This window comes from Pygocentrus nattereri, chromosome 6, assembly GCF_015220715.1.
Source record: "Pygocentrus nattereri isolate fPygNat1 chromosome 6, fPygNat1.pri, whole genome shotgun sequence".
NCBI classification, from domain to species: Eukaryota; Metazoa; Chordata; class Actinopteri; order Characiformes; family Serrasalmidae; genus Pygocentrus; species Pygocentrus nattereri.
Window position 1 is genome coordinate 18,796,059 of NC_051216.1, and position 288,358 is coordinate 19,084,416.

The 288,358-nt window shown below is 40.3% G+C and overlaps 9 protein-coding genes and 1 long non-coding RNA gene across 20 annotated transcripts in view; 5 read left to right on the forward strand and 5 right to left on the reverse strand.

The window, feature by feature from the left end:
* Positions 1 to 1,070: 1,070 nt before the first annotated feature.
* Positions 1,071 to 4,001, forward strand: fzd7a (frizzled class receptor 7a). The gene has a single exon (XM_017692212.2). The coding sequence runs from the start codon at positions 1,234 to 1,236 to the stop codon at positions 2,920 to 2,922; it is 1,689 nt and encodes a 562-aa protein (XP_017547701.1). The 5' UTR covers positions 1,071 to 1,233; the 3' UTR covers positions 2,923 to 4,001.
* A 29,295-nt stretch (positions 4,002 to 33,296) lies between these two features.
* LOC108424243 (uncharacterized protein KIAA2012 homolog) lies at positions 33,297 to 35,254 on the forward strand. The gene is made up of 3 exons (XM_017692150.2): positions 33,297 to 33,528; positions 34,654 to 34,873; positions 34,993 to 35,254. The coding sequence occupies exons 1-3, from the start codon at positions 33,315 to 33,317 to the stop codon at positions 35,165 to 35,167; spliced, it is 609 nt and encodes a 202-aa protein (XP_017547639.2). The 5' UTR covers positions 33,297 to 33,314; the 3' UTR covers positions 35,168 to 35,254.
* On the reverse strand, positions 35,026 to 44,938 carry carf (calcium responsive transcription factor). Of its 7 annotated transcripts, XR_005130387.1 has the most exons (17): positions 44,276 to 44,409; positions 43,327 to 43,479; positions 41,849 to 42,010; positions 41,560 to 41,686; positions 41,266 to 41,395; positions 40,720 to 40,801; positions 40,354 to 40,543; positions 40,035 to 40,155; positions 39,790 to 39,933; positions 39,426 to 39,695; positions 38,300 to 38,456; positions 38,120 to 38,189; positions 37,432 to 37,541; positions 36,769 to 37,063; positions 36,444 to 36,564; positions 35,480 to 35,544; positions 35,026 to 35,161 (listed from the first exon to the last, which is right to left on the reverse strand). XR_005130387.1 is itself a non-coding variant. In XM_017692215.2 (15 exons), exons 2-15 carry the CDS (start codon positions 43,444 to 43,446, stop codon positions 36,470 to 36,472), a joined length of 2,073 nt encoding a protein of 690 aa, XP_017547704.1. In that variant the 5' UTR covers positions 43,447 to 43,479; positions 44,802 to 44,938; the 3' UTR covers positions 36,212 to 36,469. The 7 variants fall into 7 exon arrangements, 6 of the variants coding, with proteins under 6 accessions (XP_017547704.1, XP_017547702.1, XP_037395179.1 ...); XM_017692215.2 differs by lacking the exons at positions 35,026 to 35,161; positions 35,480 to 35,544; positions 44,276 to 44,409 and adding an exon at positions 44,802 to 44,938 and having other exon boundaries at positions 36,212 to 36,564; XM_017692213.2 differs by lacking the exons at positions 35,026 to 35,161; positions 35,480 to 35,544 and having other exon boundaries at positions 36,212 to 36,564.
* Positions 44,939 to 48,278: 3,340 nt separating this feature from the next.
* On the reverse strand, positions 48,279 to 91,471 carry fam117bb (family with sequence similarity 117 member Bb). The gene is made up of 8 exons (XM_017692219.2): positions 90,683 to 91,471; positions 84,329 to 84,507; positions 68,193 to 68,285; positions 65,179 to 65,292; positions 54,142 to 54,285; positions 52,883 to 53,114; positions 51,788 to 51,911; positions 48,279 to 51,405 (listed from the first exon to the last, which is right to left on the reverse strand). Exons 1-8 carry the CDS (start codon positions 91,434 to 91,436, stop codon positions 51,138 to 51,140), a joined length of 1,908 nt encoding a protein of 635 aa, XP_017547708.2. The 5' UTR covers positions 91,437 to 91,471; the 3' UTR covers positions 48,279 to 51,137.
* LOC119263633 lies at positions 91,191 to 95,107 on the forward strand. 2 transcript variants are annotated; one of them, XR_005130404.1, is made up of 3 exons: positions 91,191 to 91,329; positions 92,930 to 93,031; positions 94,976 to 95,107. It is a non-coding gene; the product is annotated as an uncharacterized LOC119263633 (long non-coding RNA). The 2 variants fall into 2 exon arrangements; XR_005130403.1 differs by lacking the exon at positions 91,191 to 91,329 and adding an exon at positions 91,413 to 91,525.
* On the reverse strand, positions 93,102 to 164,063 carry bmpr2b (bone morphogenetic protein receptor, type II b (serine/threonine kinase)). Its single transcript, XM_017692218.2, has 13 exons — positions 162,935 to 164,063; positions 133,821 to 134,003; positions 132,598 to 132,771; positions 111,624 to 111,734; positions 111,451 to 111,542; positions 109,038 to 109,268; positions 106,647 to 106,761; positions 104,134 to 104,294; positions 103,429 to 103,576; positions 103,051 to 103,187; positions 102,552 to 102,724; positions 100,966 to 102,266; positions 93,102 to 97,277 (listed from the first exon to the last, which is right to left on the reverse strand). Exons 1-13 carry the CDS (start codon positions 163,014 to 163,016, stop codon positions 97,006 to 97,008), a joined length of 3,180 nt encoding a protein of 1,059 aa, XP_017547707.1. The 5' UTR covers positions 163,017 to 164,063; the 3' UTR covers positions 93,102 to 97,005.
* A 1,391-nt stretch (positions 164,064 to 165,454) lies between these two features.
* gpr39 (G protein-coupled receptor 39) lies at positions 165,455 to 170,083 on the reverse strand. 3 transcript variants are annotated; one of them, XM_037539202.1, is made up of 3 exons: positions 169,982 to 170,083; positions 168,862 to 169,682; positions 165,455 to 166,853 (listed from the first exon to the last, which is right to left on the reverse strand). In XM_037539202.1, the coding sequence occupies exons 2-3, from the start codon at positions 169,637 to 169,639 to the stop codon at positions 166,417 to 166,419; spliced, it is 1,215 nt and encodes a 404-aa protein (XP_037395099.1). In that variant the 5' UTR covers positions 169,640 to 169,682; positions 169,982 to 170,083; the 3' UTR covers positions 165,455 to 166,416. The 3 variants fall into 3 exon arrangements, with proteins under 3 accessions (XP_037395099.1, XP_017547647.1, XP_037395098.1); XM_017692158.2 differs by having other exon boundaries at positions 169,854 to 170,075; XM_037539201.1 differs by having other exon boundaries at positions 168,862 to 170,075.
* A 3,272-nt stretch (positions 170,084 to 173,355) lies between these two features.
* Positions 173,356 to 189,827, reverse strand: LOC108424303 (solute carrier family 35 member F5). Its single transcript, XM_017692220.2, has 16 exons — positions 189,653 to 189,827; positions 188,490 to 188,575; positions 188,267 to 188,372; positions 187,349 to 187,498; positions 186,526 to 186,588; positions 185,451 to 185,523; positions 184,552 to 184,727; positions 184,369 to 184,450; positions 183,914 to 184,001; positions 183,663 to 183,727; positions 182,949 to 183,053; positions 182,708 to 182,867; positions 180,635 to 180,725; positions 177,905 to 178,059; positions 176,535 to 176,631; positions 173,356 to 174,123 (listed from the first exon to the last, which is right to left on the reverse strand). The coding sequence occupies exons 2-15, from the start codon at positions 188,501 to 188,503 to the stop codon at positions 176,550 to 176,552; spliced, it is 1,410 nt and encodes a 469-aa protein (XP_017547709.1). The 5' UTR covers positions 188,504 to 188,575; positions 189,653 to 189,827; the 3' UTR covers positions 173,356 to 174,123; positions 176,535 to 176,549.
* Positions 189,828 to 191,565: 1,738 nt separating this feature from the next.
* actr3 (actin related protein 3) lies at positions 191,566 to 201,620 on the forward strand. Its single transcript, XM_017692221.2, has 12 exons — positions 191,566 to 191,757; positions 195,737 to 195,792; positions 196,938 to 197,062; positions 197,234 to 197,344; positions 197,434 to 197,529; positions 197,619 to 197,726; positions 197,932 to 198,075; positions 199,330 to 199,503; positions 199,624 to 199,716; positions 200,712 to 200,837; positions 200,928 to 201,011; positions 201,120 to 201,620. The coding sequence occupies exons 1-12, from the start codon at positions 191,714 to 191,716 to the stop codon at positions 201,213 to 201,215; spliced, it is 1,257 nt and encodes a 418-aa protein (XP_017547710.1). The 5' UTR covers positions 191,566 to 191,713; the 3' UTR covers positions 201,216 to 201,620.
* A 25,981-nt stretch (positions 201,621 to 227,601) lies between these two features.
* LOC108424244 (inactive dipeptidyl peptidase 10-like) overlaps positions 227,602 to 288,358 on the forward strand; it is a 126,817-nt gene continuing 66,060 nt past the window's right edge. Inside the window, exon 1 of one of the 2 annotated variants that reach the window (XM_037539285.1) lies at positions 227,602 to 227,949. In XM_037539285.1, coding sequence (XP_037395182.1) covers positions 227,893 to 227,949 — 57 coding nt within the window. In that variant the 5' untranslated portion in view covers positions 227,602 to 227,892. Of the gene's footprint in view, positions 227,950 to 274,995; positions 275,292 to 288,358 lie in introns of those variants that run through there. The other variant, XM_037539286.1, reaches the window with a different exon arrangement.

Sequence of the window (288,358 nt, forward strand, 5' to 3'; positions counted from 1 at the left end):
ATCGTCACAACCGTAATCCAAAGAGAGAGAGAGAGAGAGAGAGAGAGAGAGAGAGAGAGAGAGAGAGAGAGAGAGAGAGATGTTCTCTTTTGTTCTTTTGTGCTTCTATCAGATCCCACATTTTCTTCAGTTTTTCGTATGTGAATCTGAACAATATCTTATCTAAGTTTAATTTAATTAGGTCAATTTAATCTCATTTGCAGGCGTTTCGCCGTTTGATGACCATTCATCACCATTCATCAAACGAATAAGACAACAAAGGCATTCGATAAAGGGGTCTCCAGGTCCTCAGACCCAAACCACTCAGATCTTATAAAACTCTATTTTGAGCAGTAGGAGGTTCCACGTCTACTAACGATCCAACGTAGGACACGTACATTACTTCAACAAATTCAGGGGGGGAAGTTTCTGATAGCTGAGACCTTCAGAAATTACTTTCTGTGACCAATCAGGAGCCAGGAGCGAAGGAAAACAAAACCCGTGATTGGTGGAATGAAATCTAGGTTTCAAGGCGCCCCACGGCGAGTGCTAGGGGGATGTGAATGAGGGGCGTCTGGAAACCGGCGCCACACATTACAGTGAGAGCGCTGTGCTGGAGCTCAAACCATCTAGAGAAAGAGAGAGAGAGAGAGAGAGAGAGAGAGATGAAAACTGCCAGAACACGGGCAGCAGAGCTGGACTGTACTACTGAGAGACAGCTGCGCTCCTGGAAGAGCTCGGTATAAACCGTTTTCTGCGTCGATCTTCTCCCAGCGCGGTTTGAAATTTACTCAAGGACCTCGTCGATGAGCGCTGCGCCTCAGAGAGAAGTTCGGGACGAGCGGGTCTGAAACAGTTCGCCCCCCGGAATGAGACCTTAGTGGACTTCTTTCTGGATTCGACGGAACACATAAGTTCGTGAGGGCGACTGAAGGCGCTCCTCGACTTCACAGGGACCTTAACGTGCCTCATACTTTTCTTGCAGTTGTTTTGGGACTGTGAAGAGGATTTGTGTGAACTTCGTGAGATTTTTTTTCTTTTGCTAACATGCTACTCGGAAAACACGAGTGACTTGTGGTCGAACAGCCGGTCTGTAAAAGGGGCTCCTTTTTTCTTTTCTTTTGTATGAGAAGTGGACTGAATACATTTTTGCACTGACCGAACAAAAGTGCAGGTAAAGAGAAACCCCGCGTCCCTCCTGTCCGCACCCCCTCTTTCCGACCCTCCGCCAGCCTCACCGCGGCTCCCTCCACCATGCCGGCCCCCTGTGCTCGGACTATCGGCCTCCTGCTCTTCGCTTCGTGCCTGCTGTGCTCCCAGCCGAGCGGCGCTCAGTATCACGGCGAGAAGGGCATCTCGGTGCCCGAGCACGGCTTCTGCCAGCCCATCTCCATCCCGCTGTGCACGGACATCGCGTACAACCAGACCATCATGCCCAACCTGCTGGGCCACACGAACCAGGAGGACGCCGGGCTGGAGGTGCACCAGTTCTACCCGCTGGTGAAGGTGCAGTGCTCGGCCGACCTCAAGTTCTTCCTGTGCTCCATGTACGCGCCCGTGTGCACGGTGCTGGAGCAGGCCATCCCGCCGTGCCGCTCCTTGTGCGAACGCGCTCGCCACGGCTGCGAGGCGCTGATGAACAAGTTCGGCTTCCAGTGGCCCGAGCGCCTGCGCTGCGAGAACTTCCCCGTGCACGGCGCCGGGGAGATCTGTGTGGGCCAGAACACGTCGGAGGCGGCCGGCGGGGCAGCCGGAGCAACGTCCGAGCCCACGGGCTACGGGCGCGAGCCGCTCACGCTGCCCCCGGGCGGCGGCGCCAGCGGGAAGTCGAGTCCGCACTTCACGTGCCCGCTGCAGCTGCGGGTGCCCAGCTACCTCAACTACCACTTCATGGGCGAGAAGGACTGCGGCGCGCCGTGCGAGCCCACCAAGCCCAACGGCCTGATGTACTTCAGGGAGGAGGAGGTGAAGTTCGGCCGCCTGTGGGTGGGCATCTGGTCGGTCTTGTGCTGCGCGAGCACGCTCTTCACCGTGCTCACGTACCTGGTGGACATGCGGCGCTTCCGTTACCCCGAGCGGCCCATCATCTTCCTCTCGGGCTGCTACTTCATGGTGGCCGTGGCGTACGCGGCCGGCTTCTTCCTCGAGGACCGCGTCGTGTGCATCGACCGCTTCAGCGACGACGGCTACCGCACGGTGGCGCAGGGCACGAAGAAGGAGGGCTGCACCATCCTCTTCATGATCCTCTACTTCTTCGGCATGGCCAGCTCCATCTGGTGGGTCGTGCTCTCCCTCACGTGGTTCCTCTCCGCCGGCATGAAGTGGGGCCACGAGGCCATCGAGGCCAACGCGCAGTACTTCCACCTGGCCGCGTGGGCCGTGCCCGCCGTCAAGACCATCACCATCCTCGCGTTGGGCCAGGTGGACGGCGACGTGCTGGCCGGTGTGTGTTACGTGGGCGTGCACAGCGTGGACGCGCTGCGCGGCTTTGTACTGGCGCCGCTCTTCGTCTACCTCTTCCTGGGCACGTCGTTCCTGCTGGCGGGCTTCGTTTCGCTTTTCCGCATTCGCACCATCATGAAGCACGACGGCACCAAGACCGAGAAGCTGGAGAAGCTCATGGTGCGCATCGGCGTCTTCAGCGTGCTCTACACGGTCCCGGCCACTGTGGTCATCGCCTGCTACTTCTATGAGCAGGCGTTCCGCGCGCAGTGGGAGCGCACGTGGCACATGCACACTTGCAAGCGCTTCGCCGTGCCCTGTCCCGCGGGAGACTTCGCTCCGGTCACGCCGGACTTCACCGTCTTCATGATCAAGTATCTGATGACCATGATCGTGGGCATCACCTCGGGCTTCTGGATTTGGTCCGGCAAGACGCTGCAGTCGTGGCGCAGGTTTTACAAAAGGCTCAGTAACAGTAACCAGGGCGAGACGACTGTATGAGAGGGACACAAACACACGTAGACAGATGAGGAGAGAGGTTTGAGAACCACCTTCAGTTTTGAAGTCCACTCTGCACTGGACAGTTTCATGTTTTCTTGTTATAAATCACCCGTTTCAGCTCATCAGATTCAGTTCATGAGATACATATAAGGTCGTGAAAGTGATCAGTACAGTCGTTTGTGAGATGTCAAGCTGGAAAGCAGGGATGGAGAACCCCTGATATAGAGCAGTGTTTCTCATCTCTGGTCTCAGGGGCCATCTGAGGGGCCCTGTTTTGTATTTCCCCTCCACCTGAGTCACATCATTAGCTAATGACCAGCTGATTCAGCTGTGATAGAGCAAGAAAAAGTAAAACTCTGCAGTGCAGTTGGACTACAGGGTTGGATCTGAAAAAGAAAAACAGGGCTGGACACTATTTTTCCTGAGACATGTTCTCTTAAGGAGCCCAAGCATGGACCTGAACTCTTAATGCAAAGACGAGCCAAACTAACACACATAGAAGGCCGTTTGCTCTGTCCACTGCCTTTGGACAAACTGCATTCTGTGGACACTTGACGTGCCAAAATGATCCCCGAATTAAGGACCGTCATTTGACCTTTATTCTCACATCTGTGAAAAAGATAATTTGACTATAGCTATATGTAACAGTATAATTCACAGATGTAATCTGTGCAGATTTTTAGGACGTATAGGCCTCCAGCTGACAGCACAGTACGTGTAATGCTCATTACTGTGGAATCACCATTCTGTCAATGAAAGTTGAACGTTTTGCCTTATAAATGTATCCTTTCTTGTTTTTTTTTTATATGGACTTGTATTATTTTCACAGGCACAGACAATCCTGCATAGTTCTGTGGCACAAATGGGCTTGTGGGCTATATGCATGTGTACATCTGTGAAATTATGCAAGATCCTTTTCAACTCCACATCTTGTAAATAATCACCTTTTCTTAAAGAATATATGTATTTATGAAGATAATCTTGCTGTTTCTTTTCTACCTGATTTTTTAAAAAAGAAAATTGGTAAGAGGACATTTGTATATGTACAGTTTCACTGAATAAAATGATTAGATTTTTAATTACCTGCTTCATAGACATTTATTTTTGGTAGTGGGGCTATCATTTCTGAAGTGAATTAGTGAATTTGCCATTTCAGTATTACTTAGCCTAATATACACCACCTTGTTTCTCACAAACGTTAGTGCAGAAGCTAAATTAGGCATACAAAAGGCTTGTCGGCAATTATTAATTGCCAATGGGAGTTGTATGTTACATCCTTTCTTAAATCAAGATTTTGTGACATGGGTTAGATCACGATGTTGTTAAACAGAACAGCTTATAAGTAGAGATCATACAGATCACACTGAGACATGGTTACGAGTTCTGTCAAAGTAGACGCCAAAAGAAAACGTGCCAAGCAGTGCGAAGTTTTCATCTTCCATTGTGAGAATTGCGAAATAATTGTCCTCCCTAGAAGCCTGTTAGAAAGGCACTGACTGGCTATTGTCTCAGTAGAGAAATCTGTAAAGCAGCAATTTGGCGCCACCTATAGATACATCTTCTTGTCTATTAAAGGAGGTTCCTCTTGTTGCCCTCCAAAGTGTCCAAGGTGAAATGTTAATGACTCTATTTTATAGCATTTTAAATACACAGACAACTGTGACTTGGCCTGTATGCCGTCTGTGATCCTCAAATATCAGGCCTGTTCAACAGGTGGAGTTCCATTTTATTTATTCTTTAATTAAGGATCAGACCCTAACCCTAACACCCACCCTTGGGGTCCATCCAGAATGCAATTCACAAAGTATTTCACAACAAAGAGTACATTCATGATTTCATGCACTCTACATAAATTTCAAAGCCATAATTGTCAGTTCGTAAATGCGGTAAGACCTTCTCCAGCAGTGTAATTTCCTCCCCAGCCCTCATCTCAATACTGAATGACTGTGCTTACAAATTGGTTATAAACACTCCTACATGGGTACCTGCTTGGGTCTTTTATTCTGCATCTTAGCAATCATTTTGTTCAGCAAAAGAGGACACCCACAGTAAAGGTGCGGTCATTCCAAGGTGACCCATCGCTAACCCCAAACATTTAGGTCACCACATCCCCCTTGCCATCTCAGCAGGCAGCCTGGCAGTAGTTCTGCTTTGTTTAAAAAAAGCATGATCTCATATTGCTATAAAATGATTCACCGTGGTTATACATGGCAAGAGGAGATGCGGGAGTTAACAGCAGTGTTGTGGCTTGCAGGCATCCTCGGCAGGGAGTAGAGACTTTCTCTTTGCAGTAAACTGAGATTTTTCTTCAGTTCTCCAACATCTTGTCATGAAACCAAGGCATTAATATTCTATGACAGTGATGTGAAAGCATCACTTACTATTTATATTAGTCACTCATTGATTAGAAGGTTTAAATGGATGGAAAACATTAGGTGCTAATATTTTGTGTTGACAACATCACTTTAGGGCTCCAGTGAAGTAAATGTGTGTGAATAGTGAACCCAGGATCAACTCCATGTGCTCTATATTAAATGAGCTCTGATCTACACTTCTATGATGGCTAATCCAATTGTAAGTCAAACATTCTGGATATTTTGCGATTTCACATTGTTTTAACACAGCGCAGAAGCAGGTGAACAATACTACATTTCTAACAACTGGACTTTTCATTGCAACTGACTGACAATGTACACTACTCCACTTAGTTCTGCCCCGTTTTAGTATACACCACTGTAGTAAAATGATTCAAGTTGAATACTTCCCTCTTAAATAAGTAGTGCTTTGTCCCAACTCTTTAACACTTCCTCTCTGCGTTTATGGGGTTAAGTTAAACCATCTCTGCCAAAGAGAGGAGCGGTCTGTGGAGAAATAAACTGTTCCTAAAAAGTGAGAAAACTATGACCAAAACCATAATTAGTGGCTGTGCCATCCTGACCAGCTGAGCTGACCGGAAGGCAGGCCCCTCTTGTGAGTTAGCAGGACTTCTTCTTCTCTTTGTTTAACTTGTAGGATGAGCGCAACCAAAGTAGCCAGAATGGCTGGCTTGACCAGGAGGGGGTAATCTCTTGGTTGCATCCAAGGCAACATGAAAACAGTCCTGAGGAGCTGTGGAGAGCCTAGCAACAGTGAGGCCCAGTAAACAGAGGAGTTAGGAGTCAAATGTGACTGTGCTGCACTTTAAAAGTGCCAACTGCCTTTCAGTCACACTACACAGACCTTAGAATGCATTCCCTTAATGCTAAAGAGTCGGCGGCACAGGAGAAGAGTTCAGAAACATAAATTCAGGTAAGACAACAAAGCAGTTATAAATCCAAAGTATATATAACTATTATATATCGCTGTTGTCGGAATAAAACCTTGAAGAGGAAAGAGGAGAAGAAAAAAATCATACTTTACTTTCAATGTAAGTCAGTGGAACTTACAGCGGAATGTAAGTCATTTTGGGCTGTTTCTTTTGGTCCATTCAATATGAAATTTAAACACAGTATACAGGGCAACAGGAATATTCCATTTACATCAAAACAACAAAAATGGAGATATGAGGTTTTGTTCTGACAGCAGCGATCCTTTTTTTGATAATATTTTCCTGTTCTTTTTTATTCTATTGTCATTTATTGTTTTATTTTTGTTTGAGGTTTTAATATATGAATAGTTGTGGTTTGGGAATTTGCATTTTGCAGACGTTGTGCATCTAGATGGTCAGAAGGACCAACAGCATCATCATGAAAGACCTCGTTCTGTCACTCCTAAGTCGAGGATATAGTCAAGTAGTCCAAGAAGATGATGGTGGGCCATACGGAAGACTGGAAGTCTATTTTGAACCTGAGGTACATTGTGTGAGCTTTAAATATGAGCATTTCTCAAAACTGCCTTAATCTAAGGTGTGCTACCTGGACACCAGAATAAGTGACCATGAATGAATGTGACCAGTGCAGCAGGAACACAGAAAGTATCATAAATTCTGCAAACAATCTGACCACTGCAAACATCTAATCACTAATGAAATGAATGGAAAAAGATCTCTGCACTGAAGAACGCAATCCAAACCTCTTCTAAACAGGCCTCATTTCCTTTTTTACATTCAGCAACAGCTCTACACTCACAAGTCTCCTTGTATTTTCCAGTTGGACAGATGTGTGGGGGCTTTAGAGAGCACCATAGAAGTACAGTAATGAGTAATTAGATTCCGGTTTTCAGGAAGTAAAGAATCCCATTACAGTTTGAGATCAGTACTTAGCAATGCGTAATAGATTATTCTTTTTCTGAGTGTTTCACCCCAGCACTGAAATTCGGCCTTGAGATGCAGAATGTCAACATTAACTTCAGGATATTTACATCTATACTAGATGAACCATTTAGAAATGTAAGACCTTTGTACACATAGTCCTCCTACTTCAAAAATCAAAAGTAACTGGGCAGTTCAGCTGTTTCTTGGCCAGCTGTTTGTTACTGCATAGCTTGTTTATGCGTTTATGCACAGAATTACAAAAGGTTATTGAAGATGTGGAGTCTGTTGCCTCCCAACATGAGGATAAATAGCATTAGAGCAGGCAACAGGGTTAAAATCTAAACGACTCAGTCAGAGAGAGGCAAAATATAAGGTGTTATACAATGGTTTTGTACACTGATAAGAAGCTGGTGAGATTAGTCATAGCAAAAGACCTAGCAGATCACAGGACACCACAATAGTGGATAATGGAAGAATACTTTCATTCATTAAAAAAAAAAAAAAATTTTGACTGATCAAAACGCTCTGCAGGAGAAAAGAAGAATACACCAGCCTGACCTCAGAGGGTTATAACAAGATGCAAAACACTGGGGAGGCTCTTGAAAGAATGTCTTATGGACAGATGAGATAAAGATCTCACCTGACCTGATCTCCACTGAGCGTCTGTTTCAGTTGCTGAAGACAAGCACTGACATTAACGTCTTCATAACAAGGCTGCCAGATCATGACCGCACCAGCAAAGATACCCATTACATAGTGATATCTACACTTCAACTGCAAAGGATTTGCAATTAAGAACTAAACACAAAAGTTTAAGACTGATCATTTGGCCAGTTGTTTATGGTCCCATAAAATGAGGTTGTGACATTTATTAAAATAACAGCAATTCCTTTATGATTTTTCAAAATCACAGCTAACATTTTGCACTTCCAAGTGAGTGCAAAATTAAATCACTGTCCAGTCAGCTATGGCATGCACTGTACATTTCAAATAGGGATTCTTGAATTGGTGAACTCAGAATGAGTAACTAAGTGAAACATAATCTCATCCCCACCAGGACTATTTTAACTGGAAATCCCAGCCTCCTCTGCTTCGCCTAACCAGCAGTGGACGACTGCTTGGTGGAGTGGATCCCGCACCACCTAAAACCTACAGCACGAGGAGAGGCCCGTTGCTTCTTTACTCTGAAGACCTTGCGCTGTCATCCTGCCAGCCTCACAAGGTTAACAGGAGGAGGAGGGCTTTTAGAACTTCTAAAGAGGAAGTAGAGGTTCAGCTCCACACTCTTCAAGACCTGACTGAAGCCATCTTGGCTTATGGTAAAAAACAGGTACAGTCTGTGCGCCCTCTGAAACGGATCATGGATAAAGCAGAGATAGAATAGTGACCACTGTGCATGCTGGTTAGTCTAGATATACTGTTTACTCTAAATATAAACAGAGGTATTGCAGCAAATACAGCAACAGATATACACTACTGTTCAGAAGTTTGGAATCACTTTTCATACGAATAATTTTTGCTACTACTAGCTCAAATGTTTTAAGTATTTTGTCAAGAACATGAAGTTGAATACTAAATGATACACAGTAATTAACTATTTATCTGATTGTTTTCCACCTTCTTCTGCCTCAAGATGTGATTGAAATACAAGGCATTGTGGATATTAATTTTTTTATCTCATGCAGTCATTTTAGAGTAATCTACAGCTCTGCTCATCATTCATCTAAAACTTCTTATTTTTATTTTATGAATAACTTTACAAAATTTTTAACAATAGATTAGTGAAAAAAGCTGATGGGTTCACTTTGCAGAGTTCGGGGTGTTGAAACAGATTGTTCTCTAGTTAAGAGATCTGCTATGAATAATCCATTGTGCAGACCTGGCCAAGGTCGACTGTCGATGGCTGGCTGAAGAAGAAGTGGGACATAAACCAGAGAGAGAGAGAGAGAGAGAGAGAGACAGAGAAGACCACAGTAAATCTCTCAGCCTTTTACTACCTAACTGAGTTTAAACTTAGGTTCAGGTCAGGGTGACAGCCTTCACAGCAGTATTAGTTTGCCAGGCCTGGTAAGAGAACCACAGCTCTATTCTGCTCCCGAGAGTTAACCCGTCCTGAAGGCAGAGCAACGAAGTGCTGTATATTAATTTTACGTCTCATTCCCTAATCTCGCACCATGGCTATGTGCGGAGCTGCAGCAGCACCTGGGCTCGGCTGATAAGCCTGCAGCTTATATGCACTGCGCACGCTCAACGCTCAAGGTGTCTCCAATTTCCTTACATTCCAAGCCAATCAAACTGCCAATTTAAGTATATTATCCCGATTGACCTCTGTGGGATATGAGCTGCAAATCTTAATACAGTTGTCCTAAGGGGCTTTTTATAAGCAGACAGTCCATAATCTACCCAATTCCTCTCCAGGACAATCTGCAAATACGGCTCACGCCTTGGCTGTAGCCTCATTATACGCACATTAATCCCTTCCCTCTTGTTGAGTTGGAGAGCCGTCTGTAGAGGCAGGATTAGGCAGATACCGCACATAGTCATGCGGAAAACAACAAATACATACATATAAATTCAGATGGGGACTGCAGAAGTTACACTTTTGTATTCACCTGGAAGTGGCTTCAACTGCCTGAAGCTTAACCTTAATCAAGACATGATGAAGGCTCAGTCAGCTTTGAATCTGTTTGTCACAATAAAACGAGTACATTTCATTTCAACTTTTTTGAGTAGTATCAGCTCCACTTACCGTATAGGTCTACTCTGAAGTGCTGTTGGATTTTTTAAAAACCTCTGACAATGTCCTGTGGGCAGCATCCTGTGACAACTGATGAAGGACAATAACAGATGAGCTACTGAGCTACTGACTACATCTACAAGGTGGACCAACAAGGTAGAAGTGTCTAATAGAGTGGACAGTAAGCAGACTAAGGTGTATAAAAACTCCAGCAGCACTGATATGTCTGATGCACTTGTATCAGCGCAACACACTAACATGCCACCACCATGACCCACCACCCAAATAGTACCTGCTCTGTGGTGGTCCTGTGGGGATCCTGATCATTGAAGAACAGGGTAAAGGGGACTAATAAATTATGCAGAGAAACAGATGGACTACAGTCTATAATTGTAGAACTACACGAGACCCAGTCTGATACAGCATTTCTTTCAGAAAGGAAAATGTGTTATGATGCTCAATCCTTAAAACCTTTCAGTGACATGATCTTTCTTCTTAAAGCGGCCATATTAATGACCATCTCCTCTCAGTGGGACAGCAAAAATACACCAAATTTCAGTCCAGAAAAGCAGTGATATGTTCAAAAAAAGAAAAACCCCACCGGTCAATAACACTCTTCCACACACAGGAGACCAGACTTAGTTTTCCCTTTCAGGAATACCACTGCTTCCAATAAAAATCCTCATGTGCAGTGTGGTTACCCAAGCCTGCTGTTTAATTGCTGGATGGGGAAGTGAGACAAACAACCAAACGTTGTATGTGCTGTGTGTGAACAGAAGACAGAATGGTATTAATTTAGTTTGCTAATGTTAAGTAGGTAGCCAGCATACTTTGTTGACTCGGTACAGAGATGTGTGTGCGATTCTGCTGATCAGTATGATTTGTTTTGACAGCTTTAACATGAACAGCACTGATATTAGTTGCCAAACACTGAAGTAATTTAAATGTCATATACGATTGCAAAATTTTAAGTGTGTGCTTTTCTGTCAGCTGTCACATCGGACTGTACAGCATATACAAGGCGTTTTATGTTCTCTTTATGATAAAATTGACTACTAGATGACATTTATAGTACGTAGCGAACACTCTTATCCAAAGCGACTGTGACTTTATGCTTTGTTGTCGGCTTGGAAGTGTATGCCTAAGCTAGCGCAAATTCAGAGGTTTCAAAAATGAATGAGCTTAGATTCTTCCATATTACTAGTATTAGTTTAAGAGCAGTTGCCAATATATTCATAGCAGTTACTGAATAATGTCTTAAGATTAATAACTAAATAATAACGGATTTAAAGAGATTACAGGAAAAAGCTGCCCTCAGACTAGTACCTCAGGGAAACTGCAATAGCAGCTGTAGTGTACAACCTGAGCAGATGCAGTCTCAGGCCAAGTCAGGGAAGGATGCAGGTGATGAGAGCTGAATGTGGTAATCAGTGTGTTTAGGGACTAGGACGCGCCACAGCATGGAGACAGGCGCTCAGTGTGGGTGGCCTGTGTGCAGAGCGCTTCATCTGTCACGTTCCCGCTACAGCTGAATGTAAACAGCACAGGTGTGCCCTGGCCAGCCACAACCTCCAAATGACCGCAGTGGCAATCCTTATCACTGCACATCTGAATTCATGTAAATCGTATTCATACTTTCACAGACAGATGATGATACACAGACAAAGACTAAATAATCACTGCATCATCAAAGATAATCTAGGACAAATTCTGTGCGCAAGTAAAACAAAACTAAACGCAAACGTTATATAAACAGAGGACTGCCTATGTAGGTCAATGCCAAAATACAACCCGCCCCTCCCGCACCACTGTTCTCCCTCTCCCTTTCTCTATCTTTCTCTCCCTCTGTGGATTTCCTAAGGTAAAAGCTTTCAAAATGTTGATGTCTCTGCATGCTGAACTATTTTACATGCTGACACCTGGTCTGACTTTAATGTTGTTAAATGTTCGACTTGGGGGATCAAAACATTTTAGCACTTATTCTTTTGAAAGTATTTCCGTTTTCAGTATTGCCACATGAACTCCAGTACACATTACTGCTCTGGGCTGCGCTTGCTGCATTTTCTCTACAGATGTTTTAACAAAGACAGGAGGGAATCTGGAGGGAAAACAGATCACATGTACGAAGGAAGAGTAAACTGTAAATAATAGAATATAGTATTCAAGTGTCACAGCTTCAAAAGAAGTGAGATGTTTTGAGAAAACTGTTTGTAGTAGAGGGACTTGAGAAGACAGCAAAATATTAGATGTGTAAAAGTCTGCTTTTTACTTTCTCTGGTCTCAGGCCAAAGTGACATGCCATACCAGTGTTACCCAGCCTCTGCTGTCAGCTTCTAAACGTGCTACTCAGCGCTTATATCCATACCACTGGCCTGCAGAGGAGGAGCACTATGTGACCCAGTCTGCAAGTGAAGGTCAGTCCACCCTGAACAAATGTGTACAGACCCAGTTATGTTTGTGGAATGCTAAGCATGAGCATTAATGTTTGATTAATTTCATGTTTTCCTTCAGTTACATTAAGATACATTATATGTCCAAAAGATTGTACATTCTTGCTCACCCAACATTTTTTCTGAAAGGGTATTAATAGTTTGAAAATCCCAACTCATCCCAAATATTTTTAATGGTGCTCCGTCACTCCAGAGAACACAGCTCCAAGCCTAATGCTAGTCGACGCTTGGCACTGGGCATGGTGATCTCAGACTCACGTGTTGCTGTTCCAGAGCATCCCTTTCTATTGGCAACACTTTTCTAAAGCGATTATACAAGCTGTGTGCAGTTCAACACCACTGCCAGTGATGGGTGGCCATATATTTTGGACATGTGTAGACTCTTAATGAAGGGGCTTCTTCAGGGGTATCTTAACCAGGTGATGGTTATAAATAAAACCAAGAAGAATTTAAATAACCATTTGAATGCTGAAATGATTAAATACTTATTGTCTATGATGCCTTTGTATATGGTTCTTTAAAGAACCATTAAAAAGTGCTATAAAGGACCCAAAAGGGTTCTGACATTGTCCTGTCAAAATGGCCAGGTTTTTCATTTTTCAGAAAGCTTCAGGGATATTCTTCCACACTTGTGAAGTCTTAGAACATGAACTTCAACTTTCTGTTTCTCACGATGGAAGTAATGCCCAACACAATCAGTGATGTTGAGGGCTGGACTCTGGGGTGGTCAGCCAATTGTTCTGAGAACATAAGCAGCTTCTTTGTTTGATTTACAACTCTTATTCTTTTTTCTGCGTAAGGGCTTCTTGACAGCTGCACATCCTTTCAGACCCAGAGTTGTCTTCTCTTGCATGGACAGAAACACCTGTGGATGTTTTTAAAGATCTGAAGCAAGAGTGGAGCTTGATTTTCTCCTCTTTCTCTACCAGGACTTACACATTTTTTAAAAGACCAATTTTCCATCTTTGAATTATTTTTTGCAATGTTTTTTTTCTTCTAACTTATTTTCTTTTGACTTTGCACTTCTTTATGCAAGTGAAGTAACTCCTAAGAAACTCCTAAGAAGTGTCTCCTCAGAAACATCTAAAAATGAATAACTTGTACTTAATTGTACTTAACTCAATAATATTCGTGCAGCAATGGCTCATATTTCTTTATTTATAATTACTAAAAGGCTTTAGTCATTCAAATTTGTACTTTTTTTTGCAGGCAGGGAGGAATATGCTTCCTCCATAGGTCAGGGTAACTCTGTGTACACCAGGTCAGGGCAGGAGAGATACCAACCCCGTTTCCTCTGCTTGCCACGGCCCAACAGGCCTCCGTCAGGTTCTCTGCCACCCATAGCCCAAAGTCTGGCACCCATGTGTGGTGAGAGCAGGCCTCATCTGGCACCAGGTATGATTATGCTTAGCAACCACAGTACACAAGTACTGCTTAGCATCAGATAATGTTTGACTGCTTTCACAGTCACTCTTTGTTTAGATAAATGACATTCACCAGAGTACACTGCTGCACCGGCAAATACAAAGAGCAAGCCGTTCGTCAGAAATTATTTGGTTTGGGCCATCATTTTATTACAGTAGCTTCCATTCAAATGGGAGATAATTACATCTTTTAAATATGTGTACCCAACATTCACTTATGAATGCCTTCTATTCATGGCTAGGGGAAAAGCGCTGCAACAAGATTATTGCTTATTCTGTGCCCTTTCAGCAGCAGGAGTACACCTAAGGAAACAGAGAACTTCCTAGAACCATAAGTGCTGACCAAAGTAGAATGTCTGTAAATGAATTGATTTTTTAAAACTTTAACACTGAAATAGTTTCACCACTGCCTATTATTGACTATAAATGAGACAACATACTACTGTATCACTGAATCTACATGGAAGACCTGTTTACAGGTGATCCTGTGACCCCTAAGACAAAAGGTCCAGAGGACCTAGCAGTAAACAAAGATGTAAAGACAAGTTTCAGGACAGCCATTGGAACGGCGAGAGTCCAGATGAGGCCAATCCCTGAAGCAGAAACCAGTGCTCAGGAAAAACTTACAGGATGGCCTGAAGATCAGACGGTCAGTGTTGTCACACTGCATCTTTAGCCAGTACTATGCTCATTCAATTTAATTTAATCTTATTTAGACTAATTTAATATACAAGGTGACAATGCAGATTAGAATAAATTGGGTTTGAATGTATCCAGAAGAAGCGGTCCAAATTAAATGGAACTATCACTGTCGTCATTTTTTTTTCTACCTTAACATTTGTCTTTTGTGATTTGCTTCTATCTGGCATACTGTAAATGTGACCTCACATCCCTGATTGTTTTTTTTTCCTTCTTCATGTAATTCCTACATAATTTCTGCTCAAAGTTTTTCCATTCTTTCACCGTCATCAGTTGGGATGTTTGCAATGGTCCATTTATAATGAATTATCTGACCTTAAACAGCATTAGTTTCCACTCATTTTGCATCTCCCTGCACCACACTATTATTACAGGAGGCATCTGGCCTTTGAAGATGGACCTAATAAAATTGAAACAGCACGTATAGCATTTATTTGAGGTTGATCATCTGAAACTTTTCAAACAGTATCAGTGTCATTGACCGCTGTTATTTTTTTTTCTTTGTACGCAATTTGACCATGACTTCAAAGAACCTAACCTTTTCCTCAATAGCTTTTATCTCTCTTACTTTGACACACACTCACCAGGTTACAGAGCATTTGACTGGCTACCCAAAGGACATAAGTGGTCAATGGAAACAAAGTGCAATAGAGACAGGTGGTGAAGAAAGTGGCCACTCTCTAAGACCAGCTTATATGGACTCCTCTTTGGGATGCAGTCACCTTTCAAGAGTCAAGAACTACAGAAGACACATGGAGGGGGCCTGCCAGCAAGGCCCAGGTAAGTTCTATCTACCCTACAAAACAGACAACAATAGGTGCAATCTAAAATTCCCCTTCAGCAAACTCAATACGATTACTTGGCAATGTGATGAAGGGCTTCCCCAAATACAAAGAATGGAAAAAGAATTCTTAAGATTTACAGAAAATGCCCACATTTCATAAAGATTATCCAAACATGATGTTATTTAGCCAATAAATGTATATTCTGATTCGTCAGTTTATTGAGTATATACTAAAATTATACCTTATACCAAAACTCAAGGGCCATTTTATCAGGTGCACCTACCATATCACTTTTTGTGTTAACAGTTATGCATTGGTTAATGGACAATTTATTAGCCGCTTCTCTACCCCATATAATGCCTCCACACCATTCTCAATACCTCAGTGACACTAAAATGATGATGGCATGGTAATGTGTTTTGCGGTGATACGAATGTATCAGGTGCAGCAGCATTTCTGGGGGTTTTTACACACTTCAATGCCACTGAAGGGCTGAGAATAGTCCTCCACCAAAAAATGTTCAGCAATCAGTGCTCTTGTGGTCAGAACTGACCACTGATGAAGGCCTAGAGGACGAATAACACAAATTGTGCGTTGAAAAAGATAAGCCATAGTCTCTAACTGCACACCTACAAGGTGTGCTAACAAGGAATGTGTGTCTACTGAAGTTTCCAGTAATTACCACCTACAAATTGATGTGTTCTGCTCCTATTTTAGCAAAACAGAATGCCACAGAGATACATGTGAAGAAAACAAATGTGTCTCCAAATCCGGGTCTCAACTTCTTCCATCTACCGCTCATTAACCAAGCTTCTCCTTCAGACTCAGATAGCAAGGACCAAAGAGTAAGTGAACACTCACAAGACAAAAAGTGTGACTAGTATTTCTTTTCTCCATTTCTTAACTCTGCTGGTTAGTGAAACAGCATTCTTTGCAGTGTGTGTTGCTCGTAGTGTAGTCTGCCCATCTAAATGGTCACTGAACAATGTACTTTCTAGTTGTTAAAGTGAACATGACTTACATGACTATAAGATGTTTTTAAGGTCAAAGCCGGGAGCAACACTAGAGAAAACCACAAGAAGCCAGTCCCACTGCTGCCAGACATACATCTCACTAACACCAACGCAGAGACAACTGGTCCCAAACCACCAGAAAGAACCATACTTCGGAAAGTGCTCATGCTGCTCCCTTCACAAAAGGAGAAAGGTGAGACTCAGAAGCCATAGGGTACACTACACTGTAGAAACCATTACTACCATAGAAACCCAGCCCTTTGGCAAACCTGAACAGCACTTTTTGCTGTCTCTGTTGGCATACCTGACTCAACATATGAGTTAATTAAAAAGTAATTTGTGAGTTGGCACTAAAATTATTATAATTATAATCACTTTTTTATTTCTTCATCTACTCCTGCCTATCACACATGTCTCTGTATCACTTTCCTTAGAGTAAAAGCTTGCCTTAAGGATCTTGTCTCCTGCCTTTGTTTCAGATGGTCTTCATGGCCTTTCTGAGGATGAGGAAGAGAGAGAGGATGGTCTTCCTGAGAAGAAGGAAATGGGGGAGGATGTTCTGCATAGAGGTGTGGAGCAGCATGGAGGAGTAATCGTGAGAGGAGAAGAGAATGAGCCTGGTGAACATGGCTGCCAGTTTAAGGCCACAGAGCAATACCAACTCATTTGGTTTGAACCTGAAGAGGACAAAGGTAATGAGATGCAGGATGCAGCTTTTCTAACCATTCATGGGTCTATATTTACTGTACAATGATACTGCTGGGTTGACTGAGACAAGCCCAAATAAAAGCTATGGCTCACTGACCCAACGCTCCCTAGCAAACAACCAAAATTATAATTGGGCCAGTTGGCTTTGGCATGTTCCAGATTAAGAAGTGATGAGCCAATGGAACCAGGAGTAAAGGTGTAAATGAAGAAGAACATTCTAGAATAGTGTGAATGGCAGAGAACATTTTGGTTGACTCCAATAATCAAATTATTTTCTTTGTTATTAAATATAATTTCCACTGCTGTCATGATTTTATAAGCCACTGAGTCAGCTAAATGCACCTCAAAAGGTCCTATTGTGTTAGAACAAATTCTAGGTTAATGTTTGAAGCTGTACTCCTTAGAATAAAATCTCTTTACATTAAACGTACATTAAAACTTAAGGGCATTTTTGGTTTCTCTTGTAAAGCTATCATTTTAGAGATACACGTTTTCCTATGGACAGCGACGATATGTTTACTCAGACAGAACAATTATACACTTCTAAATCGTGACTTGAAAGTTTAAATCTTTCTCATGACACATCTTGTTTGTAGGTAACATCCTGACAGTATTGCAAACTGATCAACCAAAATGTGAACGTGAGAATGCTGCCAGAGAGAGATCTGGACTTGTTCTGCAGGTATTAGGATAGATTAATTCAGCTCCAAACTTCAATACAGAATTTCATATAACACAAAAGGACTTTCTGAGGTGCATTCAGTCGACTCAGTGGCTTATAAGATCATGACCACGGTTGAAGCCTAGAAAGATAAATCTATGATTTTACTGGCTGGTTATGCTAAAATTAGCTTAATTTCTGAGGAGGAATGCAGAAAGCAAAGCAATAACGTACAGGCAAATACATCATGCTCATTTTTCACAGGCTACTTAATACAGAGTCCTGTGTCTGGGCATTTTTCATACAAATGTGATGACAACTCCTCCACTCCTTATTTGTTCACATTCAAGTATCCCACATTGAATCAAAACAAGCTAAGCCCTACAGGTCTGAAGTGGTTCCTTCACTGTAGCTAAACTAACACAACACCAGCAACAAAGGAAAAGCACAGCCTCCCTCTGAGGAGTGATCATAGCCTCTCCATGTACGGATCAGCCTGGGCCTGGCTGCAGCTAAATAGAGCCTTTAGAGCAGGGTGGGCAGCTTGGCGAGCGACGGGGGAGCAGCAGGGCTAGTTGACAGCAGGGTGCTGAGGAGATCTTTGGGGGTGATATGATAAATAACAGTGCACTAGCTGAAGTTTGCATGTCCCCTACAAGGTTCTGGGCCAGACCACCAAGGCCAAAACACTCTCTAGAAGTGCTGTGAAAACTAGACTGGCAAGGAGACCAAAGGAGGAAAGAAAAACAGACAAGTTTACAGAAAATCAGTGTCATTTTGCTCTCAGACCCTCTAAAAGCAGAAGACAGAAAGGGGTGAAGATAGATGGTTTCAAGGCCTGCCACATCAGCAAACCAAACAGTAATCAGTTGTCTCATTTTGTGTAACGAGCAAGACTTTTCCAAAACAAATCCCCCAGCATATTGAATTTCTGCAGAGGTGGGATTTCCACTACCAATGAGATTCACACTGTTTAATTCTGCTGAGAAATAGTTCTGGAATCATTATGGAACTCAAGACGTCAGGGAAGAGAAGATGCAGACTCAGTAATATGGTGAATTTTTGGAACTTAACACTTGTATACCAAAAAGCACTTTAGTTACTGATGTATACCTATGTGCAATTTACATTAAATAATGGTTTAAATGTGCATAATGACATGGTTGAATCATTCATTCCATTTACTTTTACACACTTTTGATTGAAATTCTTCTGCTTATTTCAGTTTTTCTATCACTGTTTAACATATGCACAGGACTTCCTTCCTTGTTGGACGTTTTTTCCGAGGAAGTACATGAAGTCATTCGGAACAGAATTTGACAAGAGTTTATTATTGATTTGCTTAATCAGAATAATGACTGATTTGTGACTCGAATTCCTAATGATGTGCATTCTGGTCAAAATGTTAGTTTCTGACACAAACCAAATAAAAATTCTCATCAGCTTCATTTGGCTTCATTAGAAAATGTTCTTAGCATATCAAATAAACACAACGGCATTCAGAAACGGTGTTATTAATGAATAAGAGCAGATAAAAAGGCAGAAAAAGCCCCTTTCTGAGTTGGCATTGAAGGGTTAATATGAAATTGCAACTTGCTTTTGCTATTGTTAGTGAACACTGACTTCTGTTTATTTCCATTTTAGAGCATCAGACTGCCCCAGGCCTACTGCCTCCCCTTGTAGGTCGCAGGGGTCCTGGCAAACAGAGCTCTATGGCACTCTACAGACAAGACCCCCTCGACCCTGCAGACCAGTCCGAGTCTGGCATCATCCGAGGCAGCCTTCCTTTGGTGCTGAGAGGTAATACACAAGTGATTTTTCAAAACCTTGTTAAGAGTTACCAAACCAGCTGAAAGACATCCAGCAGTTATCCAAAAGAACTGGTTCTTTACTCTTCCTTACTCTTAAATCCTTTGTGAATACTACTTGCGTTAAAGATTAGATGAGTTGTAATTTGACGCAGTCCTTGCACTCCATTCAATCAAAGGATATGATGTTACCCATGAGGGCAAGCAGCCAAGGAAAGCACGCTTCTTTAGAACACTAGAACACAGTCACAGAGTCCAAATCCAGTTAAGTGATTAAACACATAGCGACTGATTCCACAACACAAAGCAGAAGTAACACTGAGGGATTCAGAAAGTCATGTAATCTTTTCCTTAATTTCAAAATACCCGATTCGTCTTCTGCTCCACTTCATTATGTGTTTTTCAGAGTGTGAAAAGGGCAGAGCACTAGGCACATTAATAATGGGTCCTGCTGGGGAAATCATACGCTTGTCTTTCTGGGATGCCTTAATGGACACTGAGGACCACCCACTTCTGGATGATGCCACTAGAGAACATGGTAATCATCTCTACCTGACTTTTTACTTTTTTGTCTATAGTGATGCTGCCGCTTAAAATGTTCTGAAATAATCGAGGAAGAAAACTGAAATACTATAACGTGGTTTGTTTTAAAGTTGCTTTCGACAGATGTAGCACAAGGGCTGGTAAAAGTCTTTAAGTAGAAAGTTTGGGTCAAGCACAGTGTTGCTGGGAGGGTGAAGAGGTCAACTAGGCATAACATGCATTTGTCTCTATCTAAAGTTCTCAGAGTTATGACGTCTGAGGGAGTTTTGGAGCAGCCTTGGACGATCTTACTGGAAGAGCAGACTACACATCCAGGTCAGTGTCTGCCAAAATAAGACAACACCATCAAGCAGTAGCGCAAATTTCACAATACAGCATGACTGTGTTTGTAAGAGATACTAGAAAGTTGGTGGAATGGTAAATGGAGTCATTGAACTGGCTTCAAACTGCATTTTTCAAGGAGACTATTGAGTTGAGTGTGCTGGTGTTAAGGCTCTTTCCTCATTCCATGCCACTATATCTGAAGATATGATCAGTAGAATGGTTTTCCTCATAGACTCCATATTACCACCACTGCCCCATACCAAGTGCTAGCACACACATATGAACACATACAGGTAAAATTAATAGCATATTACACACACATACAAGACCAAGGGGGAGGGGGCCATGTGTATGCTCCACATCTGGTAGTGTTTTGCAGGAGTGAGGTATCCCGGCCGGAGAAACTTGATCCCCCCCCAGGCCAGGGCCTAATCCCAGCCCTGGAGTCTGTGTGACTGACAGAGGCTGTGTTTTCTCAAGCCGACCTCTGGAGCTGCTCTGTTTCCTTTATCCTGTCACTGGTCAGAAACCCAAACCCCCACCCAACTTACTCTCTTACCCACCCAACCCCCTTCCCTTCCCCTATCCCCTCTATCTACCCACGCTCTATCCTTCATCACTTCTTCCCTTTCCCTCCCCAAAGCTGGGCCTCCTCAGAAACAGACACTTTCTAAATAAAAATTCTTTCACAAATGGCCAGCATAGGTTCTATATGCCGGAGTAAAGTGGCCCAGCCTAAGAGCTTATGTGGAATACCATGATCAAATACTGCTTAATAATCTTGTGTGGTATGTATATGGACTGAAGCATCATAATAACCTCATACAGTTTCAGCAATCTGCACTATTTTCACTTGAACTTTGATAGGAGATAATAAAAACTCAAAAATACAAGCCACACTCTGGAGAAGCTTCTACATGCCAGGCAATTCCCTGCCACAAAAAGGAGCCAAGTAAATTAAATCAACCATATTTGAGTTTCACATTTCAGCAAGTTCAGACACAAACAGATAGACATGGCTTCTAATTTACACATTCAAAAAGAACATTGCTGTAGACAGTTCTGGGTGCTAATCTGAACTCTAAAGCCAACGCGTGTGCCCGTGGAATTAGCAGGAGATGTTTTATGCCTGGCTGTCACGATACTGACAACGTGCTAACAGTTTGTAACTGAAAATAGTTAGTGTAGCAGCGTCAACACATTGCGATCCAGGGTGTAAGGACTCCCAGGGTTACACTCTTAAAAATAAAGGTACCAAACAGAACCATAGAGTGATATTTTTGGTTCCCTTAAAAACCTTTTTTGGCATGAGAGAAAAAGCTTTTTAAAGTTAAAGGAACCACTATTTAATGCAAAGGTTCTGTACCACATGTTCAAGCAACAAACAATTCAGGAGCCTTTATATTTAAGAATGTGCTCATAAAGAAAGCCAATGCAAGAAAAGAAGTTTGAAAGAATTCTGGGAATTCTTTTGCATGTTCACTTGAGGTCAAATAAAGAACAACTGCAGTTACAGGTCGATCAAACAGTTGTTAACAGTTGGGTCCGAAACTAGAACCACTACAGGGCGTTATGTCTAGACAACCAGGCCCTAAAGCATTTAATGGGTGCGTTGGGAAAGACTGTGATTGTACAATTTAAGGGGAACATATTATTGCAGTCAGACATGATCAGAAGCCTGCGTTTAAAATATGACATTAAACACACTAATAACAGGTGAGCAGGAACACAGGCACCAATATGACATGACCAGGTTCAATCTTTGACATCAAACACAAGTGTTTCACTTATGCAGCAAATAACTTTGCACTAAAGAAAACTGCATATGACCACAAAGAGTTGCCCATATAAAGGAGAGCCTGAAGAATGCTGATGATTTTTTCCCCTATTTTACAGTTCTTAAGTTATTTGGGTTTTTAAGTCACTCTGGAGGGGGAACAGTAAAGAGACCAGAATTTACACAAGCTATCTGTACAATCATCTTGAGCCTGATTGGGGAGAAAAGGTGTGAAATAAAAGTGCCACTTCAGGTTAAAGTGATCTGTAGTGGCCTACATTCCATTTCCAGTGAATGCTTATAAAGGGGTCTGGCAGGGGTGGAGGGACTTTCATAGAGAGAGAGAGATAGAGTTGGAAAGAAAAGGAGAAGAAGAGATAGACAAAAAAGGGAAGGCAAAAGAGAGAAACAGAAAGAGTGAGGAAAGAGTGAAGAAAAGGGAGGGGAAAGAGAGAAAGACAGAAGATGAGGGAGCGAAAAGGGAGAGAGAGAGAGAGAGAAGAGGGAAGAGAAAAAGAAAGAAGAGTTGAGAGAAAAGAGAGAGAGATAGGGAAAGACAGAAAGAGATAGAAATGAAAAAGGTAGAAAGATAAACAGGGAGAAAAAGGGTGATATAAACAGAGAAGGCAAAACAGAAAGACAGATGAGAGGGAGATGAGGCAAGAGAAAAGAGAAAGTTATAAAATAAGAGCAAGAAGGGAGAAAAGATAGAGAGAAAGAATAAGGATAAAAAAGAGTGAGATAAAGAAGGAAAGAGAGAAAGAGAAGGTAAGAGAGAAGGAAAGAAAGTGTTAGAGAGAAACAGGAGAGAAAGAGAGAGAGCAAGCAAGAGAGAGAGAGCGAGAAAGAGGAGAAGAGAGTTATACAAACGAGAGAGAGCGACAGTATAAGTGAGTGAATGAGTGGAAGTAAAGCGAGACAGTAGACAGAGAGAAAACGGCAGATTTTTGTTGCCATTACGTGGGATTTGAGTCATGGTGGATGAATATAATAGGGGCGGCTGATTGAGTGGTGGTTCAGTTTAGGGTGTGTGTGTGTGTGTGTGTGTGTGTGTGAGATCAGAGGGGCTGGAGGGGTGAGTGGAGCGCAGAAAGACGATCACGGCCGGGGTTTCACTCACTGTGAACGCATTTCCCCAAAAATGTGGAACAAAGTGCAGTCCAGCTCTCTCGAGGATGGGGTCGATGCTGTACTCAACAGGGCCTGAACAGCCAGAGAGAGGGGCTCTCCCTTGCTCGCTCTCTCTCTCTCTCTCTCTCTCTCTCTCTCTCTCTCTCTCTTTCAGTCTATCTGCTTAACACACCCTTTTCCCCTTCTGCCTGACTTCAAAGCAGTCCTGGAACCCATTAAAACAGACAGACTCGTCGAAAAATAAACGCTGCCTCGCTGGTGTGGTGGTGCAGGGGGAACCGGCCCCTGCACGTGTGTGTGTGGAGGGCTGTAGGCTGCAGTCCACTGTGCTCTGCTGAGTCTGATCTACCCACAGGCATAAAGCAAATACCACAGATCCTATAGACAAACACTGAGCATGCTCACTGAGTCTCAGGGCTCTGGGCAAAGAGTACATAAAACAAACATCTGAACATTTCAAAGAGTGCATCCATGCGTTTGTGTGTGTGTAAGAGAGAGAGAGAGAGAGAGAGAGAGAGAGAGAGAAGGAAAAAACAGTATAAAAAAAAAAAAATAAAAAGATAAAGAAGCCTAAAGCAGTTGATTTTGTTGCTCACTGTGCAGTATATCAAAATCGATACTTCACTATTTAGACCAGATTTAAAGGGAACATTAAAGCTTTTGTGGAAATAAACAACTTAAAGACAGTCTATACAGTTGCTGTCCTATAGTAGGTATGGTATACATGCTTTAGTTTTCAGTGTGGAAAGGACTAATCTAAGAGCTCCCTCTATTGGAATGAAGCTGTATTAATTCATGAAATAATTATAGGTCGTGTATACAATACACATAGATTTCAATATTGTTCAACCTGAAATATTTCTTGTTTCAGTTCTTTCTAAGCACAATCTATATGTTTTAAGTGAGAAAAATGTTCATCTATCAACTCAACTAATAAGGTCTAACTCTAAAAAGTTCTCTCATTGTTGGCTTTGTCGCTGTGCCTCAGTGGGCAAGGAAAAATTACATAAATTAATAATGTTATACCACCACTCTTACCTACCAGAGACCACTATACTGCACCACAACAGACTACTTCAGATTCATGCTGACTTTAAAACCAACAGTCCTACAGATTATGAAATATAATCTTCAGCTTCAAAGTTTTAATGTAATTTCAATTCTTTCCTACCAGTACAAATAGAAATAAAAATTAAAAATAAAATAATAATAAAAAAGAAATAAAGATGTAAGGTCAAAAATAAGTGGAGACCCCTTAGTGAGGTTTAGCAATATCCACCACCACCACCACCAAAAAAAAATGCATACAGCCATGCCAACTCCTCAAACTTTGCCCTAAAACTGGTCATACTAAAGAGCTCAATGACTTTCAATGTCATAGGATGCTACTTTTATGAGTCAGTACACCAAATTCCTGCTCTGCTAGAGCTTCCCTGTCCAACTGTAGAAGCTGTAATTGGAAATATCTAGCAGGCCACAGAAAAGAACCGCTAAATGCTGAAGCATGCAGAATGTAAAATTCACCTGTCCTCAGTTACAGTACTCACTACAGAGCTTCAAACTGAATCTGAAGGTAAACTCAGCACATGACATTTTTTCCAGGAGCTTCACAGATGAGTTTACATGACAATGTGCTATGCCAAGTGTTAGCTGGAGTTGTGTAAACTGCCTTTGAACTTTGGAGCAGTGGGACTATGACTCATGCTTCACCATCTGGCTGTGACATAAAAATCTGGCTTTGAAGATTTTGAACTATACCTGCCCAAATATATAGTGACAACTGTAAAGATTAGATGATGAGGAATAATGGTCTGGTGCTGTGTTCCATGGTTTGAACTAGGCCTTCAAGTTCCAGTGAAGAAAAATTGAATGCTATGGTCTACAATGACATTCTTGAGAAGTGTGTGCTTACAACTTTGTGGCAATAGTTTGAGGTAGGCCCTTTCCTGTTTTAGCATGACAATTACCCCATAAAGAAGCCAATAAAGAAATGGTTTGCCAAACCTGATGACTAAGAACTTATTTGGTTTGCATATAGCCCTGACCTAAACCCCCTCTAACACCTTTGGGATGAAATGGAACGCCAGCTGCAAGCCAGGCCTTATTGCCCAACACTAGTGCCTGAGCTCACTAAAGCTTTTGTGGCTGAACGAAGGCACATCCCAACAGCCAAGTTCCAAGGTCTAGCAGAATGCCTTCCCAGAAGAGCAGAGGCTGTTGTTTTAGCAAAGCGTAGACCAGCTCGACACTGATGCGTCTGTGGTTTTGGAAAGGGATGTTCAACAAGCATCTATGGATACGATGGTTGGATGTTCATATACTTTGGACCATGCAGTATTAGTGGTGTATTTTGTGTTCTCAAAAGCTCAGGAGCCACAAGGCTCACTTTGAGTAAGTGTGCGTCGATCAGCAGTGCTGCAGGAATGTGTAGTGTTTTGGGTTCAGTAAAATGTGACCTCACAGGTCAGCCAGGGTCATGGAAGAGCAAGGTTTGTTTTCACATTAGAGACAGTTTGGAAGGAACAAAACGGGTCTCTGTATCATGTAAACATCACAGCGCTGCTACAGAAAAATGCCCTTCTGTTTAGGCCTAACTCAAGAAACAAAAAAGAAATATACAGCTTGCCTGAAGTGGGATATTTGGTTTAGGAAAAATGCACATTCCATGTATCATTTTTTAAAACCAATGTTTCTCTAAACTGCTGGCACAGACCGCTCTGTGCATTCCTTCCTTTCTATGTCTTATTGGAAACTGATTCCTACTTAGTGCAGAGAATTAGTACATTAATGTTGTTTAATGCGCCATCGCTAAGCTTGAATACACTTTCATTAAAAAGAAGCTGTGTCTACAAATTACGTTGTTCATCAGAACTTTTGAAAACTGAAATTTATTACTTTTCAGTTGGAAAACTACACGCAAAGGGTTTAAAAACAAACTAAACTTTTGCCTATTTGCTAATACTTTAGCAAATGAATGCTCATGGCTCAGCTTTGTGTTCTTCAAAGAGTCCTCCTTAGTATTATTAAAAACACATTGAAAATCCTTTGGCCACAGGTTGTTTAAACACCTGAAAGGTTTGAGCGCTGACCCCAAAAAGTGGATAAAATATGTGGGGTATAGCACAATTCCCAGCAAAGCAGAGTCAGAAATACTGTTAAATACACTGACAAATAATATATGCTTATTTGTATTAAAAACCTAAACAAAAAATCTTCAGTTTAATATGGGTCAAATGGAATTTACTTATCACTGCTTTCTGTTTTTATTAGCAGTTTACGCACTGTCCCATGAGTTAATGTGCTCTTCAGTCCAAAAAGTTGTGACATCAGCATGTTTACAACGTTTCTCTACGTTATATATGTATGTTTCTGATTCAACAGATGTGGAAGCTAACAAGGCCATGTGCACAAATCTATTCTCATACCATGACACGTTCTGGCTTTTGTACTTTACACTGGTAACAATCTGGATGGTCCTTTTCTTTTTTGCCCAGAGAACACAACGTCTATTGTTTCTACAATCTCAAAGGCCACAATATTTCCGTTTCCACTGTGCATCAGTCCATTACAGATGAGAGTGAGCTCAGAGAAGTCAGTTGCACTTCTGAGTGTTGTTGACATTTGGCTTCCGTGGCACACAGTAGAGGCTTAGCTTGCATTTGTGGAGGCAGCGACGAACAGTGTTTGTTGATGATGGTTTGTCAAAGTTTTCTCAAGCCCATGTGGTAATATCCATCACAGAAGCATGGTGGTTTTTAATGCAGTGCCACTGGAGAATTTGAAAATCACATCTGAGAAATCAAAAATCATGACTTTGCCCTTTATCTAATACCGAAAACCCTTGCAATCGCTCACTGAGAAAACATTGAGTTTCATTCATCAACCATTCAAGAAATTTCTTATTTCTTTTTATTTGGCATTTGCTCATAGCAACAGGATCTACACATACTCGCGAGCATAAAGGTGCAAAGAATTCTGCAGTTTAAGAACCAGTCATGAATCTGATGTACACTTTTTCCTAGAATAATGAGGCCCTTTGACTATTGCACACTTCTGACAAGCTTCAACCCATCCTTATTCATAAAGGTTTAGGCCTTTTCTGGGTGTTTATTTCGTACAAATTATAAGCGCATCAGTTGCAACATTTTTGGAACGCACTGAAAAGTTTAAAAACCTGCATATTTGTACAAGAAAACAGTGAAGTTGATAAGATAAAACATTAAATATTGTCTCTGTACTGCTCTTTTATACAGGTTAAAGTGAATTTACAAAATCACTGCTTTGTTCTTATTTGCATTTCATTTAATGTCTTAAAGTTTTTTTTAGAATTGAGGTCAGTAAAAGAATTTTAAAATGTTTGTTCTGCTCTTCTTATAGACAGAATGAATTCCAGTGAACTGGAGGCTGAGCCAGATCATAAGGAAGAAGCTAGCTCTAACCAAGAGGTACGGACCTAAATGAAAAGCTCCAGAAGCACCTGAAGAACCATCTACCTTACTGCAGAACATCTGCTCAAAGGATCTTATTACTTCACAGTGCCTGATATGCCTTGAGAAATAAAGACAGCTAAAACAGATTCTAAATATGCCAAGGATCACCCCTTAGCAGAACCAACTGTACTGCTGCCAGGCAGATTTGATGATCTATAAATCTGCAAGGGCCTGAAAGAAGTGCTGGCCAGCTGAACTAAGAACAAGGAGTTATAATTTGTGAATGCTCTTCTGGAATTTTACACTGGTGATGTGATTTTCACGCTGCATGCCTGTGTGTGTGCTTTCTAAGGACAGAGCTGCTGCTGCTGCTGAATATACCGAAGCAGTGAAGAATGCCAAACGTGGTGCAGATGGAAAAAAAATGGGAGGAGGACAGGTGAGCGTTCATGCCTCATCTCACTTGTATATACTGCAGCACCTGGGCTGGTGAGGTGTAATCACATCCAATCTAATCTCTCATTTTCTGCAAAGGCCTATGCACCTGAGCAAAGATCAGGAAAGATGAACCCCTCTATAGAAAACCAACCCTATACCAAAGGTAAACAGCAGAATACTCACCTGTGTACTCTCATGTGTAGAGCAAGTACTGATCTAAGATACGATCCCTTCATATTCCTGCTGAATTTTAATCTCCAAAGATGAGATTAAGCCTTGCCTGCACTTACTACACTAGTAATAACACAATAGCATGGCAATAGTCATCTATGCACTGACTTCTTCAAAAGTCTACATACAATAAAATCAGCACTGTAATAAGCAATAACTATACCCTATGATAACGTTAATGCAGAGACTACTTCTGGTATCATTGTATCACTCTTCAACCTATGCTTTTAAGCATACACTACACTAAAATATTGTATGTCCAAAAATATGTAGATCCCTAACTAATGAATTCAGCTTTAAGGTGCACCAGTTTCTAACAGAGCATTCACTTTCACACACAAAGCTTGTATAATCTCCAAAGAAAAGCAACGTCAATAGAACGAGCCACTCTGGAGCAGTGGAACTGTGTTCTCTGAAGTGATCAGAGCAGCATGCAACTTTGTGATTAGCTGAAGCTAATACACTTGTGCCTGAAAGAAATCAATTCCTCACAGCACAGCTCCATTCCTAAAAGAGTAAAGGCTGATACTGCAGCAATGGGGGTTGCAAACTTCTAGTTTATCCTTGATTTCAGAAGAAATGTTTGAAGAGCAGGTGTCTACAAAAATATGGACCTATAGTGTACATATAGTTGGTGTAATACACTTAGTACCACTGTTCTGCATGTACAAATTATGTTGGAACACCAAGAACATTGAGGAAGTTCTTAGTTAAGGTCTTTAAAATTTAATTGAACAGAAAGTGTATAAATCAACACTGAGATCTTACAAACAGGCCACTTTCATATGTATTCAAATAAGATGTGTGGTATATTTAATATAAATGAAAAGCGTATAATAAAGTGTAGTTACTGGAATCTGATTGTATGTCAGTAGAGTTTTTGGTACATACCAGCTCAGCTTTCGAACATATGACAAAAAGATATGTGGTTTTGCCCTTAGGGGAAGATGTTGAGATAAAGAGAAGAGGAAGGACACAAGGTCTGCAGCCTGAGGGTGGTGTGACACCTGGGTCACCAAAGCCCAAAATCACGTCTGCTAGTAGCTCTCAAAAAACAACTCTTTCCACCCACACAGCTGTGAAGGAACATATTCATAAAGTAAAGCCTGGAAGCCAGATGAACACCAAGAAAGATAATATGTAAGTAAAGCTGTTAAAGTATGGAATACACCACATAATAGTGTTTATATTACAAATGCCCTTTCTCTCTGTATATTCACCACTTTAAAAACAACTGAGGGGCAAATAATACAAATGAAAAGTACAAATACAGCAGCAGCCTGGCTGCACATTATATTTTAAACAATGATGAAATACTACTTATACTAGAGCAACAGCAGAATTTCTTCAGTATCCCTCAGAGTTCTCTCTGTATTTTATCACATTTCTCTTTCTACTTTCAGTCAAATAAAACTTTCTCCCATGCTTGTGCTTTGGCTTTGTTTTGGGCGTACACACACTCAGGTACACACAGGTCAGAGGTCAGGCTCGGGTCAAACTGCCTGGCTCCACAGGGTTTGAGGCTCATTAATATCTTTTCTAATTACTGTTTGCATTCCTCTCTCGCCCGTCTCGCCGTTGCATCCGCCTCATAGTCCATCATTCTTTGACTGCGTCTCAAGTTTCGGCTGCGGCCCCTCTCAGCCCCCTGTGAGTTGTGAGAAAGCAGAGATTAGAGCGTCTCTCTCCATCATAGCGCTTTATCACTAAATCTCTCCCGCTGACTCCCTCCCTCTGTGCCGTATTTCAGCCCGAACACCCTGCTGAACTTTTATCACCGTCAATCATGTGACTCTAGTTAAGTGTTTTATAGGCTTTTCTTCTCGATTTTGACAGCAGGTCCCAGTTAAGGAAAGCAGGTGGAGGAGACAACGCAGAAAGCGCCCAAATAAGGAAAGTAAAGAAAGAGGAAGAGGTTGGTCAGCATGTCAGTGGAGTAAGAGAGAACAAGCAGCCACAGAAGAAAACTGTACAAACAAATATGGACTCAGAAGAGTCAGAAGATGCCGTTTACACTGCAGGCACAACTCCTGGCCCAATACTAGTGAGTCACATTGTAGATTACTGTACTGGCAGTGATTAATAACCTCCCATTGCCAGGGCCTGTCTTCATGCCTCTTCTTGTTATGTCTACAGAAGAAAAAGAAAACAGCGGAAGAGGGTAAGAAGCCAAATGCATCCACAAGTCAACCAAAGGGGTCTGCAAAGCCACAAAACAATGTGAACAAGGTGAAAAAGAAAACCGAAGGGAGAGCAACATTCATTGTTGGTAAGTTTTACTAATACTCCTCCGCTCTGTTTTTTTTTTTTTTTGCCAAGTACAAAGTTGTACAAGGAGTTTCTCGTGGTGCAGGTGAATGCATGCAGTACTGTAAGAAAGTTTTAGGCATCTAAGCAAATTTTTAAACAATTTACCTCAGCAGTGATCTCATCACAATATACATTAGAATAAAGTCATTCATAATTCAAATAAACATAAAAACAATAAAAAGTAAGAATTTCTTGGGTCCATATTTTCCTTGACACCTTCACAGCCACCACAGAGACTTGTTAATATCATCAATTACATCATGAGCACAATTTAATGAAGCACTGACTGGTCAAACCAGGAGTTGCTTTTTAACTACATATAATACTGGGCTTATGGATATTTGAAAATAACATTAAAATTCTATAAATTTTGTTTATGATGATGATGAAGAACCTTTATTGTCACTAGTCACAAGTACCAGCGAAATGGACCAAATGGTTTATTCAAATATTAACACTTTTCTCAGCAAATAAACACATACTACTACATAAATAGATATTGAAAATGTGTCTTTGGTGCCCAAGACTTTATTCATAATTTTATAATAAGAAATTGTAATACACAATAAACAGCAAAAATATACAAATTAGATAAAAGCTGTGCAATGGTTGTTGAGTGTGATTATAGTTATAAAATCATACATATACATGTTATACACATATATATATATATATATATATATATATATATATATATATATATATATATATATATATATATATATATATATATATATATATATATACACACACACACACACACATACACACATATATACACACATACATACACATATATACACACACACACACACATACATACATACATACATACATACATACATACATATACACATATACACATATATACACACACACACACAAACAATTTAAAACACGCTGTTTTGCAGTTTAGTTTCCACATATGGAATCTATGGAATGGGGAAACATTCATGTCTAATTCACACCTGTTTACATATAATTCAAAAGTCATTTTTCATCTGTCTCAGGTAAACCAAGGCAGATACAGGAAGTACAGCAGATTGCAAAGGAAGCAGATCAACCAGAGGTGTCTGAGAGGACAGTGTTCAAAACACAGGAGAAGGAACCAGAAAATGAAGCTATGCATGACCACTGCTGCAATGCTCCTGGACACACTGTGGACACAGATCTAGTTTCTGTATACCAAGAGGACCATACAACTGCTGTTTCCCCCAGAACACATAGCTCTGCCACAGTCTCCTCTAGAACACATAGCTCTACTGAGTTCTCCTTCAGAATGCACGGCTCTGACGCAGCCTCCTCCAGAGCACACAGCTCTGCTGGGTTCTCCTCCAGAACACACAGCTCTACTGCAGTCCCCACAGTCAGAGAGGGCTATCGGAGAACCAGTACAGCAGCAGAGGCTGAAGCCTGTAACCCAGCACCACTCTCACTCACCCAGCTGCCTTCTCACTCTGCAGCCCCAACCCACCATCATACTTCAAACCCCACCAAATGCGAGTCAGGTGTTGATGTGAGTCTTTGTTGAATTATTCTCAGGCTTTGTGTTGCACTCTAGAGTATCACAGTATAATGCTCCAAAACAAAACCAAGCTGTTCTGGAGGTGGGCTGCACCTCTCTGACCAAACATATCCTCTGTATCAATGACCAATCATGATCCAGTATTCTCAAGATATCTTGGCGCATTTATAATCATATGGTACTGCAATTGCCATTAGAACGTTGTAATAAAAATTTGGTGTCCAATTGGTGTCTGAAATTTGTTTCTTTAGTTTTGTGCTGAAGTTATGAGGCTATTGCACCAAATAAGTATGTTCACCAGTTAGCAATGTGCTAATTGCACAACTAATTCAGCACAAATCCTATTGTCCCACACTGTTGTCAAGTAAGTAAAGAAGACATGCTTCTGTGGTGCTACAGCACTGTAGCTCCTAGAGTCCAGAGTGTTGCTAGATTGTTGCTGTAGTATTACAGATGGCTGATGCTAAATCATAAACCATGTTGCCTCAAAGTTACAAGGTAATCTTAAACAAACTTGCTTTAGTGGTATGACACTGTATAACAATGTTATCTACAAAAATGGATAAGTGTGCAAACAAATGAAATGTTTGAAATAACTGCTCCTACCATTTGTAGATCTGTGGCCTAGTTTTGTTTTCATGATACTAACCTTTAACAAATAAGCTTGTATCACTTTTTAGCCTCATAAATCCAGTGCAAGACTTAAAAAGCAAAATTCTGAAAGCAAACATGTCTTGGCCACCTGAGAACATTTGCGTAAAGGTGTAAATTTGATTGAGTAAACTGGATTTACCACTGACTAAACAGATTTACCACTTAAAATGGTTTGAGAAACCTTATAAAAACAACTACGATCAGTTAAGATCAATCGATGGAATATGTCTCCTCAGTGTGGCGAAGAGGCCATCAGCCTGACTGACAGTAAGGCTGCAGCACAGGCCGAGAAGGCTGAACGCCGCCGACTGGATGTGGAGAGGAAGAGGAAGGAGAAAGAAGAGGAGTGGAGGAGGCAGCAGGAGAGAGAGGAGAGAGAAGAGAAAATGAGGCTGGAGCTGGAGGAGGAGCAGAGACAGAGAGCAGAGCAGGCCAGGTACCTTCACAGCCCAGACTAAAGACTCCCTACAAAAACACATTAACAAAGGGGGGAGAAGATTCAATACTTAACCAATGTTCCCATTTTATGGTGTATTTTACAGGTTGAGGAAACTTGCAGAAGAAGAGGAGAGACAGAGACAGGAGCAGAAAGAAATGGAGAAACAGAAAAGGGAGAAGGCAAAGACAGAGAGAGACACGGAGAGAGAGAGGAGGAGGCAGGAGGAAAAGAGGAGACTTCTGGATCGGCTTCAGAGAGAGAGGCAGGAAGAGGAAGAGAGAAGAGCAGGTATGTAGCTTTCTGTAAACTGTAGACTGAAATCTGAGAATATCTGAATTCAAATGTGAGAACATCTGGATTCAAATGCTGAGTGGCTCAATTGTGATTTTCTGTTTAGATTCAATCTTTCCACCTTGACGGTTCACATTCAAGTTCATAAATGACCTACATATGTCGTTAGTGTGTTAGGCCTCTGCCACGACATAACCCACAAGCACACCTTCTAATGTACAATATAAAGTAACATCTCGCAAATGATCCACACGTGCCATACAAACCAAGCCTTCAACAAAAATGATTTGCTTTAATCATCAACTCTCAACTGTCCAAGACTAGGGCAATAAGGCAAATAAAGGCCAGATGCACAAATGTGTTTACAACTAAACTTGAGTTAGCCGTTCTTGTCATGCTGCCAGCACTGGATGGTGGCCAAAACGTACATATGTACACTGGGAGTGAAGAAAAATAAAAACATTTAGACTCCTAAGGAAAAAGTGAGGATACGATAAAATGTATGCTTATAAAATTCAGAACAGATTGATGCAATGTATCAAATCCTTTGAAATATACCTTATATACATTATTAAATATTCATTTATGTGTACAGCTTACTCTCCAACACTGGAGGTTTGCTTTGCAAAGAGAGAGCGAGAGTCAGTGGCAGCCTGATCCACAATAAATCACAAACTATTTCTCTATCAAAAACAAGGAGTGAGCTGATAACAGCACCTTTTACCCCAGTGCTCCAAAATCCATTATCAAAGTCAAAAGACCCAAGACATGCTGAGTTTAATAGATTCAAGAGACCATCCAGCGAAATATAACAGAAGTAACGCTAAGAAATACTGTGCAAAAATTGTGGTGAAACTTGGTATACAGGCTGTACGGACAAAATAATCACTGGTAACGTGTAGATTACTGGAGTGGCAGCGACCTCTGGTGGCCAAAATCACAGCTGCCACACTTTCAGAAATGCTGCTGTGTTTTACTGTCTTATCTGTGTAAAGAATCTTCTCAAAGACCTGCATCTGTGCCAGCACAAAATAGAAGCTGCATGAACATGTAACAGTAGGGCTTTTTATATATGACACTCTACAGTGAAAATAAGAATTTCATAACTATGAATGTGTGTAGCTGAGTTAAAGCATAGGCAGCAGGAGGAGGAGGCTCAGAGGGAGCTGGAGAGGAGGATGCTGCAGGAGATGGAGGAGAGTGAGCGGCTGGAGTACTTGCGCAGAAAGCAGGAGGAAGAAGAGGAGAGGAGGAAGGCTGCAGAGGAGAGGAGGAGAGCAGAGGAGGAAGCAGCAACGCAGGTGGAAGAGAAGGCCAGACTGCTAGCTCAACTGACTGCCAAGTATTTCACATTTTCAGTTCTCTTTTAACTACAGTCTGGTTCTGAAACTCTTTTCAGAGTCTCTGTCTAAAGATAAGGACGTTAAAAATATATACATAATGCATTATTCTCTCTCACAGGCAGAGGGCAGCACTGGAACACAAACTTAGGTTTCACCGAAGTCTTTTTGTAGAAGCAGGGGGTCTGGAGCAGACACAGGATATCTCTCGGCCCTGGGTTTTCTCCTACTTCAATCTGCTGCAGTTACTGGGCTTAGCAGAACCTCCAGAGGAACTCTTGAAAGATGTGCTGTGAATTTTAATGTGATTTGTAGTATTAAATGTAGTATTACATTATATTAAAAGCAGATAATTATTTTTCACTGCCTGGGTCTTTTAAACACTTACTAATATTAATTTCTGCTGTTTTCTTGGGAAACCAAGCGTTCAAAACAAAGAAAAACAAACTAAAAAAAATGTTCCCAAGGAAAGCCAGTCTGGAATTTCCTTAGTAAATGCTTTTGTTTACAGAAGCAGTAAAAATAAGTGATGGAGTAAATAATGAAACATATCAGTTTAACCAAATTATTTCATCAATAACATTACACGCACAAACAAAGCATCTTACCTCTTTAGTAAGTGGTCATAAATGGCTCTGCTGGTGGGAAATCTCAAGGAATCCACACAATCATCCTAGCAAAAGAAATAGCATAAGCAAGGACAAGTACATTGATATTAATTATACAGGAAAACTGTCTTACCTTGTGTGGAAGAATCTCTCATTCCATTGAGAGTCACTTCATCTTTGTCTTAACATGGGTAAAGAATGTTTAAAATACACACCATTCACATGGAAACATGCACTCTGACGGGGCTAAATGATGAACTGGTTTTATATCAAAACTCCAAATTGAAAGAGCACAATTTCCAAATCATAAGAACTCAAACTGTCAGCCCAAGCCTAATATCAAACTATAAACAAAATTCAACCACGGCTGAGAAGGCACAAGTACAGTATGTTATCTAATTTAGATTAATAAGCAAAATGGAAACAAAGCACTGCAACTGATTATAATAACTGGTTTACTGATTGAGTTCAGCTTTAGCTCTCAGAACATAAGTACATTTACGCTCCATTTCTATGTTTGTTAAATTGTTAAAAACATAAGACAACCAAAAACAAGCAGATAATGCCAACAAACACATTAAATAATTAGTGCTTCAACAAATAAACAACACAGTTCATCAGTAATCACAGCCTGATTTGGTGATCATTTAGGGCTTACAGCTAAATCTGTAGAGCTCCTTCAGAGTCATCTGAGAGAGACAAAAAGCAAAGAAATGAAGGACATCACTTATGTCAGTCATAAATTTCTGCATTTAATGCACATTTGGTTTTCAACAAACTCAAATTGAATAAATTAATACAGTACTCAAATGTAAATAATAATAAAAAAACACATGGAAACATTGCATAGGTTGCTATGTTCCATAGTAATACAGTGCAGTTATTCAGTCCTCCTCCTTGACCAGTTTCACTGTAATAATAATTTAAAAAAAAATATAAAAAAAATTAAAAAAAACAGTCTGACCAGTCTTCACTGGTCTCAAGGCTGGCCTAGCCTTGGTCTCCGGATTGCTCTGTTGAAATGTCTGCAGGTTTCACCTCCCTGCCTTCTTCCACCAGTGCCCCATCCAGTGAAGCACTTAGCGCTGAGCAAGACATAACAGTATTTTAAGCTCAACAAAATGTTATGTTTACATCATGGTGACATCAAGATTCACATCTTCAGTGCATTACAAATGTTATCAACATATATAGTTCTGATTGTGTGTATTCTGGAAAAAAAACCCTATGGAAATAAAAATATGATTATGTCTCAGCAGCATTGTAGCAGTACACACTTCATGTCTCACCTATGCTAGATGGGTCCGCTATTTGCACTGGAATTGCCTGTCCATCTTCCAATAGTATCTGTGTAATGTCCCCCTCTGTATGGTTAACCAGCTGACCCATTTCAAGCATGGCACCAGGCCCAGGCCCAGCTGTAGCCTCTCCTGCAGAGGAGCTAGACTGCAGGAAGGATGAAGGACTCAGGAACAGAGTATGTGGGTTTAAGGGGTTTGAGGAGTCCATGGGCTCTGCTACTGAAACAGGCTGCTGCCCCAAAGAGCCCTCTGGTGGACACATGGCTGGATGCAGCTGGACACCCTAAAGAGGAATAAACACATATCAACTACAACAATGATATGACACTTCTCAATGAGAACATCTAATTAAATGCAACAAGGGTTTTCAACTAATATTGAGTAGAAGTCAATCATAACTGCAGAGGTATAAACTTTAAAATTAATGGAAGAGCAAAACAGTATATTACTCAAACGTTTTCCTGTTTATCAGACATTAACATTTTTCCTCTCCAAGATCTAATTTCAACAAATATATGAAATCAAGACGATGTCTGTTGTTCCTGTAAGCATTACAGAGAATCTGCATAAACTACAGATAAACACTAACTCTGCAGCTGGGAATGTGTGTGAAATCCTGGATGTGCATTTGTATAGTCAGAATGCACTTACCTGCAACTGTGCAAAGATCTTGGGCTGGACAGAGGTGAGAGAGCTAAAGAGCTGAACAGCTTCAGGAGAAAGAGTGTCATTTCCTTCTAAAACTTCCTCCTGTGAGTTCACTGAGAAAAGTGTGAAAACCAGTGACACTTCCCTTAACTTTTTAATGTAGTTAAACACAGTTAGCACTTAAATGTACATTAGATATACTATTATTTCTAACAGCATATATATAGCAACAATTGACAGATGGACATTAAGGGAGAATTTCACCAATTTTTTATGATTTCTGCATAATTAAATGGATGTAACGTAAACGATGTAAAAAGCATTCAGAGTGGTCTGGAATTAAACAGCCTATTCTAGAGAAACATACCTTATTGAAGAGTTTAATACCTATAAAAAAAGCTCCCTCACAGAAATATATTAAAAATGAAATGTTAACAAATACACTCCATGATGCCTGAGACACTGTTTTATGATGGTTTTATTACACTTCATTTCAGATTAGACCACTCTGAGTTAGGTTGTTTAAATCTCAATAACTTCCAATTAATAAAGCAAAGCTGTTTTAATTCCCCTTTAACACGCATATTAATCTAGCACCATTCAAATGTTTTCCAGCTGCCTAGAACCAATCAGAATCTATTAACTTCATGAAGCATCTGTAATTAAGAGACAGGCTTATTTGATCTTGTACCATTAACAGGGGCAGGGGTCAGTGTCAGGGTCACAGTCTCTGTAAGGATGTTCTCATTCTCTGTCTTCCACTGTATGGAGGAGATTGACAAGAGAAATCATTATTAGCTATCAAAATCCTTTAATACCTTTCCTGGACTAGTCATTCATAAGCATTGCAGAAAGTATGTAAAGTCCACACCTCTGATCCCAGGGAGGCCATTGTTCCCTCTGGCAGCTGCAGGCTCTTCTGAGCCTCATGCATGTGGTTCTTGATGTCATTCACAGTGGGGAAGTAACACAGGTTGTGTCTCTCTGGTACCGCGTCTGACTTGAACATCTCACGTTCTACAAATCTCCTAATGTAGTGCAAGAAAAAATGTATTGCTAGTGGCTGTAAAACAGGTCAAATTCTAATCTTGGAGGGTCAGAGTTTAGTGGCTTTCTTGAGCTACACAGTATATTAGGTACAACGCCCACCTTAATGCAAACTGCAACAAATCATGTCATGTGACTGTGGGGTATGGTACAAATCAGAATCACTAGAATGGCCAAAGCAAGTGACTTTAAAATGGTCACTTAATATGCCAAAAATATATCAATATTTCTAGGCATTTCCCAAATACAAAATTTTAATAAAAATATTTAGGTTTGTTAAGTAGAGACCCAATTTATAATATTTCACATACTGCACAGAACTAAATCCAAACAGGTCTAATTATGAAGAATACACTCTGTAATGAAAAGAAAAAAAAAACAGGTGATCAGTTTTTTTAAGTACTGATGCTAGTCACAATATGCTCACAAAAGCATACAGTGACATAATTTGATGTAATTTATCACAATAATGGTAAGTAACATTGTATGGCCAACCCTTACCTCACAAGAAAGCATGTCTGTAGAGGGGACAGGAATATTGAAGAAAAGTGGAAAACAGATTTTTCTGTTTTCCATAAAACAAGCTGAGGGATCCACAGAGACATTCTTTATGCTAATTATAGTATAGGCTCATGATGGCAGTGTGATGAAAGTCCTGATATTAGAGCCGTGATACCTAATAAACACTTGAACATTGTTGCAAGTTCCCGAGTGGCACAACCGACTAAGCATTGGCCCCATCATCAGGAGATCGTGAGTTCAATCCCTGGTGATGCTACAGCCAACCGTGGCCGGGAGTCCTAGACAGCACAACTGGCTTCGCGCTGTCTGGATGGGTTGAATGGCCCTGTTCTCCCCCAATCACTCAGCACGATGCTGACATAACAGAACTGGTGGTTGGAGTTCTCTAACATTCAGTGCTGGCCATTGAAAGGCGTTCCCAGTCATACCTGAGATGTTTTCGGATAGCGTAGACCTGGTTGCAGCCCTGTGCCATCAGCTCACAGATCTTCTCGGCCACTAGAGGGTGCAGTCGAGACGGGACAGAACAGGCATTCTCCTCTTCCCCATTTTCCTCCTCTTCTCTCTGTGCTTCTTCGTCTTCCTCATCCTCATTGTCCTCCTCTGGAAAGCCAGGCTGCTCAGGGGGTGCAGGTAGGACTGCAATGTCTAGATCATGATACAGGTGAGCTTTCTGAGTAGGAAGCTGAATATAATACCTGTTTAGTGAGAAATGGCTACTGTGAGTGTGGAATGCAACAGCACAGTACATCATGTTAACAGTGGTGTGCGATTCAGACATAATCCTTATACCGTATGACACCCCCAGTATCCCAAAGTTTCTTCTTTAGGTTAAAGAAGGCTTTCTCTTGCTCTTGCCGTACTACCTTCTTGTCCACTTTGGGGTCTACTGGAACCTTATACTCGGGAAATTTACGTACTTTCTTGATATATATTCTGCAGGAAAAAAGTTTAGTATGAAGCACCTTACACTTATATGTATTCACCACATCAAAAACATAACAATAAGGCAATTTGACTGCATTTACTTTATGTACCTGGCAGGACATGTAGCTTTGTAAGGGAAATTATGATTGGATTCTTCCACAGTGCCTTTTTTGGGCTGGACACCTTTCCTCCTAGGTCCAAATTGACATTCCATCACAATAGCTCTACTTCCTACAAAACAAAGATGTTTAAAAAGACACAATACAAGATCACTTTTTATGCTTGTTTTATATATGTGCACAAAATGTTATATTATATATATATATATATATATATATATATATATATATATATATATATATATATATATATATATATATATATGCAAACGGTTGCTTACTGAATGTTCAAAATTTGCAATGCACTCACCTGCATTTACAAAGGGAATGCCATCATAGGGCACATACTGAGACTTCCACATAAGGCGAGTGGCAGGCTTGGCTGGAGAGGGCGACTGACGGGTGCCAAACACAGAGTGAGTGTGCTGCTTATGCAGAAGAAGCACAGCTTCCAGCTCTGCCTCTGTGTTACAGTAACCACGGTACGAGTCACCAATCTTCTGCTCCGCACAAAAAGTTTGAAATCAAGCACTTTCAGCATTCATCAATGTATTTACACAGTAAGCACTTCTAACACACAATCTCATGTGAACTACTAATAGCTTGAGTTTAGAAAAATGCAAATGCAGCACGCAGTTTTAATTTTTTCCTGAGAGCACTTTTTGTTCTGATGTACCTCACACCTGCGAAGTCTCTTCGCCCAATTTGGTGCAGCTGCTGGCAGAGGCTTCACTGGAGGCACAAAAACATCTGGAGAACTGATCACAAACACGACACATTGAGTGTCCTTTTAGTGGCAGCACAAGAACAAGTACTATGTATAGATATCTATTTGTCTCCTATCATAATGTCAAAAGTAGAGAAACTGTTCATTTAATCGCATGCATAGTGGCGTAGAGTTTCACTTAGATGCTTAGGATTAGGGCTGCCATCTATCCAAGATTTTGCTTGACTGTCCTGTATTTTGGTTGCCTATCCAGGAAAAAAATGATTTACATTCCCAGACACAAAATGTATTTTTTATATATGGCAGCATTTCTTATGATGCTTAAACTGCTTCTTTTTACCTAACAAATTTGTATTTGTACACAAAGAATGGCTTCGATTTGTTCAGATTGCTGTCAACGTAGGCACAAGTGTTTTGTGAAGGTGCACTGTTGGTGACATGTTTAGGGGCTAGGCAGCACTGCAAAACAGCTGAGAACATTAGGTCAAGATCTACCTTATTGTCTGAGTCTTGATGGCTGTGAAGCTTGGAGGTGCTACTGTGGTTAAAGTGCTAGTGCTAACGTCACCAGTAGTTACAGCAGGGCTTGGCTTGTCTTCTTGACTGGGTTTGGCTATACAGGTTCCTATAATAGAGCACAATATTATATTTAAGCTCTTTATATGATATATATGATCTATATATAAGATTATATGTCCTCAGAGGCACACAGCACAGCATGTGATACTGCAGCAATCAAACTGATCAAATCAATATTTATTGAATACTTCAACACTCATATTGGTTTACCTCTTGAGTCTGCTGTATTTAACACTTGACAACTGGGCAGCAACAGTCGTGTTGCTCCAAGCTGGCTGGATGGAATAACATACAACTGCCCATTCTGTGATTGCCCAATCACCTGAGAACAACATAACTAAAATAAGAAAAAGATGCTGATGACAATCAACAGTAACTTGTTAACGATTTCTTACATAATTCCTTAAATATAGTATCAATCTCTTTACTATAGCATGATTATAGACGATTCCTTTCACCTCTGTAAAACCTCTCAAAAAAGTTTGTGTCATGTTCTCACCATACGTTCACACTGAAGTGGCAGTCCATTTGGATCAAAAATGACAACACTGCTAGTTCCGAGTGGACCTGCGGATGAACTCTGAAAGGATGCAGGATTCTCTGAGACTGGAATTATGGATGACTCCTCTTTAAAGCATGTATCTGTGCTTTTACGCAGCTCCTGTAACACAACACAACATGACAGAATGGAGACACACTGAGCTACTGCTCCCTGGCAATTCTTTCAGGGCTCCAATTACTGTAAAATCATGTGACACTAACAATTTACATTAGTCAAAGCCTGTAGAGACATAACAGCTGGTATACCTAGCTGGGCTGTATATTTTGCAATAATAATACACTTTATGAACAAAAGAATTGAGACACATACACATTACATCCACAGGAGCTTTGATGTCATCCCATTCTAAATCCCCAGGACATAACATGGAATTGGTCCTCCTTGTGCAGCTATAACAGCATCCACACTTCTATGAAGCTTCTACAAGATGCTGGGGTGTGTCTTTGGGAAATTCACCCATTCATCAAAAAAGAGCATTTGTGAGATTAGACATTGATGTTGGATGAGAGGGCTTGGCTCGCAATGTCTGTACTAGTTCATCCCAAAGGTGTTGGATGATGTTGAGGTCAGGGTTCTGTGCAGGCCAGTCAAGTTCTTCCACACCAAATGCACCCAGCCATGCCTTTATGGATCTTGCTTTGTGCACTGTGGCTCAGTCATGCTGGAACAAAAAAGGGCCTTCCTCAAACTGTTCCTACACATTTAGAAGCATAGTTACAATTCCAAAATGTCCCTTTATTGGAACTAATCAACCAAAACTCCACCAAACTTTACAGTCAGGACAATGCAGTCAGGCAGGTAACGTTCACCTGGCATTTGCCAAACCCAGACTCGTCAATCAGACTTCCAGATAGAGAGGTGTGATACATCACTCCAATAGAATGTTTCCACTGCTCCAGTGGCGGGCATGCTTCACACCACTCCCCCACTTTGTTTGGCATTTTGATCTTAGGCTTGAGTAGAGCTGCTTGGCCATGGAAAACCATTTTGTGAAGCTCTTAACACGCAGTGCTTTTGCTGGTGTTGCTTCAAGAGGCAATTCTGAACTCTTCAGTAAGTGGTTCTACAGAGAACAGACACAGGGCGCTCGTTTGCATGGCCTACTGCTTTGTGGTTAAGCTTTGTGCTCCTAGCTGCGCAGAAATTTCAAACTGACTCGTGACAGAGCGGTCATCCTATAACAGTGCCATGCTCAAGATCACTGTGCTCATCAATATGACCCATTCTACCGCCAGGGTTAGTCTATCAAGACTCCAAGGCTGTGCTTAATGTGATGCACCTGTTAGCAATGAGTGTGGCTGAAAATGATCTCATCCATTTAAAAGGTGTGTCCCAATACTTTTGCCTAGTGAATTTGCACTAGTTTTTAAAATGCTGAAAGGTATAATGATAATGTACTGATCGACTGGCCTCACCAATTCTGTTACACTCTCAGAGGGTTTTGTGCTTTTGTCCACATTGCTGTTCTCTGCAGCACTGAAGCCAGTTTGCCGAAATTCACAGGCTTTTCCCCCAATTCTCTCTTGCTCCTCCATATCTTACGAACATATCGGACATAACCCCCCAGCCTAAAACAAAGAATTAGAAATGTTAGTACTTGTAAACAAAACCGCAAGCTGGATAGGATTACAGTAGTAAAGAAAGGTTAAGTTGAATTAACTGGCCAGACGTGCAGAAAACACACTGTTGTGTCGAAAGGTTTGTGGTTTAATTAATTAGTGACCGATTATGGGCGCTATTATAGCTACAGGCAACCGAGCTAATAGAAAGGAGCGCCTCTTCTGATCCCTTCCAGCAAACTGCTGTCGTTGATTTTCCGTCATGTTCATGCTGTTGCACGATTCCGTTACACGGAAAATGAGGCAGACCCACCGCTTGTTACTAAAGGGCTCAGTGTGTTAGCCCGTTCGCTAGCTGCTGCTGCTGCTGCTGCTGAAGTAAATCTGATGTGGGCGAGTTCATGTCAGCGAAAGGTGGGCGCTGATGACGAGGCTGAAGTCAGCTTCTTATTCGCCCGCTCCTTGTTCGAATTTTCCCGTTCCACCTTAAACAGTGCAGTAGTAACTGCAGCACCATTTAAGGTGGAACAGGAAAATGCGAAGCGGCTTTTCTGGTGCCGATTTTTTTTGTCTAACTCGTGTTATATCGGAAAGTCTGCAGCGGAGCAAAGCCAAAAACCAAGGTTCAGTTAGTTAACTTCATGCTAATGTAAACGCTAACGTTGTTCCACTGAATAAAATAATTCATCTATTAACAGAGCCAACAACACCTTCGTTTATCTGTCTTAACGCCATGTTGTCCTGCAGAAAGATAGCCAGCTAGCTCGGGCGGTTTTAAAAATGACCTCAAATGCCATAAAAATACCCCCACGCGAGTGTCCCGCCGTAGAGCTGAAGCCCGCCTGCAGTCCGTGTAAACGGAGCTGAGATCCAGAGCGAGTCTGCTCAACCTCGACTTCGTCCAGCTCCCCTTCACTCCGACACACGACGAAACGCGGAGTAACATGAGCTTTATGGCGCTCTGCGGCCGCCGTACCTTAGGTGGCTCAATGGCTTTGCTTAGGGCTGGAGTGCTAGTTAGCATTTTTGCTTTTGGCGATTTGCACAATTATGTGAATAAAATATGCATAAAATAGATTTTTGTCCGGTTTGGGGCATCTACACGCAGAGGTACTACTTCAGTAGAAGCGCATGAGAACTGAAAGCAAAAATGAAAGATTTACCAACGTGACGATATTATCAAATAAATATTACAACTTAGAGGAAGAAATGGAAACCTTTCAGCATCAGCACAATATGTACACGTGTAATACAGCTACAGTCTGCTATCATGATGTTAATACCACAGAAGAATCCATAAGGAAAAAACCTTTTGTGTAACTGCAAATTACCTTGTCTTTTAGTCTCCTTAATCTCAGCATAAGAGCAGAACCAATATGCAGTACAGATTTTTCTTCAGCAACATGGTTGAACGATATCCTCAAAGGAGCATCTATAAGCTTCATTTTGTAGCAAAATTGAATCAAACCTCTGACGCAAAATGTCTAATGGGCTGTGCTTTTTCACCGCTGTGGGGAGACGTGTTCAAAGGAGCTGTCTGAAATGTGTGTTAGCTGTGTTTAAAATCTGAACGATATTAAAAAAAGAGTTTTGAACTATTGGCTTATTACACTGCTCAAGAAGTTTAGTTTGTGGTCCGTATGGAGGGTTTTCTCTTTACAGTTGCTGATAATGGTTCCTTTGCATACACCCTGTTTATTCTTTGGTCAGGAAACCTCTGTCTCAGCATTCCACCAGCAAAAACAGGAAAAGATTGGTGGAAGCGCTGGACCTGGAGAAGTGGTTCTGTGGATGACTGTGTTGAACCAGCTGATCCTTTGTCAGGTCTAAACTAACAGCACAGTGTCTGGGCTGAGCCTGTAACAATGAGGGTTGCACGCTCAGGGCGAAGAGAAAAAGTGAGGAATCTAGGCCTGTAATCCCAGGCTGGGAGTGAGGCCTGTCCCGAACTGACCCACAGGCTGAGAGATTAGAGAAAGAATAGCTCCAAGGCTGAGAGGGAGACAGGCAATCTCCCACAGCCTCATACATACAGCACCTTTGATGTAAAATGGCATTGGGTCACAGACAGAGAGAAAGAGGGATGAACAAAGACATACAGTGTGTGAGAGTGTGTGTCTATGAATCCCTCAGCAGAGATGCAAACTATCTGTCCAGGGCTGTTTCGGGAACATTTGGAGAGCCTAAGAAGCAATCTACTGCAGGCCTCCCATCCACACGAGCCATGTTTTGCATGTAAGAATAGTAGAATTTATATTTAATTGATATTAACCTGGACAAAAGTTTAGTAAATGTTAAAGTAAGGATCATAAAACAATAAATAACTAGGCTATACATAGGGTCCTTCTTTATTACACTAAATCATTTTAAATGGCACAAATACAAAATAAAGACATTCTAATGTATGATTTAGTGATGTGTGCATCATTTGAGGTTTGTTGGGTTTTTGGAATTATATATATATGCAGACACAGTACTCACTGGGCCCTTAAACTGAGTATCTCTTTATAATAAGCAAGAAACAGCCTTGCAGTTAGTGTAGAGGAACTAGGATGGACATAGTTACAAAAGCAGTTTTAACAATGAATATCAAAAAATGAGAGGCATTTTGGTCCATTCAGTCGACCCCCTTGCTGTGCTAAACACATGCCAGCTCCAATTACGTGACCTGGCCTTAAACTGCCTACCCTCCAACCCCCTCCCTGCACATTTCTTATAGGCAGACCAAACAGTCTGGACTGGAGATGCATGCATGAATAGAGTCTGGTCAACATGTGCCCACGAGTTCAGTCCATCTGCCTGAAGCACTTCCCCTGTTTCACTTAGCCATAGTTCAGTTAAAAGTTCTGTTTTTTTATGACTTTATGTTCTGAGATATTTCTTAAATCTTTCATTTGTGTTATGATGCAGAATGCTTACTGTTACACAGCTATGAGGACAGTGATGACCTTTTGTCTGTGTTGAATGACTGGCTGCAAGCTGATAATGGCCTGCTGGATGATGCCTGCTCAGATCTGGCCTCACGAGTGAGCTGTGGGCCATCCTGTACTGGGCTGCTGTGGGTGGGGTCATGGGGTTAGGTGGTGACTGCGGAAAAAGCCCCTGTTTGGACAAGGCCTCTACACTGTCCTCCGTGTGAACATTTTTGTCCCTACATTCACAAAAGCTCCCACAAAAGGGAGGGGGTGGGTGTCAGGTCGACTACTGGACATTGGCTGGAAAGCTTGCATGACTGCACTGTTTCAAACATCTTTCAGCCATACCCACACTCTAACCCGTCTAACACCCTCATGCATGCACAAGAGCTCGCTTCAACAACAGCTTCAACCCGCAGACTGTCACTGTAGCCCAGTGCACTCGCTGATCTGAACTCTGTAACACTGTAGACAAGGCGTTACACTACTGAGGTCAGCACACAAGGCAAAATAGATCACTTAATTATGTTAAAATCTCAATTGTCTCAGCATGTCTTACCACAACAGGGTGGTATTTTACAGTATCAAAGCTGAAGGCCTGGACAGGAAAACGACTTCCATCATTTTAAATTTACATATTTAAAAAATTAATCATTTTATTTATTATATTTGTGATTTTTTTCTTTTAATAAATTCTTTGATTTCAATTTTAGATGTAAAGTCAATATGTATAATGTTATTACTAACAAATATGATGCACTTTTATGTAAATAAAAATAAATGTATTAGTTATTAATACACGTTTGATAGAGTTTGATTCCTCTTACACAGCAATACATCAGACACTCTGCCATTCTATTTTTACAACAAGCAGAATGATTTTATGCTGAAAATGCATCAGTGAACATGAGTTTTTTGGTGCTTGTAGTTAATAATTTAAGCTTATGTGAGGGTGTTCTTGTATCATATCTTACTTTCAAACTAAAACAAAACTAAACAAGTACCAACATCATTTTAAAGCGCTGAAAGCTGGAAAACATTTGAGAAAAAACACTGGACTTTTCCTTTAAACCCATATCACAGAAAACAATTGTTTTCAGTAAAAGTTTGGCATAATAGGTAAACATTACTTAAGTACAAGAAGGTGCCATTCATTCCAGTTCATTTAGCCCAAATATGCAAATTAAGCTGCAAATCAGCTAGTGTTAAATTTTGCTTTTGTCATGGCATGAAAACAAAATATTTACATAAATCCACCAACTTGGCCTACAGCAGTTTAGCCTGCTCATTCACAATGAAGAAACAATAAGTGTCAGTTGAATGTTTAATTAGGTGCAATAAAGGGCAACCAATAAAAACAGAGCTTATTTGCATATATCACTCTTAAAGGCACATGCAAAAATCAGCCTGTTTAATTCTAAGGGACAAAAAGTTTGGAAAATGGTCAAGTAAAAATGGGTTTTGACTGTTTTTGGAACATATGCGGACCTCAGGGACAAAATCTAAATACAAGAAAATGTGGGGTGGCCCTTCCAGCGGAGCCCTGTGATATGGAGATGTTTTCTCTAGAGCGAGGTCCTCCACTGGGTGGCAGGAGCGAGTTCTTCTTGGAAGCACTCTGGGAGCTCTGCGTTTGTCTTTATGAACCCCAGAGTGCCAAGAGAAAAATGTTTTCATTACTTCAGATTTCTGATCTCAGCAGGGGAAGAACTACATCTCTAATGATCCTTAGGGTTAAAAGGTTCTTCTCAGCATTCTTGGACTTTCTGTGGACTTTCATATTAGCACTTTTGACATGCGATGATATAAAGAAAACCAGACTCATTTTCTGGTAATTGCAAAAAAACACAGCTCCAGCCAGCAGTGCACAAAAGAATCACTACCTCGGAGATCTTGCTTGTTGCAACTGTGACTTTATTTTTTCAGTTACATACAGTCATAGGAACACTGGAGAGTATATGAACTGTATGAAAAAAAGACAGAGAAGACATATCTTATAAAGAGTAAAAGATCAAAGGCCTACGACAGTGTTTTACAACTGTGTTCGAGCAGATCTAAATGTGCAATGTATGGGTGACTCTGAAAGACATGTCTAAACTGCGCTTTAAAGCTGGCTTCATTAAACACATTATTGCATCCAGTATCTCCAAGTGTTCACTGATGAGTATGTCAATGTGGCCCAACTTTAGATGACAGCATGAGAAGCTGCTTGTCAGACTGAGCTGTCTCTTTCATACAAACTAAGCAGCATACTAATTAGAAAGAGAAAATGAAGACCACCATCCTTATCAAAATGTATTAAAATTGGCCCTACACTGAAAGTACTTTCTACTTAAATATAGGTACATATACTAAGGAGATACAAAATGCACTTGAAAGCACAAAGCCTATCAGTTTTAAAAAGAGAAATGTTAAGATCCATATGGTGGGGAGAACTTAAGTTTTCTATTCCTGAGTATAGACCTACAGCGGTAATCGTTAGCTGTGTGAGAATGTAGATTTCAGATGTTTAAGAGCTTGTGTCAGTTAGGGATGGTTGCTGTTAAAAGCTGAAAGCCCTCCAGGGCCTAACTGATCTGCAACACTGGCAAAAAAGTGCGACAATTTTTTTTTTCAAGTTCATGATTTATGTTTTCTTAAAGCACAAAGTAATACCTTAAAAACAAACAATGAGCGAAAACAAGACCAGCAGAACGCTTCCAAATAAACTACAACTGTGAGGAAGGAGCTCAGGCTGAAACTCTCGAGCCTAAACGCACACCCCGCTCAGCAAACCAAGCCACTAATGTGATGGAAGCACAATTAAGCAGGCACTCCACGGCTTTGGTCTTCATGTCACTTCTTAACACAGGTTTGAGCCTGAAGACTGTTTTTGTATTGATCCCGCACTTAGGAAAACTGACGAACAGCCAACTAGTTTCTGTTTTGCATTACATCTCCTGATCGTTTTGTTATGTCTTTTCTATCTCACTCTCTCCTCCTGGCTTCAAAGCACCACTGACTGTAAGTGTGCACAATAGCAGCCATTTTCTTTGGACAGGTCTGTAGAGTGATCACAACACGATGGCCTCTCCTAATTGCCTTTGAGCCAATAGTCAAATATTACAACAGTAACAAAAGGAAAAACAAAAACAACACCACATACAATACAAAAATAAACTACAGCATATAACAGAACATTAATGAAAGACTTCAACCACTTGGCAAGAAGTGTTTATTATTACTGTCAGCTCTGTGACACTGAGGAAAAGAGATTTGGAATGAAAAGAATCCAGTTACGCTGAATGATTATGTCTCTTTGCCCCACCGTGTTTTTGTTTTTCATCATTTTATTAGAGACAAAGTAAAACAAAAAACACTGAAATTTCCTAGAATGCATGCATTGTAACAGAGGACTGTACTACTGTTAGCTTTCTAAACATAATGAATGATGATGATGTACTCAAGTCTCAAGATTTATTTCAAATATAAATGCTAGTTTAACCACAGATTAAGCTCCGTCTTTAAACAAATGGCCGTGTTAATGGTGATTTTCAGTGAAAATCCAATATGGTCCATGACTAAGCTTCATATTATCAGTACTGTTAACTAAAGTACAGTTTTAAATTGAGAACTCATGTTTCATGAATCATTCACTTTCAGAATTCAACCTTTTCTCTCTCAGTGTCACAGTGCCCTCCATTCAACAGTCTAAGCCTTATCAGTCAGTGAGAAATGAGAGAAAACATGCACACGCACTCAATTCATTCTGGCTGTCAGCATCTCTTCATTCACATCTCTCTCTCTTTCTCTCTCACACACTCTTTGTTCCCTGATGTGTTTGAAGTTCAGCATTTGGAACCAAACGCATTTCAAACGCATTTTACGGCCAAGCAAACAAAGGCATCTCGTTTGTAGAGTACTCGTCCTCTCTCTCTCTCTCTCGCGCTTTTTTCCTTTCTCCTCACTTTCCATTCCTCTCACTGGTCATGGAGAGAGAGGGGGGTGTGTAGGCCAGTGGAGGTCAGCCAGTCTGAAAAATCAGTCTCTCTCCTGCTCTCCTCCTCCAGACTAGGCCACAGGCACAAACAGAGAGGGGAGCAGTCCAGGAAAACGGTCATTACGACAGAGGCCTTCATCAACCCAGCGTCTACGTACCAGGTCTCTCGGTCTTGTCAGATAATCCTAAATATTCAGGAGACACCATTTATATCCAATGATGCATTGCTCCAATTCTAAGAAAAAAAAATCCAGTTCTCCAAAAGAGATACACTGCAAACTATTAGAAAACTATAAAGTCTCTCATAGTCTCTCAAGCTCTATGCTTGGAGCCAATAAGGAAGAATGCTAAGCATGAGCAGAAGCTCTCTCTGTGTATGTGTTTGTGTATGGATGGAACTACGAGTCCATGCTCAACTACAGAATTCAAGATTCATCCACACATCTCCACTGTCAATCATGTATATCTATCAAAGGTAGAAGGAACAATAAAAAATATATCTATGCTTCTCTTATCACAAAACCCTCAGAAAAGATGGCCTCCTGGTCTGGAAGTATTACAAGTACAAACCTAAAAAGCTGCATAGCAAAGAACAATTTCGGTATCGCATCAAATATAAGCTGACATCACCAAAATAAAGCCCTAATTTCTTCTTTTTTTTTTTTTGTCTACCTACTTACTGATTTTCTTTCTGGCTTGATTTGTAATGTGTGCTGTGCTTCGTTTGCGTGCCATGGACATGGTTGCTGGGAGGCTTGTTTGTATTTGCATATCTAGCTCTCTGGGTCCTCTAGGTGTGGTGAGAGGCAGGAGGAGGAGGAAGGTTGCTGAGACAGGGTGCTGGTACCCCGCGACACTCTCTGTTCAGGCTCGGTGGGGATGGTCCCAAGAGTGCTCTGATTCTTCAAACTGAGCTCTGGAGTGGGCAGAAGGGGCTTGAGGATGCTGACCAGGCAGAAGGCTGAGCCGCTCTTGGGGACAAAGTTGACCTTGTTCCTGTCTGGGCAGAGGAACTGTGGGATGTCTCGCAAAGGCCTGGCCCTGAGAGAGGGGTGAGAGAGAGAGAGAGAGAGAGAGAGAGAGAGAGAGAGAGAGAGAGAGAGAGAGAGAGAGAGAGAGAGAGAGAGAGAGAGAGAGAGAGAGAGAGAGAGAGAGAGAGAGAGAGAGAGAGAGAGAGAGAGAGAGAGAGAGAGAGAGAGAGAGAGAGAGAGAACACAGTGAGAAACAGCCAAAACACTATGCTTGCTTTGAGGTCAGTGTCAAAACTATGCTCTCATCACTTCAAGGCCCAACACAGTCCAAAAGAACCAAAACAACTGTGTGGGAGAGAGAGGGAGAGGGAGAGAGAGAGAGAGAGAGAGAGAGAGAGAGAGAGAGAGAGAGAGAGAGACAGAGAGAGAGAGAGAGAGGTGGCAGTACTCACTGTGTTTCCTCAGTGAAGACCTTGACTCTCTCACAGCCCTCAGGTGGCTCACGTTTGAACATGTAACTGTTGTTGGGTTTGGGTGAGGAGGCATACTTTGGCAGAGGGGAGCCAGGAGCCAAATCTGTTACCAGAATACATTACTAGTATTAGTGTGAATGATTACAAGATGTTCAGCTTAAACTAATTATGCAGACCACGGATACCGATTCCTTTCTTGAAGGGCTAAAGTTAAATTCAAAGGGATAGACAGAGTAGCCCATATTAAGTAAAGTACTGATACTATGGTAAAATAATGACTCAAGTAAAAGGAAAAGTGCCTTCCCAAAGAACTTCCAAAGTTGAGTAGAAATACAAAAGTACTTAAGTGGTCAAAAAACTACTTAAATACTGAGTAACATCTTCAATGGCTATTAAACATCTTAGTAAATCCAGCATCTCTCAGTGTGCCCAATGTCAAAGCAGTACAGAGGTTTCCAAAAAATTCTATAATGAAATTAAATAGAAAAAAAATGAACTACATTAATAACTAAATATGAAAGGCAAAAATGTGAATTGTGAAAAGTAAATTCCTCTACTCATTAATATACTTGAGTAGAGTCAAAAGTATGATGATCTGAAAATAATCAGGAGAGCAAAACATATCAGCATTCTGCATATACAAGGTAAACTACTATACTATAGTAAATGTAACTAGTTAGTAAACACCTCTGCTTGAGACATTTTTAGTTGTCACTGATTAGACCACTTGCTTATATTTGTAACTGCTGGTCACATTATAGACATTTTTACAATGGGAGGAAACGACAATACCAAAGTACACAATACCAAAATAGACCAGGCTAGCTGGCTAGCTATCTAGCAGATCTTGTCAGTGTGTTTAGAAAACCCTTCATGTTTCTCACTACAAAGCATTTGAACATAAAGACTTCAAAACTATGAGTTTCCAAGTGGTAAACGAGCACACGTAGGCAGGAGAAGAGCAAGAATCTGCAAACTCTTAAGACTGGAGCTAAGCATCCCTCATGTAGACATAAGTAAACACTATAATCAGAGAAGGGATGATACCACTTGGCTGTGAGTGTGTACGTGTACCTTTATCCCGGCTGTCACTGAGAGGTTCCTCGTTGGGCGAGGGGCTCTCGCTGCAAGGCTCACTGGGAACGCTCAGGAAGGCTGGTGAGACTGACTGGGATCGGCTGCTGCTGTTGCTATGGCTACTGCCAGCCATGATGCCTGAGGGTGTCTGTGTGTCAATGCTGCGGGAGCTGGCACTGCGCTGGCACAGCGGAGGAGGTGCTCGGTGCCCATCAGGGGCATCCTGAGGCTGCACAGAGAACAAGAGCCACCAAGGGTGTATCATGAGATGGTGATTCAATTGCATCCCTTTTGGAACATTACAATCAATTCTAATAAATTATTATAATATTCAATAAGTAATGCGCTCATTTTTAATTCTGAAAACATCTGGAAAATCAATGTGTGTTGTGCAAAAAGGTGTTTTCCTGTTAATGTCTATATATTCAAATCAAACCGTGATGAGCTTTGCTGACGCATTAATACAATTAAATTGTTACTGAATCCAATCAAATGACTGTAAGGCCAGAAATTTACTCCGCTATAAGCGGCAACAGTACAGTTACATGTAACAGTACGTGATGCATGGATAGATGGAAATGAAAATTTGCACTGGTGCCTCACGCCACCAAGTATATAAATCTCATGGCCAAAATAAATAATTTGGGGCCAGAATAACAGAATGTTTATTTTATTTATGTGTCATTTACAAGTAACTAGCATGTGTCAGTATCAAAAACCAGCCAGGCATTGCTTTGAAAAAGGAAATATTCATTCAAATCTTATAAGATAAGATAAATAAGAATTCCTGTTGTGCTGACTGTGGTGGTCTGCCCTCTCCATCAAATACTGTTTAGCTATTGCAGTGACAGCATTTTGGTGTAATATCAGCTTATTTAACACCTTATTTATTGAGTAGCATTAGCTAGCTAATACTAGCTTTAGCCAGTGGAATAGCATTTATGACGCCAGGCAAAGGAGGTCAGCAAGGGGACCATCACAGTCACCACGCCATGGTGGTTACAGGTAACAAATTGTGACAAAATCGAATTTGTCTGATTAGTTCAGTGTCCAACCAAACCATTTAGTTTAAAGGGAAAAAGGAACAATCAATACCTTCAGGACATGTGGCCAATCGAGTCAGACACCCTGCATTTTTAGTGGTCTAAAATGTGAATGTTTGTGGCCAGGCATACCAGGCAGATTACCCCTGATGCCGTACATATTTCACATTCAAAACCAAAGAGCCCCCCCCACCAGAAGTGAGTGCTACTCACAATGAGATGTTCTTCTTTCTCTCCTGAGTCTCTGATGATGATGCGCTCGATCTCCTGGTTTAGACCCTCGACACTGTTGCGGAAGCGTGAGACGGAGGATTTTGAGATGGGGATGGGGATCAGGACGCTCTTTGGAATCGGAGCCTGGAACAAACACAGAGCAAGACCATGATACAGCGCTGGGGAAGAGAGAAGCAAGAAAAAAAAAACTCACAAAATGTGTGTCTGTGAATGTGAGTGGGTGAGTGTTCTAAGCATCTGTGTACTCGTGGGATGTGGGTGGGTGTGCATGTGTGTGTACAGTCTGGATGATAAGTCAGGAAATATAGCCAAAGTGATAAGAAGCATGATCACAAGATAAAGAGACTTTGTACATAGAAGTATGTATATGTATACAAGCATAAAGAACAGGCTTGATCCAGCTGACAGAGTCATAATAAGCATATGCTAACAGTAGCATATGCATTAGCCCACTAATTGCACACATACACAGCACTGTCATACTAGCCTGCAGTCAGTGTGTGCGTGTGTGTGTGTGTGTGTGTGTGTGTGTGTGTGTGTGTGTGTATGCTGTGTTCTCTGCAGATCTGCGAGTTATGTAACGCAGTCTCCCTGGCAGATTTCTGATTCTGGCTTCTGATTCGCTGAGCCACAGGACCGCCTGACTATACTGAGACACATATAGAGATAAGGGCACAACCCAGAATCACAAACAAAATAAAAACAAATAAAAACACAAACAGCAAAGTATCCAAGCAGAGACGTACACACGCGCATTAACTGGACAACTGAGCACCTCCAGCTAAAACATGTACATGGGACATTAACATTAAACAGTTGGGCTTAAGTGGACAGATCTGAATGAAGAGAAAAGTGTCAGAAAAGGAAGAGCAGCGTCACCTTTCCTGATAGCCCACTTCCAGTCATCTTTCTTCCTCCAGTCTCTGTTCTTCCTGTCCCTCTCTCTCCTCCAGCTCTTCTCTGTGTAATACTCAGCTTGTGCTCAGTGGCAGCCTTGCTGTTCTCCCTGCCTCACTCTCAGCCCCCTCCCTCCCACTCCCTCTCTCTATCACTCTTTATACTCTCTCACTTCTCTATCATTCTCTTTATACTCTCTCATTCTATTTCTATCTATCTGTTCATCACCCACTTTCTGTCCAGCTCATCTCTTCTTGTCTCTTTTCTCTCTCTCTTATTCCCTTCATCATTGATCAAGCCTGCATTTATTTTCCTTTTTTGTTGACCCTTTTACTAAATCATGTTAAACAACCTCTCTCTCTCTATCTATCTCTTATCTGTTTGTCACCTCCATCTGTCCAGCTCCACTCCTCTTATCCTTCTTTCTTCATCACTTTCTCTCTTTCCTGCCATCATTGATTGACCGAGTCAGCTTTTCTTCACTTTTTTGTAAATCCTTCTCCTAAAAGCTGTTTAAATAAAGGGTCTAACATCTCTTTCTCAACCATTTCTGTCACCCTCTAGAAGTTGCCCTTTTCTGTCTCCCTTTCTCTCCATCATTGATTGGTATTGCTTTTTTTGGCAATGCTTTTTCTAAATTATGTTTAAATAAAGGGTCCAAAATTTCTCTCTCTCTCATTCTCTCACTCACTCACACTGAGTGGGGCTGAGTGGGGAAAGGAACAATGTGGGGGCATTAGGAGGATGTGACTGTTCTGTGTGGCCCCGCCGTGACAGTCTCTTTAAGCATGCCACATCAGCCCACTCCCGGCACCCTCATTAACATCTCTATACAGCCAGCAGCCCCTCTCTCTTTTAACACCGTGCACTGCACCACGCCAAGTCCACCACAGCCTCACCCCTCTGGGACCTCTGAGTGAGCAAAGATGTGTGTCTGTGTGTGTGTGTGTGTGTGTGTGTGCACATATATGTGTGATCGTAATTAGATATCATCTATCATTAGAGCCTACCCTCTTTCCTTACTTCACCTCTTTAAACTGCAAGGATCTGTATGTGGGCCCATACTTCAGTTCCTCACTCAACATAACTACACATTACTTACACTAATTTCTGAATAATAATAAATCTAAAGATAAGAATAATAACAAAGCTTGAGATAATAACTAAATAACTGATTAACAGTTCTGCAGTTTAAGAGGTTAAACTTTATTTCAAGAACATGCCAAAAACAACAGGCCATTAAACCCTGACCTCTGAGGTTACTTGAAAACAATAAGCTGGTTAAGTGATGCTGTACACTTCCTAGCAACTGGTTGCTAGGAGACAAATATTTGTTTACGTGTCCAATTTCCAGCGGCTTGCTGGGACATCCAATGCTGGTGGGCGCCTCTACCAGCGCATGATGAGAGACAAAGTGAACATGGGCCGTCGGGTCATTCCCACACTATCAGTGCCATTGATCTGATCTGTCCGGCCTGCAGCCAAGGGACAGGAAGGTCAGTGCTTCAGTGATGACTATAGAAAAGCGCACGACACCCAATAGCTTCTCCCTGCAGACGCCGCACTGTCAGCTCCCGTCCCGTCTGAGGTGCGCAGCCAAACCACATGGGGGAAGAGTCCAGGCTCCTCTGAAGGCAGGAGACAATGGAAAACGACGCTTCTGTCTCATGTTTGTATATTACGAGAGGTCAGAGGCTGAGGGGACCAAGTACTCAGGGATAATACCCCTTTTGCTGATGTAAATAGCCATTCTTCCTCTGAAGCTCCAGCTTTCTGGAGGTTAAGCTGGAGGAGTAGGCTATACAAATGAGCAGTCTCAGAAATAAAGGTTCTTGGTTTAGACTTACAGTACTAATAAAGAAGTTTCTTGGTTTAGACTTCTTGGTTCTTAGTTTAAACTTGCAGTTCTAATAAAGAAACTGTTGAGAAAAAGAAAAAGAAAAAAAAAAAAACTAGCAGAGAACCTTTACATTAGAATACTGTGTAAAAGTTTTAAGCCATCTGAGAAAAATGACATCTAAAGCTATTCATCTGGGCTGAAAGAATCATTAATTTAATAAACTGTGATTTTTATGTCTGTCAGTGTGTTAGCTTAACAATTTCCAAACCTCTCCTGGAACAGCCCAATATTCGTCCTTACGGCCCAATACCTGGCTAAGCTATTCAATACATTATAAAGTTATAATTAATTAAGTAATTAGGTGTTCTGGTGGTGGAATCCACCAAATTCTTCTAACCAGCTGACAAGATATCAGTAATGTTTTTTATTCTTGTTACTATTTATTGTAGATATGTTTATTAGTATAAGTTTTGCAAACAATAATACAGTTGTTAACTGTTTTCTCAGGTGAAACAGACCTGCACAGTACAGTATGTGAAAGATTCTTTAACCTTAAAAAAAAAAGGTTACACTCCTGCATCTCACTTATAAAATTGGTTCTTTTTGCTTTGGGTCCCTTTAGGGAACAAAAGTGACATCACTCCAAATAACTTTTTTGTTCTGTTTGGGACCTTTATTTTTAAGAGTGTAAAGTACAGTATAGCTAAACTCCAAGTGGATTAGATTGTGCTCTTAACTGCAATCACATGCTAACAGTAAGAAGAACAAACATCTGAGTAACTATAATTGGTCTAAGTCAACATAAGATTGGGGCAATATGTAACTGCACTAACTGGTAAACACTTGCCTGTCTCTGGGCTTACTCACGTCTTTGTGGGACGTTTACTGGCAGTAAGTAAGTGGCTTTTGTTTCCAGGGTTTGTGCTGGTTACTACAACTTGCCTTTAAAGGAGGTCAGACAGAGGAATCCCTTTCAACCATCCACAGCCTCCGATAGCTGCCATAGCCACATTCACACCCAGTCTTATTTGACCACTGTGGCATTTATAAAAGCCGGAGATTCACGAGGCCATGGCTATTGACCAGTGCAGAACTAAAAGGTCTGCAGACTGCCTCAAAAAACACAAAGGCATGACCACACACTCTCATGCACATGCTCCTCCTCTTTTCTACTCAAGAGACCAAGAAGACTCCACAAGATCGACTACAAAACCAGCCCTGCATTCCCAGCACTGTTTTTATATCATAGTTTAAACTCAATTCAAGACCATTTCCTCTATTGTGGTCTGCCATCTGAATAAAATGCTGAAACAAATCAGCACCCATCAAATGACCGGCTCTCCCCAGTGAATGAGGCAATCCAAGAAAAGCACATGTGAAACCACAAGCTGACCACAGAAGGGGGCACCACTCTGAAATCTGATCAAACTGGAGCGGAACACAGCAGAACGCTTCATCATTTCCCCTCAGCGGGCCAAGAACAGCACGAGGAGAGCCCGGTGGTGCAGTCTCATTTTATACACTAGTGGGTGCTGGGGAGACAGAGTTCATGCCGGAAATGATTCAAGTTACTCTGCAATCTTTGAGAAACATTTTAGACACACATCCACACACACACACACACACACACACATACACACACACACACACACACTTTATGTGGCAGCAAAATGTAAGACTGTGCCGCAGAGGTCAATCATTGATTTTCTGACACAGCAGCTGACAGGCAGAAAATAATAAAGCTTGCTGGAGAGTGAAAGCACAGGAACATGAGTGAGTGCACGTGTAAAAGCCTGTGGCCTGCTTTGCAGACACAATGCAGGGCCTCAAACAAAAAAGAGAATGTGTGTGGACTTTTAACAAGCCTGAAATGAATATTTCACAGGCAAACACCTTCAGCTCAAACAACTTTAGCTCAGTGTGTCAAGCTCAGCCTATAGGAACACACTGACATCAAAGGGCCCATATCATGGATCATTTTCTTTACTGTTTTAAAAGTAAATAGTGATGTATTATATAAGCATTTTTCCAAACATACTGTTCACTCCTCAGTCCATATATGGAAACTAAGCAGCAAAAAAACAGCCTGTTTTGAATTCAGCATTTTTGTGATGTCAAGAAAAATAATACATTTAAATATATTCACCTCTTCAGTTGGATATATGTAAATGTTTACAGTTTAGCCACGCCCACTGACACTGAAGCTGTAAGGAGTGTTTAAGCCTGAATTGCTTTCTGAATGAAGAACAGTGTATGGCACAGGTTTTCCCTGTTCTTACACACTAACTTTAACTAAGGATCAGCTTGTTAATGACATGGTTAGTTAGATCAGGTGCATTGGGAGCAGGGAAACACTACAATGTGCAGGCAAGGTGTACTCCAGGACCAGGGCTGGGTTAAAACAGATTGGAAAATTGTTATGTAAAAATGAAATGAACATGGCCGTTTTAGTACCTGAAACCACATAGAGAGCATAACAGCGGATCACCAATACAAGAAAAATGGAGATATGGGCAATTTCATATACATACACCTACCACAGGCCAAGCTGGTGAGCAGCACGCTCTGAGACCGACTGAGCCTGACAATCACGCACACCAGGGCCATTCACACAACCACATGTTCTCTTCACTGCCCCTGAGTTCAAGGAGAGGCTGCTGGATCACTAATAAAGCACTAGCCATGCAACTTCTATACTTTCATTCTTTTCTCTCCCTTTCGCTTTGCAGTCCTTTCAGGTCCTGAAAGAATGCCATTTTCTTGACTGACACTTCATCTTTAGCAGCTCTCAGCGGATATAATGGGACAAGAACCACCTCCTACAACCACCCCTCCCCCCACCACAAGGAAAAACAGCCCCCCAAACACACACATACACACACACACCAAGGGTCACACTGTGTATTCTTTCAGGCTGTGTCTCTACATCAGTTTGGCTAACAACTCTTCCCACAGGAAGCAAATGAGAGAGAGAGAGAGAGAGAGAGAGAGAGAGAGAGAGAGAGAGAGAGAGAGAGAGAGAGAGAGAGAGAGAGAGAGAGAGAGAGAGAGAGAGAGAGAGATACACTTAGAAGAGAGAGAAAGACAGAGAATCAGAGAGTGAGACAGTTGGTGTGAGTGAGAGAGTGAGTAATAAATCAAAAGAGAGCGCGCGAGACAGAGAGAGAGAGAGGGAGAGAGATATATTGAGAGAGGGAGATATATTGAGAGAGAGAGAGAGAGAGAGAGAGAGAGAGAGAGAGAGAGAGAGAGAGAGATATAGAATCAGAGAGTGAGACAGTTGGTGTGAGTGAGAGAGTGAATATTAAAAAGAGAGCAAGAATGAGCGAGAGAGAGCATGAGCGAGAGAGAGAGAGATACACTTAGAAGAGAGAGAAAGACAGAGAATCAGAGAGTGAGACAGTTGGTGTGAGTGAGAAATAAATAAAAAGAGAGCGCGTGCGAGAGAGAGAAAGAAAGAGAGAAGAGAGAGAAAGAAGAGAGAGAGAGACAGAGAGAGAGAGAGAAACTCTTCTGACTGGTACAGGTGTGGTGGTCTGTAGAATACCTCTCTAAACACATTCAATTAAAAAAGGCCAATCTATGTATGTACTGCCAAAATGAAGCAGAAGGAACACCCCTATCACCCCTGACTATAAACACACACACACACACACACACACACACACACACACACACACACACACACACACACACACACACGATAGCTCAGCTAAGATCTAGAATCATGCCCCCCCTGCTTCAAATCAACTCAAGCCTGTTATGATTAGCAGGCCTGGTTATACAGGGTTATACAGGCATACCTGTGGCCTTCTCTTTCTCGGTTTCTCGCTCTCTCTCTCACCTGTTTATCATTAAGCCTAATGTGAAGCAGAGAGCAGCCACAGATGGGGAAACCCCCCCAAGCAAATTAACATCAATGAGAGAAATAAAAATGCCAAGCAGGAAACTCCCACTATTCTTGCTATGATCCAGAGGCTGGGTGCAATGAAAATAAAGAACATTAAATATTCATATCAACAAAGGTTACATCTGCAGGAGAGGTTGATAATTGAGGCAGTAAATATGTCTGTCACACAAAGAGACTAAACTACCCCACTTTTCAAACGGTTCTTGAAACTGCAGGCCACCCTCTCCATGTGTTTGCTCCCTCATAAGCAACACTGAAAATTTTAGCCTTGAAAGACTAAACTAAAAACAACTGTGAGAGGAGTGCTTTCTTCAGAAGAGCTCAACATTCATGTTAACATAATTAAAATATTTGTCTGAACCTGACGTGATCGGACAATTTGTTGGGCTTGGGTTGGATTTGGGCATAATTTCTCAAATGGTTCAGGTTCACAAGGTTCATGCTTGTGCTTCTCTCACAATCCTTTAATGGATTTTGTCCAGGATTTACCCTGCCTTGGTTTTTCTCCCTACTTTACTCATCCACTCCACTTTTATTACCTTAAAAAATCTGGCACACTGGAGTCACTAGTGTTGTGGCAGTGAGGTCCACTAAGGCCTGCAAAGCAACATGAGAACACAAGCAATCTATCAGAGCTAAAAGTGGAATTTAAGCATAGTTTTGGATAACTAATAAATGCGCTAAACATTTTTTCATGCTGCATATCAATGATGTGATGATGGCTGCACGGTCACCACGCTACATTTTAACTTAGCAGTAGAGGTGGCCAGAGTAGTCCAGAGAAACCTTAACACTTGAAATAAGGACTTAAGTGAAAGTAGAAATATCCTCCCAAAAAACTAATTGAGTAAAAGTACAAAACTACCAGGTCAAAAACTGTAAGTACTGTATAACCTACAGGACTGCAGCAGAACTCTCATCACAACTAGCCTCTATCAGCATAGGACCTGAAGTCTGTTAGGTGCTCACTTTCTGATGCATTCATTGTCTACAGTAAATGACAGACCTCTGATGTAGGCAGTCACAAAGATGCTTTTACCAACATAACATAATAATAGTTAATAGTTAAATGAATTAGTAACACAATTTTAATGACTAAATAGTAACTCAGTAAAAAGTAGATCACTTTCCTCACAAATATACTTGAGTAGAAGTCTTACACAGTGAAAGTACAAAATTATCCAAATTTTACTTTCATACAAGTTAAAAACTGAGCAAAATTACAAAAATGTCAAACTATGAATCCAACTATTTTTATTCAACATTTCACAAACTGCTCGTCTAAATCCAACTGTTACTTAAATCCAGTGTTTAAATTCTGATGTCATCCATGATATGCTCAGAAACGTATATGACACCATTTCCCAAGATAATAATGGCAAATATTGTCATAATGCCCAGCTCTCGCACTAATTATGACCAACCTCTGCTTAGCAGGCATAATTAATTAGTTTCATTTTATTAATAGTTTAATTAATTGTCAGGCTATATTTGGGTTCAGATCAAAACTTTAGGTCGATTTTAAAGCTTTAACACAGGTTCAGTGAGCCACAGGACTACTGATGCAGTACTGTTTGTCCAAAGTGTGTAGACAACTGCTCATCCAGTGTTTCTTTTAAAATCAAGGGGAATTAACAGAGTTTTTTTGTTGTCTAGTTTGTCCTCCCTTTGCTGCAGTAACAGCTTCTACTCTTCTGGGAAGACTTTACACTAGATTATACACTAGAATGTTGCTGTGAGGATTTCATTGCATTCCACAGTCCAGTGCTTTGGGGGGGGCTTTATACCCCTCTAGCTGACATTTGGCTTTAGGCATGGTGACCATAGGCTCGTGTGTGGTTGCCCCAGAATGCTCCTTTCTGTTGGCCATGCTTTGCTATGGAGATTAGGCAACCTGTATGTGTGGAACTGAATGCCTGTGTCAGCAATGGGTGCACCTTGGAAGGGGTATCTGGACACATTTGGACATTTAGTGTACACATCTGTTCTGTGCTCAAGCAGAAGGACTTCAATGCAGCAGACCTAGAAAACGTTGGTAACGAGGCTAAGCTGTGTATTCATGTCTGTGAGGACAATTCAGAGAGTTTTAGATCTGTGGGCCCTGCTGTGGGTACAGTAAAGACTATTCAACACCATTCAACTCCCTCAATACAGTACAGCGACAGATGGTGCTCGAGTCTGCCACAGGCACTTGGACAAAAAAGCAGCCACACAACAAACCCCTCTCTCTCTCACTCACACACACACACACACACACACACACACACACACACACACACACACACACACACACACACACAGGGGCGGCTGGACGGAGTGTGGCCTTTAATTGACTGGCTGGCAGATCGGGTACAGTACAGAGCAGACGGACAGGACATTCGCCACATGCAGGATTATTTCATGAGCAAACACAATGCAGACAGAGAAAAAAAGAAAGAGAGCAAGCAAGAGAGAGTGAGAGAGGGAGAGAGCGAGAGAAACAAATGCGGTCGCAGTAATTTATTCACTAATTCCCTCCTCATGAAGAGAGGCCTTTCACAGTCAAAGAGCCTTCATGCTTGCACCTGGCCTTGCTGATTAAGCTCCAACACACATACACCCACATACACGCTTTCAGACCAAACCTCGAGCACTGCTGTCACACGCTCACATTCACTCTCTCACCATTACTTCTGAGACTCTTTGTGTCTGCGTGTGTGGTGTCTGTTACAATAAGCGGTGCACTAATTAACATGGCCATTATGTATTCTGGCAGTTAATTAAGCATACAGCTTTTATAAATGATCCTGCTAGGGATGGAACCCCAGCCTTATCTAAGCTCAAGTTTATCAACAGTGTCACCATATCCCATAGTGCAACATCCATCAAGGCCTTTGCATAGACGTGCTGAGGCCTACTTGTGCTTATGAGGTACTTTCAGAAACTTTCATAACATTGGAGTGATTTATGATTCATCTTCTAAACAAAAGGGGATTTACAGCTGCTTTGCCTCAGTGCTATGAAGGAGGAGTGGGAAAGGAGCATGTGGAGAGAGGGAGAGTGCAAGAAAGCGAGAGAGATACAGAGACAAAAAGGGACAGAGTAGAAGAAAAAAGAAAGCGCAATAGAGGAAAACAGACACAGAAAGAAAGACTGAACATAATATATACATGTACATATCATCCAAAAAAAGGTATAATTAAAAAAGGTAGTTTTTTTTCTAAGTTTTTTCTGTACAGAAGTTGTTCTTTACATTGTGCAGAAAATTTATGATGAACAGACAAACAGAAATACTCCAAAATGTCTTTGAATAATTTCTCCAAATTAACTTACATTAAAAGTAAACAATGATTTTGCTTTTGTCTGTAAAGTTTCTATTTTGAAGATTAATTTTTTGGACAGTGAGGAAAATTTAAACACCCTTTTCTTTTTTTTAAATGAAATGCTTTGTGGCTTTTTTAAGTGACAATAAGTTAATATATCCTTTACAGGGTGCAAAGCACTTGAATATGCCATTTTTCTACTAATTTTCATATAACAGATAAAACAGATAAAATAAAACAAAACGTGCCATAAATTTTGCACAGGTCAGTAAATAAACAATGATGAAGTGTGTTTTCCCTAGAAGATGTTTTTGTTTTCATTTACAAAATCAATATTTGTACACCACATGCTATATACTTTTGATTGTTAATATAATTGGGACACAGCATCTGTCCAAATCACTATGTAGTTTATTATTATCAAAGGCATTTTGCATTCTTACAGCCCTGCAGTGCGCTGCGGGGGTAAGCTATGTAGGAAAAAATATAACATCATGATTTTTACTCTACATGTGACATACTGCAGCAATCCAATCATGTTTAGGCTCTCTTTGAAATGAGACATGAATTTGCTCAGTGTTCTTTAAGTATGGAACATATTATACATGTATATATGTGTGTGTATATATATATATATATATATATATATATATATATATATATATATATATATATACACACACACATATATATATATATATATATACACATACACACACACACACACACACGACATACTTATTGTCACATAATGTATTCAGTATGTATTGTTCAAGCAATGCAACCTATTTAACACTAAATACCCATAATGTAGCAGACTAGTGTTGCAGAGTGATGAGCAAACCCATGTAAAAGAAAGAAGGAAAGATAAACAATGGTGTTTCCTGTGTTTCTGTAGCAACTACCAATACAGCAACACAGCAACGCTCCTCCCAAGTCTAAACTCCTGCATGAGCAAACAAGGTGAGAGAGAGAGAGAGAGAGAGAGAGAGAGAGAGAGAGAGAGAGAGAGAGAGAGAGAGAGAGAGAGAGAGAGAGAGAGAGAGAGAGAGAGATGGCGAGCTCACCTGTGATTGGTTGATAGAGACGTGATTGCCGTTGAAGGGAGATTTGCGGTCCTTATCACGATGGTGCCGACTGATGTGCTTACTACGCTGGAGCTGTTGTCTCAACTTAGCGATCTGATGCGGGGGAGAGAGAAAGAGAGATACGGAGACACTGTGAGTATGCTATTTGGCCTAAGGTGAAAAAAGGCTTCAAGAGGCTTCAGCAGTGTTTCTCTGTTTCCCATCACTCACTCAGGTGTCCTTGAGCAAGACACCTAACCCCCAACTGCTCCCTGGGCACCGTGGATAAGGCTCGCCACCGCTCTGGGCAAGTGTGCTCACTGCCCCCTAGTGTGTGTGTATTCACTAGTGTGTATGTGGTGTTTCACTTCACGGATGGGTTAAATGCGGAGGTGGAATTTCCTCGGTTGTGGGCTTAAAAAAGTATCACTTAACTCACATAGACATATATGGAGGTATGGACAGTCGAAGTGTGCTGCCTAAACACAAGCTAGGCTTCTGCTCTCACAGTAAACACACACCTATATTAACAGCCTGAAGTACAGAGAGTAGAGAGGGAGGAATGAGACCCCACACAGCAGCACAGGGTTCTGACATTCTTCTGTGATTACCCCTCCTGCACAGTCGCCATGCTACACTTCACACACACACACCCCATCATATAATCTCAGTTTCTCACCCTGTAACAAAAACAAACACACATGAATCTCTCCTGCTCACGTTCTCTCTTCACATCTCTTACTATCTCTCTCTCTCACACAAACTCCCAGGGGCTCAGTATTTAGTAGGACAGTATGCGGGTGGAAGGATCAGATGTCCAGCTGAAAATGAAGCGGCCTGGCTCGTTTAATCAATAAATGAGTAATGGCAGGGAGTGGAAGAGCTAATAACACGTTAGCGTAATCTCTCTTTCAGCTGCAGCACAAAGGCCTGCAGCCTGCAGAATTGCTAACGCTCAGAGACACATTCCCAGGCCAGCAGGCCTCAATAGGGTTGCGTGGGCTTTGTGTGTGCATGTGTGTGTATGTGTGTTTGTATTTGTACTTTTTCAAGACAACAATATCTGGATTTTAAATAAAAAGAAACAACAGCTTAAAACAAAGCTAACCTACAATGAGTGTAGGGTCATGAACACTGCTGGCCTGCCAGCTGCATGACAGAGACCTGCAATTTAGTTTGGCCTTCATCTGATTTCACTACAGTGTGTGAGAGAGAGAGAGTGTGAGTATCTCAGCCGGTGACAGGGAGGAGAATGATTAACTCATTAAGAGAAGCTGGAACGCACACACACACACACACACACACACACACACACACACACACACACACACACACACACACACACACACCAGTGTGAAACAGCACACATTCACATATAGTGGTCAAGGAAACAGAGTGTGGAAAAGATAATGATGATAATGATGAAGTGTAAAGCCATAAGTCAGGTCAGCTATTCCACTGGTCAAACCAGAGTAAAATTAATTAACGCTGGGACAAATAAATGGAGGGATGAACTCTTTGTAAAAAAAAAAAAAAGAAGGAGCAGACTGAGTAAAGAACCTCCGGCTATGTCCAAAACGTATGCTGTGTTCCAGTCATATAAACTGTACCTATCACACAATCAGGTTAGCAAATGAAAACATTAACATACATCAAAACATTCTGGCTGTTAGTAGCTTCTGTTGGATGATTAAAAAAAAAAAATCAAATATCAAAAAATGCAATTTTTTTTTCTCATATGTTTAACTTTGGCTCAGATCTTGGCCAAAAGAGAAACCAAAATTCAGAACACACTGGGCTGAAAAGTATAGAGTACCATGACATCCAACGCCACTGACAACAGAGAGTGGTCATTCAAGGCCATGAATTCCTTTGTTTTTCTGTTAGGTTCTGCTTTTTTGCACTGTTGTTGGTAGATTTATTTTTAGCATTTCAAAAAAATAAGCTACAGATGACGGTATGCTAGCATTCAGACTTTACTTTCTGCTTCTGTAGTTTTGATGTATTCTGTTCATCAGTAGAAGATCGTGTTTTCAAGTGGTATCAAACCCATTATGGAGAGGTTCCTGGGCATTGACTCCTTTCTTGATACTTACCACGGCCAGCATTTTCAGTGTTTATCTGCTGCTGCTCAAACTGTTTTAACGTGTCTGCACTGACTGGCATGAGAGAGCAACGAAAACAAACAGCATTACTAATCACTATTTTTTGCATTTTCATCAACATTATTATTCGTAAACTCTGTGATTTGGACAATTTGTTGTACGCCTAATTAATCTTTGTTATTCTTTGTCAAAACCTTTTGGTTTTTGATCCAAATGTTCTGGTGCCCACTAGTGTTTTGTATACAACTAAGACACAATATATATCATATTCACTATGAATTTCACTATTTTGTGAGTGTGCTATTTTGTAGTGTTGTCTGAAAACATAATGGAGAATATACCAGTGAATTTATAATCCCACAATGCTGCAGTATTGTACTCTACCAGACACTGAATATGTGTAATGCAGCAGACTACAGTCACGGAGTGATGAGCAAATTCATTTAGTGTTAGTGTAGGAAAATGTTAAATTACAAACTCTGCTCCCTATAATAATGTTTCTATACTGTGCTCCTGATTAATGGACAATAACAGTGATTAACAGACTACTGACTGACTATACCGTCTGTATGAAAGCTGAAGAGGACACAGAAGTGAAAGACTGAATGAACAGCGCGGTTTATAAAGCTGCTAAAGGATGTGACGGGGAAGAGTAGAGAGCACACACACACACACACACACACACACACACACACACACACACATGCACACAGGAAGACTGGGGGTTAAAATATGAGGTGACACAGGGCTGGTTGCAGTTCACTGAAGACCCCCAACATCCTAATAGTGAAACACAGCCTCCCCCCAGTACTTTGCCCTGTGTGTGCACCCCAAAGGCTGGGAGCTGGGCCTTATCCTGGAGAAAAGAGGGACAGAGAGAGAGTGGGGGAAGGAGAGCAGCATCCTGACCTCTTTAAGCTGGTCAGTGCTGCCCCAGGACGCTGAGCGCTGGTGACAGCTCCGCCTCTTCTCGTCGCTTTCATCCAGCCACGCACTGGGGGTCTGAGAGAAAGAGAGAGAAAAACACAGAGAATGAGGGAGTGAGTTAGAGATAGAGAGCGAGTGACCGTGAGAGATAGTGAATGAGTAAATGAACGGATGAGACAGATGGTGAGAGAGAGAGAGAGAGAGAGAGAGAGAGAGAGAGAGAGAGAGAGAGAGAGAGAGAGAGAGAGAGAGAGAGAGAGAGAGAGAGAGAGAGAGAGAGAGAGAGTTAAATGAGTGAGAGAGTAAATGATGGGAAGGATGATCAGTAAAAATGTATAACGTATATAATGACTTCAGTTGAAGAGGAAACAGTGATCATATTCAAAATCTCTCCCTGAGGAAGCCCATTACTTACAGTTACCATCCAATACCTAGTTCAACTAATCAATCCTTCAATAAATTACAGCAGGTGTTGGATGGAATGGACTGATGGAATTGGACAAATCCATGCAATGGGTGGAGTACAACATTTATTTACTTAAATTTATGCCAAAGTTATATAGTATTTTCACTGGGAAATACTTACTGCTGAGATAAATAGTTTTAAACAATTTTTTTTGGCTGCTTAAGACTTTTGGACTGGACTGTACATCCTGATAGCTCTGCTAACTCACAGCACACTGCCATAAAACAGCACAACTCCTACTGCTTAATCAATGAAGTCAGGTTCAAATAAGGACGTTCTTACACACACACACAGACTCTCTCACACCTCTTTACACTATTCAGTTTTATGCGTGTGAAGACTTTTTAAATCAGCTGGTCACACTGGCTGCCCCACACCATGATACAGCTTTAACATCATATGAATGGGCCTAGCTCGTCCTCTCCACTCATTCACACAGGAGCCTTACAAAGACACATCCTCAACAGAGTCTCAGAGAGAGAGAGAGAGAGAGAGAGAGAGAGAGAGAGAGAGAGAGAGAGAGAGAGAGAGAGAGAGAGAGAGAGAGAGAGAGAGAGAGAGAGAGAGAGAGAGAGAGAGAGAGAGAGAGAGAGAGAGACCCACCTCATTCAAAGTTTCAGATAAACTGAAGGCCTTTAGGGGGATGGGGCATTTACACACATGCCTGTGACTTCATTCTGCAGCTTATCTAGCTAATTTGGTTGAATTGGAAAAAATAGACTTAAAAGGCATCACAGTACGTAATATATATCACAATATTTTAAACACAGAAAAATTCACTAGTAAGGTCACATTTAAACTACATAAATCAAATATGAGTACCGTGATTTTTATTTAACATTTCACACGCTATTCTGCACCAAATCCAATTAAACAGAACTCATTTTGCTCTTGGTAAGGAAGCATGCAGTTAACCAGTGTTCTTTAATTACTGATGATAGCTGTGATGTGGTAAAAAGAGCATATCCCTTGGTTGCTATCACTATTGTGCATCACCCTGGTCATAACTCAATTTATTTATTTATTGTTTTTACAATGTGCTAAAGAACATCTGTTAAGTATCTGTTAAAGGGGTTTTGGTGTGAAGCAGTGCATCTGTAGTGCCATAAAATTATACTGAGTGCTGCTGAGAGGTCTTCAAGCTGGTCTTCAAGACCCCCCCCAGACAGTCCACACATTTGCTCCATCCTTACACATCATGAATTGGGTTGGAGCAAAGAACATGCACTGCCTGGGGGGCCTTGAGGTCCGGTCTGAAGACCTCTGTCCTAAGGCCATTCACAAATTTATTTAAATCACTAAATGTCATATAAATAATTCAACAGATATCTTTAGTTTTGTGTGCTATTGCACACTATTTTATACTATTATTGTTAACTACTAAAGTACAAGTCAAAAGTGGACAACCTGTCTGATTAGCTATCTTGCTTCCTTGCTTTAGATACTTATTAGCTCCCCACTACCGACAAATAAAGGTTGAGCTTAAATAAACAAACGTTACTAACTGCTGTCTTAAAGATGTTAAAGCAGCAGTCACAATACACACTAAGCTAACGTTTTGCCCTGTATATTTATTTGTCTCAACTCTGCAGATTAAAACACTACCAATTCACATTTTGTTTGTTTCGAAGCAAACATATGACTGACTGCGAATGCCTGTGGAAGATCATTATGGTCTGTTCAAATAACTGGGATCAAGTAATTATGCAATAATTTTGGCAAGACTACTCCCTCTGATACTCTGCACAGAGCACAGGTTCAGCAGCGCACACACACACACACACACACACACACACACACACACCTCAAGCCATCTTGTCGCAGAGTTCATCATCTGAAATCTCAGGGCAGAGCACAACTGTGGAAGGAAGGTATGATTTATTCACCCCAAACAATAAAACAAGAGGAACACTGACAACCAGCCTGGGCCTGTAGAACCAGCCGCAAACAAAATACACATATAATGGATCAGTTAAACACCCTATATACCCTGATCTTACACTGTGAAACCACATTCTTCCAAAAGATAATGAGTAGTGCTGCAAATGCTGAGGCACAATCACACATGGAACCTGAGAACTCGTCACCAACCACGTGAAGATAAGAAGGCCAAAGAGTGAAACACATCACATACCGCCTGGAGCTTTTACTGTCTTACAGGAGGCAGACTTGACAGAGTTACGAGAACTACGCAGCCGTGTTTAAGCCACACAGAAACATGTGATCATAAAGACACACGGGCACACAGAAATATGCACAAATACATGTCCAGAAGAATCCAGATATCCTATAATGTAATTAGTCATTTGTAATTTGTAATTTCTGCTCTTTTATAGAAGTTACTCATGCATATTCCCACAGTTATCCCACATATAGTCAAGACTATAAAACTATTTGGAAAGTTGTGGTATTTGATTTTGTGTCAAATCATTCCTTTAAGGTGCACCTACTGAAAAGCATTGCTAACAGAATGGGATGCTCTGGAGCAACTGCATATGAGCCCAAGGTCACCATGACCAATGTGATTTTCTGGCTAGAAGAATATAAAGCCCCCCGGCATTGGGCTGTGGAGCAGTTGAACTGTGTTCTCTGGAGTGATGAAGCGCCATCTATTACCTCTGAAATGAAACGGAGTGGCATTTGAGATGCAGAACTAAATCACCCAACATAAGTACCTAACCTCACTAACACTATTCTGGCTGAATGCCTTCAAATAACAGCAATGCTCCGAAATATTACCTAAAGTCTTTCCAGAGGAGTAGAGGCAGTTCCTGCTGCAAAGGGATGGTGGGCAAATTCCCCATTAATACCCTTGGGAAGAAACACTGAATGAGCTGGTGTGAGGTTGCAAACAGTGTTTCAGTTCATGCGAATAAAAAAAAAAAAAAAACAACACTTCTGTGGGCACTAAAACAGAGTTCTCATGATACCGTGTACTGAAAGTCAATGCAGCAGCCGCAGCAGAATGCAGTCACAAAGATGCACAGACACACAAGCACATGCACACAGACAGCTGTGGAGGGGCTGTAGCTCATTCTGTAACAGTAAACTGTGAAGGCCTCATGTTAAGAATCTGTATTTATATAGGCCCTATCCCAACATCTTGAATCAGACTCTTGCGTCACTGCAAAGAAACTGCCACAAATGCTTTTTTCCCCTCCCAATAAGATATAATTGTTGCTAGTCTCAATCTCTCACACTCATACGCCTCTGTCTTGGAAGGTTTATGTGCTCTGCTCTCACCCCTCTTCAAACCACAGCTGTGAATTTGGCAGAAACCCCAGTGGATCAGTTAACGGTAGAGATCACCTGAGCTGCAGCCCCATGGGTTTACACGGCAAAGCACTCACAATCCATCCCGGATCACACACACCCCACTGAACCTGGCGCAGCCAGCGGCGGCACATACAATCTGATAAGTGCCAGGCCAGACATGCCCATACAGCCGTCCCCACAGGACATTCCACTCATATCTGAGCCAAAATATGGAAAGTATTAAAGGATCCAGAGAGGGCAACTGCTCGAGGCAGCCAGCTGTTGTTCTACACTGTAATGTAGAAACTAGCGAAGCATCAATACAATAATATGTGACACTGAAAATAAAGGGTGGGTCATCCATTTTGGCAGATGATAGCAGAAGCCAACTGCAATTCAACTAGCAAACAGGTATAGTGCTCTCTTGAAAGCTTTGGCATCAAAACATAGCTGTAAACTGCTGCCTAGGCTAAAACGGCTGAATGCTGCTGTTAAATTAGCCAGAACATGTTGGATCTGGCTTCCAGACTGAATCCAGCACCTTTTTTTAATGGACTTTTAACAGATTTGCATTGATTATTTGCATATTAAATACATTCATTCAATGATTTATAGAGACATGTCAAGAAAAAAAAAAAAAGCACAATAACATACACACCTTCACTGCTATTAGGACAGTAAAACAGCTAATTAGCTAGCTAATGTTAGCCAACACAAGAGCTAGTTAGTCTAGTCCAGAGCCCAAATCTCTTGGTTTCAGAACTGCTATGCCAAATGAGTACCTGTCTAGCAGACATAGAGCACATTCTCTCTCATGTCCTATAACCTTCTTAGCTCTATTCAGCATTGGAAAGGCACACCAAGGTTCACTCTTAGAGCAACTCAAAGTTGCTTTTGATCAGAAGCTTTTTTCCCCCCAATTTCTGGTCTGGCGTATTAGAAATTTTGATCATATTTTCTCTGCTATTATTTTTAGTGGACGCAATTAGATCTTATCATCTTTCCTTAGCGAAAATAAGTCAACACATCCCCCTCAAAGAACACGCATTTGCACATTTTAATGCACAAATACTGTTTACTTACTGAATTTAACACATGAAGGAATGTTAAGGCACATTTTATACTCTGTTTTAATATCTCAAACTAAATAAAAACTGCTTAAAATTGCAAAAAAATGGCATACTTGATCAGGGGTGTTCAGTGTTTTGCATTTGGCTTTTTACTAAGTGCATTGGGCATAAGACAGTTGAAAACAGTAGTAGATCATTCATTTCTTTTTCACAATTCACAAATAAATGAAATGTGATTTTGCTTATTAGCCCCACCCCCTGCTTTCTCAGAGGTAAGAATGAGGGCCTGCAGCGCAGAAGTGAACCAGAATGAGAGCAGCAGGCCCAGGCCCAGCAGCAGTCTGGACCAGCTGGAGCAGCTGTAAGAAGGCTAGAAGCAGCACATGGGTCCATTGGAGAGACACACCCTGTTAAAGGCCCTTTTAGTAGAGGAACAGACAACACTCCAAGAGCTGCCACTAAAAGACTCACACACCCACCCATTTTCCAGGGCATATGAGATACATAATTAGCTTTTCTCAACGATCTATGCAAAGCCTGTACTAACTCATCATGAGCTGCAATGTTTTTTTTCCCCACAGATTGTGTGTTAAACACACTGTCTACGTCTCTAACACACCCACACCTATGCAACTCTAACCCATCAGCGAACCCATTCATCAACGAGGCATGTTGACACACTTTTACTTTGGCCTTGGCTGTTACAAATTATGACAAACACGCAGCGAGGCTTGTCCTGTCCTCAGAGCCGTCAGCTCTGTTTCTCAACACCGTGCCTTGAGACAAGCCCTGATGTGTCTCTCCTACTCGAGTACATTCACAACATCAGCAGGCTACAACACTATGGAGATACACATGCTTATCATTGATCCCCCCCCCCCCCCCTATCTGGCATGTTACGAAGCACAGTTAACTGAGTTTTTGTTTTATTATTAGGGACTGACTGACAGTAGCTCCTCACTGATAGACCAAATCGGCTGATATTAAGTGGAAATCCCACCAGTAAGGTTATATAACAAAAGCACATTCAACAATTTGATGGCAACTAAACATACTAACTTGTAAGAGAGTTCCATGCTGTTAGAGTTTAGGCAATATATTAAGTTTTAAATTTAAAGGAAAAGTTCTTGAGACACCCTGGAACCAAGTCAGGACCCCTAAGTGGTTCAAGACATCTTGCTGAGGTTATCAGGTTATTTATAAGTGGCATGTTTTATATTTATACTATTTCAGGCTTTGTGAGTTTCTGCTCTTCATATGAATTTGAAATCTGACAAACTGCAACTGATAACTCATCACTGAGCACTGGTACTGGAGTGCATTTTCTTTCTGACCTTTTACACAAGTCAATATTGACAATTACTGCAATGCTTAGGTCTGTAAAATTGGCATCAGCAATATATATATATATATATATATATATATATATATATATATATATATATATATATATATATATATATATATAAATATAAATATATATAAATAAACCAATCAACCCTATTTCCTATTACTCTTACTGGATTCATTATGTGAACACATTTTCTCTGCTCTTTTTTTATTCAGCATTGTCTCTTACAAACATCTGTCTCTCTCTGTCTTTCATATATCTTTGCCCTGTTGACCTTGCCCGACACGTACCTCCTTCACACTTGAGCCCCAGTCTCAGTTCTCCATTCCTTTATTTTTTCTCACCCCAAATCTGGAGATCTGTTTTTCCATGTTCCCCTCCCCACCACCCCGTCTTACTCCCTGTGGACTTCCTCTGAGTGCAAGAGCTATTTCACCCTCTTCCTGTGCATGTGTCTGTGTGTTCTCCTGGTTCTCCTTTTGGGACAAATGTCTACACTATGACAGGAAAGCATGAAAGATCTTATATTGTAGGAGCATTATACCAGCGTCTATGAAGAAGGAAAAAAAAACACTTTTTAAAGCTTTATTTGGAAGAAATGCGAGGGTTGCAAGGTTTCTCTTTGACACTTAAGTTCAGGGTTGAGGTACACTTCCAGCTGCAGTGATACAGAAGTCAATGGAAAATCCCCATTAAGGTAGTAATGAGTGCGTGTATGTTTGTGTGAGACTGCTTGTGTGTTCTGGGAGAGTTGTGAACAAGTGCGATGACCTGTACATGTTGGCCTAGTTCCAATCCAAAGAAAATGAAGCCCTTACTCGCTTCCCCTATTTGCCCACTACACAAATTCATTTTGCACAGCTAAACAAACATTGGTTTCAGACTGCAGAGGTTTTAAGGGTCAGACTGTTTCCTCGTACAAGTGGTACTTGTTAAGATTTATGGATGAACCTCAGTGTAATCAGCTGACATCAATGGCTCAACTGCATGCACAATGCTTGGGTGAAATGGTTACATGAAATGGGAGAGCACTTCATTTTTCTGAATTGGAAAGAGACCGTTGAACTTCATCTTCAGTTTCATTCAGAGGCACAGTCACTCACTCCTCAAACTCCAAAGCTATTCTGAATGCAGCTACAAACTCTATCATAGAAAGAGAAAGTTCAAATGAATGCACAAAATGACTTAAAGCAAATTCTTCAAATAAAAACAAATCTACTCCAAAAAATAATCCTGAAAAACAAATCAAAGCCTGAAGTTGTACACGAACAATCATCCTGAATCACTTGAAACTGGATACTTTGCTGTACCCCTTTTGTGTTAATGGATTAATCTCATAAGCCACACTTCTGACAGAAGCAGAAAGTGCCCTTTTCTGACAGGAGGAGCCATTTGACTGACATGCATCATGACCAAGCATATACTGTTGTTTTTGCTTGACATCATGTAGGTACAGGTGTCCGTCAAAGTAGCAGCACAACATAACTAGACCCGTGAGAAATTGAGTGGTATGTAATAACAAACATATCAGGAGATTTATTTACTAGCTAGTGAATGCTTCAAAGAAAGCCGATGAACAAACATCAGCAGCCTCAAAAGGCTCAAAAGCTCATAAATGTCAAGTGTGGAACTGGCTAGCTAGTATATAGCTTCATAAAGGAAAACTTGGACTGATAAAAACGGATGTGTGGAAGTGTGTATAGCCAATGAGGATGTAACTGAAAAATTCCAATTGTTTGTTTAGGTACACTATATATCAGATGGTCCTCTCTGGGCACAGCATCTTGGGGCTGAGGCCACTAACTTCAATTTACACCTAGTGTGAGTTCAAACACTGTCCGGCGCATTCCTGTCTGCCCACACAGAGGACTGCTGATGATACATAATGAACACCCTCTCTCTTTTTCTCTATGACTGCTGCTATGCTTTTTGCATGTGTGTGCGTGTGTGTCAGTGGGCTTCTCTTTCAGCAGTGCTGCTCTGCATTACTGAGGGTCTATGACTGGCTCTGTTGTGTGGGGGTGTAGTACTGGTCCAGTGCGCTTCTGTCCCACTCTCAGAGCTTTCTGAGCTCAGGCCTGGTGCCAGCACTCACTTCCTTCTTCCCACCAGTTTAAGGTTTCCAGCACGGCTGCCCAGGCAAGCGCACAACGCCGCTCTGTTCAGCAGCTGTGGAGACTGCATAGTGACACACACACTGCACAGAGCAGGGGGCAGCATCTGGCTTCTAGGATCGCCAAAAGCATGATTGACAGGAGACAGGATGACATACATGCTCTCATACCTCTCACACATGCACACTGAAATCGCTGTCACTTGCTTTTTGCAGCTGTGCAATGCTTTGTGGAGTAACCCTCTGTCTATGCTCTATGCACTCAGTGGGCATTCCTCCAATGCTAATCTACTGCTAAGCTACTGACCAAATTGCATGCATTCAGTCACTGCAGGAACACGTGCACTCATGTGTACATCAAAATGGCTTAAAATACTCCATATTCCTATGAAATACCATATTTCTGCTCAAGCTTCTTGCTGAAAGAACAAAAAAAGTGTGTATGCACACTTGATGCCAGATGTACGTATGTGCACAGCACAAAATGTGCCTTAAAGCAACCGCAACATGCTTTCATATTGCAGCTGAATTCAACATCCGATTTACTAAGACTGAAGCTCATTATGCAAACTGCTTGTGAGGTGCAAGGTTTAAAAGGCACAGCAAAATAACGGAGGCCGAAGTACTTTTATGGAGGCAAAAACTTTGTATTGCTATTCAAATTATTTCTCTGCTAATGATAAAGCAAACCAAAACGTATTAGCTGTGTGTGGTCAGTAACATCATGTAATCAAAGTGGTATTTTTACCGAGCACACAAACAGTCTGGTCATCAGTCATGACACGTAGCGCCCTGAAGCACCACCACACATGAAACAGCAACAATCATCCACACAGCCTCAGCATTTTTGCAAACCTGCATCCACATTAAAACAAAACCGGGTTTGGAAAGTCTTTACCTTGGAGAGCATCTTCTATAAACTGAGCTTTGAATATGTATCTCACAAAGTGTTGCCTACAATTTTACTAGGGTTTCAGCAGCTAATATCCTGAGCTTTTGCGATTATATGTCAATGTGTTTTCTTTAGGTGATCAACCATGGTGATCATGCGGTCACGCCAGGTTGAGCTCGGTTTGCGTATCTTACAAGAAACTGAATTTTATGGTGATATTAAATGAACTATAACCCTGTGCTGTAGTCTTTGCCAACTGTATTTTTCAACTTTTGTTCATGTGATCTAAATAGGGAGTGTGAACATCATCGAGCCAAGTAGTGAACAAGATTTGATGCCAACTCCTTTTTATTATTGACGTTTTCAATAACTTTGATTTGTTGCAGCTCTCGTTTCTACAGTGTTTGAGGCTTGTGTCTCCGTCTAAATGCTGTGTCTGGTGCCGTTGTTAAAGGAGGTCTCTCAACAACACATCTTTTGGCAGCCTAATGCAAATTTACACCTGCTTTTAAAAAAAAGCAAGAAAAACCTATGCAAAACTGGCTGCCACAAGTTGCTTAAACATTACTAACTTGAGGGGAATATGTATGTAATCAGCTGCAAGCGTAATGTCTACACCCACATTTTGTGTGGCCCTTCCTCACATGCCTATACAGAAAGAGAAGTGCATTTTGCATTTTTTAAGTATACTAGAAATTCTATAAGCTGGCACAAAAGGCTTAGTATTTCAGGCCGTTGGTTGGCTTTGCCTCAGTTCTAATCTAAATCTTACACATTCAGCCGCAGTAAGAACGTGGCACATATACCTATAGCATTCTATATTTCTGATCAGGCTCCATGCAGACAGAAGTGTGTAAGAATCTCCAGAAATATGTGCACAAAACGCTGTGCACATATTTGTGCTGTGCACATACCAAAACGCTGCCTATAATACTCCATGTGTCTGACCAGCCTTTATGCAGAAAGAGGAAAGTAAGTGTGTATGTGTGAGCAGGATGAAGTTACAGTTGGGCTACGCTGGGAGTAGATTAATGGAGAGACAAAGGACTCTTTATGTGTAGGGGCTGCTGGGTTTAGGCCTGCTTTGAAGCCCAGGTCATGGGGAGAGGCCTAGGCTCTGTGATGATGTAACGCCTGTCTGCAAGTGGAAACTCAGGAGGAAAGTCATGAAAATTTGGTGGATAATAAGAAACATGCCAGGCTTTCAGGAGAGAGAGGGAGGGAGAGAGAAACACCTCAAATGAAAGTTAATACATCCATGACCATCATGCAAAAGAAGCAATAACAGAACCATCATGAGCTTGAGCTCAGTGTACACATTGAGACAGAGAGGAAATGTATGCAAATGTAACTATTTGCCTTTCCTGTCATCTGATTAATACTCTATATATTGCCCAAGGGTGGCCAGGCGGTTAAGAAAGCACAAAAGAACATCCGTTAACCCAAAGAACAGACAGTAGAACGTTCTAGGACAGCTGAAGCACAGCAGAACATCCTAGAACAATTGAAGCATGGCAGAATGTATGCTTGAGTACATCTGAGCGGAGTTTCCATGCTCTCGGCAGAGCAAGAGCCCAACCTGAGCAGCAGCTGCTGTGTAGAAATGAGACTAAAGACTGAGCTCCATGTATAATTCCACCATTTAAACCCTCTCCAGCACTACCTTGGTCATCGCAGCACCTATGGATGAATTTCCTCTCAGCATAGCTCACTTTCTGCAGACAGCAGAGATTCTGTTAGGGCTAAAATTCACCACAGGCCACACACTAGCGTTAGAAAATAGCTGTGATTTTCAGGCAGTCAGTGAAGAGAGGGGGGATTAGCATGACAAAAAGCTCTTTCTTGTTAAAAAGCAACAAAGCTGGCAGGGTGACAGTTACAGGGAACAGACAGCGTGCAGGACATGGTCTTGTCAAAGGATGGATTCGTTTCATTCCCTTCAGGTACACTGTACTTAAACAGTACTAGAAACCTGACTGAGGCTGCCAGCACGAAAGGAACAGAATGCCATATTTTTGGTGTGTTTACAGAATGGAGGGAATTCCAGACTTAGCTAGCTTTAAATCAGGATACTGTGAGCATATTCAACCTCAAAACATCTCTGCAATCTATCTGACAGACTACCATTCTGAACAGTGTACTCTGGTTCCACAAGTAGAGGCCATACATAGTTACGATGCCAGTTAACTTTAAGCTTAGTTCTAACCTAAGATTTTCTGTCTCAAGACGGTAGATCACTACCCATTGCAACGTATACTCATGTCTAGCCTACTACAGAGAAGGTTTGTTCAGGATTTCAGATCATAAACAGCTTTTGGACCAATCAGGGACTGTAAGAGGAGAACACTTTTTTCTTTGCAATGTTCATGGCGTCAATCAAATGAAGAATATTGTTTTTTAGCAGAGGAAGCTATGTAGATATAAAGAATATAAAGCAATTATTACAACAGTAAGCACAAACACTAACAACACTGCTTTACTTTCTACATATTTACGTAGGTTTCTTTTTTGTTCTTTGGGGAAAAAACCCTGCTAGATATCTTCTGATGTTTCACAATCATCATAAACATCATGTTTTCATATGCAGTTGCATGACAATTAATCACAGCTTGAGCATATAGACCTAGGTAACAGAGAAAGTTGTTGACTTTGTAAACTGAGTTAACCATTGTTCCATTTGTCCTCATTTCTGTTGAAAAAGCTTCATGAGACAGGCCCCAGGACCTTTCAGTCAGCCAGATAACTTAAACCCAAAGTTCAGTAGGAAGAAAAGACGTAAACTTCATTCCTATTGCACAGCCCTTACTTTTAGCTTTCATGACCCAGCTAATGCACTGGAATACCTGCATAATACAGCTCTACCAAACTCTCAACAACTGTTCCTAAAGTTCAGGGCCTTGGTTTGCATGAAGCATAACATCTGGGAAGGTTTTGTGGCTCACCGTGAAGAAGCTGTAGCATCACCCCCCCCCCCCCCACGCGCTAGTAAATGAATTACAGAATTGCGCCGTATCCATCATGCACACAAGGACCAGTGTGCCGCTCAGACAGAGCCTTTTGTGCCATGTGAATGTTCCCCAATGAAAACATCCACCAAAATCTCACCTGTTTCCAGGGACCTGGGCTTTTCCCCTCAAGGCGAAAGCTGATGTAATTTCAGCATGCTCATTTCTCCTAAACGAGTAAGTTCTGAGCTTTTTCTGAGGCCTATTCTTAACGGTCCTCAGTGTGCAAGTCTGATCAGGTTTCTGCACTGGCGTAATTATGGCTCTCTGTAGCAAAGAGGCTCGTGTAAAACTCATCTCAGCTTCCCTTCGCTACACTTTCTCAGGGTTTGCAGACAAAGACTGGGACAAAGCATGAAACATAAGCAACAAGTCAGGATACTATAAGTCATGTGGTACACAGACTATAGCAGAATAAGCTGCACTGCTGCAGTATGCCACGACATGTATCCTGAAACCAGTCATGTGGCAGTCACGGGTGGGTATATTTGCTTTATATAAATCAAGTCATACTGGACATATTGAGAGTGGCTGCCCAGAACATAGCATGTCTGTGGCTGCATATTTCTCTTCTCAGCGTAGGAGGCAGGGGAGAGAAGCAAAGGCTCCATTCTGTGTTGTTGTTTGGTCACTAGGTGTGAGCTCAGCTCCATGGCAACTCACACCACCGTACCGATCCAAGATCTGGTTATTTTGGCATGATGTTGCAAAGAAAAAGGGAGTGAAAGAGAGGGAGAGAAAGAAACAGAGAGACGGAGCACTGCAAAGTCCATCCAAATTCCACATTTGTCTCTAGCTTGTGCACCCAGTTCCTGTGTTCTTTTACACTTATTGTGAGTCAGGCTGACACACACACACACAGAGAGAGAGACAGAGAGAGAGAGACAGAGAGAGAGAGACAGAGAGAGAGACAGAGAGAGAGCTGGGTGGAGGCCTAGAATCTCCAGAGGAAGACACACACACACACACACACACACACACACACACACACACACACTCACAAACAAACACTTTGGACAATAACAGAGGGCTCTTGAGACCCAGATCCCATAATCAGTAGTGCTGTGACAAGCGTGCTACTCTTTGTAGTTAAAGTGATTAGGCCTATTTGATCAAAAACACAGCTCTAATATCACATCCTGTCCAAATCACTGAGCCTTGTTATTGACAACTAACAATGTGCGATGTGGTATGAGGAAGCCATTCATGCACACAAATAGTCTTGCTTTGAAATCAGCACCTAACCCCAGCCTAAATGCAGGCTTATTACATGGTTTTTAAAGCTTAACACAAGAATAAACTTTTTAGTAACTGCTATGGTGGTAATTGATGTGCAAGTTATAGTATACAATACAAATAACATGCAAGCTACAGTATAAAGTACAACTAACATGCAAATTACAGTATACAATACAACTAACATGCAAGCTACAGTATAAAGTACAACTAACATGCAAATTATAGTATACAATACAACTAACATGCAAATTACAGTATACAATACAACGAACATGCAAGTTATAGTATACAACTAACATGCAAGCTACAGTATACAGTACAACTAACATGCAAATTACAGTATACAATACAACTAACATGCAAGTTATAGTATACAATACAACTAACATGCAAGTTACAGTATACAGTACAACATGCAAGTTATAGTATAAAGTCTAATAAGCACATTAAAGTATATGAATAAACTGATATCTTAGAGTATATAGTAAAACTATTATATAAGTAACTATAAGAATGAGGCTTTTAAAGACTAGCAAACCTAACCTAATGCACAGTATAGTGTGAGCTCAGGTGTAGCCCAGAGCTGAGAAGCTGTTGCTGGAAAATAAACAAGGCTTTAGGAAAGAATGAGGCCGTGATGGCGGCCAGTGTCTGCCTGCACCAGAAATATGCTTCAGTTTCCGTTCATCTCTCAGTAAACCAGGGAGAGGCTTCCTCCCGTCTTTCTTCAAACTCACACACATGCACACGCACTCCATGTTTATCTGTCCAGCTGGTCAATGCTCTTCTTATTTACTGCACAACTTATAATTCAATAGAGGTTTTCTAAATATCAAAAACAGCTGCTAAATAATTCGTGTGTAGACATAAAAGCTTACAAACTTTATGAAATTAGAGAAACCATGTCAAATGTATAAAACCTCTTATCTGCCAAGATCTTGTCTCGTGTACAAACACGTGTGTTCTTTTTACATTACCATCACCTCTGTCCTGAATACTGGGTAATGCTATGCACCACACAGAGACTGAAACATGCAGGAAAACCACATTAAAAGCCCACAGTAATCACTGGTAGGAGCTTTTCAGAGAGGAAACCAGCACGTGTTTACATGTGCTCACCTGTGTGGTCCAGTGGAGCGGTCTGTGAGTAGTATGAGGCATGAGCTTTGTATTAACAGTTATACGGGGTAGTGACTTGATTATTGGTCAAGGATTGTGGGTCAGTGGAATCAAAGGTAATTAAAGGCCACTTCAGTGTAGTCAGAGTTTGTTCGGCTGGCATTGACAAATGTTTCATGTTTTTTTTTTTCTTTCCCTCCAGATCAGCAAAAATGAGCACGAGGGCGTTTGGGCACAGCATTTGAACAATGAGGGCACACAAATGTAAAATCATTTCTCTTGCAAATATGGTGTGTGCTTGTATACAGTGTATATTGTCCATATACATTGCACATATATACTTACTCAGGACTGTATTAGGTAGACCTACCTTGTATTGACATTAACCTGACTTTTACCCTGTTCATTAATGGTCAGGGACCCCACAGGACCACCACAGCGCTTGTATTATTTGGGTGGTGGATCATTCTCAGCACTGCAGTGACACTGACTTGATGGTTGGCCCGTTACTGTGTTGGAAACGTATGAGAGGATCAGACACAGGAGTGCTGCTGAAGTCTGTGTCCACTCACTGTCCAATCTATTATTCACACCTACTTTGTTTGTCACCTTGTAGATGTCAGGTCAACTGTTGTTGCACAGTTTGTGTTGGTCATCCTCTAGCCCTTCATCAGTAGTCACAGGACACTGCTCACAGGATGCTGTTGTCTGATACACTCAGACCAGCACAACACACATTAACACACCACCATAATGTCAGCGTCCCTGTTGTGTGGAGAATGAACCACCACCAAATAATACCTGTTCTGTTTATGGTGATGCACTAACATATATAAAATCAGAAGGTACTATAATGTTAATATTGGTATGTACTGTAACATTAGCGTTTTTCTGAATAAAAATAAAAAGGTAGCTAAAATCAGATTTTCGCAGGTCCCTCATAAATCATGTATGTGTATTTCTGTATTACTACTTCACTAATTTAGTGCATACTTGCATTGTGTTGTGCAAAGTTTAGCTACATATTCATGATTTTGACATTTTAAAGTACCTTATACTTGGTATAAATAGGATTAGCCTAAATGACAATTATTTTCAAAACTTTGACATCACAAGAATAGGTTAAAATGTGTAAAGTATGATCTATTTATTATCAAAGTAGAGCTTTTGTCCATACAGCATATGGGTTTTTTTAGAGTGGCTTTAAAGCAGAACTGCATAACCTTTTGAAAAAAATCTTTATTGCTTAAACCTTTACAACATAGATCCACAGATCCTTCAGTTTTTCATAGAAAAACCATGAAACCTAAGCAGCTTTATATTTCATTTGGTATTTATATATATATATATATATATATATATATATATATATATATATATATATATATTACAGTTATTGTAAAGCGACAAAGATAAAGTGTGCATTCCTATTAAAAATATTTGGGAAGTCATGGTGGACATGCTTCTGTAACAATGAGTGAACGCTGGAACTCAAATGGTTTGTTGACAGAGGCCTGAATGTTGAGCTGGGAGGTAGAGAGAGAGGAAGAAAGAGAGGAAGAAAGAGAGAGAAACAGAAGGAGAAAGAGAGATTGACATTGGACTCACCTGGGTGGCTTTGTCTCTCATGTAAGGCACACAGGGGGCATGGGTGGCATCCCGGGGCCATTGACCCAAAAGGTAGGGACCGGTCAGGGCGTCCAGTGAGGAGGTACGGCGGATACTTCCACTGCTACTAGTGCTACTGCTGCTGCACACTGGGCCAGCCAGCGGAAGCCTGGGCCTCTCTGTGGAGAAGACAGCCAGAGAGCAGGGAAGAGATAGAGACAGCAGGAAAGATGGGGGAGGAAACAATTGTGGGTGAAAGACGGGTGAAGTGCAATGGTGACAAACAGTATGAGAGGAAAAAGGAACAGATGGAAAGGAGAAGAGCGAAAAAAGGACAAAAAAAGCAAATCAAGCAAGTATTAGGAGCTTAACATGTGAATTGAGGCCAGTTCATTAAAGTTGACCATGATCAATCTTATTTGCTTAGTAAGAATACACTGCAGGAGCATGTGACCATACACCTATGTGCATGTGTGTGTGCGCATGGGCCCGTTTATTAGCAGGCTGGAGTGTAAATAGCTGGCAGCATTGCTGGTGATAAGCAGTAAAGCTCAGCAGATTGAGACAGCATTAGTCTAGTGGCCAACAGCCTTTTTAATGAAGGCAAAGCTGATTAAGCACTGATTGGCTGTGGCAGACTGGCTTGGAGGAAGCAGCCCTCATGTCTTGACCTACATTCACGCAGACTCCACAAGTAATTGCCCCCCTCCACACCTCCCCTCACTTCTCTCCCTCTCTCTCTCATTCTTTCCACCACACAATCAACAGGCTCTCTCTCTCTTTCACACACAGACACACAATCTCCCTCTATCGCTCTCTTTCTCAAGCCTTCTTTCATATAAATCTGCTCTGCTGAATTACACTTGAGAAGGGCAAGGTGTACAGTAAGAAAGAAGCACCAGCACCTGCTGTTTTTGTGCAGGATCGGCAGCCGAGCTTTTGCAAGAAACGCAGCATATGGGCTTTTCAGAGCAGCTTTAAAGCACAACTACACAATCTTTTCACAAAGTCTTCAGTGCCTAAACGTTTACTAGACAGATTACATCAGCGCTGGGTGTTTGTGTCTATGCATGTGCGTCTTATCCTCTTTGGATTTTCTCTGCCACTCCCAGGAAAACAAATCGGAGGGGAATCATTAAACTTGTTTGCATCCATGATTCTAATGAGCACACACATATACCTTACAGACAAAATAAGCAGGGCAACATCAGACAATCAACAGTCAAAGTGGCTTCTATGTTTATAGGTCTGCACTGTTAAAACAGAGTGGATGTTTTGTTTGGCCTGTATTTGTGTTTTTAAGCTAACATCAACATGGTGGCAAAATAATATTTTTGCTTAATAACAACAACATTGTCCACAACATTGTCCTGGAAACTCGTTCTCTGTGTTCACTGCCTGCACTGAGCTAAAAGTTTGACTAACATAGCAACAAAGACTGAAGGAGACAGGTCTTAATACTGTTGCCAAACAAACCAACCTGTTCTGGGTTGAAACTAGTGCACTAGAGCTGGGAAAATGAATGTGCTGGGCAGTGGTGCAAAATACAAAACGAGCAGATCAACAAGTTTTCACTGTCTGCAGGGATTCTTACTTCACTCTAAGGTGACATCAGACACTTGTTGAAAAAAGAGAAAAGCAGAAGTGGATGTTTGCTGTGCATTTCGAAACAGTGAGCATATTGGGGGGGTGGGGGGGGTGAGTTGAGACTAGCAGAAAGATTTTGAAGAGGAGGAACCTGTTAGGAATTCAAAAGGAAGTCATGCCAGCTGTGTGTGTGTGTGTGTGTGTGTGTGAGTGAGAGAGAGAAGGCAGAAGCTATCAGCTCATGCTGCAGCCTCAGCAGTGTGTGTGTGTGTGTGCGCGTTTGTGTTTGTTAATGTGTTAACATGGGAACTGAAGTATGCCTGCAAGGCCTTCTGTGTGTTGCAATAATAAATGAGCCTATTTAACTCCAAGAGCAGTGATGATGTCTGGGTGTGTGTGCATGTACCAGCAGCCCATATTCAACATCAGCTATAGCAAAGTCTCTTTTAAATCTTGAATCTCAGAGTTTCAGAATCTGTGTTCTGGGAAGGAAAAGGTCGGACTGGTGTATTCTCTGGAACTACAATGAGAGCAATGCCATACTTTTCTCAACCCTGCACATTTTAGTGTTTTATGTGCTTTAACACACCTGATCAGCTGACTGACCGTTCTGTGCTTCGCTCACAAAGGAGTCCTTTCATGGACACTGTTGCTAGGTTGGACAAGCTTGGCAAAAATGTTGGCAAAAATCTCATTCAACCTAATAAGAAGTCGTACTGCAAAAAAAAGCGAAATGTTTGATTGACGTAGAAACAGTAACTATGGGAAATAGGACTTGTCAGTACGTTCCTTCCTAGAGTGAAATGAGTGTGCTAAAGCAGGGAACATGCTAAATATGTGGGGACATGGTGCTGGTTGGGAACCACTGAGGGTTGCTGTGTTGATACAGCTTGGCTGCTTGGTAGTGTGAGATGTGTAGATGTTCTTATAAGTGCTAAAATCTCTTTTCTGCAGCAGTGTACATTCAATACCCATCCGTGTTGTGTCTATCCTACACTCTATCCATTAAACTCTCTTCAGTCATTCACAGATAAGAACAAACAAAAACTGTGCACAGCGAGTATCTACAAAAATCCTGAATATTAGACTCATTCTGCTAAACTAACTGAGCATATAGTCTGACTAATGCTTAAAGAATGGTGACAGTGCTCTAAACACATATTTATATTTTACATTAGACTCAATGCAGCTCATAACTCTACTACACAATGTAACTCAAATCTCTTAGCAGAAAATATATTTAGGTAATAAAGACAGGCAGAGGCAACTTTATATAGATCAATTCACCCTTAATAAACATGAAATTGTCTTGTAAATACATGCAGAACTTACAGGGAAGAAACAGAAAGCTGAAAGATCTCTCGCATTGTAACATGATTACCTAAGCAGGTAATAAAATATTAACCTCACTACTGTCGGATGAATGCCAGTGCATGTTTGGCCTATAAAACAAAAATTAATCTTCGACCAGACTCAACACATTCTATTCCCAGGATCAAATAAACTGAAGCTAGGAGAGACTTCAAAGGAGGAAAATGAAGTAGTGGCAGTGGCTTGATTTCCAATCGGATTCTTTTGTTAGGGATCCAGTGTGATCGCGTCCTGGCCTGCCCTTACCATCCCACTGTGCAGCCTGAGAGCAGGGAGTGCCATGCTTTGCTTTACCTCATCTAAGCCTCTTTGCTTTCTCTAAGCACTAGTGGATCAATGCATTGTGTGGGTTGAGTGACTTAATGAAAATGTATTACATGAATGTAGAGCTGTTTGGAGCATCATCCAATGATGGGGCCATACATCAATGTGGATGTTTAATTTTAGCTGTAGTAATAAATTAGAAGCAATGTAACATTTTAACATAGGAAACATTATAACAGACCCAACCAAAATCACTGTAAAGCTTATTTTGCAGCATTCAAGGCATTTTATAGCAGAGCATACCAGAACTCAGGGAGCATGGCTTCAGTAACTTTATAAATGCAAACTTAAATATCTTCACATACGGTGATACGCTGACATATTTCGAAAATGTCATGATACTGAATTTTCCCCACACTGCCTAATGCTCCATGAATGACAGTTCTTGTGGAAATAAGGCCTCCTGAAAACTAGTTAACAAATGTCCTTGAAGAGTTTTCTCCAATTACTGTTAACTTTTTTGTGGGACACATTCAATGAAAACAGATTTCATGCTTGGAAGCCCTTATGTAGTTGTGTTCCTCCATTTCAAGCCTTCATCCCCTTTCTCCATCCTTCACTCATTTTCCCCTCTCTCTCTCTCTCTCTCTCTCTCTCTCAAATACTAGTGCCTTCAAAGGGTCTTGAGCAAGCCTGTTGATCTGGAAAATTACTAGACTTTCCAAGCACAAGAGCAGATTGTTTGGAGGAGTACAATGGAAAAGGTGAGATGAGGGGGAAAGCAGCCGGAGGGACTGAAAACAGAAATCAGCAGGCCTTTCAATGGGTGCAGGCTATGTGCCCTAAAACTGTATCAAAGGCTTGAAAACACTGCATGAGGGGCTTATGTTGATTAGCTGTGATGAAAAATAAGAGAGATATTCTTCCCCCTTCCTAGCTGTGGTCTGAAAGAGCCAGGAGCCAGTATTGCTTCTACAGCTGGAACAACCTCATGATCAACTATGTCTGCTTCCATTACAGGCCCCAATTACCCGAATCTCTGAACGCTGGTTTAACAATAATCTCCTGCATGTTCTGCTCCCATGTTTACAGTCAGGCCTGCAGACGTTGAATCCTAAGGGATTCTACATGATGAGTTATTTTCTTTAGACCATTTGGGGGAAAAGTAACAGCTGCTGCAGTTTCACTGCAATGGCAGTGAAACTTTTGGCAATGTTTGGATAACCTCCCAGAGAAAATGCTCTAAATAATGTGTGATGATGTTGGGAAAGGGATCATTAAAAGTTACACTCCATGATCTACACTCTTTAAATAAAGGTTCCTGAATGGTTCCTAGTTTGTACATGTCTTTCATGGACATAGAACATTTGCAGTTTCTTTACACTTGCGAATCTCATTTACAAAAATGGATGTTCTAACAGCAATCTAATGAATGGTTCTTCTATTTTATCATCCAAAGAACCCCTTTTAGAACATTTTTGGAAAAGCGGTTTGAGAATAGTCTTGAAACAAGCACGTCAGACACAGGATGAACCTTTGTTTCGCATTATTCATTGATAGAGGCCTCCTCTCTACACCACACTGCTTCAGTATAATCAAAACTGAGCAAGGCCATGCTGTTCTCTTACCATGTGGTGAGCCTAGCTATCCTAACGGCTTTTCACTATCTGCCTCAGTACCCACACAGCATGTATGAAAAAGCAGCCTGTCTGAGAAACCTCCAGTTGAACATTAAGTATCATCTGCAGACAAAATATGGCACTGTCGAGTGCACTATCAGCAGGTTCATGGTTTTGGTGCCCCCATTTCTCAAGTTTCTCTGCCCCTGCCCCCCTCCCCCTATAGCAGACCATGAGACCAGATGGGGTTTTCAGGCCTAATCGCTTTGTGCCCGCCACAGCCCCAGTAAAGAGAATATGAGTTATAGTGACATGGGGCACAGTGGCAGGACAGTGGGGGAGGATGATAATCCACGGAGCCCTGGCCGGGGGGGGGGGGGGGTTGTGGAGCATCTCCTGACAGAATGAATGGGAAATGACAATGGCACTGTCCGTTAAACTGATGCCCTGATGACCGTGTTAATGCCTTCTCCTTCAGTTGTCATGCATGATAATAAAGAGGCCCGATTTCGCTTGTCAAGTAGTTTGAATGGTTGAAGATTGAGGCTAGGTAATATCAAGAAATTATTACAGCAGACACTAGCCTGGTTTGGTCTTTTTCCTGCACCTCAGTCACATTATCAGCTAATGATAACGTCCATTTGAGCTTAATGAACTATGTAAAACACAGGAAAACACATAGCTGCAGGGCAGGTGTATGCTGGAAGACTGGAGGGTTGGAAACTTTTCTGTGTAGAATTGGCATGCAAGCTTCCAAAGTGAAAGTGCTGACAGCAACAGCTACTGCAGCACTTACAAGAATACATTAATTAATTTATATTATATATATATACACTGCTGTCAGAACAATACCTTGCAACTCCATTTCTGTCATTTTTTCAGCTTTTGGCATAATTTGAAAATACCTGTTGGCCTTTACATTGTGTGTAAATTTCATGATGCATGGACCAAAAAGAATGACTTTGAAAGAATTCTGGTTCTATTAACTTACTTTAAAAGTAAAGTACATTTTTTCCTTCTCCTGTAAAACTACTGATTTGGAGATGCAAGGTTTGGTTTGTTTTTTGCACGCACACAAACTTTTTAATCCACTTATCCTCCTGGGTCGCATGGGGGGGGGGGTGGGGGGTGTAAATTACGTTTATTAATGAATATATATATTAAACAGGTACTGCAGATTTTTTCCACCCTGCTGCATCTGTAGCATATGGCTGATTACCATTGACAACAATTTGCTTGTGTTTGAAATACCTGCTGACTCAAAAAACATAATAGAAGCCAACAGGTCAGCACCTGCCCATAGGCCTCTATAATACATGTATTTCAAGTCAACAAGTGTTCCTTTAAATCAGTCACCTGAATTCACGGCCTAGCTGCAATTTTCTCTTTAGCTCTCTCTGCAACAACTCAAAAAAAGTATGAATGAACTGAATGAACTGGGTTAATGAATATATGAATAAACTTCCATTATAAACTATTGTTAACAGTCTGTAAGCAGACAGGTGCAGGTTACCTTTGCAGACAGGCGAGCTGGGGCTTATTCTCTCTGGGGACAGTCTGTCATTATCCGGGCCGCAGTGATGTGGGGACGCTTGGGCTTTACTCCTGTGACCACAAGACGAAGAGGAGCAAGATGAAGAACAAGATGATGATGAAGAGGCCGGTGGGTGCGGAGTCAGCACTGCAGTGTCCGTGAAGCAGCTGGATTGCTGCTGAGAGGAAGAGTGGGAACCGCTGGCCAAAGGGCAAGAGGATCCGAGAGGAGGGCTGATGACGCTGGCCAGCGGTGAAGCTAGGCTAACCTGTGCACACGCAGACTGGGACTGGGAAGATCTAACCTGGGAACTGGATGCAGCCACGTAGGGAGCGAGAGTGGGGCTACTTCTGAGGGTTGATGAACAAGAGGAAGAGGAGGAGGACGGGCTCAAAGCTGCCGAGGCTGCGCCCCTTGTGGGGCTCCGGCTTCGGTTAGCAGTTGAGCGGGATCCAGCAGAGTCACAGCCGCCGCCGAGGCACTTCAAGCCGGCGCCGCTTCCTGCAGCAGCCGCCGCCGACGACAGCACCGTCCTCGCCGCCAGGGGGAGCTGCTGGGGCTGTAACTGCTGCTGCGGCTGAGGCTTGAGCTGGAACGGGACGGTGGCTTTCATGGGCAGCAGGCGAGTAAGTAAACTGACCCCAGCGCTTATTCCCGATGCTCCAGCCGCGGATCCCCCGCTTACAGCGCAGCTCGACGTCGGAGAACCGTTTTTCCGAAGCCGTTGGGACATGACGACGACGGTAGCTGACCCCAAAGCTTGGTCAAACTACCGAAATGGGAACCAAAAAGAGAAAACAGAGGGTATAAACATACGCTGAGGTATGTTGTGTGAGGTTTTGTGTAGGGGGGAAAGGGGTCCTCGTCTGGTCACTCCATATGGCCCGGTTACGTCTCCGTGGCCCCTCCGCTCCGCCGCCTGAGCCGTTTTTACAAGCTGAAAAGTAAACGGGAGAAAAATTCAGAGCCACGCACTGAGAAGTGCTGCCAGAGCTCCGCCCCCTGTCTCGGATTGGCCAATGTGTGAGCCAAGGCAACTTCTTATTGGCTGCGTAGTGGATCCTTTTAATTCCTTAAAGTTACTAGATCTTTTCCAAACACATTTAAACTAACAGCGTTAACGCTGCGTTACACAGGCTGTAAGACTTCATGATCAGCGTAGAAATGTCTCTTGTTACGATTTTCTAAACGGAAACAGAAAAAAAGGAACAGAAAGGCGTTCGTCCCAAACGTGCGACCGTGAGATCGGAGCAGATTCTGATGTATTTTGTTGTGTCCCCTCTGCGACTTGTCGGTGGGCACTCATTTTAAGCACGATGGTTTTACCTCCATTGGAAATTTGGAAATGGGGGAATTGCTTTGTTGTGGTCAACACGTGCTTCTGGCATCGACAATGCTGCTTTAACACCCTCGTGTGGCCAGTTAATAAAAACTGTACCTCTTGCATTTAAATGAAGGTCATCTATGCAACACTGTGGAAAAGTCCTAAGACACTAATGAAAATTGTTTAAATCGACTAATCTCGGCATTTTTTGTGTCAGTAAATTCAATGTATAACACTAGAATAAATACATGTAAACAAGATACAGTAAAAGTAACAAGATTTTTTTGTTTGTTTTTAGGAAAGATGATATCTTAGTCTACAGTTAGAAAAACAAGTCTTGTTCCTGACTTCTCCACCCACTGTATGGGTTTGTTAAATGAGAGATTTGGAAATCCCTGATAAAAGCTGATGATTTTGCGATCTAATGGGAATTGACAATGATTATTGTTAGACTGTATTATATTAGAGATGACTCATTTTCTGTAGAACACCTTCAGATCCCATTAGGAAACCATCACATGTATCTAGAATCAGTTCTACAATTAGAACCCTTTACACTGCAATATCAACCCATTATAATACCATCACTGTCTATTGGACCCCCTCAGTAACCAGCAGAAACTTTTTTTTTCTTCAGCAGGCATGGTGGAGCTAACACTCTTAACACACACACACTTAAATCCACAATGCACTGTATAGGTGTGTGTTTACTCTGTTTTTGATCAAATAAACACTTACTGCCTGAATAAATGGCTTTACTTATAATTCCAAACAGGCCTGCTATATCCTTCTGCAGAGCTCTACCACAAACTTGGGGGGAGGGGACATAAATGGTAACATAAATGTGGTGATTTTCGGCTCATGTGTAGCTGCTGCATTTTATTGTCAATGCTTTTCTACAGAGATTCTAAGACCAGTGTATGCAGATGAGCACCTTTATCAGCAAGGGGTGGACCTTAAAGTAGCTTGATTGACTGGACACTTCTGGACATCCCGTGTATACGGTACGTTTAATTTAAATTTAATTTAATTTTATTTACTTCTCAGTGCAAAAGAATCAACAAGAGCCATCACTTCATTAATATAATCTTTAATCAACTGAGTAATGCAGGGTTGTACAGCAAGCTTTATTTCTAAATGGCATTTAAACATATATCTTTCTGAGTAGACTAAACTGAGTAGAGTTATCATTTGTTCTTTTTCTCAAAGCGCTTACTTTACAAGCTGTAATAGAAAACATTTCAGTGGCTTTTTTGAGCAACACTATGCAGGGGCCACAGATCTGAATGGAGCCTTCAGCATCAGTATGAATTTAACAGATTGAAAGAAAAAAGAAAGAAAAAACAGCAGCCCATCATGAACAAATACCTTTCATTCACATACAAAAGAAAATCAACTATTCTAGCTTCTTGAGGATTTTAAGATGACATACCGCTTGCCCAGTTAAATTGGACATTTATGTGCATGCCTGGATTTGAAAAGAGGTGCAGTGGTTTTGGGATTTATGAATCAACTTGCATTCCTTTTGCGTTTAGTGGAACTGGCAGTTGCAGGGCCATTTGAAATGCATATTTAGATTTATATTACTGAATTGCATATTATGTTTGATATTTATATGATATGAGTGGGTGTAGAGAGACACGATTCCGTTAGAAAACTAGAAATGTGGCCTACTTTCACCTCAATCAGTCTTTACAAGCAAAGTTGAGTTCAAGCCATGTGACAGCCTCGTAACCAAAAGCAGCCATGTTTACTCTAGAGTACAGCCCAGAGCTCAATGGCTGGCATTAAAGGGAAAGAAGGAAAGTGTTCCACATAGATTTAGCCTAGTCCTGGACTGAATCAATCTGGCAACGGTTAATTTCCATTTAAAATCCAATAAAACACTAAACATAATAAACTTAATCTGTGTCCAGGACATCTACCATTAAAGTTTCAGTCTATTGAGTACTGTAGAGGGGTTTACACAAAGGTAGAGGCCACTAGTGTAAAGATAGATTCACCAAACAAACTTAAATTCTGTGCCAATATTCCTCTCTAATATTCATCTTCATTTTGAAATCAAACATCTAGTGAATGGGAAAACAGAGAGCTGGGAACACTGAGAATTCTTAAACATGTGGAGGTCCTATTTTATCTTGTATAGGGGTAATAAGCATCACATTTCTTTACATTTTTCACTTGTTTGGCTCCAGACATGAACAACATGTACATAACATGTAATTCCGATCTGGCTTGCATTACTGTGCTATTTTATCTAGAGATAAATAATCACAGTGTTGTAGCATTATCCCTTGGTCCCACAGCAACAGTAGAGTCTTCTGTATAGGCGCAGACAACCGCACTATATACAGATATATTTACACCACATCGGTGAGCCTATATTACACGCACACACACACACACACACACACACAGAAAAGAACGATTTTCACATCAACAATTTAGATACGAGGAAATGCAACAGATTTCTCTTTTTCAGTTGTTAGTTACAGCATAAGTCCTCACCACTTCCATAGAAAGCCTAGTCCAAAGCGGACTTGGCACGGTGCAAGGGGCTTATTGTTTCCTCATTACTAAGAATTTAACTGTAATTTACGATGAATACAGTATGCTTGGAGAATTTTACATTAGTCTCTATTTGGGAAAGCTTTGCCTTGCAGCATCAGAGTTTTCCAGAATGGAGCATCAATATGTAATTATTTGAACAGCTCAAGTCTGAAGCTCACAGCAGTTCTGCAGCTTTTAAACTGTCTGCAGAATGCATCCGACTCCACAGGCAGTAATTGTGGCAAGGGAAGAAATTTAGCTGGTAGACGCATCAACTGCCCTAAAAGAGTCAGTTTAGAATGAGGGTGATTAAAACAATGGGATGCAACGTCTAAAACACAATAATTATGCCTGATTATGATTCTAGTGGCACTGATAAATTTTGTTTGGTTTTGCAGGCAAGAGCCAACCTTTGTTCAAACTGCTCTTACACATGAAGGACTGAGCTGCATGAAGATGAGGGAAAACCCAATGACAGCGCAACCCTTAAACTGCCAATAAACTTAAAAGGGTCATTATGGAGAAAAATAAAATGCAAGTATGACAGTTTTACATGGTTATAAACATCTCACAGATTTCATTATAATAATAATAAAAATAACAAAACAGCCTTGCTTCAGACAAAATCTTAACATACAGATTTGAGGTTTGGCCCTTGGCACTACGTAAAAAAAAAAGGAAAATAAAGATAGCTAAAATGAAAACTAACTGAGGGGTAACAGCTAAAAGATACCTCAGGGCACATACGTATCAGACTGTGAGACTAAGAGCGCTGATCTAGTCAGCTTCCCTTTGTCAATATGATTGTACTCATAAGAAAATCAAAGGTACTCTTACTCTGAAGTCTGATACATATGAGCATAGTCACAATTTCTCATTATACAAGACTTTGTCATTTCATTACAGTTTCCATAAACAGAGGATGGAAAAAGAAAGAACTGAAGTAGCTGTAATAATGCACAGTATTGTATACATTAACTTCCAGCTGTATGTAGTGTAACATTACATATAAATTACATTTGAACTATGTACGTCATGTTGACTGTGCTGACTGTGACAGTGGAATGCAGAGAGCAACTTGACCTAAGCCACTTGACTTGTCCACTCTCTTGCATACCTGTGCTCCAGGGAGCTGAGTAAAGCAGAGAGCTTTCAGCAGAAGTGCGAAATTGAATGCCACAACTGCTCAGGCACTCTTACACACACCCTTACACAGATACAGAGAGAGCGATGCATTAGACTGTTGCCGTAGACACACACTCGCTCCCTACACAGACACCAGTCGTTCCATGGTGCACATACAGAGGACCAGCCCGCCCCTCCGCAAAATGGACCACGTGAACGAGTGTGTTACATGTATATACTTTAGTGTCTGCTGAGAAGGGAGAACTTTATTCCAGAGACCAGACTGAGCTGGAGCTTGACTCAGACTGTAACAGAACTGAAAATCTTCTGTCCTTTGAGCTTGCAAGCTTTCAACCATCTCATGTGCACTTCCAACATTTGAAGTAAAGATAAAAACAAACAATGCAGTCACCCCTTTTTTTGATTGTTTGCTTCTCCTTCTCAGGTTTGATGGGATTGATAAGAAGGTAAAGGATTGTCATCCAGAAGATGCAAACTGGGGTGCTCGTATAAACACAAGGTTGCTGGTAAGTGCACCATATAGTTAACAATATTATTTTAAAAAATGCTGCAAAAATATAGAACATAAGTTTTAAAGAGCACCTCAAAGCTAAAGCCTATTGCACATTTCAAAATGTAATACAAAAATGGGAGATACACAGATATTACACACAACAAAAACAATGTATGAATGTACTATGTATAAAAACCTCTAAACAGAAGTGACTGCAGTCAACCGTGTCTTAGAGACCACTGCTTTTACGACTGGCATTTTTATATGGACTAAATTTCGTTCGGGTCCATAAGAGCAGTCGAGCATGATTGTTAAAATCAACACATTGTCATATTCTTTCTTGATTTTTTTCAGTTTTAAGACCAGCCTTACACATGGTCAGAGGAAGCAGATTTAACTGTGTGATTAAGATTACTTATAAAAAAAGTGCAACAAATAAAAGAAAGTAATTATCAAACGACCATACATACTTTGATTTAAAATGGAACAACAAAAATAATGGAAGCATTTTAAGCCAATGTTGCTGCATAGCTGGGTACGGTTTAAAGCAATTTCTTCAAAGAGAGTTGGAGAAGTTCCACGTTACAATGTTAAGTGCTTGCAAATTACGTCTGAGTGTCTGCGTTCCAAAAACGGTTTCTTTTCTCTCTCTCTCTCTCTTTCTCTCCCTTAAACTTTCTCTTACTGGATTTCAAATAGGATCTTGGGAAACAAATAACATGCTGCCAAACCCTCCAGTTTCAACAAGCTGATCTTGGCCCTTTCTCAGCAGGGTTCAATGGTCAGAGTTCACAGGCAGGTCATGCCAGGTGGGTCAGAGGAGAGGGTGGCAGTGGCAGTTCCTCCTCCCACCAGGAACACAGCAGTGCTGGATTTGGAGCGGGTGGCGCCCGACGCACCCTGACTTCCACCTGCCCCGTTGTTGTTCACCTCTCCATCCAGCGTATCCGTGGAGATGACCCATGTAGAGGGGCGCCACCGCTTCAAAGAATAAGGCGTCTTCACACGTCTCTTTATCTTCTCACCTGATCCGGCTTTTCCCTCCTGAGACGAGCCCTCACCTGTTCAGCAGAGGAGAGAGAAAGACAGATAGATTTGTACTTCAAGTGTTAGGTCTTACTATTACCAAATGGTAAACTGCAAAATTATGTTGATAAATTACACCCCCACTTGGTTCAAGAATGTAACTGCATATTATTCAGCAGAGGGTGAGTACCAAGAGAGTATAGCCAGCTAACGTGAGGCCAAACCTGAGGATTTCCCAATAGAAAATGTTTCTTGGCTCATTTTCTATTGGACAGGCTTGACTTTGGGTTTAGGTTATCTAAACTGAGAAATTTATTTCTCTATATTTGCAGGATTCTTGAGTCAGATACTTGTATATTTTGCAGATCTTGCACATTTGATTGAATGAATAAATGAATGAATGTACAACCATTTGTCACACTGTGAAATTAGACCTCTGCATTTAACCATCTCATGCAGTGAAACACCCACATACATGCACGCTAGTGAACATACACACTAGGGGGCAGTGAGCACACTTGCCCGGAGCATTGGGCAGCCCTATCCACGGTGCACCCCCACCGGGAGGCATATAGGGGGCATACGAATCAGATGCCCGAACCACCTCAGCTGGCTCCTCTCAATGCGGAGGAGTAGCGGCTCTACTCTGAGCTCCTCCTGGATGGCGGAGCTCCTCACCCTATCAAATAGAGTATAGCCCCGCCACCCTGCGAAGAAAGCTCATTTCCGCCGCTTGTATTCATGATCTTATTCTTTCGGTCATTACCCACAGCTCATGACCATAGGTGAGGGTCGGGATGTAGACCGACTGGTTTACAGAGAGCTTTGCCTTATGGCTCAGCTCCCTCTTCACCACTACAGTCCGGCACAGTGACCGCATTACTGCTGCTGCCTGTCACAGCCTGCGGCCGATCTCACGATCCCTCTTCCCATGACTCGTGAACAAAACCCCGAGATACTTAAACTCCTCCACCTGGGGCAAGTCTTTTCCCTTTACCTGGAGTGGGCATGCAATCCTTTCCTGGGCTAAGGCCATGGACTTGGAGGTGCTGATCTGCATACCAACCACTTCACACACAGCTGGAAACCGCTCCAGTGAGCGCTGGAGGCATCCATGTGATTCAACCAAAAGAACAACATCTGCAAATAGCAGAGTCGCCACCCTCCGGCCGCCACACATAATGCCCTCCTGACCCCGGCTACGCCTTGACACCCTGTCCATGAATATCACGAACAGGAGTGGAGACAGGGCACAACCCTGCAGGAGCCCAACACTAATACTGAAAGGGTCCGACTTAATGCTGAGTATACGGACACAGCTCTCACTCTGGGAGTACAGAGATTGAATGGCCAGGAGTAGTATCCCCGGTACCCCATACTCCTGGAGGACCTCCCACAAGATATCTCGGGGAACCCCATCGTAAGCCTTCTTCAAATCCACAAAACACATATAGACTGGGTTGGCAAACTCCCATGCCCTCTAAAAAATCCACGAGAGGGTGAAAAGCTGGTCCATTGCTCCGTGGCCGGGACGGAATCTGCATTGTTCCTCCTTAATCTGAGGTTCAACTATCGGTCGGAGTCTCGTTTCCAGCACCTTGGTATAGATTTTCCCAGGGAGGCTGAGCAGTGTGATACCCTGATAGTTGACACACACACTCCGGGCCCCTTTTTAAAAAATGGGGACCACCACCCTGGTCTGCAAGTCCAACACATGCCAGACATGTATACTGTGATACCCAATTACAGCCAAAGCACATCACACCTATATTGCTGTAAAATTCACTTTGTTTTCATACATGTAAAGATGTGATGTCCATTTTGGATGCGTCTTTGTGTTTATTTGTTCATTGTGGCTGTATCTTGGTGTTTATTTGTATAATTTGAATTCTGAGACACAGTCCTTGTACATGTACTAGGTCAGTAAAGGAATTTTGATTCTGACAGCAGCATAGCCCCAGTACAAACAATTCTGACAGCAGCATTGGAGAGAAAGCATGTTTGTACTGGGGCTGCACAATATAGACACAAAATATGATGTTCGATAAAGCTGTCAAATATGAAGATGATGTCATGAGAAGCAATAAATTATTAAAATATTGTGCCTCTGACTGGATATGGCGTAAGTACAGACTTTTTAAGATTTGTATATTACACATATTTATATTGGCACAATAGAACAAAACTAAAATATTAATTATTTATTTAGTTAGTTATTAAAATGTTTGTTATGACACTGATCATTACTGCCTCAAACACTTAAAACACAATAGTTGGTGTGAAAACAATTGTAATGTTTGTAGTTCAAGATGGAATAGTTTTTGAGCCAGGCATGGTTAATTTTTTTTTGTCCCGTACATGGGACAGTAGGGTTCATTTCCAGCACAGAGATGCCTTCAATAAGATTCTCTGGGACTGCGTGTATGAGCTAAATACACAATCTGTTCTGTCATTGCAGCTCTTAAAGATGTGTTTATCAGGGAAACCCATAACATAATAAAAAAAATACAGTTCATTAAGTAGTCCTAGATTGCACATGGTTATCCCAAGTTCATACCGTTCTGATCTTTGGCACAAGGCTGGGAGCACCATTATAACTAATGCTATCCAATGTAACGTGCCATTTTATCATTTTCCTGTGTTGTTTTCGTTCCTTAGCCAAAGTCAGCCCATCAAGGCACTCCCATCTCCTTACATGCATCATCCCTTATCACTGTCTCCAACTGAGGCAGAACGTTCTGTGGATGCTTATCAGCTGAGAGGAATTTCCTTCCCTCTCCACAACCCAAATGCTCAAAGCAATCAAGGGAAAGACCAGCAGCCCAGCCTGTATTTCTAATTTCATGAAGTACTAGTGTTAATTGGCTGGAGAAAGCAGGACACGCAATGCACAAGCGCACAGTCTGCCATCCATTTGGAGAGGTTTTTGTTTGTGGGGATGCTGACATGCATTCTAGGCTCTCCGCCCTGCTCCAGAGGATTGGAATAGCCAGGGTGCGTCTGAGCCTGTCTCCACACAGATAAAGGTCCAAGCGTGACTCAGCCATAGGGGAACGCTCAGAGACCATTATCAGCCAAGAAGAATGCACAAATGCACCAGGGTGAGAGACAGAGAGGCGAGAAGAGGGGAGAAAGAAAGTGAGAGTGTGAGAACAGAGGATAAAAGCAGGGGGAAAAGATACAGAGGGAAGAGAAAGTGAGAGAAATGGAGATAAGCGTGAGGCATGCTGCCATGTTTCTAAAAGATTTGGCTTGGGGTTTGAGCATTCTAAGACCAATATTTTTAAGCATATACTATTTTAAATAATAAATTTGTTTATCATTTTCAAACTGGATTTATATCTCTAGCTGCGGTGGAAAGATACGCTATTTTAGTGACTTCAAACAACATAAAATTAGGAATCTGATTCAATATGAAAATCCGTTAAAAAAAAAAAAAAAGAAAAAATCATTTACACACACACAGGCCACACAATCTACAATGAAGATTTGGGAATCTATACTGAACTTTTAGATGTTAAAATTCACAGAAATAAGTACAGATTTGTGATTACAACAGTTTTAGTATTTTATTAGGCCTATTTTAGGATGATGGAGACATATACTTCTAAATATTCAAACCACTTGTACATTCTGAAATTACATGCAAAGCAGCAGAGGTTGAGAATAAAGTAGGGATTGACAGACAATATGACAACTGAAAGACATATGTGAAGAACTTACCGGACAGAGAGGAGTCCTGCGAAGTGGATGACAGGTCCAGTGAGTTGGGTCGCTCAGGTCTCCTGGGCTTGGGCTGTCTCAAAGGAACTTCTTCCTTTATCTGTGGCACTGAGGGCTGCGCTGGTGGCTCTGTGGGTGGAACAGCAGCAGCAGGACGAGTAGGCGCAACAGGAGCAGAAGGGCGAATGTTACTGTTGTTGTTGTTGGAGTTTGTGCGGCCCGTGTGGTCGCGAGCAGCAGGTTGCTCTCTTCTCAGAAGCGGCTCATGCTCGTCAGGGCTAGAGTTGATGTTGATGTTAAGGCGGCTGTCTTCTCCACTAAGCTGGCTCTGGAGAAGTGGCGCCCCTCCCTCCCCCTGCGGCCCAGCTGGGTTTGTGGTCCCAAATGCGCCAGAAGAGCTGTTAACGTAGCCGTTAACTACCACAACTCCCACTCCACTCCGCACCGCAGAGCCGTTGTTGGTAAGAGTGACCAGATGAGGCTCCACAGCTGCTACTGTGTTCATCTTGGCCACGCCGGTCTCTACCTGCTTCAGATTAGACTTGTGCTTACCGAACTTAAGTCGAGAGGAGGAGGAATCTTTGCTGGGGTTTTTCGTGTTAAGAGGCAGACTAGTGGGGCGCTTAGGGAGGTTCTGCTGCTTAGGAAGTGGGAACATGGCTGGCGGGGCATCACCCATTACACTGCTGCCTGCTCCGAACTCTGCCTGTGTCCCACCTCCAGCCCCTCCAGTCACCTCTGCTGCCAGCTTTATGAAGGGGTAGAGCAGGCTGGAGCTGCCTGAACTGAGTGGGTCAGGAGCGCTGAACTGTTTCTGTGAATGCTCCATCAGATTCTCATCAGAACTCTCCTTCAAGTTCTTATCCACCTCCTTAGGGTCCAGTTTTGTGGTCTCTAGGTCTTCCTCAGTCAGCTGCAGGCACACAGGAACACTGCCCCCAGCACCAGTCTCCTCAGAGTGGCCCAGTTCAGAGATAGTGGTCATGACTGTGCTGGGGGTGAGGCCTGCGGTGGTGGTGGTTGTGGAGAGACTGGCTCCACTGGTCTCTGGGCTTGGGAGCCTGGCCTGGGCTTGAGCTTGTTGTCTTTCATAGTTTATTGAGTTCCTGTTCTTCTCTCCAGCGCCCCCTGTGCCTGTGCTGATGCCACTCACACCCATGCCGCTCACTGAGGATGTGCCTGAGGTGGACACATCTCCAGGAAGGTTCTTCACCATGCCCTCGTGATCCTCAATATAAGACGAGGAAGAGTAGTCAGGATAAGGCCCCATCTTTGGAACCCTGCGACTGTGGGTAAGATTCCTACAATGGCACAAAAAAAGAAAGTCAGTTAAAACAAAAGAGAACAAAAGTAATGTACAATACATCCAACATATTCAGATTACGACATGTATTCACTGATATTCATAGCTATATACATGTATCATTTAGATTAACTACAGGATAGCAATAAGCTAAAAAGTACAGATACAGTGCCTTAATATCACGTCAGCTTTCACACTGTGAAATACCCTTAGCATGCAGCGTTCTTAGACACCTGTCTCATGAACTGTGCAGCTTGAATAGGCTAAACCAGGGTAAGCAGACCTCTCATTCTGAAGTGCTGTGCTCATAGGGTTGACTGTAGGGCTGACAGATTTGTTCCTGTCCCAGATAAGGAGCAGTTCTGCCATGCGCTCCTCTGCACACTGAGCTGTCAGACGAGCCTCTGCATCCTGATCCCAACAGTCCTCCATCGTCTCCTTCAAAGAACGAACCGCCTAAGACAACCAGAGACAGAGTAGGACAGTTAAAAAATTTTTTTAATAAAATGATAATCCAACTGCACCTCCCATACCATAAAATGTATGCAAACCCATGCATACAGAAAAACCATGCACATTTAAAAGAACAGCAATGCAATTGCTAGAGGGCTCATACCTCAGCCACAAAAGCTTTTGAATGTTCAGTTGTAAGCATTCTTAACTTTGCCGCTGAAAGGAATCAATTAGTAATCAATTCACATGCTGAAATGCTGCAAACACCTGCAACACAGCAGGGCGCCAGAAATTAGGTTGCCCATCCCTGTTACAGGAGCACCTCTTACCAAGCTGTTCTCCTTCCAGGCCTCCGGGAACTTTGGTCTCTGTTTTTCTCGGGACACCAGCACCTGCATATCCTCGAAGGATGGGTGGTTCCCTGCCTCTGCTTGGAAAGCCATCTGGTACTCTGGTGCGGTCTCCCCTGCAAACAAGCACAATCGGTTACAACGCTGTACACGAATACAAACAGTTCACTAAAAAGGCTGCCTTGTCTCCCTAATTGGTGGAACAAACTAATACACCAAATGCATGAGTATACCATGAAGCTGAGTATATGAGACAGTAGGTTTGAGCTAGCTTCACTGCAGCGTCCTGCACTATTTTAAACCCAGAAATACTGTCATAGTCCTTACTCACTAATGAAGGTAAGGAACAGTCCTCACCTGGGAAGAGGTCTGTACAGCGCATGAAGGTTTCCCAGTAGATCAGGCCGATGGCGTACATATCCACTTGCTTTAGGGCAGACTCACAGTCCCTTAGGTTCACTGCCCCCTCCAGTACCTCTGGGGCCATGTAGCGAATTGTCCCCACCTGGACAGAACAGGAGCACAAACCAAGTGTTAGGCACCAGACTAGGCACACACAAACCATGTGTGAAGGGCCAGATTATGTGCCCTAGGTCAACAGACACAAAACCACACCTCAATGAGCTTGAACTGTAAAAGCAACTAAAGACAACAAACATGAATAAGATTAGTAAAAACAGATGAGTAGGGATGGCCTGAAGTTACTGTTATTGCTAAGTCCAGCTAGCTTAACCACAGTCGATACACTAGCATTTCAGATATTACAAGTAGTTGTTGGGCTGTTTTCATTTTCCACTTCACATAGTTCCACACTACAGGCATTTAAACCTTTGTTAAAATCTGAAAACAAGAAGTACTGTTAAGTTGTGGCTAATAAAATTGAAAAAAGATTTAATTTGATCAGGTTCAACACAATACAGATCCATTAAAATGTGTGTTGTTTGGCTCCAGGCATCCCTAGTTTTCAAATAAAAAAAAAAAATCACTATGAATGGATGTATGAAAGTGTGTGGCCTGCTTGTGAACAATGAACTGCATCTGTAAGTTTTTAAATCAGTATACCTCACTAATGGCAGCATTCTCCTCCTCTCCGGGGCGGACAAGGCGGTTTCCTGTCAGTTTCATAGACAGGCCGAAATCACTGATGACACAGGTGCCGTCATTCTTGACCAGGACATTTCTGCTGTTTAAGTCCCGGTGTGACACTGCAGGTTTGTATGAATCTGAGAAAGGGAGGACAGAGAACTTTTATTAGTGTGATGTTATAAGATACAGAATCAAATGCTTTTGTACCAGCTTCTGTATGTGCAAAGGAGTTGATGCAATAAGGAGAAGAAATACATTTCATAGATTGCTTTCAAGGAAAAGATATCACTACAGTTGCAAGAAAGGCTTGTGAGCTTGTGCACTTTGTAACATTCATATTTATAAGTCTACACTCAACAAGAGTGCTCTGCTCTGCCTGTTTCTATTTTGCTTAAGACCTTTTGGTTCTGCCACAACTGATGTTATTGGAGTACCTTCAGTAAACCATCTACTTAAACGAAGCAAAATAGTTTTGTGTAGGACAATAGGCGAAACCACCTTAATTACTGCACAGGACTGATTAGAAGATATAAAGAAAGTTTGCTTGATGGTATTTGCAATAAAAGGAATTTCATTAGTTAATTAACATAATAAATAATATATACTCAATCAAATATTTTCCATCAACGACCTTTATTGTTTAAAGCCCTTATTTAATAAAGTTACGACACTGTAAAATACTGGTAACGTATATAATACTATTTTATTATTTTATTATTGCTAAGGTATTTTAGTAAGCTTTCATACAGAAATCTGTATCATTTGAAAATGTTTACTATATCTTTCTTATAGCTGGGAGACCATAAAGTGAGACTGTAGCTCTACCCAGAAAACCGAATAAGCTGTTTTTATACCCGAGAGGAGGAAAGGTTTTATTGAACAAAACAAGACGGCTGAAAATTGTGTGAAACACTATTATCTGCCAGTAGCTCTACACAGAATGGCTGGCAGGCATTTTCCCAAATTAGGTTTGCTCTACATAACACTGCAATGTACCAAAACAAAGTGTTTAAGTGCCAGGAGAGGCACACTACAGAGACAGCCACCAGGTGGCAGTACAGCAGCCCAGTAACAAGAGTGTAGTGGTTACGGGATAAATGCCATCCCTGCCACTCCTCCCCCACCAGCTCTCAGCTCTGTGTGTCTGGCTCTGAACTTCAGGCTCTAATGAAGCCGAGACAGAGGGAGACAGAGAGAGGGAGACAGAGAGGGCCAGGCAGAGGCCTGATCCTGCCGCAGCTCTCTGGCACTGTGCCACAGCCAGAGAAACAAGAGGAGCGCACACAAACACACAAATTAGACCTATCTTATCTGCACTGCTCCTGCTGCCGGCTCTTTAAAGATCGGGCGACTGAAGGAGCACAGCTATGACAAATTAACATTAGCGGCTGTGTTGGAAGAAAAAAAAACAAGAAAACAGATGTTACACTTGCAGACACACTACTATTCTTTTACTGCCTTTCTTTCTCTCTTTCTCGCTCACATCAAGTGAGCAAATACCTGGTAAGCAGTAGGCTTTACATCGGCTGCCTGAATAAAATTTTCACTACTGGCTAAACATCTTGTTTCCTGAGTTCCTCTGCATACGTGAGTTACGCTACTCTGTGCTACTACTGGGACCCGACAGCAACAAGCCACTGTTCAGTCTAACACAACCATGCAGCATGAAAAATGAATCAGCGTCTGATTCATATTTCAGAAAACGTGCTGTCTGACCCAGATGTGCACATCAGAGTGAGCCCTGGAGGTGGCTGGGGAGGTTTGCCGCTGCACCACCACAAACAGTCTGCCCAGCGACGGCCAGCCCATGGGTGGATTCACGCCGCTTTTTTTATCCTGTGCGATTAGGAGAGAATAGCAGCTGGGCCACAGACACAGCCTTACAGCTGGGTGGACTTATACGCCATACCCTTTGCAAATGAGACCAGGTTAGATACTACTTATAAGACCTTAAGTTTGCTGCACTTATGGCCAATGGAATTCAGTATTTGTCAACTGAATCAGTATTTGTCCATCTGTAGTACATGATTGATTGCTACAGACAGTAATTTCCCTGAAGCACCTGCCCACTGGCTTTTGTTTCGAATGTGTTTCAAGTAATGGGTTTTCTGTTCAGGAAAATCTATCAATGTTTGTAGCAATGTTCTCTTTAACTGCAGCGAGATTAGGTTGACAAATGCTTCAGACATAAGCTTTTCTGAGCACATCTTCGATATTGTCAGTACTTCTCAAAAGCTGATCAGCTGCATGTGAAAAATTAAATACTGAGATACATGAGTATTGAATATGAGTATTGTGAAAACATCCACATAATTTTGCTGTATTGTCCATCCCTTTAATACACACATAATGCAGTCTTTCCAAATTAAATGTCAGTGTCCGCTTTGCCTGGCTGAAAAGTGCGAGTATATGGGCTGAAAGTGTTTTTTTTTTCTCTCAATGTGTGTTTGTGTGTATATGTCTGTACAGCACACGAAGGTGACCCTCACCTCCTCTAAGGAGCTCCGTGTGCAGGTAGGCCAGTCCTCTGGTGACTGAGTGGGCGAGACGGCAGCAGCTGACCCAGTCCAGTGCATGCAGACTGAGGTACCGACACAGAGAGCCCTGGACACATATGAATTATAGTTATGCTGAGACAGAACGCCCCATTCACCAACATTGTAACCTGCAGTGCTAAAATACAACTGCATCTCAAAGGACTGTTACCTTCACATCAACAATCTTAAGAAGAACCATGGAGCACCATTTGTTGTAGAGATATTTCTTTTGAGAGCTCTTACCTTAAGGGCTTAATCCAATTATGAGCACACTAGAATTATTAGTGTAGTCATACTGTGAAGCTTCTCACACTACTGCATAACACATAATACTGTACATACTGCTGGGTTAATCACCCCTGGGAAGCTAACAATCTTTTAAATTGATGGTAGTTTAGAGCAATCATGTAAAGGAATTTCACTTCAGTGATAATTTATGACCTATATGATGAAAATGGTGTTGCAACATGTAAAACGTGGTCCTTTTCTTATTGCTATTACTGCTGTACAAAACCTCAGTTTACTCATGCTGAAAGAATTTGTAAAAGAAACAAGGTCAGCTCTATCATTATTGTGATAACAGTCATTTCTGGCATATCCCTGATACTGTTTTTCACTATCATCAAAAAGACCATCACATTTATACAGCACTCTAAATATCGTGAAAAACACATTTCCACACTTGCCATAAAAGAGGCATGGGGGCTGAGCCATGTATCTGTCATACATTTTAATACAGACATTGAGCACTCACAGATTCTAATCTTATGACATAAATATGTTGCAGTGTTAAAGAAAAAACAACAAAAAAACAAACACAAATACAACAGTCTAAGTTCATGAGATAAGATCACAAAGATAATAACATCACAATGAGATATTAATTCATATAGACACAGACCAGCCCAACTTGGAGGAGGGTAAATTGGAGGATCTGACTAAAGTACGTAATTAACAGACATAAATTGGTCATTATTAGTTATGTACGCATAACAAAAGGCCCGAAACCATAGTAAACACTGCTGTTAATGACATAATGATAAATAGGTGAGAGACAAGAAAAATCAACACATGAAGAGATCAGAAATCATTTTAGAATTTAAAGCTTGATGCCATGAATCAAAAATAAATTGTGATGTGATGTAGATGTCTCTACCCTAAAATATATAAAATATCTATATATATATTTGCATGATTGTAAATGGAAACCTCAGGCTCCAAGGCAGTAAAGTGTTATTAACCTGAATATGTACCAAAAAAGTTTGAATCCCAGCCCTGCCACAACCTCACTGTTGCCATAGTGACTGGCATGAAAGTTACCCCAGCAGCCGATTCTGAACTAGCAGAAAGGTATTTCACGTAGAGAACACAAAACCTGAGCCCATTAGGGAGTCTTTACATCCATCTCAGTCAGCCTAAGGGTAGTTGTTATTTTGTCTAAGAGGAAATGCAAACATTTGCCTTTAGGTCACCCCCTCCCCCTGCTAAGTCCCCAAGCTTAGAGCAGCTAATGTATTTCCATCCAGGGTAAATAATTAGCAGTGGAGTGGAACAAGAACAAACGAGACAGTGTGTGAGCAGAGTAATGTCTGTCTGTTTAGCGACACAACAGAAGAGGCGTTCATTCCTCCAAGTCACATACACATGCTAGACAGGTGTGCCTGTTGTGACATGTTACACAGGCATGTGAAAGAATGTGGTGCCTTATATCTGTCGAGCCACAGACATTTCTTGTTGTCTGTGTGCAGGTATCAAACTACATTATTCTAACACTAACCTGTATACACACACATACACACACACAGAGAGAGAGAGAGAGAGAGAGAGAGAGAGAGAGAGAAAGAAATGATGAGTGATAACGCGAGTTGGGTAGACTAAAAAAAAAAAGGACATGGATAAAAATTCATGCCTTTCATTAACTCACTAAAACAAAGAGAAAGAGAGGCAGTAGTGTGAGAGAGGAAGAAAGAAAAAAGAGAGACAGAAAGCAAGAGATGGAGAGAGAGAGACAATAAGCTGACATTCAACACACCCTTCTCATAGTGGCTGCATCTGAATCATCGATAAAAATATCTACCCAGATAGTTCTGTAACCGGCAAGACATTTGACTCCTCACTCTTTGACTAAAATAGTACAAGAGGCCGATAAAAAGGAAAGCAGAGAGATAAGGGCAGTTGAAGGTAAGCAAGGGAATTCTACACTGGTCTACAGAGTCCAGCAAGAACATAGCAAGTATCTGCAATAATGGGATGCAGGTGCCCCTGAGCACTGACATGAGACCAGTCCCCTCTAGATAAAACCAGTATTAGAGTAAATGAAGCCACTGCTGGATCAGTACTCACATGTGGGTAGTACTCCATCACCAACAGGTACTCCATCCGCCCGTCTGTGGTCAGCCGCTCATCTCCCACGATAAAGTGTGCTATGTTGTCGTGCTCCAGCAGGGGGATTCGATAAATTGCACGTTCGTTAATAAAGTTCTGCCTGTTTGCATAACTGAAGACTTTTACGGCCACTGGACGTTCATCCAGTGAGCCCTTGTACACGGAACCATACCGTCCGCGGCCAATCAGCTGCAAGGAAAGGAAAGAAAGAGGAAGTCAGATCTCGCTAGCGTTACATTACAATCACAGCGCCTTGTGAACGTTTTCAAGCCCCTTGAAAAAGTTAGCAATACTTTTCTGGATTACAACCCCAATTCCAGTGAAGTTGGGACGTTGTGTAAAATATAAATAAAAACAGAATATGATGATTTGCAAATACTTTTCAACCTATATTCAATTGAATATACTACAAAGACAAGATATTTAATGTTCAAATGGATAAACTTTGTTTTTTGCAAATATTCACTCATTTTGAATTTGATGCCTGCAACATGTTCCAAAGAAGTTGGGACAGGGGCATGTTTACCACTGTGTTACATCACCTTTCCTTTTAACAACACTCAATAAGGGCTTGGGAACTGAGGACATTAATTGTTGAAGCTTTGTAGGTGGAATTGTTTCCCATTCTTGGTTGATGTACAACTTCAGTTGCTCAACAGTCCGGGGTCTCCGTTGCCGTTTTTTGCACTTCATAATGTCTCCCATTGAAGACGTGTGGGACAGGTCTGGACTGCAGGCAGGCCAGTCTAGTACCCGCACTCTTTTACTACGAAGCCATGCTGTTGTAACACGTGCAGAATGTGGCTTGGCATTGTCTTGCTGAAATAAGCAGAGACGTCCCTGAAATAGACGTTGCTTGGATGGCAGCATATGTTGCTCCAAAACCTGTATGTACCTTTCAGCATTAATGGTGCCTTCACAGATGTGCAAGTTACCCATGCCATGGGCACTAACACACCCCCACACCATCAGAGATGCTGGCTTTTGAACTTTGTGCTGATAACAATCCGGACAGTCCTTTTCCTCTTTGGCCCGGAGGACACGACGTCCATGATTTCCAAAAACAATTTGAAATGTGGACTCGTCAGACCACAGGACACTTTTCCACTTTGCGTCAGTCCATCTCAGATGAGCTTGGGCCCAGAGAAGCCGGCGGTGTTTCTGGGTGGTGTTGATATATGGCTTTCGCTTTGCATGGCAGAGTTTTAACTTGCACTTGTAGATGGAGTGGCGAACTGTGTTCACTGACAATGGTTTTCTGAAGTGTTACTGAGCCCATGTGGTAATATCCGTTACAGAATGATGTCGGTTTTTAATGCAGTGCTGCCTGAGGGATTGAAGGTCACGGGCATTCAGTGTTGGTTTTCTGCCTTGCTGCTTACTTGCAGAGATTTCTCCAGATTCTCTGAATCTTTTGATGATATTATGGACTGTAGATGATGGAATCCCTAAATTCTTTGCAATTGCACGTTGAGAAACGTTGTTCTTAAACTGTTGGACTATTTGCTCAAGCAGTTGTTCACAAAGTTGTGAACCTCGCCCCATCCTTGCTTGTGAACGACTGAGCCTTTCAGGGATGCACCCTTTATACCCAATCATGACACTCACCTGTTTCCAATTAACCTGTTCACCTGTGGAATGTTCCAAACAGGTGTTTTTTTGAGCATTCCTCAACTTTCCCAGTCTTTTGTTGCCCCTGTCCCAACTTCTTTGGAACGTGTTGCAGGCATCAAATTCAAAATGAGTGAATATTTGCAAAAAACAAAAGTATATCTGTTTGAACATTAATATTTTGTCTTTGTAGTGTTTTCAATTGAATATAAGTTGAAAAGGATTTGCAAATCATCGTATTCTGTTTTTATTTGTTTTACACAACGTCCCAACTTCATTGGAATTGGGGTTGTACAAAATCATACTTTTTATTTTTAATAAGCAGCATTTATATGCTCTTGACAAATTCCTTTTCAAACCCAAATAAGCTATTTGTCTGCAAATTTTATTTTTAATCCAGAAACCCAATATTTCTCAAATATCTACAAATGAAATAAACATTTACAGAATTTAGAAACTGAAACTACATCGAGTACAGTACCCAGTGGTCAAATCTAAACATCTGGCAACAATCACTGTTTATCAATTATCAATTGTTATGTTTAGCAATTATGTATATATATATATTGACACAGTTGCTTTATCACTATCAAGGAGGTTGAGTACTTCTGAAAAACATTGGATAATGTATTAATTCAGATATACCACAGTAAAAGCCTCTGAAAACAAGAGAGGAGTTTTTGCTGCATAGGCTTTGGCACAGTGAAAAGTATGTGGAAAGCTAAGAGGAGATCAGCCATTAAAGTGGAGAAAAACTCACCTCCAACAGTTTCAGGCTATCCAGATCGAGGGAGGGCTCAGATGCTGCCGCCTCCATCATGTCCATATTGTGCAGGCCCTGCTTACGGTCTCCTGCAGTAACACACAAAAAGGTCAGATCACCATTTCAATAGTATTAGGGTCAACTTCCATCTAGCTGCTAATGTATCTCACCTGTCAGCATGCGGTAGCCGAAAAAGAGCGCCACAATGAGAACGGCTACTATGGAGACAGACGCCAGGGCGATGAAGATGGCCTCCTCGCGGTACAGAGGCCGAGGGTCCACTGAAAGAACAGGAAAAGGGCAAGACAGAAAGAGGTCAGCATGTTTGTTCTCATGTTTCTGTAGCCCTTTATAAGAACTGGGGATACAATGGTTAATAATAATGTCCACAGCTGATGTCTTTGACTTTTAGTTGCGTATGCCCATGCTGTCTAATTTCTGACATGCACAAATCTCAGCATGGCTCAAAAATGAAACATCCCAGTAGATGTTTTTTCGTTCCTCTGTGCCTTCAGTGCCACCACAGTTTAAAGCACTCATCTCTTTCTTTAGTCTCTGTTGGCTTACTGATAGTAAAATGAATGAACAAATAAAAGACAAAATTGAAGACACTCTTGCTACATAGCGGACATTTGAATCATGGATTATTTAAAAAAAAAAAAAAAAAAAAAATCATCACACCATCTTCCAAAATGGCACATTACAAGCAGTATGATCATATCAGTCCAGTGCTATCATCACTTCATTGGCTGCCTGTTAAATTCCATATTGATTATAAAATTCTTTTACTGACATATAAAGCCCTACATGGGCTCACTCGTGAGTACCTGCAAACCTTATTTCCTATTACGAGCCATCACGACCACTCAGATCCCAGAGTGCTGGCTTATTAATAGTTCCTAGAATTCATAAGGCTACACCTGGGGGAAGAGCTTTTTCTTATAAAGCCCCCAAACTCTGGAATGATCTTCCAGAAAAGGTTCGGAACTCCGACACAGTCTCAGTCTTTAAAACTAGGCTGAAAACTCACTTGTTCAGTTTAGCTTTTGGTAGCTAATGTTCCCCCTTGATAAAGGCAGCAGATCCAGGGGTCCATGGACACAGGAAATTATAGTAAACTGAGACGCTGGTGCTGTCGTCCCGCTGCTCACACGCGGCCACTCAGGTTTGTGGACAGTGGAACGGAAGGATGCCAAATTGTTTGAGTGCTCTCGTCTGTGTATCCTTCTGGTTCTCTCCTTTTAGTTAAGCTGATCTGCCGGAGTCATTAGCCACACTCTGGGAATGTTCACATTCCCTGTTTTACATATAAACAAAAAGTATAATACTAATTCCATGTCCCTGCCTTTTTTCCAAGTATATGACCGCCCACATGTCCGGCCGGACACTGAAGGACGAGGTCGAGCCCTCTTGCTACCCACTTCAGACCAAATGCCCACGCCCCAGCTACCGCCACCTACCTTGGACTAGCTACCCACCATACATTGAAGTTTTCATAGACTCATAGCTATTACTACTAATACTACTGCTATAATATTAATAGTATAATCATTTTTAGGTAGTTTGACCAGAAGATGATAGGTTCCCCCTTGTGAGCCTTGGTTCCTCCCAAGGTTGCTTCCTCAGCTCTGAGGGAGTTTTTCCTTGCCACCGTTGCCCCTGACTTACAACATCAGTTGTAAAAAACGCTACAAATGCATTTGATTTAATTTGATTTGATTTGATGTCAATGGAATGTGATGAGATTACAAAGAAACAGACTTGGCTGAACTGAAAAGAAGCTGGGAACTTAACAAATCTGCTAGGATGAAGAATACAGATGCAGGAGGAACAATCTATGCTCTATGCCCATGATGTCTATGATATGATCTCTATGTCCTATGTCCTATGTCCATGTAGATGCCTGCTTATCCAACACTTCTGAAGTTCATGCAGACAATGAAAAAAGGTTCAAAACCATACAAAAATGTATTCCACCTTACAACTAGTTACCTCTCCGCATTTAGCCCAGCAACCTACTGAGCATTTTAGGCCACAACAAGTAGCAGAAAAGAACTTTGGTGAATGCGAATTTTAGCTTAATCCACCAGCTTTTGACAGCTTCAACTACTTTTGTCAGATTGAATCCAGAGAACACCGTTCTCAATACTGAGGGGGGCTTTATAACCCTCTAGCTGACGCTTGGCATTGGGTAAGTTCACCTATGGCTCATGTGCCGCTGCTTAAGAGCATCCCATTCTATTGGCAATGCTCTTCTAAGGAAATTATATAAACTGCAACTGAACGCCTGTATCAACAATGAATGCACCCTAAAGCTGGTTTGCTAATCAAAACCACAACTTACTGGCAGTCTGGCACACTGTATTCAGGGTTCAAGCCTCAAGCCAGAAAAAGTGCACATTGTGGTCCTAAACACTGATTTACAGAACATAACGTAGAAAATCTTTAATCTCACCATGGAAGAGATTCCCACCAATAATCACAATTTAAACCGGAGTCACAATACTAGTCAAAAAAAACCAAAACAATCGCAATTAGATATTTTCCCCAAATTGTTCAGCCCTAGTATTTGGATTCTTTTGGACGCAGTGTATATTTGTCTGAGGTCAAAGTACCACACTTAAGCACACAACTACAGAATACTCCCTTTTCATCTCTCATTCAAAATAAAAAAAAGGCTTTTTCTGTCTGGATTGTATCATAATACATGTATAGATTTCAATTTTCCCATTAAAGATCAATAAATGAGTAATTTCAAGCGCTGCATAAAGAATGCATACCAGCGTCCAGGAACCGATACTGAAGACGCAACTGAGCATTTTAAGGCTAACTATCTCCACTCTCTCTCTCACACACAAACAGTATACAGATTAACACGTTTTTTTGCAAATTTGTTATATACACACATATGCCACTATCATATATAGCCATCTATCTTTTATGTGTAGTTTCTCTTTCACACACACACACACACACACACACACACACACACACACACACACACACACACACACACTGTTTACATGTCCTGGAGTCAGCAGTGTTTGGCCTGGAGGCTAAATGTCTGCCTGCCCTTCCCTGTCTCCCGCCTATATGTTCACTCCCCTTCCACTTCCTGCACTTCTCCCTTCATCACTCCATCCATTATGTGCTCTCTCCTCTCTTCCTCTTCTCTGCTTACTTAATCTCACTCCATCAGTGCTTCCCACCCCTCTCATCTCATGTGCCTCTTTCGATCACTGCTCAGGATCCCTGCTCTATTTCTCCTCCTCGCACTCCTCTGCACTGCTGCCTTTTACACAATGTAATCATTCAGATCAGAACTACATATCAACAATTTAACTGAATTAATTTAACTATAACAAACACTGCAATCTAAACAATTTGAAAAAAATTTTAGTTTAGTTTTAGTCACTACACTTACTAGCTACAAAGTAACTTCAAGAGGGAATCATACATGCTATATCATAAATGCCTTATTATGTTGAAATTATCTTTATTATTCAGATTGATATGAGTATTTTGGTACCAGCAGTTTCAACTCACTTCCTAGGACAGAGCTGCTGCTTTCTAAGTGTTTAAGACATTTGTCTATCTCATGCCCATATCCCCTGAGAGCCAGTGGCAAAATTATAGTCTGTAGCCCTGGGTTATTCTGGAGACAGCCTTCAGGTCAGAAATCAACAGCCCAAAAGCTTGCCTGCTGTGATGTTAACTGTCCCTATAGAGGGTTAGCAGCATCTATGAGGTAACAGTTACCGGATACATGCAAACATGGCAAAAACACAAACATCTAAACACTCAGCAAACAACTAGTATTAGCTGTAGCCTATGCAGTTGCAGCCAGCTAGCAGATCACTATGGGAGAGAAAACAAAAGGGTAATACTCGCAGTCTTTTGTCAACCCATGGAGGACGGCCATGCTGAAGCTCCGACTGAAGTTTCACTGTTCAGTCACCGGGAGGCACATGAGATGAATAGTGCTGCTCACCTGCTCTTACAGAGCAAAAATTCAAAAAGAAGATGCGACATGGACAGAGGCTGATACAGTCAGACGTCAAGTCGCTAAATGTCTTTAACAATGTTGGTATAATATCTCGACCTGCCTGCATTTGCAAGACGATTATCCAGAGTGCTTGCACTGCCCTGGCGGTCTAAAATGTGGGAACAGTACCTGACACCACACCCCTCATGGACATGGGTAATGTAATTTGTAATGTTTTATCTTTAAAACTCATATCACAATAATGACAATAACATGATATGCAGTCATAATTCAGATAAATAATGTTAATCCAGCATCTTAACTTACTGCTAAGAACACACTAGTGTGAAATTCAGGGTCGATGTAACAAACCAATATTTTACTGTCCATATCTCACATTGCTGATACTATAGATCGTTTTCCCTAAGACAAAGTCTTCCTCTGAGACCTGTAAAGTGAGCCAACCATCTTTTTAAAACAGCAACCAATGCAATGTCATTGGACAGCTCAACATACAGAGGAAAGCACCAACCACCAGTTCTGTTACATCAGCTAACAGATGCATTCGCTGGCTAGCATTGTCATGGGTGATTGGAGGCAGGGGCAGTATCCTACCCACCCAGAAAGACCAATTGTGGCCTAATTCATGTACTACACTAAAATATTGATCAAATTCTAATGCTAAACCGTATATATATTGTAGATGGATTGCTGATCGCGTACCATCAGCGATCTACCTATGCTGACATGATATGATTCTACATCCATATCCTATTCTTTCTTTTCTGTCTAATATGCTTTCCTCCGTTCTGCAGTCTGTGGCAACGGAGGGGCAGCAGCAGTCTTGGTCGCCCTGGGTTACCATCACTCCTCTCCGATATAGCACACACTCCCACTCAGCCTGCACAGTAACCACAGGTGTGCCCCACAGCCTGACTGCAATGCTGTCAATCATGTTCCTCTATTGCTCTGTCCAAAAAGAAACCGCTTCAGGTTTGAATGTAAAGTGTTTAAGTGAACTGCCTCACCAAAACCTCTTGAAGCCCATCCCCTAAGGGGCAGGTATCTAAGAGAGCCCCAAACAGACAAATATGTCCCAGCATCTGCTCTTGAAAAATATTCAGAAAAACATTTAGGCATCATATGCTTCTTTTAAAGGGCCCATAACACACAAAAAAATCCTCTCCCCCCCATACATAGAAAATGTCACAAAATCCAAAGTATTCATAGCCACCTATTTAGCCTACAGCAAGTTATAGAAGTTGTAAGAAGTGCTTCAGGCTTTTTGAATGTGGTGTAATATAGGATCAGCCAAATCAGAAAACAGATAATTTACATGTGTGCGCTATGGTCCTACAGGTCACTCCCTTAACAAGTGACATTAGTGCAGTGTTGCCATTACTGAATAAAAACACATTTTGGCACTAGGTAAGTTGCTCAGGAATTGGAAAATGGAACATCTTATCTGAGAAAGTCTGGGTGGGGAGGGGGGCTGTTCCTGGCACAGACAGCATAAAATTTCAAACAGGGATTATTCACTTGGCTGCTCCAGCCCTTTTATCCAGCCAACAGTGCTGCATTACCCTCAAAACTCAAAAGTGATACTACCTGCGTGTGGCTCCCCAACGATGAACAAAACAAAATCCCACTCAGTGGGAATTCCTTGGCCTACATTCTGCTTCTTTTGAGTCAGATGCAGTGGGGGTGGAGTAGAAAAATCGTTAGCTACTGTAGTCTCTCAAAAGGCACAAAAACATGTCTGTATAACAGCTTAACCACAGCTGATCTTAAGCATGCTCTGTCCTTTTGTCATAACACACATGTATAAAGCTCTCTCTGGATAGTATTTAAAACATATGGAAAGAAACACTCACTTACATTCTCAAACTGATCTGGTAAAGCTGTTTCTTCAATCAAATTCACTCTTCTAGTTATTAGTCACAAGCTGCCCCTCTCTCTCTCTCCCTCTCTCCCTCCCTCTCTCTCTCTCTCTCTCCATCTGTGTATGTGAAGGTAAGGGCTAAGAGAGTGTTACTTATGAATAAATTAACGTGTTGCAAGTTTGTCCTTTTTCCTTTGGAGCCAGGCTAGCAGCACAATCACGTAATAAAGTCATAACACCACAAACACCCTGACAGTCTTTGACCCAGATTACAGTGCCATCTCATTCTCCTTCTCACTCTTCACATGCAAACACTCACTTAGATACACACTCACTGGCCACTTTCCTAGATAAAGCTACTTGTACCTACACTCACTGTCCATTTAATCAGCTTTTTTTTTAACATTTGCAACAGTTGATATCTGTAGCTTTACAATTACACACTGTAGTCCATTACTGTTTACACAATGTTAGCCAGCTCTTTATCTTGTTCATCAACCTGCAGGACCACCACTGAGCAGGCATTACTTTGGTGATAGATCATTCTCAGCACTGCAGTTACAGCAGGTTCTAAACACTGTGTACAATTACTCTCCACTCCATTAAAACACATGTATATTGTTGGTCCACTGTGTAGATATAAAGTCAAAGACAACAGGTCATCTTGCTGTACAGTTTGTTAGGTTTGTTTCGCACATACTTCTCCGGCATGGCGTGAGTGACACAGACCATGTTGCTTTTTAACAAATATACTGTGCAAACCTGTCACACCAACTTACAATTAACAAATGTGTGTAATCAGGTGTGTTTGAGCAGGAATATCACCAAACTGTGCTGGATGCCAGCCCTCCAGGACCAGCAGGAGCACACAACTCTGTGGTCCATCAGTGGACATTTTCTAGCCACATGATGCTGTGTGTTAGATATTTTGGGTTGATTGTTTTCAGTGATGTGTGTATTGAAGGTTAACCAAATGAAAAGTAAGAAACAGAAAAGAGGGCGTCTACCAGCAGCAGCACACAGAGAGCAGAATATAGGGGCTGAATGAGTAACAGTCCACAAAGGTCTGTGAAGAAATGGACACAAAGGTTAGAGATGGAAAGCAGGGGCAAACACACACACACACACACACACACACACACACACACACACACACACACACACACACACACACACGTCAACGCACCACAGGCCTATAAAGTCAAGTCACGCTTCACTTGTGACTTCCACCTATACCCACTTTTACACACAGATTAATTAAACAGTCAAACATAGGCAGTCACTCACATCCTTCACAAATCTCGAAACCTAACATTCACTATCAGAGCCTGGCATTTAAATATGCAGCGGTGCTTCCTATCAGTAATGTGGTTTAGCAAACAAGATTGGCCTAATTGCTCCAGGAGAACAACAAGCTTGTTTGCTGCACTGCTCAACAATCGAATGAGAAACTGAGGTTATTACCGGTTTATCAATAATTCTCATAAAGCACTTTTATTCCATTATCAGAGCATCTCCGCAAGCTGACTCCAGAGCCCATGAATTAACCTTCAAGTCCACCAAATAAAAGCAAAAACAAAGGTGGACAATATTTGTCAGCCTAGTGGAGGCTGGTGTTGTGGATGGACCAGGCTGCAGAATTAGATTTCAAGCTTGTCTCAAAGTATAATGAAAATATTGGGATTCAGCATGGAATTCTAGGCTCATAAAACTGCCACTTACTGTGAATGTGCTGACAAATTACCGATAGAAGAAAGCTATCGGGTCTGATAACATTGGGTGACACAGGTTCCTTCCCCTGTGGTTCACTGACACACAATCTTTTCCTCCTTCAGTGTGTGTAAGACTGTCGCAGCAGATAATGAAGCTCTTTGATAGAGTCAGACTGGTCCTATCAGAAAGCTTCCAGTTAGGAACACTGCAGCGACAAAGCCAAAGAGGCACTTCCTCGGCGGATTAAGCCCCCCCCCCCCCCCCTCTCTCTCATGGCCATTGTTCCAGTGCTGCTCACTACATCACAATCACCAACTCATTCCAGACCGACTGCTATCATAGACAGACAGCAGAATTACAGCAAATGTGGATTGCTTTAACACTGACCAGAGGACAGTTTTGTTTCTCTTATTATCCCTACATATAAAACATGGCCAGGAAGAACCTGTCGCCGACACCAATTGCTTGTTTTAAGCTGTTTCTGATGTACAATAATTTGAATATTTGTATGTGGTTAAAATTCATCAGACGCCAAAAGTTGCACAGTGATTCAAGTGACTGATATGATTACGATGGTCAGTCCTCAACAGTCAAATTTCTGAAACTCATCAGAAACTCAGTCTTAAAGGGCCCACATTCTATGATTTTTATGAATATTATTTTTTCCCTTAGATCAAATTACAATGTTTGTGAGCTTTTATGTACTAAAACAGTCACAATACATTTTTATCTGACTATTTCCAAACCTCTCACAGTTATTCATGTTGTTTTTGTTACTAAGCTCTATTCTGATTGGCTGCTGCTGCTTATAACTTCAGGGTAAACTGCTGTAGGGTGAGTAGGAAGATACATGACATCACAAAAATAAATTAAAATTGAGCTGTATGAACACAGCCACGTAAACAATATGTATGTTTAAACTTTTACAAATGTTTACATACTACTACATCACTACTATTTTTTTTCCAAAAAAAAGTCTAATTTCCATGAAAAGGGCTCTTTAAATAACAAATATAAACCAAATAACTTACTAATAAACTCCTGCTTAAAACAGGTAAATAAATTCTCACAATTATGAACTGTTGAACCATAAACTTCATATGTCATTTAACCTACGTACCTTACAATTTTTTTTTTGTTGTTTTTTTAATTGATGCTTTATTAGATTATTGATTATTTATTATGAAGATAAATCTGAAGAATCTTAATATCAGTCCATATTGTCATTTAAACAATATATCGGTCAGGCTGCACCTACAATTAGGACTTGCAGAGGCAAAGCTGCTCCCAAGCCTAAGATGTAAAATGGCTTCCTCTGTCTGGAAAAAGAAAGAGGGAGGAGACCCACACCGTATGTATCTGACTAAAACGGTGTCTGCTTTCAGACGAACAAGCTTGCCTACCTACCTCGTAAAGAGACAAAGGAAGGGTGAGAGACAAAGGGGGAAAAAAAAGACAGGGAAAGACGGAACACATGACGGAAAGGGAGAGAGAGTGAATAGAGGAAGAGATTGAGTGATTGAAGAGGACCAAGCAAAAAGACACAAGAAGAAAGAGCATTGGTTTTGAAAGGAGTAGGGATAGCATATGCACGGAAATAAAGTTCCACATTTCAATTTCACAGCCCTGAGCTGTCTAGGCTGAGATGAGATGAGATGAGATAACAGGGTTGATGACAAAAGGCAGGACACAAAATGGATAGGCCTTTCAGGGCACACTCCGATTACCCTCCACCCTAAATATCATTGAACTGCAAACAGCCCTTCAAACAGGAGCCTTTACTCAGCCTTCAAAACAAACAGAAAAAAACGGCTCCTGAATCAGCCTCAGCCGCTGCAGAGTGTCTAGACGTCTACTGGCAGGCGGACAAGCTGGATATGCGAGTTCAGGTTTCACACACCGGGATGGGTGTCTGTGACCATGACCCGTGTGACCCTGAAGCAGTTGACCTGTTTGACCCCCGCTGGAGAGAGTGCTGACACGGCCATGAATCAGTCACGGCCGGACTGGTTACCACCCAGCGCCTTGGCAACTAACCCATCAATCAACAGTAGTCGCCGTGTTCCATGCTCAGTATGAAACAACCACAGATGTAGTGGGAGATATGAACACACAGCCATACCCATTTAATGAATGCACATACCTTCATTGTTTAATCAATACTAAGCATTTAGGTGCGGCAGAGAAGACAAGGTTCAGGATAATTATAAATGTAAATGTACATGTTTTGACTGAAAGTTATTCTTCTACGTTGCCAAGCCGTACCTGCGTGCCCTGCCTCCACAATGTCTGCAGGCCGCCCACTCGTCTGCACATGCTCATACTTCAAACGCCATTTTTAACCAGACACAGAAATGTCTGTCATAACCCCACACTACTTCCTCATGCACACTGCACATGAACACAAAACAAGCATTAAATGATCTCCAGGCAAAAATATCAAGATACCTGAAGATTTTATGATGCATATAAATCATGATGTGTTAGCTGGAGAGTAACAAAATAAACAACAGAAAAAAGGAACATTTTGGTAATTCAACAAAAACTAAACTATTAAATTTAATAAAAAACAGGAAACTACTGACAATAATTTAAAATAATAATATATAAATAATCAATAAAACAAAATAACAGCTGTCAATCATCAATTTGTTACTACACAGTTGTAACTGGACAGTGCAACAGGGGTGGGCACTACGGCAAAAATGTAACATTACAATAACCAAAGGCATCTACAATACCAGATATTTCATTGTGTACTGTGACAATTTATCATGGTTATACTGGCCACCCCTTCAGTGCCAAACTGCTGCAAAATGTTAAGCAGAGCTCTATAACTGGTCACTTTTGTTTAAGAAACACTGGTCAGTGTTCATTAAGTCTGAGAAAAGTGTACTTGGCAGTCTCTCGTGATGATGACGACTGCAGCACACGGTCATACCACCCAGCCCTAATTACCTCCGTTTTTAATTTCAGGAAGGAGGGAACTTCAATCCTGCCCTAGGGCTTTAAATGGAAAAATCGATGGAGGGAAAAAGGATGATCATCATGAATTATAGCGGCAGGCCTGTACGAAAGTGGTCACCTCTGTCTATATTTATGACCCTATCAGAGGGAGAGAAAGAGGTGAAGAAGAGGAGAGGCAAAGGCTAGGTGAGGAGAGTAAAAGAAAAAGGTGAGAAGATGGAGAGAGGGGAGAGTTTAAGGCATAGAGAGATTGGTGAAGATGTAGTCATGAGGGAGCTCATATTCAACGCTTCCTCAGCAATTAAATCAGCTGCCAAGGTTAATCTATGCCTGATCGATCAGCTTCTTGTGGCCTTCACGCCTGCTTTCACAGTCAGAGCCTGTATAACAGTATTCAACTCAACACACAAAACAGTCCCTATAGAACACAAAACATGCACTCTCCAATAAGACCTCAAATGAATTAAATATTTTAAAAATATTAAAATATTTAATATTTAAGGTTATTTAATATAGAATATTTAAATATTTAAATAATACTTTCAAATTGTTAAACATAATATTATCTAGCAAGCAGGGTTGTGTTCAAAATATCAATATGGTAATATATTATGGATCAGCTTGTAGCAATTATTTTTAAAATATTTAACTTTACATGTGAAACACAAACTTCCTTTTCTGGCAAGAGAAAAAACCATGAAGCAATTTCATGTACACACACTACTCAAAACGCATACATGAGCACCAGTAGATGAGTCTTAACTAAAGCAGCAGCATGTTAATGGACCGGATTGAAAAACAGTTGTAAAAATGTCCATTTCAAAATCTGTAATGGCAGTCTTACAAGAGTAGGCCATAGTAGTGGGTGACACACAGGTTGTAGAAAGGTATTAGTTTTACTGGCATGCCACAAATATGCTAGATAACACCATGTACATAAAGTGCAAAATACGCCAAGAGGTGCTCTTTTCCCAAATGTCAGAGGTTGTTTCTTTCAGTAATTGGTCAGCTGCATTCATTGCAATTAGCTGCAGTAAGTACTGCAACCATTAAGCCAAGAAATCCACAACTTTACAGCTTCTACAGGTATCATGTATAACTATAATATCTATCTATATAAACTATAATTCCAGCCAAGTCTGATGCTCATAGATTTAAGCATGGGTCTATAGTGCGCACATATTAAACAAATGACTTGAGAAATTCAGATGTGAAACCATTTCCTGCACCATTTTTCTGAGCCAGAGAAGCTGATGTGTATGTGTACACAACACTTATTTATAGTGTGTTCAGAAAACCATTTGAAATTTACTTCAGTCATTAACTATGGTTTCTATTGCTGATTTTATCATTCTAATTATATACAGTAAATAAACAAAAACAATTTTGCTTAAGCATCCAATTTGGTTTACATATATATTACTACATGAATGGTTTAAACACACACACACACACACACACACACACACACACACACACACACACACACACACACACACACACACACACACACACACGGACGGACCAGTTATCGTATCAAACGGGAAAAGAGGTATCAGTGCATCCCTAGTTTCAATAGTTGGGGGGTTTGCTCTTTATCATTATTTGTATATGTATTATTTACATAGCAGATTTTGGAGAAACAGAGTAATGTCCACTCATTAGTTAATCGTTGCCTGTTGTGTTCATGAATAAAGTGAATATCTTTTAATAACTAGTGTTATTAGTTGTGTCTGCAAGTTAATCTCAGTTTCCCAGATATTTAGTCTACAGCTGTAATAAGTTCTAAGTTTGCAGTCTTCTGTGATTAGCACCTAGCTCTTAGCATTTCAGTTATGTAGTTGTAGAGCTGCTTCGTGTTGTAGTACTGTTAAATACTAAACTATGTTACTGTGCTGTGTGTGATATGTGGCACATGTTGCTTAACATCTTATTGTTCACTGATCATTTTACAGTCACAGATTTTTTTCACACATGCATGTGTACACAAGTACTGATTACTGTGCTGTTGCTTTTGTCATTAGAAGTTCACTTCTATAATTCTTGGTGCTCTGGGCAGCACATCCAGAGTTTTTTAATTTTTCCAAGTTGAAATTTAAGGTAAACATTAATAAAATGGTGATAAAGTTGCGAATAAATCAGATTTTTTAAAAGTTTAAACACTGATGAAAATTCTACATCTGGTTTGTTTTGTCATTGTATCATCTCACACATGCAGGCAGTACGACCATGTAGGGTAGTAGTTGATGAGCACGGTCCATTTATCCATAACTGCACACACACAGTGCCATCACCTGCAGGGAACAATAATATCACACTAGTCACAGCCACACACAGTCTGCCCTTTGGCTTTCATCTCAGATTAGGTGCTCCTTTGGACCAAGTCTAATCTTAACCATCACTTTACCCCAGTGCCAACATCAACTATGGCATGAGACTGCTCCTGCACTGTTAAACAACAAAGCACACTGACATAACTGGATCCATCCTACATAGAACAGTGTGTGTACCATGTACAAGTGAGAATTTCTGGAGTGTTGCAGTATGCTTATTAATATTCATTTCTTTATATGGAATTTGGACTACATACAGTTAGTGTTTTAAGTTGAAAGATACATATTTTTGTGAACGGGAATGGTTTTCACTTAAAGCAAGAAATTCCCAGGCTTTAAAAACATATATATTTTGAGTGTATTTAAATGTAAGATTAAACCTTTCATGAGATGTTGTCTTGTTTTGGCAACTATAAAAGCAAAATTAATGTGACATTTCTTTTTTCCCTTCTGTAGTGAATGATGGTGTCAAATCCACAAAATGTATTATACCACTCCGTGCTTTGTTACACGACTAGGCGATAAAAAGGTTTTGGGGATAAAAAGTTGTGGGGATTCGCTTCCATTCAGCCACAAGAGCATTAGCGAAATATGAAATGGCCTTCCTCCAAACTGTTGAAAGCATACACCTCTAGAATCTTACTGTATGCTGTAGCTTTAAGATTTCTCTTCACTGGAGCTAAATGGCTGCAGAGAAAACAAGGAAAGAGTCCTAGACCATTATTCTTCCTCCACCAAATGTTTTCTAGCCAAACCTAGGTTTGTCTGTCAGACCGCCACGACGTGCATCAAGATTAAATCAGTCTGAATGTGGTTTTAACTCGCATAAGTGCATGGTGATCTTGGGCTTGTGTGCAGTTGCTCAGCAATTCAGCAAGCTCTCTACAAACCTTCTTGAGCTGATGTTTTTTTCCAAAAGGCAGTATGGAATGGCCAGTGAATGCAGCAACCTAGGACTAGCAGTCTTTACACATTACAGGCTTTAGCACTGTAAAGTCCTTTTCTGTGAACCTGTGTTAAATACAGCCTCACCCCTGTGCTGTCGCTGCTTCTACATGTTTCCAATTCACATTTGACAAATTGACTTGATGGAAAGGAGCATCCTGTAACAAAAGCCACAGCGAAAGTCAGTAAGCTCTTCAATATAACCCATTGTACTGCTAATGTTTGAATGTTAAGATTGCAAAGCTTTTCGCTTGATTTTATGTATGTATTAGCAAAGGGAGCAGCTGCAAAAATCTAAACTCATAAGGGGTGTCTACACACTTCTGTGCTAATACAATGACGAAGAAGAAACCTGAACTGAAATTGAACGGGGTTGAGGGAGGTGATGATGAATAAGATGATAAAGACAGAAGATGAGAGAGACAGAGGGAGAGGATGGTGAGTGGAGCAGCAGGGTTGAGGACAGGTTAAGAGGCATTTTTAATCTGGAGCATCTTTAGCCAGAGCTCCTTTCAAGCTGCCTCTCCTAATGCCACAATAGCTGGCCATCATAGCAACCTTATTCCAGCACTGACAGGCAGGACTAGAGAATGCATACACATTTACTCAGAATAATGCAGACAAACCAGTAACACAAACAAAGCCCAAAACAGTTCTGCAGGACCACAGCCAAGACAAGTTGCGCGTGAGTGGGTGGAAAGGCATGTCTTGTTTACAGATTATGTTTTCATTGTACTGTATGTTTACATCTCCAAAAGCACAAAAACATAATAGTTAACCCCTTAAACTGCAAGGGTTTTTATGCTGGCCTACATTTCAATTCCTCACTATCATAAGTACATAATTTGCATATTGTTCTCTATTATTATTATTAGTAGTAGTAGTAGTAGTAGTCGTAGAACTACATTGCATATTCTTGTAGTTACTGAATCATTTATAGCAGTTACTGATCAAAAAATCTTAAGATTAATAACTGAATTATACGTCTACGGTATGTATTACACTGTGCACGGTCAGTGTTTACCAAAGGCCTTTGCACAATGAGCATAATTTATTAATGTCAATACATGAATTCAAACAAGTGCACAACTGATCATATCTTGCACACTAAACAGGATTTTTTGGACTAACAAAATGCATTTTTTTTTTATTTCCCTCTTTATTTTTATTTTGCAAACTATTGCAGGCTACGTGATCTCAGTCAACCAATCACGGCTGGCATCTCTGGCATCGACATGGCAATAAACAAGCTGATGGATCAGTCGTGTTCCAGCAACCACAACTTATAACAAATGTCAAAAGGATTAGATGGTCCTCTGCTTCATCACATGTGGGGCTGCATTGCCAAAAGCAGCTCAAAGTTTAAAGTTACAGACATCTGAGCTTCTGGATGAAGACTCCCCATGCTCGTTGATTGCTCAATTTCACTGTTTAGTGAAGAGCAAAGGATATTGTTTTGTAGTTGAAGATCTTTTGCCCACTTGTTATTATTATAATTTTTTTCTCACACAAGCACAGTAGAAAAAAAAATTAATGTAACCTCAGTATACAGAATATAGTATATAAAATAGAATATTTAGCATTTTCATGTTATTTACGTCATATTAGGTGTGTAACAGCCTCATGAGTGTAAATTGCTTAAAAAATGATCAGCATTGCACAAATGAACAGATTCGATTGATATTTCAAACTGATATTTGAGGATGCACTGTTTTGTATTATCTTTGCAGATACACAGTGTGCTACACAAATGACTGGGCTTGAAAATTCCAGGTGCTTTTTTTAAAAATAATTCATAAACCAAACTCATATCAAACCTGAAAACATGTATCATTACAGCTCTACTGAATAACAGTACTGGGATTGTTTCACTGTTTTTCAAGTGAACCACTGATTCTCCCCAGTTCTCCTTTGACCTTTTACTTAAATGCTATGTGATGTCTGCTAAGAAGCAGCACAACGCCTCATAACAAGAGGGGGGGGGGGTAACTCTGTTTCATCGTTGAACTACTGCCTGACCTTTGGGGTAAAAAAGCTGTGTTGCCACCAGCCACCCCACCCCGATGAGAGGCACTTAGCACCTCTCCTTGCTACTGTTTAGGGGAAGCCCTGCTGTGGCTACTGCTTGTCATATTGCTAACCATCACATTGCGTTCAGTGGTGCCGGTTTTCACGTTTGCTGAGCACTTCTTTGTGCCCGAGTTGCTCACGGCAGAGGCTTTTTGAGCACATCAGCACAACAAATCTGCTGCAACTTGAAGCAGAAAAACAAATGAGTCATGGTTCTACTCTTAGGCTTAATGGAAATGCAAGCAAGGGCCAAGCATAGATTCACAAACTGGAATTCATTCACTTGAAAAATGAACGGGCTAAAATTACCTGCAAATGTAGAAAAAAACCTGAAACAATTCTCTTCTGTCTCTCACGCAAATACACACATACATCCGGTGATATCATCATGTTAATGGGTTATACAATGTGATACAGCCTACAGCGACAAGCTCTAATTGGAAAGCTTATCAGGTTATTCAGGCCTTGTGCAGGCGAGAACATCATTCACTGCGGGTGTGTATAGGGGACATGGGGCAGAGGCTGCGCTCACACTTCAGCACCAATGTCTTCAGGAAACTCAGGCACTACACTTTGAAAACGGATGTGCTGTAGACTGCTGATATTATAAGTCCTTTGCTCTGGCCAAGCCATATGAGAGAGAGCAGGGACAGCTGCAAGCTGCTGATGTTTGTGCGTATGACTGCAACTTTCCATTCATCTGCCACCGCTATCTGCACTATGAAGGATCTATAGGCTGTGGAGAGCAGGCCATAGTATTGGATGTCAGCACGATAAACATATTCTTTATGTATTTATTTTTGTAATGTACCATTAAAGCATCATTGCATTAAATAACAGCTGTGTAAAAAGAGGACTCACTGTATTTTCACAATAAACTAGTGAAAGTGTCCAGAACAGGCCTGTCACAATCATTAATTGTCATATAATAATTGTAATAACACTTTTTTTTTTCTCTGGTAATTGTATGTAACTATTAAAGTACAAGCCTACAAGTGGCCAAACTGGCTGATTAGCTGTATTGCTTTCTGGTTGCAATGATCTCCCGCTCTGTTCGTTTGAGTACTGAATCTTCAACACTGATTAGAGCCTGTGGTTTGTTGATCATCACATGTCGATGTCCTCTCATTTGCCTAAATGGTGGCAGCAGTATTGTATATCATGGCAGTAAGGCATCTAAACATAACCATCACAACAGCAGTAACAGTAACAGTGGGGCAAGCAGCAGGGAAGCTTATGAGGATAAAGGCCACTTTTGAGGATGAAGGCCACTGTATTCTGCCTGGCAACACCAACAACAACGGCCAATGGACAAAAGTTGTTTTTTCCCCTGATTAGTTCCCTGTCCCAGCTCACCTTCCTTAGGCCCCTAAGCTTGGTACAAGGCCAAAACAGGCATGCATTTTCCCTATGTTGCGTGCAGCCACACATAAATATAACCACATTGATGTATTATAGTACTTTACAATACATTATTGCCCAGTGTCAACAACATTAACAGATTTTAATATTTTCATTAGCAATTAGCTCGGTTTGTTTCACTTTAATATAGGCCTGATGTTTCAAATATACTAATTTATCAGTGCTTTTTTTTTTTTTTTTTGTAAGAGGCAGTTTCACAATTAGGCAACACTGAATATTGCACTGATCTTAACTTGCCTCACTATTTATTTTATTATTATTATTTTATGCACAAGCTGAATTTTCTGAATACTGTACCTGCCACGTGACCCTTTCTTGTGCTGTGACAAAAGCATGTTAAGCTTTATTAGTTGGAAATACACACTAGACTCTTTATGTTGCTTTTGTCTACCGTGTAATGTTGCTCCTTTAGAAAATTAAATGTACTGAGAAAGCAAAATGCAGAGGGTGAAAAGACTTTCACCACTTCAAACAGGTTCCTCTGACCTAAATGCATTTCTAAATGTTCTAAAAGGCATTTTAGTTTTAATTGCAGTTAACATTTTAAATTTACCTGGCAACACTTTGCTTACTTCCAAATCCCAGTGCATTTAATGTGGGCTAATTAGTCCAAATTATGGTCTAAACCAAATTTCAGAAAGAACACATGAACATCAAGATGTATAAGATGAACATCAACATGTATATATTTTTTAAATCATCAAAAGACTGAAAAACATTAATATATACACTGAAGCCCTAAATCAGCTTAAGCATTCGTTCAGATAATTTCATAATTAATTTCATAATTAATTCACAAATAAAAGCTTTTCATCATCAAATTGGAAAGTGCAGTGCTGCTGTTTAAGTTGTGGAAAAAGAAAGGAACAAGGAGTCAACAAATGTCTCAACCGCTGTGCAAACCAAACTGCAAACGAATAACTCACAACTACAGAATCTGACAGCCACTGATTTTTTTTTTCTTCTTCACTGCATTGTTCAGCTGCATTTGGGCCATAACTCAATCCTATTCTTACACCAGGGCCACTGCTTCTATAAAGCTGCTCTAAAGCCAAAAGACAAAAAGAGAAAAGCAAGCAAGAGAGAGCGGACGAGCAAGAGAGAGAGAAATGAGCACAGGAAGGGACAGTGAGAGTGAAACAGAGGGAGAGCACAGGATGAGGGAAGGAGAGGAAAAAGGCAGGGGGGGTTGGTGGAAAAGAAAGAAAGAAAGAAAGAAAGAAAGAAAGAAAGAAAGAAAGAAAGAAAGAAAGAAAGAAAGAAAGAAAGAAAGAAAGAAAGAAAGAAAGAAAGAAAGAAAGAAAGAAAGAAAGAAAGAAAGAAAGAAAGAAAGAAAGAAAGAAAGAAAGAAAGAAAGAAAGAAAGAAAGAAAGAAAGAAAGAAAGAAAGAAAGAAAGAAAGAGAATATATTTGATGGAGGGAGTGGAGAAAGGGAAGGCAGACAAGGATTTTATGGCCTGAGGCAAGGCAGCACACAGACCCAGGATCAGGAAGGAGAGAAAGCAGAATAAGGGAACACAGCAAACAGCTGCAGAACACAGCACTACTTCATCTAGGGAGAAACTTCAGTTATTACTGTACAGCAGCAAGACGGAGTCCACCTGTGTTCTATATGGGGCAGCTCCTTACATTTCCAAGGGACTGTTTTATCCCCCCACTGAGCAGAGTTCTAGATTAGCAAGCAAGAAAGAAGTATGTTATATATGCTGGTCTCCAGAAACTCTCTCGAAGTTATGCATCCAAATTTAGTCAAATTATGAATAAACATTAACCTGAACATACATCCCTGAAAAAGGGGCTCTTCTAGGGGTCTGTACTAAAGACAACAGTTACAAAACCATGACAACCCAAAGGACCATTTAAATGTTTCTATATTTCTTTTTCATGACAGAGAACTTATTGTGTATGGTTATTTAAAGAACCTTTAAAAATGGTTCTATATAGCACTGCAAAAGGTTTCTACTATTGTTACAAATCACACCAAAAAAGGTTTTGTTGATATTATGCCCGTTTTGCGAAGAGTGTACCTAATATTCAATGACAAAAGGAACAGCTGTGCTCAGTGTTGTATCTAGACTACATAAGGTAACAACTCTTGATGACAAACTCTGAACAGAGAAACCTGATGAAACCAATATATTCAAAGACCATTCAGATCTTGGCATTTAAAAGAATGACTGTCCACTTATTTATGTAATGTCAAAATGCCAATAAAAATAGATAAATAAAAGCCAATACTGTCTGAACAGTAAAACAATCTCAATGTGGACACTGGTAGTTGAACATACTGTAGAGTAAGCAAGTGCAAGTCACTAAGTGTTCCACAACAAGCCTGAATAAAGTCAATCCCACTATTAATGTTACCAGAACAATAGACTGAAAGGATAACTATAGTTCTTTCACCCGGTGCATGACCGCAACGAGTAACAGCAGAGGGAAGCTAAAAGCTTGTCTTTCTGGCCATCTGACTGTTTACAAGCACAAAAACCCAATGCTACAAAGATGAACTATGGCTGTCTGAAAAGCTAGAGGGACCACATGGTTTGTAAACTTCTTAAAGAATGAAATTCTCTTACTTTTCTGTGACATAAAATTAAATATCCATGCCAAACATTCAACACAATGCTGGACGATATATATATACCAATATACCGTGATACTGACATACCAACCCCTGTTTTGGTGCTATTTTAGTGATATTTTTGACAGATAAGGACCATTAAATTTCATGCACTTTCCTCACGGTAACTGTACAGCGCTTATTTAACATATAGACAGCTGTAACGAGCTGTAAATGTTAATTTAACATTTAAAGATTATTAGCTAGTATGTCAAAATACAGTTTAAATGGAATGACAGCAAGTGAAACTGAAATCAGACCCACGCCTGGACCGCTGCACCAGGTTTAAGACTCCATGAACACATCTGTCATTTTGCTCACTACAGTAATTAAAGAGTGCTTTTTCTGATCTAGACTCTTCAGTGCTTCAAATGTGATGAGATTACAAAACACATGGGGGATATGTCCGGGAAATTCCAGGATTTTTCCAGCACCTACTATTTTCCATGACTTTTCCAGGCCTAGAAAACCAAATTTATATATTCCATGACTTTTCCAGAATTTTCATGACTGTACGAACACCTTGAGCATCTTGGTGACTTACATGCAGTTGGTGCTGCCCAATCAACAACAGCATACACATTTCTGATTTCTGGGTCTGTATATGCTGAAGGAGACACACAATCCACCTTAGCCAAGTAATTGTTGTGGTACAACAAGTCTTTAAGAAGGGATTTTTGGAGTTAAATCTAAAACCAGCCAGTCTTTCATCACTAATCTTGTGCTGTGGCAAAAGGCCTGACTTAGCATTCTTCTGTTCAGCACCTCAGCCGATGAGGAAGCTTGTAATGCATGCACACATTAAATAACCACCTTGTGCTTACAGAAGGAGAAACAGAATGGAGACAAAATGTGAAGGAATAACTGAGTAGCAGTAAAGCTGTACAATATATGAAATGCAGTTTGCAATAAGAGTCCTCTAGCAAATTGCAAAAGCTTTGGTTGAGGGTTGTGAAAATCCTGGTGAAATTTCAGTTACTATTGTTTTATGTGTTTTGATGTTTATGTGTGATTCAACAAAAGTAAATCAATAAATTAAAATGGACTAATGATTAAAGATCAAATAAGAAGATCTAAGAGAGACGCATTCCAGTTGGACATGTTTCAGGAGTGTAAGAGATGATTTAAATACTAGACGTTAAAGATAAAACACTGTGTGGCTGTGAGTGATAAGTCAGCAGTGTTAATGTTAACTGTAATGACTCACATATGGTGGCACTTGTAGGGCTGGGAACCCAGTTCTCTGTGAAGTTGACATTGCACATGTTTGTACTGCAGCAGCAGAAACGGTAGGTGCCATTCTGGATCTGTGACGGTGTGGTGGTCACCACGCAACGGTCGTCATGGCAATCCTGTTGGTCTCCAATGTAAGTCCAGCAGCCTGCAATCAAACGAGGAAACAAGGATTGTTAGTAAGGCTTTGTGTATACGGTCATGGAAAAATGAAACGACAATGAAAACCCTTGTCTTTGTTTAACATATTTAAACATTAAATCTTCATCTTCACTTAACAATATTAAGAGCTGGAGGTAATATAACTAAACAAATAAAACAACATTTTTTCAAAATAACTTGTAGAACCTAATTAATAGAACTGCATTGGAAAAAGTTTTATTACTACTTAAAATGCTTAAAATTAGAATCAGGTGCACCAGGGCAAAGTAACAGATATATGTTTGGCACAAACCAAATAGCAGTTGAGCCCAAGAACCCTATACCTACAGTGAAGCATGGAGGTGGAACTGTCATGGTTTGAGGCTGTTTTGCTGCAGCAGGGCCTGGCAAGCCTTTCATCACAGAATCCACTGTGAATTCTTTATTGTATCAGAGGGTGCTTGAGGAAAACGTGAGACCATCTGTCCAAAAACTGAAGCTGAAGCAGAGGTGGACCACGCAAAATGACAAGGACTCAAAACATTCCAGTAAATCCACCAACGAATAGGTCAAAACATAGAAACAAAGTTCTGGAATGGCCAAGTCAAAGCCCGAATTTTAACCCTATTGAGATGCTGTGGGGTGATTTGAAATAGGCCGTGTGTGTGTGCAAGAAACCCCTCAAACATCACACAGCTGAAAGAATTTTGCATGAAGGAGTAGGAAAAACTTTCTCCCAGTCAATGTCAGGGATGGTTTTAGAAGTGTCTAACTGAAGTTATTTCAGTCAAAGAGGAAAATACCAGCTATTAGGGCACAGGGTGTCCTAACTTTTACCTCAGTAGAAATTGGCATCTCTTACAATTTTTCATAAATGATGACAAAGTCAAATTTTAATTTCTTTTGCAATGGTGAAGCAATTATATCCCTTGTATGTATAGATACTGTTCAAATACCTTTGCTAATAAAGAACTAAATATTTAATGGTGTGGCCTAATTTTTTCACATTAGTGTATGTACGCACATAGCTAACAAATAGTGTATGTATATGCTGACCTTGTTTCACCAGGCGGATGTCCCCGTCATGGGTTTTCTCCCAGAGGCCATAGCAGCGGCTGCTTTTGCTGCACAGGATTGTGTTGTTCTCCCGCATCACACGCCAATCACCAGCCGTGCTCTGCTCGTCAGGCTGCTGGTGCTGGTCATTAAATGCACACTCTCTCTCCTCACTCTGAGCAGCTGCAGAGAGAAAGAGAGAGATGAGCATGCTAAAAGAAAAACATCCTGAACACCCTGTGGAAGGAAAACTGCATTAACAAGCTATGGCTTTACAAACACTAAAATGCCCAAAACCATTTGTTTGAGCTCACTCTTTTATTAAAGAGAAGGCTGGCAGCTAAGCACCAGTGGTTCATTATGTGCAGCATAATCCTACTAAAACAGGAGAGTTCACTAAAGAACAGTCCAGATCAACAGTATTAAATCTAAATTAATCATATGCAAAAACATGAGTCGAGTCTGTAGGTGGTCCGAACACACTCATCGGTAGCCAAACAACAGAACACCTGGGTCCTACTCTGCACCTGCTGTTCTACAATATAAGCAGTGCATGCACAAAAAGTGGACTATTACACAAAAACGCTCATTACAATGCTCTCTGAAAGTGCTATGACAACAGGAGATGGGAGGGAACAGCTAACAAAAACAAACTGGTCATCTAAGCTGTGCATGTTTTACAAAGCAAATCTATAGATGTGCAGAATCAGAAAGGATAATATTACTTAAGATTTCAATCTAATGGCTCAATGCCCATGATTAAGGCCAAGGTGTGCATTAATATACATAGCCCTCAACAACCCTTCTGTGATCAGAGAAATGAAAAAAGGGGGCTTTTAGAACACAGTCATGTATTTAATGTCCTCAGAATCATGCTGAATGATAAATGCGCAGTGAAAAGGGCTTCCCTTATTTCCATAAACAGAGCCAACGAAGCTGGGATGCCTGTCTCTCTGCCGATAGCAATCTCTGCTGCAGCTGGCCTGCTCTCACCCCAACTGTATCCTGCAAATTAATCCTGCTGCTTGCTTTCTTTTGCCCTCTTTCTCAGCTTCTCTCTCTCTCTCTCTCTCTCTCTCTCACCCGCCCCTTTTCTCCCTGTCATGCAAATAACCAGGCTGAGTCTGCGTGTTAGCGAGAGGGAAAAATTGTAATGGCAGTCGTTTATCAGCCTGAGTGAAGTCATGGAGCTGTGCTATTGTATTGTATAAGCATTCAGACAGTGAGTGGGAAAGGTGGGGGGACCCCTGAAAGAGCATCAGTGCTACACTCCCTACTTCCCCCATGCTGTCTGAGTGGAGACATGAGGAGGCTACATGCTCAGAAAAGTGAGGGAGTGTGTCATTATATATATATACACACACACACACACACACACACACACACACACACACGTATAATACGTATAAATAATACGCATACAGATGCAAAACATATTCAAAGCCACTCTTCATGAGATTCCTGTTTTTCATGATCGACATTGCTGGGAGTGGGCTTTGCACATACAAGAAACATCAATAATAAGAATAACAGGACTTTTGTTTGACAAACTTTTCTTTGCATCATACACTGGCTATTATTTTTTTCCTTTCAGTTGAGACTAGGCTTAATCCCTGTCCAGGAAAAAAAGACAGAAAAATGTTACTCCTAACACCCTGTAAAACTAGACAGACCACCAAAACAGTCACTACCAAGCTTCACTCTTGCTTCAGTTCTGAAAAACAAACCAAAAAAAAAAAAAAAAAAGGCTGTTTAGCTGTCAAGAAGCCCTCACTGAGAAAAAGAAATAGACTAAAAGAAGAAAATTTGCAAAACAAATAAAGAAGCTGCTGGTGTTTTCCAGAGCCCAGAATTTAAAAACATCACTGAATCTGGCAAAAAACTGCAACCAACGTTCAGAACTGAACTTTGAAGTTGTGGAAAAATATCCTGGCAGATTTATATTAATAAAAAAAATAAAAATAAAAAAAAAGACAGAAGCAAAGGGTGGACTAAATAGTGAGGAAAACTGATGTTAGCTTTTTCCTGATGCTGAAATATGATTAACCTGTTGTTAATTGTTAATGTTAATGGCCACTTAAATACAGTACTGTGTTTATACACACAGACAGAGAGATAATGAGACAGAGAGAGAGAAAGACACAGAGAGAGAGAGAGAGAGAGAGAGAGAGAGACAAAGAGATTAGCTGCTGCATGGCCCTGAGGGAGGGCTTTGTCTGCCTCTCGTCAGGAGAAAAGCCTGTAACAGCTGCACCAAGTCCTCCTTGCCAGTGGGACTGCCTCTGCATCACCATAACACACACACGCTCAAAAAGTCATAGCCAAATGAATGTGTCCTTTGCATGGTAGTGGCTGCCCCTTATCATGGCTCAAGTGAGAGGTTAGCAGGAATGTTCACGGTGGAGAGATGTGCCCAGTTAGAGGCGTAAGAGCAAAAGAACAAGAACACATCACCTATGCTCTGGTGGATCATAGTGAGGGAGAGAAACAGAGGGATGAAGATATTTGTCTTTGCCTCTCAGGCTTGGACAGGACAGGGTCCTGAGGACTGTTCTGCACAGTGCTGAGATAAAAAAAAAACCAAAAACTTTTTTTTGCTTTACAATGTTGCTGCTAATTCTACACCAGAGCTTGATTCATCAAATGGCTGGTCTGAGCTCTGCTCTGAATTCCCAATAAATCAACAAGTCTCATTGTGAAAAGGTAAAACTAGGACTGTAACTATCAACTACACTGGTACTTAACTGAACAACAAAAAAGCATGTGCTGTCTATCAAAAATTTCAAAATACTAATTCTTATGCATTATATTTGTGCATACTTTTACCATGCTGTTCATTTCTAATTCATTTGTGTAGGTTAATCTATGTGTCACAGCTGCATTACCCGTTCTCTTTAAAAGATGCAATTAACCTTTTTAGAAATATTTATGCTATCCAGAGAACTAGGATCCACATCATCTAATCTTGCTGTCAGCAATAAATATTAAAGCCAAAACAATAAGTAAAAAACGTCTGTGTATATTTGCATGCATGTGTTGACAGTGAGCTCTGGGCCGTGTCTTTGTTGTGGAAGCAGAGAGGGAGGTCATTAGACGCGACAGTTTCCTGTAATTTGGGTGAAAAGCTGTCTGCCTGCTCTGGAGCTGAGGGGTGGAGAGGAACATGCCAGCCTACACACGTACCCTGGTCTCTCTCTCTCTCTCTCTCACTCACACACACGAAAAACTGCACAGTGTCTGTGCTGTGGCTCCAGGAATACATGCTCCAAGCAGCAAAGTGGAGAGAGAGAGAGAGAGAGAGAGAGAGAGAGAGAGAGAGAGAGAGAGAGAGAGAGAGAGAGAGAGAGAGAGAGAGAGAGAGAGAAGAGTGGAGAGAAAAAAAGGATAAAGAAAAAATACAGGAGAGAGAAATGGAAAGCGAGACAGTGAGGAAGTAAGACAGAAAGGGAGGTTCAGAAATAGAGAGCAAGAGAAAGACAGCACAAAAAATGAAATGAAAGAGGGAATGAAAGAGAAATAGAATGTAGGTAAAGAAATAAGAGTGAGAGACAGACAAAGAAAACAGAAAAACTAGAGAAAAATAAAAAAGAAAGAATGAACAAGCACAAGCGCACAGAACACACAGGACACATTAAAACCTCAGAGAAATCCACTCTCCATGCTCGGTTTTCTCCTACGTCAGGCTAAAGATTCTTTTCAGCTGTCGTCTTCTGTTCAAACAGCCATTATGTTACAACCAGCATTCCTGAGCCGGAGCCCAAAATGAAAATCTATACATTTTCTACCTAGTTCTTAAAAAGGCACAAAATCATTGCAATACAAAAAGATTCTAAAAATATAGGATATGGGCCACCCTGGGTATACTGTACTGTACATTTTGTAATATTTAATTTGCAGAATGTTTTATACACACACATGACGAAAATGACTTGTTGATGTTAGAGGTCAGAGGAGAATGGGCAGACTTGTTCGAGATGATAGAAAGGCAACAGTAACTCAAATAACCACTTGTTACAACCAAGGAATGCAGAATACCATCTCTGAACGCACAACACGTTGAACCTTGAAGAAGATGGGCTACAGCAGCAGAAGACCACACCAGGTGCCACTCCTGTCAGTTGAGAACAAGAAACAGAGACAACAATTCGCACAGGCTCGCCGAAATTAGACAACAGAAGATTGGAAACATGTTGCCTGGTCAGATGAGTCTTGATTTCAGCTGCGACATTCATGGTATGAATTTGACGTAAACAACACGAAAGCATGGATCCATCCTGCGTTGTATCAACGGTTCAGGCTGGTGGTGTAATGGTGTGGGGGATATTTTCTTGGCACACTTTGGGCTCCTTAGTACCAACTGAGCATCGTTTAAATGCCACAGCCTACTTGAGTATCGTTGCTCACCATGTCCATCCCTTTATGACCACAGCGTACCCATCTTCTGAAGGCTACTTCCAACAGGATAATGCACCATGTCACAAAGCTCATATCATCTCAAACTGGTTTCTTGAACATGACAATGAGTTCACTGTACTCCAATGGCCTCCACAGTCACAAGATCTCAATCCAATAGAGCACCTTTGGGATGTGGTGGAATGGGAGATTCACATCATAGATGTGCAGCCGACAAATCTGCAGCAATTGCGTGATGCTGTCATGTCAATATGGACCAAAATCTCTGAGGAATGTTTCCAACTTGTTGAAAGTATGCCACGAAGAATTAAGGCAGTTCTGAAGGCAAAAGGGGGTCCAACAGTACCTTTTAATAAATAAATACCTAATAAAGTGGCCACACACACACACACACACACACACACACAGTTTATATGGTAGCAGCTGCCTGTGTTTTAACATTTCTGTGGTTTAATGCTGCATGCTCAGTAAAAAAAAAATGCATTACAAAATTACAAGATGATATACTTCTTTCTTTTTTTTATTCCAAACCATGTATATTTAAATACCCAGCGAGGTAAAAAGAACTCCAAGATCAGTTTGGATATCCGTATACATAACAGTACTCTCTCCAGGTTTATTTCTGTCCCGTTATTTTCATTGTAAAAACCGAAAATCCATGGAACCTCAAATACAAAAATAAATAAATAAACAAATATATAAATAAACAAATAATTTGGAGGGTGCCATTTTCTTCACCGCACCTGCAGAGGGCACAGTTCTCTTACTAACACTTACAGGGAAGGGAGAGTAGGAGAGTGAGGGAGAAGGGCTGTGGATGAGATGAGGCCAGAGTTACGGAGGGAGGAGGAGGGGTGCTTATTGTTTTTGGGATAGTGGAGGCAGGCTGTACCAGTTCAGCACTGCCCTGCTACTGTTTATGCTCCTGCTCAAGGTCAACTCTGCTGCTGCTCAGAGGCACGTCAGCCTTTTTCAGAGATAACGTTCAACTCTGCCTTACTGAGGACCTTCAGCTCGGACAGCACCCCCTCCTCCTCCTTATCCTCCATTCTTTCTCTGCGTTTTGGAGAAAAATCACAGTGAAGCAGCCCACACTGCGCTAACACACTGTGTGAGTCATTTGCTATCGTTTCTGCACAAAAACCCTGTGCTTTCCTACAAAGAATGAAAGGGAATAAAGGAGCGCTTTAACCTAAGCCGAGTACAAATCGTGATTAATTTATTGTGTGTCGGGTCCAGGCCAAAAGCTGAGGCAGTGCTTGCCAAAAGGCCAGAGGGCCTGTGGCTCTTTGCTTTAGTCTGGGGTTGCTGGCACAAGCCCCATCTCCTGCCACTCTCTCTTTCCTCTCACTCGCGGCCGAGGGCAGGAGGGAGCACTGCTGTGGGGAACGGAGCACAACCATTCTCCCCCTGTTCTGGAGACGAGAGAGCTGGAGGAAATATAGGACAGAAAATTGTTCTGCAGCTCCACAACCATCTGCTGCAGCACCATCATGAGAGCACATCTCAGCACTCAGGCACAGGGTTGGGTGAAGTCTACTGCTGATCTGGGAACGGCTCTGCAGCTCTGCAAATAATGGCTACATTATTACATATTATTATTACATGCGGGGTAGGTTGTGGTCAATTTAAAAACCTGCAAGAGTTCATTATTTTTTGTGAAGGGTGTAATGGTAGATGTATTTTCTTAATAATGTTAAGAAATGTCATTCTGCAGAGCTATGATTATATACTACACATTATACTACACAAACCACTAACTCTTTTAAACAGAGCTGTTAAATGACTGAAATCATTCATCATAAATCGCTTTCAGTTCTGCTGTTAAACACATGTGTCTTATTTGCTTAATCCTAAAGAGACTTTTCCCTTTGAAAAGCTTTAAATTTTGTTACAGCCATTTGAGTGATCAAAATAAGCTTCATCAGAATGCATTTATTACTTTTAATAACTTACATTATTTTCATAATGTGAACACTATAATAAGAATCTAAACATGAAAATCATTTGACCTTTATGTCCTCAGAGATCCCCAGATGGTCCACAATTTTGCAACAGGAATGGTGCAACAGACTGATTTGAAAACCACCGATGTCAAATATACAACATTCATGGGTTCTAACTCCTCTGCAATTGTAGCCTTTTCGCGCTCATTCATCCAGCTTGTGAATTTAGGATACAGCGGAGGCTCTCAAGGGGAACCGAAGCTTTCCACTTTGCTGTTGCTTTTGTTAACTTTGCTGCTCGTTGATTTATCCATAGTTGTCCCACGAGCCGTGTCCAGCATAGTCTGCCAAATTACTGATATTGCAACATCAGCAGTGTTTTGCATGTAAATGATACTTCAGACTCGATGTCCTTCAGTGATAAACAAACGAGAGGGTTACAGTCACGGAGTCATAGCAACATACAGTGCATGAGCAACTAGGCTTCAGGGTGGAACTACAGATAGTTCATAGGGTCAAACTAGGAAAATGAGCTGGTTTAAAAAAAAAAAAAAAAAAAAAAAAAAAAAAACTGTGGCACTACTCATTTATCATGCTGAATTAACGTGTTAACTCAGACACCACTAATTTTGCAAAGTAACATTCCTGTAGCGATCTTATAAAACAGTGCAATGGAGCTATAAATAATAAGAAAATTAACAGGATGCACCCAAATTCCTGGTTTTGATAATCAACTCAAATTTCAATGCACTTTCATACATTCATTCATTTTTTTTACTTTCTATAACAGTTTATTTACTTTCTAACACTAAAATCTTCAGCACATTTTATAGTCTACCAAATAACTATCAAAATCTTAGTGGTTTTTGTATGTTGCATGTCTTTATGTACTGTGATATACGTTCTGTTTGTTCTGTTTTTCCTCATTTGAAACGTTTTTTGTTCATCTACCCCATGAAAAATTCAGATACATGCTTGTTCACTTTACTATCAAGTAATGTAAAGGCAAATTAAGTGTTTTCTTATTTTATTAACTCCACTTTTATTTAGCTAATGTGCCGAAACTCCAAGCTTTGTTAATACTTCACTGGCACGTTTTATGCTGTTTTTTTCAGGAATTTAAATGTGAACTGACCCTGAACTGATAGCAGAAACTCCTACATGTGGTGATGAATAAAATGTTACAAGCTAGTACAGAGTGTACTGGCCTCTAATATGCAGTGAAGTTTGTGAAGGTTTCAAAAACCATCCACTGTACTACACTGGTCTAAAATCAGAAGTGTTCAGGGGTCGTTCAGCAGCAATGCCCAGATATTATCCCACAGTGACCAAGGACTACCATTTTGCACAAATTATAAATGTTATTGAAAACCATCAGCCAGTTCAAGCAAGTGGCTACACAGCCAGTCCTTTGCAAAGGGCCTGCAGCTAGTGCAAAGCAATGTACATGAGGAAATGAGACACTTCTGTGATATAGATTTGTTGTGTCTATTCACCTGAGGACATTTACAGCAGCCTATGCATTTTCATTTATTCAAGGCTATGGCAATAATGCAATAAGAGACACTTGCATGAACAACCAAGTCACAGCTACACAAAACCTTGAACTTAGAATTTTAGACTATAAAGCTTTAAAAAGAACATTCCTCTGCTACATTGCAGAGACCAGTACCAATTACTCCCTATTGAGTAGTACCCACCTCTATATCTTCACCTCATCTGCCTCAGCACCAGAACACTGCCCTTAACATCTGTGTGGCATTCTATTCAACTTAAGACCAACTCTTCAAATCATAAAATAGAAGGGTCATGGATGACCACCTCAATCTGTGGTCACTGCAGTACCGTGTCAAGGGAAAATGAGAAAAGCATAAACAAAAGCATGAAAAAGGCCACTGCTCAATTTTGTTACACAGTTCAGCATAGCTTAGGCCACCATATGTTTCCACAGGCGTTTACTGGCACTTATGTAAGCATAACAGTGTAGTGGACAGGCTGAGCTGAGCCATTCGAGCAGCAGTATGACTCTAGCTGCCATGTCTGAGACGTAAACAGAAACTGTTGGGCCTCTCTCACTCCTGCCTTCCAGGAAGTAGAGTGCTAGTCCTGGGCAGTGCTGAAGAGAATTGATAAAATTCAACTCGGAGTATTAGATGATGTTTAAGTCTGCATTAATAAAGTTAATGCACTAATGCTTCCTGAAAACTGGTTCTCTATGCTAAAAGAATGTCTAATAACCCTGACATCTGTTTTGCTTCTTCTAAAAATCACATTAAACTGAACCTAAGTATTAATCAGACATTAATTTTCTACAAAGTAAATTTGTTTTGTTTTAATACATTTTAAAACAGTCTAAGGTACTTGGCAGACTACTAGGGGTGCTATACAACACAGTGTTGTCTGGATTTGAAGCATTTTTCCAACACAGAGGCTAAAAATACATATAATAATAATAATAATAATAACAATAACAACAACAACAACAACAACATGTAATTAAATGTTATTTTATTAGAGTATAGTTGTATTAAAATATAGTATTTGAAACAAATACAATGCTTTGTAATGTCCTGATTACACCTCAATAAAATTAAATACACTGCGTGTTATACTGTTACATTCCTACAAATTATATAATAAAGTTGCAGGTAATAAAAGTTTTTCATACATATCAATATAGCTAAAACTAAAAATCTCAACTCTAGTGCTAAGTACCATAGCTGGGTCTTATCAGCTCACCAAAGACTGTGGGACAGCGAAGCTCATGCCCCCGAGAGGGGAGTGAGTGTGTTATTCCCCAGAACTAATCTAACCCCTGTTCTTAGTTGAAGGCCAAAGCTGATCATTCAGGTTTCCTGACCCCAGTCACCGTGCAGTAGTAAGATAGATAAAGGAGAAGGTTTTGCTGGCGTTCGTAGAGAGAAGCTAGTAGGGGTACACATGGGTGTTTACACAGAGGTTCCAAAGTCAGTCATTTATCATCCTAAAATGTTACAAAATCCTGTAAGCTTTCCTGCCAAAAAGACTGTCGTTGTCTGGCAGGCCTCTGCCATAGTAGAGAAAATGGAAAAACAGATCCAACTACTATGGCTTAGGTATGCAAAATTTACACAGTGTTGATGACCTGAAACATATATTCTGATTAATAGAAATAGGCTGTTCAGTGCATAACCAACTGCAAAATTAATACTGAGATCGGAAAAACACCAGAAAAATGGACAGAAAATATATAATTAACTAGCATTTAATATATTTACATATTAAAGAGCAAATACATATTTTTATACTTCAGATGAAGATAAGCATTACAGTACACCCTGACCTGCAACACAGAGACAATGTTCTCCACAACAAACAATCACGCCCTTTGACCCAATCCTCTTCGCTAAATGCCAGACAGCTGGATTGTGTGTATGTGCATGTGTGTTCAGTTGGAGTTGGGGTTGTGAGAGGCTTATAGAGGGCAGCAGCTCGGCCTGTCTGGACCCCTCCCTCTGATCTGACACTCAGCTCCCCTCAGTCCCTGGGGGGTCTTAAAGCTGCTTTGACCTGCAGACCACCAGGCTCTCTCACTGTAGAAGCAAGTTACTTGCTCATGAAGTGCACTGGTGGGGTGTTTGGGTGCAAGATGTAGATAGAGAGAACATGGCAGGGCAGCAGGTGACCCACTGACCAAAAAATTTAAGGAGAGATACCTTCAAAAACGCACTAACTATTAAAACAAGGGGAAAGCAGATATCATATATGGGGCATTAATATGTGAATAATAAATGAATCTTTTGGCACTGCTACATAAATGCATAATCTGATTATCCAAGCTGACATATTTAATCAGATTCTGACATTACTTACTGAACGAACAAGTAAAAAACACACACACTAGCTCAATCAAGAGCAGCCTGTGTGATATGAGCCGAATCAAACAATCAAATTTGGTGGTTGTGAACATATCTGTAATTTTCTTTTGCTGGAAGCAGAAAGCTTTAAAATTGCTGTTTCTGCTTCTATGCACAGCAGGTGGCAGAGAATAAAAGCCTGTGTCCGAAGTGCTTAACTATCCCATCATTCAGTGTGTCACCTAGGCAACAGACATCACCAGCCTGGTGATGTGTCTAGGTGGAAGCTGTGTCTAGGTGGAAGTGGACAGCCATCACAGCCTCATACACACAAACAAGTACCACGTGAGCCTCAGTGCACACAATCAAGCACACAGCTATGGCTACAGGCATGAAAATACACAAAAACTTTAAATGAGATTATTGAACGCATGAAAAGAAGCGAGACCGCAGGAAGCAGATCATAAGAAGCAGCCAGATAAGGACAATAAAGAAAATAGCGAGAGATATGAGCCACCATCACATATACTGCATAAAACTTGATTCAGGATAAATTGTAATTTCTAATGGTAATTGTTTGACTTTTATTTAAACAAGAAGTGGCAAGATGTGGCCTGCTAGGTGTGGATTTGTGTGAAGCTTTTTTTTTTTTTCACACCAGTCACAAGTGAAAAGTGAACACACTTGGAGTAGAATGCTAATTGCTAATTCTGTTACATCAGCTAACAAACACTCGCATTGGCTAGAATGATGGAGGACAGCAAAGGCAATCCTACTCACACAGAGAGAGGAAGGCCAATTCTCTTTCCTTGGAATCTCGGCCATGGATGACTGTGGCATTGCAAGGGACTGAACTCCCAACGATAGAGCACATGCTTGGACACTTGCACCACTCAGAGCCGCAATAATGTAGGTTTGCAGATTCTGCTTATGCGCTGTTGTTGTGAGATCACAAGCCTGAATCCTGACAATGCCAGAAGTTCAAAAGCGTACAACTGATGCAACTTATATTTGGATGTAGTGATACTATTAAACCTAAAAAAGTAAATGTATTACACACTGCGTATCGTGAAAATGTCTCTTATTATGATATTTTCGCCATATAGCCCACCTTTATTTACAGTTGCCTAAATGTTTGCCAGCAAGTTCAAAAGGAAATAACTTATGATCAATTTCTCATTAGCATGTCTGCAACCACACTGAACACTCCAAGATTTAGCTAGCTAAAATGTACTTGGTCACTTAACTAAATGAATAGAATATCTTATATTTTTTATTATTAAAGTAGTGGCTTTAAAATCATTTGGGAATTGGAACCATTTGTAGGAATTGTTCGTGGTATCAGAATAGTCGTATTTCAAATGATTGAGCTCTACACAAAACACCACTGTCCTGCTTCTACTGCTCTAAACAGGCCTCAAACAAATCTCAAAAGTTCCCACTCAGGCTTTCTTGTCTCAAACATGTCCTCTATTCACAGAAGGACACACTTCCTTGGTTATAAACCTCCAAGGTATTGATTTAAACTGCCCTTTGTTGCATTTCTTCCCCCTTCCCGCAACTGGCGTGGGTCCAGTATGGTTGCTGAGAGACGATGAATCAGACAGGCAGACGGGATTAGAGATATCTGTCTGCGGTCTGTCTGTGACATCAGTGAGAGTATCAGGAAGTATTTCTTCCTTCAACTCACCTGTTGACTCATCGAAAGGTGCTGTAACAGGCATGGACCTGCCTTGTAATACCACTAGCTTGCTTTCTCTTTAACTACAAACTTCTCTGCCAATCTAGGCTTTGCCTCTCAATACTATAATGCCATCTGACAGGAGATAACAAATGATACCACTCTAAGTTACTGCTAATTCCTCACTGAGACCACAATGTTAAATGGCAAAAGATGCATGTTTACGAGAAATCCACACATACACACACACACACACACACACACACACACACACACACACACACACACACACACTTTATATAATGACAATAAATTACTACCACTATGTAACAGATCTAGAAAAATGAACAGCCCAGTCTACACACTGAAAGAAATTAATAGACCTATCTAATGCTGGCTATAAGACAATAAGCTGCAAAGTGGGAAAAGAGGTCTTAATAATGAATATTCATCAGCCACATATCAGGGAGGGAGAAAATTGATGATAATTATTACTCTTGCTGAGGGATGATGAGCTTTCCGAAGAACTCTGAGCAAGGGAGGAAAAAAAAAAGAAACTTAATTGAGTTTCTTGCTGCCTCATGTGGGCACTGTTCCTCATTAAAAACAATGATTTGAGAAATCGGACATGCTTGGGCATGAAAATTTCACAATATCTGCTTCTTAAAAGTTTTATGCCTGTGATCATAAATTTTTTGGACCTGAAGTGAATTTGCCTGTCAATCGCGCAGTGATGCCACGTTCCTCAATGAGCAGCCAGCACTCTGTGTTTGGCTCTCAGGTCTGCCAGAGATGGACAGAGATGGTCTGGGGAGAACAACACCAGGAGACATGGACGGCAGCACCTGCTCTCTCAGTCAGCCATATTCTTCCATCTGGAGACGGCCTAACATCCCTACATCTCACCATACGTTCATCCGTCTACTACTCTCTTTAGAGAAGGCAGACCTCTTACCTGACTTAACATACTCTGACCTACTGTGAATTTCTCATGAGCTACCTCAGGACTGAATCCACTGAATGTGTAATTCTAAATTATTCAGCTGTGAAAACTGAGAATGCTTCCAAAGGTGCCTGGTTACAAATGACTGAATTTGAAACACTGCCAAATACCTTGGTTTGCCACATGAGAGCTCTTTGTTCCAGAGAATTTATTGAAAAGCTCTTGCTAATTCCAAAGTTGATTACACAGAATTTCTGAATGCAGATTTAAATCAGCCGTAACGTGACCTAGTTTTCTAACTAGAAAAGAGGGAAGAAGAATATAAGAGGAATACAGATACTACAAACCACATACTGAAGTAAGCGTTACTCCACTTGATCAGGTCAGGCGCAATCATGCTTTCTCATGCTCTCCTCAAAGGCCTAATTTATTCATTATTCTGTAATTTATCTTTCACCAAAGCTGTAAGTATAGCTCCAGCTGTACTGGTGAAATATTGTATTAACACCCCATCCAAACATTCCAACTGGAGGCTAATATTGCATTATGACATAAGAAATCTGCTAGGTACTACATGACAATGTAGGTGTGCAATATGAGCTAAAATCTCTTTCACAGTATCTTCCACTGCTCTGATGATAGTCTGATGACTGATAGTCACAATATTCAAAAACCTCATTTATAATAAAATGAATAATTACTTGATGCTAATAATACCAAAAATATTTTAACATATAAAAGTTAAACATGACCTAAGCTACTACTTAAATTTACAAAATTAAGTACCGTTAGACAATTTGAAACTAAAAAGTTTTCTTTATTATGTAAATATTATAGTACTAAATTGTGTAAACACTAAGTTTGCTCCCATGACCCCTTCCCATTTGTTTTTACCTCTTTGCTCATCCTCAGTTCCTTTTCACACTTTGCAGTTGGTCTCTACAATAAAATTTCAGTGTTTGCTGCTGCATATGCCTGATGTATAAGGCTACACTTTCACACTGTACAGTAATACAAATGGCAATCAGCAGTGCAGTTACTATCTATGGGCTAAAATTCTCCTTTGTTGCATTTATAAGTTATTTCAGCTGAGCAAGTTTATGGTTAATAGGTCTCCGTGACAAGGCTGTTTGTGGCTCACTGTTTTTATGCTTTTAAATGGTATCACTACTATAGAAAAATTCTTATGAGACAATGTTATATCGATATTCACTTTCACACAGTAAACCTCTAATCTTAACTAGACATGCTCACTGGTTATTAATGTGCCATAAAGATACTCAGACACCAGGATTTAATATCATCATGCATTATGTTTTTCTGCTCACCGGCAGGAGCTAAGAATAAAGCCTGACAGAAAAGATTTCTTAGTAAAGTCACTTCCTAATATTTCATCCCAGGTTATCTATGTTGCTAGTAAGATTTGTGATTAGACCATCCAAAGTGGCCCCCAGCCTGCCTATAACTTCCTGTGTTTTACTGATGGCTCAGTGTGTCTCAAGGCCACTCAAAAGTGTACTAAAACAACTGCTTGTGATGCAAGTCTGAAGGTCAGCACAGCTCTTATTTGACAGAACACTTTCACAGTTCAGCTATGAATGTGAACTCTGAGAGCCCCTCAGAGCCACGTTACAGCTGCACCTATAAAATCTTCACTCGTGATATGTGAAAATGTTTCTAATTCCTGGCCTGGAACAAATTGGCAGTAGCATCAGAGATGCTATGCAGTGCTATGAATTCCACAACCCCTGCTCAGAAAAACATGAAGATCGTTGCAGATGGAGAACCTAAGATCTTAGGCAGAGCCATAAATCAGAGTGGCAAACTGACCCACCAGGTTGCTGGTAACCTATGTGCATTAGCAAGACATTACTGTGACGAAATACGTCATGAAGTTACGATGAAACTAGACATAGATAGATAGATAGATAGATAGATAGATAGATAGATAGATAGATAGATAGATAGATAGATAGATAGATAGATAGATAGATAGATAGATAGATAGATAGATAGATAGATAGACAGACAGACAGACAGACAGACAGACAGACAGACAGACAGACCACAGAGGACCAATCGATTGAATGTCACTTCAATACTCAGTATTAGCTTCCGTAAGCCAACAAGCAATACGTTTGCTCCAAAATCTAGTCCCGTGCTTCTTGACTAGTCTTCAATCCATTGAAGTCAGTAAGTACAACCACTTCCAGCATTTTGGTTTAAGCCACACCCCCTTTCCTTTTGTAATTCAAAAGCACATAAAAAGGACTATTTGGGAATCTTGCTCAAAATCAAGTTACCAGTATTTGTACTGAAAATTTAGCATGATACCCAGCCCTGGACAGGACACACCTCAAAATTAAATGATAACTGAATGATTTATGAGGAAGTGGTTGGTTTCCAAGGAGCCTTTTATCACAAATTACTGCTGGGATGACGAACCTCAACATTCCTCTCTAAATAGAGGTCTGTTAAATTATAGACATACTCAGTCTGACTGTCGTATTAAACAAGTGAATGTTTTCATTTTAGACAGTTAAAGAAACTGCTGCCTCTTCTTGATTGATTGAGTTTATCTATTGACCACTACTGAATTAATTCAATGATTGATTCAAAAGTAAACAGGAATAGTCAAGGACAAAAATACACCAGAAATGAAACCCTCTCATCTCAAAAATGGGAAGAAGACTCAATCAAAGGAAACAATGGGAGGAAACAATCAAAAGTGTTTTTCACAACAGCCACAATAATATGAACTAAGGGCAGTAAAATAAGTGTGCGGTAGAAGGGAGAAGGAGCTGCAGAGCACTGTTTCTGCTGGGCCGCACAGTAAGAACCCACCCTCTGGCTTTAGGGACTGAAATGTGAGCTCCATGACAAGCGGTTGCCCTTCTTCTCCTGATTGACGTTGCTGAATCCGATTACGTGCCAGGGCCCTCGCCGCAGTGGCAAACACACTGCCTTCACAATGTACATGCACACACGCACACACACACACGCTCCCCAGTCAAACTACATTTATCATTCTCCCAATACACAGGATAGGGTCTGTATCAAGTGCATGTGCACTAAATCTATAAGAAACTATGTGAAAACATGCAAAAAGTCTAAGCAGAAACATCAGAAATCCATCTATAAATAAAAAACATGCTTTAAACAGACTGATGAATATTTGGATCCACAGCACATTAGATTCTAATTTTCAGCAACAAAGGGGAAAAAAAGTTATTTTTTTGCCTCTCTCTTCCATCTCTCCAAGTCCCCACCTCTTTCCTCCCACCCTTCTCCTTCCCTCGCTCTCTCTCTTTAAGTTCCCAAGGAAAGCTGCATGGACTTGCTGGCAGGGTTCCAGACTTCAGTAAGGCACTAATGAGTATTTGGAGACTCCCCTCAGCACTGTCGACGCCATTTGGGACATGAAAAAGGACAAAAAGGAGAGGGGGAGAAAGGGGGGAAGAAAAAAAAAAAGACAGAGGAGGGAAAAAACCCAATTGGCTCACTCGTCTGCTCACCAGACAGGAACTACAGTTTTTTACCATCATCTAGCTCACTAAAGACTGTAAATAACATGCACAACACTCACACAGACACAAAAACAACAAACCACACAGACAGAACAAAGGCCCAAAGACATGCGAACAGACTCCAGACAATGTATAGAAATACACTGCATGACGGCGACACTGCTTACGTGCACACATTCACTTGAATAATACAATTGTGGCAAAGCACTTTACAGCGATGGTGGCCCAGTTTATCAAGAGAGCCAGAGAGAGTGATTAAAAGAGAGAGAAATACAGAGAGATGGAGGAAAAACAGAATGAATCACGCTGAGCTGGCATGAGGGAGTTTTCCCCCCTCCCTTTCTCCTGCGTCACCACTCTGATCCAGCCATTAAGTTCTTCCATCATTAGACCTCTTTAGTCGGCTTTCTGGTCTACGAGTACTCGGCTCAGCTGGGAGTAAATTTACCCGTTTCATGCTATACCCAACCAAAACAACATGAACTTTTCTGAGAAACAGGCTACTGCCTTGAGATATGCTAAGGATAAACAACATTCAAACCTGTCACAGAGCACAACAAAAAGAAAAATCATCAAGAAATGTCACCGGTTGAAAAACTAATGGAAAAGCTTGTAATGCTCAACATCCTATCATTCAAACAAAAGGAGCCAATCAGCTCTTTTGTGGAAATCTGCCCAAGCACAGTAGCCAAAACAAGCTGAAAAAAACTGTGTCATTTGAGCCAAACGGCACAAATTATTTGAGATTTTTTTGTCGGATTTTGCCATTTATTTTAAGATATGTTTTGAAACAGTAATTTGGCCTTCAGTGAGTCTGGTCTTGTATTACAAGAAATAACTGCCTGGTGGTGTTGCCAACATGGCCGCCACATGGACAGACCCCCCCCATAAGGACTTCGTAATAGCACAGAAAGGAAAGACATACATGACACTGAACATGCTGTTTTGAAGTATTTTGCAAGCACATCGTAATACCACAATGTCCACACCGAAGTGCTCATGATATATAATTTATGCATCACAAATTGGAGGTGTTTTTCCACTTCTGAGATTAGAGAGGTCTCTAATGAGGTAATGCAAAAATCGAGAAAGGCAGAATGTGATTCTACTGCACAAACAAATGCGGTTGGTTTTAATAGGTCAAGGGGCAGACCAAAAAGTGCCTAACCAGCTGAGAGTCAGTAGGGACATAAGGGGCAAGCAGGGCTGATGGGGCCTGATGACTAATGGAAACGTGCCCAAGCAACAGGGCAAACGGGTCATTTCTTGCAAATATCTCTATAAAACCACACCCACACCCACACCCACACACACACACACACACACACACACAAACCTTTGACTTGCTAAGCACTGTCACACAGTCATAAGCCCAAACAAAGTGCTATAGAGTAGCACTGGGTGGCGATTAAAGCAATCTCAGCCCATATTGCCATTGAGCTAACAATGATAACCTATTATCTTAATTTTTCTAATTGACACACACATACAAAAACACAAAGTTTGCAAACACACTTGCCTTTTTTCAGTTTGGATTTGAATAAACAGAAAAAAAAATTGTTCTGGCTGAAGGAACGAGCTGTATCTTGAAACTGCACAGCTCTTACTTTACCAGTGTTGAAAACACTGTTGTTTCCTCAATATCTTGGCTTCCTGTTCACACAAAAACATTTAAGGTCACTGAAAACTGAGATTCCTCTGTACTGAAGATTATAAAACAGTTTTCTGTGTTGAGTCAAGATGTAAAACAAAGCTTATCTCTCTGAAAATGGTGGCCTCATGAACAGGTCAGTGCTATTTTGCTGTGTTGAGCTACAGGACATGTGTGTTTAACTGTATTTTTTGTTTGCTGTACCTATAGAGGAAACATAATATTGGAATAAAGTGTTGAAATATGAAAGTTGACACATCCACCCCCAAAAGTACAAGTGACAAAGGAGGAAAAGAAAAGAATATAGTTCAAATGTGATGTTGTGGAGGGTGGTGCAGACCAGTGAAGCGCAGGGGCTTAAGACCAGCCAACGGCAGACTGTTCTGGATGAGAAGGCTGAGCTGAAGCTGTCACTTTTGCAGAAGGGGCTGAGAACAGAGCAGATACTGGAAGAAAAGAAAGGGGTAACAGAGAGTCTCTATAACATTTCACCCAAACAAAGCCCTCAAAAAAGCCTTTATCTCTCAGTTTAGGACACACACCTGATGTAACCGTATGGGGAGTTATTACTTACATAAGAAGAAGAACCATTACATTCATTCTTCATTCTGAGTGAAAAGGCTTCTTAAAAACAAGTTAAAACCCCTTAAATCTCCAAGACCTGGCGGGTCCAGACTTCTATGGCTCTCTCTTATAACATAAGACTAATACAGCCAGTTTGCATTATTTTCCATGCAGTTACTGAATAATAACCTCTAGAATGTAATAAGCCTGGGATTTGAGGGATCAGTGCATTTTCCCAACTCAATCAAGAACAAAGACCTCTCCGAGAGCCAATTAAGGAGACAGGACTCAAACTAATCAACATTTATAACTTCACATCCCTAAGATGCCAGCTAGCTTTTGGCTCAGTCTTTTCACGCTGAGCTATGGCCATCTTGCCCCACCAAATCCCCATGTGATCCATTACAAAAGTAAACATATAATTGATCTCGGATTGGAGTGTGAAGTACCAGACCTGCTCTGGAGGGAAAATGGTCTCAATGACTTCCTGCACTTCTTGATACTATTGCCAGAACTCTGACTGAAATTAACCGTACGCATTGAAGCTTAGTTTGGCCAGATGGCGTCTCTGTCTCTGACTCCATCCATTAGAGCAAGTTACGCCTCTCAGATTAGCAATCCCCAGACTTGTTTACCTACTGCCAGCTAGGAGGAAGTCTGAGATTATCCCCACAAAGGGTCAAGAGGCTTGTAAACGTGTATCCGAGTGTTAAAAAAACTTGCTGAACGTGCACCAACAGATTTCCTGAGCCGGTGTCTAAACACTTCTCCATGCGTTTTGTACAAAGAAGAAGAAAAAGATCACACTACGACTATCATCCTATTCCATCCTGTGGAAAGCGGCTCCACCCTTCTGCAGCTACTATGGTGTCACTATGGGAACCTGCTCACAGAAGCTTCCATTACATAAAATAGCCAAGGCTGGCAGGACCGTAACTAGGCGACTGGCTCTATTTCCGACAGTTTCAGAGATACAAACCGACAATACTTCTGCAAACCCTCCTGCTAATTAATACATCAACATTATATATAGCCTTGATATACAAAGCTGTGAAGACAAAAATGCATAGGAGACAAGCAAGAACATCACTTTATATCGGTATATGAGTAAAGAGCCCAAAAATCTACTGTAGAAACAAAAGACATTCAAGTTTTTTTTTAAGACACTGGGGCTCCCAAGTTGCACAACCATCTATGTTCAAGCCAGAACAATTGGCCTTGCTCTCTCTGGGTGGGTAGATTGCCCTACGTCCCCACCCCCCATCACTCAGCATCTGTTAGTTGACATAACAGAACTGATGGTTAGTGTTCTCCTCCAAGCACTTTCAACTGTCGAAAGACAATGCATTAGCAGCAGTTAAACAAAATGACTCTGAGGAACCTCGGCCTAGCCTTCACCCTCCTAGCATGGGTGGTATTGAGTGATTTGGGGGAGACCTAACTAGTGGGTGGAACTGGACACAGCAAAATAGGTTGTTTGCGGTCACATGATTCCAATGACGCACAAAATCCAGATAGAAGGCAGGAAGCAAAAAGCAGAATGAATGTAAAGCTGTGCTAGTTTAGACAATACTAGGAGAGAAAAGTATTAACAGAAATTCACAACACTGTTGGTGTTGATCTGCTGTATAAGCAGAAAATCACAACACTATGTTGGGTGTGATCTGTATGTTATGAAGAGGAGTGATGTTTCAACTGAACTGAAAGACTTGCCTGCTACTGAGGCGGTAGATACACACAACTACTCTGTCCTCCAGACATCCTTGTACTCAAGGAAACAAATGAAAGCATACCAATGTACGGAGGCATACAGCTTTACATTGTCTAAGTTGTCTTCTATTTCTCATTTTTTTTATTCCACCTTAAGTGGTGCAGCAGTTATTAGTAGAATGCCTGTCAGCAGACTGTCACTGCAGCATTATGTAAGATGGAACAGGGAAATTCTAACAAAAAGCTGGCATGGCAAGTTATTTACGTTCACCTCTTTTGTCTGTTAACCCTGATTTAAGGGTCAGTGGTGCTGCTTGTAGTTAGTGTTTAAATCTATCACCAGTGCAGATCCACAGATGAACTGTGCAAAATACACTACTCTGCTCCTCTCACCTGCAGATGAAGGGTCGCAAGCTATTTTGCCAGCATTTTTCAGTATGTCTTGCATTAGTCCCCTTCATGAACATTAACTTTTGATACTCGATAAAAACTCCTTGTGGTTTCTTGGTTAGATCAACTTGAGCAACTGTAAATAATATTAAAGTTGATTTCATGCTAATATTGTTTTATTTAGACTAGGCTCATACTGCATGAGCTGTAACTGGTAAATGATAGCAGTAGCAGCATAGCACAGTTTTACTCCACATTATATGATGCAGTAACAGTAATCTATTTAAAAATGTCAGTTATTGCGCAACAGGTGAAAGTATTTATACTTTCAAACAATGAAAAATGAAAAAAGGTGTAAGGCAGAGATATGAACACGTCTTGATATACTGTTACAGAAAAAACAGCAGGTTTATAAACAGAGCTTCTACCAAAGCTACATGGATGTTCTGCCTGAATGTGATCATGCGCTGGCAGTGCTGTCAGTGAGGTAGCCATTTCACGAAAAAACAAACACAACGTCAGTTGATGAGCAGCAAACTGATTATGACAACATTTATCAATAAATCGTTTAGATCAATAATGCCGAGTAGTCACAAAGAAATTTATTCACCATATCCTGACCGGGCTTCAAGTAAGCCCAACTTATTCTTTAGCAGGGCACTTTGTGTAGAAGGTCAGTGAGTGGACATCACACTTACAGAATGACCACACAAACACAGACAGATGGCACTGTAGCTATTTCTCAAATCCTACATTGGAGTAATTTTCACCTGTGTAATTTTTTCCCCAACAAACCTCACATTAACACACCCTTGAAGACAGACCTTCAAGTGTTCTTTAAGAGAAACACTGGCCAAAAAAAATGTCTACATGTGGTGCTTTTTCCCTACACTAAAACAAGATCAGAAGTATTTTAGGAAAACCTACAGGTTTGGCCATTAGTCAGTTGTTCCACTGGTTTTGGTCATTCAGGCCGGTGTGCGATTGCAACTGGCAGACCAAAGAGCAGCTTGAAAAGCTTCAGTGCTGAGCCTCTGACCACAGAGAGCAGTGCCAGGGTTTTGAAATACCCTTTTACAAATACACCCCCTTCCAGCTCTCTTCTCTGCACTTGCCTCTCTCGTACCACCCAGACATGTAGGCGCTGCTGGCAGAAGAATGGCTCACCTCCCCCTGCATGATCTGTGTGGGTCTTGGAGCCTCTGCCAAGCTTTCCTAATGCAACTCCAGCTCAAGACCGTGTGCCCAGCTCTCCTCTGTGGGGCTAAAGGCAGCATAATCTCTATTTCTGGTCTACAGGACAGCTATTTTGAAATGTCAACTTCCCCCACAATATCTCAGAGACAGAGAGACTTGAGTGTCTACTTCCGCAGATTAGGAAACAGGCTAATCGAAATAATCTCAAAAGCCTGCGTTAAGGTTGCTGCATTTGTTTGGAAAGGAGAAAACACTGCAGCATAGCCTTGAAGCAACTAAAATCAGTTTACCATATATTTTAAATGTCAGTCAACCTGGCATTTAAGATTTTTTTTCACTATGTGGCAGGGAATGTAAAGTGAGCCGAGCCTCTGAAACACAGCACAAAAGCTGACAGGGCAGCTGGGAAAGAGGAGAGGAGCAATGGCGTTATTGTGGCTAACAGCCAAAAACCAGACAGACACCATTTCATAGTGGGCAGCATGTGAGTGACTGAGAGTGCAACAGAATGAACGTGTGGGTACACAGTATTGTGCGTGACAAGTCTATAAGTCATCTTACAGGAGCAATCTCTACAGCTTTATTACATTCACATACAAGAGGTAACTGTTCCCAATAGTGACTCTATAAAATATCGGGCCAATAATGACCGATACCAATATTTATAAATAATAAAGGGAAATACGGGTAAGACAGGTTAAAGATGTATCTTGGATCAATTTTATCAATCTGGGGGCAGAAAAAAAAGAAAGAAAAAAATAGATAGAACAAAGAGAAAGAGAGCAAAACCAATAGAGATAAGAGAAAGAAAATAAAAAAAGAATCAATGAAAGAGAAAAAAGAGAAAGAAAATGAGAGTGGCAAAAGAGAAAAAAAAAAATGAAACAACAGAAAAGAAAAAGTGAAAAGAAAAAAGATTGAATAAATGAGAAGGAAGGAGAAATAGAGAGATGAGAAAAAGAAAAGAGTAGAGAAGAAAAACATGAGAGAAAGCAAGGGAGACAAAGAACAAACAGAAGGAAAAATGAGCAATAAACCGAGAGTAAGACAGTGCGAGAGAGAATTATACTGAGACAAAGAGAAAATGAGCGAAAGAGAGAGGAGAGTGAGAGAAGTAAACCAAGGAAGGGAAAAAAGGGGTTGACAGAGGAAAAAAGAAAGAGAGACAAAGAGAATGACAAAAATGAAAAGAGACAAAGGAAAGAGGAAAACAAGGAAAACAACAAGGAAAAAAAAACAGAAATTGAGAGAGAAAAAGAGAGAGCGGAGTGAGGGTAACCCTTCAGAGCAGAGTGCAGCACTGTAAGAGGGGATACGCTCTTTTCCCCTGGTGAAATAATTTTTCAATTAGTGTTTAAAATGTGTGAGGGGGGTGGGGGGTTGGTGAGGGGTGTCTATAATTCGAGAAATGAAAAAAAGAGGGGAGTCTTGGATTCAGTCTGTTCAGCTGCTGCTGAAATAGTGTTGTGTGCATGTGTGAGTGTGTGTGCGTGTATGTGTGCGCATGTGCATGTTTGTGGGGGGGGATCAGCGTCACCACAAGGGAATGTGTCTCCCCTCCCCCTTTCAAACACACTTACAGACACACAGACACCCCCCCCCCCCGCCCCCACTCCCTCGTCTGCCCATGGAGCCATGGAGAGACTCATTGTTTAGTCTAAATCCTGCTGCTACAGAGCACCACACTGTACACTGCAGACCCCCACCCCGCACAAAGACACACACACACACACACACACACACACACACACACACACACACACACACACACACACACACACACACACACACAGCTGATTATAGTATCTATTGAGCTCCAACTCATACCCGCTCCTCAGAGCAGAGCTGCCCAGCAGGCATAAAATAACATCAGAGAGCACAATTGCAATTTTAGAATGTCTCACAATACTTGCAACAAGTGTTTACTTCTGTGTACATACGCTACAGCAACACCCCACTCAAGCCTCACAGTGGCAGCAGACCCCAACACATGCCAACAACAGCGACACAAAACGTGTTGACTTCTCAACACTCCCTTTAAGCTCACACAGACACGCTGAGCCTAAAATGAGCAGGACTGTGAGTTCAGTGAACTGGCGACCCACACATTCTTCTGCACAATCAGAGTACAAATCAAAAACATGGCATAACTTGACGCAGTGAGAGTCTGCAGCCAATGCTCAGCTTCCACTTCCTGCCCTGCCCCACAGACGGGCACATTCCTTCAGGCTGTCTGAACACAAACACAGAGACAGAGTCAGGGCTGGTAAGGAATACAGGAGACAAGAAACAGCAACAGCTCTGGGAGCTTTCCTTTAAATTCACATAACATCTCAGACGAAAGAAAAAAAAAATCTCTTATTTCACGTCTAATTTGTCTTATTTTAATCTGCATTAATATTCTGCTGAGTTCATTATCTTTTCTACCATCAAACAAGTTTGAGAGACAGAAGAAGTCCAAAGGAAATAATAAGAATTCAACCCGGATGAAACTATGTAGCCCATTATGGTAATTACAAAGTAGGAGAAGAATCCAAGGAAGAATTCCTGATGTATAATTTCCATTTAACCATTTACATCCTACATGTGGAAAAAGGACCAGCCACAACCCTATTTTAGACAGCAGTGGCTAGACATGTGCTGACATTCAATACTAAGGCATACTGCAATATTCAACACTTTGGTCACTGCATTTTAGTCGAACAAGCTGCAGTTTCAGCAGAGATGTTTTAGGTATGCAAAGTAGCTCTGGTTTCCATCCTAAGGTTCCCCTACGTTGTCACATTGTAATCTCTTTCTATCTTATGTCTATATAGCTGTTTTAGCTGTTTTGAACATGTGTTTTAGTCCTTAGAATTAATCATGCACTGTTACTGTCCCTTTAAATAACTAGAAGTAAGTCAAAGACATCAAAAAGAAACAAGAAAGAAACACTCCTTATAAAGTCAGTGAGAATTGGCAAGGCTAAACCGCTGGAGGCTGATATGTAAATATGTTGGTTTCCATGACATCACAAAGACAGTAAATTCAAAACGGTTTAGTTTCTATAATATGGACTCTAAGAACTTTTCAAAAACACAAAAAGTTGCACTGTGTACAATTTTATCTAAAATTGTAAAGTATCATTGCTGCTTCAGGAAGAAAAAAAAAAGCCAAAATATGGTTTCCATGCGAGTCGCCCTGTAAAGCCTAAAACCGTAATTTACAAGTCAGAATTGTCAGGTCAGATTTTGTGGGGGTTTTTAGACCCAGTCATACGTCTTTACATACTAACATCACATGCACAGGCTCAAAAAGGTCTGGTTCGATGTTGGTCTCATAAGCAAACTCACTACTATACTGATTTGATGACAGCAGTAAATAATTCACTTACATCCTAAAAAGTCACATCCTTCACCAATTGTTGACTGAGCATCTTTGAATCCTATTTCAATGTGCTTGAAATCATCAGATGAATCCATTTGTGGAAGCGGTTCAAAGCACAATCTACGCAACAACCAACGAGAAATTACACATTTCCACCAGAGACGCTTCCAACTCCCCAAAACTTACATAGGGCACTTTTAACAATATTTAGATAATACATCAACCTCTTATTTTCTAAAAGGTGTGGTTTTCTATCATATAAGCCCTTTAATGAAGACTGCTGCGCCATTACACAAAGAGCCATCAGGAAATGTTTTTTCAAAGACAGAAATTTCCAAAATGTATAATCACCTTTATTGTACTTGAAAAATGACATTCAGAAACCACTGAAATGCAGATTTCATGATAAAATATCAAATATGCAGCAAGTCACTGCAACTCCATTTAAAGTAGAACAGAAAACCTGAATAAAAAGCTGGCTAACTTTAGCTTCATGTTTTCTCTGGTAACTGCGTATGTATGAAATGGTAGTTGTTGATTCCTCACAGACAATTTAGCGCTCAGCTTGCATTAACCAAAGCTGGCACTATTTGACATTTGATCTACCAATGCTTGTCAATCATTACTGTACTTGACAGTGACACCTTTCCATTACAAACTGCCTGACTAATCAACCATCCAAATAGGCTAACCTAACCAATTTTTTTCCCAGTTCTGAGAGCTGCGTGGTGGAGTTATATTATTTTATTTCTTCAGTTGTGGTTATCACATTTGGGAATCTCATGGATTGTGTTAAACAGCACGTCACAGACCATTCCCATTATAATGCATTTTATAACATATAATATAACTTGATTTGATTATCAACACATTTTGTCTTGTGACCTCCACATAAAAAAATTGATAGCACAAGTATACTGAGAGCCCTAGTAATTACCATAGTATTACATTCTTATATCAGGACATGGACAGTAGCGGCAAAATGTGATTGTGAACCTGAAGGCCTTGAGTTTCTAACAATGATGAATTATAATAGCCTAGAGGGTAACAGGTATAATCAGCATTCTTAACCAATACTGATGAAGCTACATGAGGTCTTTCACCCTAAGAGTTATTAGAGTGCTTAAGACTCAGGACAGAACCTGAGTAAGACAGATCCTATTCATTTTAATTACATAGTACAACCCACATAACCATACGTACTGAAATTCCAAACTTGATAAAGACGCAATTGTGTCCATATGAACTCTCATATGAATGCTCCACACCAAGGAAATTCAGGCATGTAGAGCACTCACTTTCCAAATACTGATTCTCCACTTAGCCATATGAATTCACAACTCATTCATTTCACAATATGGTCGGTACTGTGTTTTTGCAATAGAGTACATTTGTGATACAGGAGAAGAAATGGCCAAAATTCATTATATTGTTAGTCAAAGGCCCAAACAAGGCCTCATCTCATGTCTCCTATTTGCTTTGCTTTTCTAACTTTCGTGGTTGCCTCTTTTAAGAATGTCAGAGTGGAAACACTTCCACCTCACGTCAGTACATTAAAAAAAATTTAGAGTAGAAATACTTTTACTTTTTTCACAAATATGTTTACAGCATAAATATTAACTGCATTTAATTCATATGATAACACCCCTAATACACACACATGAAAAAAAAAAAATCACTGAAAAAAATTGATTGAATATCTCACAGCTTTCATGTGCATCACCCTCTTCACTCAATGCAGAGTAATGAGAGCTGCTGGGCTCAACAGAGTGTGAACAGGAGCCATGGCTTCATGCTCAGTCGACAGCCACAGACAGAGTAATGGCACATTCTCTCTCTCTCTCTCTCTCTCTCTCTCTCTCTCTCTCTCTCTCAGCAGTCATAGACAAGGTAACGGTTTGCTTACACATACACACCTTCTTCATTCTCATCTGCGCCAAGCATAATAAACTGTCTACTTCACACACTCCTACTCTGCAGGCCCCCAACTCTCTCTTTATCCCCCTCGGTCTGTCTCAGTCCCCCCCTCTCTCTGACTCCAGACAGTGGTCTCTGAGTGATGGAGAATAATCACAGCAGTGGCACATCGCTGCTGGCTTTCCTAATGCGCCATCAATGAGCAGTAAAGGAGGAAACTGGCTAAGGAAACTGGCTTACTAAGTAAGGCAGTGTGGCAACACATGACTGGCAATTTTAAAACAAGTTCTACTTAACCAAGAACAGGTTTTCCAGCAAAAGATCTTAATTTCTCTCTATATGCAAAGGTTCTTTTCCTAATCAAGACCATTCAGCTTAATCTCTGGACTAGGGCTGTCAGTCAAATAACCCTGATAAAAAAAGAATCGATTAAAATGAACTTCTTACTAAATCAGCTATGATAAGCTGGCAATTTGCTTGAACATAATGTGTAGGTCTTATACTGTTATAGTTTTTTTTTTCCCATATGCATTTTTATACATGCATTTCAGTATTTTAGAATCTTTAAAAAACATATAAATACATTATATTCAGTTAAGTGGATGTAGTAAAGTTAATGACCTAAATATTAGCATAACTGACAGTGACCATCACATTCTGAATTGAATGTCTTGATCTTTTCCTAAAGCAACAAAAACAGCTATTATAAAAACAATACAGGACCATGTCTGGCGATACAATTTGAAGCCACTAAACAAAATGTTGTGCCTGTTAAAGTCCAAAATACACCCTATACTCCTTTCATATTTTCATAGGCACTACTCCCTGCCTTGCAACCCTGGTTCTTCGCTTTTGTCCATGTAATGGAACTGAGTGAACTGACTATCAAGATGCCCTTCTTCATTGTCTTCCAAGATTCTATTAAACCTCTGGAGAAAGACAGTTATCTTCAAGCCAAGGCTGAACACCAACTGCATTACATGGCCTAGCACTGAAGGCCCAAGCGTGCCTGTGTGAGGATTCTGCTCACGTCTGTCTCTGGTGACAGTATGACTGGGAAATAAAAATAATAAAAACATACGGTGTATAAAATAAAAACAATGGTGATCACAGATTTAAAGTGAAAGTATTCACTTTTGTACACATTTGTAATCAAAGGAGCACACGCCGATTACCTTCTCATAGCTTCATAATCTCTTCACATTGTCACATGACTCCCAGGGCCAATTTTCCAACTTAAAGCCAGTAACTAATGTTCAAGAAAAACCTTAAGGTGTTACTCGGGAAAGATTAAGAGTGGGAATGTCTTTGTATCAGCAGTGAATGGTAACTTCATATACCACATAATGAGGACCTCCCTCTGACAGCTGTCCAATTAAGTACAATCAATTTTGTGTATTAAATTGAGACCAATTCATTGATGACTGTGTGTTATGTTTTGTTGAATGCCATTAACACCCCTTAAGGCGACATGGTAAAAAACACTTTCTAAATCAACAAAACAAGATTTAAAGGGAAAAAACAGAGAACTCTTTTTCCAACAACCAAGTAAAACCCCTGTTTAACACGTTCTACGTAAATTAACCTGGAGAGGTAATATGCACCTTAATACCTCACAGAACTACAGCACAGGCCTAATGCTAATGTTGTCATAAGAAAAAAAATACATTTCTTTTTGCCAGTCAAATCCAGTCAAATAACCCCCACCCCACTTTTTAAAACACTGTAACCTACGTTGTTTAATCTGGAGATCCAGGCAATTTGCACATTCATTTACCAGACAGATCTACAGTACAGGCCTAATACTAGTGCTGAGACGAAGTAAGACAGGGAGGCAACCGAGAGCTGGCCTCAGCGTATCGTTTGGACAAGGTACGTAGAGCTAGGATGGAAAACAACTGCATTTTACGCTGTACTCAGTATATATTGCGTTTGTATGGCAAGGAGATAGAGAAAGAGAGGAAAGCACTTACCAGCCACGGGGCTCAGCAGCAGCACGGCGCAAAGCCCCAACGCCAAAACGGACACCCGGCCCAAGACCGCCATCCCGTCCATGCTTTTTCCTATCTTCTGAAGTGTTGGAGCACTGCTCCGAGTCAGGGCTGTATTTTTCCTCCTTTTCTTCTTTCCAGTCGAGTATCCGAGCTCATTCGCTCGGAGGGAAAAGTCCAACAGCAGAGTAGACGAGTGCGAACGGGCGACACATGATTTTATTCCCTGTTTCAGGAACAGCTTCGCCCCGAGTGCCGCGTCTGGGTTAACGGTTAGCTACAATCGATCCGTCTGCTTTCCAGCAAGCCAGCTTAGCTTCGTTAGGTTAGCTAACCAAGCACTGGAGAGTTTGTGGCACGATTAGCAAGCTCGCTATGTGACTTCCTTACATTTCATCGGGCTGTATTTCGCCGTTAACGTTACTTGGCTAAAGCTAGCGAAATGTTCGTCGTCCCGACATCAGCGAGTCACTAAAATAAAACTGACAAACCGAAGAGTCTCTCTCAGCTAGTGCCGAATCTAAACAGCTGACAGGGTTTTGCTAATTTTAATTTCACCGCAGGTAGTTCCCTCGATGTGGCTGGATTCTCCGACGGCTGTCCTGACAGTCCATTTCGGTTAATTAGCTAGGTTAACCGAGCTAGGTTAGCTCCGTCAGCTAGTAACAAACACTTGGCAGCTTCTTACCACCGGGCTCCCCCTTTTTCTTCACTCACGGTCGAGCAGTTTTTGGGACTCAGGCGGTGTAACTAACTACATAAAATGTGACGAGATTATCTGCCAAAAAATCCACACGGCGGCGTCGAGCCCGTCGGGTAAAATCTTTCTGAACAAGACCGACATGAGGGGGTAAAATCGGTCTGAACAGCTTTACGTCTGAGTCCAAGCCAAAAAATGGCCTTTAACGGCGAGATAAGATTCTCAAATACAAATGACCGCCAAAAAACAAAAAAACGAGGCACTGTTTTGCAGTTCAGATCGAAAGCCCTTGTATTTTAGCTAGCTGAAACGCATTTCCAGGGACGAGTCGTTTCCCCCGTCGGCTCCTCCAGTCAGCCGTGCTCTGTAAGTTCGCCCGTTCCCGCAGACAGACGCTGCAGGGCGGCCAGCCTCCCCCTCCCTCTCCCCTTCTCTCTCCCTCCCTCCTGTCTCTCTGCTCTGCCTCTTAAACAGCCCCCAGCAGCAGCAGCCTGAGCACAGCGAGCTGAGCAGTCTGGTTTTCACACAGCCTTAGCTTTTCATTCAGAAATACATGAAGTTAGATTCATATTTCAATTTTCCGCTCCACCTTAAATGGTGCTGCAGGTAAATTCTGGGGCCACAGCGGACACAATCAACGAATAGAAACATACAGAAACACTTTATATGCCTTTTTACATTTCAGCGACTTTATAAATGTTTTTTTTAAAGATCATTTATATTCATGTGAATATATGTCTTTTTGGAAAAGGTTGGCTATTTATGACGCTTGTGCTGACGATACCTTCTGTTTGAGGCTGTACTTTAAGATGAAAATATACAGTATCTTACAACTAATGTAAGAGTAGAAATGGAAGTACTCGTTCACTCCTACAGTCGGACTGTACTGTAATACAGATTTACTGGAATAGTCGGAGCGCCCTCTGGTGTTATCAATGAGAAACACACGGGTGTCTGCTGCGTCAAAAGCGCCTATCATCGATGGGTTAAAGTAAACCTCCCATTTAACCCAAAGGCAAACTGGCTAGTTATTTTAAAGACAAAGTAAAGGCTGCACAGTACAAAATATACAATAACGTTAGTTCTGCTGGTAACTTTTTTAACACCACAGCAACATATTCTGTGTCTAAATGCCCACTTATCTGTCACCTCACTATACACCCTTTAACTGCTGCTGCACTCAGCACTTTAACATCAGACCCGTACTTTGCACATTGTAAGGTTTACAGGTATGACTGTGTGTGTGTGTGTGTGTGTGTGTGCTGAACTCTAAATAACATGCTGCTCCAATTCTTTCTTTTTTTTGATTACCTCATACATGGGACCTCCAGTGCAATATACTCTTGTACATATACCTATTTAAAAATTCTTTATCTGTTGACATACATGTGTACATATGCACTACACTTTGCACTACATTGTATTACTTGTATTACCGATCTACTCTGAGCCAAGGCAACATTTCGTTGTAATGTGCACTGTACGATGTTAATTTGAATGACAATAAAGTCTGTCTAAGTCTCTAAGTCTAAATGAGTGTGTTTGTGTGTGTGTGTGTGTATGTGTGTGTCTGAGTGAGTGATGGTAGGAATGCATGTTTTATTTTATTATGTTATATTTTATATTTATTTGATCTTATTCCCTACATGTGAATGTCTTTCTGATACTGTGCACTGTGAGCTCCTGTAACCAAAACCAAATTCCTTGTATGGGTAGCACACCTGGCCAATACAGCTTGATTCTGATTCTGATAATGACTTACAATAATTACAATCACAATCTACAGTGGCTATTTAATTGTATTTACATGAAGACAATCTGTGATCAGTTGCAGAATCCCCAAAACTGCAAAAATATTTTCTTATTAAATAATAACAATTAAAGCCTCAATATCATGAATGACACTGTTATCCATTGATTACCGTGTGTTTAAAAAAAAACCTCTGTAATGGTCTGGTAAACCAGTATGTAGGCAAAGAGGCAAGTCCAGATTCCAGACTTTGAAAATACTTGAATAGTACCTTTACTGAAACATGGAATAGATGTCACTACAGTGCCCTTCATTATTCAGGCAAGTAATGAGACAGCTGTGGTTTACTAATACTTTAATTGGGAGAGGAAACAAAGAGTTAAACGGTGAAAAAAATATAAAAAAACAAAAACATGAAAAGGTTCAAACATGATGCTAGGAAGAAATGTCCACTACCCATCTGTCAGCGCAAGAGGGCCACCATAGGATCACTGCTAACCAGATATAGTGGACCATTCTGATACTGACAGGGTAGTGGACATTGGTATAAAGGTGAATAAATCTATGCGCATCTCTACGGTATGTGTTTCTGATAAAATAACCAGTGCATATAAACACCAATTAACTGGAATATATTTAGTATTGTGTGTTTTAGAAGTGGCTATTTATCATTTATAGGAATGCCCTGAAGGTACTTCTTCCTCAGTAGCTGAAGGGGTTGGGCTCAGTAATGCATGATGGTTAGTTAGAATCTTCGGTGTGGAAGGGGAAAGCATGCATGTTTAATGGTACTGCATAACTGGGACAAGTCAGGAAAGGGATTAACCCTCCAAAATGTTGTTTGACTGAAAATCTAACGGTATTTAACTGTATTTTTTAGAGGAAACAAAAGGCTAATGGGCTGACTCTGCTCTATTTGACTGAAAAGGAAATGGATGCCACAATTCAATAAAGCTCATATGATAGGTTTTTTTGTTGTGTTTGTGTTGGAGCTATGACCGCTGACCATGTCCTTCACGTTTCTGTTTCTGATGTAGTTATGGTTAGGCTTTGGACTGCAGGACTGCTCTGCCCGCTTGGTATTGGGGAGTCAGTGTCCCTGCTGCTGTCCGGTGTGTTACGGCGCAGGGATTTGTGCAGCAGGGGTCGCAGTAAGTGAGTGGATACGCGTGAGACTTTACTGCTTTCCAGTGTCCTCTTGTTGACATGCTGAATGGACAGGCGGCAGCGCAGCGTCTGCAGGAAGGCCGTGCGGAATTGGTGTGAGGATAGGTTGTACAGCAGCGGGTTCAGCACAGAGCTCAGGTAGAAGAAGATGTCTGCCACTAGCTGCAGCACTGCATAGACCTCCAAATAACTCTTAGTCCATGCTGACTTGGGCAGCGCCGCGGTCATTAGACGCCGGGCCTGGTTTGGCATCCAACACACCAAGAGTGCGCACACAATCAGCACTACAAACACACATAAGACACATAAATGAATGCAGGTAAATTCACACAAACTCATAAATACACATGTAAACATGCATATAGACATATACAAACACTGATCAGCCGCATTTAAACCTCATCCTTATTTTTTACTATCTTTGTCCATTTTATCAGCTCCACTTACTATACAGGTGCACTTTGTTAGCCCCCTTTTACCATGTTCTTCAGTGGTTTGGACCCCACAGGACCACTACAGAGCAGACATTCTTTGGGTGGTGGATCATTCTCAGCACTGCAGAAACACTGAGGTGGTAGTGGTGTGTTAGTGTGTGTAGCTCTGGTACAAGTGGATCAGACACAGCAGTGCTGTTGGAGTTTTTAAACACTCACTGTCCACTCTATTAGCCACTCCTACTTTGTTGGTCCATCTTGTAGATGTAAAGTCAGAGACAGTAGCTCATCTGTTGCTTCACAGTTTGTGTTGGTCATCCTCCAGGCCTCCAACAGTGGTCACAGGACGCTGACTGGATACTTTTGGGTTATGAACTTTTCTCAGTCCACCAGTTACACTGAGATGTTTAAAAACTCCAACAGCACTGCTGTGTGTGATCCACTCATACTACAGTGCTGAGAGTGATCCACCACCCATAAAATCCCTGCACTGTGGTGGTCCTGTGGGGGTCCAGACCACTGAAGAACCATTGATGAACAGGTTAGAAGGGGGATGACAAAATATGCAGAGAAACAGATGGACTACAGTTAAGTGCACCTACATGGAAAGTGGACCTGATAAAATGGACAATGAGCATAGAAACAAGAAGCTTGTTTAAAGGTTATGGCTGATCAACGTACAGTCCTATGTAAAAGTCAGAGACCATACTTTCATTTAATTTCCAGTCAAAATTAAGTTAAGTACAATTATTTTTTAGCATAGAAAAGATCAAAAAACATATTTAACAAGAAATTACAGAAAAGCATCCAACACTAAGTATATCATCAAATGTATTAGTATTCAATTTGTCCACTTTACATGTTTGTGCACTTTAAATCTTTCATCTTTCCAGTCTTAAAACCAACATCTTAAAGCCATGTCCTCATGTGTGACAACACTCCTTTAGAAATGCACAAGTGAAAACACATTATCAGCAACATCACAGGAGCCTCACTTTATCTCAAACAACCAATGTCATGATATGCTCTGTGTGTATATCTGTATACAGCACACAGTCCTCACTCTGCCATAGGCTGAGATAGTGAGCACAGGCGTATTTAGGATAGAGTGTAGGCCTGTACACAGTGGAGACATATTAAAGATACAGTGAATTTTATGTGGTGTGGGTTTTTAGTTAAAAAATGTATCAAAGATTATGTGCATAATGTGAAGTTAAGTTGAAAATATGAAACCTGTTTACCAGATGGTTTGTCAACTTGGACACAGTGTCACTGATGTGGTACACCACATTTTATGAGGCACAAAAGTAATTTAAGTACTAATAGCTACCCCTTGTGGAGAATCTTCAGCCTGCTAAACGTGCGTGACTGTTTCAAAATGTGCCCGTCACTGTGCAGGCCATACAGAACAGTGTTACAAACCATCCACCCTGGTTAGACAGTGCTATGTTGTTTAAAATAGCAAACATTTTGCCCATAAAATTAAACTAGTTAAACTGCTGATTTAGACTATATCAATTACTATATTTAACCTCCATTAATATGAGTGGTAACCAAGTTAATAAAACATATATTTTTTTACTTTCTCACTTAAAATCAGTTTTTTAACATATATTTCACATAAAGTCATAAAATCTTTCCTTGTGAAGCTTGTAAGCCTCTGCCTCTACTGTTAGCCTCTGTGGTCTAAAATAAAGTGCTAAAGTGAGACATCCACAGCAAAGCTGCCCAGATGCTGTCATTTATAGAGCAAAATAAAACTAGTCTGGATGGACCTCTTAGTTTTGGTGAGTGTGAAAATGTCAAAAATTCAGTTTTACACAGCCTTGTAGCATTTGCCCATATGTGGTGTCATTACCTAGGAATACGATGGTCTGCTTGCGGGATGTTTTGAGCCTGGCACTCTCGTGTTTGGGCACTCTGAGTTCAGCTCTTGGGCCTGAAGTACCCATGGTGGCCATGGGGGCCTTGAGTACGACGATCATGCTCTTGCACATGAAGGCCACGGCGCCCAGCACCAACAGGTAAAGTATAAAGGCGGTGAAGATGCTGGCACGGTACATACCCCAGTGCTGCCTCAGGCTGGTGCAGAAGGTCAGGTTCTGAGCTGGGGCTCCTCCAGCCTCCAGCACGTGACCCTCTGTTCCCGTAGCAACCAGCAGGGGCACAGCCACGAGGACAGAAGTGAGCCATGCAGCGATAATTAGGTGTGCAGTCCTGGCCCGTGCCAGAGATTTGTAACGAAATGGGTGGCAGATGGCCATGTAGCGCTCAAAGCTCAGCGTGACCACATTCAGGATGGTAGCATAGCTGCATGCCTCAAATAGGAAGTTATAGACCTTGCAGGAAATATTCCCTGAAGCAGAACTGAAGGGGAACCAGATTGCACTATAGAGCTCCACAGGCATGCCAATCAACAGCACCAACAGGTCGGAGCAGGCCAGACTCACCATGTGATCTGTTACGTTCTTTTGCAAGTATCCATTTCTCTGCAGCACCTGTGTCACATGGATGGTGATGCTGTTTCCCACGATGCCCAGGATCAGGATGAGGCTGTAGAGCACTGTGAGGATAACCTTGACCTCAAAGTGTGACTCCAGCTTCCGCCAGTCTCTCTGTCCCTCCTGATCGCCCATGCCTCCTTGCTCTTGGCCTTTCTGCTCCAATCCACCCTGTTGACTTTAGTTGAGATAGCTAGCCTTATCTTTCCAGGAACTCTACGATATCGGTACCATGAATCATGAAACCCATATACGATTATTTACAAGAATAAAAAGCTCAGACTTTTAAGCTAAGCCATGTTTTTATGTGAATTTCTCCCTTGTTAAATCCACAATGGCCTTCCCCTACCTGTCCAGTCCAACACTTCCCACTCAGCTACTCCAGCTCACAATGCCTCCATAAGCACCAAGCTACTGGATCTTCTGTGTGGTCGTCTGTCTACAGTTTCGTTGTAGATTTGGTTTAATCAAACTCACCAGTGCCGCCCTTTCTCCCTCCAAAAGCGTCCAAGTTAATGATTACAGCTGGTCTCGGAGGGTGAGGTTGTGCGTGTGCAGATGTACTTGTGTGAATCGGTGTGACTGACTGGACTGAGTGGACTTCACAATCACAGCACCTCTGGAGGTGGAGCCATTAGTCACATGTTCTATTTCTAACACAGAGGTGTGTCATGACCCTTGTGTCCACATAGACAAATGTACACGTTTGTGAACTTTCATACATCACATCCTTCAGAACAGGCATAGTAGCATTTTCAGCTGGGGCTTTCATTAATTGCTTAATGTAATCCAGACATGTCTAACAGGGTTGGTGAATCAGAGTTTGAGCCAAACCACCCACCTCTGGACAGAAACAGTCATGTTCAACTCTGCACTGAGTCAAATAGTCTAAAGTAAACAGGATAAGAGCAGCAATCTGAAAGTATCCAATCAAAAGGAAGATCAGCTGGCCTGGAGAAAGATTCACTCTGCTGTTTATGCTCCTCACTGATCCTTGTTTACATTTCTCATTTCTGAATTATCACAATGGCCAAAATCCACCATCAAAGCACAGCATTATGTTTTCTTAAAGTTTAAGCCTCATTTTCCAAAGGACCCGTGACTCTACAGCATCTTTTTGGTAGCTTTTCTGTAGTCAGGCTTCAAAACCCATTTCAGACTTTTAACTGGCTTGGAACTTAGATTGGAATTCTTTTTCTTTGAATGAGCCAAATGTTTCGATACTGTCAATTTTAGGTAGTTTCGAACATAACTCAAAAATGCTAGCTAGTGCATGACTAGCGAACGCAGCGTTGAACAGTTGTACATAAAATCCATATTTTAGTCATTAAAACACAAGTGTAGAAAATGTGTTTTGTAAATGTTACGCACTGATTTTCAGACTTTGAGACATATTTACCTCAAAACAGTGGGATCAAACTGCTCACCAAGCGACCATGTGGTACAGGGATGCAGTCTCACTTCCTGCTGTACCCTGTTATTTGTAACTTAACGTGTTTGTTTGTGTTGTTTATCTGTCAGTATAATTAAACTGTTAAAACTAAAAAAGCTGCTTCCTTTAGTTACTGTGTTTATCGTATTTCACAGTTTATATATCCATCCATCCATCCATTTTCTAAGCCGCTTCTCCGTCAGGGTCGCGGGGGGGTGCTGGAGCCTATCCCAGCAATCTTCGGGCGGAAGGCAGGATAACAGTTTATATATACTTTTAAAAATCATTTTACCTCCTGGTTTCGTCTCTACAGCTGTCAAGCTGGTTAATTTATATATAATATAATTCAGGAACACCAGGCTGACTGGGAGTCTTTCATCATTGAGGAATTAATGAAATTAAAGTACCTGGAAACTCATTTAACTTTTTTTCAATGCTAAAGGATTTACTGAGCAGAAAAATATGTATTAGTGTTGGGATAATAACAGAACAGTAATATTTGCTGTGCTGTAATAAACGTTGATTCCTTGAGTAAACGGCTCGTAAAACTCTCTGCATTGTCTGCTATTGTAAGAGCTCTGTGCTGAGCACTAACACACATAAACAACATAAAGTACTATAAAAACAGAGATAAGCTTCTGTGCAGTGAGTACTGGCAGTATTGAGGATTTAAATGGGTGAGACAGAGACTGTCTGAGGGGGTCATTCTGTAATGAGCAATGTTCCTAGAAGCTGTAACCGTGGAAGCAAAGGACCAAATCAGGATTAGCTTGCTCCATCTTATTTAAAGGACCCATATCCTGCATTTTTCATATTTTATTTTTTCTCCTTAAATTGTACTTATAACGTTTGGGTGAGTTTATATACCAAAACAGTTTACAGCTGATTTTACAGGGTGGGGCTAAACTACTGAAGGGTGAATAGGCAGATACAAATGCATCAGCTTTCGTGACATAATGTAAACAGATATAATGCACAGGCACACCTGGGCTAAAGTCCAGGGGGCCCAAGTGCTTTAGGGCCTCTGACTGACCTTTTTTAATGAGATTTATTTATCTTCCCTCTAGTCAACTACACACATACACTGTTGATGGGTTGTGTTCAATCAAAACTTCAGAACAGAGGCAGATTGGTGACTGTTTTGGATGCATTTGACTGGAAAGTTTAAACTAGATACTAGTCTGGTTCTGGTCACTGCTGCAATGGAGAAATGATGAATGGCAGTGCTGAAAGTTGCTGACTGGTGGCAGCGTTGTGTACACCTTCATTAAAACAAAGGACGCTCTGTTTCATTCGGTTATATGAGGCACTGGTTCTGCTGACAGTCAGCTAAGTGACTCTTTCCATGCTTACTAAACCTGCTGTAATTTGTACACAACGGTCAGGCAACTTGGTTGTGTCATGTTGAGTTATACTGATTTTATGGATTCTAAGTAGACCCTTAGGACCCGAGATCAGGTTAAACCACCCTGTTTGTTTCTATATGTGGACTGTATAGACTGAAAAGTGAAGAGTAATTTTTGAAATGTTTTACAAATTACATAAAACTCCTTTATTTCAGAAAAGGGAGATAAATTAGTTTTCTCATAATACAGGCACTTTAAGAAATAGCTAAGCAAAACTAATGCTGCCACAGCTCTTTTTTAAATATGCAGCATGTTTTTCCTCTATGAGAGTGTGCCAGTCGAGGACTGAAAAAAAAAACTTCAAATGCATATTATAGTCCACATTCCTCACAGCGATGTTAAATGTTGGGAAAAGCAGCAAATTCCGAGCTGTACTGATCCCAGTTTTAAGTGAGTCTGTAGTAAAATACTCATTACAAGCTCTTGTACTGGGTGACTTCACCCCCAGAAATTTTACTTTCATCTCCTTATTTGGAATTTAATGCACAAATGTTGTGCTGAATCATAAGTACAAAGATAAAGACTTTCTGATAATACAGTTTTAGTAATATGGAAAAGTCCTGTGCTTTACTTGGAAAAAAAAACCTCTCTCACACAACATCCCTTCGCTTATGCAATTTAAATGATTTAAGAAAAGAGGCTGGTTGTTTATTCATTTTCTTTTTAAATAATTAGTAAAAAAATAATAATCCAAATATACATTGCCCAAGTGCACGTACTTCTCAGCCTCTTTTTTCAGCTGTTCTTTGTTTTTGGTCAGAACATCTGACCCCTGAGCTACACCTCATTGGAAGTTCTTGCTACATCAAGTTTCAGCATCAACAACAGATACAGTCCCATGTTAAACAATCAGTGTGGCAGTCTTATTGAAATGCTAAACTCTTCTGACTCTACTGAGAATGCAAAGCTGCAAGTCATTCTGTTTACTGCAGCTAAAGTGGTCTAACACAAGATTTTAGTTCATACTGAAGAAAACAGGCAAGGGTAAGAGACAATAAAGAAAAACAGACGCATATGCTGAATAGTGTTTTACTGGAATTTGAGTCGTATTTGGTAATTCAGCACAGCATACTGAATACAGGCTGCATCTTAACCTAAAATGTTAGTGTCCCATTTTAACACCATACTTTATACATCATTGAAAAAAAATTTTTTGACACTTTTTGACAAACGACAATCAAATGCAGTCCTCACAGTTGGTGTTCGTCATACAGGCTTTGCCAATACTGTAAGGTCTACACACTATGTACAGTACAAAGATTTTCAAGATTACAGGCTATATGCATCTGTCTGTAGAAATATTCTGTAATCTGTAGAAACATATTCTTAACTCTCAAGTGCCCATATTTGTTTATTGACAATCAGAAATCTGACATTCAACATTGTATTTCTATCTTTTTGTGATATGCTTGAGAATACAGACAGCGTGTGTTAGTTCAAGAGCTTAGTCTGCAAATCACAATCCCCTTTCACTTGCACACCTGAATGGGCTCTCTTTTCAGATACTATGATTGGTTGATCAGCCATTGTGGTACAGTCAGATTGGACCATCCAGGGTAGGTGGTTGGTGTGGCTGGAGAACGCTGGTTCCTAGGCCTAGCTTCTTGCCCTGAGAAATCACAGCCCCCAACATGAAGAGCAAATTGGCAAGGTCACTCATGGGGCGATTCACAGGGTCATCGGCATACGAGAGGAAGAGCAAGTGATGAGATGTTATGAGGCACAGTGGCTCTGGGCAGCATTTGGCAGGTTTCAGATTGTCACTTGCTGCTTCTCTGTCCCTGTGAAGAGACTTTACTTTAGTGAGAATGATATTATAATACACATTACATGCTGTGGTAGTAAAAGGTGACATTAGAAATTTTGGAATGCAGGTTAGAGTACTGTTTGTGTACAGCACTGTATGAAAGACTAAGACAATTGTGCCTTTTTATTTCCATTTATAACAGATATTAAGTACAAGTTACTCATTTTTCAGCCTCAAGAAAAAAGCAGAAAAACACATTGTTGCTAAAGGAAAACAAGTATCAAATAAGTAACTTCACAGGAGAGGGCAAAAACATTATTTACTATCCATATAAGTGAATGAAAAGAGATTTTATTCTAAGCAATTTTAGAGCGTTTCTATTGGTCCAATCACCATAAAACAGCTGCAGGGCTCAAATAATACAGAAAAGTAAAAAGCAACAAAAATGGAGATACATGTTTTTAATTGGACAGTGATGATATATTTAATAATAAAAAGAAATAAAAAAAAAAATCACAGAAGCCTTAGCAACTGATATAAAAATTCTCAGTGCTGAAACTGTCCACTCTTTATTACAACTTTAATTCTTTTCAGAAGACTCGCTTTCAGTTTTTTAAAGAAATCTGCAGGCATATTTTTCAACACCTCCAAAGGCATTTTCTGGTTCTCAAAATCCAAGTAACACCAAACACATTCAGTGATGCTAAGGTCTGTGCTATGATGGGTGTGATTTTCCAGGTATTGCATTTTCTTTATATCTTTTAATAATTTTTCCACTTACTGTCCTGTGACCTTTCCCTTCTTTATGCAAGTGGATTACTTTATATGTAATATCTTCAATGATATCTCCTGAAAAATTGAAAAGAAGGAAAAAAAAAAAAAAAACTACAGGGCTACTCTTATGGTGTTTTGAGCAGAAAGTAAAGAAATGAAAGGTGGTCTGACTTTTGTACAATACTGTATATGCAGAACAGCAAACAGATGCCTGCGTGTGTGTGCATGTGTGGTTGAGTAGGTGGTGTTTCAAGCTGAGGCATGTACTTCATATCTTTGATATTTCAACATTAACAAACACACATTCAATTACAAATCTGACAGCTTGCATGAAAAGAGCAGGAGTGTGTCTCAATGTGTATTCATAGGGCTATCCTAACTGACTCATGTTTTAAAAAAAAAAAAAAAAAAAAAAAAATCAGTGTTCATTCAGTTTACTCAGGAATACTGTTTCTCCATGGCCACGTGACGGCCCTGGCTTGTAATTAGATAAAGCCAAACTAAATAACCAACCGACCGCACCACCAAGATCTGTGTTCAAAGAAGACTTCCGGAGCTCTTGTTTATGTCTCTGTCTTGAGATATACAGCAGATGGCAACATGGCAACAAAACTCTACTCAGACTAATGTCTGACTTTGTTAATAATGGTCCCGGACACCACAGGCCCAACAGGCCCCCAGACTTACAGTAATGTAATGTATATCCATTTTAGAACATCTGCTACAGACATTACAGCACACATTAATCCTGAATATACTTCCACATTTACATCCATTTGTGATTTACTTCATTAAGCAGAGACCACCCTTCATTTAATTTCCAGTTAAGCCTTATTATTGTTTCAAGAAAAAAAAAAGACATATTTAAGACATATAACTAAATTTTATTTTTCAGTATGTGCTGTGTCGACCGTTTGCTTTTATCACAGCTTCCATTTTTTTCTGGAGACTGGCTTTCAGTTTTTCTAAGAAATCTGCAGGGATATTTTCCCCATCTCCAAAGTTCAGTCTTAGAAGTTGGTTGTATTTTCTGCTTTTCACAATCCAAGTAATCCCAAACACAGTCACTGATTTTGAGGTTTTCTCAGTAAGAGCTTCTTGACAGCTATACATCCTTTCAGACTCATAGTGTTGAGCCGTCTTATCGCAGTGGAAGGATAGACAAGTACACCTATGAAATTTATTCAGATTTGAAGCAAGAGTGGAGCTTGATTTTCTTCTCTCTCCCAGTGATGAGAGCTTTGAGAACGTTTTTCTGATTGTGACAGTGTTGGTAGTCTACCAGGTCTTGCGCAGTTGTTTGGAGTCCCATTTTCTCTATATCTTTTAATCATGTCCTGTTTTTTTTCCCCATTTTTTCCCCTGACTTTCCCAAGTGTATTATCGTACATCTAAGTTGATTACCTTATATCTAATCTCTCCTTAAATATCTCCTGAAAAACTTGTACTCCATGGCCATTTTAACTGGAAATTAAATGAAAGAAGCTTGATGTTTGACTTTTGTACAGTACTGTACATATTGGTAGTAAATGTTAATCTAATATAGTTATTTATCTCTTTTAAACCTTATATACTTTATAATTTACATGCTACTGTTGTAAACTCTCTCACAATCTAATTTAGGTTAAACATGTTCCCTGAATGTAGAATGATCAAATGTTTACAGTTTACCTATTTAAGTGCTGATCAGGAACAGAAAGCTCTGTTGTCGAGGGCGGAACTCTGCAGAGGGATGAGACTCTCGCACTGCTCGCTGTCCTCCGCTAGTCTACAAAACACACAAACACACAATATTACACACACACACACACACACACACACAAATTTACTAAAGTAATAATTTATTGATGAACAAAAATGAATAACAATATATTGATCTAAAAGCAGTAAAATAAGCCTTTTTACATTTTATTTAAAAAATTTTGGGAGCAATAAGTGGTCCCAGTGGTATAGAGATACCATTTCAATGATTTTCCTCCCCAGGCTTATCTAGCTGCTTTCTAAGACACTGTGTATAGTGCTGTAACATGATAAAAATATCTCAAACATGTTTATATTTGGCATAAACATTACATAGACACATTTATCTTTCCATTAATATTTATTACCTCCAATAAGCAAACCAGGTATATTAGAACAAACTGACAGGGGTTCAAGCACTATTCAAAGTTAGAATGAACACAAGACTCTTTTCTGTCTTTTTGCTTCCTTACCTGCTTCTTTAAATCATATTTACAACACCTAGGGACCTTTACTGGGGTCAAACAGATGTTTTAATCCCATAACTCTACATAAATACTAAGATCATGTAAGTCTTACTCACTAACAGCTGTTCCAAAACAACTTCTACTAGTAGAGGGAAAACATTAAACATAATCACAGTGCCAATATCACAGCAACACGGCAATTAATTGCTGCAGCTTTAAAAAAATGAACCATTCTGGTTTCTTGGAATGCTTTGTATTACTCACAGCTTTTTTTAACATTTGAGGAAGTTTAGTAGGTTTGCATTACTAATTCTGGTGACACATCTAGCTTTTAATAGAATTCTGACTCTATGTAGAGCACTGTATTTAATTTCAGTGATGATGAGTATCTATCCCCATAAAATAGGGTGCAAAAGACTAACATAAACCTGGGCCTAATATGCACCACAATTGTAATACCAATCTGATGTAATTACTGTATAATTCTAGAAACAAACTGTCAAATCTTGAATAGAGCAAAACAATGCAATTTGAAAAATCTCCAAAGCAAAATCAGTGGAAAAAAAACCTTATTCAGCTAACCTTATTCACCTTATTCAGCTAGCATGTTCTGATATTTATATTTTTTCTCAATATTTGAGAAAACATTATTTCAAATGTGCTCAACTTGGACAGGCTGATCCCTGCAACAAGGAAGGTTGACTGCTTACAGAATAAGAGTGTATACTAGAGATTCTCAGGCCTACACTGTTCTAAAATGACTATACATAATAATTTGAAATATTAACACCACTACAGTCCAAACATGAGATAATTACTTTCTGGATTCCGTACCTGTGATTCCTGTGCTTGCGACAGAAGAATGAGAAGACTCTCCGGAGGACTATCATTGCTGGGTCCCAGTTATTGTAGTGGCACAGGAGTGCAGTCAGGAAGAAGGAGAGGAACACCGGAATTGCACCTGCAAAGAACAGCCACGAGAAACTCGCCTGCATACATGCACAGACACACATACACACACACACATATACACACATCATGACCATGCCTGTGTTTAGGCTGCACCATCTGAAGAGTGGTAAATATACAGTGTAACACATAAATAAAGAGAAAGTGATCATTTTACTGAATTGACTTTGTACAGCACATATGATTTGAAATAAAATAATAAGGTTAAAGTGTGAAATATCTTTAAGAGCTTTAATTTTAGTTTAGATTTCAGGATATATGTAGCTGTGGTGTAGCTGCGGTCTGAATAACTGCCAGAGGTGGTGTAAAGCATGCTGGATTCTGCTCATGTGCCTGCACACAGGTCGAGATCTAATACCAACAAGGTCACGCAGTGGCACACTGTGTGCTGCAGACATTACAAATATTCTGCTCACACGAGAGATGTCCACCAGGAATCTTCACACAGATAGCATGTCCTAGTGACTAACATTTAGGAATCTGATCATGTGCCTGAAAGAAAGGCCTCAGGGGAAATAGTAAGCTCCTTCACATAATCCTTTAAGGCTGGTATAGTATGCTCATGAAACCCAGTGAAAAAGCATGCGAGAAGAATGCTAAGGCCTGAATAAGGCCAGATTTAACAGTGGCAAGTACGTTTCAAGTTTATTTGTCATTTGCACAACATGTCGGGACATTTATGCATTGAAATGCTTGTGGTGAGGCTCAGGCATTCACTCTACAGAAAGTAAATAAGTAAAAGTAGAATATAAAACAAATTGAAATGTATTAAATATACACAAAATATAGAGAAAATATACACAAAATCTAGAGACAATATACATTTTAAAGAGGCTTAAGTGACTTAGTGTTAAAAGTGTTATTGTCCATAGCAGTGATGATATAATAACTGACAGAGTGACTGAGTGAAATGGTGAATTGGGGAAGGACCCACACCTTCACAGCTTGTTCAGAAGCCTGACAGCCTGTGGGTAGAAACTGTTCATTAACCAGGTTGTTCTAGCCTGTATGCCACGAAAGCTCTTGCCTGATGGCAGGATGGTGAACAGGCCTTGTGCTGAATGACTGCTGTCTGATTAGATCTTTATGATCTTCCTGGTAGATGTCCTGTAAGGCTGGTAGTTTGTTACCTATGACGGCTTCTGCCATCCTCACCACTCCTTTAAGGGCCTTGCGGTCACAGGTAGTGCAGCTGTTCTACCAGACAGTGATGCAGCCTCCCTGACAGAGCGCTGACCTCGTCTCTGTAGGCTGTTTCATCTCCATCAGTGATGAGGCCTAGGATGGTGGCATCATCAGAAAACTTGAAGATGATGTTAGCCGTGTTTGGCTACACAGTCATGTGTATACAGGGAGTACAGGAGGGGGGCTGAGCACACATCCCTGGGGAGCCCCTGTGCTCAGAGTCAGTGAGGTGGAGAAGCTGTTCTCAACTTTCACCACCTGGAGTCTGCTTGTCAGGAAGTCCAGTATCCAGTTAACAATTAAAAACAAAGAAATTGTTTGTTGTTGAAATGTATTTGTGTTCGTGGGTAATCAGTGTATCATTAGCACAAGACAGTTAACAAAAACAAAAGTCCTAGAGTTGATTCTAGACGTTTCATTTGCATACTAGTGACCTAAGCTCTCAGACTGGGCATGTAGGCAGCAAAATGATGATGAAAAATGAATCAATAAAAAGACTATAGAGTCCTGGGACAGATTCATGGACAGACAGGACGAAGATTAACGTGTATCAGGGTGATGGGATGAGGAAAGCGTGGGAAAAAAAATTGTGCTTGTCCAAACAAACCACCTTATCTGAGAAACACAGAGGTGAAGGTATGCAAGGATGCTCACTGCCTTTTCATTGATGGTAGGTGTCAGTGTGCCCACCTGCATCTTTTCTTAGAGAGGGGATATAACAGCTGATGTATCTGTGATTGCAGTGGGCAGCAGCAGAGTGAATTCTGAAGTGTACAGCAGCATATTAATTACTCCCCCCTACTTCAACCTCACTGAGCATAGATTTCACTTACTAAATGCAACAGCTCTGTGAAACAAGCAGGAGCTAAAAATAGTGTAATTGCAGAGCTGGAGAGCATCATCAGAGAAGATACACAGGGTTTGATGATGTGTACAATGATGTGAAATTCAAGTATATACACACTTTTAGCATCTCACATTCATTTCTGGTTTAAGACATGCCCACTTTGGTTTGTAATTTAAAATGAAGTATTATAAAATGTATCATTGCAGAATCAGTATCAAAGTCAAGGCATCTGTGTTAGTATAAAAAAAAAAAAAACTCTGAATGACACTCAGCTCTAATTGCAACTGCAATTATCATTTTGTTCACCTAGTACAGATAAAATACTGCACGTTAACTGACTACACAGTTATTATTTCATTTCAGATCCAATGTGATCAAGTACAGAGCCAAAACAATGTAAACTCTACAAAAAGATACACACTGCGGTGTGTTTGGAAACACAGTCCATCACCCAACAGACTAACAGTGATGCAAAATGTAAAGCACATTAAATATAAACAACTCTTAAAGCACATTTTAGATTTTGTCCATCAGTTTTTAGATCATTTATACACACCACTCACCTTCTGCATGCATATATCGGTCATGATGGAAAGTGGAATTGTCAGACTTAGAGCCAGTGTCCCAATTAGAGATGAGGTGAGAAAACATCCCCTGTGAAAACACAGAGAGACAATCAAACTCTTGTTCTATCCTTGTGGAAGCCTAATTTAGTGTGTAAAATATAGGGTACTAATTTACAAGTCTAAGCTAATCATAACCATTACCTTCACCCTAAGCCTAACTCCAAGCTGAATATCACCAACATAAAGGAAATTATTTGGCTTTTTTTAATCCTCCCCAAAAATGTGTTTTTAAAAACCCTTTCCCCTTGTGATTCTTGCACACTATGGCCACAAGTTCAATCCTCTAAGGTTTTTCTATGCATGTGAAAACACACTAAATAATCATAAGTAAAACGTGTTTGTACACAAACACATAGCTAAAGAAAATGAACCCTTAGAAGTCAAGAGCTGCTGCTACTATTCAGCGTTGCTATCTATTATTATATGTTTGTTGTATAATTTCTTTTCTTTATAATTACATTGTCATCTTTTATAAAATAATTTAATTTTCTACTTCCAGCACCCTTTTTTATTATACTTCAAAGCACGCTCCATGTTCCTTCAGTGTTACTCCTATACTGTTCCAGTAGTGTCATTATATTAATTCTTGCTAAGTCTCATAATACTTATTCATTTTTACGTGTTCTCTATCCGCTTGTTAATCAATGGCTTGTCAAACAAGCGTCTTGTAAGTTTTCTAAAAAAATTTTTTCATGTAGCACAATTACTGTGGACAAAAAAAGCCTCATAGGCTTTGTTAGGATCACCATTTGCATAAACATCTCAGCAGTTTTATTTCCTTAGGTCTGCTTTGAGGGCAGTGATGTCTTCTGCTTTTCTGTGTCAAATCAATTTACAAGTGTTTCACCTATTTTATTTTTTTATATTTAAAAAATTCCTGAGAAACTGCAAAAACAGGAAGATGGTCACTTATGTTATTTTGGAGCAGGCCACCTACTATTTTGCTCTCAATTCTGTTTGTGAATATGTTGTCTATCAATGTAGTTGTTATTGTTGTTGGTACTATAATCACTAGGCTGTTGCTGTACATTGTATTACTAAAGTCTGTTTTCCCTTTATATCCTTTTGGGTTTATCAAACCAATATTAAAATCACCACATATAATTTGCACCTTTTAGTTTTCAAATTTGTCAAACATACCAGCTGATAATTATGTTTTTAGGTTTTTCAACATTAATTTCTATAGTTAAACATTCCAAAATATTTTCTAAAATAGTATTTGACCTACATTTAAATATGCTGCAGCTTCAGCTGCATCAACATACAGAGCAACTCCTTCTCCTTTTTTATTCAACCTATTAGTCGTACACAGTTCATATCTTTCCAGTCCCAAATCACAAACTTCCTCCTTTCTCCTCCAAGTCTAAGATATAGCCATGACATTAAACGTATTGTATTTATTCAAATAACCCTTGATTTTATGGAAGTTTCTATGGAGGATTCTACTTTTAAAGTACATTATTAATAAAGCTCCTTTCATTTTCAACATTACTGTGTAATCTGTATAATACTCATTATTGTTGTTGATGTTATTGCAGAAGTGGATTTCTAGGTCAATATCATCTTTAATATCATGTTGCTTTAATATCATCTTTAATATCATATGTGTAGTCAAAAATTTTAAAGTTCAAATTTTTATACTTAATCTACTTACTACTGTACAAATGATCGCACACACAATCCTTGTTAGTGAATTATATTACTATAAAGCATGACATCACGATTGTGCCATAACTTGCTTAAAGCATGGTTATGTCACTGCTTGAGTAAAGTATTACCCATGTTTGACAAACCATTTTTTCAGTAAACTATAAGTAAGATATAATTCATATTAAAATCACAATTTTTATTTTTGCCAGCAAAAACAGCAACTTCTAAGACTAAACCACACATCACTGTTCAATACACTTATAGACTTGTGTACACATTTGCACACACAGCTGAAGCAAATGTTAACCTACTGCAGACTGTTTGCTGCTGTTAAACACACTAACATGCCCTCTCACCTACCATAGCCAGAGGAACTCAGACAGCACAGTCCCGATCAGGCCATTGATAAGAATGCAGCTGATCACCAACTGGCTCGGCATCTCGAACGACTCCAACCCAGAGTAATGCAGCAGCACAAAGCCAGGCCATAACAACAGCAGGTTAAACAAGCCCACAAACCCTACACACACACACAAACACATCACAAACAATATGACACGAGTCAAGGATCTGTATGAGCACGTTTTTATAGTCTACTCACCAAAGAACATCGGGATATCCAGCTTCTCTTCTCGATCAACTTTCCTTTTTAGCATAACGATGTAGACAGCATAAAGCACAGCCCCCAGCAGTGACCAGAGAGAGCCTGGACCAAGGCAGAAGGTTATTTTACTCTAATATTTAAAAGAACATGCTAGTGTACGGTGCTTGAATTAGCTACAATGTTCACAAACATTTACTATCAAAAACCACTATATCCAAAAGTCAGAGGCCCCTTCTGAATAATTCTTCTAATCCTTCTAATTCTGAATTCTGAATTGAGCTACTTTACCAAATTCAGCTACTTCAAAGTGCACTCATTGCTGACACAGGCATTCAACTGCATACACACAGCTTGTATAATCTCCATAGAGAAGCACTGCCATTAGAATGGGATACTGCGGAGCACCATAAAATACCTTTGGGATGAGATGGAAAGGTATTTGTGATCCAGAACTAATCATTCAACATCAGTACCTGACCTCACTAATGTGCTTGTGGCTGAATCCAACAGAATCCTCACAGAAATGTTCCAACATTTACTGTAAAGCCTTCCCAGCAGAGCAGAGGCTGTTAATGCAGCACAGGGCAGCTATTACTGCCCTTGATTCTAGAAGTAACATTGAATGAGCAGGTCTAAAAAACTCTGGCCATACGGTGTCCCTGCTCTGGCACTGAGCTTTCTTCAGTAAGTAATCAGAGTTTCCATGCTTACCAATAGTGCCTTTTCCATCAGGACTGTCCATCACAGAGACACTGACCACAGTCACACCCACCATGCTACATAAAAAAAGAAAAAAGGTAAAAATAATCTTATAAAGATAATTGGGAGTACGTTTAATTGTTTATACATACTGTTAATATTTATTAAAAGTAAGGTTTGCTTATTATCTTCATGTATATGTACATAAATAATAGGGATGTTTAAATGCCAATGTTAATAACTGAACTAAATGTTGATCTCACCTCAGAATAACAGCCAGCAGTTTAGAGAGTGTGAAACGATCACTGCTGTTACTTGGAAAGATGGCAGCCAAGATCAAAGTGAAAAGACCTGAGAACCCAAGGACACACACTTTTTAATGGACCTCATGGACCTTAATTCTTATTTATGAAGGTATGCACAGGCTCTCATACAACTGCTTGAATGTTCAGCTTCATCTGAAATACTTGCTGAAAGCCTTCTTTCTCATGTATTATAATACAGTGCAACTAATTATAAAGATCAATTGGAACCACTTGTAAACACTGTACATTGGAAAATATGTTTCTGGGAAAAGAAAAAGAGGAAATGTCCCAGACTTGACTGTGTGAATGTAAAAACAGTTCATGTTTAAACTGCAGGCATGTAGTCACACCCAATATGTTGATATAGTTCACCACATCAACAAAAAAGAAAGGAGAACATGTGGGGAACACACCTGAGGTGGAAGACAGAATATTTACAATAGCCACCTGTGTATCTGTCAGAGCCTCCTGGTAGGCTAGATTTGCAAGGAACCACTGAGACAAAGAGAGAGAAAAGAGACAAAGTGAGAGACATTTAACATTCTTCACCCAGTATGTGGTTCTTTGTATGTGTGTAGGTTTTAGTTAACTCTTACCACAAAGCAGAAGAAGAAGCTGATTCTGGCCACAGCACTGATGCTGAGTTTTCCTATTATCCTGAAGGAGGCGGGATTATGCGACATGCGGGACAGTTTGGCTTCTACAGCCTGAGAGTAAGGCAGCTCACGCACTTCCATCACATTACTGAATCGCACACGTTGCTTCCTCACAGCTACACACACACACACACACACACACACACACACACACGCACACACGCACACACGCACACACGCACACACGCACACACGCACACACACAGGTACAAATGTCCCACAAAAAAGGGGACCATGAGAGAAAACAAGTCAGATTTTAATGTCAGTTTTAAAAGGGGACGTAATGCCAGTCTTCATTTCACACATATACCGACCAGCAACTTCATTATATACAAATCCTATCAGCTCTTTTTACTACATAAATGCACTTCATAGTTCTACAATTACAGATAGTAGTCCACGTTTCTCTGCCAACTCCTTAGCATTCTTGCACCTTATTCTTTAACGGTCAGGACCCCCACAGGACTGCACTTATATGGTAAGTGTATGGTAAGTGTAGATAAAGTTAGAAAAAAGTAACAAAAAAGTAGCCAGTCAGTTTATACAAATTGAAATAAAAATTAATATTTAAAATGAATTCTAATATTAATATTGAAGATATAGGCCTGAATGTAACACAATTACAAATTTGACTTCCACGTATAAATAACATTACTGTGCAGTACTGTACAAAAGTCTTTACCAGCCAAGTCATCATGAAAAGCGAACTGACAAACGTAACACTAACACATAAACCACTGACACACATAAAGTCCGGATTTATTGATCATTTGTTTATTTGTATTTTTTTCAATATTAGAATAAATGCTTACTGCTTACTTTTTTGCAGGAATACTTACGAGTCTTAGACTCTCTACTGGCACCGCTCTCAGGAACATCCGGAAATTTTACCGGCACATACAGAGGCTCACTCTGCAGAACAAAATCACACTTTCATTACAGAAGCACATACAGACACAAATGCTACAGCTGACCACTACAGAATTGCTTATAGTAACACAAAATGTAAAGAGAGGTAAAGTAGGTACATGTGATGACATCAGGAACCACATTTACCCTATCATTCATTGTATAACAATGAGTAGCAAGCCAAGTATTTTACTGCAATTGCAATGTGTTTATTTTAAACCATCTACTTTTGTACATATTCACAACAAAGTTTTGTCAAAGTCAGGTTGTTGATGTTGTGTTTCTACCAGTAGGGCAGTACAGTGTTTGAGCTGTTTGAGTGTATTACTTTTGGATGCGCATCTTGGGTGAATTACAAACAGTTTCTTTTGAAAGATAGTAGACTTTTGAGAAAAACTTAATTGGTGCTGGTATCAGCTATTGCTCAAGGTTTCAGTATTTATAAGAAAAGAAAAAGAGGTACCACACACACAAAGCACATGAAAGATTGGGTACATGTAAATTAGAAAATATCAAAGTCCTATTACTGCCCCATAAACACACAGCTTAAACTCAGACAACCGCTATCTCAGTCAATACACTTAACTGGCTTTCCCAGTTTTCCAGAATCTCACAATGGGGTTAACATGGCTTGTTATCGTAAACCATGTAAAAAGCACAAATGTCAGATCCTGATTTAGCCACAATGTTTCATGTTGTGCTATTGGTGCATATGAAGTTGCATGTGGCATGTTTGTGAACATTTATTTTATTTTATTTATTTTTTCCATTGTATGAATAGGGAAATCCTGTGGTAGATTTTTTTTTTTTTTTTTACCCCATTCAAGTTTGTCTTTTATCTCTTGGAAGTTGGGGCTCTCCCACAATTGGGTTTCTGTAGTAACGTGTACTAACAAGTAAATTACAGACAACATATTATAGTTCACTTTAGAAGGTAAAAGCACAGGATGAACTTCTGTCAACAAAGCACACAGTATGCATTTCATTGTGACAGTATATACTCACTAAGGAGTTGCTAAAGCTGCTTTCAGTTCCACCACTAGTTAAATATGAATCAGCATCAGGAGTCTGAAAAAAAACACATCAAACAGCAGTGCTATCATTCAAATCTTGCTATAACATCCCATTTATTTCATATAACAATGCTATAACACCATAGCACATGTACAAAAGACTAGGAGGTGGTTGTACTAACATGGCATAAAAACAGGTCACTAGTATAGTTGCAGTAAAATATATTAACATCAATGAGACTGATGACATTTTTAAATATAACTATAAGAATAAACAGGTGAATATCTAAATACACAACAAGTAAAATACAAGTAAAAGTCTTAGGCACTTAAGCAAGTTGTTTAAAACCATTGAACAAGAATTTCTTGCTTTCAAAAGTAGTTGATATCTTGTGAGCTAGTAATATTGAGTTCCCTCGAAGAGCAAACAGGAAATTGTTAAACAGACAACGGCATGCATAAAATTACTACTTATTGTGGTAATTTTATATAATATTTTATACTTATTCGAATTGCAGTGCTTTTCTGAACAAATACACTCTTACTGCCCCTGATAAACAGCTTTTAAAACATTTTTAAGTGACTAGGGCACTCAGTACTCTCCATAACTCTTCATTTTGTTGTGAACAAGCTGTTTTTGTAAAGCTGTTTATTTGGCTGGCCAGTGCGCATCCAGAAAGGCACATATGACAGAGCTGTTTTAGGCGTTAGCGAAATGTACAAATCTTATTAGGTGAACCCTCCATATTAGGTGTGAATGCATATTAAACTTACAAGTTTTGAAAAAGCTAAATCAAGACAGCAGCAGGACTTACAAGGTTGCTGTTCTGTTGCTGGTAACGTGCTGCACACTGCTGTCTCCATGGTCTCCAGAAGAGAAAGCCAAGTAAATACAACACGAACATGGAGGTCTTCACAAACGTGCTGAAAAAAGGCTTACTGTACTGCTGCTGAACAAAGATATACTGACACACACACACACACACACGCACACAGATAAAATATATTTCCAACAATGCATTCGCAAATAACTAAAAATCTCCTATTAATTTTTTCTCTTCTTTTTCTCCTCTTAAATCCAATTACTGCAATTTTGTTGTTTTATGTACACTTTTATGTAAATATTCTTATGTGACTATTTTCCAACCTTTTTTTATGCCTTACAATTCAACAAATTGTTACTGCACTTTTGACAGTGATATATATATATATATATATATATATATATATATATATATATATATATATATATATATATATATATATATAAATAAAACCTATCCTGACTGGCTGATGCTCTAAATGTGAAATAAGACATCATGTTCAAAAGACGGTTCTAGCTGAAATGTACTGAACAAATTGTTAAGTTCAGACCAAAATCCACACAGACTTCTGGAAAAAAAAAAATCAGCCATTCTTTGTATATCTGCATACTTTAGAAAGTTGCAGCGATACAGGAGAGGCATAGTGTTTAACTGTTTTCCTATATTTTCTGCACCAACAACACTTCTTTTCACTTTAGCATGAATGGATAGGCTAGACTGCTGTAGGCTGAATGTAAGTATATGGTCAGAGTTGTGACATCAATTGGTTTGCAGCCCATTTTCCTTACAAAGACTGTATGGATTGGGTACATTTTGCAAAAACCTGTACTATAATCCAAATGTGTAAGAGTGTGTGACAGAAAAAGTAAAGAAAAATAACATGTTTATCTATGTGTGTATAGATCTTACTGCAGTGAGTTCAGATGAAGCAACCCAGATTACGTCCACAAGCAGCAGGATGACCACGCCCAGCGCCAGCCTCCCCTTCTGGGCGCCACATACCCCCCAACTCATCCTAAACACATGTGCATTGGATGTAATGCATTACTCACATGTGGTTTAGTTGTATGTGTGTTTACATTGTAGTGTGCAGTAAACCAACACTAGTGACCGAGTAACCAAATGACCTCACCGTGCTGGGCGCATTAGAAACTGAAAATGCTGCCTCGGCCAGCCTCTCTGTCCACGCTGTAGCAGAAAGCATGCATCACACAGCCACTACAAATACATAAGGCAAGATTTTCCATTTGACGGATTGGGTTGTTCAGAGAAAAAGTGAGAAAATACAAAGAGAAATGTGTAACGTGATTTTTATAAATCAAACACGTTTGAACATAAAGAGACTTTAACCATATCAAACTACAGCATATAATAATACTAGTGGAACATCACAGAGAGATACACAGGCAAGTAGTTTAAGTCACACTTTTTCATCTCGTCTTTTTTCCAGCAATTTCTCTGGGTCTCCTATACTCACTGAGAGTAAGTATTGCTTTTGATAGCCTATAAAACAATGCAATAAAGAATCATTTTCTGATATGTAAACAGTACTTTTCAACAGGGGACTTGAGACCCTTAGTGTAATTAGCTATTATGAATAATGAACTCTAAGTCAGTGCTGAATATATTTACATTTATCCCCAAGAACAAAACTCACACTACCATACTATGCACACTACACTACTGAAAGGCAAGGCAAGGCACTACTGTTGATGCGTACTTTTCTGTATGGCAGCTAACGTTATGCGATTTGGGACGCAGCCTCAGCGTGGAGATGGATTTAATGTCGTTTCATATAACTTACCGAGATTATGACATTTCATATTGTGAAGCTATAAGAATTTTTATTATATTGCCATTAGCTGAGAGGGAAATTTCTCACATCCATGTTGACCGCCAAACTATCGCTCTATTTAACGAGGCTGAGGTCAACTTCCTTTTCGCCAGCTTCTTGTGCGAATTTACCCGTTCCACCTTAAATGGTGCAGCATTCTTAGACTCCACTCAGGCGTCAGAGTTAGCCAACTTAGCTGCTGCACCGTTTAAGGAGGAACCTGAAAATGCAAACCAGAAGCTGAAGAATAACAAGCTGACTTGAGCTTCGTTTTCATTCAGTTAATTCGCCAACATGTGACTGTGGTTAGAACACGTTTCGTCAAAATCAAATGTGCTTTAAAGATCAGGACCAGCGGTGGTCACAGAAGGCTGGGTCACCGACTGAAACCCAGTTAATTTAGATGTTAGCAAGCCAAAGATACTGTATGCATCCCAAAATAGCTAGGTTACATTAGCTACCTGCTTCGGTTGTCGAGGTCTTGAAATCCTTAGTCGTCATACAGTCTACGGGCTTCATGCATTAGAAAGCCAGCTTAACAGCGAACCTTCTCTTAAAAACGGATGTCAACTTGACTGTGCTGTAAATATTTACATGACTTTTACGTGCTTCGTCTCCTGCTCATGACTTCATTTATCTCTTATACATTCTGGTACTTGTAGTTTCAATGCTTGAACGTGTCGTTTGATTTGTATTCTGGATATTACGTAGAAAAACTCGTTCTCCCAGAATGCAATAGACAGGGTCAGACTCTCTCAAAGTTTGGCGTGATAAAAAATTTCAGTGGGATTGACGTTTTTCAGACAGGGGTTCAGTCCCGATGTGGAATCTGGCAGCAGGGAGGGGCAAATCCGCCGTCCGGAAATGGCACGTACTGTCTTGTGCTACTTAGCGAGTGGCACCTGCCACCGATAACTGGTAACAAGTGGGACATGCCGCTCGTGCCGCTCGGTTAGTGGCACTCGCCGGTGGCACCTGCCGCACAGAAACGGCGCGTGCCCCTCAAAACAGCCACATACCAAAAACACTATCCATTTACTCAGGTGAAATGCACTGGCTAGTACCTTTCGCCTGAGTAAACGGCTAGTACCTTTCGCCTGAGTAAACGGCTAGTACCTTTCGCCTGAGTAAACGGCTAGTGCCACTCCTGAAAAATAATAAATAAAAACAAGAACACGAGGCCAAGTTCATCTTGTCCTGTTTAATAAATACGCTGATAAATAATCTATACATCGTTTAGATTTAGCATAACACCACAATGAAATCAGTCATTAGTTTGAGTACATCTGTAACACGAGCTGCTTTCTTCAACTCTTGTGTGCCACAACAAAAGCCCCCAAAGACTCTCAGTTCGTCCACCCGACAGCACAACCAACAAAATGACAGACAATCTGTAAGTCTTTGGGTCAACACTCCTTGACTTTCCCAGGTTCTGATGGCCGATGGTGGGGCTACGATGTGCTGCCAGTTAGCCGAGCGAGTAGCTGCTGTACCGAGTCACTGCTTTACTCACAGGAGCTGTTGGTATGTGCCTGTTTTGAGGGGCACGCGCCGTTTCTGTGTGGCAGGTGCCACCGGCGAGTGCCACTAACTCGCTTAGGATGGCGGAGTTCCCACTTCCTGCTGCCAGATGCCACATCGACACTGAAATCGATAAAAACGAAGCTTTATAATATCTCTGTTTAGTTAAAATGTTTATTTCATGTAAAATTTATTATTTACAGTTCTGTGTTTTGGATGTTCTGTATGTATACGAAGTAGAAAAACATCTAAAACAAGTCCTGCCTATAAGATAACATATTATACAGAATAGAACATAATATTTCAAATTTGTATTACATGAAGTAATCAACACATTAATGATTTGTAGTGTTCAAGGTAAGATTTCTAGCATTTCTAGCTACTCTTTTTTTATAGTAAAATGTACAGTAGAAAATACAAATTCTATAACTGAAAGGTTAAATGATGGCAGTATAGAAGATGTGATACAGAATAAGAATGTAACTCCAATTTCAGCAGTACTGTTTTCTTATATACAATGACAGAATAACAATAGGATACATTAAAGCTCAATATTCACGTGTCAAACTGAATACTTTTGTGAAACGTCAACAAAGGGAAAAAAGAAAAGACAAAAAAATATTTAGGATTTTAATAAAACTGAAAAGCTTTGAAGCAGCAATGGATTACAAATGTCTTGTCTTATTGCAGGTTTAAGTTCAGGGAAGTCGCTGTGCGAGTCCGTGGGCCGGCCTGTCTGCCTGTCTGTCTAACTGTCTGTCTGACTGTCTGTCTGATTTCACTAACCGCGCTCTTGTAAGTCTCAGTGCGCATGCGTGGCTCGTCCCCCCAACCCCTCCTCACCGGCGGCGGCCATTTTCTCTCCGCTGTGTGCCGACCGAGTGCGGAAGTGGCTGGAAACTTAAGGGTTCCGCCTTTAGCTTCGCCACTTACCTCACACTCCTGCTTTCTGTCCTCAGAAAGAGTCAGTATCAGTAACAAAAACATCGCAGAGAGCAGAAATGGCTGGGCGGTTGCCGGCGTGCGTTGTGGACTGCGGTACAGGGTGAGTGTTTTCCACCCGTCTCTACACTGGCAGCAGCAGCTGTGGGGTGTGTGTGTGTGTGTGCGCGCTCCATCAGCTATTTCAGCACGGAAAGCCGCTAAATGTGCCTGCTTAAGTCTGCTTTTCTTCGTCTGCCTCTTCTGACTTTGAGTCGACTTTAAAATTAAGCGAGGAGTTCGGCTGGCTGCTGAAAAGCGAGGGGTCCCGAGGTTGGGTGGTGGCTGTGTGCGCTTTGCTGTGAAGCCCAGATTTTGCCTTCATTGGCTCGCGCTGTCTGCATTTCAGAAATGTCCCACTCCCTGTGACTCTGACCGTGCGCATGGGTCTGAATACTGTGCTTGTAGACACAGGGTGCCCACTGCTGTGTTCATATAGCGCGAAGCGGGTCTTAAAAGTGTTAATGGATGCTAAATTCTGCAAAACTCATTCTGATGCGCTCCGATCTGAGCATGCGCACTTCCACTTCCTAATTTTACTGACAGTCCGAGCCGCTTCCTGCTTCTCGTTTTTTGCTCCATATATGGTCGTGTTCGACGTTTGAACGGACATTTACTAATGTCAGCTGTGTTTTACTCTGCCCTGTGGCAACGCCGTGTGTTTATTTCGTGATTGTAGCATCGACTGTGTGTCTGTGTTGAAATCCAGCTTTGCAGTGTTTCTGAAGCGGCAGCTGGGCGTCAGAAGTTGGCGCTTCGCTGTGGCTGTCCAGCTCCTCACGGGAGGAACAAGGACTGTATTATCAAGCCCTAAATCATATCCTCGCCCCTCAGAGCACGAATAAACATGGTGTTATAGAAAAAACATAAAATAACTTTATCATCAGGCTTGTAGACTCGGCACGAATTAACACTGTTATAAAACCTTAAAGTAGCTCAGCCTCATCACAGCACGAATAAACGCGCTATTACACAAACCTTATATACTTAGCTTTACACATTCAGCCTCATCACAACATGCATACACACTATACTTTAGAAACCTGAAAGCAGCCTTATCACAGCATAAAAACTTTGTTGTAAAACCTTATATACTCTGCCTTAGAACAGCACAAACACTGTATAAATCTTAAAGCAGTCCCATGTTCTTAGTGACAGAAACCTTTAGCTTCTAGTGCGATCATTTAACATTAGCTGTTCATGAAATAAGTGTTTACCATCACTGAGTTGACCCTTTGAGTGGTACTGTATGAACGTCCTTTGCAAAGTCCTGTATTTTCCCTCCCTGGTTTAGTTTTCCTTTGTGATCTTTCTCTCTGACACACACACACATCTCTATATGCATTTACACACCATAATCTCTGTCTGTTCTCTTTCTTTTCTAAATAAAAACACCTCTTTCATTGTGTTACATCGAAGCAGCAGATCACTTGTTAAACATGGCCCTGTATGCTGGACTTATACTTGGTTTGGTTGAGGCTGGTGTCTCTGAAGTGTTAGCGTGTAGAGACTTGAAAATTCCACGCTGCATACCTTTCCCTCCCTCTTCACTTTGAGCCATTACAAGCATCTGTTCGAAGCATGGATGGGGAAGAGTGGGTTGTTCTTTCGTGCAGATGTGTGCGCACACAAGCACACAAACACACATAAGTCAAAACGAGATGTGTGAAAGCCTCACATCCTCTCTTTGACCTGCACTTCTCTGCTTAGTCTGCAGCACTGCTTTTTATAACTCATAACGCAATGGAGAAATTCGCCCAGCATCGAACCCACATTATGTTAAGGCAGCTTCTACTTCCCTCAGCAGCTCTTGTTCAGAAGAGTCACAGCTACGGATGTGTGTGACAGCCACTGGACCCGCTTTGTTTTGGTGTGGTTCTTATCTGAAGGTTAGACTTTTGCCATACAAGTATTTAGTACTGTCCCCCAAACTTACCTACACAATACAAATCTATTTTGTTTGCACATGAACACGACCTGCAAGATAGTCCTTCAGTTCTACCCTTTTTATGTGATTGAAGAGAATTGTTGTCTGACAGGTCAGGCTGTGAAAAGTAACTTGAACATATCTCCTAGACCTTTTGGATGCAAATGCATTTTGATGACAGTAAAAATGTGCTTCCCATATCATTTGTTTGACATTGGCTTTTTCACATGTTCTCTTAAACCTGACTGGGAAATCAGCCAGACTGCCTTTCTATATAAGGTGTGTTTGCAGCTTGTCAGGTGTGGTTGGCTGTTTTACGCTCAGACCATTCTGTCACAGCTAAAACATGCCTGCACACAAAAAACTTGGTTACGCTTTCAAACATGCAGAAGTGTTGAAGAATGAATATAATACTTGTTTTATAACAAACTGTTATTACCGCAGCTGAGCTTGAGATTGATAATAAGTCAACAAATGATCCTGTCATTGGTTGTTGAATGAAATGCGTTGATTTCAGTTGTTGTTGTTCACTGATTAACTTGGCTTCATCGCTGTCTTTAGGCCTGTGGGCAATATGTTAATATTTGATCATTTTTGTTATTCTGATACACATTATGCTTTTATGAGCATATTGTGGGTATTGTGCCTAATTTAAGAGAACTGACCAACTGCATAATTAGTCCTCTTTAATTGGATTTAGTGCAGCAAAGTATGTGAAACGTTGAATACTAGGCATTGTATTCATAGTTTGTTGTGGCAGTTTTTAAATATGAAACTACCAGCTTGTTCTGTCTGTGTGTCTGAAAATATCATGATACATGTCGTATTTTGTGAAAATGTCCTTAAGTATTGTGATGTACTACTTTCCCCACATCTAACTTCAAACCAAGCATCATGTGAGGGATTTACTACTAGTATTATTGTGCTGATATGGGAATTACTTACTGGCATTAACTTGCCTGTTCTAACTTATCAGATATCAGAAAAATACAAATATCGTGACATTATCTATCAGGGAAAACCTCTCAAAGTGCCACGATATTACGGTTTTGCTATACTGCCCACGTCTACTAGAGTCCACCACACTGCTATCAGCATCTCATCATGCTGTGGCCAACAGCTACTCAAGTGGTAAATATTTCATTGCCCAAAACGGTTTGTAGTTAATATTATTCATCCATATTAAATTGACCTTAATACAAAATAAATGGCATGGACTGGATAATGTAGGGTAATGGTTTTTAATGAAGTTACATTTAATGAAGTTACACCGTAGGTTCTGTACAGAGACATTTAATGATTAAATGGTTCTTCAGATTGATGGAGAATGTGTTGTATAGGGTTCAAGGGAACAAACGGATGTAGCACCAAATAGTTCTTCTGTTGTTACAGACTTGATATTGTTACAATGTCAAGTGTTTGGGAAAAAAAAACAGCATATCATATGAAACATCATTAAAGACTTCATGTCATACACGCTTGCTGAAATATTTTGAGAATGAACACTCTCAAAATGCTTCTGAACAAGAAACCTTAGGCTAAGAACACGAGCAAAATTGAAAAGCAGTTTGTTAATTATGCAGTTTGTTTGACACATTCATAGTACAACAACAAAACTTTTTATGTAGACAACATGGAGGTTATTTTTGATTCTGTGAAATTTTTCCTTAAATTCACCAGATATTGAGAGGATCTTCGGTGGTTCTGTTTTTTGTTTTAAAGCTGGAAATTAAAGATGCTCTGCAGTTGTGTGTTTGGTTTCATGGTTGGTAAACTGATTGAAAGTATTGAACAGTTAAGTGAAAAGTGACTGACAAAATGTAAGCAATTCTTTAAGCAAAATGTAAGTATTCAAGTTCTCCTCACTCCTCCGGCCTCAGACCAATACCTGGTATAGAGCTGTTTTAGCATGAATAGTGAGCAGGCAGTATAATGCTATGCAATCTGACCGTGTTACTGCGCATTTTTGGAAATGCTGTGTTCTGCATATGTTTGTAATCTGGCAAATGTGGCATGGGAGTCATTCTGCTTACAGGTCTTTTAAAAGAGCATTTGTGTGGGTGTGGTTGTCTAAACTGTTTAACTCAAAGCTTTTTCTCATCTTTCTGTGTTTCAGGTATACTAAACTTGGATATGCAGGAAACACAGAGCCTCAGTTCATCATTCCATCATGTAAGTACGTCTATCTGAAACTCTAAGCGCAACCATGTGGAGTCTGAATTGAAAGTTTTCAGTCAAAACATTGAAATGTGCTGGACAGTAGTTTTCCAGGTTATATAGGTGGGCAGCACAATAACTAAAGATGACAACATATGTCAAAATGTTTTTTTTTTTTCTCCCCTGAGCATATAATAGACATCATCTGTACTAACAGAGCACTGATCAAATGCATATTTCAATCATATGAGCATAACTTTTTTGATAACATTTTAAAATTAATTAATCAATACTGTTTTGCCAGTGCATTGTGTGTCTATTTTATTTATGTATTTATTTTACACTCAAGCAAAATGTGGACATATTGTGATACAAGGCATGTATTGTGAAAGCATCTTTGAATATTATATATATATATATATATATATATATATATATATATATATATATATATATATATATATATATATATATAGCCCACCAGGGATACACCAATCATAATTTTTTGGCCATTTCAATTTTTTACGGCCTGTGGCAGACTTTTTTTTGGCCAGTTTTCTTTTTTAAAATCTGTGTGGGCTAAATGAGCACATGAAACATACTAGCACATATCCAGTTCTTTTCATCAGCCAAGCTGGCATTTGAATTTTTAAAATTTTAATTTGGTTCCATCTTTAAATAGCATGAAATCAAAAGTAGGAGACAGCTGGCTGTGAAAGCCCGATCATGCATAATTATGATGCAGTGTTTTGGTGCACGTGTAGCAGCAACATTCAAATACAGCCCAGATGATTGGTGTTTTGGGCAAAATGTGTCAATTTTGATCCTGGTCGATTCCAGTTGAGCATTCCAGTTGCCCAACCCTACTCCAAGACAAGGATTAAGAGACTCTTTGCGATGAAGGAAATATTTCCCTTCATAAAGATATGGACTAAACCTTTTCACATTTTCAGTCACTGCATGAAATTGTAATTTTGAGTTTCTAGTTTATGAATGTATTGCAATATCTTAAGGTCCAAAATCAACAGGGTTGTGTCGGTCTTAACCTGAGGTGAAAGAGAATTTCTGAAATCACACTTCTTCTGGAGGTTTGGTAGTTTAAATTCACAGTATAGTGGGCATAAGTGCCCTCATTACTAATCATCCTTTGCTGTGCTCAGGCATTGCCATCAAAGAATCAGCCAAGGTGGGTGATCAGGCCCAAAGGAGGATGATGAAGGGTGTGGACGACCTTGACTTCTTCATAGGAGACGAGGCAATTGACAAGCCCACTTATGCCACCAAGGTGAGTATTCAGCACACGCCTACATTTCTATATTTTGTAGAATAGTGCAGTATAACTGCACACAGAACAGCAGCATGCAGCTCTGAGCTCTGAACTTGCTCATTGGAATATAAATGTGACATACTTAACTCAAAGCTAAGTCATAACTTTTCTCTTTATTTCTGCTTGAAGTGGCCGATTAGGCATGGTATCGTAGAGGACTGGGATCTAATGGAGAGGTTCATGGAGCAAGTCATCTTTAAGTATTTGAGGGCAGAGCCTGAGGACCATTACTTCCTACTGGTGAGTGATGCACTTCTGAATTCTCACCTGTATTTATATATCTGAATACATACATGATGATGATTATGATGATGATGTTTATGCTACAGACCGAGCCACCTCTGAACACACCTGAGAATCGTGAATACACAGCAGAGATTATGTTTGAGTCCTTCAACGTGCCAGGATTGTACATCGCTGTGCAGGTATGCACACACCAAAACGTTTTGTGGTACAGTCATGTATGCCAGTTATTTACTGTAGTGTGATGTGTGTTTCTTGCGCTTGTTTACAGGCAGTCTTGGCTCTAGCAGCATCCTGGACCTCTCGGCAGGTTGGAGAAAGGACCCTAACTGGTACGGTCATCGACAGCGGAGATGGAGTCACCCACGTCATTCCTGTGGTCAGTCCCAAACAAATACTAATATATATGAAGGGTCAAAAAATACACAAATTAGGTGGTATGTATTTTTATGTGGATAAACCTAATAAATGTGCGCAATGAAACACTGAAATTATTGGTTTAGGAGAGGATTCTTGTAATTATGCATGTGATTGATTGAGTAAGCTCTTTTGCATTTTTGGTGTTTTTTGATGATGTATTTTAGGCGGAAGGCTATGTGATCGGCAGCTGTATAAAGCACATCCCCATTGCAGGAAGAGACATCACCTACTTCACACAGCAGTTGTTGAGGGAGAGAGAGGTGGGCATTCCACCTGAGCAGTCCCTAGAGACTGCTAAAGCTGTCAAGGTAAGTGTGTGTAATAAATAGATCTAGATAGATAGAGTTTATTTGCATGAACAGAGTTCAAGTTCTTGTTGAGTCTAGTTCTGGTTGGAGGCCCACTGGGAGGTAGCATGAAATGTCTCTCTTGCCTTTGTCAAAATCATGATTTAAGATTTATCTAGGTTTTTATATAATATCCTCTCTCTAACAGACAGCTGCTATGTTGGCATTGTGTGCACTAGTGAAGAAATCTTGAATGAAAATGCAAAAGATTGCAGCTTTAATGAATAAGTGACACTTTTGAATATGATTATGTAAAGATTGCATACATACAGTGTTTTTCAATTTTGTAATTCCTCAGTTTGATTTTTGGCATGCATGTGTGATCAAATGTATGTCTGGTAGCATTGCATGTACATATAAGTGTAATTTTTAAAAAATTTAATTAACTAGCATAAGTGTTTTTTTTTTTTTTTACATTGATGATAACAAAAATAAAAAATTGTAACACAAAGTCCATGGGGCAGTCCTTATGCTATAATATTGGCACTGTTTGTGGTTGTTTTATTTTACACTCTATAAACAAATATTGCAACTATTTATTTTGCATTTAAAGACATTATTTTATACTGCTGGTACAGTTGAAACATCTGAATTAGGGCATATTTTATGCAAATGTACATGTGAGGGGAAATTTAGGGCGTCCTTCGCAAATGATACGTGAATTTTCGAACTAGCACTTCACACGCTAATAACGATTTAATCAGTTGCACTTCAATCACCACTTGTTTTGACACTGCACTGCAGCTTTATGAATCCAACAGAAAGGAGGCCATGTGTCATTCAGGGTGCTCAAACCTACACTCCTTTTCTTTTTTTTTTTTTTTAACGCAGCCAAAACATAGTAGTGGGGCCTTTGTTCAGATTTAGAAAGAAGTCTTAAGTGCTTGATGAACTCTGGAGACTCAGGGTAAGGACTAGGGTGCGTGTCTGTCCTTTATCCTGCAGTTTTGTGTGTAACTTCTTTCCTTCTTTGCATGCAGTCGGGAGAGTGAGCTTAACTTGGCTGAGCTTAGTCTCGCTCAGTTTCACATAATGCAGCTGTTTAGCATAATAAACCTGAGTAACATTCTGGCTTCATTGCTCTGAGATAAGCCATTTGTTCTGACACAGTCTTTCAGTGACATGCAGGAGGGAAAATGTAGTGGATAGTCCTGAAAGTATAATTCTTAAAATGCACTTAAACAGTGTATCAATGCATGTGCATTCTGTCTGCAGGAGCGTTTCAGTTACGTGTGTCCTGACCTGGTGAAGGAGTTTAGTAAGTACGACACAGATGGCACAAAATGGATAAAGCAGTACACTGGCATAAACGCCATCAGCAAGAAAGAGTTCACCATTGATGTTGGATACGAGCGCTTCCTCGGCCCAGAGATATTCTTTCACCCTGAGGTCGGTTTCTACTGTTACACATAAACAGCATATGCAGGAAAACAAATGCATATGTTGCAGCATCAACACAACACGTTCTTTTTTTTTTTTTTAAAGCAATTAACTATCTCTTTCTCACAGTTTGCCAATCCAGACTTCACCCAGCCAATCTCAGAAGTGGTGGATGAGGTTATCCAGAACTGTCCCATTGATGTGCGTCGTCCTCTCTATAAGGTAACGGAGTATTACTTGCTTTGTACTAGCACTGTATTAACAAAGGATGTGCATTCCACTAATTTTGTATTCAAGTATCCGTAAGAGTTGATGAATGGGTTATTTGGATATGGCCAAGATGAATGTGGGTGCAGGTTTTTAGGTGAATTTTAGGTGGTGGTATGTGACGACATGTAAACGTTAGTTTGTCAGAGAAATATCCTTTCAGCTTTAACCTTGAATAAAACACACAAAATTCTGTTTTAATAATAATAATTACATAATTGTTGAATTTTTGGCCCGGAATCAAATGATCCACATCCTGGTGCTGGTCTGCAGATCAGTGATTGGAAGCCTCTGCTCTAGAGTAATTGAGAAATGTTGTATCTAATCATTTCAGAATATTCAGTTGTGGACAGTGCTCTTTTTTTTTATACTTGTTTTTTTTTTTGATGTTTGTCAAAGTATATAGAGTAGAAGCATGGATTTGCATCACGAATTTGATGACTTCAGACATTGCCTAGTAAAAGCAATAAACACTAGCATTTTCACTTTAATTTCAACTCCAGTGACTATTTTTTTTGGAATTGGGTTGGCCTTATGACTCAAAAAAAGGTCTTGATCTGGGGCACACACATGCAGTTCTGGAGCTCCAGTGTCCAGCCCAGTTTGGTTATTACCCTACTTAAACACACCTGCTAAACCTGGCAATTAACAGGTAAGTGTAATCAGGTGTGTTTGAGCAGGTAAATCAAACTATGTTGGACTCCAGCCCTCTGGGCATGGAGTTGTGCACCCTTGCTCTCAATCTTTCATAAGCCCAAAGCAGTTATTCTTGGTTACTTTGTACATGTGAAGTGTTGAATACTTGTCTTAACACTTGCCTGTAATGACTTGGGTTTCAAGACTTGACTCATCTGTGATGTAAAGAGAAGATGAATTAAAAACTGGACTCCAATAGATTGTGCTATGCATTGACTTATGTTTACATGTGTGTCTGTGTGTCTCCTCTGCAGAACATTGTTCTGTCAGGAGGGTCTACCATGTTCCGCGATTTTGGCCGGCGTCTGCAGAGAGATCTGAAGAGAACTGTTGATGCTCGTTTGAAACTCAGCGAGGAGCTCAGCGGGGGAAAATTAAAGGTTTGAAAGAGGATTCAAACATCATCTAGCCAAAGAGGTGATGAGGAGCACTCTAGAATAATCTTGTGTGTACATTTGATTTTTCTGCAGCCGAAGCCCATTGATGTGCAGGTCATCACTCACCACATGCAGCGCTATGCCGTGTGGTTCGGAGGATCCATGCTGGCCTCAACAGTGAGTTACATGCACTACATAACCAAAGAAGGCTACACTCACATTGTTTTTCTCGAGTAATGTTTCAACTTCCCTTTTTATCTCTCTCACTCTTCCCCACCAACCTAGCCTGAGTTCTACCAGGTGTGTCACACCAAGAAGGATTACGAGGAGATTGGCCCCAGCATCTGTCGCCACAACCCTGTGTTTGGTGTCATGTCCTAAGAGTCCTCTCATCTGCATACACACGTTTTCTCTCACATACACACACATTAACACAGGATTGGGGGGTGGGCTTGTGGTTGGGGCTGGGGAAATGGAGCGGGCAACTGGAGAGAGAGAGCGAGCTCATTTCGGTTAACACCAAACCTGTCTGCTGGATCCAGATGATGAATGGTTTGTTTATTTGTTTATTTGTTTTTGTTATTCCCGGTACAAGGGAACTGCGGTTACTAGACCAAAATGACTCCAGCTCTTCTCTGCCTCTCTGCTCAGTAGTACGTGGGAGTCTTTAAAAAAAAAAAAGGAAAAAAAGAGTGAATGAATTTGGAAACAATAATATTGACATTTATGTTGGTGATTATGCAATAGACTCTGCTGGCATTACTTATGTTTAAAGCATATGGAGGGGATAGATGAGCAAAGTGACTCAAGTGACCAGATTCTAAAAGACGTTAACAATGCCAGTCCTCTCCCCCTATTCCTTCCTGATGCCTCATGCCCAGTAATGGGTCAAGGGGGGGCGGGGAGATTTGGACCAGATAAAGCAAAATAACTTTATTCTACATCTTTAATTCTTTTTGTGCTCTCAAGTTTAAAAAGAAAATCTCTATTACCTTATGTATTTCATTTTTCTTGCCTTTGCCATCAAATTAGTTTTAAATATGTGACTGCTTTTACCTCCAATCATATCATATATTTCCATGTTCCTCAATATTAAAAAGGAAAAGCGTCTGTCAGTAATAGGACTATGATGAGCTTGAACGGGAATGACTATCAGACCAGTATTGCTAACTTAGTGGTCTTTTTTTTTTTTTTTTTTTTTTTTTTTTTAATTTTATTGAACATCAAACTACAGCAGGTTTGGATTTGTAAATGCAATGCCTGAAACATTCCAATAAAGGCTTAAAGTGGTTTCTACAAAATGGCCTTTGTTCTTTCTTGCTTAGTACTTTGTCTTTGTTCCTGCATAACATTAGGGTTGAGCGTCTATCCCGAATCTCAGGAGCTCATTTTAATTAACTCTAGTGCGTAGTTGAAGCCCATTTGCCCATGTAAGTATTGCAAAATGCTTTTTGTGGGGTGGATCCAATGTGTTTATTATCAGACCTTCTCATTAGGCCATATGAGCTAGATCATAATTCAGTAGACCCATCAGAAATAAAATCGTAGTTGTCATTGTTACTGCTACCATCAGCACACCAGCCTGCCTTACTGCCTGTCTTCCTTCCTTTCTTACTTACAGATGACCTCAGAGCCATGTTCAGAGCTGACAACAGAACTTTCTTCCTTTCTTCTTAGAGGCAATATTTTTAATACTGTGGATGGTTGCTAAAAATTACAGGCACCACGACAAGGCAATCCTGGTACTTCCTTTATTGGCCACAAGAGGCCACTCTTTCATTCCAAACTAAATTTCAGTGTTTTTTTTTTTTTCTTTTCATGAAAGTTCCATCTTAAAAGTGTAGTGGCTCCAAAATGAAAGCGTTATTCACTGTAGTATGTCCATTTTGTTCCTCAACACACACACAAAACCCTTTAATAGCAGCTGCTTCTCTCTCAGCCTTAGTCCTATATATTTTTATATATATTTTTTAAAGTAATGACTGCACAGCACAATCCATTGCAATAACACTGAGCCAGTGATGACTGTAAAGGCTTTATGATTGCTTAGAGAAAAGTAAATTCCCTAAATTGCCAGCGCTGTGCCTCACAGAGGCATGGCTATTGTTCAGTGTATTGCTGTCATTTTTAAAATTTATTTCTGTTATTTATTTTAAAACATAAGTCATCCCAGGACAGCATTTCCAAAAGCAAGATTTTCTCTGCACAAAGTGTGGCTACAGTCACTACTGAGCTATGTTTCATCAGTCTTTTAGCACCAGCAATTTTAACTGGCTAATTGACTCCATCATTCAGCAAGCTGCTGTACTTGTTCAGGTGTCAGACAGTCCAAGATTTCAAACAATGCAGTTTTACAGCAAGTGATCTTGTGAATATTATTATTGCAAACAGAAAGTTGAATTGTGGGCTACACTAACACAGCTATTGAGCATGTAGTGACATTCGTAAGTAAATGCACAGTGGCACATTGGGACTCCAGCAGATCAGATTTAAAATCAAGCAATGTTGAAGTTGAAGTGCAGAACATTAGCTTTAACTTAAAGGTATTTACACCAAATAGCTGTGTTATAATCACATTCCTTTTTATACATATTGCCCACATTCCAGGAGATCATGAGTGACTGGATAAATGAATAATCTTAACTGAAACTGACATATTTAGTACTTATTGGTAACCTCTGGTAGTCTGTAACCTCACACATCAGCAGATGCTGAGACATTGCCCTCCCTCTGCCTATAATGCAACTCTGATAATGTCCTAATTGTTCTGGGGGCTTTTCATTCAGTCTTGTCTTTAGGAAGAGAAATGTATGACCACTGGGGTTCAGGCTAGTTGACTGACTTGGTTAATCAAAGCACTTCTTGGTCGAGGAAACTGTCTTGTAGAGTAGTTGTTCTCAGTTTTGGACCTGGAGAACTTTGTCTTGCACGACTGATCCAACTAATCAGCTAATTAACAAGCCTTTGCATTGTTAAAGTCGGTCTGATAGAGCAGGCATAAACACTAAATGTGCCAGGACCAGAGGTGGGAATCTGTAGTTGTGTAGTATGTTTGCAGCCATTTGCCTGCGGCAAGTTGAATCCCAGTCCACTTTTGAGGCTTTTGGTTGAATCTGAGAAGTTACGATTCCTTTGTACATGTCAGATTTGACCAGCAGTTATATGATCAGTAAAGACAAATGGATCATTTTCACTGGCAGCAAACTCACTGACCTCAACCACACTGAGCATATATTTCACTTATGGTTTAACAGATGACGGGGGTACGGTCATCTTTTCATCTTTCTCTGGTACTCTATGGGCTTTTGTGTACTTTTAAGCAAACTTTAATCTGACCTTTCGGTTCTCTTTTATGGGGAGTACTCTAAGGTTATTCAGTTGTGTTCTTCTCTTGTCTTTGATGTGTCCTTGGAGGCATTCTTGAGAGTGCTCTTGATGAGGTGAAGTTTTCCTTTGAAAGTCCACTGTTGTGTTCCTCTGTGATCTGCTAGGTCTTCCACCATTGGTAAAACCCATCAGTGCAGTCTTACTTCTTACCAGTATGCTAAATCGATGACTTTGAGAAGGCTAATTTTTTGTTTTGATTTATTTAGATTTTCCAGCCTCACTGTTGTGTGCTTTATTCATACTGACACTCCTTTGGACCTCAAGTTGAGAGACAGCTGTAACAGACTCTAGATCCAAATGCTACGTCTGGAATCAGCTCTAACTAATGGTACAATAACACAGAGCTGGCCAAGACACAACACGGTCCTGTGAGGGACTATGTATCAAATAGGTACTCGAAATCAAAATTGTCCTGCAGGAGATGAAATACTGCAGTTCTAGAATCTTATCTTTCATTCTCTCAACTACTGGAGAACCTTGCTTTAAGAAAATATGAGAAACAGAGATCACATTAAACATACACTGTATGTCTAAATGAATACATTCATCTCTTCTAGTTAGTGGATTTAGCTACTTTAAGGTGCTGATGCAGGCATTCTCTGGAGTGAGGGGGCTCCCTCCACTACCTTTAGGATGAGCCAGAGTGGAAGTGTTGATCTAGACCTAATCATCCAACATCAGTACATGATCTAACCAATGCTCTTGTGATGAATGCAATCAAATTCTCACAGCAGTGTTACAACATCTAATGCAAGAGTCTCCAAATCTAGACCTTGAATCCAGTTTCTAGTCATTGTAAATCTAACTGGCATCAGACCATCATCACAAAATCCATGACCTCAAACTGAATTCAAGGTCAGGACTTTTAGATGATTTAGTGTAGTCGCTGTTCCTGCAGCAACAAACTCCCTATTTATAGCTTTGATTTCAGAAAAAATGTAATACGCAAAACACTTTTGGACATATTTAGTGCACATTTAGAGACTTACTGTAGTTAGTCTGATATGTGTAACTTTCACTGGGAGTTTAAGTGTTTCTTTGATTGAGGTACCATAAAATATACTGCTTGTTGCAGCAAGTCCTGATTGAAGGTTTAACATCATTCTGTCATTTAGCCCCAACTCTCTGATGGCTGCATGCTGACAGCTGTCTAAAGATGTGATGGAGCAAGTGACTCTGCGTTTTTCATGCCATTTGTGCTGACCTGACCCTTTCACAGCACCTGAGCTGCGCAGCTGCAGATGGGTTCGACCCATGCACCAGTCGGACAGTTGCGTGAAGGTTCTTTGAAAGGTATCTGCAGGCTGCTTGAGAGACAGAGGATAGGATGAGAGCGAGACACAGAGCGAGGGATAAAGGTGTGGTATAATGGAAGGAGACAGTCTCCCATCTCAGAGGAGTTATCAGACAGACAGACAGACAGAGATAAAGGACACAACAGGAGGAAGATGGAGAGAGAGAGAGAGAGAAAGAGAGACAGAGGGGTGATAGGGAGACTGATAAAGAAGGTGACCGGATGGTGAAGTGCCTCTATCTGCTCCGGGCTTGTTTTTTGTTTATATACTGTATATATATATAAAATATAGGGTCAAAAGTCACAGGACAGGTTTTATTTTCTTTTATTTTTTACTTTATTATCAACTTTTATCTCTGGGGTCATCTCAAACAAATTGTGTATGCTGATGAGAAAGTCTGCAACAAACACCACCTGCAGCACTGCATCATGGAGGCTTGTGACAGCATAAAAAATAAAATAAAACAGTGTCCTGTGACTTTTGACTGTGTGTGTGTGTGTGTGTGTGTGTGTGTGTGTGTGTGTGTGTGTAATATATATATTTTTATGAGTCTTGACTTTTCTTTCCTTTAGGACTTTTGGTTCCAAATCTCTGCTCATTTTCATTGTCTGTGAGAGACGGTGCTTGAGACAAAAAAAATCTTTTATCCATTTTTTACATTTCTATTTCACTGTACTTGGAAATGCGGTTACACAAGCGCACCTTCGCCCACTCACTCGCTCACTCACTCACTCTCTCAGACACATCTCTAAACTCTATTCAATCGTTCTTCTCATCTATCTCAATGACTGTCTTACACACACATACACACACTTTACAGTGTTCCTCCTCCATACACACGTATAGAATGAGCCTGTGTGTCTCTTTCTCCACATTATCTCTCCTGCAGAGAGCAGGAAAGGAGGACAAAGGGGCTATTATCAAAGCACCGGTGGTGGTCAGCTCTGCCGTGACGGCTGAGAAGAGTGCGACAGAGAGTTATATTGGAGGAGCTTCTCTCTATACTGACTTAAAGCCGCACAGACAGTTTTTATCTTGCTGCTTCCTATCACTGAGCACTCATGGGAACAATAGTTCAAGATGGTTTCAGTTTATGAAGCTACCACAACAAATACAGGTGATAGTTTCTGTAATTGTCTATGATGGAGGTTTGAAATAGCAAAAGTTTGGGTGGATGATCATGTCTAAACCTCCACCTCCTCCCAATCAAACATCCCACAAATTTCCATCTCTACCATTTCCATTGATGAAGTTTTCTCACCTCCCCGCTACCCCATCTTTCTGTGTTCCTCAGTTCTCTCTCAGTCCTGCCTCTATTCATCAACAGAAGGTCTGGCCTTTTATCTCAAAGCAGAAACAGCTCAGAAGTTCTTAGAGTTCTCTCCCCTTTTTCAATCTAGTCATTTCTCATACCACGACCTTATTCTGAATGTATGATCCAAGTTTATTAGGTGCACCTACCTTGTATCTACATTCCTTGACCATTTTCTCAGGTAGTCTATCATACACAGTAGGTGCTCTTTGTGAGCACACAATAACTGATTGTAGCCAACTGTTGCTGCACAGTTCGTCCACCTACCTCTTTTCCATTCATCAATGAAAAAAAGGCCCACCACAGAAGCACTGCTGCTCTCAGCACAGCAGTAACACTGCCATGCTAGTGGTATTGAGGTGCCATGAGCAGCAGCACGACTGGAGTTTCTACATATTTTTCAATTCAATGTCGCTGCTTTGAGTTGATAATGGTCCACCAACCAAAAATTTCCAGCCAGCAGCATCCTGTGGTCGGGAAATGACTAATAGCGCAAACTGTGCATAAAAAGGATAAGCTATTGTCTCTCAGCAATGTAGCTCTGTCTAATAGAGATACCAGTAAGTGTTTGAGATCTCAATCTCGCTGAGCCTAATGCGCTCATACCAGCGCCATGCCACATGCCATTGTTTATCTGGTGCTGAGAATGATTCACCACCTAAATAATATCAGTTCAGTGGTTTCTTTCCATTCATAGAAAAGATAAATGTGTCAGTAAATAATTGTAAACCAGCATAGTGCACGCACAATCAGTGGCCACTTTATTAGGCACACCTCCTCATATCTATCCTTATTGACCATTTTATGTAGGCGCACTTTCAATTTCTACAATTACAGACTGTAGTTCATCTGCGTAATTTGGTAGCCCCACTTTACCCTATCCATCAATGAGCTGGACCAACACAGCCTCATTACGGAGAAGGTATTAATTGTGTGGTGGCTCTTTCTCAGCACTGCGGAGACCCTGACATGATAGCGGGTGTGTGCTGCACACAGTGGATCTCACAGCATTGACCATCACTGGCCATTTTATCAGCTTCAGCATATACATGCACCTTGATTTAAGATGACAGGTTGTACCATATCTGCATAATCTGTTAGTCCCATTTTACCCCATCTATCCATGGTCGGGACCCACACAGGACCGCCACATTTGTGTGATGGTTCATTCTCAGCACTGCAGAGACTCTGATGTGGTGGTGGGTGTGTGCTGCACACAGTGGATCTCACACAGCAGTGCTGCTGGGGTTTTTGTACTGTCATTGTCAGTGTCACTGCTGGGCTGAGAATAGTCTGCAAAACCAAAAACCAACCAACAGCATCCTGTGGTGAGAAACTGACCACTGATGAAGGACTAGAACAAACTGTGCTGTAACAGATGAGCCATTGTCTCTAATTTTGCATCTACAAAGTGGACCAACAAGGCAAATGTGTCTAATAGAGTAGACAGTGAGTGGACGCAATGTTTAAAAACTCCAGCAGCTCTGCCATGTGACTACTTTGTCAATTAGTTAAAAGGGCAGCTAACTGTAGATGGATCTGAGCGCTCATCTGGGATCTTTTACCACCATCCGATATTTGTACAGTGACAAATCAGCTAATTTTGACCCCAAAAGGAAGACGCAACTTCAGAAATCTGATCTTCTTAGAGTACTCTGTTTTTAAATCATTAACTATATAATTAATTAATCATTAACATTTAACTTGTTTCCCCTCACTTTCTCCCAACTCTTGCACAAGAGCAACATAAGCCTGAGAGGGTGAAAGCCTCCCTCTGCAAACACCAACTGACTTTTACATCATATAGCAAAGGGGAGGAGAAGAATCCATTCCAATGAGACTGCAAAGCCCCAGCCATTTGGCACATGGCACCACTGAGATTCGAACCTTAATCGTAGCTGAAGGATGCTTCTCTGCTCTATAAAACCGTGCTTCTACTGTGTGTGCCCACAGGGATATGAAGACCTGTTCTTGATATCAAAGAGAAACACAAGCAGAGAGTTGCTGGCTGGCTGAATCATTTTTTCTTTCCTTTTTTTTTTTTTTTTTGAGAACATAGCCACAGCTTTCACAGAAGCAGCCATAGAATGAAACGGCGCGTGGGAGAGTGTAGGTGGATGCGTCTGTATGTGTGTGTGTGTGTGTGTGTGCGACGTGACTGTATTCTGCTCCAGGCTTATTGCAGTGGAGACTTTAGGTGTATTGGAATTGCACTAATGGAGGAGCAGCATATTAGCTTCCTTACCATTGTGTGCGCTAAAGCTGCATGTGAGCGTTCTGTGGGTGGTTGAGGGACATTGTGTGTGTGTGTGTGTGTGTGTGTGTGTGTGTGTGTGTCTATGATGTAAAGCAGAACTAGGTTTCTTATGTTATCAAATCCCACTGATCATCATTTCATATTCTTATTCATATTCACAGTGTGTCTATACTATCAGAAGCAGTGGAGCGGATAAAAAGAGAAGAGGAGGAGGATGGAGAGAGAGAGGGATAGTGGCAGGAGAGGGGTGAAGAAGGGAATATTGTAAAAGAAGAAGTGCTGGGGGCAAGAGGAGTGCATTCATTAGAGTGAGCTCCTATAATGCAATGCTAAGGCAGTGGGTGAAAACATGTCGACATTACTTACTGCCAGATAAGTGTGCTGTCAGTTTGAGGCTGGAGGAGTGGTGTGAGCTCTTGTGGTCTGGTGTTTTCAAATGAAGGTGAAAAGCAGGCTGTCAGGGGCAAACCACTAGAGGAGCCACGACTGGAAACAGCTGCTGTCATTGTAATAATGGCATTAACATCTCTGCAGGCCTCTAAAGGTGGTGCAGAGAGTTTAAGTCTGTCTCTCTCAATCTGTCACACCGAGTGTGTGTGTGTGTGTGTGTGTGTGTGTGTGTGTGTGTGTGTGTGTGTGTGTGTGTGTGTGTGTTAGTTTGTTTTCACATGTTTCCAGGACAAACATGTTCTCAATTGGTTGGAAAACCAGAGAAAGATCTGGGTTTCTGATTATTTTTGTTTTTATTTTTGTTTTTACAAGAGGTGCATGTTTCATTTTGAAAGGACAGATTTCTTTTTGGTTACTGAGTTTAAGGTAGGCTTAGAAGAGTCTTAATACGTATCATGATAGTCACAACAAAATCTCATACCTTTTCTCTCAGTTTTCATTTTTTTTATCATTTATTTTTTGCAATCTTTGAATATTTGTGAGCATGTGATGAACAAGCAGCAGTGGTCCAAAATGACTTAGAAGAAAATCTTTTTACATTTGAACTTACAATCAAAAATAGAGCATTTTTCCTTCACCTGTAACATTTTTTGTTGCATTGTGGAAATAAGGCTTTGGTACAACAGAATATGAAATTTAGCCACATGTAAAAAATACATATGGGACATATTATTGCAAGTAGGTGATTACATAAATTGTCACTATCTGAACAAATACTCTCCAAAATGGTAGCTTTACAGAAGAAGGACAAATATGTTACTAATTTTGGACCATTTGTTACTAATTTTTGGTCCATTCATGATTAGATTTTAATACAATAAGTGTAACTGGCACTTTCAAATGAAAAAAGTGACAAAAATGGAGATACTTACAGATATCATTGCTCTTTTTTCCTAATAGTGTCAAAATGTAATACATATTAGGCATATATCATTATTACATATTGGTATTTACATACTATGTATATGATTCATATGTCATTATTGCATACATGTTTAATACATATGGGACATATAATGATTACATACATATATTTACTTACGTGCACCGATCAGCCATAGCATTAAAACCACCTCCTTGTTTCTATACTCACTGTCCATTTTAACAGCTCCACTTACAATATAAGTGCACTTTGTAGTTCCACAATGACTTCCATCTATTTCTTTGCATACTTTGTTGACCTGTTGTTTCACCCTGTTCTTCAGTGGTCAGGAAGCCCACAGGACCCCCACAAAGCAGAAATTATTTGTGTGCTGGATCATTCTCTGCACTGCAATGACACTGATCTGGTGATGGTGTGTTAGTTTGTGTTGCTCTGGAATTATTGAATCAGACACAGCAGTGCTACTGAAGTTTGAAACACTGTGTCCACTCACTGTCCACTTTATTAGACATTCCTGCCTTGTTGTTTTACATTGTAGATGTTGCTGCACAGTTTGTGTTTTTCATCCTCTAGTTCTTCATCAGTGGTCACAGGACGCTGCCCACAGGACGCTGCCCACAGGACGCTGCCCACAGGACACTGTTTGTTTGGTGGACTATTTTCAGTCCAACAGTGACACTGAGGTATTTAAAAACTCCAGCAGCACTGCTGTGTTTGATCCTCTCAGACCAGCGCAACACACACTAACACACCACCACCACCACATCAGTGTCACTGCAGTGAAGACAGTGATCCACCATCCAAACAATACCTATTCTGTGGTGGTCCTGTAGAGTTGCTGACCATTAATGAATGGGGTGAAAGGGGGTTAACAAAGTATGCAGAGAAACAGATGGACTACAGTTTGTAAGTGTAGAACTACAAATTGCTCGTATATGGTTAATAGAACTGTTTATATGCACAATCATACACAATCATACACAATCACAGGGAGGTGGTTTAAGTGAAGTGGCTGATTGGTATATAAAAACAATACATTTTGGACATATGCATGACTAAGTTTCCTGGCATCATATAAAAATGAGTATGGGTAGTGTGTGTGTGTGTGTGTGTGTGTGTGTGTGTGTGTGTGTGCGCATGTGTGTGTGTGTGTGCTTGCCTTTCTATATCTGCACCAAAGTAAAAACTGATTGTGCTCATTTTTCAGACTGACTCTGACCTATAGTGTTATCAGTGCTACGGTCCTGAATCACTAATAGAGCAAGTACTCTGTTGTAAATTGTGTATCATTGCACACATAAATACATGAACATATGTATACATGTGAGTGTAAATGATAGGACCACACTCATTTACAACACGTAAATGTGTATGTGTGTGTGTGTGTGTGTGTTTGTGGTGTGTTTGGGTGCATGTGTGCTCCACTCCTATGAATAATGTAGTCCTGGCAGCTAAAGAGTGATAGATGAGAGGCTTCTGCTGTGAGTACATCTCTCTCTCGCTCTCTCTCTCGCTCTCTCTCTCCCTCTCTCTCTCCCTCTCTCTGTCTCTCCCTCCCTCTCCCTCCCTCTCTCACTCTCTCTCTCTAGTGATAAGTGACACTAATAATAAAAATCTGGGCATTTATCTCTCAGAAAGCAGGAGAGTTTAATCCTCAATTCAAACATACTCTACTGGCTTCTACCCCGCTTTCCCATGTAACGTGACATTTTTAAATCATATTCCACGGCCAGATCCTTCTTTGTCATGTTAGAGTGGGGGGAATAAAGCTCCATGGCCGTTCCACAGTTCTTTATTTCAGAAATGTTTGCTGGAGACCAACACAAGAGAACAGTTCTGCGGTGTAACATGACATCTCACAACCCTGTGGAGAAGGTACATGTGGGAGTAGAATCTTGCTTACATTGTGTGACCACCTACGGCAACTCAAATAAAGGATGCTAACAGCACTTGCTTTATATAGTTTTCTATATTTTGCCTCATAGCCCTGCCTGTATGATCGTAATCATGTTAGGATTTCATGCTTTTATTTCTGTCTGTTACTCTATTAATCAAGTTTTATTTGCCTTGTTGCTTCTAGAGAAGAAACATTCAACTGTGTGAGGTCTCTGTGCTCAGATAGAACCTAAAGGTTCTTAGGTTTATGGTGCAAAAAATTTAATTTTAATTTTTAAAAGTTAGCACAGGACTTTTACCTTTTGTTTAAATGTTAAATACTGTTAAATATAAAAATCTCATTTACAAAACTTCTCTTCAAAGAAACATGCATTGAAATGTTCTTTAGGAAATGCAGTTCTTCTCTGGCATCACTCCAAAGAACAAGGTTGACATCATAACAACAGAAGAACCATTTTTGGTGCTATATAGGATTCTTTTCATCAACAGCACATTATCCATCCAGTCTAAATAACATGTTCATGATGCAAAGAACCCTTTAATCATGCAAAGGAGTCTTTCAATGTTAATGGGTCTATATAGAACCATTTTCTATACTAAAAAACCTCTAAAGAACCATCTTTTTAAAGTGTGTAGACTAAATATTCTTTCATTGGAGAGTCTCCAATCCAGAATGCTATGTAGTCCAAAATAGCTTGTGTAATGTTTTACAGGAAGCGTTGCTGACAAAGTGAGACTCTGGAGCTGCAGCTGATGGCCTACGGTCACCATGCCCAATGGCAAGTGTCAGCTAGAGGGGTATTAAACCCCCCAGCACTGGGCTGTGCAGCAGCAGGACAGCATTCTTTAGAGTGATGGAGAACTGATACCTTTAGGATGAGCTAGAGTGCCATACATGATCCAGATCATCCAACACCTGACATCATTAATGCTCCTGTGGCTGAATGCAATCAAATCCTCTCAGCAATGTTCTAACATCTAGTCTAAAGCCTTCCCAGAAGAGGCTGTTGCTGCAACAAAAGGGGAACACACTTCCTGTTAATACCCTTGATTTCAGAACAAACTGAATGAACAGGTGTCTTCAAACCTGCAGACTTATAGCGTATAAAAATATACTTGATTAAAAAATCATAATCTTCATTTTCTCCTCTAGTACCAGGCTGGATTTCTGCATACCATGTTCGACTAAAGGATGCAGTGAGTTCAGCTGAAAATGTTTCCTTTTAGGTGCAGCTACATGCTGCCTTAAATGAAAGCAGTTAGCTCACTGGCTAATGAATCCAGCTCTGCAGTGTACCCCCGTGGGCTGTGAAGAGAATGTTTATGTGTTGTGTTGCGTTAAATGTTCTCTCGGTAGTGCAAGGAGTCTGCTATGACTCACATTATCACACAGCTCTACTCTCAGCAGATGATCCAAGGCTGTTTGTCCGTCCGTCTGAGGCTCCTTTAAGCTGCTCTCTAATGTTCACAGTGCAAGGCTGAAGCAAAGAGCTCTTGTATACTTATGGTCTCAAGTTGTGCGCATTTGTTTGTTTGCGTCTGGCACGGTTGTGGGGGGTTATCTCTGACGACACCTGCGGCACTTATGAGGGATGGCCTGGTTGTCCTGTGAGGTATTTAAATATTTAGAGGCTCCTGTTGATAGGCCTGTTTTATCAGAGGAGAACAGATATCAGCCTCAGGAACACACACAGTCACAGGTGATATGATACTCAAACGGTAGGATCAGAGAGGAGGAGTTATGGGTGGATAGTGTGACATGTCCATGTGTGAGGGGTATGAGGCCCACTTACTCTAGTTTCTGTAACCTGTCTCACTCACACCTACTACAATGACCTTACTATAGTGTCTTCTGTTCACAGCTTGGGTAGGATTCTGGACAGTCACAGACATTTGTTATGGTATTGTGAAAGTCATGCCGATCACCTGATTTTGTTACATTTAATTAAAATGAGACAATTTAAAGGAATTGTAATTGTAATAAAATACTCATATTTTGCAAATATAACAAATTAATCTTAAAATATAATCAAACAACTTTAATAATAATATTTAAATATAATAAAATATTATGAATAATAATAATAATAAAAAGAATCATTATTTCCAGTATAGAAATTTAACACGAACATCTGCAAATTATTATCATATGCAAAATTAATCAAGCATTAAGATGAATGCAACAGGGCTGAAAATAAAATCCTTACTTAAGTAAAAGTACCGTTACTGTAGTGTCCTTTTACTTGAATATCAGTAAAAGTACTGATAGAAAACAGTAAAAAAAGTAAGAATTGATAAGGTACCGAGTTATTTTTTCTGAAAATGTTTCTGAGTTGGCTTAGCTATACCACAGAAAATAATCTGTACAAACAAAATTAAAGCCAAACAAAATATTACATGAGAAAAGAAATGTTTTAGTCAGTCTGATCCACTAGTGCACATTTACACATGTCTCTGTGTAGACTGAGAGAGAGGGAGAGAGTCTGGCTACATTCTGTGATGAACTGACCGAACATGATCTCTAATGGTGTAGTATCATCTGTAAGGTGAGATCAAGGCGTGAGGGTATCTTTGAATTTATAAGTGAATTACACTCCATATGCAATAACTTTAATGTTTTTTTCTCCCGTCACACCAAACGATGATCTGAAAATCACAGCTCAACACTTTTAAATTTTGCTCACGTGACGGTCTGATGTCAGCTTTCTCAGGTGAGGTGATATTTATTTTGTCTGTGTACAAGACATACCATACTTCACATGCCTCCAAAAGTGGTCCAAAATTTTACTATACAGGTATACCATATCTTTTGACACCTGTTAACTTGGGCTGTTGAGGTTATCAAAATAATAATACATTGACACCTTAACATTCCAGATTTATTACATACTAAGGCTTATTATTCATAAACTACAGGGACTTCAATGCAAAATAATGGTGCTTATCTTAAGTTATAGAAGTGTGTAATAAAACTATGGGGTTTGCTAAGGGGTTCCAATGCTAGTAACGCAGGTTCTTTTGACCCTATAAATCCTTTGATTGACCCTATGATGCATACGGTCAAAAAGAACCAGGGTTAAAAACACGAATTATTTTTTTTACTGTGTTGAAGTGAGACTGTGTAAATGCATTATTATTGTGTTAACTTTGATGGCCCTAGTTAACACACCTGTCAACAGACAGGATGTATCCATGTAATATGATTTTGTAGCTCAAGCTGCAAGTTAAATGTGTGCCACTCTAGCCTTCAATGAATGTTGATTATATTAGAAGTCCCTCTGTACTCTTTGAGGCGGTGAGTGATGGAGAGAGGCCTCTTGACTCGCTCGACAAAACTAAGGCTGTGTGTAGTTACTGTTAGGCTGAGTTTAGTTATCGCAGAAGTACATCCAGCCTACAATATCACATGCGAGCCAAGCACACATCTAACACCAGCAACGTGTTAGACAGTCCATGGACAACAATGAAATGAACAATGAACAATGAAACCAACCTGCAAACATTAACAACAGCAATTGCTAAATGGATAGCCACAACACACAGGCCGATTTACATAGCAGTGGACGAAGGTCTGTGTGACATAATTTGGACTGCGTCCGACAGCTCAACTGATGCCCTCAAGAGCCACAGATACCACTAGATATACAATACAGAAAGGGCAAAACCAGCTAAGGAGTTGGAGCTAACAGCAATAGTTGCACTTACTAGTGACTACTGGACCTCACTGAGGAATCATAGCTATCTTGGGGTTACAGCCCGTTATATTTATGAACAGTGGAAACTGCATTCACATGCTACATCATGAAAACAGAAGAGATTTAGCATGATTTAGCAATACTGTGAGACTACATGTTTTAAATGTGTTATTTATTTTACAGTCTAAGCCCAATTTTGTTGTAACGAGGAGCGATGAGGAGGCAGACGCTTGTGCAAAGACGAGCGAGATTTATTAAGGGCAAATCCATAATCAGGGTCGAAACAGTTCAAGATCAGAGAGCCAACATGGAGAACAGGGCCAGACATAACAAAAGAAACACAGGAAAACCACAACAGGGCGGGAATAAACAAACAGCACAAGAACACAACACACTTCTAACAGTACATCCAACAAAGACCAGCACTAGACTAAGGAAAACACAGGGCTTAAATACAACAGGGATAGTGAGGGTTGGCAAGACACAGGTGGAAAACAGGTGGGAACAATCAAGGGCGGAGTCAAGAAACAGGGGGGCAGAACTGGGAGGAAACCAAACAAAGAAGCACATGGACATGTAAACAGACACACATGGAAGACTGAAACACAAGCTCATGGAGGAGTGGGAGGGACCAATCATGACATTTGTGTTTTCTGTGTTCCGTATTGCACAGCCCTAGTAAGTGAGTGAATAAAACCCCCTCAAAATTTAATTTTTTTAAAAAATTATCTTACATGAATCAATTACATGAACTTGTTAAGTAAATTTGTATCAAGCATATTATGTCCACTTTAATATCTTTCACTGGGGTAAAATTCCCACCAGAATAAGAAATAAATTTGTGATTAATGGTGATTAACTACACAAATTCAAGTGCTTATTATTTTTTGTAATTTCTTGACAACCCTAGTTTTAACTAAAGTAGCTAATGTCAGAAAATAGTCACTTAGCAGGCAATAAAAACATAAACATATGCTTGAAGGTTTAATTAGTAGTCACAGCTAATGGCTGGGTCCTCAGGGTGGAGGCAGAGTTTCTTTAGCTCATTTAAAAAACAATTGAAGATGACAGTTAGGGCAAAGTAAGTTCCTTGTGTATGCTGGTAACGCTCTTTCCTTACTTTCTCCACTGAACTTGAGGCCGCTGAACTCATCAGGGATGAAGTGTTCTAGTGGCTGGGAGCTGCTCTGTTTGGACTGGCTTTCAGAACTAAATCTTTGAAATAGAACTGGGCTTTCTTCTAATTGTTTTATGAGCTAAAACACATTTATTTGACTATGTAATAGGTGTTTAAAATTTAAAAAGTGAAGTAAAAGTATTTTAATACAAATGAACTTATAAACTGGGATATGATGAAACAATTCTGTAATATTTCAAACTCCATTTTAATCAGATGTGTTAATATTTCCTATTGATAGAGTTAAATTCTGTCTGTATAAAGCATATTAATGTTCAAACTTACAAACTAGTATTATTTGAAATGCTTTTCCAGTTATGGAGGATGCAGGCATGAGTGGGCAGGGGGAAACTGGATAATTGAAAATATAAAAGAAAAGGAGAAACAGGTGTCAAGGTTGTGCAGCTGGACAGAGATGTGAGCAAGGTCAGAGGACATGAAGCCACTGATGTAGAGAGACACCAGGCCAGGAAGGACAGACTTCTACAAAAGCAAGACAGGAAATACTGAAGATTTCGTGGAAGCTTCCAAAACCCGCAATGTTGCAAGAAAAATGAGAGACAAGAAAGAGAGAATGTAGTATACTGTACTGGTTGGCATCAGCAGAAGTTGGGTGAGTGTTCTATACTAACAGTAAACATTCTCCTATTTAAATGAATTAACTTACAAGTAATTAATTAAAGTACAAGTAAATGTAGCTTTGATGATAAGGGAATTTAAAAAATAGAATTAGGACCAAAAGCTCAAGTACTCAGGTAAACTGGAGTACATCTAGCATCTGTCAGCGTTGGAACTGAAGTTTGTTGGGTGCTGTTCATCTCATTTTGGGATGCTTTTGGTCTAAAATAAAATGCTAAAGGTGGAAAGTGAAAAGTGTGAGCAAAATCAAAACAGCCCAGGAGCTGAACCAACAGAGCAGAATGAAAATAAACCCAAAAAGGAAAATTAACAGAGTTGAAAGAGAAATTGAGTACAAAGTAAATTACTTTCCTTATAAGTGAGATTGAGTACACTTGAGTAATAGTAAAAGTATTATCATTGGAAAATACTTAAAGGAGTAAAAATACATAAAAATAATGTGCAAGAAAACATAACAGAGTTGAACATTCCTACCCACTCCTGAAAATCTGGCACCCTAGGTTAAAAATCAAACTCTTAATTGTTATAAAAGTTAAAGCCAAAAGGGAATTCTTTACACCGTGAACTGAGAAACAATGTGTGTGAATGCATGAAGTGCAAAATTATACTTTGTGTCTGTCTTTGACATTTGCTGTGAGGGTCATGCTAGAAAAAGTGCAAGATTCCTGCTATATTATGGAATCTAGCTTGTAATCAAAAAAGATGATATATAATTAATACAGCTGTATTTTGGGTTTAGTGGGAACACTGCACTAGTACAAACTTTAAAATGTTCTAGAATCTGATTGAATGTTTAGAGTAAGTGTGTTTCTGACTGAGAGTTTAGCGTGAGTGTGTTTCTGACTGAGTGTTAAGAGTGAGAATGTTTGTGATTGCGTGTTTAGAGTGAATGTTTCTGATTAAGTGTGTAGCGTGTGTTTCGGACTGAATATTCAGAGTGAGCGTGTTTCTAATTGAGTGTTTAAAGTAAGTGTATTTCTGACTGCATATTAAGAGTGAACGTATTTCTGAGTGAGTGTTTAGAGTGAGTGTTTTTCTGATTGAGTGTTTAGAGTGAGTGTGTTTCTGATTGAGTGTTTAGAGTGAGTGTGTTTCTGATTGAGTGTTTAGAGTGAGTGTGTTTCTGATTGAGAGTTTAGAGTGAGTGTTTTTCTGATTGAGTGTTTAGAGTGAGTGTGTTTCTGATTGAGTGTTTAGAGTGAGTGTGTTTCTGATTGAATGTTTAGAGTGAGTGTGTTTCTGATTGAGTGTTTAGAGTGAATCTGTTTCTGATTGAGTGTTTAGAGTGAGTGTTTTTCTGATTGAGTGTTTAGAGTGAATGTTTTTCTGATTGAGTGTTTAGAGTGAGCGTGTTTCTGATTGAGTGTTTAGAGTGAGTGTTTTTCTGATTGAGTGTTTAGAGTGAGCGTGTTTCTGATTGAGTGTTTAGAGTGAGTGTGTTTCTGATTGAGTGTTTAGAGTGAGTGTTTCTCTGATTGAGTGTATAGAGTGAGCATGTTTCTGATTGAGTGTTTAGAGTGAGTGTTTCTCTGATTGAGTGTTTAGAGTGAGTGTTTTTCTGATTGAGTGTTTAGAGTGAGTGTGTTTCTGACTGAGTGTTTAGAGTGAGGGTGTTTCTGATTGAGTGTTTAGAGTGAGTGTGTTTCTGATTGAGTGTTTAGAGTGAGTGTGTTTCTGATTGAGAGTTTAGAGTGAGTGATTTTCTGATTGAGTGTTTAGAGTGAGTGTTTTTCTGATCGAGTGTTTAGAATGAGTGTTTTTCTGATCGAGTGTTTAGAGTGAGTGTGTTTCTGATTGAGTGTTTAGAGTGAGTGTTTTTCTGATTGAGTGTTTAGAGTGAGTGTTTCTCTGATTGAGTGTTTAGAGTGAGTGTGTTTCTGACTGAGTGTTTAGAGTAAGCGTGATTCTGACTGAGTGTTTAGAGTGAGTGTTTCTCTGATTGACTGTTTAGAGTAAGTGTTTTTCTGATTGAGTGTTTAGAGTGAATATTTTTCTGATTGAGTGTTTAGAGTGAGTGTTTTTCTGATTGAGTGTTTAGAGTGAGTGTGTTTCTGATTGAGTGTTTAGAGTGAGTGTGTTTCTGATTGAGTGTTTAGAGTGAGTGTTTCTCTGATTGAGTGTTTAGAGTGAGCGTGTTTCTGACTGAGTGTTTAGAGTGAGTGTTTCTCTGATTGAGTGTTTAGAGTGAGTGTTTCTCTGATTGAGTGATTAGAGTGTGTTTCTGATTGAGTGTTTAGAGTGAGTGTTTTTTTGATTGAGTGTTTAGAGTGAGCGTGTTTCTGATTGAGTGTTTAGAGTGAGTGTTTTTCTGATTGAGTGTTTAGAGTGAGCGTGTTTCTGATTGAGTGTTTAGAGTGAGTGTGTTTCTGATTGAGTGTTTAGAGTGAGTGTGTTTCTGATTGAGTGTTTAGAGTGAGTGTTTCTCTGATTGAGTGTATAGAGTGAGTGTTTCTCTGATTGAGTGTTTAGAGTGAGTGTTTTTCTGATTGAGTGTTTAGAGTGAGTGTGTTTCTGATTGAGTGTTTAGAGTGAGTGTGTTTCTGATTGAGTGTTTAGAGTGAGTGTTTCTCTGATTGAGTGTTTAGAGTGAGTGTGTTTCTGATTGAGTGTTTAGAGTGAGTGTGTTTCTGATTGAGTGTTTAGAGTGAGCGTGTTTCTGTTTGAGTGTTTAGAGTGAGTGTTTCTCTGATTGAGTGTTTAGAGTGAGTGTTTCTCTGATTGAGTGTTTAGAGTGAGCATGTTTCTGATTGAGTGTTTAGAGTGAGTGTTTCTCTGATTGAGTGTTTAGAGTGAGTGTTTTTCTGATTGAGTGTTTAGGGTGAGTGTTTTTCTGATTGAGTGTTTAGAGTGAGTGTGTTTCTGATTGAGTGTTTAGGGTGAGTGTTTTTCTGATTGAGTGTTTAGAGTGAGTGTGTTTCTGATTGAGTGTTTAGAGTGAGTGTGTTTCTGATTGAGTGTTTAGAGTGAGTGTTTCTCTGATTGAGTGTTTAGAGTGAGTGTGTTTCTGATTGAGTGTTTAGAGTGAGTGTGTTTCTGATTGAGTGTTTAGAGTGAGTGTTTTTCTGATTGAGTGTTTAGAGTGAGTGTGTTTCTGATTGAGTGTTTAGAGTGAGTGTGTTTCTGATTGAGTGTTTAGAGTGAATCTGTTTCTGATTGAGTGTTTAGAGTGAGTGTGTTTCTGATTGAGTGTTTAGAGTGAATCTGTTTCTGATTGAGTGTTTAGAGTGAGTGTGTTTCTGATTGAGTGTTTAGAGTGAGTGTGTTTCTGATTGAGTGTTTAGAGTGAGTGTGTTTCTGATTGAGTGTTTAGAGTGAGCGTGTTTCTGATTGAGTGTTTAGAGTGAGCGTGTTTCTGATTGAGTGTTTAGAGTGAGTGTGTTTCTGATTGAGTGTTTAGAGTGAGCGTGTTTCTGATTGAGTGTTTAGAGTGAGCGTGTTTCTGATTGAGTGTTTAGAGTGAGTGTTTCTCTGATTGAGTGTTTAGAGTGAGTGTTTTTCTGATTGAGTGTTTAGGGTGAGTGTTTTTCTGATTGAGTGTTTAGAGTGAGTGTGTTTCTGATTGAGTGTTTAGAGTGAGTGTGTTTCTGACTGAGTGTTTAGAGTGAGTGTTTCTCTGATTGAGTGTTTAGAGTGAGCATGTTTCTGATTGAGTGTTTAGAGTGAGTGTTTCTCTGATTGAGTGTTTAGAGTGAGTGTTTTTCTGATTGAGTGTTTAGGGTGAGTGTTTTTCTGATTGAGTGTTTAGAGTGAGTGTGTTTCTGATTGAGTGTTTAGAGTGAGTGTGTTTCTGATTGAGTGTTTAGAGTGAGTGTTTCTCTGATTGAGTGTTTAGAGTGAGTGTGTTTCTGATTGAGTGTTTAGAGTGAGTGTGTTTCTGATTGAGTGTTTAGAGTGAGTGTTTTTCTGATTGAGTGTTTAGAGTGAGTGTGTTTCTGATTGAGTGTTTAGAGTGAGTGTGTTTCTGATTGAGTGTTTAGAGTGAATCTGTTTCTGATTGAGTGTTTAGAGTGAGTGTGTTTCTGATTGAGTGTTTAGAGTGAATCTGTTTCTGATTGAGTGTTTAGAGTGAGTGTGTTTCTGATTGAGTGTTTAGAGTGAGTGTGTTTCTGTTTGAGTGTTTAGAGTGAGCATGTTTCTGATTGAGTGTTTAGAATGAATCTGTTTCTGATTGAGTGTTTAGAGTGAGCGTGTTTCTGATTGAGTGTTTAGAGTGAGTGTGTTTCTGATTGAGTGTTTAGAGTGAGTGTTTCTGATTGAGTGTTTAGAGTGAGTGTGTTTCTGATTGAGTGTTTAGAGTGAGTGTGTTTCTGATTGAGTGTTTAGAGTGAGTGTGTTTCTGATTGAGTGTTTAGAGTGAGCGTGTTTCTGATTGAGTGTTTAGAGTGAGCGTGTTTCTGATTGAGTGTTTAGAGTGAGCGTGTTTCTGATTGAGTGTTTAGAGTGAGCGTGTTTCTGATTGAGTGTTTAGAGTGAGCGTGTTTCTGATTGAGTGTTTAGAGTGAGCGTGTTTCTGATTGAGTGTTTAGAGTGAGCGTGTTTCTGATTGAGTGTTTAGAGTGAGTGTGTTTCTGATTGAGTGTTTAGAGTGAGCGTGTTTCTGATTGAGTGTTTAGAGTGAGTGTGTTTCTGATTGAGTGTTTAGAGTGAGCGTGTTTCTGATTGAGTGTTTAGAGTGAGCGTGTTTCTGATTGAGTGTTTAGAGTGAGCGTGTTTCTGATTGAGTGTTTAGAATGAGCGTGTTTCTGATTGAGTGTTTAGAATGAGCGTGTTTCTGATTGAGTGTTTAGTGTAAGTTTGTTTCTGACTGAGTGTTTAGAGTGTGTGCGTTCCTTTGAGCATTGAGTGTGGGTTTGTGGGAGAGTGTGTGTTTTGATTGTTAATTTGTGGGAGAGTGTATGTTTTGAGTGTGAGTTTGTGGGAGAGTGTGTTTTTCTGTTTCTGAGTGTTTAGTATGTGAATGTGTGTGTTTCTCTGACTGAGTGTTAGAGTCTGTTTGTATATATGTGTTCAGTACTCAAGCTGCCACCCACCTCTCAGTGCTGCAGATGCGGGGGCTCACATTAGAGCTGTGAGATAGCGCTACTTTTGAACTCTAGTACTTTTCATTTCAAGCAGCAAGCACAACCACCACTGCTAAGGTTAGCCCAGAGTCTGAGACAATGTAAACAGTGAGTGTGTGCATCTTTGTTTACAGGACACACATTAGCTTGGTTCTTTGTTACCAGGTGGTTGGGTAACTTGTGTGTAGTGTGGTCACCATCTACAGCTTAACTCATTCTTGAAATCATTTCAATGCAATATTGACAACTACTGAATGTTCAAAACAATGTGTTGAAATTTAACACTGAATTGCTGATACGCCCCTCTTCTGAGTGTCTCTCATTTACAGTCTTTCATGGAAGCTGTTCAAATAAAGAGCTCAAACAAAAAGCTCAGAAAGAATAAAGTACCTTACAAGAGCAGACTTTTGAAAAATTCCTAAAATAATAGTATTCCTAAAATAATATTAGCTTATCATAGACATCAGTGGTTTTGGTAACCTGAATAGAAAAAGAGTGAAAATTTTCCACACACCAGTGTAGAGGCATTGCAGCGTTGCACAGCAGATTAGACAGAGTACTTCAAGTTCAAGTCCAGGATAAGTTTACATTTTACATTCTAACTTTCTTTACTCATTTGGTTTTAATTGAATACATTTTTTCACAAATTAATGTTGATAAAGAGATTTATCACATTTGATATCAGCTAACTTACTTCATAAACTTGTTTTTAATGCTAAAATGGAAAGTGTGAGGCTGAAACAGGCTTCCTGTTCACTAATTAACTGTTGTACCTTTTAAGGTGGAATGCAACATTTGAGCAAGAAGCTAACTTCAGCTTCATCTTCTCTGTGCAAATTTGAAACCTTGACCGACAGTGGTCTGGCTTTGGGTATAAGTCAGTGCTGTAATGGAGAAATGATGTGGCAGTGCTGGAATTAGCTTACTTATTCTGGCAGTGGGAAAACTTTTTTCCATTTAAAACAAATTTTCAGGTTATTTGGATGCAGTGTGATGTTCAGGTATGCGGTTATGTTAGGCCACGGGTGCTCAGTCCAGGTCCTTGAGATCTATCACCAGCACACTGAGTTCAGATCCAACACACCGGACTCTAATTGTCAGTTGTTCCTGAAGGCCTTTATTGCCTAAATCAGGTGCATTAGATCAGAGCTGGAGCTAAACTCTACAGGGCGGTAGATCTCCAGGGCCAGAATTGAGTATCCCTGTGTCAGGCATTCACTCTGGTGATTCAGTCTGAACCTAATCCTTATCTGCCACATCTGTAGAGTCAACATACACATCTGTAGAGTTGACTCAAAACACACACACACAGTGCCACGAACTAAATATAATGTTAAAGAAAACCAGAGTAAATACACAATATCATTTTAAAGTAAATATTTCATTTATGCATAGGAACTGTTATCCAACAGCAAGTGTAAAAACATAACTTTGCCTCTTAGTTCCTCCATTAACCAATTACACAAATGAACAGTGGGGAAAAAAAGTATTTAGTCAGTCACCAATTGTGCAAGTTCTCCCACTTAAAAAGATGAGAGAGGCCTGTAATTGACATCATAGGTAGACCTCAACTATGAGAGACAAAATGAGGAAAAAAAATTTCAGAAAATCACATTGTCTGATTTTTAAAGAATTTATTTGCAAATAATGGTGGAAAATAAGTATTTGGTCAATAACAAAAGTTCATCTCAATACTTTGTTATATATCCTTTGTTGGCAATGACAGAGGCCAAATGTTTTCTGTAAGTCTTTACAAGGTTGGCACACACCGTTGCTGGTATGTTGGCCCATTCCTCCATGCAGATCTCCTCTAGAGCAGTGATGTTTTGGGGCTGTCGGTGGGCAACACGGACTCCAAAGTTTTTCTATGTGGTTGAGATCTGGAGACTGGCTAGGCCACTCAAGGACCTTGAAATGCTTCTTACGAAGCCACTCCTTTGTTGCCCTGGCAGTGTGTTTGGGATCATTGTCATGCTGAAAGACCCAGCCACATTTCATCTTCAATGCCCTTGCTGATGGAAGGAGGTTTGCACTCAAAATCTCACAATACATGGCCCCATTCATTCTTTCATGTACATGGCCCAGTCGTCCTGGTCCCTTTGCAGAGAAACAGCCCCAAAGCATGAAGTTGCCACCCCCATGCTTCACAGTTGGTATGGTGTTCTTTGGATGCAACTCAGCGTTCACTCTCCTCCAAACACGACGATTTGTGTTAGTACCAAACAGTTCTACTTTGGTTTCATCTGACCATATGACATTCTCCCAGTACTCTTCCGGAACATCCAAATGCTCTCTAGCAAACTTCAGATGCGCTCAGATATGTACTGGCTTAAGCAGGGGGACACATCTGGCACTGCAAGATCTTTACTGTTACTGACAGTAGACTTTGTAACGTTGGTCACAGCTTTCTACAGGTCATTCACTAGGTCCCCCCGTGTGGTTCTGGGATTTGTGCTCACCGTTCTTGTGATCATTTTGACCCGACGGGCTGAGTACTTGCGTGGAGCCCCTGATTGAGGGAGATTAGCAGTGGTCTTGTAGGTCTTCCATTTTCTGATTATTGCTCCCACAGTAGATTTCTTCACAACAAGCTGCTTGCCTATCGCAGATTCAGTCTTCCCAGCCTGGTGCGGGTCTACAATCTTGTTTCTGGTGTCCTTCATCAGCTCTTTGGTCTTCACCATAGTGGAGTTTGGAGTTTGACTGTATGAGGTTGTGGGCAGGTGTCTTTTATACAGATAACAAGGTCAAACAGGTGCCGTTAATACAGGTAATGAGTGGAGGACAGAGGAGCCTCTTAAAGAAGAAGTTACAGGTCTGTGACAGCCAGAAATCTTGCTTGTTTGTAGGTGACCAAATACTTATTTTCCACCATTATTTGCAAATAAATTCTTTAAAAATCAGACAATGTGATATTCTGAATTTTTTTTTTCTCATTTTGTCTCTCAAAGTTGAGGTCTACCTATGATGTCAATTACAGGCCTCTCTCATCTTTTTAAGTGGGAGAACTTGCACAATTGGTGACTAAATACTTTTTTTCCCCACTGTAGTTGATAATTGTGATCCATTAAACTGGACATACCCAGGATTGATTAAGGTCAGCTCTGTTAAATCTAAACATCATTTAAAAAGAACCATTGCAGCAATGTGAAGAAGCCTAAAAGGTTTCTTTACATTGCCATGGTACACATGGCATCTCATAAGGTCAGCATTCCACCTTTAGAAAGACACTGGGCAAAATTTGTATTCAAAGGAGAAGCTGCAAGACAAAAAACTGCTGCTAACTAAGAGGCACAAGAACCACAAGAGCAAGTCTAGACGGCCCAAAGGAAATAAAATTACAGTTTTGAAGTAGCCTAGTCAAGTCCTGATTTGAACCCCACTGAGATGCAGTGGCAGGACGTTAAACAGCTGGGTTCATATCTGAATTGATTCCTCTGCCAAAATTTCTCCACAATGGTGTGAAAGACTGATCTCCAGTATTGAAAGGGTTTGGTTGCAGTTTTCACTGCTAAATGTGATTCAATGGGTGACATAAGCAGGGGTGCTTTAACCTGATTGTGGGTTCTTGGCCTACAGGTGATCACTGGCCCTATGGGTGTAATTAAAAAAATCGACAAAATCAGTATAATTCAACATGACATAACCAAGTCTTAGTTTTTTAATGAAGGTGATTCTAACTTTAAAGACAATCTGCGTCAGAATTGATGTTTTGAATAAATACAGCCCATCAGCAGTTACAGATATGAAATATATACATTTAAAGATAATCATGTGTGAGTGTTTGTTGATGGATGGATAAAATAGCCAATCAAAGGCCCTTCAAAAGCCACTTCATTGGATATGAGTGTTGCAAAACTTTTTCCTTCATTAAATGAGATGATCAGCTTTTTATCTTCATGTACTCCATTACATTTTGTATTTGGTATAAGGATCTGAAAACTGGTATGACAAATATGCAAACACAGAGGAAATCAGGTTGGGCAAATACTTTTTCACAGCACTGTCAGTGTATTTTAAGTCTGTCCTGTTCTGTTACTAAGTACAGACAAAAGTGTTGATATTATTAATATGGAGCAGATACAGTGAATAGGTTGAAACATACTGAAGTATTTCTTCAGAGGCCCATATCGTGAAAAGATGTTTCTTTCTTGGAATTAAAAAAGATGTAATATGCAAACATTGTTCAAGTTTAAGAACATATCTTTCACTCTCTAGTCCATAGTCCATATATGGAAACTAAGCTGCTGAAACAACCCATTCTGAATGCACTGTTTCTGTCATGTCAACAAAACCAACACATAAATCCGCCAATTCAGCCTACAGCCTACCCCACTGAAGTTATAAGGAGTATTTCAGCCTCAGCTGCTTTTAAAAGAAAGCGCAATACATAGCAGCCAATCAGACAGAGTCAATTTGCATAAATCGCTCTCACTGGCTAAAAAAACAGCCTGTTTAATACTTAGGGATACGTAGAGGTTGTAAAAATTGTAAAATGACTTACTTTTTGTGCATAAAACCGCACAAATAAAAGAGCAATGCACTGATAGGCTCTTTAGGGAACTAAAGGCTGATCTACAGGATTTCTCTAAAGAACGCTTTATTTTTAAGAGTGCAAATCACTCTGCAGAGGAGTCTTTAAACACTATATATACACACTCTGCTCACAAATCTGCAGTTTTTATGTTTCTGACAACTTTGTCTCAGGAAGCCCAAGTCACTCCAGCTCATCCATCCTGTTGACTGTGGTGCAGAGAGAGGGGGACCCGGGGGCGAGCAGAGCACAGGCTCAGGCGACACAGCTGAACTGAGCTGGGTACATTACGCATCTGATTCACTCCTCGCGCCTCACTCCCCTGTTCCAGACCACACTGGAGGAGAGTGCTCGTGGATGCTTTGCGCCGCTTTTCTTCTCCCAGCGCTGTTTTTGGTGCGGATTACAGCTGCTGTAGATACTACTGGGCTCGCGCTTTGGGAACAGATCGGCTGCTGCATTTCCATTCAAAGATGAACCAAACAGCGACCGTCTCTCAAGTCAAGTGCCAGTCCTCTAAAACCATAAAGGTGAGCCTGTTGTGTTTACCTTTGGGCGTATTTTCCCTTTTCTTTTGCACTGAAAGAGCTACAGTTTCCTGCGGTGTTAACGTTTGGGTGGATGAAGTTTGGCTCGCGCCAACTTGCCAGATGATGAAGAATAGTTTAGCGCAGAGGAGCGCAGCCCTGTGCCGTGGCGCGGTCCAACAGGCGCGAGCTTTACTCGCATTTGTGGAGTGCATAGCTTTCAGACAGACTCGCTATGGCAGTCTGCTGCAGGCTGCTTCTCTTCTACATGAACATGCTAAAAGGAGAGGCCATATGGGGACGCCAGTAATGCTTGAAACTCGCGCGTGCATGTCGAGCAAGAAGAGTACCGTTATGCGCCGTTTATCCTAAGTACTCAATGCATCAGGGCGTGTTGTAATTCCGAGCACGTCGAATGCAGCGGTGACGGGAGCGCGCCTGCGTTCGCGCGTGTGCGCGCACACCGTCCCGTTGCACTGCGTTAAGCAGAGCCACTGACAGCGCGCGTTGGGGACAGACACGGTGAAAGAAGCCCTGCTCCCTCGTCCGCCGCTCGCGCTCACCGCGAGTTTGCAACTTGCTGTCACCCTCGTTCATCATCCACTCCCGCTGAAAACGAACCCGTCAGTCTTTCAGCGCCCACTCAAGTGTGGGCTCCCCTGCTCTCCACGCTCAGCGTGTTAGAGGGCTGATTTATGTAAAGCGGGGCAATGTGGACAGAGGTGCTGGCGCTGTGCATCTTCATCTGCTTCATATTCAAGATGAGCTATAATATGAGAGGACCGCCGTGGTGGATGGCGCTCAGCACTCCGCTGGTTTCTAATAGCCTCTGTTATTGCAGTCTGGCATTCGTCTGTAGTACGACAGCAAGTAGGACCCGCACTCTGTTTAAAATGAGATTTTCTAAAGGGTGAACAGAGGCATGGCTGATTTAAGCGTGCGCAATTGAGGGAAATATCACTGGAGGCTCAGTGATAACTACTGGACCATTCAGTCCAGCCAAAGAAAAGAGCAAGTGATTTACTGTAGACTTTCATGTCTTAATCACCTCCATGCTCATTAATGCTATGGTCAACCAACGTGACCAAAAAAGGCCTATAGAGCCAGTTACCCAGACCCAGATCAAGCCTAGACTATAGAAGATTTATAGTGGTGGTGCATCATTAGCTACAGCTGGGCTGCACCATGGCATGATAACATTATGATAAATGAAATCACAATAAGCTGACCATGATCCCATCGTGGGAATTAACAATACTTCCATAAAGGCTAGAAAACAGATGAACGAATAAACACGTTTTGTTGCTGTGCCATACCTGTGTTTGATTGTTTGGTGAGTCTAGAATGTTCTCTCTCCATTCACTCTACATCATTTGGCTTGTCAGTTCTTTTTATGGACCTTGCGCTTATTTATGCTCTCTGGAATTAATCATGCTGAGCCACTGCCTATCTAATAGAAAAAAAGGTTTAAAAAAAACGGTTCCTAAGTGGCATAGCTGTCGTAAGGTTTTGCACTGTTGTCAAGAAGATCGCAAGCTAGAATGCTGGCCATGCAAGTCCAAGAGAGTATAATTGGTCCTGCTTAACTAGATGTAGTAGTTTTTGATAGCAATTTTAATACTACTGGTAGTCACCGCTGGTGCATTTTGTCTGTTCTGGCTGAAAAAGCCCCAGAGAGCCAAATGTCATGGCACATACTACGCATAATGTAAATGCCTTCAAGAATTATAGCATTAGATTTTTGTCATATTGCCTATACTTACCACTAGAACTACAAATTAGTCCAAGGTCAGGCTGTGAAAAAAGCCTCTGCACCCTTAAAAAAAAGCTTCTTCATGTGTTCTTTAGTAAAGGCAATGATTAGTGATGGCAATGATGGAACCACAACAAAGATTTCTTAATGTGAAAGCTTAAATGGTCCTTTGCCTAGATAAATGGTTCTTCTCTACAACAGAGAAGCTGTTGTAGATGGTTCTTTACAAATATACACCAAAATGAGTTAAACTATTACAAGCCAAAAAAACCTTTTTATAGTACAGCTTAGCGTAAAGTCCACTGAACAGAGAGATGTGAGAGGGTTAACTGACTGGTCAGTAAGGGGTCTGATCAGCCTGTTGTTCACAGTTTAGAGTGGCCTCTTGATCTGATAAGCACTTCTCCTGATTGCTGCAGTCATACAACACTGTCAGCTTTATTAGACCTGTTAGGCCTTCGGCCCACTGATCTGAGAGCTGTAGTTGATACGTAAAGGTCAGCTATGACAGAAGGTCAATCCATGAAGCGCTCAGTCCAATTATAGTGAGCAAGGGATCCATCATCAGCCTACCACAATGCATTCTTTCTTATGCACTCGCTCACTCATGCACACACACATACGCTGTCCACCACACAATTGGGCTGTTCTGCATGTGCGATTCACGTTACCTATAGGCACTGAGTGAGTTGGGGATCGAGTGCTTATAATGGAAAATCAGGTTACATGAGATCCACTATGACTGGCAAGATGAACGCATGCAGGCATACTGTACAGCAGACGTGCTGCATTTTCCTTGCATTCACATGTGGCATATTTCATAGTTCAACTTGAAATCTTTAGTAAAGACATGTAGCAAAGTTTAAGGCTTATACGAGTCGTCAACAAATTAAAAGTAAATAAGGGATGGTTTGCTTGGCTGAGAAAAATATTAGGCTCGTTCACCAACCATTTCTAAGAAGAAATTCCTTCTTAAAACCCACTTAGTTTTCACAAAGCTTCTGACGTTCACCTGTGTGGTTTAAGAACATGAATCTGATGTAGAGTTTTTCTTAGGTCTTTCCTCAAAAACAAAAACAAAAACTCAGGAATATATTAATGAATGAGGATCATTAATCCAATTTTGGCAAGTTAAAGATCCTCTTAATCACAGCTGGAGTAAGACAGGTGTAAAGCACAATTTCTAATCTACATGCCTGAATGTGTCAGGCACATTTTTATCACCCTGGAGCTAAAAGATGTGAGAGGAATTCACTGGGCTCTCAGCTGCAGAGAGGACTCAGCGGACTGTAATATTACACTATGCAAGCTGATCCAGTCACACTGGCATAGTTTACACATTTCTGAAGCTAGTAAAGGCTCCGCCAGAAGTCAGATGTCAATGAATTTAGATTATACAGAAGATGCTGAGAGCTTATTTATTTGACCAGTGAGTTCTTACTGGTACATGAAATACAAGTCTGTGATTTTCATGGATCCTTTCTCGTTCAATAGCTCAGCTCCACTAGGCAACTTAAAAGCATAACAGGCTCTTTATCAAGCACTTTCACATATTCCCCCCATACCCATACAGCACACATTTATCAGTTTTTCTGTTTCTCGCTTTCTGCCCTGTTTTCTCTTCACAACATTGCACAATTCGTTACTGCCTTCTGGTAAAAGGCTTTAATGTTCTCTCAGCAGCACAGCGAGTCTGCTCTGACTGTCTTTGGCTTACTTGAAGGTAAACTCTGTTATCTGAGAACAAGAAAGTAGTAGTCTTGCTTTTTGATCTTTCTTGGCTTTTTTGTTCTCAAATTCATTAACAGATCTGTAGAAGAAAGAACACATAGTCAGTAACTAGAAAAAAACAAAGCTGTACTTGTTTTACACTCAAACTTCTCAAATTTCTTCAGCTAGGCCAAACGTACTGTGTTACTGTGCATTTCAGGTATCTACAAAGAATAAGACAAGCAAGAATGTTTTTAATTGAAAAAAAATTGGAAATGAAAAAAAAAAACGTTGCAAAGTCTAAAGGAGTCTTAATGTTAAAAAATAACTCACATTTTTGAGTTGTTTAAATTATGAATAAGTATGTAATTACATTCATCAAATTGGTTATATGCCTACTATTTTGTTTTTTTGCCATCACCCTGGCTGTATTCACTACATTTAGCTGTGTTGCTGAGTGGAGGAAGGCTGAAGCTGAAGTTAAATGCAATGATATATAGAAAACATTCTGTTCTGTGTAAGGCCTCCATTAAACGGAAATAATAGCACTACTTTTAGAACATTGCATTGCTGCATTAACAGTATATTACATCTTGCTATTTGTGACATTTCAGTAAATGCTTATCATGATTTTTTTTCAGTTTAATGCTAAAATGTTGACCTTTATATCTACTTGCATAAGGTTCAGGTACATGCATTAAGTTGATCTTTATCTTAATTTGCCATACACAAGTCACCTTCACATCATGAGTAACCCTCAGTTAAAATCCAAATTGGTTTACTTGGAAATTGTTGCACAGTAGGCATCTTTAACCTATGGAGTGATCTAAAGTACAGTGGCCCAGTCCTCCAGATGGTGATTAAACCTAATCCTGAACTATATTAGTCCGGTAATGGTGATCATCCACTGAAAATCCTTTTTAGTTTTGGACTGGTTCAATTTGGAAACCAGACCTCAAGCGTTTTGATGTTAAAGTGGTTGTGCAGTGTGTTGGAGAGATGGAGCATCTATGAGTGAAACACTCCCTGGCTGTGGAGTAGGCAGAAAATCCTCATAAATCAGAGATTAGTTTCAGCTGTGGTGAATTAAGCAGTCTATTTAGGACTGCCTGTCAATTGGAAGGATCAGCTTCAACTGGGGGGGGGGGGGTTAAGGTTGGGGTTGGGGGGGTGGCTAACTTTTCTGAGAGTTCAAAAAATAAATGGATTCAAGTAACAAGAAAAGAGAGCTGCTTTTTTCTTACTACTTTTGCTACAGTATGTTTTCTGGAACAGAGAGCAAAGTTCAGATTTCTCTTTTTGTAAATAAAGCTTTTCTGTTTGTCTGGAACCAGGTCAAAGCCAGCCTCTTGGTACTTTCGCTTTATGTGCAGACTGGCACTTTTGCGTTTCTTACCCAAGACTTTCCGAGAGAAATTGAAAAGAACTGGGCCGTGTATACAAATATGAAACTACGCAATTTAGTGGGCCCTTTGTGCCTCTTTTTCTGACTTCCATAAGATAAAAGGTTAGTAGAGCTAGCGGTGTACAAACTTAGTGATTAGTCTTTGTGATTCAAGCTATAGTCTACTGACGCAACTCAAACTGTACAACAGGGGTCATTAACTCCAGTCTTTGTGAAATGGTCCCACAGTTTGTTGTTTTCCTTGTTGAAACACAACTGAGGGAGGGGAGACCCACCAATTGTTCAGTTTCAGCAAAATTCCATAGAGACAGAGTGCATTTAGGCCATGCCCATGCTGCATGGATGCATCCAATTTCCATGGATTTGCACTGCACTTTTTTTTATTGGTTTTAAATTAAAGTATGCCTGTTGTGTGGTGGGTTGCATGACAAATTTGATTAAAAATCTGATTTAAGGTTTTGATGTGAGATGGAGACAAAAACATCATAGTTGGCTTAGCTCCTTACATGGCTAGGGCCCACCAAGGGGCTCAAAGATTTTTTTTACACACTTCGATAACCTAACCTTCAATAGCTCAGCTACTTTGCATTGTCAAGTCCATGTTGTTTCTCAGTCATAAGCCTTAATATGCAGTACACCTGGGAATTTAAGCGGTTAAAGCTATCAGCAAACAGGAGAGCTCTGTAGACACAGGGACCTTATGGAATAATGACAGTATCTATGCCTAGGTATGCAGCAGACATTTTGTGTCAGGCATGTCGAAAAGTTAATTAATTTTCTCTCTGAGAATTTGCTGTTAGAATTGGTCTCCTGATACATTAGTTTACATAGATAGCATTTTGCCTTATAACAGCCTGCATGTATCTCTCCACTCTGCATATATTTTTAAATATATTTAAGGCCAAATTCGTATTGCAGAACTATCATTGCCTAAACAATGCCTCAGATGTCAGGCAGCGTATTTGTAATCATTTCATGTAATAGCTTTCTGTGAGGGAGCTTTTAGAGACATTACACACTTCTGGTTCCTATCACTACCCCTGTGAGCAATTCTGAACTCTCTGAAAGACTTTTTTTCTTTTTTGTTTTACATCTTAACAATTTCATTATGAAGAATATATTTAACATATATGCAGCTCGCCTTTATTTTCCGGTTTAGGAGGTGTGTGTCAGCAGGGAAATCACCAAGTAAGGCTGGACACTGGCTCTCCAGGATCAGAAGAATTCCTCTGAGAAGAAAGTAAAGACATTATCATTCAGGAGGATTAAGAGCAGTGGAGGCAGAGGAAGTGTTTTGACAGTCGTCTGGGAAGTGTGTCAGAGCACCTCTTCTTCCAGACAACAGATAAAAATCTGAGGGAGTGAGAGAGAGAGGGAGGGCGGAATTAAAGGAAAGATTAGAAGGATATAATCTATAAAAGAAATGAGACCCGATTAAAGATTGCTGCAGAGAGATAAAAAGTAGCAGAGAGAGGATGTCACACACATGCAGCAGATATTAAAGGCATCCGTTCAGTTCAGCTCAGAGCCCTGCACAAACAGCGGCAAAGTCACTAAGAGCACAAGATAAAAGCTTTTGCCCATGCAATTTCAGTAAAATGTTCAGCCACTTGATCATGACTAACTTCTCAACCAGCACGCTGCAGTTTTCTCATGAGCTGAGACATTTATTCATGTTAATGGCTTTAGTAAATTAGAGCCATAGATCATGCATAGCATTATTAAAGCTTACTGTGCTCCCAGCTAGAAAGAGCAGGCTTACAAACTGTTCTTCACCTACCTGCTTCATTCTAAACTGGAAAATCTTCACCTATTTACTGCCCTTGCAGTGCACTCCACAACAAAAATTTCATTATAGCTCTCATTTTCTCAGCAGCACGGTTTATTGGTATGAGCACTTGGCTCTGACACCACAGACGCACCACCAAAAGGAGCGCATTAATTGTTGCCTTTCATGGTTAGATAATTATAGAAGACAAAATCGTGATTGTGCTTAATATACTGAATGATTAATTGTGCATCCAACCTCTCTCTTCTTCTTCCTCTCTATCTCTCTCTTCCACTCTCTATCATGATTTACTGCATAGTCTGGAGGTTTTTGGACAGTGACAAAATGTTTGTTGTTTTAGCTCTGTAGTCCAGCAAATTGTGTTTGAAATGAAAAAGTGAGGCTAAAGTGCAGCATGTCAGGTTTAAATGGGAAGTTCATCAATCAACATTTCAGGATTAGTAGCTCATTGCAGAATAACCAAAGTCATGCAGTGTTTTGAAGAAAAATGGCCAATTCTAGAGAAACTTATCTACCTGGATTTTCTTAGTGTTAGCGAGAAGAACCAGTAGTCATGAAGTCCACAATACAAATGTTTTGCTTGTTGTCTAAAAAACCAGTGAAGCTACATGTAATGTTGATAATATTAAATGCTGATACATCTGTACAGTAGTAATAGTAGTAGCTTTCTCTAAAATAGCTTTTTAAACTGAATCAAATGGGCTTTCAGGACTTCAGACTCTGGGTTTCTAGTGCTACCACTGTGGACAACTGACCATTTTCAAAGAAAGTCACACCTCCTTCATTATTGTTGCTACATTGATCAAACTTTCAGTTTAGGTTATCTGGTAGTAGCTGTAATTCAGTGCAGACAAACTGACAAAATATGAATATAGGGTACTTTAAAATGAACAAAAAATCAATTCAGGAAGCATGTTTGCATTAATCAAACCAAACTTTATACTGGATCTTTCAGCAGCCTTTACTGAAATAAGAAAAACTGCATGTGTGCAAGTGCATTAATATTGTGCCATTGGCAGTGAAGAAGGCCTCAACTGTGCTATTTCTGCTTAAGTATATGCACTTTTACTGAACAAAACAGAAAAGGCTACTGAAAAACAGCTGGAAGAGCTGGGAAGGCCACAGTCATACAACTTCTCTTTATGGTAGACACACAAACCCGCACTAACTAATCTACAACCCAACACAATAAAACACAAATACATAACACATCTTAAACCAACACACGTGGCATAGTTTTGCATGCCATGCCCCTAAAGCCCCTTCTGAAACACAGAGCAAGTGGCACACGTCACAATATTTATCTTCACACACAATGCTTTAATCAAAAATTAGAGTGCTGTCCAGTTCTGTTTGATCTGACTGACTTACCAAGCTGTCATCTTCTAAAGCTAACTAGTTAACTGATCTTAATCTTTGCATAACAGCATTAGCAGTTCTAAAGTATGAAAGCCAAGTCTAAATCTGAGTTTTACATCTCTTCAAATCAATGATATTTGTATCTGTACTTGATGAGAACCATATAGGAACCACAACTCTTTTATACATTGTCTCTCATGAGAGATGACCAAAAGCAATTCAACACTTTGAGATAATTGTCATTTTTAGTACAATGGGTATCTTCCCTGCTGATTCTCTGCCAGGAATGCAGCATTTTTAGATTTGGCATTTTCCTTTCAGTGTTGCCAACAGTACGTGAAACTCATGTTCAGTGTGTTTTAAGTCAGTCGAATGATTTGGTCAGTCCTGAACTACGTTTTGACTCTTTGGTCTTTGTCCTGCAGCAATGTGAACCACTGTTCAGTGAGTCTGAGGCATTTGGTTGAGTCTGATTAGTTGAGATACTTCAGTTCAGAATCCATCCTGCTGCTGTCAGCAGTCCCATTAATAATAAAAACAAGTGAACGAACTCCACCGCTAGTCATACATGTCTAAGCCATGATTCTCCTTTCATGTTTTATAGATGAGGTGAGCTATGCTTTGGGTGAGCAGTTTTTTTTCTGTTTCATCTCATCTGTCCATGAGAATTCAACCAAGAGCACTCTAATTTTTACATACTTTTATTTTATGCTCAAAATGTAATATCGTATATCTTTCTGTTTATGAGGCTTACTGATGGTTTGCATGTTTTGGTAAGCCCTCTGAAGCCATGCTGTTTTCTTATCTTCATGGTAGTTTGAATTACTGAATGCATGCTGATTTCCAACCCCTACACTGTGACTCACCGAAACTGTCTGTGATGTCTCAGCCAAGGTTAAGGCCCTGTGCCCAGGCTTTTACAGCCATGCATGAGTCTCTGCATCATTTTGTATGTCTTGATACCGTTTCTAGTGCATTTGAAATGGTAAGCTAAAAAATCAGGCTCGAAACTGAGAATAGAGAACAAGATCAAATGAGAAAATAAATACCATTATGCCAACATTTTTGAAGCCCCAAACAGATATCCTTAGATTCAGCAGTTTACTTTTCAGGCATGCAGTGATGTTGATTCTGAGAAGTAATAAGCATTAAGTTAACTGTCTTTTCATCCTCAGCAAGCACTCTGCTTCATCCTTTCTGGTCAGCTAGCCTTGGAGCAGTGCCATGTTTGTTGCACTGTGTGTAGCAGTACACTTCTTTCCTCTTATATGATTTAGTTTTTTTGTTTCTCTCAGCACAACAAATTACAAATGCCTATGTGATGTGTGGGTGTTGTTACCCATAGGAATATTATCCCAGGCATTTAGTATTACCATTATTTTCTTCTTCAGTAAGCTCTATACGTAAAGCTCATTTGTGGGAATATAGGGAAAGAACACTAGCGTTCAGATAAGCATGTCGGGTATAGGGGCTAAAACCACAGAGTTTATACTGGGGTCTTACTCAAACCAAAACCACATAAAAGTTTAGATTATTCTAACCCAGGGCTTCTTAACTAGGGTGACCCAGTGTGGTTTCAGGGGGGTCGCCATAAAAATATGTAGCTTATGAAAACCATAGGAAATCATTTTAATGAGTGGCTGGTAAAAAAGCCATGTCATTTTAATGGGAAATAATGCAAGAAAGCCTTCCTCAGCCAAAGTATTGTCACAGTTACAAAAAACAAGCTAGTTAACTAGCTAATGTTAACCATTTACTGAACTATACATTTCCTCCAAAACCACCTCATCACTGCTGCTCATAATTAAGATTGGGATCTTACTCAAACCAAAACCACATTGGAGTTTAGATTGGGGTCTTTATTCTAACTGAAACCACATTAGATTTTAGATTGGGGTCTTACTCGAACGCAATTAGATTAGAGTTTAGATTGGGGTCTTACTCTAACTGAAACTACCTTAGAGTTTATATTGGGGTCTTACTCTTACTGAAACTACCTTAGAGTTTAAATTGTGGTCTTACTCTAACCGAAACCACATTACAGTTTAGATTGGGGTCTTACTCTAATGTAACCACATTTGAGTTTAGATTGGGGTCTTACTCGAACATAATTACATTCGAGTTTAGATTGGGGTCTTACTTGAACATAATTACATTAGAGTTTAGATTGGGGTCTTACACTAACATAACCACATTAGAGTTTAGACTGGGGTCTTACTCGAACATAGTTACATTCAAGTTTAGATTGGGGTCTTACACTAACATAACCACATTAGAGTTTAGACTGGGGTCTTACTCTAATATAACCACATTCGAGTTTAGATTGGGGTCTTATTCTAACTGAAACCACATTAGAGTTTATATAGGGGCCTTACTCTAAATGAAACCACATTAGAGTTTAGATTGGGGTCTTACTGTGACTGAAACCACATTACAGTTTAGACTGGGGTCTTACTCTAATGCAACCACATTCGAATTTAGATTGGGGTCATACTCGAACATAATCAGATTGGGGTCTTACTCTAACATAACAACAATGGAGTTTAGATTAGGGTCTTACTCTAGTCGAAATCACAGAGTTTAGATTGGGGTTTTACAATAACATAACCACAATAGAGTTTAGACTTGGTTCTTACTCTAACCGAAATCACATTAGAGTTTAGACTTGGGTCTTACTCTAATGAAACCACATTAGAGTTTATACTGGGGCCTTTCTCTAACTGAAACCACATTGGAGTTTAGATTGGGGTCTTACTGTAACATAACCACATTAGAGTTAAGATTGGGGTCTGACTCTAACTGAAACCACATTAGTGTTTAGATTGGGGTCTTACTCTAACCAAAACCACACTAGAGTTTATATTGGGGCCTTACTCTAACTGAAGCTACCTTAGAATTTAGATTGGGGTCTTATTCTAACCGAAACCACATTAGAGTTTAGATTGGGGTCATACTCTAATCGAAACCACACTAGAGTTTATATTGGGGCCTTACTCTAACTGAAACTGCCTTAGATTTTAGATTGGGGTCTTATTCTAACAGAAACCACACTAGAGTTTATATTGGGGCCTTACTCTAACTGAAACTGCCTTAGATTTGAGATTGGGGTCTTATTCTAACTGAAACCACATTAGAGTTTATACTGGGGCCTTTCTCTAACTGAAACCACATTGGAGTTTAGATTGGGGTCTTACTGTAACATAACCACATTAGAGTTTAGATTGGGGTCTTACTCTAACTGAAGCTACCTTAGAATTTAGATTGGGGTCTTATTCTAACCGAAACCACATTAGAGTTTAGATTGGGGTCTTATTCTAACCGAAACCACATTAGAGTTTAGATTGGGGTCTTACTCTAACTGAAACTGCCTTAGATTTTAGATTGGGGTCTTACACTAACATAACCACATTAGAGTTTAGACTGGGGTCTTACTCTAATATAACCACATTCGAGTTTAGATTGGGGTCTTACTCTAACTGAAACAACACTAGAGTTTATATTGGGGTTTTATTCTAACCGAAACCACATTACAGTTTAGACTGGGGTCTTACTCTAATGCAACCACATTCGAATTTAGATTGGGGTCATACTCGGACATAATCAGATTGGGGTCTTACTCTAACATAACAACAATGGAGTTTAGATTAGGGTCTTACTCTAGTCGAAATCACAGAGTTTAGATTGGGGTTTTACAATAACATAACCACAATAGAGTTTAGACTTGGTTCTTACTCTAACCGAAATCACATTAGAGTTTAGACTTGGGTCTTACTCTAATGAAACCACATTAGAGTTTATACTGGGGCCTTTCTCTAACTGAAACCACATTGGAGTTTAGATTGGGGTCTTACTGTAACATAACCACATTAGAGTTAAGATTGGGGTCTGACTCTAACTGAAACCACATTAGTGTTTAGATTGGGGTCTTACTCTAACCAAAACCACACTAGAGTTTATATTGGGGCCTTACTCTAACTGAAGCTACCTTAGAATTTAGATTGGGGTCTTATTCTAACCGAAACCACATTAGAGTTTAGATTGGGGTCATACTCTAATCGAAACCACACTAGAGTTTATATTGGGGCCTTACTCTAACTGAAACTGCCTTAGATTTTAGATTGGGGTCTTATTCTAACAGAAACCACACTAGAGTTTATATTGGGGCCTTACTCTAACTGAAACTGCCTTAGATTTGAGATTGGGGTCTTATTCTAACTGAAACCACATTAGAGTTTATACTGGGGCCTTTCTCTAACTGAAACCACATTGGAGTTTAGATTGGGGTCTTACTGTAACATAACCACATTAGAGTTTAGATTGGGGTCTTACTCTAACTGAAGCTACCTTAGAATTTAGATTGGGGTCTTATTCTAACCGAAACCACATTAGAGTTTAGATTGGGGTCTTATTCTAACCGAAACCACATTAGAGTTTAGATTGGGGTCTTACTCTAACTGAAACTGCCTTAGATTTTAGATTGGGGTCTTATTCTAACTGAAACCACATTGGAGTTTAGATTGGGGTCTTACTGTAACATAACCACATTAGAGTTTAGATTGGGGTCTTACTCTAACTGAAACAACACTAGAGTTTATATTGGGGCCTTACTCTAACTGAAGCTACCTTAGAATTTAGATTGGGGTTTTATTCTAACCGAACCCACATTACAGTTTAGATTGGGGTCTTACTCTAACATAACCACATTAGACTTTAGACTGGGGTCTTACTCTAATGTAACCACATTCAAGTTTAGATTGGGGTGTTACTCTAACTGAGACTGCCTTAGATTTGAGATTGGGGTCTTATTCTAACCGAAACCACATTAGAGTTTATACTGGGGCCTTTCTCTAACTGAAACCACATTGGAGTTTAGATTGGGGTCTTACTGTAACATAACCACATTAGAGTTTAGATTGGGGTCTTACTCTAACTGAAACCACACTAGAGTTTATATTGGGGCCTTACTCTAACTGAAGCTACCTTAGAATTTAGATTGGGGTCTTATTCTAACCGAAACCACATTACAGTTTAGATTGGGCTCTCACTCTAATTTAACCACATTAAAGTTTAGGTTGGGGTCTTACTCTAACATAACCACATTAAGTTTAGATTGGGGTCTTACTCTAACCGAAACTACATTAAATATGAAACAAAGGAATTCACATCACATCGAAGGGATGTGTCCTATTTTATAGTAGTGCTCTTTTTCTTACTGAACTCTTTGTGCACGTGTTACATGAGAGAGAGAGAGAGAGAGAGAGAGAGAGAGAGAGATTCGTATAGTCAGCTAGAGGCAGGAAGTCATGCTGGGCTCTGCTGTTAGCTGAGACACATGGCAGGTGGTGTTCTTGTTTTTTCTTTTTTTCAGGCCCATGGCAGAGAAGCCTAGTCCTCTAAGAGCCTGTGTGGATGCTGTGACTGATGAAGTATTTGTACACTGCCGTCACAAACACTCACAAACTCAGCCCCCCCAAACAGTTGTAATTATGCATGTGAGAGGCCTGGGGTTGGCTGTAGCTGAGTGACTGTTGCCATGGAGAGTAAACAGAGGTGATAATGAGAGCCTGGGAAAAGTGAAGAGCTGCAGTTTGTGAGGAGGAGAGCACGAATGGTTGCACTTCTTGTGGAAGGGTCATTACGGCACTGCTTGAGTTAGGGCCAGAGTTCATTCTGTTGAATTCTGTCAGACAGTTTTTGCCCCTTTTAAACCTGTAAACATTGTAAAACAATAACAAAGGATGGAAGTCTTGAAAAAGAAATTATAGAAGTTTGGATATTTTAAAGGAATTGTATAAAACTGTATTCTTAAAGGAATAATCCAGCATTTTTATCCTAATCTCTATGTGCTGCATTTATATTATCTCTTATTATTATTATTAATCCTCTACAAAGAACACACCTCAGCACATTTTAACTACTGTTTATTTGCTGAATTTAACGTGTTGGCAAAAAAAGTTTGTATGTATGTACATATTTATTTATTATTTTTTTCCCCAATATGTTTTTCAATTACACACAGAGATCATGCAGTAAAATTTGCAGAAGAAAATAAAATTCAAGTTCTTTATAGTGAATGTGTTATTTCATTCTTAGAAGTGTTGTTTTTCACTTAAAATGCAATAAAACATGTAATCTGACCAGGTGTGTTCAAAATTTTGCAAAGGATTGTAACTGCATTTTGAGTCAGCAGGGCTTCTATACTTTTCTAAATACAGGGAAATTATTTGTGATGATAATCAATTGCTACAGACGTGACAGGTGGAGATTAGACTGCAAAACACTGGATTGTTTCTTTAAAGTAAAAAAAAAGTCCTCATTGTTTCAATGCAAAGCATAATAAGTATACAGTGGCTTCGGTTATTTGGAAGTCACTACTGTTCCAGCGCTAAAAAACTATAAAATGAGCTGTAAATCACAAATACGAAGCTCTGTCTTGTTCAAAAGCTCCATCATCCAATACATGAGGGCTGATTCAAATAACAATGGCTTGATATTGAACATATTTCTTCACGTTGTCTGAAGAGCGACTTTCGCATTCAGAGTTCTAACTGTGTTGTTATCATCACCATGACTGAGTCTGGGTTGTTATCAGCAGCACTCATGGCCATTGAGTTCTGATTGTTTAGGGCAGCAGCATTTTTCTGCAGTTTTTACTCATACAGTGCAGCAACATGAGATGGTGATAATGGCTAATGTTTTTATATAGACTTCTCTGTTCTGAATAGTTTATTTCCCTCTGGCCCAGCTGTAGGCGTTGTTGAGCTGCTTGCTGTTTTATTAATCTGTTTTATTAGTCAAAGCCCATGAAGTCAGCATTTAGTAGAGAGTTTCAGGTAGGCAGTGGAGACTCTACTCTTAGGAGATAATATGTTTTATTTATAATTAAATGTTTTTACAATGTATTTCTAAAACCTGTATACTAAAGGGCAAGTACCACTGTGCACACTTAGACCCGCTGTGCATTCTGAATTACTCTGATTTATATAAAGGTGTGATATCATGGTGTTAATTGAAGGTGTTGATCAGTTTTGGTACTGGAATGTCTCAGTGGTGGAGCAGCTTCATTGCTTTTGTTGCTGCATAACTAATTTGCAGCTACATTCTCTCATCTAAGCTACATAACAGAGAAACTATACAAAAGTGAAAGTACGAATGCTGTTTCAAAATCTTACTCAATTAAAAGTGGAGCCAAAAATCTTCAGGATGAAGAATGTGGAAAAAGAAAAATCAAATGTTTTACCATGGTGGTAAAACATGGTGTGTGATATGATAGTGTGCTGCAACTAATATATGTGCAAAGAAAACAGCAGTTTCTTTTTACATTGACTTGGCGGGCCGCTCCTTCCTCTGGTGTCTCCTGTAGCCGGCACCAGCGTCGTCCCCCTCCACCCGAGGAGGCAGACACATATGCGGAGATAAGCGACGTTTATTAAGGGCAAATCCAGGGTCGATGTTTCATCAGCATGATGAAACATCCAAACAGTTCAAACAAAAACCAGTAACCAGACAGGGGAAAACACAGGGCTGAAATACATAAGGGTTAACGAGGTACACACAGGTGGAAACACATTTGGAGACAATCAGGGGCGGCGTAACCAAAACAAGGGGCCGGACTGAGAAACCAAAACAAACGCGCATGGACCGGACTTGGAGGGGCCAATTGTGACACATAGAAATGTAAAGAGTTGGTGTTTTTGTCTTTTAAAAATGAAATTGAGTAAAAATATAAGCATTCAATGTAATAATGCTTGAGTAAAATGCAAATCTTCCAAAATAGTACTTATTTGGCCAATAATTTGTGGACACCTGACCATCACACCTATATAAGCTTGTTGGACATCTCATTCTAAAACCACGGGTATTAATGAGGCGCTGGGCACCCCCTTTACAATTGTAACAGCCTCCACTGTTCTGGGAAGGTGGAGTTTTGGATTGTGCCTGTGGGAATTTGTACTCATTCATTCAAAATAGTATTTGTGAAGTCTGACGCTGATGTTGGATGAGGTAGCCTGGCCAATTTATCCAAAGAGTGTTTAGTAGGGTTGAGGTTGGGGCTCTGTGTAGGCCACTGTGGTTTGTGTCAAACGTGTCTTTATACGTCTCACAGAGCTCTCGCAGATATTGAAGCGTAATTTATCACTCCGGAGAATACATTTCCACTGCTCCAGAGGCAAGTGGTGACATAAGTTACACCACTCTAGCCAACGCTTGGCATTGTGCATAGTGATCTTAGGCCTGTGTGCAACTGCTTGGCAATTAATGAAGTTGTACAGTTCTTGTGCTGAGGTTGCTTCCAGAGGCGGATTTGATTTCTGTAGTGAGTAATTCAACAGAGGATAGGAGACTCAGCACTCAAATACCCTATTCTCTGAGCTAGATTGGTCTACTGTGTCGTGGCTAAGCTGTTGCTGCTCCTAGACATTTCCATTTCGCAATAAAAGCACATACAGTTGACATGGGCATATCTAGCAGGACAGAAACTTCACAAACTGGCATCCTATGACATTGGCACATTTAAAGTCACTGAGCTCTTCTGTACAACCCATTTCTTCTTCTTTCGGCTGCTCCCTTTAGGGGTCGCCACAGCGGATCATCTGCCTCCATCTTGCCCTATCCACTGCCTCCTCTACTTTTACACCAACCATCTCCATGTCCACCTTCACTACATCCATTAACCTTCTCTGAGGTCTACCTCTTCTCTTTCTACCCGGCAGTTCCAACATTCTTTGACCAATTTATCCACTATTCCTCCTCAACACCTGTCCTGTCCAAACCATCTCAACCTGGCCTCTCTGGCTTTATTTCCAAACTGCTCCACCTTCACTGTCCCTCTGATTTGCTCATTTCTAATCTTGTCCATCCTTGTCACTCCCAACAAAAATCTCAGCATCTTCATCTCCGCCACCTCCAGCTCAGCCTCCTGTATTTTAGACAGAGCCACAGTCTCCAAACCATACATCATAGCAGGACGCACTACTCTCTTGTAAACCTTCCCTTTAACTCTTGCTGCTATCCTTCTGTCACACATCAGCCCTGACACCCGTCTCCACCCACTCCATCCTGCCTGCACCCTCTTCTTCACCTCTTTTCTACACTGTCCATTGCTCTGGATGGTTGACCCAAGATATTTGAAGTCATCCACCTTTACGACCTCTACTCCTTGCATCTTCACCTTTCCACCTGCCTCCCTCTCATTCACACACATGTATTCCATCTTGTCTCTACTGACCTTCATTCCTCTCCTCTCCAGTGCAAACCTCCACCTCTCCAGATTCTCTTCCACCTGCTCTCTACTCTCACCACAGATTAGAATGTCATCTGCAAACATCATGGTCCATGGAGCCTCCTGCCTGACCTCATCTGTCACTTGTCACTCCAACTGCACACCTCACCACTGTCTCACTATCCTCATACATGTCCTGCACCACCCTAACATACATTTCAGCTACACCTGACTTCCTCATACAGTACCACAGTTCCTCTCTTGGCACCCTATCATATGCCTTCTCTAGATCCACAAAGACACAATGTAGCTCCTTCTGACCTTCTCTGTACTTCTCTACCAACACTCTCAACGCAAAAATTGCATCTGTGGTACTCTTTCTGGGCATGAAACCAAACTGCTGCTCACTGATCTGGACCTCTCGCCTTAGCCTTGCTTCAACAACTCTTTCCCATACCTTCATGGTGTGGCTCATCAAGTTTATACCTCTGTAGTTACTGCAGCTCTGCACATCACCCTTGTTCTTAAAAATGGGGACCAGTACATTGCTTCTCCACTCATCAGGCATCCTCTTACTCTCCAGGATTTTGTTAAACAACCTGGTTAAAAAATCCACTGCCTTCTCTCCTAAACATCTCCATACCTCCACAGGTATGTCATCTGGACCAACTGCCTTTCCATTCTTCATCCTTTTTAAAGCTGCCCTCACTTCCACCTTACTAATTCTCTGCACTTCCTGATCCACTAACTCTCCCCCCGTTGTCCTCCTCTCTCTCTCATTTTCCTCATTCACTAGTTCTTCAAAGTATTCCTTCCATCTACTCAGTACTCTCTGTTCACTCACTAGTACATTTCCCTCTCTATCCTTTAGCAGCCTAACCTGCTGTACATCCTTTCCAGCTCTATCTCTCTGTTTAGCCAAACAATAAAAGTCCTTTACTCCTTCTTTACTGTCCAGCCTCCCATACAGCTCATCATAGGCCTGAGCCTTTGCCTTTGCCACCATTCTTTTCGCTATGCGACTAGCCTCACAGTACTCCTGCCTACTTCCTTCATCTCTCTGGTTATCCCACTTTTTCTTAGCTGCCTTCTTCTTCTGGACTTCCTCATTCCACCACCAACTTTCCTTGTCTTCTTTCCTCTGACCAGACGAAACACCCAACACATTTTTGCCAGTTTCTCTCACCACCTTAGCTGTATTTTCCCAGTCCTCAGGTAGCTCCTCACTGCCCTCACTGTTGCAATTTTTCCCTGAACTGCCTGCAACCATCCTCCTCCTTCAGCTTCCACCATCTAATCTTTGGCTCTGTCTTCACTCTCTTCCTCTTCTTTGTTTCTAATCTCATTGTACAGACAACCACCCTATGCTGCCTTGCTACACTTTCCCCTGGCACCACTTTACAATCTCCATTCTCCTTTAGGTGGCATCTCCTGCTAAGGATATAATCCACCTGTGTGCACCTCCCTCCACTCCTGTATGTCACCCTGTGTTCTTCCCTCTTCTGAAAATATGTGTTCACCACAGCCATTTATTTCTCTTTGCAAAATCTACAACCATCTGACCTTCCGCATTTCTGTCTTTCACACCATACATACCCAGCACCTCTTCATCCCCTCTGTTCCCTTCACCAACATGTCCATTGAAGTCTGCACCAATCACTAATCTCTCCTCTCTAGAGACACCATCTACCACTTCATCCATCTTACTCCAAAATTCCTCTTTCTCCTCTAACTGACAACCAACCTGTGGTGCATATGAACTGACCACATTCAAAATTACACCATCAACCTCCAACTTCAGGCTGATGATCCTGTCTGATACTTTCTTTACATCCAGAACACTTTTCACAAGCTGTTCCTTTAGGATTATCCCTACTCTATTTCTCTTCCTCTCTACACCATGATAGAACAGTTTGAATCCACCTCCAATATTCCTGGTCTTGCTTCCTTTCCATCTGGTCTCCTGGACACACATAATATCTACCTTCCTTCTCTCCATCATGTCTGCAAGCTCTCTGCCTTTACCAGTCATTGTCCCTATGTTCAGAGTCCCTACTCTAACCTCCACACTCCTGCCTTTCCTTCTCTCTCGCTGCCTTCTAACCCGCCTTCCTCCTGTCCTCTTTGATGGTCTTCAACCTACAGTAGTCCAATTTCCACCGGCACCCTGCTGGTCAACAGCACTGGAGGCGGTCGTTGTTAACCCGGGCCTCGACCGATCTGGTATGGCAATCATATTTGTGATCCGCACGATAGTTTTGGCACAAGTTTTATGCCAGATGCCATTCCTGACGCAACCCTCACCATTTATCCGGGCTTGGGACTGGCACCAGATGTACACAAAGTACACCCCTAATGGCTGGTTTTCTGTACAACCCATTTCACTGCTCAATAATTAGGATGGGTGTCCACAAACCTTTGGTTAAATAGTATTTTCCACCCTTGTTACATAAAGTACCATGCAAAAATTCTAGGTGCCTGAGAAAATGTAAATTATAATATAATATAAAATTATTACAATTATAATGATATATTTTCTTGCCATTTCTTTGCTCAGAAAAACACTCATAGTAGAATAGATACAACTAATATTAATAAAGTTGGTATTTCTATGTATGTTGTTGTATTCCTTTAACAATTTCCAAACCTTTCTTTGAGGATGCCCAGTATTGTGGTTATCATCCAACACCTGTTTTGGCAAATCAATAGTTCCTTAATTTAATTTAGGTGTGCTGGTGATGGGATTTAACAAATCTATGTGATATTCATTCCTCATTCATTAGTTCTTCAAAGTACTCCTTCCATCTACTCAACACTCTCTGTTCACTCACTAGTACATTTCCCTCTCTGTCCTTTATCAACCTAACCTGCTGTACATCCTGGAAGCATCCTGGATAAATCTGGAAGCAACCTTTCATTAAACTGACTCACAAGAGAGTCTTAACTTTATATGTATTTATTGTTAATTGCATCCGTGCTAATGGCATATGGAGTTTTTACTGGCAAAAACACACTTATTACTAAGATGTGCTGTACGACACAATGCAGTAACTCTCATTCTGGCAATGTGATGAGAATCTGTTGCAGTACTTCTTCATTTTATTGTAGAAAAACCATCACACAGATATTTTTGTGTAACTGCTACGTCACACATAAACACAGCACTCCAACACCGCAAGTTCCATATGTATGTTGCTCACACTGCATGTGTCTGTACCCCAAAGCAACATTCCCACAGGGTGAATACTTTTGAAGAAACTCAATATGTGTGTGCCCCCATGTGGCTAAACACAGAACTAAATCCCCCCCTTGTGTTTATAGGGCTGTTTCACTTCCAAGTGCAACCAGTAGATGGCTGTCTACACATATATAAACATATAGGAGTACAGTGTACAGAAGTCCTGTTAAGCTCTGTAACTACAGGCAGTTTAATAGGTTGAGAACAATGTCCATTTATCAAGTTAAACCATATTTGCAGAGAGGTTCATCATGTACATGATGATGATGACGCAGAAGCCCATGCACAATTAGGGGAAATGGATTGGAACAGCAGCCAATTTTGTTGCAGTAGCACAAAAAAGAAAATCTTATAAAAGGCCATCCTGCCCCATTAATAAGGGCAAGATGACTCGCTAACCCAGGCAAAGAAGCCACCTGGCAAATCTATCAGTGGTTTGTCATTAAAGTGTTAAAACTAAGTCCAAACAATTTTCTTTGCATTTTAGTATAACACTAAAAATATCATACTTTTTATCAGTGTATGTCTCAAGGATACCACTTTATTTTAATCATGACAAGAGATGAATGACAGTAAAATACACATTTGAAATGACCCTTTTTCTCATTAATTAAACAGCCAATGTGGTGATATTAATCACATATATTATGAAAATATGCAAATTATTATTGTTATTATTATTATTTTTATTTAAATAAATCAGTATTATTAAACATTTAACTAAGTTTAAATAAGTATTGCTAGCCAGCTAGGCTATCTAACCAGTGAAACTTCTATGAACAACTTTTTTTTCTTTCTTTTTTTTTTTTGTGATGCAAACCTAAGTAAATAATTATTTAAGGCAATATCTCTTGGGAGCCTGTGTCCCCTTGTCTCAGGGGGGATTCTTGCACCAAGGGCCTAACTTTACATTTTTACTTCAAAAGAAAAATAATTTACTATACAAAAAAAATGAAAGAATATCTCTGTCCAGCTTCATAGATTTTAAATTAATTAATTAATTAATACTTTCCCTGTGTTAACCCCTATATAAGAAACAAGCAAAAGCAGTATCAGTAGAAGTGCTGTAAACATGAAGGTGTAAATACATAGATATAAGTACTGATTGAAGAATGATTAAAGAGCCATAAAGTGATGTAAATTTGAGCCATATAAATACAGTTAATGTAAACAACTTAAGTAATAAACCACCTTAGCTGCTATATATCAAGGATAAGAATGAAAATAACATTTGGATTTTACTTGCATTATCCCTGATGAACAAGTTGAGATATAATTATTGCTTTGATTGTCAAATAAACTAAACTAAAAATGAACTAAAGTAGCATTCATGTCATGTCATTCTGCAGGTCAGCTGGTGTCTTAACCCCTTAAACGGCCAGGGCTCACAAAGCTTTATTACACACTTCTAGAACCTAAGAATAGCTCAGTCTGCATTAAAGCCCCTGTAGTTACTGAATAATGGGCCTTAATATGTAATAAGCCTGGGAATTTAAGGGGTTAAAGAATCTATGTCTAAAGTATACACAAGAAAAAAAAAAACTACAAAACAGTATGATATAAACAAGATGTACGCGTGAGAGAGGCCAGGTTACTGGGTGGGTGAAACTTGGCTTAATTTTAAGGAGGGTATGTAACAATTTGACTAGTCATGCTTTGTGCACAGGAGCTGTTGGTTTGACAAGTCTGCCAGGCTGATGTTTGAACAACTCACAAATAATTAATGATTTCCTGTTTAAAGTACAAGGCGAAATGATCTGCAGTGAAAAAGCAAGCTGGTGGAAGTAGTTGAGGGTATGGAGAGAAGGCAAAAGTGCTAAGACAGGAAAAAAGAGGAATATTTGCCCAGGTTAACTTGTCAGTTTAGATATGTAAATATGATCAGTAATAATTCTAGATCAATGAAGACACCTATGTAATATTACCCCTCTATCCACACTCTGATGACTGTGCTGTTTGCTCTGTCTCGTATATATTAAAGTTTATTATATGACTTTCTAATGGAACTTCTGTCAGCTAACAAAAGTGCTGAAAGAGATTACTCTTTTAGAGATTACTAAAGTTACTCAAACAGGAAGAGCACACAGTATTAATGTGTGAAAGAAACACACACAGGAACAAAATGCACAGTCCAGTTTACAATTTCCAGTCTCCCAAAGAGCTTTCTAACTTCACAAGGCTGAGATCTGAGACATTGCTGCCATCTGAAAATCACTTAAAACCAGTGTTAGCTTGATTAAATGTGATCCAGTTACAAATTACACAGCTAAAAATGTATCTGGCATTATAATTCGTTGAATTGACACTACTTAATCAGGTGCACATGAATAAAATATGTTATATGAACGTAGTTCTTGTCAAAAGAAGTAAACTGAAAGATCGCATTTGTGCCGCTGTTGCATATTTTATTCAAAGTAAATTTAAAGCATAATATACCATAATATCTACTCCCCATCCTTTATTCTCCGCAAACCAACCATAACTATTACCAGTCAGAGTGACACTGCTTTGGGATACTCATTAAATGAAGAATAAAAAAAGTATAGAGTAATTCTCAAAAAAGAATTGTGATCTGACTATACATATTTTCAAAGGTGTCTTACTCTGAGTATAAGCACATAATCCAGATTACATGTACGTCACCACCCAACACTGTCTGACTTTGTTATGAGCACATAACTGAAGTGTAAGCACGATCATTCCATAAAGCTCAATTGTCGTAGTTATTTACTGAATTGCACAGTACACTTTCAGAAATGTGATATTTTAGTTTATATTTTTAATATGAAAAGAAGGTATACGAGATCTTTAATGAATTGTATTTCTCTCTCGGTATATTTCATATCTTCTGTCTATTCATCTAGCTCTCTGCATGTGAGGTGAGCTGTAGAGCAGTAATTATCCAGGAATAATGGCAACAGTGGAGAGGACAGTACGAGTTGACAGAGGGATGAATGGCCACATCCTGTCATGTCAGAGTCAGCCCACCAGGAAGCCGTACAGTGTTTAAAGCCGCACTGTTTGAATAAGAGCAGGAGCAGACGACTCTGAGCCGGACAGTCATGAGTGATGCTGTTCTCCCTGCAGCCACATTTCTTTCTGTAAGCCTGGGGTAATGAAAGTTTTGGCAGGCACACTGAAGCGGTTAGCAGGAACTCCCACAAATCAATAGCCACATCAATAACTGGATCAATTTCCCCACTGCCCTACTGACCGAGCTGAATGGAGACGATGTTATGTGTTAAATGTCTATTGAATAGACACCTACATACATACATATACACTATGAGTCTACATAGCGGAGGTCCGTTATCTTAAATTAGTGAGACCTTAATCTGAACTTTTAGTCATTCTTAAAGGCATATTCTGGCCTAAAGGTAGACTTTAATATTTGTTATTTAATGCAGTGATCTGTAGAGCAGCGCTGTAACCCTCAGTTTTCAGAGGATTCACAGTTTTATATCATTTTATGTTTTTGTTCATCATCATCATCTAGTTCTTTGCATGTGATGTTCTCTCACTACAATACCCAGCATGCACTATGCAAATACGCCACACATCTATTAAAATCCATGTGGTGTAAGATCTATCGGCTAATACAAACAAGGAAGCAATATAGGGGAACAGACAAGCTAGCATTAGTACAACCTACCTCTGTTGTTACACAAACACATCACTATTTTGCACAAAATGGATGGCAGAGACATTTTTTACCCTTATGGCCAGATATAATTAGCCAAACAGAGGCAGGTAGCTTGTCCTCATCATATGATGAGTCATTTCTGTTGTTTGAGTGATCTATTCTCTTCATTGTATTCATAATTCAAAGACATTTACGACAGTTATATGGCTACAGTATGATATACAGCTTACTAATGGTAACATTAGCTATCTGCTTTTCATTTGTTAAAGTTCCTCCCAACTTCAAGTTACTTCTTGGGGGGGGTGAGGGGTGTTCCTAGTCTTTACATATGGCATTGCTGACTGATCCTTTCATATTGAAATGCAGAGTTAATCTTAAGGATTAGTGGCACCGGATCATTACTGTCATGCTGCAAGGATATGAAGCCCCTTGGGCTGCAGCTTGACTCCTTAACACTAGAGAGCACCAGTCCTCCACTAGAAATATTCTGAGCTTAAGGTTCTTGTACCGTTTCACTGCAGCCAAAAAACACTTTGTTTATCTTAAGCAAACTTAAGAGCTGGAAAATATTCAGCATGTTTCTACACACAATTGAGTCATGTCACTGCATTCATTATCAAGCTGCGACACCAGATCAGGTCGGAGTGATTATTCATTAGTTAGTATTCTAATACAGTAACTGCCAGGGATGTTCAATAGTACAACTCGATGTAGACTGACGCTGCTGAATAATGGATGCAAATGGCTGAAAATGTTTGCTTGCAACATGTTTTTGATGAATATGAATTGGCTCTGTCTGCATCCGCCCGAACACTCAATGAAGAAGATTTAAGTAGATGAGTTGAAGTTAACTTAATGAAACCGCAATAATACACTTGACTAGAAACACAATTATGAGGCAGTACATCATAGAATCCATCATCTTTTCTTTTTGTTGTTTCTTTTTCTGGGGGTTAATTAGAGCCAGCCTTAGGAAGATGTATTTAAGTGCTTCATTCATTTATTGTCCAAACGACAAGGAGGTTTATTTTGCATAATATAGAGCAATGTGTGAGAACAAACACTCGTGCATACTGAGCTGCACTACTGGAATGACATGATCAGGAACCATTAAAAGGCATAATCCTGATGATTAAGCATTGCAAATCAGCAGTGTGGATGGAGAAGAGGCTTATTATATAAGAAACTGAAGAGAATGGGGTATAGTGGCACAAGAAGTGGCATTTGAGGGTCAGGTTGGTACAAAAATACACACAACTTCAGTTTTAGCTGCATTACCAACCAATAGACATTGTGTTGTTACCCACAGTGGCTTCTTTGCAACCATATATTCTGTCTCAAAGAATGGTTCACAGGCTGTTATCCTTTCATGGACTGCAGCAACAGACATTTGTCATATTGTTTATGCTTAATTCTACAAAAAAAAAAATTAAAAATAAACTTTTGAAAACATACATGCAGGCCTAAAGCAGTAACCAACCTACTGTTGGACTACAGTAGCCTATATTTGATAGCAAACCATTTTTGTCATTGAAGTGCTGTATGCTATGTTTACCAATTGCTACAAACCAATAATGACAGTTTTCACTTTAGGCAAAAAAAAACGCTGAGAAAATTCTTGATAAATGTCCCATTTCAGTCACATGACCTTTTGTCTATACGACTCAAGAGACAATCAAAAGACATGCTAAATATGAACAAATGATTTAGGGAATTTCTATTTCGATTAGAGAAGTCATTGCATAAACATTCAGTGATTAGCCAAAGGGATAATCCTCTAGGCCATCACAGGCAAAATGAAATGGCAAAGGACAGATGCAGTAAGATGGGAGAAAAGATAAGAGCCCTTCTTATTGGCCAGAGTGGTCTTCTGTCTTAAATTAGCCAAGTAACTGGGAAATCCTTCTTCATGAAATACCCCTCAGGAGAATAGCAAGTCGAGTGTTATGTGCAAATAAAGGCTGTGTAGATAAATCAAAGCTACTGTGGGAAGTGGTTTCTTCAGCACAGCATAGCACATAAAGCAATTCCTCCACACCAGTCAAATAAATCATCATAGTTAAAAAATTTGACATTATTAGTTTGGGTAGTTGAGGTCTGTAAATTTCCTTACGTCTGTTTGACTTTGGCTTTGATGAAAGTGGACAATTTAATAGCTCTTCTAAGGTCTGAATGAGAGTCTTTGATTTGAATATGTAACCACATAATCGATATTCCCTGATTCGAATTTCAGTGGTCAGTCCAAAGAGAGAGCTTGGCCTTGTGGTGTTGTGTTGGGAGGCGGGGGGGCTGTACTATCTACAGCCCCTGCTCACATTCACCCCCATTAAAATTCATGAGATGTATTGGCTTTTGGTTTTGACTGCCAAGGCTTTCCGACAGAGAGAGAGAGAGAGAGAGAGAGAGAGAGAGAGAGAGAGAGAGAGGCTGAGACAGAGATGGAGACGGAGACAGACAGACACTCTCATGCGTCCTCTAAGGTGGGAGACAGAGGAATGGAGAGGAGAGATCACACTTCTTGAGCCATTTCAGCATTTCTATAAAATACCCAAGCCTAAAAAGCCTTTAAATCTTAAAAATTCGTTGAGATGTTTTCTAGTTTTGCTTAATAATTCATTGTGAATAAGTTATGTTAAAAACAAGCTAACATGTACAAATTATATTATTTAATTTTCAAAGCCCATTATAAGCATTAGGATCAAAATGTTTGTTCTTACTTTTTATAGTGAAATGTACAAACTATGCAAAAGGTGTTGCCAAAAGATTTAAATACCTCTGTCAGTTTAACACATTTCATTTGGACATAACTAGGTGGCTTAATTAACACTGTGGCCCAAAGATATAAAATGACTAAATTATTTAATCATGTTCAAGAGGAGATGATTTTATTAATTGTTCCTTAAAGCTACATTTCTACTTAAGTGTGTAGTTTGAATAGTGTTTCATTGCAAATGTGTTGCCATTATTTTAGATATAACAGATATGGTTGAGCATAGCCAATTATATCCATTCATCTGTATCTATAACCAGAGGCGTCACTGGAGATCAACGGATGGGGGGGCTCAGCCTTTACATGGGGGGTCTTATAAATGTCTCTTCATCGTGACTAGCAATAGCAACAGGCAAAAATGCATTAATCAAAAAATGTGACTCTTTACTATTCGCTGACAAGACAGACAATCTGTTTCTTCATAGTTTGGATTAAGTGCGGATCTAATACGGCTTAAATATTATCCAGCCACTTACTATAGAAACAGGAGAAGCCACAGTGCAGGCCCTAAACATGTTATTCAAGTACACAGGCTATTGAGTACCTGATCAGCCCTCCTCCTTCAGCCCCATCAGTCTCCTTCAGCTCCTCTCTCTCCCTCTTCTTGCCCGTTTACCATCACATTACTTTTTTTTATTTAATTCAGATTTATAAGATGTCAAGGCTTAATGAAAGACCAATCTGTTCAATTTTTAAAATGTCATTTATTCATTTATTTAAGCCAAATCAAATTTTTATTACACACTTCTGTAACGTAAGAATAGCTCCATTAGTTTGCATTGAAGTCCCTGTAGTTACTGAATAATAAGTGTTAGTATGTAATAAGCCTGGAATGTTAAGGTTTTAACTGGTAAAAATCTTTGTACCTGACTAGCCTTGAGCAGAGCTTTTGACTCTCTTAAAGAAATTCCCTTCATCCATCTGCAGGTTGAAGAAGTGAGAGATAAGAAACTGTGTTATGATTCACTCTCTGGCCTTTTCACTGCCACTATCTTATTGTAAACAACAGACTGTGACGACTACCAGCATGATTGTTTTAATAACTGAAGAGAAGTCTGAAAACAGAGAATATAAAGAGCTGTCAATAACATTATTTCTATCTCTTTTACTCGTTCAGACTCTCACTGTCTGTGAAGTTTCTAAAAAAAATACACACTTGGCTAATGTTAAACAGCCTGTGCCGTTTCTTTGCCTCACTTAAATTTAACCTAAAGTTAGCAAGATAAAAAAAAGCTATATTAACCTAAATTTAGTCACAAATTTAGTCACAAATATGTACTGTATGCCAATATTTCACACTGTAACTACTATCTGTAGTTACAATGTGAGAATGATACTGTAGATACGGTAAAGTAAAGCCTAATGTTTACTTTAGTAAGCTTTTAACTTGTTACAACATAATTTTTCAGAGAAACAAACACCAGAGACCCTCCACCAATACTGACATGATATGCCTACAACTTAAGAGGTCTGATATGATTGGTTGTGCCAGGGGTTACACTTTTCCTCATTGGTAAACAGCACAGGGTAGCAATCTCCTCTTATGTCATGTCAGGAAATCTCTGAGTTCAGTCAAGGCAGCGCTGGGTTAGAGCAGCAACAGCACCCAATTAATGATGCTATTTATTTGGTCAGGCTAAATAACATTTGGGGAGCTAAATCCCTCTAAAACTGGCCTAGCAACTCCTCTGTCTATAACTATACTTATTGCAACATTTCACAATGCAGCAAAATGTTACATTATGAAATACGATGACTGCGGGCACTATGGCTACTTCACACACAGGACTTTATGGAACACCCGTAACAAGCAGGTGATATGCAACCAGGATTTATGTTAACCTAAAAGACTGTCTACACAGTTCACAACTTTTTGATATTTATTGGCCATCAAATGATTCCCTTTTCATTACAGTGCTGATATGAGACTACGAGACTTATATGAGATAACACTGCAGGCATTTACAGTGTTGTAAAAAAGTATGCACTCTTTAGTGATTTCCTTAAAGCATTTTTTCCTGGTTTTTGAGAATCATTGCAAACTTTACACTTGGTCATCTTAATCTTTTAATAGTATTGGATGGTTCAGGTATCACTCGTCCCTTAATGCTACAAGAGACAAAGCCAGTGGTGTAACTAGGATTTTATGGACATGCCAGTCCATCCACTGGCATCTAATGTAAACCTCAATGTTTATGTTAGACTGATTATGTAAGATTTTAATGTTATAATAAATGAAAATTGTGTTGCAGGTTGTAAAGGATCTGTTTAAAAATGTGTATTATGGATAAGATGTATTATAAATAACAGAGATAAAGATATGTCAGGGCTGTCTGTATAGTATTGATGGAAGCCAACCGGTGAGGAATTGCAAAGAAATTATATTTTTAAAGTACAATTATTTCAGTCTACACTAGGGGCCCAAAAATTCTAGGCTATGGCCCAAGTTTTATTGCCCATCCCTGCCCCTCTAGTTCCCCCTTCTTCCTTGTACCTCTGTAGTATTTTTTATTTAAATGTACTCCAGCTATTTTTGTAGAGTGTCATTTGTGGTCCAGAACTAGTTTTCCAGCATCAGTACCTGACCTCACAAATGCACTTATGACAGAATGCAATCTAATCCTCACAGCAATGTTACAATGTCTAGTGTAACGGCTTCCCAGAAGAATAGAGGCTGTTACTGCAGCAAATGAGGACAAACTCCTTATTAACATTCTTGATTTCAAAAGAAATATTAAATGAGCAAGTGTCTACAAAATTTTAGACATATAGTGTATATGTATACCTTCTCTTCTCTTCTCTTCTCTTCTCTTCTCTTCTCTTCTCTTCTCTTCTTCTACCTGTTCCACCACCTGTGATGAAAGAAAATGAAATCAAATTAAGATTTCATTAAATATTAAAGTGAGGATGAGAGATGGAATTAAAACCGTAAGTGGATGAAGTTCCACACAGTTTGATAACACATTTAAAAACCCTACAGTACTGCATTCCCAGCGCAGAACCTAATCTGTCCCAATGAAAAGATTTTTGCCCAGAGGTTCTTTAACTCTTTGTCTTTGTCCATGTTTCTGTTGGCATTATCAAAGGTCCAGAGGAGGAAAAAAAATATATATTTTTGGGGGGGATTTTACTAGCTGAGCATACTGATCGGCTTATGCTTGAATTTTACAAAAGTGCCCCTCAATTAATGGAAAGAGAGTGAAGGCAGGAGACGGTGAAAGGTTACGCGATTTAAATAACTTCATTAATGGCGTGGAATCCAGTGGGTGCTTTAGCAATTATCACTGTGACCCAGAGCAATTAGCGACCTGTCCCACAGGACTCGACCCAATCTCACGTTAACGAGAATGAAGCTTGAGCTGTGCTGCCCACCCCTACCCCTAGCACAGGTACGCACTACGCACTGAATAAGCTACTCACTAAGGACAGCAGCATGGCTGCAAAACAGAAAAAGGCAAAGAGATAGAGAGACATATACTGCTATTGTATCTTTATTCACATTACTAGTGTATTTTTAATTATTGTACAGTCACAGGCCACTTTATTTGTTATACCAGTATTGTATTTACACTCTTTCTCTATATTATCAGGTCCATCTTACCATATAGGTGCATTTTGTAGTTCTACAATTACAGACTATAGTCCATCTGTTTCTCTGCATAATATTAAAGTGTCCTTTACCCTGTTCATCAATGGTCAGGACCTCTACAGGACCCCCACAGTGCACGTATTATTTGGCTGGAGGCTCGCTCTCAGCACGGCAGTGACACTAACATAGCAGTGGCATGATAGTCACTGGTCCAAGTGGACTAAACACAGCAGTGTTACTGGAGTTTTTAAACACTAAGTATACTTACTGGCCATTCCATAAGACACATCTAGCTATTGGTCCACCATGTAGACATAAATTAAAAAATTATTGCTTCTCTGTTGCTGCGCAGCTAATAACTGAAAAAATTCAGCACCATGCCTCAACTTTTATTAAGTTAAGTGATACTTTTTTTTTAATCCCACAAACGGGGAAATTCCACCTCCGCATTTAACCCATCCATGAAGTGAAACACCACATACACACTAGTGAACACACACACACACTAGGGGGCAGTGAGCACACTTGCCCAGAGCGGTGGGCAGCCCTATCCACGGCGCCCGGGGAGCAGTTGGGGGTTAGGTCATGGACTGTCGGCCCTGGGGATCGAACTGGCAACCTTTCGGTCACAGGGCCAGCTCCCTAACCTGCAGCCCACAACTGCCCTAATTTTTATACAGTCCTTTTGAAGTCACTCCTTCCTCCCTAAGTTATGTGTTCAGGTGTTCAGATTGGTTAGTGAGTCTGGCATGATCTTTTGCAAAACGTATTTGTTGATATTATTTATATGAAAAGCATATACAAAGTGAGTTTGATACTTCTTAGTGATGTCCAGCACTTTCTCCCATCCGCAAGCTTGTCTTCTATCAGTAGCTCACTTTTCATTGATGTTTGCAAATATTCCTAAACTCATCTGAAACATTTTCCTACATCTGATGTTACTATTCCTAGGTGTATTAGTAGTGTTAATGTATTCACTTGTGTTTAGTAAGCTAGTGAATATGTGTGTGGATAACCATTTATACTGTAATACATTAGTACAAATACAGGTGCATACATAAATATGGACACCATTTTTCTGCTTTTCCAGGAGTCAATATTCTTTTGACAGATTCTGTATCTTTTTTGCTTTATTGTGCACTTCATTGCACAGCTGAACTGGCTGGTATTCTGCCTTGCCCCAGCTGAGGCAGTAACCTCCCTCTAACCCCTCCTGGCATATTGCTAGTGCATTGTGCAAGCAACCCCTATACCACCTGAATAAAACCAATAAAGTTTGTGGGATTTGTGTGGTGCTTCACATCAGGGTTATAGCCATTATATTGATCCTAGGCTTAGACGATCAAATGGGGAAAGAAAACTTATTAAGCTGCAATTTTTAAGATAATGAAAATTACTTTGAATGCTGTCATTGTATTGTGGCTATTAAAATCATTATGCTCTAATCGCACAACATTCTTAAATGTATTACTGACCAATCCAAAGTTCCACTTGACCAGTTGGTAGACTAATTGTCCAGTCCTATGTCTTATTTTCTCAGCCCTCTAATCACTACAACCATTGATATCCACCACTGCATGTCAGTGTTTGAATTTGAGTATATAAATTGGGTACTTATAATTCTGTTTTATTATATAGGCTAAAATAGGCTGGCTCAAAATCTCAATGCAAATGTCTACTTCAATACATTGAATCATCAAAGGTAAGATGTTAATAGTGCATACAATTGTCATGGCTGGCCATGGACCATGCTTTAGCCTAGGATGATTAGGTTTTATGTGGTGTTGATTTTCCTTTACATCACTAGTTTGAAGTTAGGTCATCTTTACTGGGCAAAGGTTGTGTCTATTAATGCATGCTTTATGGTGAAAGCTTTAACAGGCCTGGTTGAATCCTGCATTCTGATTGAACTGTACACAGTCTTGCTGTTGCTTTGTATCAGCATAGTTTGGAGGTGGAGTTAGAGAATAGGATGATGACTGCACTGCCTTCAGGAATTGGCCTTAGTTTGATCTTATGACATTGTGGAACATTAGCATGTTTGGAAATGGTATCTGCCAAGTTGGCATACCCGCTTTTTTCACAGGCCTACCCAAAAATGTATTTCTGTCTATGCCACTGCTTCGCATAGCCTACCCTCCTCTCTGTATCCACACAGCATTGTCTTTCATTTCTCCTCCTGACTAGAGGAATAGGGAGCTATTCCTGGAGCCCAGTGAGAGTAGGGTCAGCCAGGGCTGCAGAGAGAAAAAGAAGGAAACTGAAACTGTGAGAGGGAGTGACAATGAAACTATTGGATGGTGTGAAAAGACCAACAAAGTTTATTTAATATTTCCAACACCAGGTCTCAAATATCAGTAGCATTTTATTGTGAAAAACACCATCTGTTTACACTGGACCATTCCATGTGATTGCCTCTCATGCTATGCGCAACTAAGCATAAAACCTACAGCACAGATGCAAGGCAATTCAGCAGCGTGTGCCGCTCCCTAACTGGTAGATGATGCGTGCAAGCAACAAAACTTACCACCAGTGTTGTCTTTCAATATCAGTGGTCTTAACTGGCTAATTGTCTTCATTGTTCAGCAAGTTGCGCTTGCTTTAGTGGCATACAGCCTGAGGTCTCATCTAATGCAGTTATGCACCAAGTGATCGCATGAATATTTAATGTCACACCCACAGTCCTTAAAAACCTCTAAAGTAGTACAATAAGCACAAAATGTGGCTGCTGCACCTGTAAAAAATTCTTGTTAGAGAAAGAAGGAAAAGACATTTTAACCAAAGCCCCTGCCGTAATGTTTGGGAACATAAAGTCTTACAGCATTTCAATTAGGGACGTACAAAGAGATCGGAATCATATTGGTATTGGCAGATAAATCAACAGACTAAAAAGAATTCCCTGGGCATCAGACAGATGATTACATTTGACTGTTATGTCAAAGTTGTACATATTTAATGTATGTTGCATTTCTCCATAATGCTAATCCAGGCAGATTTAGCCCCAATTTCTTCAATTAATTTAAGAAGTAGAACTTGAAATGATGTGTGTCACTGTGAATAGCATCATGGTTTGTAATTTAGTCCCAGGTGTGATGTTATCCACAGTAACACCAACCTTCAGTGTTCTGTTGCTTTTTTATATTAATTCTGCAACAATAAAGAAAAAAATCTAGTAAATGAAAAAACCTCCAAATATTGTATAAAACATAGGAGTGGGAGATACAAACCAAAATTTATATCATGGTATAATTAGGATTTCTGATGCTTTGATGCTGCTGGAATGTGGTAAATATTACAAGCCATTCACGCAATCAGTATTAGCTGAGAAGCTCCCAGCTTGTAACGAGGACCAGGCCCAAGACAGCGGCATTGCTTGAAGCAACTGGCTTAGTGAAGGGCACTGTAGGTGGTGTGCATGAAAGGCCTGCTAGCGTCCATGCTAGATAATGGCTAGCTAATGAAGATTTATGGATACGGCGGCTAAGCCTCTCCTCGGGGCGGTCTTTGGGCATGCTCCACCAGGAGGATGTACGTAATGGTCCTAAAATGTCTGTTCATCATGAACTTTTTAAGCAGCAATAGATGGAAAAACTGGCTATTTGATCAAGTTGGCACACAGAAGATTTGTTTCTTCAGAGTGAATCAAGCACAGATCTTTTATGACTTCAATACTACATCTGTCCTCCTGCACACATCACAGATTAAACAAATATTAAAGTCAGGCAGTGCTATCTCCTCTCAGTTAATAAGCTACAGCTCCTAAATGTTTTTCAAATACACAGATTTTAGACACAGTCTCAAACACCACTCACTCGCTTTCTTCTTGATCACTAATCTGCCAGTTTCCTTCAGCCTCTTTCCCTCCCTCACCTTGCCTATGATTAGTAAAATAGTTTTTATTAAACTTAGAAACTCATGGAGTTTGCTCATAGACCTTCTCCAGAGCTTGCCCATCTTAATTTACATCTACAGGCTGAGGAATTCAGGAATGCTGAGGATAGAAAGCTTTGTTATGGTCAACACAACATCAGTATTAGCTGCATATTATAACGTGGAACAAGGAGGCGGACACATGTGCTGAGTAAAGCGAGATTTATTTTGGGCAAATCCAGGGTTGTAGTCATAACAGTCCAGGTTCATACAGCCAACACGGAGAGATCGCGGGACAGACATGACGAACAGAACACAGGCTAAACACAGAGAACAAATAGCAAACGTGTAACTCAAACAAGCATACGAACAGCACGTCAAAACAAATCAAAACAACTCCAACACATCAAACATATTCAACAAAGACCAATGAAAACAAGGGTCAAACACAGGGTTTAAATAGCACAAGGATGATGAGGGGCAGGTGGAAACCAGGTGGAAACAATCAGGGGCAGAGTCACAAAACAAGGGGACAGGGCTGTGAAAATCAAAACAAAGAAACACATGAAAGGGACTGAAAGGTAAACAAAAGCACATGAGGAGTGGGAGGGGCCAATCGTGACGCATATAATAAAAACAACATACACCTAATACAAGTAATGTGTGAAGTTTTGTAAAATTATTAAAACAGTTGGCTCATCAGATAACTAATGTTCATGCTTCATGGCCAATCCCCTTTAATTTACCTCACGTGAACTTAAAGTTAGCTAGCTAATAAACAATCAGCTAAAAACACGAAAGCCAACTACTGTATTTGACCACCATTTGTACAAATCCACTTTGTAAGTAGAAAACATTTGTAACTCTCTCTGATTCAGACTGTATATTACATATTTTGAAAAAAGTGTATTCTGTATTTTAGTACGCTTTTAGCTGAGTGAGTGACACCAGAGACCCACCTCCAGATCTGATTCTATTGGCTTACTGTTTACGAGGTCTGATATGATTGGCTTACCTCCCCCAGTTTTTACCCTGTTATCACAGTATATTGTGAATTTGGAGATAAGGTTGCACAGCAGAATAAAGCAGAATAGATGCCGTTGATTTGAACAAGTAATGTATGTTCATTTTTGAGGGAGTGTAAGAGAGGCTAAATAATAATGCTCCTATTTTGACTGTACATTATCTGTGCATATTTGTGATATATATGTACAATGATAATGACAAAACTCATACCTTGATAAAAATTTTAACCGGTACCCCACGATGAGCCCACTGCTAATCAAAAGTGCTTTAATGGTGCCAATTCCTTTTGCTGTACAGATAAAGCCATGGAACTATCACAGTATCAAGTTCAGTTAAGCTTTTTCAATCTCTGCCAAATGAATCTGAATGTCATTTTGTTCCAGGCCTTCTGCAAAGCATTTCAGAGCCCATCTGAATTTTATTCCACTCATTTCTGTCTAGTTTGGTTGTTCCACTGTCATAGTTGCCAATGGGGACAATGACAGGTTTGGAATTTAGTGTAGACCTGCTCTCCCACTCATCTTTAGAAATCTGACCAAACAGACTGCAGGGCAGATGTTATCTTAAAGAAATGATCTAATGTGTACATTTTTTGTTTTCAGTATGTGCTGATGTAGATACCTGGTACATAAAGTGAGCAATTGGGCAAATGGTTCAAAAAGAGGAATGATATAGTTATTGGGAAAAAACCTGCTGTGAATGCTTATCAAACAGTGAAATTGAGTCAGTCAGCTGCCAGAACTCACTGCTGTCTTAAAAAAATATTGAATTCTGTCATCGGAATCAACATTGACATCAGCGGGTCCTATAAGTAAATCAGAAACAGGCCCACAGTTACTGTATAGGCACATCTCTAATGTCAAACATTACAATTCATTATTATACTATATCAAGAGATCATTTAAAATTGAAAGATTTGAAGTCTTTATCATTATGTTTTCTTATTTGTAATTTTGTTAAGGAAATATGAGCCAAGGCAACAGAGAAAAATACTGCAGAACACTCCAGCTCTCTAGCTGTGTGCAGCACTTGACTAATTTCAGTCATTATTCACGAGGACTTATGCAGTCAGCCCTCCATTACTCAGACATGTTTGGGCACTGAGAGATATTTCTCTTGGTAACACGTAGAACTAATCAGTAAAGAGAGACAAGAACTGCCAAGCTGAAGGATGTCACGAGCCAATCGATTAGTTATAGATGATCATCTTCAGCTGAAACAGTTTTGTAAATTCCTTCACCGACAGCAATCTCTGGAGGAACATGAGTTACAAAACTGACATTAAATCCATACACGCTTTACCTGCTTTTGCCTGGTGGGTTGCCGTAAGAAGCAGAAATGTTGTTCATGGGGAAGTCTGGGCAAGAAGAGGATAATAGAAACTCACACACACAGAGTCCTTGAGAGAGATGCTGTGAGATTATAGAATTAGTGCAAAGCTGGATGGTAATGGTCGGTATGGCTTTCTAAATGAACACTAAATGTTCAATATTAATACAATGATCTAATTACTGTGTATTCAGATTACGGATATTCATTTTCATGCATGAGCTAAGGAGCATATTAATGTTTGAGTATAAATGGAGGCTAATTTCAGCAGAATGGGTTCTGTAAAATTGTGAAAATGTAAAATGTTCATAATCTGTTCATTGCAAAAGACATTTTAAGGCAAGGATTTGGGGAGCCATTTACACATATGAATACATTAGACAAGCAAATGCCTGATACATATTCACAAATCTTTAGAATTGTGCTTGATGTTCACAGCTTCTATAGTAAAAACATGGAGTTTTAAAAAGACTCAGTTCAAGAGCCCATATCCTACACTTTTCTTATATTTTATTCTCCTGAGGTCCATTTAAGACATGTTTGTGGTTTTAATGTACAACCCCATTTCCAATAAACATAGGGACGCTGCGCAGAATGTAAATAAAAACAAAATGCAAAGATGTGCAGATCATTTAAACGCTATATTTAATATAAAGTTAATAGAAAATAGTACAAAGACACATATCAAATGTTAAAACAGAGAAATCGTATTGCTTTTTGGAAATATATATGTCCATTTTGAATTTGATGCCAGCAACGTGTTCCAAAACAGTTGGGACGAGGCAAAAAAAGGCTGGAAAAGTTCTGTAATGCTTAAAAAACACCTGTTGATTGGCAAGTGGTCAGTAACATGATTGAATGGTTAGGAGTGTGTTTATGGGAATTTTTAACCATTCTTCCAGAAGTGCATTTGTGAGTTCAGACACTGATGTTGGACGAGAAGGCCTGACTTGCAGTCTCCACTCTAATTCATCCCAAAGGTGTTCTATTGGGTTGAGGTCAGGATTCTATGCAGGCCAGTCAAGTTCTTCCACACCAAACTCGTTCATCCATGTCTTCATGGGCCTTGCTTTGTGTGCTGATGTGCAGTCATTTTGGAACAGGAAGGGGCCGTCCCCAAACTGTTCCCACAAAGTTGGGAGCATGAAATTGTCAAAAATGTCTTGGTCTGTTGAAGCATTAAGAGGTCCTTTCACTGGAACTAAGGGGCCGAGCCCAATTCCTAAAAAACAACCCCACATCACAATCCCCCTCCACCAAACTTTACACTTGGCACAATGCAATCAGACAAGTGCTGTTCTCCTGGCAACCACCAAACCCACAGTCATCCATTGGATTTACAGATGGAGAAGCGTGATTCGTCACTCCAGAGACCACGTCTCCACTGCTCTAGAGTCCAGTAGTGGTGCTTTATACCTCTTCATTCGATGCTTTGCATTGTGTTTGGTGATGTAAGGTTTGGATGCAGCTGTTCGGCCTTGGAAACTCATTCCACGAAGCTCTCTGCGCTGTTCTTGAGCTAATCTGAAGGCCACATGAAGTTTGGAGGTCTGTGGTAATTGACTCTGCAGAAAGTTGGCAACCTATGCGCACTATGTGCCTCAGCATCCTCTGACCCCGCTCTGTCATTTTACATGGTTCTACCACTTTGTGGCTGAGTTGCTGTCATTCCCAGTTGCTTCCACTTTGTTATAATACCACTGACAGTTGACTGTGGAATATTTAGTAGCGAGGAAATTTCACAACTGGACTTGGACACGTGGCATCCTATCAGGGTACCACACTGGAATTCACTGAGCTCCTGAGTGTAATAAATTAATAAATTTAATTTCAAAGCTCAGTGCCTAAACAGTGGCGCAATAGCAACTGTGGTGAAGATATATAACTCTAGATGCAGTATTCCAGCATGATTATAATCTGGAAGTCTCTTTCTTCAGCACCAAAACACAGCCTGCAAAAGTGATTGCGATGATTCCTGACTAGACCTTTCCACACTGGAGCCTTTTGCCCTGAAATCGATAGAATGTGCATGCGCCATGCTAAAGTGTTACTGTACTGCTGATATAGGCTGAGAGTGTATTGACTCACTGACATTTAACTATTGAGCGAATGTCACCTTCAGTCAGCATTTCAGTAAGTCCACATGCTAACCTTCTGTTTGCCATCACTTTAGATCTGTCATTACTTAAAACACCTAACTAAACCTTTAAGCTAAGCATAAAGGTGATACTTTATTCAGTATGTCACCTCCAAAACCAACACACATAGCTACTCTAACACATCTGAATGTTTACTGTTCAAACTATACAGAAAAAACTGCCAAAAAGCAAAGCTGTGAATACTGAATACATGAATGAGACTGCAAACTGACACTTTCCCAGCTCAAATGGATACTCTATTGCATAAGAAACCCACAAGCTGTGTAGACATGTGCTAATTTAATAAACACTAAGTATATGTGATTGACTCATGATGGCTGCACAACAAGGGCATGTACTGTTTGGATGGATATGGAGCTGGTGAATGAAAAAGCAGCAAATGAGCTTCAACATTAGCAGTTTGGGTCCATTTAGTGCTGGAAGGTATTGATTCAGTTTATAAAATTCATGAGATTTCCCCAAAATATATAACAGTATTACAATATCAGATTAAACTTATCATTAATGGAGTTAATGAACGTCCTGGATGCTGGTACTCTATGCTAAAAGAATGTCTTACAAACCTTGTTTTCATTACATTGTTCTGTTACACTGTATTGTTAACGCTGGCTAGACAGAGGAACTCGACATGTTATTTATTTGATCAGCATTTTATTCACTCTAACAAAAATCTCCACAGTGATTACCGCAAAACATCACAAACATTTTGATTGTTACGCTAAGTGTTAATACACATCACCGAGCATCAGTAACAGGTCTGACAGTAATCTTTCACTAAGTCAGCTTTGCAATTCTCATGCTTGAGATGCATTATTTTTGCCTTCTATTATAGTAATACTTAGATAATCCCAATGACTGTCCATGGTTAACGGAGGTTATCATACCTATTTTCTTGTTTATTTCGAAATAGTCCAAAGATCTTGCTGGATTTTTTACATTCCTTATGATGGGTTGCCAGATCGAGCAAAAATCTCCAGCCAAAGGTTGCTTTAAAGTCACTCACCAAAATCTGAAACTTTATCATTTTCACACTAGGCCAGTTTGTTGGAAGGTCCACCAACCTGGTAACCCTGATGGTGGGTGTGCATGCGGTACCAAGCATTATCATTGAAAAGCAAAAATGTATAATTCTACATAAAGAACTATCATAGTTTGGAAATCTCACATATAAAAAGAGAGAAAGTATTGATAATTGGCATCTTAAACGACTAACATGAATCCAAAGGGAATTAGTGTTTGACATTATTCCAAAGGGATGGAAAGGGAGGTTGGTTGTGTTACAAGGATAATGCTTATTGTCACTTTTTTGATTAGGGGTGGCATCCCGTCAGATCTCTCCTCAAATCAAGCCTTGGTATATCAGTATAGACAATATACACCAATCAGGCATAACATTGTGACCACCTTCTTGTTTCTATGCTCATTGTCCATTTTATCAGCTCCACTTACAATATAGGTTGACTTTGCACTTTTACAAATACAGACTGTAGACCATGTGTTTCTCTGCATAATTTGTTAGCCCCCTTTTATCCTGTTCTTCAGTGTTCTGTGTCTGATCCACTTGTACCAGCACAGCACACGCTAACACACCACCACCACGTCAGTGTTACTGCAGTGCTGAGAATGATCCACTACCCAAATAGTACCTGCTCTGTGGGGGTTTATGGTGGTCCTGACCACTGAAGAACAGGGTAAAAAGGGCCTAACAAAGTATGCAGAGAAACACATGGACTACAGTCTGTAATTGTAGAACTACAAAGTGGAGCTGATAAAATGGACAATGAGCATAGAAACAAGGAGGTGGTCATAATGTAATGCCTGATTGGTGTCTAGTAATACACTAGACTGCACTATTCGATATGATTTTCACAGTTTAGAGATTCTACTGTCCATTTATTTATGTTTCAATCAAATTCTTTCATAAAAATATATTTTTATTTTCTATGTTTCACTGAATTACAGTTCTTTGTTTTATTAATAGTTAAAATCATTGCTATTATTATTTTCATTTTTAATAATAAATAATTTTTTTATCCTCTTACTGGATCTTACTTTATCTTTATTTTCTCTAGTGCTCTTATGCTCGTTTTTATTTATTTATTTTTTTTACCCATAACATTCATTGGCCTTTTACATGTATGAAAGTGTATATGTGTGTAAGCATCTCTGCTTGCTGTGCTCTGTCTACTCTTCAGTTCTGGTCTGCGTATCATGTGCTTGTGTGTGTGTTTGAGCATTTGAGTGAATGTGGGTGCTTGTGTAGGACATGAATGCAAAGGGTTGTGATCTGTCTACTCATGCACTCACTCACTCAGCCAGGAGACTCCAATTTAGATTACATTATGATAAGGAGAGAGAGAGAGAGAGAGAGAGAGAGAGAGAGAGAGAGAGAGAGAGAGAGACTGAGATTGGGAGGGGTGGGTGGGCAGAAGCAGCTTTGGTTGTTGGTTTTATCAGATGGTTGTTTGTAAACACGAGTGACACTTGACTGTTATCCCCATTTAAGTTCAGTTTTAAAGAAGGAAGGAACTCTGGTTAAGTCATGTCATTGTGCGTAGTCCCACCATATCAAATTGTCACTGGTGTCATTGCAAAATTCCATAACTCCTTTTTTGTTTGTTTTTCCTTGTTTGCTTTCTTTTTTGTCTGTTTTGTTTTGATAGCTGTCTCTTACATGTATGAACATTTCATGACAAATGGACAGTCAAAATGGACTGAAATTCATTTAAATGAATTCCTGTTACATAACGAATGTTAAAGTTAAGAATTTCTTTCCCTCTCCTGTAAAGTTAGCATTTGGGGGGTTGGAGGTTTTGTTATGACAGTTTGGCTCTTTTTCTTCACGCGCTTTGAGACTGGCTGCTGAAATCAATAGGCTAATCCATACCTGTCTGCAGTTATAGTTTAATCTTGATGGTAATTATCTGATAATCTTGATAGAAGAGATTTGTTTTTTTGCCTCAATGAGTGACATTATCTGTTTTTGTGTATGTGTGCCTGACATTGCTTCTTCTGACAACTAAAGCACCATGTCAAATGTGTTACTTAGATTGAACTGAAAGGTTCATGGTATTTGTGGCAAAGGTTAGAGGTAATATCTTTTTAATCCATGGAAGTGAAGAGTGACTGAGCATGGGCCACCAACTGATGATTATCTGAGGGTTGTTGTTTGATTATCCGGAGGTATACTTGAGATTTTTGGTCTTAGGTCTGGTATTAGAGCTTGATAGATGGATTGTTTTTCTGATAATATTGGCCAGTATTGATATCCCATAGTTTGGTGCAGTCATGGGCTAGAGGTTAGGGATCTGGCCCTGTGACCGGAAGGTTGCCGGTTCGATCCCCACGGCCAACAGTCCATGACTGATGTATCCTTGAGCAACACACCTAACCCCCAATTGCTCCCCGGGCCCCGTGGATAGGGCTGCCCACCGCTCCGGGCAAGTGTGCTCACTGCCCCCTAGTGTGTGTGTTCACTGGTGTGTATGTGGTGTTTCACTTCACAGATGGGTTAAATGCGGAGGTGGAATTTCCCCGGTTGTGGGATCAAAAAAAGTATCACTTACTTACTTACTTTATAAGAATCTGCAAAAATATTACCTACAGTGTGCCAACCCTTTAAATGGCCATGGCCCCCAAAGTTTTATTACACACACTTCTTTAACTTAAGAAAATCTCAGGCAGTTTGCACTGAAATCCTCATTGTTACTAACAAGCGTTAGTATGTAATAAACTTGGGATTATTGATTGTTGGTTGGCTGAACAATTGCAAGTTTTATTCCTGGGGATCCTTGGCCTGAATTCCAAGTTCAAGAGTGGAGTGGGACACTCCCATTATCATACAGCACGATGATAGCCAGTGTGGATGTCTTGTAGCTGATATAACAGATGGCTGGCTTTATGTGTCTTGGAAAAAGCATGTGCTTCACCAACCCAGCTTGGTGGTGTGATAGGGGGATGGGAATTGGACACAACAGGGTAAAAATATGTAACGTATAAAATATGTATAAAATATAGATTTAAAACTACACTGGCTGATATTATCATATTTGTCCGGGATTCTCTGCTCTCCCAACTGCTACTGCGACCCTATCTTGATTAAGTGGTTAAAGATGAATGAATGAATGAATGAATGAATGAATGAATGAATTATATTATCAGTTATCAGAATTTGTTTACATTTTCATAACGGTCCATATTTGTCATGTTTGACCTGTATTTCTTGGGAAATGTGGTGAAAGTCTTTTCTTTTAGGAGTACTTTAGGTTTTGATTCCTTTGGAGCAGAAATGACTGCAGCCCTCTGTGACCCTGTCTGACCCAGTAGAGCTGCTAAGATCCCCCATCCACTTCTCTATCAGGAATGAGCTGAACTAGATGACCTTTATAAACACACACACACACACACACACACACACACACACACACACACACACACACACACACACACACACACACACACACACACACACAATAATCTTTAATAGAGGGATGACTGACTGCCTCTTTCAGGACACACTCATACGACACAGTGAGGCAGTATGATTGCTGTCTCTATCAGGATGAGCACAGGTGGATTGCTTTTGGCTGCACTCTGATTTAAGGTTGTTCTTTTGCTCTACTCTGATGTTTCTATGTTCAAATATTGACAATTAACGAGAGCAGGGCAATTTTAATGATACTGTTGGTTCATGACAGACAACTACACAGAGGAAGGCCCCAGCTTTACTGCACAGAACCTCTTATTAACCTCTTAAATACACTTTGTTCAGTTATTATCCAGCGACTACCACAACTACTCAGTAACTCGTATGAAACCACTATGTAACATTAATATGAAAGTGATACATGTGATACAAGTGATTATGAAAATGGTACACGCACAAGTCTGGACACATTCATGGTTCCTGATGAAATAAGCCAAGACATTTAATGAGAAACTGTGGATCTTACTCAGCATGCCAACAGTTGAATCACACTCAACTATACTAAACAGTTTTCCCTTGGGAACACAAGAGTAATGTACGTTCACAACACAAATGTTACAAAAGGCAGCTTTACATAAAATGTTTTGCATAACTTTACAAAAAAAAAAACACATATTCTACCAAGACACACACAATAACCAGAGTAGCAGACATTTCACCTACAGCAATGCCTCTGCTGATGCAACATTCCATCTTTGATGTCTCGCCATTGTGTCCTTACTGAAACCACTGTCAACAGGTGCAATGTCTTTCTGAACTGGCTGTTGCTTTTTAACAACATTTTTAAATTTTGTTTTGGGCTTTTTGGAGTTAAAAAAAGTTATCTGCAAACATTGAAGCACTAGATATACTGTAATGGTAGTTGCATGGCCCCTATATCTTATTGGCTGCTGCTGCAACAAGGTTTGGATAGTTCCTTGGGCCATCATCATCAGGGTTTGTCTAGGTTAAAGTCATGTAAATGGTAAACAGAAGGATTTATTGTGCTTGTGCATTTGCTTCAGTCTTATTTGAGAGAATGAATGGCATCCCTGCAAATTTAACTGCTGTTTAAATCACCAGGTACATTTAGTCATAAATTAGAAAAAAGTGATTTTGGAATAGCCAAACTAATATAAAAAAAACATTGTAAATCAGCTTTTCTAGAGCTCTGAGACATATGCCTCTGCAATCATGTCACATTCAAGACATGTCTGCAATTTTTGTGCAAATATGACTTATCGTTGCAGCGTAAAACCCATCAAAAACATTTAGTGCAATTACTCGAAACAGCTGCAAACGCCTGGCACAGGAGCACACTGATTAGAGCTTTAATATCCAACAAAATCTTTGTTCCAAGGCCTTGAATGAGGATGCATAGCATGGCAGGCCTGGAACTCCTTTAACATTAATTATTTAGAGGGCTGATCTTTCAGAAACCACTTTGCACATTTACTACAACTACAAGTCAAAACTTCCAGAGAATGATAATATATTGTTGTTGTCATTGGTGCAGAACATATGGCTATGTTTAAAACTTTGCATGTTTGTGAAAGCTGTTCAGAATTTAAAATTTGGCATCACAGCTGGGGGAGGAGAGGATTTGGCTAATCAGGGCCCTTGGTTGTAGGGGGCCATCAAGGGGCCTGGATTAAAGAGTTTGGTTTTGTATACTGTTATGAATTTCTATGGCTAAATTACTAATATTAAACAGAATTTTGCATCAATAAACAATATCCATGATGTAATGCAGTAAGACAGTGACAGTAAGGAGATCCACAGAGACTCCACTGTGTGTGTGTGTGTGTGTGTGTGTGTGTGTGTGTGTGTGTGTGTGTGTGCCTGTATGTATCTGCATGCACTGGCATGAGTGTGTGTAAAGGAGAGGGAAGGTGAGCAGCATATGGCAGGTTGACATGAGAGTGATGTTCATCATTAAACACGTCCCCAGCCATTGTCAGAGGAAAACAGCTCATCAGCATCCCATCTCATACATATAAATGTATCTATCACTCCAGGGCTGAGGAAAGTGCTTGAGATCAGAGAACAGAAGCTGACTTTCACTTCTTCTTACATCCAACATTCATTTTTTACCACTTTTCATGTTACACCAAACATTATAAACTGCTATTTACAATGTAAAAAATGCTGCCTTTCAACTTCTTGGAACATACCTATGCGATCTGTAATGACATGTTGTTTAAATATCATTGTTGCACGTGTGCCCAGAAAGGTACATATAATTTAAATCCTTCCCGAGCTTTTCTGCTGGTGCTTATGTCAACTTTTGTAGGTGAAGTATTCCTTAAACAAATGCACATAGGTAATTAGATAGTGCATGCAGATGCAGAGAGACAGAGAGTGAGAGAGAGAGAGAGAGAGAGAGAGAGAGAGAGAGAGAGAGAACGAGAGAGAGAGAGAGAGAGAGAGAGAGAGAGAGAGAGAGAGAGAGAGAGAGAGAGAGATTGTGAGTATCTTGTTTGTAGAGCACTGAAACTGAACTGTATGAAGATCAGAAAGCTCCTGAAGCAGCTCTTATACACACACAGCTCCTGCATACAGTCTGAGTGAGTGGACTGTGGGCTTGAGTTCTCTTCGTGAGCCAAAATAGAAACGTACAGTGCTGTTAGAACAAATGCTTCCTCTGCTCTGAGAACTAGCACCATGGACAGAACCCTCATCAGCATAATTCCACATATCACCAAAACTATGATGATGATGATAATGATAATGATTGTTGTCTTCATCATTACCAACATAACAGCAAGAGTGACTACAATAATAATCTGCTGCTTAACTTTTCTGTGACATATCATTCCTGCCATATCCAACCCATGCATCTCCATTTCTTTTTCTATTCTTATTTTTTTTTTATCACTTGAGTCCAGCAGCCGCTCTTTAGACCAATAGACATGGTCCAGGATTACTTGGCTAAAATTTCATTATATTAGCTTACATTAAACATTAAGAATCTGCCACTTTGGAGATATATGGGGTTGTGTTATGATATTTTCATCAATGTTTTCGAATAACAGCGCTGTGTAATCGGTTGTTATTTACGGCACCCTGCTGGTGACGTCCTGCTGGTGACGTCCTGTATAAATAAATATGATGGATGGCCATGACTTAGTATGGCATGAGAACAAGATAATTAAGCCATTGCCACAACTTAGTAAGGTGTGAGAATGAGATTCTAATGCATGGCCTCGACTTAGCAAGACACAGTCTTGTTCCCAAGCCTTACTAAGTCTAGTCCATGACTTAATTATCTCATTCCCACAACTTAGTAACTCATGCCCACACATTAGGATCCCATCCCCATACCTTATTATGTCGTGGCCACGTGTTATTTTAATTTGTACAGGGTGTCAACAGTAGGGCTCTGTAGACATTTATGTGGTGATGATTTACAAATTTCAGTCAAAACAATTCAATGTAATGATTTGATTTGTAGTTGGTGATTTAAATGTGTTACAGTAACACAGCTTCAGTTTGGAGGGAATAGTCTGGCATGCAAACCATCACGTCTTATATACTTATGTCTGGAGGCTTCGTGCTCTTTAAAGCCTCGCGTTGGCCACCCAGACACACAGCCTTCCCTACAGCCCCACTCACTGCTGCCCCTCCTGCTCACGGCCCAAATCCTCATCTCAGCTCTGTCTGCGCTCCGACTGAACAGAGAGAGAGAGAGAGAGAGAGAGAGAGAGAGAGAGAGAGAGAGAGAGAGAGAGACCCTTCAGCGTCCACACTCTTGCTCTTGCTGCTGTGGAATGCGACCTCCACATCCATCCACATCGAGCGCTCAGGGAGCGTACAAAGTGGCGGAGCGCCAGATTTAACGCGCGGCGTTTTGTTTTGCTTTGAGTTTTTTTTATTATTATTAACACGATTTTTTTCAGTCGCATCTTGGCTGAAACCTGCCGAGGTGTTCTTTCTCTTTCTTGCCTGCGCCGGGACTGAAGGATGACGGCCACCAAGGAGCAGCAGAGCCAGAGAGCAAACCCGCAGCAGGACGAGGTAAACCGGGCTACAAGGCTGAAGTTGGTTCCTATCCGCCAGCGTCATGTTCGGAATTTCCCGTTCCACCTTAAATGGCGCAGTAGTAACGTAACTGCTGCACCATTTAAGGTGGAACGGGGAAATCCGAACAGGACCCTGGCGGATAGGAAGCTGACTCGGGCTTCCAAACCAAGCCCAACGTTGTGGTGCGATAGGACGTGCTGTGCGCGAGCTCGGTGCGTGTGGCTATGGAGGATGGGCGCGTGTGGATGAGCATCAGTGTGGTGGCCGGCGGGCTGAGGAAAGTGTCATGGTTTTGTACGGGCTTCTCGGCGGTGGTCGTGGCGCAGTCGGTGCGCGGCGTTTTCAAAATCGGCGCAAAAAGCGATGCGGACGCGCGAGGATGAGCAGCGCTCGCGGCGTTGCTCTTTCAGTTCACGTGCTGCGTGTCGTGTCGTGTCTTGCTTGCCAAACTGCAGCGCGAGCTTCAGCCTCAGAAACAATTAGCAGCCCCTCACCTCCAGCTCGCTGAAAGATGACGCTCGGCTGAGAGAGCGCGTGCCAGCCTCGAGACTTCCCCGTGTTTCCTTGTGCGCGTGCAGCAGTGTGAAAACACCCCCTACCTGCCCTCCTGCGAGAGGCCCTTTCAACGTGACTTTAATCGCGAGTACAAAGGTGCAACGCTTTATTTTGGGGGATGGTGGTGGTGGTAGTGGTGGTGAGGGTAAATAATTGATGCCCCTGCCCTTGTGAATGTTTCAGCGGAGCGAGATCGTTCGCCTCGTGCGCGTCCCGGCAGCCCGTTGCTGCAGGAGCTTTACACCGAGCAGCGGGCCTGGCTGTTAAATGTTTGATTGGAGGCGGAGAGAGACGGAGCGGCAGCAGAGGAGAGGCTCATTTACAGAGACCAGCACTCAGCAATGTTGGAGTATTTTTATTGGTCCTTTCATCATGAAATCTTCACTCAATGAACGTAACGGACAGCAGATGTGCTTAGATGATAAGAAGAACAAAACATATTTTGGGACAGTGACGATATGTTGGTTTTGTTGGGGACCAGCTGTGCTGCTCTGTGCTGTTTCTTCGAGCAGGGATGTTATGATGTGGTTTATGAGGAGAGCCAGTTTTGAACATATAGGGCCCCTAATCAGCATCTTCCACAGGGGCTCCTTATCCACCCGTCTAATTCTGTATGCTGTAATGAATACGAATTGGAACTTTGTTCATTTTTACATGCTAAGGTATGCAACTAAAATGGTACATAATGCAACATTTGTTCACTTTTAGGACAAAAACAAAATAAAGCACCTGACATTGTATAAAAAATTGCACATTTGGATATTGACTTCACCCCTTGCCCTACTGCCTTCATTTAAATAACATCTGAATGGATTTTTTCAAAAGTGCATTACGTTGCTCAGTGGAATACCTTTACGTAGGACACATGAAGCTGCTTTAAAGCTTGAAAAAAATAAGGACAGTGGACTGCATATTTAAAGAATCTATGACTCGAGACAGTAACATCCATCTGTAACCTCTGTAAAACAGTTATTAACTATTTATAAATGAAACAATGGAGTAAAATGTACATGTAGCCTAAATAAGATAAATAAATTGCATGTCTATAATTTCTACTTTCTTGAATTTTTATAGGAATTAAACAATCAGTGATTTCTGTTTTATACCAAACTACATACTTGTGCCTCAGGCTTTCTAAGTGTGTGCATGTACCAATTATAGCAAATAACAGCTATGTTTGACGTTAAATGGGAATGTTTGTTAGTCTTAATTGAAGTCTTTTACGCTATACCATGGACAGTAACAATGTATAGATGATATAAAACAGTGTGATTCAGTCAGATTAATTTACTAGTCAGATGTCGTTGCTCAACATTTCCCCTGTGATGCAACAGTGGAGTTCGCACCCTCTGTGTTACCCCTGACAAAGCAGTGCGGACGAGGGTGGGATGAATTTGACAGTCAGTAGAGTAAATCAGTTAAGGCTGGTGGAGCAGGCGCAGTTGCCTGCTTTGTCCAGTAGAGTACTGTGTTCTGGTTGGGTCATTTTTATAGATCTGTTCTGTTACATACTGTGTTGGACAATGCTGTAGGTTTATTTCACTGTGGGTTTATTTCAGTGCCTGGTGGGCTGCCTTGCTTCCCACTGCCTACACAGACAGCATTTTATCCTAAATTAAACCTTATAAGACAGCTTATTGAGACACTGTAGTTAGACAGTGATTGCATCACCAATAACCCTCTGCAGGCGACCTGTGTTTACTCACCTCAGCTGTCAGCATTACTGCAACCTTCATCAAACTTTTAGGTTAGGCTCTGCTGGAGTGGTTAGACAACTACACATAAACAGCAGTGAGTCCTCATTATTCTAGCTAATTGTTCAAGAATACACCGGATGGCTGGGACAGTGATCACCTAACATTTTCCACCTAATGGTGTTTGACAGCAGGGTTGTATTCATGGTTTGCTGAGCTAACAGGTGACAGCTAGCCAAAATGCCAAATTGCGAATACCCTTAATCTGCCTAAAACTGTAAAATTGCTGTCTGTTTAGCTGTAATCATAAATAATGTGACATCTATGCACTGTTATAAGAAATAAAGCTCCATGAAATATTTGTAATATTGTGCACAGTCAATACTGAAGAGGAACTTTATCAGTGCCACATTGCCTGCATTTAAGTAAAATCTGAATGGATTTTGTATTGATTTATGGGATTTCTTTACTAAGTGTTTAGCTGCTGTAAAGTTTCACCAAAATAAGATTAGTAGGCTGCGTATTTAAGGTAGCTATGAATTGAGAGAGTCATGTTGGGGAGATAATTTTGATGACTTAAAATGCTGTCATCCTAGACAGATTACTAGATGTATTACATATACAGACATTATGACAGTGTAACAGTCTTCTGAGTATTTGCTTTACTGTAAGAGATTTATGCCTTGGGTTTAGTGTATATTGTTGCTGTCTAAATAAACAATGTTCTGCATTACTGGAACAAAGCATACTATGAAGTCTGGTGACACTTTATTTTGAGTGGTCCATTTAGATTAAAAAAAAAAAAACACTCAACAGACTCTCAGTAGCGTCAAAAACATCTGAAGGTTTAGTTTTAGGTTAGGGTTAGGATTAGGGCCAGGGTTAGGGTTAGGTTTTGAGTAATATTGTGTAAGGTTAGGTTTTGCATAATGGAAGTAACATGTTAACAATATGTAATGTAAGTGCTGTATGTAAGGCTAACTTTGGTGGAAAAAATCTTATTATATATGTTTTTGTCTGTAACACTGCACACTGGGCTTGTGACAGTGCTGCTTCTGAATGCTGCACTCTGGAGTTACATAACATTTTAAAGCTATGTTGTTCATGCTCATGCTGTTAAGGGTGATACTCTATGGTTACAGCAGAGTTATGGTACTGATGTAGAAGGTCACGCTCAGGATTCATAGAAATACACGTTAGTAAAGGTAATATGGGAATAGAGTAGTACTGCTTCAGAATACTCAGCTGGTGGGTTGCAGTGATGCTGCCTGTATTCCATGGTTTCCGTAATACTCAGAGAGCAGAGTTATGGTAGTAAGGTAAATGTGCAGTACTAATGTAGAAAGTTACACTCTCGGGTTACAGTAAAGCAGAAATAGTGCTTTAGGAATTCCAAACTCCACTGAGGTTTCAAAACTGTGCTCTTATTATGGATACAGGGAAACTGTTTTTGACTGCTGCGTTCTAGAGTTACCGCTTCATGCATTAGTGTTACATTAAGGCACTAATATTGCTTTAAAATGCTGCACTCTGGAAAGCTCTTTTGCAGTTTGGCCTCTCTTGCTTCGGCCATATTAATAAACAATGGAGGTCTCTGTGTGAAATCACCAGCCTCACCCCACTTTTAAAACCCGATAGCCCGTAGCCTGTGATTTTACCCAACCAAGGGCCAGAAACATTAAACGCAGCACCAGATTTAGCCCTACGGTAAGAGCAAATGTCATGGTAGTAAGGATTACCAGCTAGTTTTACAGCTTTACAATATGAGGTGTGCGCTGTGATCTCATTTAATTATGGTGGTATAGATTCATAAAACACAACACAGACTCATAAAAAATAACACCTGAACAACTGTGACAGTAAAGTTCCCAGCAAGAAACTGATGTGGATTAAACTATACTTTCTGCAATGTTTCCAAACGTGTTTAGCCCACATATAACAAACTGCTTACACTCAGCTGATCATCCAACAAGTTAAACAGATACATTTTGACCTGTTTGGATGGAACAGCTTGGGAAACCTTCTAACTGCTGTCACAGGAGTACAGAGAAAAAATCAGACATGCTCAAGTAGGATTTCAGATCAGCAGGTGTAACTGGCAGTGAACTTAAAACAGCCTCTTCTTCCTACATCAAAGTCTGATGATTCGGTGAAGCCCCCTCCTGTGTGTTGAAAGTGGGTTTTTACACATGTGAACATGACATATTTACTAGTAAAAGAGCATTTCTTACAAGTAGAAACTGGTTTTACTAGTTGATATTTAATGTTCACATGTGTGTAAACTGATTTCATGAGATCAATAAAAATAGGAAGTAAAAGCTGAAACCACTGCCATAGTAATTAGAATTTAATTTCAATTTATTATTATATAATTTCTTTTGACAGTAAACCAAGCTTCACTTGACACATGTCTTGAATATGTATGAGCTTATTTACATGTTTGATTGCCTTTTGCCCAGGACACCAGTGAAATTGCAGATACATTGAAAGAGACTCATGCTAATCACCAACACTTTTTGCGGTGTGCTGTTACCACCGAGTTTAATGAAACAATGTGTAGTAAAAACGTAGTTACTGGCTGGCAACCGTGCTTTTGGTTAGACAAGTATGTGTCACTTGCTCTATTGTTTTTATTTATTCATATCTATTGTTTGAGTCTTTGTGAGTGGAAATGAGGGGAGTTAATAATGTACTATGTAGAGATGGGCAATATGAGGATATTTTATCATTATTGTAATCAATTTAACCCAGAAGGATAAGCAGCTTAGGAGGTGTGTGTGTGTGTGTGTGTGTGTGTGATCAATTTTATTGTGATAAACATGCTTTTCTGAACATATTGTAGATACCATGCATACTTTAAGAGCTCTGAACAGCTGTATGTGTCATTATAAAGAGAGCTTAAGTCTTTAAGATTTAGTGCAGTACAATATTAGAAATGTTATAAATATTATTTTACCCAGAGTTTATTAGTGCCCTTGTGTATTGTGAAAAAGTTTATTGTGATATGATTTTTTTTTCATATATTGCCTACGTGTCATCTTATACAGCCTCTGGTCAGTTTCTGGAATGGCACAGAGAGACTTTGGCCCAATCCCATTTTTTATTTTTACCCCTACCCCTTGTTTTTGAGTGTAACCCACCCCCCCTTGAAACGGAGTTACAAGGGGTAGTACTTGAAATCTTCCCCCTATGAAATGGGACAACCCTTCAAGAACTGGTCATCAATTTTCGTCAGTGACTTTTTTACGTAAACAGACAAGACGAGGTTTTCCAACCATTTCCATGCCGCCTCCAGCTGTGGTGATCTCATTTGTGTGTCACATGACAGGACAGGTGAATCATATTTAAAATAGCTTGAAAAAATAATCAGGACATGTTTTCCTGCTTTGTCTCCATACTAAAGCAATAATGGTATATCAGATTTACATTTGCCATTTATCCGAAGGAGACTGGAAAGCGTGGGCGCTTGCGATTCACTCACAACTTCAGTTTTTTACGCATCGATCATTAAAACGAGTCACCAAACAAACAAAAACCTACATCACTTCATTAACAGCTACTAGTGCTGCTCTGTAGGCGACCCTGTCAGTCTGCAGTGACAGCAGAGGAGGGGAAAGTTCAGCTCCTCACTGCTTAAATACATTTCGGGCATCATACGCCTTCAAAGAGGGGGGGCAATTAATTATTATCGCTACCAAGAATCCTTTAGTGATATGAAGCTGAACTTAGCTTTTTATTTGCCAGCTTCATTATCGAATTTTCCCATTCCACCACAATATAACTCCAAGGTCAGGTACCAGAACGTAACTGCTGCACCATTTAAGGTGGAAGGGGAAATTTCGCCAGGTAGCGACCGAGACATCAGCGTATTACTAGCAATATTTATGCGTGTTATGAAGGAAATTACCATAAAGTGCTATTACCGTACAATACAACGGCTTTTTAACAGAGAAAATACTTACATTTATGTGTCTCTTTGGTCGCTTGTGCAGCCATTTCGCCGATGATTCGCATAGCATTCTGGGAATTTTCTCATAACTCTTTGGTAGTGTACCTCTGAAAAATCTCAATTTGAAGGGCCATGTAACCCTGACACTTCACCCTACCCTTCCATCTCAACAACAATAGGGACACCCTACCCCTAGACGTGAATGCGCAAAACGGAGGGTTAGGGTTACGTGTTAGGGGCAAGGAGTGAAATGGGATTGGGCCTTGGTGCTAATTAAATTGAGAAAAGAGGGTAAACATACAGCTTCTAGAACATTACAAACAGCTTGTTAGTTATAGATTACACTGTAAAAAGTGGAAGAGAACAGAATTTGATTTGAAGTGATTTTGAGGTTTGAAATGATGTAAAATATTACTTTTGTTAATCTCAACTAGAAGACATTGCATTGGGTTTTTAAATATATGTTTAGGTTGAAACCACATGAAGTAGCTTTTTGGTTAAACACACAAACCATTTTGGTTAGAGTGTAGTCAACATTTTGGTGGAAATGTAACTTCAAATCTCGTATTTCACAAAACACAGTTTCAGAATGAGGCTAGGTCTCCTGTGTTTGACACAGAAGTGACGTTTGCATAAACAAACACTGTTGTGTTCCTTCTCCTGTCCATCTTTCACTGTAAAAAATGGATTTACTATGACCTTAAAATGTACTTGTAACCAACATTGAACTGTTTTTATGAAACCCAAGTATGTATTTTTAATGAAGGAATTTGAGTTAAATTATAGATTAGATTATCAATAGCAATATTTTACATGAAATGAAACCTGAAAAACAGTTCAAATCAACTTCTGCTCTGTTCCACTTTTTACAATGTGAATCACTGAGTAAAACATAAATGAAAGTAACATCGTCTCAGCTAGATGTTGGTTCATAGGACCTGAACAGTCCCATTTACATCAGAAAAGCATGGCTTCATTTACTAGTCAGTGACATTTCCTGATATTGCCATGGTTGGCAATATAGTGGAACTGCAAAAATCTGATTCATTTGCTATTGAAGTTGCAAATTGCATTGATATCACTGCTCAGTGGAGGGTTTCAATAGGATCTTAAATTGACTGCTGCCTTTACCAAGGACTTACCTCTATTTACAATATAAAACTACTCTCGCTCCTCATACACTGAACACTGCAGCTTTGCTTCAGTTTGATAAGTTGGCCTCTGAAAGAGAAGAATCTATTTCCCTTGAATTCTTTAGTAGTTAAATGAACACTAATGATTTTACTGATTTCACAGGCGTTGTCTTGTTTTGGGATGTGTGACAGTGCGTAATGGTAAACAGAATACTGTGATGTGTTTCTTAATAACGTGTGAGAAAAGACAATAGAATGTACATCACAATCTTTAGGCAATTAAACAGTGACGCATTTCTTGTGGCCTTGGCTCTTCATCACATTGGATCTAAAATGGAAATAATGATTATTAAGTTAAAATGCAGGCTCTCAGCTGTAATTAAAGTGTATGTCCATTATTGGGAGAACTGTGTAGGAGCCACAGCCATTTTTACAGGTGTGCTCACATTTACAGTTTTAAAGGACCATAAGTATTCAGTCAGTTGACTGCTCTGTTGCTTTATAGCCTGTTCTGTATTGTTGCATTGATGCATTGTTGCACAAGCAAACCAGAGCTGAGAAAAGGTCTAAAGTTTGTTGTAGATGTGAGATTTAGAACTAGAGTCGCTGTTGTCTCTCAGTATTAGGACGGGAGAGGAGTTAACGCCATGGTGAGGCTGAAAAATCAAAGACATTTGCTGAAACAATGCTTATGTCAGAAATCAGCTAGAGATCAGTTACTTTTACTACAATGTCAAGCAAGAATGCACTGGGGATCATTACAGACAACCTTGAAACAAGAAGAAAAACTCATCTTGAACTACTCAAAAACAGTGTTGAGGATATAGTCTCAGATGTGTCAAAGACTGGCATAAAAAAACTAAAAAAAAGATGATGGAAGGCTTCAGTCTGGCTTTGTCTGGTTAGCAAACATACTTTTTACTGCTGTGCAGAAAAGTAACTTAAGTTGTGATTTTTATTTTTCTACACTATTTGAACAAGGCAGCTGAACTGTACATTGTGTAAAAAACATAATGAGTGGATCAATATAACTGCTCCATAATCACTTGAAATAAAACCTCTTTGCATTAAGTTACATTAAAAGTTTAAACTCTTCTTCACAATTGTAGACTTATTTATTTTTTTAGATTTTTTTTTCGAACAGTGACATTTTGCTGGTCACAACAGACAGCACACTTTCTGACATTTAAATTGTCCATCATCATGGTGATACCATTATATCAATCTCCAATTCCCATTACTAATGTCAATCAGCTCGAGACTAGTTAGAAAGATGGTTCTTCAAGGGTTCTTTAATAAAGGGCATGGTCCTATATAGAACAATGAGGTCTATATAGAACCATTTAATGCTTAAATAGTTCTTTGCATGGTTCTTCAAATTTATTGGAGAATGTGTTATATTTGGCTCTATATAGAACCTTTTTGAAAATAGTCAATACAGCACCAACGATAAAGATCATTTATTGGTTCTTTTCAAAAAAGGTTCTAGCATATATAATACATTCACCATCAATCGGAAGAAACATTGCATCATGCAAAGAGCCATTTCAGCATAAAGTGGTTTTATATAGAACTTGTGGTTCTATGTAGAACTATTCCCTTTACCAAAGAACCCTTAAAAGAACCTTTTTTTAAGAGTGTAGGCTAAGTTACAGTTTGCCAAAAAACACTTTCAAGACCCATTCGGGAGCAGTCTAACGTTCAGATAAGATTAACTGATACCATCCAGTCAGATTTCCATCATCCCAGTGTAGCAGAGTGTTAGAAAGAAGTGCAACAGGATCATAATCAAAGGAACATTTCACCTGTGAAACATGGCTGGATTAAGTCTGGCTGCCAGTCTCTCTTGTCTTTATTGATGATGTGACTGTTGACAGTATCGGTAGAATGGTTTACAGAATCAGCCTAACTTTTCCAATCAAATGCCTCAAAACTCGCTAGATAGCGTTTCACCTTGTAGCAGAGCAAAGACCCGAAACTCATTGTTAAAGCAACTATGTAGTTTTTCAGATTTAAGCCAGTCATCCTGACCTGCATGCAATTGAGCTTTTGGCTGAAAACAAAATGTACTTGAAATAAGCAGGAAAGGCTTGCATTACAGGGCTGGCAGAGCGTGACCAGAGAAGACACCTGTCATCTGGTGATACCTTACAGACTGAACACTCCTTAGGTAGATATGTGTGTGGTTTAAGGACCACACTTTTTGTGTTATATTTGTTAGGGCTGTTAAAGTTAAAGTCATAATGTATGGTTATTTAACAGAGGAATGTATTGAATATGAAACCATAACATTTTTCAACGACAGTTTTATTAATTACTGTTACTTTGACCCATTCTGTTCAAGTACTGTGTGAATACAGGTGTGATGCCTACATGATTTGCCCAGTTCAGATAAAATTATCTTCAAATTAAAGCAGGAATTCTTCATTTTAACATTGGGTTCTGGGTCAAAACACCAAGAATTGTGCTATTGTCTATTGACCTATAGACAAGTCTTTATTTTGTCTATGTGTGATCAGCATGGTTTGAGACAGCAGGTTTTGTGACGAAGCAGCTCTAGGGGTGTTAGTACATGTGTGTGTGTTTAAAGTGTGAGGCCAGAGATATTGCGCTGCCTGGAGGCTTTTGGCTTTGGCTCTCGTCTAGAGTGATGCTGATTGATGCGATGCCCATGATGTAATCATGAACCTTTACTCTCCCAGCCATGCCGAGGAATCACACATCAGGGATTCTGAAAATAAATAACTGAAAAGATGTCTACAGCAGAAGCTGAGATACAACAGACCATACAGTCCTACACTCAGACAAGTATAAGCGTTCTCTCAATTAAACACCAAGACTAACTACAATATTCACTCATAAGCTCAAGTAGCGCTAGGATTGGTTAAGAAAGGTTTGTGTATTTTGTGTCGGGTGAGACGCTGGTCTGTTGTGCATGAAAACAAATACATTACACTGAGTAGACAGAGGGAGTTACTCAATGAGAGGTTTATGGAATATATATATAATTATGTATGGCTTAAGTTAAAGTATTTATGGTTAAGTTTTCTATTAAATACACTTTATGTTCAGAAATATCTAGACATGCCTTCTAATTAGTGAATTCAGCTATTTCAAGGTGCGCTTATTGCATGAAAGTAGGTCGTTTGACATGATCATGTGTCATTGCCATTTTGATTGGCTTTTTATAAAGTTTTGGAGACTTGCAACTGTTGCATGTGAGTTTCATATGGGTTGCAGTATGCTTTACTTTATGCAACTTCAGTGCAACTTAGTTTCATGGCTGTTTCAAGCAACTAAACGTTTGCATGAAAGTTAGTTCTGATCACCGTGCTTGTACCTGAATGCAATTAGATCCCCACAGTTCCACAGTTCCACTGTTCCACCATGAAGTTGTAAGGCTTCCACAGAAGAGTAGAGGGGCTGTTACTGCAGCAAAGGGGAGAGAAACTCTCTATTATTACCCTTAGTTCTGGATGAAACGTTGGATGAGCAGGTGCAAACCTCTGGACATATAGCATAGTTTGGCTTTGACTCTTCAGTGAAACAGTTTGATGCTAAATTGTGTTGCTAACTGTACCTCAGGTGTGTTTATTTATTCACTGTTTGGGAAAGTGTAGAATAAATGTGTGTAGGAGAGAGGAAGGTAGGATGTGTTCAATCTCATATGACGGTCTCTTGATTTGTGTAGGAATATTGTACAGACTGTACAACAGCAGCTCTCTACCAAGCTCTAAGGATTTAGAGCCTCAAAGCAACTAAACATCTAAGCTTTGACTGCTGATTCTCTCAGTGTGTTCTCAATCTGCAGCCTCTTCAGTTCTATTCTTTATGTGGTTTCCCATGTATGGAGCACACTGGTCTACCTCATGAGCTTGTTTTACTCTACAGCTTGACATAGCTACACATCACACACATACACTCACGTACACTCTTCTGGTCTCTCAAGAAAAGCACTCTTATGCACGCTCCTACAGTCTACAGTGCTGTGCAAAAGAGACCACCCTTTGTTTATCTAATTTGTAATGAAAACAACCATTTGGTGCAAGTTATTCAGAAAGAAGCAGAAAACACATATTTAACAGAAAATTACTCAGAAACCTCAACAAAAAATATGATAGCAAATTAGTCAGTATTTAGTAGAATACTTTGCCTTTATTGCAGCTTCTGTTCTTTTCAGAAGACTTGTTTTTAGTTTTTCAAAGATATCTGCAGGAATATTTTTCCACAACTCCAAAGTTCAGTCGTAAAAGTTGTTTGCATTTTCTGCTTCTCATTATTCAAGCATTCAATGAGGTTGAGAGCTAGAATCTGGGGTGGTCAATCCGTTGTTCTGAGAACACCCCGCAGCTTCTCTGTTTAATTCATAAAGTTTTTTCTTTTTTGTCTGTTTCCTTTTCTTAGTAACAGCTTCTTCACAGCTACACATCCACATTCACAGACTCTCAGTGCTGAGTTTTCTTCTTACAGTGAAGGGATGGACAGAAACACCTGTGGATTATTTTGGATTTGAAGCAGGAACTTAATTTTTTTCCCAAAGATGAAAGTTTTAAGTACTGTTTATCTGATGGTGAGTGTCATGGTGGTCTACCAGGTCTGGCACAGTTGATAGGAGTGCCATTTCCTCTATATATTCAATATTCTTTTGAGCTCCAGTTTTGGAAACTCACTTAAATTCTTTTGGTTTTCTCCTTCCTTATGCAATGTAAGTTTCATTTTAGTTTCAGTTTATCTTGGAGGCAAAACTGCATCTGATTAACCCCTTTTGGGTAGTATTAACATGCTCTGTACCTATAGAATTCACCAAACCACAATATGTATTTATATTAAACACACTGGAAATTTTAATGGTAATGAAAATTGTGTCTAAGTATTTAAGGTTACCATATCTGCTGTAATGCCGTCTTCTTCTTCTCAAGACTCAAGACTGCTTGTTTTGCTGGACATGTGAACTGGCAGACAGTGGCATTTTGAATGTGAAACGTGGGAGAAAGCTTTTCATACTGTATTACGAAGCCAGGGAGCCAATGCAGCTATTGACATAGTGAATAGAGGTCTTTGGAGGTGAGACAGGGTTGCTTTGTGCTGTAGTCTGGTGGTCTCCAGCTGTAGTTATAGCCTGACAATAGTCACTTGAAGTCTTTTTAAATAGGGATGCACAATAATATTGGAATCATATTGGCATCTGCAGATATTTGCTTATAATAAATTTAAAACAGCATAAGACAGAGATTTGACTGATGTTTCAGACTGATACTAGTTGATGTATATATGTATATATATATATATATATATATATATATATATATATATATATATATATATACTGTAAGCAGGACATTTCAGAGGTGCTGGGCTACTGCACTGAAATGTCTGCATTTTATTCATTGTACTGCATTTGTAACTCTCTACAAAACAGTGCTACATTTCCCTATAATGAAAATCTAAGAGGATATAGTATAAATTTGTGTAGGTCCTGGCATTAATATCGACATTAGCAGATATGTACATGAAAAATATCAGACTAGTTCTAAAGGTTGTTTTTGTGAGTCTGTCTTAGTGAGATGATGAAGTCATAAGTACAATCTCAGTCTAAAGGGCTTTGCTAATGCAGTCCTCCACTCACAAGTATGTTCAGATCACACACTAGACCACACTTCTGGAAACACTGCTATACAGGAAGATATGTGCCTATCTACTCTCTTATGGTGTGTAGTATGGCATTTATCT

Bases quoted from the DNA above. Each gene is read 5' to 3' on its own strand.
- fzd7a (XM_017692212.2), top strand. From the start codon at position 1,234: ATGCCGGCCCCCTGTGCTCGGACTATCGGCCTCCTGCTCTTCGCTTCG.
- LOC108424243 (XM_017692150.2), top strand. From the start codon at position 33,315: ATGTTCCCATTTTATGGTGTATTTTACAGGTTGAGGAAACTTGCAGAA. The intron at 33,529-34,653 runs GTATGTAGCTTT...GAATGTGTGTAG, and splicing joins AGAGGAAGAGAGAAGAGCAG to CTGAGTTAAAGCATAGGCAG. The intron at 34,874-34,992 runs GTATTTCACATT...TCTCTCTCACAG, and splicing joins CTAGCTCAACTGACTGCCAA to GCAGAGGGCAGCACTGGAAC.
- carf (XM_017692215.2), bottom strand. From the start codon at position 43,446: ATGGAGGAGCAAGAGAGAATTGGGGGAAAAGCCTGTGAATTTCGGCAA. The intron at 40,156-40,353 runs GTGAGTGCATTG...TTTGTTTTGTAG, and splicing joins CATTCCCTTTGTAAATGCAG to GAAGTAGAGCTATTGTGATG. The intron at 37,064-37,431 runs GTAAGTGCATTC...ATTCCTCTTTAG, and splicing joins AGATCTTTGCACAGTTGCAG to GGTGTCCAGCTGCATCCAGC.
- fam117bb (XM_017692219.2), bottom strand. From the start codon at position 91,436: ATGTCCCAACGGCTTCGGAAAAACGGTTCTCCGACGTCGAGCTGCGCT. The intron at 84,508-90,682 runs GTAACCTGCACC...TCTTCTCCACAG, and splicing joins CAGCTCGCCTGTCTGCAAAG to AGAGGCCCAGGCTTCCGCTG. The intron at 51,406-51,787 runs GTGAGTACTGCC...CCCCTCTCTCAG, and splicing joins GTCTTCACTGAGGAAACACA to GGCCAGGCCTTTGCGAGACA.
- bmpr2b (XM_017692218.2), bottom strand. From the start codon at position 163,016: ATGGACGGGATGGCGGTCTTGGGCCGGGTGTCCGTTTTGGCGTTGGGG. The intron at 103,577-104,133 runs GTATACTGATTT...TGTTCTGTCCAG, and splicing joins AGAATGCTGCCATTAGTGAG to GTGGGGACAATTCGCTACAT. The intron at 102,725-103,050 runs GTAAGAGGTGCT...TGGTTGTCTTAG, and splicing joins CCTGGAAGGAGAACAGCTTG to GCGGTTCGTTCTTTGAAGGA.
- gpr39 (XM_037539202.1), bottom strand. From the start codon at position 169,639: ATGGGCGATCAGGAGGGACAGAGAGACTGGCGGAAGCTGGAGTCACAC. The intron at 166,854-168,861 runs GTAATGACACCA...GTGTGTTTGTAG, and splicing joins GCAGACCATCGTATTCCTAG to TGCTGATTGTGTGCGCACTC.
- LOC108424303 (XM_017692220.2), bottom strand. The intron at 187,499-188,266 runs GTAAGATCTATA...TGTGTGTGTCAG, and splicing joins CTTCATCTGAACTCACTGCA to TATATCTTTGTTCAGCAGCA. The intron at 178,060-180,634 runs GTGAGTGGTGTG...GCATGTATGCAG, and splicing joins CCGATATATGCATGCAGAAG to GCGAGTTTCTCGTGGCTGTT.
- actr3 (XM_017692221.2), top strand. From the start codon at position 191,714: ATGGCTGGGCGGTTGCCGGCGTGCGTTGTGGACTGCGGTACAGG. The intron at 200,838-200,927 runs GTTTGAAAGAGG...ATTTTTCTGCAG, and splicing joins TCAGCGGGGGAAAATTAAAG to CCGAAGCCCATTGATGTGCA. The intron at 201,012-201,119 runs GTGAGTTACATG...CCACCAACCTAG, and splicing joins GATCCATGCTGGCCTCAACA to CCTGAGTTCTACCAGGTGTG.